Source organism: Phaethon aethereus, assembly GCF_964289735.1.
Source record: "Phaethon aethereus genome assembly, chromosome: 17".
Classification (NCBI taxonomy): Eukaryota; Metazoa; Chordata; class Aves; order Phaethontiformes; family Phaethontidae; genus Phaethon; species Phaethon aethereus.
The window spans coordinates 337,777-614,278 of NC_138593.1; the positions used below are offsets into that span (position 1 = coordinate 337,777).

The window sequence follows — 276,502 nt, forward strand, 5'->3', positions numbered from 1 at the left end:
TTACTATAGCTCATCTGAATTAAAGGGATACTTCGCTGCCATTTGCACAAAGAGCTCAGTGTGTTTGGGCTAGATTTGTGATCTGGTATACTGCAAAAACCTATACCTTTGGGATGTGGTTACCAGTGATTTTAAAAAGACCTGCATCATTACAGACAAGAAGATAATTCACATAGTTCTACAAATTAACTGTTATTGGTCTTTAGATAGATTATTCTTTAAAAAAAAAACCACAACAGTGAGATGTAAAAAAGACAGAGGAATAAATTATGGAAGCTTTCTTTTTCTAACTACTTTGCTTGGTCCTTTGCCTGGGTCCTAAGACCTGCTTTCTAATGAAATCTTAATGTTGATCTCCTTTGAAGTCAAACCTTTGAGCCAACGGCCATGTGTTGATCATTTTATTGCAGAAAGCCATCTGAAGTTACAATTTTTTTTCCCGTGAAAGAGTAAGTTTAGGAGTTGTTATTAAATTCCACTACGGTAAAGTGGCATCCAGTTTTAATTTAGACAAGAAACTACTCTTTCTTTATTCTGTATTATTCACAGCACAGGAGTCTTCAGCATTATCTGCTTGCCTGTTCATTTCAACAGGCATGGGTCTACAGCATGTGGAAGGTTTCAGTTTGGATACCAGTTCTACAAACGTGATGAGAAGGCAAAGGAGGAGCCTATCTGTGCCTGGTAAAAGCAATGCCATTAGTGACCACTGTCACCGCCTGAAATCTGCAGAGGTACGATGTGGAACCCCACTTACCCTCACGCAGCAGTTGCTAAGGCTGCTGCCGCCTTAGGGAGATGGTCTTTCACCTTTGTGGCAATGCAGCGATTTTGGAGATGTATTCTCCGTGAAGATGGGGCTTGGAAGTGTTCGCGGCGAGTCAGCTGAAGAGGCAGGCAGCTTAGTTTTTTTGTGTGGCCTGTGTGGAAGCCGGGATCGCCCTCAGCCCTGCCAGCTCACCGAGCGCCTGGACCTCCGGCAGAGGAGAGGCGCAGGCTGCCGTGGCGGGAGCGGGGCACAGCAGAGCGACCTGCCTCGGGCGGGAGACCACCGCCGATGCGGGGAGGCCGGGCTCTAGCTGCAGGACGTCCGGCGCAGGGCCGCGCCGGATCGGGCCTGGCGCCGTCGGGCGGGGGGCGTCCGGGGTCCGACCGGAGCCCAGCCCCGGGGGCGGGGCGGGGGGCAGTGCGGTTCCCTTAGAGCCGGGCCCGGAACGTGGCGCCGGGGGCCAGAGCGGAGATCGGCCCGGCGGGGGGCGGCGGCGGCCCCCTGAGGAGGAGGAGCGCGATGGAGCAACAGGCGCCGCTGCCCGCCCCGCCGGGGGCCGTAGCGGGGGGCCGGGCTCGGCGGCGGCGGGAGCGGGACGCGGAGCCTCCCCGGGTGAGTTGAAGCCGGACGGGTGGCGTGCTGTAGCGGCGGCGGGAGCGGCCCTTCGGTCCGGCCCGCCGCCAGGCGGCCGAGGAGACGGGAAGGAGTTGAAGAGCGTCGGAGGGAAGTTGCAGGGCGCGGGCGGGCCGCTGTCCTAGCCTGGAGGGGGAGCCCGTGGGGCGCGGGGAGGGCGCAGGCCCCGCGGCCGGCGGGACGGCAGGCTGGGGCCCGGCCGGCGGCGTGGTAAGGTGTAGGGGCAGGACGGCGGCGGGGCAGCTCTCCCGGCGGGCCGCGGGCGGGCTGGGGGAAGCGGCGGAGGTCGGCGGGTGCCCGGCGGGACTCCGGAGCCGCCAGGCCTCTGGTGCAGCCGCGGTCGCCTGGCCGAGCGCTCGCCTCCCTTCGCCCTGCGCTTCTTGACGGGCCGAAAGCGGCGCCGCCCTCCTGGGAGCTTCTGCCTCGGCCGGCGGGCCCGAGCCAGCCGCCCGCCCAGCCCCGCCGCCGGCGGAGCGCAGCGCGGCGGGCGGGAAGCTCGGCCGCCGTCGGTCCTGCCCGAGTGCCGCCGGCGGCGCTTGGCAGTCGCGGTCAGCAGTGGAGTGGCAGAAGGCGTGACCGCGGCTGTGGGGTGAACTGCCGGGACCTGTTGTCGCCTGTGGATAGTTATTTCTATGTACGTGTTTTATCCTGCATTTTGCTGAGTGGGCACCCTTATGCGAGAGAGAGCACGCATATCAACATGAAAACTATGTTCTCTCTGGGCTCCTGGATAAGCAAACCCTAAGCTTATCTTCTTAAAATCTCAACACTTTTTTGGTAAGTGTGTCAGATGTACTTTGTAGCACTGCAGATTTATTACCCTGTCGGAGCTAATGGCACAGACATATTCTCAAGCAGACTATACCTCAGCTGGGCATGCTGGCCATTGACAAAGTTGTTAGTAACTTGTTACTGACAGAATTTGGAACCTGGAGGCTGGATTCAGTCAGCGCATCTTGGATGACATCAAATGTCACAAATGCGGTTCTGTTTGTTCACCGGAATACAGGTTGGTGATTAAGGATGAGATGTATTATTCCTGTCAGCAGCCCATGCACCTATAGTTTGATGGTGCAGCCATAGGGATGTCCCTGATTGTCCCCAGTAAACAGACAGTTGAAATGGCTGGGCTACGATGCCTTCTTGTTCGTCCTCCTCTTCTTTCCTTGGAGCTGTTTGTGTTTATTTTTGGATGTCTCTCATTTTTCTTGAAGGTTTGCACAATGTTAGTGTCATCCCTCTTGTGCTTTCTTCTGGTGTTGAACAAGAGCTCTTCAGGTGCTAATGAAATCCTTTATAGGTTCTTTGAAAAGAGTTTTTTGATAAATGGATGAGTGGGTGTGCCTTGAGTATTGAAAGATTTTTGTCAGCAGTAGGGTTGAAAATCTTCACTTTTTGTGGGTAGGGTGGGATTGTCTGATCTAAATACACAGTCGTGTGGGTTTTTGAAGTCCTAGGTCATACTAGTGTATGAGACTACTGATTATTATTATTGGCAATAACATCAGTAATGATTATTATTACTGATGCTTGGTACTATCCAAATCTTAATTTTCAAGAGGTGAAATGTATTGCTGCAACAGCATCGGTCTGTGTATATGTTTCTGCTGGATATTGATCAAGTCTTGTTTTCTGGCTGCTTCAATGTATCACATTATCCCTCTCTTGACTGAACTTGAAGACCTCCTCCTTGTCCGTTGTGTATCCTTTCCTCCTTGCCTGGATACCAGTTACTTCCATTCCTACTGGGCAGGTCACTTGAGATGGGAATGCTGTAATGAGAGACTGCAGGTGAAGTAGCTACCTGCCCGCCTATCAGTGAATGCTGTTGTTGCCATTGTGCTGACAGACCGGTGCTCCCAGATGGCACAGATCCCTTCAGAGAAGACAACAGTTGTACTACAACAATTGAATGGTTTGTTGCAGTTAGCAAAAGCCAGGGAGCCTGTATACCTGCTGCCCTGACAAGTTTGCCTTAAGTGACTTTCCTGTTCAGACCTGGCTTTTGCTGTATTACTGATTCGCGAGTCCATCCTTATTGTGTCTGTCTGCCTGTAGCTAATTGATGGTTCAGAGGAAAAGCTCGAATTCCTCACTGATAATTTATAACTTAATTATTATTCACAATAACTACATTCAAGATTTTGTGCTCCCTTTAGCTTATACTATTTTACTTTTTTATCTTCTTATTTATTATACTATTTCATGTTTGCTGTTAAATTATGATGAAAGCACTGCTCTTTATTTCAGTGGGTTTTTTTTTTAAACTTAAATGTTCTTTACAGTACTTGAGAATTCAGTTAGAACTTAACATTCAATGTGTATGTGTAATTTCAATTTCATGTTCAATAGCCTTCTGTGAATTTCTTTCATGTTTTTAATTACTTTTTTGAATCCATTATTACTACTGTCATTTGTAACACCTGTGAAAATTCTGAATTTTAACTGTACTGCATGTGTAAGGTTACTTCAGTTGGTTTTCTTTTATCTTCTGCCTGTTTGATGCCGATCTGTTTCTTTGAAATAGCGCATAGTTGTTCCCTTTACCTTCCCTGTGCTCTTCTTGATTTTTATGGACCTTTGACTTAATCCCTTCAATTCTTTTCTAACTTTCATAGTCCATCTTAGTCTCTCTTTGGATATGGAGATTGATCCATATCTGGTTATCGGTTACCCATCTCTTACCTTTTCTACTTACATATGTTTATGTGCTTGTGTGGTAACAGTGGGAACAAAATTGAACATGGTATTTAAAAAGCGCTTCCTATTGTAAATTTTTAGAATGGCATAATTGTTTCCTGTTTCTCCTTTCCCAAAGATTCTTATTCTTTTACTTGTCTGTTTGGCTCTTCATGAGCACGGAGACAGTGCTTCCAAGAGAATTTCTCCAAGGACACTAAAATGTCTTTTGTGAGGGCTAGGGGTATGTTTGGGGCCAGTTACTGTGATAACAACTAGTTAGATAGTTAGATAACAACAATTTTCTTTCCCCCCCCCCAGTCACTTTGCATTTACTGACTTTGAGTGTCATCTGCTATTTATTTCTCAGAAAATACTGAATATTCTTTTGTGCTTTGGGCAGTTAGTTTTACATTTGACTGTCACTTTGCTTCATTAGGGTACAGTTTCAGTAGCGCACCTGCATACTGCACGAAGCAGTTTGGGTTAGATCTCTGAGAAGCCCAGAAAGTTGTGTGCCACAGTCAGAAAATGAGAAAGGCCAGTGTGTTGCCAATGTCTTGAATTCATTAGGCAAATTTGCCCATAAATTTGCTAGTGACAGCCATGTTCATGTTAATGCCCTTGCCAATATAACTTTGTATACATTTCCTAGTCTGATGGATGATACGACTGTAATCAAGAAACACTAGCAGACACCTGAGAAAGAGGCTGCAGAATACCATCTTAGATGGAGACGATTTCTCTAAACTCTATTTGGTGGCTAATCCTTTAGAATAAGGTAAAACCTGTCCTTTACCTTGAATGTGCGTGACCAGTTGTGTGTTGGGGAAGATCCCTCTTAATAAGCCCTACATGTAACTGACTGAAGCTTTGAAACATTAACCTGCTTCCATTTTTCTCAGAAGTTCACGAAAGAATGATTTAATTATATATAATAAATAGTATATATAATGGAAAAATAATCCTGTGTTGAGAGACTGCTAACCTTATAAAAAGGACCGTAGTTTTTATTATTTTTTTAGTAAAGTGTGGTCCAGAACGATCAAGGACCTCATGGACCCAGGTGCTCAAATGAGGAGTTATCTAGTCTCAGTTACATTCCAGTTTGATTTGGGATGCAGTAAAACCAACAGGTATAATAATCAGAAAACCAGGAGAGGGGGCGCACGGTAACATAGGCTGACTTAATGCATGACTGAAGAGCTTTTATAAAAAATTATATATAGAAAGATTGTCATGGTCTCTTTTGGCTATCTCCTTATTCATCAGTAGTTGGTGTAGTATCATTACTCGAGATACTTTTTAAGGAAGGACTGAGCTTTTAGGTCAGCAGTTTGGGGAAAGTGGGAATAAGGAATGTGTAATAACTTGATGCATATTGCTCATAGCTTTTCTAATTATTGTAAGTAATGGCACTTGGCACTGGACATATGAAAAGACTGCATTACATACATGATCCAAATAGTATTTTGCAGTGTGTTTGCAGTGAAATCACATTAGTTTCTCAATAGTGTTAAAAAATAACTACAACTTTGTTCTTTCTGGGTTTTGGAGTATTTGCTTGAAAATAGAATTTTGTTTCTTAATGGAAGTATTTTGCAAAAGTGTGAGTGTATACTTTGGTCTGGATAACATTTAGTTTTTAAAATTATGTATGAACCAAAAAGTACTGTTTAAATTTAATCTATGGATTGCATAGTTTCTGTTACAATTTTTAGCAAAATGTAGCATACCTCAGGTTAGAGTATAACTGGAGTTACAAATGCAGATCTCTCCAATTTCAGTATTGGAAGCTCACAGTTGCTTCTCAATTTTAGAAAAGGTATCTTTTTCTTTAGAAAATTTTGTATAAGCTCCAGTTAAAAAAAAACCAAAAACAAACAAACACCAAACCAAAGCCAAACAGTTTCCTTCCTCTAGATAAGTTCATATTTAAAATATTTTTGTCTGTAATTACAGTGAAAAATCAAAGTAGTAAAAATATTTGCAGAACAATATGCTCCAGAAGCTTAGACATATATTCCGTTAGGACATTGACTAAAATGTAGTTGTTTTTTTAAGAAATAGTGCGTAAGTTACAGTTTTATGTTCAAGGTATTTATTCCTTTTGTTTTATTTATGCTTTTAGATAAGTTACAGCTTTTTGTGATATAAAAATAGCCTTCCATGAATATCTAAAAATCCCTTCTAGATTTTTTTATTTAAAAATTTGGAAGCTTGGCTTCTATTTTACCTATCATTTTGTGAAAATCTAACTTGGTGGGGTTTTTTTCCTATAATGTAGATTTACCAGACAGAATTAAAACCCTATCTGTCAGAAGAATATTCACTGACATTTATAGGACTACATTAGAGTAAAGTAGATGTCAGGTTTTGTTTTGATTGAGGCATCAAAATTGCATAGGCATATTTTAGCTGGCAGCTCACAGAGTGAGTGTGTGTTTCTAGTGACCATTCTGTAACTGACCACTGAGCAGTGTTTTTCTCGTTTCCCTACAGGTTTAAGGAGGGGAATAGTCTGAGTCATTGTCCAGTTTACTGATGTCCCACTTGTGGGGTATATATATTACGTGGCCAAGATTTAAGGGAGTGTTTTCTTATATCTGTGAAGATGCACTCCCAGTAATACTTCATACCAATTTGTAAAGACAAAGTCCAGCTTAAAAAAAATCTAGCAGCCTGGCTAGCTGTTGTGCACATCCTATGGTGATTTAACCTTTCAGTTTCAGTGGCCTTTCATTTCTTTTCTCACTATTTCTGTGAAAGTTCTGTTCCGATTGGGTGAAGGTTGCCTGTGGCTTGGCAAGGTTTCACATCTATTCAGACATGTAGTATAGCAGCTAGCACTTAAGCTAGTCTAGGAGCATGGAAGTTATGGGGAGAAACTTCATATTCTTATCTGTTCTTGGACTCTTGTCAAAGACAGTTTCTGTGACAGAAAAACAACAATGCCCCAGCATATGGAGTGAAAAAAAACCATAAAGCCATTTTACAGATTAAAATACAACATGTTGTATAGATGTTTTCATAGAAAGGGAAGCTCAGTTACAGATCTAAGCTGATTTTGGAAACCCATATTTAGAATAAAAAACTGTCACTTTATTTCAGAATCTATTTGGAATGCCAATTTTTCTGCTTGCCTCTTTTGTTTTATTTTTTATTCCTTCTGATGCTTCATTGAGTATCTCAAGCTATTTACATAATTTAAAATAGAAAAATGCTACATAAAACACTAAAAGTATTTTTTTAAATTATGAAGGATTTTTTTTTAAAAGGTGTCTTAATTGTGGACTTGTCATGCAAGACATCATCTATATAAGGCATATTTATCTGAATTGTATAGCATTACATTAGATGGATTACCTACAAACTAACAAGCTCTGAGGTATAGGATTCGTTGTTCTTTGATCAAGCATTCTCTTCATGCTGTGGTACCACATTGTTTCCCCTCGTCCTTTTGTCTTGGAGCAGAATTTGGATTTGCTGTTATCTCTTCTCACTCATCTTATTGGAACTCAACAGGAATCTACTCCCTACTGTTTTCTGGATAGCAATGTGCTGTTCAGACAGTCAGATCTTTCAGCATGTATGGGCACTTACTTATTTTATTTGCTAAACGTTCTGTCTCTATAGAGGACTAACTTTAGCAAGCTTGATCTTGGAAGATAAACATTCTTGTAATGTAGGTTTTTCTGTGTGTTCAACTTACTGTTTGCTTTGGGGGTTGGGAGTTTGTTCTAGAAAACGAAAAAAACAAAGAAAATTGTGTGTGTTTTTAACACTCACCTTGAATGGTCGGTAAGGTTGAATCCTGAGGACCTTCTGCAAGAGGAGGAGGCTTTTTGACCACTGAAGGGAATTTATTGCTGAGTCTAACCTGAAGCAGATATTGTGGGAGCTTCTGTCTAACGTGATCTCTGTAGTAGGAGCTGGTTTGTGGTGCCCTGTGCTGGTTTGAAGTGATGCTGAGAAGCTTGTGCCATCATCTTCTTTATTAGAAATACATGAGCTCCTACCTTAAGCTGGATCTGCTAGATCCTCTTTTGGACTTCTTTAGAACCTTTTTTGTTCTACTGCACTAAGGAACTTCTGCTGCTTCTTTAGCATTGATTTAGTATATGCGAGTACCTTATATAACAAAGTGTTAGGCAGCCTAAGTATGTGCATTGCCATCACCTTCCACTATATTAATAGGAGAAGAGCAGTTGTAACCGGAATGCGGGGATGGCTTTTTAATGACTACTTTTTGTGTGTTGGTACCATCATAATAATCTTTTTTTATTTGTGGTTTGAGTACCACAGTGACTCAGTTTTGTTCTGTGGTTCGTTCTTTTACCTAATGATGTTTTACTGTCTTACATAGTTCTCATGATAGCAGGAATTAAATAATAACATATTCCAGAAATTACCATCATGGTTTCATTTTTTTTTACGAGATTACTTAGCTTCACAGGATATTAGAGGCAGAAACCACTTTACTTGGACTGAGAGGATGTCTTCTTATGTGTTCTCCTCGTTATTAGACTCACAGTATGATTCTGGGAATATCATTAACTGCTTTGTGTTTTCATTTGTTCATGCACAATAAACAGACAGAAGAGACAGCTATTGTTAGACTTGTGCATTCTTTAGTCTCGCTAGTGCTCCTTGAGATTGTGCCTGATGAGACGTGCCCTCACAGAGGCCTCGTGCCTTAGTGCTCAGTTACTCTTGGTGAGCTTGTGAAGGCTGCTTCTAGGCAAGTAGCTTCTGTGGTCATAAGAGCATCCGTCCCTGTGGTCGGGTGGAGGTGATGTGAAAGATGCCACCCACTGCCAACGGTGTTGAGCCAGAGGTGGGTATTTCGGTTTGACACTGGTTGTGCTTTCACTGCCAGGCTGAGTCTCCAGCTGGAGGCAGTTATACCTGTAGCTGTTAAGGAATCTATTTCTTGAAGTATTTATCTTCTAAATAATGTAAGTTAATGACTAGTTCTGGTACTCCTGCATCTGGAAGCTGCAGTCATTTGCTCTGAATATGATAGAATGTCATGGTTTAACCCCAGCTGGCAACTAAGCACCATACAGTTGCTCGCTCACTCCTCCCCGCCCCCGTGGGATGGGGACGAGAATAAAAAAAAAAAAAGGTAAAACTTGTAGGTTGAGATAAAGACAGTTTAATAGGACAGCAAGGGAAGAAAAAATAATGATAAAAGTAAAAGAATATACAAAACAAGTGATGCACAGTACAGTTGCTCACCACCCGCTGGCTGATGCCCAGCCAGTTCCTGAGCTGCAGCACCCCTGGCCAACTGCTCCCAGTTTATATATTGATCATGATGTCATATCATAGAGTCTTTGGGTTGAAAGGGACCTTTTAAGGTCATCTGGTCCAACCCCTCTACAAATGAGCAGGGACATCTTCAACTAGATCAGGTTGCTCAGAGCCCCGTCCAGCCTGACCTGGGATGTTCCCAGGGATGGGGCATCTACCGCCTCTCTGGGCAACCTGGGACAGGGTTTCACCACGCTCATTGTGAAAAATTTCTTCCTTACATCTAGTCTAAATCTACCCTCTTTTAGTTTAATGCCATTACCCCTTGTCCTATCACAACAGGCCCTGCTAAAAAGTCTGTCCCCATCTTCCTTATAAGCGCCCTTTAAGTCACAGAATCACTAGGTTGGAAAGGACCTTCAAGATCATCAAGTCCAACCATTAATCCAGCACCACCATGTCCCCTAAACCATGTCCTGAAGCGCCACATCCACACGTTTTTTGAACACTTCCAGAGATGGCGACTCCACCACCTCCCTGGGCAGCCTGTTCCAATGCCTGACCACCCTCTCAGTAAAGAAATTTTTCCTAATATCCAATCTAAACCTCCCCTGGCGCAACTTGAGGCCATTTCCTCTTGTCCTATCACTACTTATTTGGGAGAAGAGACCAACACCCTCGTCGCCACAACCCCCTTTCAGGTAGTTGTAGAGAGCGATAAGGTCTCCTCTCAGCCTCCTCTTCTCCAGACTAAACAACCCCAGTTCCCTCAGCCGCTCCTCATAAGACTTGTGCTCCAGACCCCTCACCAGCTTCGTTGCCCTTCTCTGGACACGCTCCAGCACCTCAACATCCTTCTTGTAGTGACGGGCCCAACACTGAACACAGGATTCAAGGTGCGGCCTCACCAGGGCCGAGTACAGGGGCACAATCACTTCCCTACTCCTGCTGGCCACACTATTCCTGATACAGGCCAGGACGCTGTTGGCCTTCTTGGCCACCTGGGCACACTGCCGGCTCATGTTCAGCCGGCTGTCAACCAGCACCCCCAGGTCCCTTTCCGCCGGGCAGCTCTCCAGCCACTCCTCCCCAAGCCTGTAGCATTGCATGGGGTTGTTGTGACCCAAGTGCAGGACCCTGCACCTGGCCTTATTAAACCTCGTACAGTTGACCTCTGCCCATCGATCCAGCCTGTCCAGATCCCTCTGCAGGGCCCTCCTACCCTCCAGCAGATCAACACTCCCACTCAGCTTGGTGTCATCTGCACACTTACTGAGGGAGCACTCGATTCCCTCATCCAGATCATCAATAAAGATATTGAATAAGACCGGCCCCAGAACCGAGCCCCGGGGAACACCACTCGTGACCGGCCGCCAGCCGGATTTAACGCCGTTCACCACAACTCTCTGGGCTCGGCCATCTAGCCAGTTCCTCACCCAGCGAAGAGTAAACCCGTCTAAGCCACGAGCCGCCAGTTTCTCCAGGAGAATGCTGTGGGAGACGCTGTCAAAGGCTTTACTAAAGTCCAGGTAGACAACGTCCACAGCCTTTCCCTCATCCACTAGGCGGGTCACCTGGTCATAGAAGGAGATCAGGTTGGTCAAGCAGGACCTGCCTTTCATGAACCCATGCTGGCTGGGCCTGATCCTTTGGTTGTCCTGCAGATGCCCTGTGAGCACTCTCAAGATGAACCGCTCCATGATCTTCCCTGGTATGGAGGTCAGGCTGACAGGCCTGTAGTTCCCAGGATCCTCCTTCCAGCCTTTCTTGTAGACGGGCGTCACATTGGCAAGCCTCCGGTCATCTGGGACCTCCCCTGTTAACCAGGACTGCTGATAAACGATGGAGAGTGGCTTGGCAAGCTCCTCCGCCAGCTCTCTCAGTACTCTCGGGTGGATCTCATCAGGCCCCATAGACTTGTGGGTGTCCAGGTGGCTTAGCATGTCCTTGACTGCTTCATCCTGGATTATGAGGAGTATATTGTGCTCTCCATCCCCGTCTTCCAGGTCAGGGGGCTGAATACCCTGTGGATACCTGGACTGGCTATTAAAGACTGAGGCGAAGAAGGCATTAAGTACCTCAGCCTTGTTCTCGTCCTTGGAGACAATGTTCCCCGCCGTATCCAGTAGGGGATGGAGATTCTCCTTGCCTCTCTTTTTGTTGTTAATATATTTGTAAAAACATTTTTTATTATCCTTTACGACTGTGGCCAGACTGAGCTCTAGCTGGGCTTTTGCCTTTCTAATTTTGTCCCTGCTTGACCTAACGAGATCCTTGTACTCTTCGTGAGTTGCCTGGCCCTTCTTCCAGAGGTGATAAACTCTCCTCTTTTCCCTGAGTCCCAGCAAAATCTCCCTGTTCAGCCAGGCCGGTCGCCTTCCCCGCCAGCTCTTCTTACGGCACATGGGGACCGCATGCTCCTGCCTTCCCCCTCATCCTTACCCACAAGCACTCTACTTGGTCTTCACAATCTTCGATTTTTATGCAATCAAAACACTCCCTAACATACAGAGCCACCCCACCGCCTCTCCTTCCCTGCCTATCCCTTCGGAAGAGCTTATAGCCATCCATTGCAGCACTCCAGTCATGAGAAGCATCCCACCATGTTTCTGTGATGGCAACTACGTCATAGCTGTCACGCTGCACAATGGCTTCCAGCTCCTCCTGTTTGGTGCCCATGCTGCGTGCATTGCTGTAGATGCACCTGAGCCGGGCTATCGATTTCAACTCTGGCACGTTGAACCTACCCCTAGGTTCAACTCTAGTGAGCTAGTCCTGGCAGGCTGCAATAGGGTCTCCCTGGAGCCTTCTCTTCTCCAGGCTGAACAATGCCAACTCTCTCAGCCTTTCCTTGTAAGAGAGGTGCTCCATTCCTCTGCTCATTTTTGTGGCCTCCTCTGGCCCTGCTCCGGCCCTGCTCCAACAGGTCCATGTCTTTCCTGTGCTGAGGACTCCAGAGCTGGGCACAGCACTGCAGGTGGGGTCTCACCAGAGCAGAGCAGAGGGGCAGCATCACCTCCCTTGACCTGCTGGCCACACCGCTTTGCGTGCAGCCCAGGATACGGTTGATCTTCTGGGCTGCAACTGCACATTGCCGGCTCCTGTCCAGCTTTTCATGCACCTGTACCCCCAAGTCCTTCTTGGCAGGACTGCTCTTAATCCCTTCATCTGCCAGCCTGTACTGATATTGGTGGTTGCCCCGACCAGGTGCAGGACCCTGCCCTTGGCCTTGTTAAACCTCATGAGGTTCACATGGGCCCACTTCTCAAGCTTGTCCAGGTCCCGCTGGTATGGTATGGAATATCCCTTTGGCCAGTTTGGGTCAGCTATCCTGGCTGTGCCCCCTCCCAACTTCTCGCTGTCAGGTGGTGAGGAGCTGAAAAGTCCTTGACTAGTGTAAGCGCTACTTAGCAACAATGAAAACATCAGTGTTATCAACATTATTCTCATACTAAATACAAAACATAGCACTGTACCAGCTACTAGGAAGAAAACTAATTCCATCCCAGCTGAAACCAGGACATAAAATAACAGAAACTACACAACTTTTGGTATTTTTCATTGTCCCTGATATAAGCCAATCACCAGGAAATACGAGAGAGAAAGAGAGGCCACCTTTAAAAATACATCTAAGAAACTGGAGTAGTTTATTTGATATGTTGTACCCTTAAACTTGGTGTTGTTTAACAAAAGAACTGCTTTGTTGTATGAACAGCATGAGCAGTGTTTAAACTAGAGATCACCTCGGCTGGGTCTGTTGTGTACTGTTACTGTTAGGTTGAGCTCAACCGTTCGGGCTCTCGGTAGAGAGCGCCATATTTTCTAATCTCGTTACGATTGTCACTAACTGATCAGATTAATTTATTCCAGTCTGTGCCCTGCTTCTTTAACTCTTAATATTGATGGGAATTGGTTGCATTTAACACATCATAATGAATTAAGTCACTTAGTGGTCAATGCAGCCAGTTTTTAAGGGAAGTTATAGTTGAAGTTCATTATTTAAATTAAGGTATCTTTATAGTTTTTAAGAATTTGAAACATGTTGTGCTCTGCCAAGATGATATCACCTATCTGTCTTAATACCAGTTCTTATGTAGTCCAGATATTATCAGTGGAGCCCTTTCACCTTTAGAGTTGACAAAATTTTTTATGATGACTACGAAAAAAACTTTTTTTCATGACTACGGTACTTACAAATGAATGCAATATGGTATGGCCACATATGAGGAAGCACTGACAGGGTATGTCTCATGACCAGACAGGAGAACAAAACAAATACTGGTTTTGATCCTGTAATTGTGGTGCAAAGAAAATACCATGTAGTTTAGAAACCAGGGATAGAATCTTGCTTCAGTTCTGCTTGTGGAAGATGTCAAAAGAGAAGATATCGGTACCTTTTTCTTAGTGTGCTCTTCTGTTCTTCTGATAGACTGACTTGGTCCTTGCGATCAGTTAAGTGCATCATACAGATATTATCTGTATTAGCTGTGCCAGAAGTTTGAATTGTGCCGCCTGATCTACCTGTACTTAAATAAGTTGAATTGGCACTGCAGAGATTTATTTTGCTTATGAAAATCTCAGGTTTTGTTGGAATTGTAGCAGGAAGCTATTGAAGCTAAGAACATAGCAGGATTCCAAAATGTTCCTATAAATGTATTGAGATTAAAGCAACATCTGTTGCTATTATAGCTGACAGCTTTGAAAAGGGTAGTATTTTAAATTGTTTGGGGGCGAGTGTGTGTTTGTAAGGTTGTTTGCTTGTTTGTTAACACAATTTCTAAGGATCATGGGTCAGGATGATTTCTGACATCATAAACAGAGTGTCACTGGAGTCCTTGCACTGGGTCTGTTGCCAGCCTCTAATACTTTTCTTAATTTATGATTGTTCATTTCCTCAGATCCTTCTGAAAAATGATGTTTGAGAGTTCTTTAGACTTAGCCCTGCATTTCTGTGAGTATTGCATGAAAGTTCATCTGCTTTCAGAAACTTTTTGTGTGTTTGAACAACAAGCTGAAACTACAGAGGAAAAAATGTAGTTGAAAATGAATGGAAATGTGAGAAAAATAGTATTTCCTTTGTCTTCTTTTATTTTCCTACAGCAAATCCACTCTATATATGAATCATGGTATCTCTGGGTAGTTACCTGTGCTGTCCCTGGCACTTGGGTACTCACCAACCCTATTTTCCTACCGTACCTCCAGCAGTCCATGGCCTTCTCGTGACTAAAGAGCTTTCTCAGGGCTTCCTGATCTTTGTGCTTGAACATGTACTCATGTAGTAGCTTCTGAATCTTCATATTCTGTTCTTGCAACTTCTCAGGTCATGGCAAACTGACTACATGATGAAGTTTATGGTCAAATACACACAAATGTGTGAGTTATTGTGGTGCTTGGCATAAAGCAGTGTGTTCAGCCGTAAAATTTGGGCTGTTCCTCAAAGCAGAGTGATTTTCCTGCCAGTACTTGAGAATATATGAAGTTGCTGTTTGTAAATTTGATTGACGTAGCAAAGTAGGATGGCAGTGCCTTTAAAGATGTACTGCATATGGAATGAATTTTCAAGGATGCAGAAATTTGCTTTTTATACTGCCATTCATAGTAATGGTAATAGTAATCATAAGTCAAGCTACATATTAGCAGGAGTATTATATAAAGGGCAACTACACAGATGAAAGGAACAAAGATTTTGGTTTGGTCTACTGTAGACAGGACAAGAAACAGTACATTTACTGAGACAAAAGTGATTTAGGGTGCATATTAGGAAAAATTTTAATTATGAAAATCATGAAGTAGTGTAATGAGATTACTGAAGGAGACTCCATGTTTTACTCAGGCACAGAAGTTTAGAAAGAGTTTGGACAAACACCTGTCAGAAAAAAACTGGTATAATTATAAGGAAAAGAAGAGATCAGTAGTTTCTAATTTGATGCCGTTCTATTGTTGTTTCACTTAAGAGAAAAAAAAGAGAAGTCTATAGTCCATTTTTATGCTTGAGACAGGATGTCATTTAGTTTGCTTCCTTTTCCTCCTTAAAATATGCCTCAGCTTGCTCTGGTAATATATTTAAGCCCTGCAGTTCTTGTGTTGTGGTAACAATATGTGCTATTCTTAACCTTTTTCAGTCTGCAGGACTAAAATGGATGACACCAATCTCAACTGTAGTAGTCTAAACCTTTAATGAATATTTCCAAGTACTTTGTGTGTTACCATATATATATGTTGCCTGTTACCAGATACGGTTACTGCAGAATTCACAACTGTCTTGTAATCAGAGTTGTACAAAGATATTCTTGCCGAATTTCTGAGGGTTCTTGGGAGACAGTGGGGCATACATGACAAAAGCAGTTACTGACTGCAGATGACTGGCTGAGGAAAATAAGGAATGTAGAAAGTTAAATGAGGAGAAAAGCTGTACCAGAATCAATGGAATTATGACTTCTACAGCTCACTTTAAATAATAATCTTTATAATTAGAAGGCTTAAACTGTTTGTTTGTTTGTTTGTTTCTTGTTATTTTGTATTGCCTGAGATAGTCAATCCGGGAAGGTGGCTCTGCCAATGATGACTGTTCTGTTGCTAAAAAAAATCATGTGCCCTACTAATTTTTGTGAGTATACCCAGTTCCAAAGACTCATCCTTCCCATTTATGAACAATTTACAGCCTGCAAGTAGCTGGATATAGAGGTTTATGAGCAGACGTACCAGTGCAAGTTCTTTGGTTTGAAGAGAATTATACATTCTTCCATTGTCTGCGCATGCATGTGCTTCTGTGTGATCTGTGTATAAAACTTTGGATATACTGGTATCATCTTCACATTCACACCTGCTGCCTATTCAGATAGACTTCCTTACCACGTGACTGTGCTTTGTAGAATGAAAAAAAAAGAAAGAAAACTTGTAGATACGTGAAGTGCAGCGTACTAAAGTAGACTACAGCTAGTCTTACGCCTGAAGAAGGCAATATGTCTTCTAGAAGACATCCTTCATAGGGAATGGTATGTTTTATAAGGTGCTCTCCTGTTACTTCTGTACCACCCAAAAAGTCAATTGATAAACAATTTACTTTTTAAAGAATCTGATTCTGAATTCATAATTTGTTCTGTGGTAATGCTGGTGGCTTTAATTTCTGCTGTACAGTTTCTAATATTTTGGGGGTGCTTCTCTCCTTTTTTGAGTAGCATTTCTTAACACTAGCATATAATTTCTCCCTCTTCTCCCTCCCCAGCTTGCTTTCCTTGGATCAAAATCTTTTGGGAGAAGAAGTCCTGACAGTCCCATGTTGAGCAAAGCTGAATTTGTTGAGAAAGTTCGCCAGAGCAACCAGGCTTGCCATGATGGTGATTTTCATACAGCAATCGTGTTGTACAATGAGGCTTTGGGAGTTGATCCTCAGAACTGCATTCTCTACAGTAATCGTTCAGCAGCCTACATGAAAATCCAACAGTATGACAAGGCCCTGGATGATGCAATCAAAGCACGACTTCTAAATCCCAAATGGCCAAAGGTAAGAAATTATATTTGTCTCCTGCGGAAGGAGTAACTCCTTTGGGATTATTATTCACGTATGTAATACCTAATGTAAACAAGTGCATATATTTCTGTACTAAAGTCTGGTTTTGCTAAAAGCTCCAGATAATAACATCATTTGTGTTTAAATGTTGTTTGACTTGAATTTCCTGTTGGGTATGAAACTGTTTTCTGTGTAAACATACTTTTCCCCAGTGCGGGTATGATACTATTTTACTATTTTAAACCAGCATGGTTTCTGGGTTGTGAAGACTAGACATCTTTTTTAATGTTAAACTTAGTCAGCACTCGGTAGCATCGAGGAACATTTTGTTGTAAAACTTCTTGAGAGGTAGCGTGGAGATTCTTACTAGTAACAGAGCAACAAGGCCTTTCAAAATAGTGTTCGAAGAGTATTTATGTGTAGTATATTTTGGATACACAGTTGAACAAATGTGTATCTGAGCATTCTTAGTATGCTAAGATCCGACTAGGCAAGGAAACATTTTGTAAAGAGTAAATGGTGTTGGTTGCCTGTTCCTTGTGGGGTTGCTTCCCAGTAGCTGCAATTGATTGCTTCAGTAACCGACTCACTTGGCTAGCCCAGGACCAGCCCTTTACAAGCTAATCCGTTTTAATAGCATCTGTTCCAAACTCCATTTCTCATGTCAATCCCTCACAGTCTTACTAGCCACTTCAGCTAAAGATGCAATTTAAGAGCAGATTCATCACCCAGGTTCCTCTCCTCAGAAATTATGGCAGGTAGCAAGCATAATGCTTTTCATCAGCTGGACTCCAAACTATTGAAGTTAAGTTTATCTATATTTCAAAGCAGATCACTGTAAATCTTGTATTCCGTTTTTCAGTTTTTTATTAGCTTCTAGAAAAGCCTTATCATGTTTCTTTAAGACTTTGTTAATTACTTTACCCATACTCTAAGCAAAAATCCAGACTTTGCTTGTTATCAGCTCCATGTGTTGAGACTGTGTGTGTACTTTTAAATCAACGTTGCTTACTGTCCCTTTTCTCATTGGTCATTGCCTTTATCTTGTCTGGATATTTAGTAGTCTGTTAACTAAAACCATGAGTAGTAGTCTAGTGGCCAGCTGCTTAGCAGTTACATTTCCAAACTCCCCATCATTTCAGTTGTGCTGCAGTAAGTAGATGCACTGTTTTTTCATGCCTGCAGAGTATATTTCCATACAGAAAGAGGAAGCTGTTGTATAAAAAAATATATGTGAAATAGTGTTCTTTCCACTCAGAACACAGGAGGTTTTTCCTAGATACATGTATATAGTTTGAGGATTCAGTGCAGTGAAAGCTTCTGCTGTTTCTGCAGCTCCTGAGACATCATCTTGCTACCTGGGATATGTGTCTGGTCATTCCACCTTAGAAGGAATGACATGATTGCAACATGTGCGTTATGTTTGAAGGTAAAAGGCTGATGGTATCTTTTCATCAGTACAATCTGTGTGCACAATGTCACTCTTGTCTCAGCCTTCAATCATGTGCAAGCTGTGACAGTTTGTCTACTGGACTGCTAGGCGTGTTTTCCTCTGGTAATTCTCTCACCAGGGTAGAAAACATCCTGCATATATTTTAATTTTATGCATATTTCTGAAGGAAAATAGTTTGACTTTTTATCTCCCTCACCACCCTCCCAGTCGTGTCGTCTGTCCGTCCGTCTGTACGTGTCCCCCCCCGGTCAAAATTTGATATCTTAACTCTGGAATTTCTGGAGTCAAGAAATTGTAATTTTACACAAACTTTTAAGTTTCTCTCTTTAGTGCGACCAGAAAGATGCTTTATGACAATGTTCTTGAAATTGTTTTCTAAAGCTCTGCCCACTCATAATCACAAAAGGAAGACAATGGGCCAGGGGAGATCCATCCTTTTTGTTGATCCTAGTTTTTGGAGTTGCCATCTTGAATTGCAGCACTTTAATTTATGTTTCATTTTCACATTTTATTTTCACACTTAACTTTTGTAGTTTCTTTTTCACTTTTATACTGCTGTTTAATCTTGTTTAAAGAGCTTTAATGTGTTCTCCCTGTTATTTTTTACTAAGCTTGTCTGCAGTTTACTGTTTGTATTGGTCCACATTGGAAAGAAACTCCTGCTTTGTCAGGGAGATGGTTTATAAGCTTGTAAGTTTTTGTTTGCTTTTTCTTTTTTTTTTTTTTTGGTTGTCATTAGCTTCTGTCTTGTATTCCTGAATATCATAAAAGATTTTGCATAGATTTGCATGAAGGACTGTGTTCAATAAAAGAAAATTGCATTAATGTCATTAAACTCTAGATTTCCAGGTCAGTTGTCTGAATGCAGGGAGTTACAGAGTGTAAAAGCAAGGGTGCTTTTGCTTAGTTTTGTATCCTGTTTCTAAGAAGTCTGGTAGTGATTTACTGAAAAGTTATGAAAAGACTTCATAAAAGAATACTTTCAAAATGCCAGTCACAGACAGAAGTATAACAAAACCTTTGAAATGAATCATTAGAATGGATTCTAACGGATCAAAATAGAAAATAAGGATCAAATTAAGAATCAAAATAAGGGTCAAAAATTCTAAGGATCAAAATAGAAAATAAGACAGACTAGAAGATTTACTAGCTAAAAGGCTAGCTGTGTTAAATGAGGGCATTATTATCAGTATGTTAAATACCGAAATAGTAGACTACGTGTTGATGCAATACTAAGGTGGAATAGTTTAAAAAAAAACCAAACAAACCCACACACATTTTTACTAATGAAAAAATGAGACTTTTTAGGTAGACTGTATTATTGTTGAGTTGAAAACATGAAATAACTCTGATTTTAGTTCTGCTTTTAAATATCCACCTGACCTTGAGCAAACTTTATTTCTTTGTTTATTCTTTTTGTAAAAAAAGGTGATGAGTCACTTTTACAGAACATTTTGAGACTTATTGGTGGAAAAAGTAGTGGAAGACCTAAATGATGTTGTTATGATGACATAGCATCTGTTTTATTAGATCAATGTGTAAAGGATGTCCTTCTCTGTGATACAAAATGTTACTATCAGTTAGAAATAGAAGAGTCAAAGTAGCTTTTGCAGGCTTTCTGTCATGTATAAAGCTCATCCTCAGTCCCTGTATCTTTGCTTTTATCTCTTCACAGAGATCTTTAGTTTGTCAGATTTTCAGTGCTTCACACACTCTCCTATCTACTCCCAAACCACCAGAATCCCATTTGGAACCCTGTCTTTTGGTTTTTAATTTTAATGACTTCATGGCTTTTTGTTATTCTAGATTTGCTCCTACAATATATACTTTTTAAAATAAGTGAGTACAAATTAAAAAAAGAGGTTTTGTTTTTCTTCAGCTATATGTTTTACATCAGTGGGCATTATGCTTTTATTAAAAAAATAATTCCAATTGACATGAGAAAAAAGCCAAAATTGACCTCCTTTAGAACATTCCTATTTATATGTTCTTGAATGGCACCCTAATAAGATAACATGTAGATGAATCAGAGCTGCTGTCTTGTGGAAGTGTTGTATGCCTACAATTGATATTCAAGAAAAACATGCTTCTTCCCCCAACTCCAGCACCACCACCAACCACTGCCCCACTACCGCCCCACCGCCACCCCACCCCCGCCAAAACCTGAATTTTGGACATTTTCTAAAAAATTCCAAATGTTAAAGCATGTCTTTCTGGCACCTATTTGACCTGAAGTGAAAAACATTATTTAGAATAACTGCTGTTATTATAAACTTGTGCTGTAAAATAGTATGGACTTGGTTCATGATCTGTGCTGGTCCTGAGGCAGTTTATTAGATGACTTGTGTATTGATTCCACCACTTGTCCTTCTGTTCCAGCCCAAAGTTGGCTGATTGTATCTGTTTAGCCTTTTCCACGGCCATCGGCAAATAAATGCCCCACAGGTCCGCTGCCAGCTGCTTGGAACTTGGTCTGTCCCTCACGACAGAGCTGTGAAATGGATTTGCCTCTCACTGCCTGACCGTTGGAATGTGAGCGTTCCCACACTGCAGCACCAGTGAGTTGCCTTCCATCTTGGAGCCCCCAGTTCATGACTTTGAAGCCAAGCTCTTAGCAGAGCTGCAGAATAAATCATATGAATACAAGTATTTAGAATTATTGGGTTTAAGGCTAATGAGTTTTGCAAGGGTTATATAATCACGTACATGATAGAAGCAGCTAGTCTAACTTCCAGAGACTGTAATGAGATTTAACGTGAATCATCAGATCATCCTGCATCATTTTACTGTAGAGGCTGTGTCTCAGTCATGTCTTCTGTGGCAGTAAGTATGGTTCAAGTCTGATCTGCAGTGGGATCTGATCTTTTATGGTCATGGTTCTTTTAAGCTTTTGCATGTAGAAACAGATTTTTGATTTCACTTGGGATGAAGGTCCAGTAATGGCATAAACATGAAATGAATTTCCCTTCAAGGCCTTTCATTAGCTGGATTGAAGATCAATACAGTGTTTAATGAGAAATGATTTGTGGAGTTTGACTGCACTGTCTGCCTTCATTTACAGTTATGATAGAAATCTCATAAAAATGGCTTGGCAGCGAGTGCATCTTGGCTTTTACAAAGGAGCCATCATGCTACTATAGTAATTGAAATAATGAAAACCCACAGCGGAATGAATTTTTTTTTTTATCCTCTGTGTGGTGTTTCCATCTGGAATTGTGATTTTCACACTCCTCTACATAGTACTTTCCTTTTGCTTTGAATTGTCGTTTCCACAGAAATCATCTGCAATGACTTAGGTTTTAGCAGAAAATGAAAAATTTTGCCAAGTTCTGTTTGTCATTAATTTCACTGCTCCACAATGAGGGTGACTGTTGGCTTAAGACATCTGTATCTACAAATTGAGGCCTGTAGCTGCCACTACATCTTCATTCTGTCTCAAGAATTTATGGTAGTTTGGTGAGGACTGGTTGCTGAATCTGACTGTGCAAGTCTCATCCCAGGAGGAGTTCTCCATTAAATGTTCCTTTTCAAGCCTTCAGCCCTCTCTGTCTTGTTTCCTCTGTTGTGGATTTATTAATTTCCCTTCACGTGCCCTTTCTTGTTATTGCTGAGTGTCCATTTTTTCCCAGTTTTCCTGATTCTCCAAATAATTTATTTAATAAATCAGCTTTATTCTCTTAGATACCTAAATACTGTTTTCTTTCTTTTGTATATCTGTGATGAACAAGGAAATACTGGGAGCCAAAGTTAGCGAAAATACCTGTCTTAAGATAGAATTGGAATTGAATCTTTTTTTCCTAGGATTTTTCGGTATGTTTTTTATCCTGAATGTCATTAGAAAGTTTACCTTTTATTCCTGAAAATGCCATGATACTTTTCAGCAGGATGTTTTGTAAGAGGACAACATCATTGTACAGCTATGCTGATGAGAACCACTTCAGTGTTAAAAAGCTAGGTGAACAGGCTTAAAATTCCTATTGGTGACAGAACAGAGTTTACTGCTAGAATAAGTTCTGTCTCCATGTTTGCAATTATTTAACAATGTAACTAAATTGACAGTTTCAATTAAAAAATGTTGGTTAGGATGAATGGAACTGAAATACTGAAGTCTGTTGGTGATACTTTCCTGTTTAAAAGTAATTCATGTTAATTCTGTTTCCGTTAAATATCAGCAAGGGAAAAGAAAGAGATCAGTATCTAGAAAGCTCATTTGAACGTTCAGTTAAAAGTGCAAGCCTGTTAAGTTTGAAAACCACCTCTAATTAGCTAAGCTCTGCTAATTTTTGCAGCTGTTAACAGAGTGAAATTCTTTCTGCTTTCAACATACCAGCTATAGCAACTGTCCTAATGTCAGTAAGGTAAGTCAGTGCATAAGGTAAATACTGATAACTTGTAATTAGTTTACCACTATGAGATGGCTATTTATCTGCTTGTAGAGGATGATGAATTCTGCATCTCTCTAGACTGAACTGTATTTTACAATTTTTTTTTGGCATTTCCATGGAACAGTGACAGAAAACAGCAGTGCAGCAGAGGGATTTTGGTGCTTGCAGTAGCTGGAGCTCTTGGGTTACTCTTCTTCCTTTATGGAAAAAGCGTAGAGGAGGCTATGTTTCTTTTTTATTTAGTTGAAGGACACAAATATAAATGACTTTTCTGAGTGAACTGGAAAACAACTTTCGGTCAGATGAGGCAGAGGTGACATGCCACTGTTCTGCCTACTGGGTGTTTTTTTGTCCGTCTTCCCATTTTACTGACAAATAAATCGGGTGGTTATATCCCCCGTGCCCCCTGCGATTACTTTGTGATGGAAAATCCTGGAATGGAGACAGCTTCAGTTTGTGTGGTACATTTCCCTCATTTTCAACACTTACATTTTCTAGAACATGTATTAGTATTTTTGTTACACAATTCTAATTTTAGCTAGAACAAGGAAAGGTATACTTTGGGGACTAATTAACTAGTCTGATATGTTTTGAACACAGAAATTTCGGGTTGGATTGGATATCTGATATCGGAAAATATGCAGTGGTGTTTATAAATTTATTACAGGTCTAGATGGTTGTTCTAGTCAAGCTCTGTTTGCAGAGCTATCACTACATAGTACATGGATTTTTTTTTTTTTTGTGTGTGCAACTTGTTAGTGTGAGACAACAGGAGGAGGGCACTGTCTAAAGTTGAGCACTTACGTTGCATATTTCAATATCAAAGCTTCTTTACAGATTTTTAATAACTTTGATTTTTATTGATAGAACATAACTTGGAAAATTGGAACTTAAGCGTGCAAAATCTAAGCAATTTTATTAATTAGCCAGAAGAGGGAGCTTAACAGGTATAGCTGGTACTTTGTTTGAAAGGCCTGAGTTTTAAATACAGAACCCAGTTTCCTTTTCTTTAGGAAGTTGAAAAATCGATGTGAATCCAAGTTTTCTGAGATTTAAGCTGCTAAATGTAAATGTCTTTGTCTCTTTTCCTCTTTTATCTTGGGTATGCAATTTGTTAATTCGAACTTTTTTTTTTTATTCTCAGCATTTACATGCTGATGGGGAATATCACAATCTTACATGCGTTTGAAATAAATGTATCTTCACTCTCTAACCAGGCCAGTGCATTAAGCTGATCCTTTCTTCAGAGGATGGCAAACAAAAACAAAACAAAAAATATTGTGAAATAAAGCTGTGAAATGAGAGAGTGTAGAAAGTGACAAAGTGGCTGTTCTTGCTTTCATGCTTTCAAACATAATTGTCTATCACTTTGAATTTTCATACAGCTTATATTAATTTTCATACAATTTATATTTCCAGTTAGGGTTTTGAGTTAATTTAAATTCGATCCCCCATCCTCCTCTCTCCAGCTCAGTTCTCTCAAGATACTTTTTTCCATCTTTATTTTTTACTTCTTTTGAATACTGCAGAATCTGAGCAATCTTCCTTTAAAGTAACACAACTTTCTTTCCCTCCTTTCTGCACTGGGGCACATTAGTGTACTGTATCCTCCCCAAATGAGCTCCTCTTAGATGTGTGTGCTCCCACTGCAGTTATCCTCTGGTGAATTTAATTTAAAAAAAAAAAAAAAAGCTAGATTATGAAAATCTGTGGCTGAAAGTCATCCTCTTAACATGGTGTCATGGTTTAGCCCCAGCTGGCAACTAAGCCCCACTGTTGCGTTAAGAGGCAAAGCAATTTGGCAGAAACTAAACCCCCTTGCTTTCCAGTCGATCCTCAGATATCAGAGGGACTGGGGGCGGCTGAGCTTAGGTTCTGAGTGATGCCCAAAGTCAGCGTTAGTAGTCCAGTCACGCCCAACACCTTCGTTGGACTATCACAGGTCCGGATGCACTACTAACATCACACTACCTGCTCGGCCGGACACCTCCTGAACTAACACGGCCGCACTCAGAGGTACGGTCGCGTTCAGGGACACACACGCACGGCTGAGTCAATCAATAGTGTGATTTATTGAAGCAACAGATACACAGGTTCTTTGGATTGCCGGTGATAAATTCACTGTCTGCAAGCAAGTGCAAATATCAAAAATATGAGTGACACTACTTGGCTATAAACGCGTTAAAAGATATAAAGTGACTCTATAGAGATTTCTAAGTTTCCCGGGGAGGCACTTGATATGACCAAGTGTTCGAATCTTACCCAACGGCGTCCCGATGGGGGGGAAGAGAGGCTCAGCCCGTCGACTGATCCCAGAAGTTAGAATAGTACACGACGATGGTATCTTCCCTAACATCCAGCTCGTAAAACATTATTTTATAGTATTTTACTTTGCAGGTGGAGCTTGAGTGACTCTAGTCATACATACCTTTATCAGGATTGGTTCAGAATTCTCTCGCTTCGCGTTTAAAGGTACAGACTAGGAAAAATTCAGTGTGCACGCTCATTGAGGAGGGGTCGCACCTTGGGAGGGTGGTAACTTTTGAGAGGGGTGTGCATTTTAGTATTATAATGATATTATCATTAGCAAAGTTCACTCCAAGTACAGCACTTCATCAAAGTTGACAGGTCCTTGGCCCAGGACATTGCAAGCGCAGCTTATCAATGTAGATACTGTGCATCCCTAAACTCCCCTGTTCACAGAGCGTGGCCGCAAGGTCTCCATCCGCTCCATCTCTCCCAGAGTCAGCACACCAGGTGCCCTTGATGTTGCCAACATCCAAGGCCATCCAGGGAGTCTCCATGGCACAGACCCGTTGTACATGAGTGCTACGTTCCACCTGGTTTCAAGGCTGTTCTTAGAAGGTAAATTTCCAAAGTACCCCTCAGCGATTACTCCACACCCACGCAGCCACTCGCGCACTCCCCCACAGTGGGATGGGGGAGAGAATTGGAAAAGTGAGGAAACTCATGGTTTGAGATAAAGACAGCTTAATAGGTAAAGCAAGAGCTGTGCATGCAAGCAGGGCAAAACAAGGACTCCATTCACCACTCCCCATGGGCAGGCAGGGGTTCAGCCATCTCCAGGCAAGCAGGGCTGCATCACACGTAATGGTTCCTTGGGAAGACAGACACCATCACTCCGAACGACCCTCTGCCCCTTCCTCCTTCTTCATCCCAACTTTATATATCGAGCATGACGTCATATGGTATGGAATATCTCTTTGGCCAGCCTGGGTCAGCTGTCCTGGCTGCGTCCCCTTCAGCTCCACGGGCACCTCCAGCCTGCTCGCTGGCCGGCCAGCGCGAGAAGCTGGGCTGTCCTTGGGTACTCAGCAACAGCTCAAAGCATCAGCATGTTATCAACATTTTCTCATCCCAGAGCCAAAACATAGACTCACACTGGCTTCTATGAAGAAAATTAACTCTATCCTGGATGAAACCAGAACACACGGCTCCCCTCCCCACTGCAAAATCTGTGTTTAAAGCACTAATTGATGTGGAGTAATAAGCAAGTATATTTATACAAATATATCTGCTTATCTACTGCAACTTTAAACCAAACATATGAACTATGGGAAAGCAACTGAAGTAAGAAATGTTCTGATCTGTTTTAAATCAGAATAACTTACTGTAGGTGTTGTGTGATTGTAGCATTTTTACTACAACAGCACATAAAACTGTTTGTGGTGTTTGTCTGAGAGGGTTGGCTTCTAAGTCCCGCTATTTTAAAAATATTTTATGTATGTATCACTGAGAAATGCAAAGATAACAGAGTATTTCAGGAATTAAATTGCATTTTGGGAATACCCTACAGGCAAATCAGATCAGGCTCACTTTGTTCTTTGATTTCCCACCAAACATTTTTCTTTGTTCTGCTGTTGATCAGGCTCTAGAAAATTTTTGTTCGGTTTCTCATCACAGCTGTGCAGCCTGAGTATCTAAGACATGGTAAATGAAAATGGAGGGATATATATTCTGTGACTCTGACACCTGAACAGTTGCTCCTTAGTTCTTCTGATTTTGAGATACGGGTTTTTTAATCCTTATCTTATAGAAGAACTATACTGTGGCTTAAATGGTTTAAAATTGGGCCTAATTCTGTGCTAAAATGTAGATTTCACTAACAGTTGCAGATGTATACTAATTCAGGCCTCAGTTATAGAGAGCTGGTCTCAGTGCTATCATAGCCAACACAAAAGTACGAAAAGCCTACTGCTAGTTAGAAAACCAAAATACTTTACGTAAAGTATGTTTTTTCACTAATCCCAAATAAAACCATTCCACTGCACATTGTAGGGTTAGCTTTGGAGAGTCTCTTAAGACTTGTGGCATGCTTATAGTTTGCCCTGTGCCTAACCAGACTTCTGATGGATTTTGACTACTTGTTACTAATGGATGCTATAGACAAACAAGCATATTGAAAAGTACAACACAATAATTTTTATATTTTGGGGGTGATTTTATTTAGATTCTGCAAGACACTTATTTGAAACTGTTTATACTTACATGCCAAATTCTTCCAAGTGTAATGCAACTATAAATGGTAGTATTGTGCTTTCTTGAACCTGGGTAGCCTTTCTTCATTTGGGTAGCCCTAGAGTTAGGTAGGGGGACCTCCTTTCAAACATCAAAAAAACATTAATTTCAGAGTCTAACTACAAATCTTTAATTGCCATCAATGTTTTTATCATTTTAAATGGACGGGCTGAAAAAACTGGGCAAATTGTGTAGGAATAACTGTGAGTTTATCCAGAAAAAGAAATGCAGAGTGAAAAAGGGTAGACAGCAATAGGAATCAGAAATGGTGGCTCTCCTGAATATGTCGAGGTTCTACTTTCTCAGAAGACCAGCTAAAACCTAAGGAATGACTGAAAGTATATTCATATACACTGGCTTTGCTCATTAATTCTGGTGGTGATAGATCTTTTTTATTACAGAAAGAAGCCCTGCTCTGTGGTGGCAGTTTTCCAGAGCCTCTGGGGCAGTATTTTCCCTTGTTCTCATGCTGCTGTTCTTGCTGTCTTGTTCCTGAAACCTCTGACACGTGTGCGTGCACGGTTGAAACTCTCTCTCTCTCTTTACTCTTTTGTTTTCCCTCAAAAGTCTCAACCTCCTCTGTGTCATGCAGTCACTTACTGGCTGACAGACTGTTACAAAATTAGCTAACGTTCTGCAGGTATCTCCTGTTTGGCTTTTGTGCAACTGGCATAGGAACATTCACCTGCCGTTTTTCATATTTGTTGTCAAAGTAAACTGAAGGCGGTGGGAAGCCTGGCTAAATGTGGCATGCAGATCTTGGCCTTTGATGACCTTTTCTGGTAGTGAAGTTGCCGGAAACATAGCAGCCTTGAAGGCGCCTCTCAAGGTATATGAAGCATGGCTTGAGTGATCCAGCATGCCTCTTTGAAAGTATCACTCTGTTTAGATCACTGCCATTTTGGGTGTTCTATAAATGCTGAAGAAACATGGGGCATGTGCAAAGGTAACACTTAAAATACTTTTTTCCCAAAATATTTCAAAGAAAAGCTTGAATAACAATTTTTTTTCTGATACTCAAAGTGGCAATATTCTGTATGGTAAAAAGACTTGTTACCACAGAAGATTTGTGTTCTGGCCTTCAATGGACATAAAGTCTTGGAAATCCTCTTCTTCAACTCAGTTATGCTCCAAATGTCTGGGTCTGCACCTGCCAAAATGCTCCAGATCCAACAGTGGCTTAGGTATATTAGTTATATTTTATTGACTGGGCTTGACTGTGTCAATCCAAGTATACAAAGCACTTCAAAGTGTACACACTTAGCTTGTGTCCTGTCTTCATTGTTTTTGCTCTGCTAGACCTAGCTACATGAAATAGTGTTTATGACGTTTGTGGTCTCTGTTTAAATGAAAGATGCAGTCCTGTGCAGTATGTTCTGCTGTACTTCTCGGATATTTTTACTCTACTCTTTATATATATATATGTATCTATTATAAATGGATGTATTAAATACTACAGTTTTTGTTTGGTAGAGCAATATTTTGATGTTTATGTCTTTATATTTAAAAAAAAAAAAAGGAAAAGGAATTTCACATTAAAACCCCCCAAATCTTCCTTTCCCTAGCTGCTGTTTCTAATAACCCCTGTGGGAGGCTGGCTCCAATCTTCACATTCTCTGAGATTTTATGAAGCATTTTCGGAGTTCAGAGTTTCTTTGGGGGATGGGGAATGACAATGTCTTAGAGGGGAAAAAAAAACCCGTTCTAGTATTACAGAATCACAGCATTGCTAAGGCTGGACGGGGCCTCTGGGCATTGACTAGTCCAGCACTCCCTGCTCAAAGCAGGGTCAACTACAGCAGGTTGTCCAGGCCCTTGTAGCAAAACACCTAAACTTTACAGGATAGCTCGTTCTTATAATGCAATAGTAATGAGGAATCTGAACAAATTGAAAGGTGACATTTAAAATGGATGCAAAGAAATATTATTGTAAAATAATCTATTCTTGGACTGTGGGAGTTGATTATCACGGTGTATTATTGAAACCATTAGTGTAGCCATACTTTGAAAGGACTGGAAACTTGCAGATGATAGTATCAGAATTACAAAAACATTCAGGATGGAGTAGATGGATGAGAAATAAGCTTTAATTTCTGGGGACATGAGTCACTCATTAGTGCAAATCTTTTGGAGGAGGAGGGAGAGGCTAAGTTGTATCTTCAGATTTCTCTTTTCTGTGTCATCCTCGGAGGTATATGTTGCAGGCAGCTATTGCTGGGGCCCAGCCCAAGGGGAGCGCTGGCCTTACCGGGACTTGAGTCCCTAATGGTGTCTTTTAGTCTGTGCTGCCTGTTCGGGGTGCAGCAGCCTTGCGCCCCGTAGTGCCCGCTCTGGCCCCCCAGCCCTGCAGCTCTAGTCATGGGCCCCTGCACTGCACCCGTTTGCGCAATTGGGAGTTTCGCTCTGTGTTTTGAGACCAACTGATGTATACTTAAGGATAATCGCTCGGGAATTTGCGGCAAGTTTAAGTACTGTGACTGCTGCTGTAGCAATCAGTACAGGGATTTCATGATCCTCTGCTTTGGCAGCGCTTGACTTCCACAGCCTGAGTCCCACTGAAATTGTCAGGGATTTCTACTTTCTTTTTTTTGTTTGCAACGTTAAGCCAAACTTACCAAACCAACCAAGCAAACTTTTTTGTCTAGTATGCACTTTGCAAACCTCCAGATGTACAGTCTGGAAGATATCCATACTTTACAGAATTATATACTTTACAGAATTATTCTTTTGGTAACTTTAAAACAAAAACATAAACAACAACAAACCTGTGGCATGCACAGTGTTTAATAGTAAATGCTATCGTAGCATTGTCTAAGTATTGTGGAATTTTCTGACTGCAGAAGTGTTTTCCACCTTTGACAAGCTGGGGAAGGAGCTATTCAAAAACCTTTCTGTAATAGGAAGGTAGCAGCCTTGGAGGCATATGTGGGGATTTGATTAAGATAACCTGTGTCCAGGTGTCAGCACAGGAGGTAATACAGCACAGTGGTGAGAGTGTATTTTCCTTTAGTTTTCAAAGGCCCTAACAGGAAAAAAAACTGGCTTTATTTAAAATAAATGTCTGATCATTTGCATCATTCCAGTTCTCAGGCTACTGGAAAAAATTACGGACATGTGGCTGAATACGAATAAATTCACATGTGTGATTATACCTAATCGGGGATAACAGAAGGAGGTTTTAATGATAACATTGCATGTAATACTGGGGAAAGATTAAGCTCCTAACTTCTGCTACCACTTGATTTGCCTCTGTGACTTCAGGTTCTTCAGAAGCACAGAAATGTTTTAAGTTTCCAGTACTTTATGCAGGGCAAAGAAGTAATTTAAGATACTTATTCTGTCTTTACCATGTTAATGTGTGAACTTTTTAGTACTGAAAAACTTGAGTAATTAATAATTGAAATTATTATGATAATTTATTTTCTTGGAGAATAAGTGTTTTGTCTTGACTGAGGAGGTTTGGGCATAATTTTTGAAATTTCAATAAAGATCTTGTTTGTCTGATTTCTGGGGAGGAAATCATTTTGACTAATTCATAAAAATAACTATAAACCTTGTTTTGGTTACAAGATGCCACAGATTGCCACTTATAATTTTATGTAACAGCTGTTGCCTCTCTGCGTTGTTTTTGACATGCATAGGTTTATCTCTGCTGCTTCCCGTTGGCACAGGCCAGCACAGCATATTTGGGTTTGTGCAGTAGGATTTTGCCCCAGCTTTGCAGGCTCCCTCCTCTCCATGGGACTGCAGAGACCGGAGATGCCTGATACGATTTATTGATGTGTTTTTTCTTTATAGCTCTCACCAGGAGGTATGAAGGCTTGTTCTTGGACTCTCTGGTCATGTTTCTGTAGAATAGTTAGTAGTAACAACATTGGGCAGACAGCTTGCCAGAAGTCAAAAGTCTACTTCCCATGCTGTTCCTTTTCTTGCTGTAGACCTTCAGCTAGCTCTGCTAGTGTCAGTGGATACATGGTGTTTGTTTTTTTCCCCAAGTATTAGGCTTGGTTTCTGTTGCTATACTGCCTTTCACCATTTTCCTTTGAGCTTAAATTGCAGCATGAGCTACCACCAAATGTGTGATGTTCACTGTAGCTTGCATGAAGGCACCTTTTTGTAGCCTTTCTTACAGGGGAAGCTCAAAGTCTTTAAGCAATGTCATGTGTTTAATAAGAAGTAATTCTGACTAAATCAGATTGTTAGACTTATTTTACTTGAGGAATGCTAGCTACTTCATAAGAACCTTTGAGAAGTAGTATTATGCAAAGTGATTCATAGGTAAATATTGAAGAGCTGTGTCCAACCATGTGTGGTTAGTTGTGAAATGTGTACGATGTAGAAACTCGTATTTGTATTTCATGGCAGTTCTTAGGTATGTGATGTCAGAGCTATTTCCATCCATCGCTATAGTTATTATCTTGCAATGTGTCTTTTGCTTTTTTAAGGGTGGTTTTTTTAATATCCTTCTTCAAACGTGCAGTATTCTCTGAATTTATTTTTCTCCTGTTCCAGCTAATGCTAATATGACTTCATCAATTATGACTTTGTCACCCTGAAATCTTTATTGATTTCAGTTTTCCAAATCAGCAATTTGAACTGCTTGGAATTAAGACGTAAAGAATTCAGACCTGATACAAAACCTAAATGGAGGCAGATTATAAAATGTTACCTGATAGAAATGATAACCTAAATCCAGCAAGAACATGGATATTGTTTACCATTTTGGGTCATCAGTACAGTTATACAAGGATAATTTGTGGACTTATACAGAAGCATTAAGCTGTACTTTCACTGCTCTTTTGATCGGAATCTTCTTTTCAGCCTGCTGTCTCTCCTTGAATCAGAAAGAAAATCCCAGTGATGGAACACTTTCTGCTGTTTGGTATCAAGAGACATTCTCATGTTAGTTGCTAGTAAAATCCTGCCAAGTTTTAAAAACTCTCTTGAAATGTCTGTGCAGCTGAACAGATGAAAGACTCTACTGGTACAGAGGACATGTTATTTCCTGGTTATTAACTAGTCACTGTTTGTGAGAGATGAGTAGGCTGATTTGGTCCACTGGGTCCTGGTACAGAAATGGAGATCAAGAGAACGTCTTCAGTAATGATTCTGTTCTGACGTATGAAAGACACTGAGCTTTTAACTTTGTGTTTGCGGGGTTTATTTTCTTTTAAAAATATTCTGTTTAGTCTAAAGAAGAGAAGCCACCAAGTAGGTAGCTGTTGTAACTGAAGAACTGGTTTTGGACCTTGGTTTCTGAATACTTAGTGACAAAGGTGGTATGGGTCTGAAAAGGAGCCCATCAAACAATTTAATCCAGTTACATTTAGACAGTTGCCATACACTCCCTTTCATACGTTGATCAAGCTCTATTTTTAAAACAAGGTGAGTTTTTAAATTACTCTTCTTTGAATCAAGTTGTTTTAGTATTTTAGTACTTTAAGGAAGTAGGTTGTCAGACAACTACAAATGGTATACAGACATTTATTTTGTAATATTTTAAGCATTGTCTATATAGAAATTAATTAGAAATCCCTCATTATGGAGCTTGTAAAATTGGAATGTCTGTTAAACAGCTGATGTTTAATTTATTTTAAATTTACCTGAGAGACTGCATAGTGAAATGAAGCAGGTGATGCAGATAGTAAGCAGCCTCGTCTGGTTAATATAAGATCTTTTCAGATACAAAAGGAAAGCCAAATGTGATCTGAGCAGACTCTATCACATTCAATTTAAAATACATTCATAGCAAGATAACTCATTTAGCAGTAACTAGGTAATAATCTTGATTGAATGGGAAAACAGGCTCCTTCACAAGCAGAAACAGTTTGACCCAGCCCTTGACAAGAGGCCTAGTGATTAAAAAAACCAAAACAACAACCATACAAAACAAACAAACCAAACCCCCCCCCAATTCTTGGAGCATTGTGCAAAAAACAGGAGTTAATTGAACCTTGACCAAATTAAGAAATTAGTTTCCTTAATTTGAGTAAGTAACCATGCCATTTTGCTTCTTTATGTAGCTTGTAGTGGCTGCATTTGTGTTGTTACTTACACATGGTTAACTTCTATACTGCTTTGAGGTGTTTGGCAAACATTTTGTACTGTCTGAGCTCAAAAATACTGAGACTGCTTCCCAGCCCACCCTCAGATATTGTGAGGAGAAGAATCTCTGGCCTTGACTGATAATCCAGAAGTATGAATGTAAATGTGGACTATGTCTAGTGGAATTCTATTTAAGATCTAAGTAACCTCTTTTAATCTAAGATTTGGTCTTTGCAAAAGATCAGGCAGTATTTGGGTGAGAATAATTAACTGCTTTTTGGCATTGATTTTTGGTCTTAATCTCCTGACAGAAAAGTTGTTCATTAACGGGAGATGAAATTACTTTGTCAGTCTTGAATGCAGTTGGCTAATAGGACATTCACAACCAAAGTCTAACATGGAAGCAAGAACCACAAAGGTGAATGTTTTCAGCACTCTGAGGGGTGCCTTGATTTTATTTTATTTCTTTGTTTTATGTGAGTAGAAGGATTCTGACTGAACAATTTAGTAACATTTTGCTATTCGAAGCTCCAGGTACTGGTGTTTGAGTAGTAGTGTTCCATGAAGAGCACAATAGATTACTCCATGAGAGGGAGCCAAGTTGGCTAACAGATTTGAAGACCAAGGTTCAATGATGGTCTGTAATTATATGCAACTGTTTAAGCTGTAGAGCAGGTAAAAATGTTATTTCTTAAAACAGGGACACTTTTTCATACCAAATTGTTTTTGAGCTGCAACACCTTTTTCTCTAAAAGTTGAATAGTCTGGAGAATTTAGTTGATACAAAAGGAATGCCTGGTGCATATGTAATCTAAAAGTAACCAGAATGAGTTAGTACCACTTTTCATCAGGCACAAATTTCTGTTACGATCCTTGTCTCCTCCACTTCATTTAAAAATGTGGCTTTGTGTATGGAGAAGAAAGCTGAAAGAACAGAAAGAAAGGAGGATTCTGAGCCATGAGGCCTTTGGATATTTGAAACACAGGAGGGTTTTAGATGTTGTCATGTAACTGTAGGGGAATTCAACAAAATAGTTTGCACTGGTATTTGGTTAAGTGACTCCAGCTGTTAGTCATGTGACCAGTCCTTTTAAAAAGAAGAGAGACATTTGCTCATCCTTTTGTACTTCTGACTGCTTGCATATATTTATAAATGTACCCTCATGTGCTGTAGCAATCTGTAACAACCTAAAAGTTTCTCAAGGAATTTTGTAAGTAGAGTGCCCAGCCTCAGTTGCATGTAAAGCTTTTGAGCAAAGTATGTGACTTGACCATGCAACTTTTTTCATGAATAGGCCTCTTATTTTTGATTTGATGAGCAAGGAACTTTCCAGTGCTGTCCTCTGGCTTACAATCTGTCTTTAATTTGCAGAAAGATGCATTCCAGTTTTTCCGGCATAAAACTGTTTAACGAATTTTTTTGGCTTTGCTAGAACTTGCTGTGTTACGTTATCCTGAGATTTGTGCATTTGTTTGAATATTTTAATCTTGCAGAATCACAGCATAGTTGAAGTTGGATGGGTCTTCTGGAGATCATGTAGGGCAGCCCCCACTGCTGAAAGCAGGGTCAGCTAGAGCAGGTTGTCCAGGACATTGTCTAGTCAGGTTTTGAAGATCTCCAAGGATGGAGATTCCACAACCTCTCTGGGCAACGTGTTCTGATGTTTGACCACCCTCACCAAGAAGTGTTTTCCTATTTTTAAGTGGAATTTCTTGTACTGCAATCTGTGCCCATTGCCTCTTTTTCCATCTACTGGATACCACTGAGAAGAGCCTGCCCCAATCCCTTAATCGTCTTTGTGACCTTTTCCTTGACTTGGTCCAGTCTGTCCCTCTCTCTCTTGTTTTGGGGAGCCCAGAACTGGCCACAGCATTCCAGATATGTTTTTAAGTTATATTCTCATTATATATAGATTTACTTGTTAGGGTTTTTTGTTGCTGTTGTTTTCAGTGCCTTCTCCCGATCCCTTCCCTTTTCTTCTCTTTGAGTAATTTTTTTTTTTTTTTCAAGATGGATCATGTACCAAAGCAAGAGTCACTAATCCAGTGGTGGAAGAATGTTCTGTATCTTTGATTACTTACTTATATTAAGACACTTACTTACTTTTTTGTTCTTTCTCTCTTTTTGGTTTGTGTTAGGGTGGATCTTCGAATTAAGAGAGTATGTTGCTTCTTGTGATCAAGGGACTGCATTCGTCTCCACTTTCTGCACCCTCCCTCTTTCTTAGCGCTGCTTTCTGATAATACTCCTGAATATAATGGCAGGTTTGTGTACCCTTCATAGTAGGATGTATATGTAATTTTCCCCTGCATTTCATCTAACACATTCTTACTGTCTGTAAAGTGGGTGGGATAGTTCTGTTCTCATTTTACCAGCTGGGAATAGAGAGAGGGAGAGTATTTGTTCTGCTGTTTAGTGGTAACTTGTGTTAGTGCCAGCCTGTGTTGTTGCATCCATGTAACATGGTCTTGCTAGTGTGGATCTGAAAGCAGCGCAGCTGCATGACTGAAGTGCTGTAACATGAGCTAATATACCTGGCCTTGAGCATTACATCACATTGATGTGGCTATATTGCTCTTGGTTCTGGACGCAAAAGCCCAGCTAGAGCTCAATCTGGCCACAGTTGTAAAGGATAACAGAAAATGCTTCTACAAATATGTTAACAACAAGAAGAGAGGCAAAGGACAATCTCCATCCCTTACTGGACGTGGAGGGGCACATTGTTTCCAAGGATGAGGACAAGGTTGAGGTACTTAAAGACCGAGGCAAAGGCGGCATTAATAGCCAGACCAGGTATCCGCAGGTTATTCAGCCCCTGAGCTGGAAGACTGGGATGGAGAGCACAATAAATTCCTCATAATCCAGCAGGAAACAGTTAAGGACCTGTTAAGCCAGCTGGACACCCACAAGTTTATGGGGCCTGATGGGATCCACCCCAGAGTACTGAGGGAGCTGGTGGAGGAGCTTGCCAAGCCACTCTCCATCATTTATCAGCAGTCCTGGTTAACAAGGGAGGTCCCAGACGACTGGAGGCTTGCCAATGTGACACCCATCTACAAGAAAGGCTGGAAGGAGGATCCCGGGAACTACAGGCCTGTCAGCCTGACCTCCGTACCGGGGAAGATCACGGAGCGGTTCATCTTGAGAGTGCTCAGGGCGCGTATGAAGGACAACCAAGGGATCAGGCCCAGCCAGCATGGATTCATGAAAGGCAGGTCTTGCTTGACCAACCTGATCTCCTTCTATGACCAGGTGACTCACCTAGTGGATGAGGGAGCGGCTGTGGATGTTGTCTACCTGGACTTTAGTAAAGCCTTTGACAGTGTCTCCCACAGCATTCTCTTGGAGAAATTGGTGGCTCGTGGCTTGGACAAGTTTACTCTTCACTGGGTAAAGAACTGCCTGGATGGCCGAGCCCAGAGAGTTGTGGTGAACGGCGTTAAATCCGGCTGGCGGCTGGTCACAAGCGGTGTTCCCCAGGGCTTGGTTCTGAGGCCGGTCTTGTTCAATATCTTTATCGATGATCTAGATGAGGGGATTGAGTGCTCCCTCAGTAAGTGTGCAGATGACACCAAGTTGGGTGGGAGTGTTGATCTGCTGGAGGGTAGGAGGGCCCTGCAGAGGGATCTGGACAGGCTGGATCGATGGGCAGAGGCCAACTGTATGAGGTTTAATAAGGCCAAGTGCCGGGTCCTGCACTTGGGTCACAACAACCCCATGCAACACTACAGGCTTGGGGAGGAGTGGCTGGAGAGCTGCCCGGTGGAAAAGGAGGCAGGGGTGCTGGCTGACAGCCGGCTGAATATGAGCTGGCAGTGTGCCCAGGTGGCCAAGAAAGCCAACAGCATCCTGGCCTGTATCAGCACTAGTGTGGCCAGCAGGAGTAGGGAAGTGATTGTGCCCCTATACTCGGCCCTGGTGAGGCCGCACCTTGAATCCTGTGTTCAGTTTTGGGCCCCTCACTACAAGAAGGATGTTGAGGTGCTGGAGCGTGTCCAGAGAAGGGCAACGAAGCTGGTGAGGGGTCTGGAGCACAAGTCTTATGAGGAGCGGCTGAGGGAACTGGGGTTGTTTAGTCTGGAGAAGAGGAGGCTGAGAGGAGACCTTATCGCTCTCTACAACTACCTGAAAGGGGGTTGTGGCGACAAGGGTGTTGGTCTCTTCTCCCAAATAAGTAGTGATAGGACAAGAGGAAATGGCCTCAAGTTGCTCCAGGGGAGGTTTAGATTGGATATTAGGAAAAATTTCTTTACTGAGAGGGTGGTCAGGCATTGGAACAGGCTGCCCAGGGAGGTGGTCAAGTCACCATCACTGGAAGTGTTCAAAAAACGTGTGGATGTGGCGCTTCGGGACATGGTTTAGGGGGCATGGTGGTGTTGGGTTAACGGCTGGACTTGATGATCTTGAAGGTCCTTTCCAACCTTAGTGATTCTGTGATTCTGTATGATAGCTGGACACACTATAAGCAGTTTTTCAAAGATCAGGCAGGGAGTCTGTGAAATACTAAGTTTAACGCAGGTCCTAATTGCAGGATCATGCCTTTGTCAGGTGTTGTTCTAATTAGATATTTAAATAATGAGCATGATATAGTATTTTGACAGCTTTACAGAGTTAACATTTTTCCTAACACTTAAGTTCACTGGAGATATACTCCGTAACTTTCTCTGCACCAGAAGTGATGGTTACAGTATTGCTAGGGGGAAATCCGTTGTGCAGGTAAGCCGTATAGGTGCTTCTTTCCCTAAATCCTTAAAATTGTAGCACAGCAGCAGTACAACATGGGACCGGGGTGGGGGGAACGACGGATGGATGACACTATAGTTATGTCATCCTAAAAAAACATCAACCTTTTCCCATTGTCCTGGTTTCAGCCAGGATAGAGCTGGTTTTCTTCACAGAAGCTAGTGTGAGACTGTGTTTTGGATTTGGGATGAGGAACTGTTGATAATGTGCTGTTGTTTTGGGTTGTTGCTGAGCAGTCAAGGACAGCCCAATTCTGTGAAGAAACCCAGCTCTATCCTGGCTGAAACCAGGACACCCATGTAATAGTTGTCTTTCTGAGATGAATATATAAGAAAAAGTGTTCCTTTCTAAGAAATCACCTTATTGCCTTAGAAGTTGAAAACCTTACAGAAGTACTTGAGTCTCAGCATGCAACAAATCAACACAAAATTTCCAAGTATTTACTGTAGGGTTTCATTATTCCTTTCAGCATTTTCTGGAACCCATTTTTATATGGAAGAAAACAACTTAAATTTTTTTATGGAATTGAACTGCAATTTTTCTACTTACTATAAATGCTGTAATGTAAATTCCTTTTCTGGAAGGTGATAGTTTTTTACTCCACAGTTTTTTTTCTTACTGGAACTGTGTAGGAGTGGTATAGTGCTTTTTATCCCTCATATCTGAATATCCAATGCACAAATGCAGAAATAATTCTGAATTTCAGAAATGAAGCTTGATCTGCATGGGTGATAGTTAAGAAAAAGTATTTTGTTACATGGTCATTGAGAGTCAAGCACATAGCCACTGGATATAACTTTAAGAAATTTGGATTGTCTTCATCTGCTTACACAGTACTGAATTTTATACCCAGTAGTTTAGGCTAAAACCTTAGCATGTGTTGTTACCTCTTTTTTCTCACCTCCCCAAACCCGGAAGAGTTAGTTTCCAGATGGTTTTTCTGGTTAGCTTTCAGCTCTTCATTGGTTTATTTTCTCAATTTGATGATTCTTAAAAATGAGATATTTATCCTCATTTTTTCTCAGCATACAAGGATTGAGTTTCCTCATCTTGGAGAGTAATTTCTTTCTTAATATAATCATAATGATGACTCACAGTGTGAGGAATTGTGAAGAATTATAATGAACAAAGCACACATGAAGAGGGCGCTCTGTGCTTAGGTATTTCAGAAGTAGTGACTAGGATCTAATTTAAGTTGTACATAGATATCTGCATTTTTTAGATATTTCTAAGAGGTATTTGATTTTTTTTTTTTTTCAAAGTCCATACTGTTCATACTGCCTCCTCTTGTTCTTTGATGTCAAACTGGATATGGCTGGCATGAGAGTGCTAATAAATTAGGCTCCCTGAGATGGTAATGTGTATCATCTGATGCAGAGTAATGGAAGGAGAGTAGCTATGTCTTACAATTGCTTTCTAGAATCATTTGCTTTAAAACTTACGTTATATATCCGCATTTGTTGTTCTTTGCATTTTTGTTGTTTGCGCTGTTTTTCATTAACACAATCTGTAAGCCTCTTATTCCCATTTATTGTTCCTTTTGCTACATTTATGTTACTTGCTGCTTTGATTAATCAAATCACAAATAACTGTGCCTCAGATTTTTTTGGTTTTGTTCTGCAGCAAATAGCCCTATTTTTGTTAGGTGTTTACCATCCTGGATTTACACTGACTCTGCAAATTTGTGATGTAGTCTGGCTGCCCAAGGATTAGAATTTGAGCAGCACAAGGAGAGTGTCTTAGACACTGTGGATTAAAAGGACTGCAGTGAGACTTCCTATTTTTTGAGAGCTACCAATAGGTGGCTGTATGGCAGTAAAGAACAGGAGGGGATTCTACGATGCTGGACCTGGATTCTTCAGTAATAGACAAAAATGCCCTTGGAAACCTGCATTTCTTGTTTGGGTATACAGTCGTATACATCTTGGTATGTCTGGGCATCATTGGATCCTCATCACAGACCAGTCTCGGAAGAAATTAGATGAAATGGAGAGTTTGGGAGAACAAGTAGACAAGATAAAATACTAAAAATGGAGAAAGCAGAAAACTGCCTTGACTAACAAGTCAGTAGGAAACACTTAAATACACCATTTACACAGTATACTGCACTGTGCCAAGTTCAAGAAAACCCAACTGACTAGTGGTGGACCTTGCTGAGAGCTACATAGCAACCGAAGGTATATGCATGGCTTAACAGTTTTGCCACACTGGCCTTTCAGCGCACACCAGGGGTTTATTCGGGTAACGTTATTCCTACCATCTCACTTCTCTGTAGCCAAGTAGGATGTGAAGTGTACATGATAACGTAAAGGTAGGAAATACAGCACAAGAGTAATTGCCCCATGAAGCATAGACATTTTCTGAGTCAAAAACATGATGACAGTTCAAACTAATGAAAACAGGGAAGGAATTTGTAGCAATTCTTATTATTTCTATAAATCCATTGTTCTCTCAAAGTCACTGCTCTGTTTCCAAGAGTGCTACAGTCTCAGCCCCTCATCTGAGCTTTTAGACAAAGCAGGTGACATCCCTTTTGCCACAAGTGTTTTTGTACATGATTTCTCCTTTACTCCAAAGGGCTAATTATAAATCCCCTTGTGTTATATGGAACAACGGAAATAAATTACTAGTAGTTTGGCTATTATCCACTAATAGAGAATTTACCCCTGAATTTAAAAAAAAAAAAAAGTTGAACAGTATTGTTGTTTCTGTCATACAGTGAATAGACACTCTAGTTTTGATTTTATTTTCTGGATTTAAGTTATTTTTGAACTTTTTCCTCCTTCCCTTTACTTTGGAATGTCAAGTTTGCATCCTGAAAGTCAAATTTCTTTAGAAGTTATTAGAAGTCTATCATAAGATCCCAAACATGAAATACAAGATTTGTAAGCTCTTCAGTGCAGTTATTTTTATAATTTCTGATTACTTTTCCCGAAGTTGGTAGTGGTGTGCGAATTCCTGTATTGCTTTTTTTCATTCCAAAGCTGCTGAGGAGCCAGCTCACAGAAACAATGGATCATATGGATATTGATGTATATAAAAAAGTATAATAAAGGCATGCTTTTTGTTATTGTTCCAATATTTGAGAATGTTCTCACCAAACTGTGTATCTGATGGATTTTTTTTAGTCTTGCACTGGGCACTGGTAAGAGTCCTGTTCAGTATGCTTGATAGGCCTGTAACTGAAAACCGTTCCTTTAGTTTTTCTTGTGTTAGAACTAATACAGTGCAGTCATATTAGACAGACCTTTGCTCACTTCCCCTAGTGGAAAAACTATTTTTTATTTGGACAAATGTTAAATTTATCATTTTATGATGTATTTTTAATGGACTTCTTCAAAAATGTATACCAAGCTTTAGTTATACTGGATGATAAGAGAGAACGTACTTTGATGAAACCTTTGTTAGTAGAAGCTCATCTCATATGTAAAGTGGAAGGGAACCTTCCTGAACCACTGTATTAAATACATAATTGGGCATAATTTTTCATCCTTTTTCAGAGTGAAGAAGATTTAATTTTTGCCATGGGTTACATAAGCTGTATTTTGCTCATTGTGGCTATCTGCTTGCAGGCTTTGATCCTTCACAAACAAAACGCAAAAAACAGTGTAAGATCTAGCAGAAAGGAGAATGTAAGTTGTTATGCAAAATATTTAAGGAAGATGATCTTATAAGCCCACATACTCACAAGCACTAAGACACATCTATCCAAGTAGCCTGTCCAGCTTCACTTTTGTGCAACAGGGAGTACAAAGGATTCTGGCTCTCTAGTCCTTACTATGTTTCTTGGGTCCCTCTCATTTAGCAGCAACGAACAAGTCTTTGGACAGGTATTTTTATATGCCTTAGGAGTCAACAGTTTTTATGGTGTGGTCCTTTCCTTCAAACTCTTACTTGCTTCATTTTCCATAAACCTTAGGCACAATTGCTTTTCATTGTCTGGTTTCCATGTTTGTTTGAGATATATGTCTGATTTCCTGGGGGGTTAATAGAAGGAATGGAATATATGATGTACTGCAAATTTGTTGTTATCCTCATGCTGTTAAAGTACAGGATTTTGGTCTGATAAGTCATCTGTGCTGTGGTCTGGTTAGAGTATAGGTCTTGTGGTCGTAACATAATACAACGCATTCCTCAGTGTTACTGCTAGCAGAAGTAACAGAAAATTGTTGTCTTCCTTATTAATCTATGTTATTCTTTTACCCCTTGTTCTACTGCTTCTACCAAAGCTTTTGTGTATGTGCGTTTCTATTCACATAAAATTCCTGCTAATATTAGTATTTTTGTTACAAACCTCTGCAATGACTGGTTATGGCCGTATCTTTAGGTAATGTTGTTATATAGCATGAAATGCCCAGTATGTCTCAGCATACTGAATATTCTTCTTTGACCTTGTTTATGCTGCTGTTTGATGTTTGGCTGAAGTTACGCTGTGTCTTTTTCAGGTTCTAGAGACAGATTCAAAATGAGGGTCATAAAAAAAAAAGTAGAAGACAAACAGGACAATTTCTGCAGCACACACGGAGCATGTCTGTTTTAAAAGCAGTTCATGATTATTCTGACTGCAAGACAGTAGGCCTTTGTATAATCATAGCAAGACTAGGCAGATGTAGCAGAGAGGTATGTTTAAAATCCTGCTGAGAACATGGGAAGCATGACTGTCAATACTATCATCAGTTCAATCTAAACTCCTCTTTATAGGATTTGTTTTGTCATCTTCAATTTTTATTCTCTTTAAAAAGAACAAATAATAACATGAACAACTTTTACAATACAGTATAGGGTGGTCAGTGAAGAGTGGAAAAAGCCTTTTTCTGTCTCTTCGAATGCTCTGTTACCTTCAGCTAATTAACTCTTCTTCCATAAGAACTGCCAGGCAGAATAAGACTGAAGGTCCATATAATGGAACTTAAACACCGGTGGGTGTGAGATGTTTAAGGAAATGGGATGCGCAGGGTGAACACTTTCTAGCAAGCATTTCTACTTGGTAGCTGTCAAAGAGATTCAGGGGCTTTCTGACCTAGAGGTTGCATCTGAGCTGTTGTATTTCCATTATCACTGATGGACTTCTCAAGAACGTAATCACTTCTGAGCCCATTTGTCCTATAGAACCATAACACTTAGTGGACTTTATTTTCCTAATAAAACATGGGTTTATTTCTGTTATCATGGTAACTTTCAGATTGTGTTTTGCTGGACAGCTCCCCCATGAATTGGGCAGAGTATTAATAGGTCCTGCCTGTGTCACTCAGTTGGACTTCTGGAATAATTCAGGACAGGAATTCTGGACAGATTATCTCATTTTTACTTTCTTGTTACTGTTTCTCAGATCATAATTCAGTCTTCATTGGCCCAAAATAAAAGATAATGCTCCTTCTTTGCTTTTCTTCTACCAGATGGGTAGGAACTGGAAAACAATCAATCTAATATTAGATTCCGTTGTAACCTTTAGCCTTCATCAGTTTTACACAGAAATACATGTAAGCTTCTCGATTATCTTTTGTTTTACACTGCTTGGGTATCGTGTTTTTTGCCTCTGATAGTTCTCCTGCAGCAAGCAATAGTGGTATCGGAGGTTTCTAGTCACTAATAGCAATTCATTTTAATGATAGTTTCCCTGAATCCTCTCCCATGCTCAAGCTTCAAGGCCTCTTACTCATTTAAATTTTTACTAGGAACATGGACTAGTAGTTTCACTCTGAAGAATTCAGATGTGCTACACAGTCATGTTTATTTTATGTCGATACATTTCGTTAAGTTACCATTGTTACCACTGTGTTCAAGGAAATTACTTTTTATCATGAGCATGCTGGATATGAAATGCATGCAACTGCATTTCAGGGAGTAAATTTTTCATTATTATAGCCCACAGGTACTAAATAAAAAATGTCAGCTTCTTGGATTTCGTCGCACTATAAAAGTGTGTCTAGAAATAATGGATTCTGTGACTGTTTGGGAAAGGACAACTACAGCACTGAACCCTCCTAGGTTTAAAAGCAGAAAATATGTACACTTAACTGTAGAGGGAAATGTTCGGTATTGCAATGTACGATCTTTAAGGCGTTGGAAAGCTGTAACAGAATAGGGAATGCAGCAGAAAAGGAATGTAAGAGGAGTGTGTATAGTAAACATAGCTTTTTAAAGAGCTTAAATTAATGTTTGAGAGAACAAAAAAGAAATCAGTTGCCTGCATGATTTCATGCCCTCCCACATTTGTTCTGCTTTGTCTGACACTTGGGCTACATTGAAGAATGATACTGATTCTGAAGTCTGTATAAAGAGGAGTAATAAGCATCGGAGCGATTAGTTAACGATCCAAAACAGCAACTCAGTTCTGGCTCAGAAACATTCATTATGCTTATGCTTTCACACAATTTCTTCTCCTAAATACTAGCGCTTTTTTTTCTTTTTCCTCCTGTTTCCCCACACAAAATTGTGCTTAAACTAGACACACAAAAAAAAAAAAAAACCAAACCTGAAAAGTAATTTTTGTTGTTTGTAAGAGTGCTCAGTACTGCTAAGTACAGTGAAAAATAATTTCTGCAGCTAAAAATATTTTAATATATTTGTAAATACGTTGCACGTTTTGCTGGTTTTGGTGCTTAATAAAATAGGGAAATTTAAAATTTGTATTAAAATAATCATCTGTATTTCACTAATTAAAAATTTACTGTAGCTCCTGTGAATTCATGTTTTATAAAATCACACTGTAGAACAGAAAGAAGCAACGTGAATGTAGCAGATCTACAAATCTTCATTCTGTTAATCTGACAAATGAAGTTTTTTTCAGTAAGGTAAGTGTGGTGAGCTAGTCAGTCTTTCAAATGCTGAGGCCTCTGAAGGGGCTTTTATGTTCATTTAGCATAATTTTTTGCATTTTATCACAGATAAAGAAGGTGGGTTTTATGTTTTACTTTAGATGCCTCTGAGAATGTCTACATATTGCTACAGTCTATATATCCAAATAGTACAACATACAGAAGGTAGGTTTGTTACCTAATTATTGCCCTTACTTTGGTGAATACCCCAGTCAGTCCCTCAATGTCTGAATGAAACCCTAGCCTCTTCAGCTGAATTGAGAAAAAATTATAACTGGGAACCAGTATACTTGTTAGATCAGCATTGTTCAAATTTTCACACTTCAGATATTGTGTGGCTTTCAGGTTCAGTCTAAGACTGTATTTGAGAAACTTGCTCTGAACATGAGGTACTGGCAGTTGTATGGGAACTTAATCTATTGTCTTTTAATGAGGTGGCAATAATAAAGATGGAAAAACATATACCCTTTGTGATCAAGAGGTACAAGGACGTTATTGCTGGTAATACACAGGAACCAGGCACAAGAAAATTTTTTTTAGTCTTGGAATATTTCCTGACTGCTAAATATCTAAAAACATTTGAACAATATCTAACAGGTTTTTATTTTACTTGAAAACAAATACAGGGTATGAATGTTTCTCTAGTAATGTAGAGAAAGCTAAATTTGTAGTCGAGAATTCGAGCAGATGTCCAAAACAACTAGCTTTTAAAAATTAAAGCATCCCCAATCACTTGCACCAACAAAAGTTGTTTTTTATTCCCCCCTCACAAAAATTAACCATCTGTTCACTAGATGTGTTACAAGTGGAAGAGTCAAAATGGATCTGGTGTGGCTTGCAGCTTTTTGGCAGATGCTGAGAGATGTAAGTAGGGTTTAGTAGTACTTTTCAGTAATAATAAGTGGTATAGACAGGCCTATATCAGAAATAACATAACCATGTGAGAACTATTTACATTCCAACAATGCCTATACTGCACGCATAGCAAGTTTAATAGCCAGCAAGGAGGTTTCTACCACATGTTGCAGGCATGTTAAATACTGAAGCTCAATTCTCTGTGAACTTCAAGTCTATATTCCACACTTATTGTAATGTAGAATCACAGAATCGTAGAATGGCTTGGGTTGGAAGGGACCTTTAAAGACCATCAAGTCCAAACATATACTACCAAAAGCAAATGTGTAGTGTAGATGCTTTGCATTTCTATGCGGTGTACAATTTTTGGAATAATCTAGTCTGCCTAAGATATGGAGGAGATTTTATTACTGAAAAATTTTAATTTCAGTGCCTGAATAGGAAGTAGGCTGAGACCTATGCATTCAGTATGCAATTTGCTGGCTGTAATGATTGAGGAGCATATGGACAGTGCATTCTGGTGCCTAATGTTTCGTGGCTAAACCCTTGTTAGGGGCATCTTAAAACTACAGAAAGTGACAGCTTTCAAGACACTGCCAATAAACTTTAGGCAGCTGTAGGTTAACCTGCTGTCTGCTTTCCAAATATGCCTCGGATATCTTTTATAGTCAAATATCTCTTCAAGATGTTCTGAAAAGTAAAAATCGGGGAAATATATTTTCAGCTATAGATTTTTGTTATTGTTGTAACTGTGAGTGAACTGAGTGCACCAACTGATGCGTTTCAAAGGATTAATTGAGATCAGTTTTAATTAGTTTGACTGGACATGATTATAAACTTAGCTGGGAAATAAAAACTGGAATCTCCACAGCATTTTTACTAACTAAATAGTAGTTGATGCTGAATAACCAGTAGTACTCAGAACATTGATGCTATTTAGAAAGATAACTATGCTAAATAAAACTGACCTTGATTTTGAAATGAGCAAGGATATTTACTAATAGAGAAGATGATGAATTAAGATTATCTTCTATTGAGCTGGTACCTACACTGTCCACAGCTGTCACGGGGATAGTCAAACATATGGTGGAGGAGAATACGTCTTCAGGTATGTGGAAAAAGGGGAGTGGAGGCAGCTATTAAATGATGGCATTTGCAACAGTAAGTCTAGGAGTGCAAGGTTGACCCTTAGCATCTCTTCCGTGTTTCAGTGTCTCTTAAATCTGGTATTTCTAAGCTCTTTTTACTTTTTCTGCAACTGGGATTCTCTTTGTAGAATGTGTTTTGTTTCCACACCAGAAGTAAAATAGAAAATATATGATACTGCAGTGATTATATATGACAATTAATTAATCTGAGATTTTTCTGATTTGAAGAGGTAGTGTAAACAAAACACCTATATTTCAATGTGGAAAGCACCACATAGTTATAAATAAATAGCATATCTTAATCTTTATGAATATAAAGGAAATTACTCAGGTTAAACACTGGAAAAAATACTAAAATAATCATCCGTTATGTGGCATAATACTGGGTGAAAAGGAACTTTGCAAGGTGAATCGGTATGAACAGAATAAATTATAAGTTGATCAGTGGATAGTGGATCCATTTAAAATAGTTCTTACAAGTGCATGTAAATCTTTTTCCCCTGAACATTTTGTCATTTCCAAACAATCCAAAGCAACCATCTACTCTTTCATAATGTTACTGCGGATATCCATCAGTACATGGCATGATTTGGTGCCTAGGGATATCCTATGCAGAGTGCAGCAGTTGCTAAAAGAGCTTCTGCATGGTACGTTTTCCAATCAAAAAAAGATTTAGGAAGAAGCAGAAATGATTGCTTCTTCCAATTTTTAATTTCTTAAACACCAACCATGCAAAGTGTTTAAGAAGAGGCTGAACAGATTTCTGTTAAATACAGTTCAGGCCTTGGTGATGATATTTTTGCATAACATGATTAGATAGATGGCCTCTTGAAGTCAATTTCAGAAGTATTTTTCTATTATTTTTACTTTTTCTAGCTGTTCTGTATTCTAAATGACAATCTTTTTATGTTTCTTAAAATTATATACTTTTATCTTCTCTCGGGTTTGTTTTAATTGCACAAAACTTGATTGACTACTGTAGACAGTAGGCTCTCCACTCTCTTATTAATTTTTTAAAATTGTTTTTAATAGCAATTTATAATTTTATTAAAAATATTCTCTATTCTGACCTTGTCTCTGGTAGTGCTTTTAGTTTCACCTAGCTTGTCATAATTTACGAATTAACAAAAATACCCTCCATTTTATCAGGTAAGCTATTTGAGTACATATTGATTAATTACTGATCAAGTGTAAACCTCTTCACTTCTCACTGGTACTTCTTTCTGGTTTGATTGTGACCCGTTTCTGGATAACTATCTGCCTGCAGTTTACCAAGCTTCTTTGCATTGTGCTGTTTGACCATGTTTCTCTTACATTTGACGCATCTACAGTATTGCCATAAGCCCCACTACAGTGAAAACTACCTACTGTAGTTTTCTTATCCAGAATGCAGTTACCATGTTAAAGGAAGAAATTCATTTAGATTGAGATTTGTTCTGGATAAAAAAAACAAACACTTGTTGGCTATTGGTTAAGCTTGTCATGGTGTTTTTCATATCCTTGCAGATGATTTGTAAGATTTCTTGTTCCAGTGTTTTTCCAGGAATTAATCTTAATCCCACCATCTTTCAGGAATACTTAAAGCTATCTGCAGATCGCTCTTAGGCTGCTTGTCTGTTCTCTCTACATTGCTAACTTGGATTTCATCAGGCCCAACTAATCTGGAAACACTGGACTTAACTAATTGCTCTTAAACCTATTTTTTGCTCATTTTAGCCAGGGCTGTTGGCATTAACTGTGTCTCCGTAGTTGGCCTTTTAAAGGGTAATCTGAAGCAACTGTCAGTAGCTACAATAAATTAGTACAATTGACTGCTTCCAAATGCAGCAGTTGAAGCTTGGAAGCCCTGTGGTCAGGGTAGGAGGGACAAAAAAATAGCTTTTTCCTGTAGAAGCGGGATGACTTGAAATCATGCAAATGCCCTCATTTTTCTGTTCTGGAACATTAGACTGATATCTGGAAACACTTTGGTGGCAAGCAAAGGAGATTTCAACAGAATCACTATATCTAGAAGGCAAGTAGTAACTGGGGAAAAATGGATTTATGGGCTGCCGTTGCCTTGAGCCAGCATGCCTGTTAATTTGTGATAGATTTAGCTTCTAGCTTTTGTCATATTTCTGTGGATAACCTTTGAGTGACCCTTGACTGATGAGTGAGTTGGCTCTGTTGCACATGAAACTATTTTGCATGAGAGGAAAACTGAATTTTTCATTTTGAAACTTCATTCTGTTGAAATTTTTCTCCACCTTTTGAACTGCTTTACAGATGACAATTAAGCCTGAGTGGAATCAGACCTGGAAACTGTGTTTTTCACCTCTGTTAGAGAAATTATTGCAGGGAAATCTTAAAACCTTGCTTATCTCTCATCATTATTTTGTTACCAATTACACTATCTGTGTATGTATTTCCTTCTGACTGACTTTTTGAGGATTGACAAAAGGAGATTAAGCAGAGAACCAGTTTTGGTAAGTTCCGTAATTTCTATGGTAGTGGGAGGCGGTATGTGTATACAGAGACAGACAAACGTAGATCACTCATGATCTGAAACTGGTTTCAGTTCTTAAATGCTACAAAGCATTAATGTGAGAGCTAGTAAAACAGCTAGAGGTGGTCCATATTGCCTCTATTGCCATCCCAGCAACTCAGTGTCCCACAAGGAGTGGTAAGTCCCTGCGAGTTTCTTCCACTTTCCTGAGAGGAAAATACAAAGATCAGAGTGGCATCCCATGCCTGAGCACTGAAAATTGCACAATGGTCTGCGTGTACAGCAGTCGAGAGCTTGTCATTCAAGCAAGTGGTTTCCAGCTGCTTCTTGTCCTTCGGTCTCAGTTTCGTCTTAGCTTTGCTCTGGTGCTGTTACTAGAACACTGACTGCTCTTTTAAAAAAAAATTCTGACTCGTGAAACTTTCCTCAATTACCTAGAGCTGCTATCTTCATTTCATGACAGTCTAGACTATGATGACTATTGACTTCTCTCTGTCAATCTGAGCTCTAGCAGATTTGAAAGACCAAACTCCTTTCCTTTGTCTAGTGATGGGATTTATCCTCCTCCTTGTTTGACTGAGGTCAAGGCTTGTGCACCTCAAGAAAAAGGCAGCATCCAGATGACATATGCTAGTGTATGTATGCACTCTTACATGAAGTTTTCAGTTAGCTTTATGAAATGGCATGATAAACAAAACTGTGCTTTTCCTTTTTGTTTTGCAATGACACCAGAAGAGCTTCCAAAAAATGCATGTTTGTGTGTCTTTGTGTCTATGAATACATACACATAGATACAGTATCCTCAATGTGTGCAAAAATTATATGAAGTAAAACAGAGGAAATATAAGTGATAAATAACTATTAATTTATTTTATTTAGCTATGAAGGCTTTAGAAGTCCTTCAAGGGATCTTGATCTCATGGATAATGAGCACAAAGTACAAACTTCCCAAATTATATGTTGCACACGGTTTATGTATAGTGGAATATGTACACTTTAGACAGTAACCAATATGCTAGCTTGTACTGCAGGTCCTTAGGATATATTATTGTTCAGGGAACTCTTCAAACACAATGGAAATGCTGATGTAGGAAAACAGGTATTTTCCAGTGTAAGGTGTTGCTAACATCCTCCTCCTCCTAGCCAAGTAATTACCAGCTGCCTCTCTGCTTTTGGCTGTAGTAGACTGTTTTCTAAGCTTGAAGCTATGTTTCAGTGTGTCCTGAGTCTTTTACTCAATCAGTCCTCATATTATGTTGTAGCTTAAAAATAAAGAACGAATAAATGACAGTTAGTTTGCTTTATATTCTGTACTGTACTCACTGATGGTGTCAGATTAAAAAGCAGAAATGAATGTTTGTTTGAATTGAGTGTCTGTTGCTCATCTTTCCCAACTATGCCAAACAAAAAAAAAGAACAAACAAAAAAAACCCCACAAACCCAAAACTCAGCCAGAGGTCTATAATGTCCTGGGGTAGAATTTGGAGGGGCAAGGGGTTTGGTGCAGAGTATGAAATAAGAGGAAGGAATTGTCACTTTAAATAAAGCAGCAAATTTGAAGATTGCTTAAGTTTCTCAACTCTTTTGGCTGGTGCCATTATTCTTGTGAGCTAGATGATAAGAAGAAAAGTGGGACGTAGCCAGCTTTAAATTTCTGTTACCCTAAATTGGATTCTTCTTTGGAACTTGTGCAGATTCATAGCGGTGACTCCATCTGACACCTTGCTAAAAGGGAAAATTAAAAAAAAAAGATACATAAGAAGGAAACTTGAGAGAGACTGACTCTAAAAATCAGCAGCAGTTAGGGTGCACTGATTATAAATATGCATTTATTGAGCGAGAGACTGAATCTTGTAGCCTTCTGATTAAGACCTTCACCAGAGAAGTTCGAGATGCATTTTTCAAATTACTTCTCCTCATTTCTTTTCCCAGTTTTCTAGGTGAATTCTGTAAATATCAGGTTATCAGATCTCTTGGTTCCTTTTTGTCTCTTTTCATTTTCCTGGATGTGAAAAAATTCCTTTATTAATTTTGCATTGAAGCAGCAATTCCCATGAAAAATGGAATTTCAGAAGGCAGTGTTTTCAGTGAAAAAATGCTTTCGACTGGCTCTACTACCCATCTATTTCAAGGGTTAAAAGAAATCAATCCTGAACAGTGCACAGGACTATACTCAAGATGTGACTATTAAAAAGGTACTCTCTAATAGTGACGGAATTCAGCATTCTCGTAGCTAGAATAAACAAAAAATTGTTCACTGTAATGGTGAACTTAGAAGTAAACAACATCAAAATGAGAAGGCTTGTGGACAGACAATTTAATGAATGACTGGGTGGTAAAATTTTAGGGTATTGAACGCTGGTAAGTGCACAGTAATACTTGTGGGGAAAAAAACCCAACCCTGACTGTACAAACATTATGACAGGCTTTTAAGTTGGCTGTCACCATACGTCTCTCAGGTGGGAGATATGCTTGCAGTCCATATGGATGGTTCTCTGAAAATCTAGCTGACGACTGACCAGCAGTTACCCATTTCCCTGCCCTCCTAACTTCCCTGTCCCCTGATGGCATCTCAGGAATAACTGGAAAAAAGAGAGGACAAAACTATGATATTTCTGTCTTCTTGAGTGCTCCGAATGCTGCATCTGTCCATTTCAAAAAAGAGATATTAGAGCTAGAGGTAATACAGTGGAAAGTATATCAAGGGTGTAGAAAGGCTTTCATGTAGGGAGATGCTAAATAGACTTGGGCAGTTCAGATCGGAAAAGAAGGTAACTGGGATAATCTGAAAAAGGTCTATAAACTCATCAATATGTTGAGAATAAAATTAGAAAATGATTACTTAGAGTTTTTCATAATACAAGAATAGGGCACCTAATGAAATGATTAAGCATTAATCATTAATAACAGTGTTTTTTCCACACACAACTTAATTGCATGGTCTCAAAAATACAAGGTTGCCAGGAGCTGGATGAGTGTATTGCAAAGGGTTGCTTTATACTTGCCTTGATTCATAGGCATCTTCAAGTCACCGCTACAATAGATAAGCTACTGAGATGGATAGACTTTTGGTCTAACTCTGCAGCAGTTCTTGAGTTCAGGGCTTTCCACATCACAGATGAGTATATAAGTAATGGGCCTTTGGTTTTGGCACTTATCTACTTATCTGATTTTCTTTAAAAGGTTTTGAAAGATTTAGTTATGACTGAACACAAACATTTTTCAGAGAGTAGAATTATTTTTCCTGATTTGCCCTATAAGGTAAAACCTATTTTCTTAAGTGTACTAGAGAGTTTCCTTGCTGCTGAGAAAATGATAAGTAATCAATATCACACAAGATCTCATCTCCAGAGAACTATGAGTCTGTACTGCATCACCTACTATTGCCATTGGAAAGAAAAACAAATACTTTTTTTTTTTTTTTGGAAATACAGATTTTCCAGTTTTCAGGTTGTTAAATAGTTAAAAACCCACTGTGAATAAAATGAAAAAGGAATGTTCTGTTCAGAGAAGTTATTGCCTTGTGCAAAGAGAAAATGTTTACAGGCAGGATAAAACATAAGCAATTTAGGAATTATTTGAAAACTGTTTTCAAATAGATGGGATGGAGAATGGGTGTGGGTAGGAGAGAACACAGCACAACAGATGAAGCATTAAATAAGGTTTTTGCAAGGGGAAAACCTTTTGGGTTGGAAATTAGCCCTTTTTCCCCATGGGGATTCTAAGGCTCTGTTTTGGTGGTCTGTACAGTAGAGACTGAGTCTTGGCAAGCTGAAGAGTGCATGATGTCATTGGATACATAACATATGCATGGAGAGCTAGTAAATGCTGTTCATAGTGCACTGCACTGCCAGATGTGTGTGCTGGAATGCACTTTGAGAAATGGAAAAACCATCTTTGTAAAGATACTAAGAAATCATGCAAGAATATCTTGTACTGAGCCGGGTCTCAGCCACAGTATCTGCTGAGTACAAATACGCTTTGTGGGGTTTCTCACTCCTAAACCCCAGGTTTCTGCTCTCAGGAGCAGTCCGTATAGAAGGCCTTATTCAGCATTTTTCTGTTGTTCAGAGATGGGCTCTGAGAAGCTTCTATTTTATCCAGACAACGTATCTAGAGCTTCTTAGCATGAATTCTTTGCAGCAGATGAGAATCAAAGGAGTCCATTCACTCCATTTTCCACTTTTCATTTACTTGCTATTATAAATGGTCACACCATCATTACAGTAGGGGCTTCCGGTGCCAGCCACCGTTCTCTTTACTGATGCACAGCTCGCTCTACAGATTAACGTGTTTCCAGGGATTATTTGAATCTCTTACTCAACAGTGCTTCACTGCAATAAAACCAAAGGTGGGTTTATGTTTTTCTGTACTTCAGGGTGAAAATACAATTTTGTTCTAAATTTTGAGGTCAACTAAGAATATTTGTATTTGGTACAGTATATGTTACCTGGTCATTGGTATACAGAGAGTTAAATTTAGCTTTGCTTCTCCTTCCTTTTGCATAGGCTCTGAGAGACTAAAGGGAGGAGGGGAGCTGCTGGAAGGCAGGAACAGGAGAATGCCTACAGAAAGTCATGAATTCCTTAGCCAAATGGGACAGCATTTCAAAAAAAGCTTGAGCGATTTTTTTTCTGTTGTGTATATTTGTGCTATTTTTTATGTTTACTGATGTTTTTTCCTGATAAAAGGATTATTGCTAACTAATGGTATTGTAATCTTGCTGGTCTCTATACAAGACTGTAAACAAGTGTCCTATAATAGTTACAGAGATAAATTGCCACTCTGGAATCTTTGGGAACTGTGCCGTTTTTGAAAGGTCTGTTTAAGATGTCCTCTGATCGTTGCCTAAGAGGAACATGAAATCTGTGACTTGCTGCGAGATGCATGTTTTATACTTGTTGAGTAGAAATCTTTCTTCTGCTGAGTTTTGAGACTCTTGGGATTGTTTGAGACAAAAGGGATCCGCTTCCTCCTGTTTGGGTTGCCTAAGCATTTCTGCCATGCAAATGGTAACTAGCAGCAGACAGACAGACTGTGTCAGTGGTATGCGTTGATGCTTCTCGAGCTTGATAATTAAGGAGGCAAATTACATTCTGTGCCATTTTAATAAGGAAGAGCACAGTCCTGTAAATATCACTCTGCTTGGATAGACACAAGAAATGCTCCCAGACTTCAGACTGCAAGGCATAAACTTCTAACAGGTGGCATCAGAAAGGAGTTTTCTTCCTCATACACAAGGTACCTGATTTGCTATATTATTCATTCTGTAGAAGGAAAAGCTACAAGAGGTATGTTTCCAGCCTGATCAGACTGATTTTGTCTGTTATATCACAAGGATCAAGACCAAGCAAACTAAATGACTGATTTAATAGGCCAGGCTATCAGATTTAGAGAACAACTTGGCTAATCTGCTATGTGGTTCCTGCAGCAGCTCAGTTCAGCAACAAGAATTCTTTTTTTTTTTTTTTTTTTTGATTGAGGCTGGAATGATTTGGAATAAACCATTGTAAAACTGTTTTAGCTTAGGACTTTAAAGTTATGCTTGTTAGGTCTAAGCCTTTGTGCAGGTTAATGAGTGCAATAGGGGAGGAGTAGCAAAGCTGCCTTACAACTGGAATAAAATGTTACCATGATCATCCTACCTATGATAGAATCCATATAGTAAAGGACTAAAATGGTTTGTTTTGCAGCCGTGCTGCATTAATGCACAGGATTGGTTAACTTTTGGTTTTAATTCTTACCTCTCTTTCGTTCCCATTTGCTTTGCAGTTGGTTCTGCCATTGAATACCAACGTTTAATGGTTTGTATTAGCAGAATTCTCGATGCTAAACTGCTGGTGAACTGATTTACACGTGGCCAGAAAAGATTTTTTTTTTTCAGAATTGACTAAGAAGGACATTGTATTATTTCCTTTTTTATTCCTTTTTCATTTGCTCATACTGACTGTGTTCAGCGATTGTTTGAACTGGATAAAGCCTTGATTTCTGTTCATACTAATGCTGAAGTCATATGAGCCTGGAACTGCCAGTCATTAAAACAGTTACTTCAGTCTAACTGTATGACTGTGAATTCTAACTGTGAATTAAAGAAAAGAAACAGTATAAGGAATTTTACCATTAACATGCTTGCTCAAAGCTGACTCTGGGAAGGAAATACAGCCATGTTTTCCCCACTGATAATGCTGTCTTCAAAAGGAAAAAAAATTCTTTGCCTTGAGTTAGTCATAGTTTTATGAAGTCCAGGAGCATAAACCAGATCTTTTTTTAATGGCCAGACTTATCTTAAAGGTCAGTCTGTAAACTTAGCAAATATAACAGATTATTGATCCCTTTAAGTCTGATGACTGAGCTTTGCTTGTTGTGGCATGGTTTGCAAAGACCACTTCCAATTACTGATCTGCATTACAATGTGCTTTATATTATCATGGAACAAGCTCAGTGCGATTTGTTTTGGCATAAAGGTTAAAAAAAAAGAAGTTTCAGGCTGGTTGGATGTTGGAGGGGATTGGTAATGTATTATGTAGACTTAGAGTCACAGGTCACTGCTTTGAAACAGTGTCGGTTTGTGAAAAATTGCTAGTTGCTTGGTGGAATGGAGGTACTGGTCTGTTACAGATGGCATTTGCATGAGGGAAACAGCATGTTTAATCGGCATTAAGCAGTTCTGGCTGATAGTCCCAGCTGGCTCACAGTCAAAGAAGAGGTCATAGATGCAATGGCTTGCAGAGCCTGGGTGTTGAATTCTGCTATGGACATAAGTAGTCCTTATTCTGAGGATTTTAGAAGTGTCAGCAATAATGTTAGGGGATGCATGTAACATTACTCACTCTTTTCTGTCTGCTCTGTGCATGTGCAAAGAGCTTCTGTTTCAGGGTATCCACTGATAATCTCACTTCTTTAAATTGCAAAATCTGTGCTGGAGAAAAAGGAAGGTAAAATGAGTGCAGGTGACTCTTCAAGACTGAGTTTGTGCTTTTGGGTCTGCTGTGGGATCACCCCTTGTAATAGATCACTCATTGTAATAGGTACTTACTAAAAGAAGAGGCTAATTGCCAAAATATATAATGGAGTAAACTTCTGTTTACATAATCTTTTAATTGGATGGTTTAATTTTTTTCTTCTCTAAAAAGTATTTAAAATTAGTCTTTTATCATCAGTAACCACTTATGTAGATACAGATTGAATATTTTTCTATTTTTGGTTCTTGCAAATAGCTCACCCCCTCACCTTTCCTGTCAGGCTTGGATGGAAATTGCTGCATGGTTGGCTCCTTCTGTTTCTCCATGTAGAAAAATTTTAGTGTCTCTCCTAAGCCTTATGTTCTTTCAGTGTTGGATGCTTGAACACACAAAGTTAAATGAAGCAGCTATGTTCTCTATTTTTAGGCTGGAGCCAACAGCTGTCCTAGTTATTCTTAAATACTCTCACAACTTTATGCTGAAAAAATGTCATTGCAAGTCAGGTTCTGAGTAAGTGGTTTGTGATGTAGAAGTGTGCTGGCCTCTCCACTGTAGAACAAAGCTGACTGAGACTTGCCTTGGCCACTAGCAGGTTCTAAAGTTCTTATTTTGGTCTCTCCTAAGCTTACTGTCCAAAGTAGTGAAGCTAACTAAAACTGCATCAGAAACTCTTCATCATGGTCGTGGAGTGTTCTAGGCTACATCTGTGTCTACTCATCTGATTGAGATACCCCCTTTTTGAAAGAATAGGATCTATGGGAGTCGAGGGTGTGCTGTGCCCCATAGGATCAGGCATGCCTGCTCACTGTGGACAGATTGTGAAAAGGTCTGGGCTGACAGTAGTGTCAGTAATGAGGACAACATAAGTTAAACCTCCATCTGGATATGCTTTTCCAGCAGCAAGTTGGACTAGATGATTGTTGGTAGGTCCTTTCCAGCTGGAACTATTCTATTCTAAGAATCTTAGATGTAACTCCTCAGAGAGTCCAAATTGTCCCTGCTCCAGTGATTTCAGGGATGCTGTATAGTTTTACAGCACCTCAGAGTTGTTTCCCACTTTGAAAGTGGTTCTCTCCGACACAACAAGAAGTTATTCTTCATGTTAACTGTAGCCAAAAGAAAGAACGGCTCTTTGAACATCTTTCTGAAGAAGATTTATCTGCTGGGTTTCTGTTTGGGTTTTTTTGAGAGCTGGTTGGCTCTGGGTAAAGAACTGGCTGCATGGCCAAGCTCAGAGAGTCGTGGTGAATGGAGTTAAATCCAGCAAGCGGTGTTCCCCAGGGCTTGGTTTTGGGGATGGTCTTGTTCAATATCTTTATCGATGATCTGGATGAGGGGATCGAGTGCTTCCTCAGTAAGTTTGCAGATGACACCAAGTTGGGTGGGAGTGTTGATCTGCTGGAAGGTAGGAGGGCTCTGCAGAGGGATCTGGACAGACTGGATCAGTGGGCCGAGGTCACCTGTATGAGGTTCAACAAGGCCAAGTGCTGGGTCCTGCACTTGAGTCACAACAACCCCACACAACACTACAGGCTTGGGGAGGAGTGGCTGGAGAGCAGCCCGGCGGAAAAGGATGCAGGGGTGCTGGTTGACAGCCAGCTGAATATGAGCTGGCAGTGTGCCCAGGTGGCCAAGAAGGCCAACAGCGTCCTGGCCTGTATCAGGAATATTGTGGCCAGCAGGAGTAGGGAAGTGATCGTGCCCCTGTACTTGGCACTGGTGAGGCCGCACCTCGAATCCTGTGTTCACTTTTGGGCCCCTCACTACAAGAAGGACATTGAGGTGCTGGAGCGTGTCCAGAGAAGGGCAATGAAGCTGGTGAGGGGTCCGGAGCACAAGTCTTATGAGGAGTGGCTGAGGGAACTGGGGGTGTTCAGTCTGGAGAAGAGGAGGCTGAGGGGAGCCCTCATCGCTCTCTACAACTACCTGAAACGGGGTTGTGGCGAGGTGGGTGTTGGTCTCTTCTCCCAAGTAACTAGCAATAGAATAAGTGGCCACACTTGCAGCAGTGGAGGTTTAGATCAGATATTGGGAAGAATTTCTTCACTGAGAGAGTGGTCAAGCATTGGAACAGGCTTCCCAGGGAGGTGGTGGAGTCACCATCTCTGGAGGTATTAAAAAAACACATAGATGTGGCACTTCAGGATATGGTTTAGTGGGCATGGTGGTGTTGGGTTGGTGGTTGGACTTGATGATCTTAAAGGTCTTTTCTAACCTTAATGATTCTGTGTGATTCTGTGTATCGATAGACACGTCATTGCACACAAGTTTGGTTTATTCTTTTCTTCCATTCTCGTAATGCTGTAACAGTGAAAAGGGCTGCTGTATAGCTTCAGCATACCGTGGTTTGGGGAAAAGGTGATACTGCATATGGATTAATTGTGTCACATCTCTTATTCATACAGTCCCAACTGAATATGTGAACATACACACGGAATTCCTGTTCTACATTTTACAAGAAAGTTCAGCAGTAGAACTGTCTATCATTGTAACCCAGTAAGAGAGGACTCCTTAGAGAGTTCTAAGTGCTGTTTCTGACTGTTACGGGGTCTTTTGTTGAGTATCTCGAGGTTCAGGAGTAGGATAGCTGGTGTAACATATCTACATTTCCACTATGTGGAAGAGAAATTTTGAATAGACAAAACAGATCTTTTACAATACAATAGTTTTATTGTGAAGCCCTTTCTTGTTGTCTGTGTTCTCAGTATAGTAGCTAGTCACTATTATTTGAGTGCTAAGAGCATGCTTTTATCTACCTGGTTCAATTGTGTTATGAACACCTTATAAAGCTTGCTCCTAGAGAAGAAACGTTAGGTTGTGTGTATCAGAGAAATACAAAACAGACTAAACTGGATTTCAGAAACTGTGTGTGTTCTTTGAGTGGTCTTGCTGACATCTTACAAAAGGCACCAGCACAAAGCACAGATTATTGATCTTGCTTGTGAGTTTATTGGAAATATCAGTGCTTAAAGTGATCCAGAAAATGTGGTTTATCCAGATAATAGAATGCAGACCCAGTCTGTAAATGCATTCACAATGTTTCCTGGACAAGAAGTGATGGATCAGCTGCCATTCTTTTGAATAACTTGTTTTCTCTGTGTGTTCATTATTGGTGCTGACAGTGGTATATGGCTCTTCTGCCACCTCCAGCAGTGCTTGAAGGAGACACATTCTTGTTATTTTTAAGGTGCACTTTTATTGCTGGGTGCTGCTGTTTGTTAATTTTATGTACGGTTAGAAGTAGCAGGTGTGACCTACTGAGGTTTTCCAGGAAAACTTTCTTGCAGATTTTTTTGAAGTGCTGTTAACACTTTCTGGTTTTGGTAATACATAAATACCTGAAGGGAGGGTGCAAAGAGGACGAGCCAGGCTTTTTTCAGTAGTACCCAGGGCCAGGACCAGAGGCAATGGGTGCAAACTGAAAAGCAGGAGATCCTCTCTGAACATCAGGAAAGACTTCTTCACTTGTGAAGTGTGACTGAGCACTGGCACAGGTTGCCCAGGGAGGTGGTGGAGTCTCCCTCCCTGGAGACACTCAAAAGCTGCCTGGACATGGCCCTGGCAGCCAGCTTGGGGTGGCCCCGCTTGAGCAGGCGGTTGGATGAGGTGACCTCCAGAGGTCCCATCCCACCTCAACCATCCTGGGATTCTGTGGTTTCTTGCCTGCAGACAAGCTGCAACTTCCAAGGTTCCCACAAAATCATTCAAGCGTTAAAGGAAAGTATGCTTTTCTGTTTTAGTCATGTCTGTTTTCATTCTTGAATTGGTATTTTTCAGTAAATGGTAATGGTTTAAGCTGCTGGTGGTTAAAAGGCAAGTGCTGCAGAATGGCTGGAGTTGCTTGGCAACGAGCAGGAGCAGGGAGGGAGGCGAGGAAGAGAGTGGCTTCTGAATATATGAATAACAGCATCCCCTCTAAAATCACTGGCATGTGAAACAGGAGAGTTGTCTCAAAGACCTACAGCATTTGGGAAAGTTTCTCAGGGATGTGAGGGGATATTGTGAATATTGGAACATGGAATTAAATTGTGTTTGCCTTTGAATTCTGCTACTTACAGTCAAAAATCTTTATTTCTAAATTCCCCATCTCCAACTGACAGTACTGCCTCTATATTCCCCGGTCTAATCCTTGTTCGTGGCTCCACAGCATTGCTGCTAGTTCTTTGGCATCCATCAGCACTGCGGCTTAATTGGGCCGATGAGGTGTTGCAGAGTGCCATGAAGCACGGGTGCAAGGACGGATACTTACACGTGTACGAGCGCACACAGACATGCTCGCAAATACAGACTTGTGCACGCACGTCCTCTTTTCTCTCCCTCTCCGACATGTTGGTCCTTTTCTTGGCTGTGCTCTTTCTCTCCTGCTCTTCACTCCTCCTCCTGTCTCCCTGCCCTGCAGCCCCTTTGGTTCTGGCAGGAGAAGCAAGAGAACTACCTTGCGAGTTGAACCTGCCTCCTTTGGGGATTTTATTGAGTTGTTTAAACTTGTACAGTAGGAAAGATCCCATGGAACTGAACTACGTAGGGACAGGACACTTCTGCCTTTTCCAGTGAGGGGAAGCCCCTGCTGCCTGTGTCTGCTTTGGAATAGCAATGCAGATGTGACCAGAAGTCTCAGCTGTGTGTGAGGTCAGGCTGTATTTGTCAAGTATTTGATCGAATTAGCAGTGTCACTAAAGAACAACTAATTTCCTTGACAGCTGGTTCTTACTACCGGTCGCCTCCTCTCAGGGGTGTTTATTTCTTCTTTTCTGTGCTAAAATCCACCTGCCAGTCCTTTTAGCTTAACCAGCTAGAGGCAGACCTATGTAACTTGTGGATATCAGGGAAAAAGATGAAAACGTAAGTCAGCAAGAGGTTTACAAGCATCTCAGTTTTAAGGGCAGAAAGGAAAAAGCTCTTAAAGCTGGGTAGCTCTTTTCACCTGCAGTTTGATCAGATTACCCAGGTATCTATAGCATTAGAAAATCTGCACTCAGAAAATGTGGGAAGAAGAACCCAAACTGATTACAAGTCTCAGAGCATCCTAGTAAATAATGACATGAGGTGAGAAGGTCCAAAGGGTCATGGAAAACGAGTTTTGGTTTTTCTACAATGAATAGTGACAGACATTTCCATTGGTTTATATTCTCAGGATAAAGGTGGGTGATGAAAAAGATGGAGTGAGATGATCCTTGCTGGTATCAATGTACAGTCTGAGCTGTCTGGATTTTCTACGTGCTTAGGAAGAATCTGAATGCTACAACTTTGGTCATGAAACTTCCTCTTTTGATATTAACTACTTGGCTGGAATTAAAGCAATGACTTAGTGTCACTCCACTTCTGTTATGGGCATGCATAGGGCCATCCTGTACTGTTCATAATCAATTTCCAGTATGCCCAGATAATAATACTTTTCCTTCCCTTAATGTCTCTTCTTGGCTGTCTGTGTAGTATTGTGGATTCTTTGGAAAAAATACTATTCTTAAAGATTTGGAAGGTGTGTGTTGCACAGTTAGTTCTACCACTAATAAACAACAAATAACATGCCCTGAAAAATAAGGCACAGTTTCAGTGCTCTGAGGTAGCAGGAGGTTTCCCCACTCAACCTTCAAGCTACATTCTTTTAGAATCTGCAGAAATACTCTTGCAAAGAGATTGCTGAACCTGTCCCTCAGGGGATGCCCATGCCTCTGTGTGCAACAGGTAGCTCAACTGTGGTATGTGCAAATCCTCCCATTGTCACCAGCCTTGTAGAAGGGCAGATCAGTTGCCTGACTGTCCTGGTGTGATATATGTGTTCGATAGTTACAGGTGATTTATTTGGCTCTTTGAATGCCTTACTTGAGACAGCAGACGGTGACAGAAGTCAGAAAGGGAAAACTGGGAGAAGACCCTTCTCCAGGAGAGGACAGAGAGCAAAAAGTAAATCTTTTAGTAAAACTTTGCTTCCCAAGTATTGCTTTGACCAACATCTTGACTGAATTATGCTTGTCTCCATAGCAGCAGTAATTATGCTTCCTATGGAAGAAGGGAGGGGGAAGTCATAATTCAAAGCAGGTCCCAAACATGATGTTTTCTGCTTACAATCATGTAATGAAAGAGCTGAAGCTTCTTAAGCCAATAACAGTCACAATCAACAGTTCGAAAGCAAACACCTTTGGTAAAATGCAGTTAAAATTTAGCATATATTTCCTATCCAGTGAATTACAGAAATACACATTTTACCATAAGACTATCACGTAATATTCACAGTTGTGCCTATTTCAGAGGCACAACATTACCTCTAAATAATGCTTCTCTTGATGAATATAGTCACTAGCCAGAAAATTTCTATTTGTGACTGAAACTTTCATCCTTAGGCTTCGTGTTCTGGAAGTTCCCCATCTGTCTTGCAGGGTGCTGTATATAATTGGCTTTTCCCTTGCAAATAAAGAAGGATTTGCCCCCCCATATTGATTTCTGAATATTTTAGAATATGGAAGTGCGTGCCCACGAAAAATGAGAGTGCCACCTCCACGTGAGTTTAGTTACTTCTTCCCTGTGTTTTGTTGCTGTTTGTCCTTGCTGCAGATGAGTTTGAATGGTTGTTCTGTTAATACTAGACTCACCCTTGTGTGGACAGAATTCTTTCTAGTTCCTCATGTGGAGACCTGGAAAGTATTTGTGTGTTCTACATGCATATTCCCTGTTGAAGTGTGACATTGAGTGTACGGGGTTTGGTGGGGGATGGAGTTGATTTTCTTCATAGCAGACCTTACGGTGCTTTATTTTAGATTTGTGACCAAAACAGTGTTGATAACACACAATGTTTTAGCTATTGCTGAACTGTGCCTACACAGCATCAAGGGGTTTTCTGTTTCTCACTCTCCTTACACCTTTTCTATATTATATGTATAAATGTGCATGCATAAATACAGTCACAATTGAGGTGCCAACAGAGACATCCTTGCTATGCTGTGAAAGGAAAGATACTGAAATGGAGCAGTATACTGTTGTCTCCTTTCCCCCCCCCTCTTTTCTTCTATGAGGAATGGAGTAGGACTCTCATTTGGAATACCAAAGGGTGGCATAGAGAACGATTAAGTGTTTCACTGTTTATTTCCCAAAGGTTGTAAAATGTGTAGAGTTTTATAAGTCATAAGACTTGTTCCATTAATTAAAAGAGAACTGCCTAATTTTAGGGCAACAGCCCCAAATAAGGTAGAGAATACAGACATGCATTTGCATGCCCTCCAAAGACGAACGGGTTGGTGGGTTTATTTCCCATACACATTCCTGGCTTACCCGTCTCTGTGCTATAAGCAAATCTTTGGTGGGAATACTTGCAGCCTCCTATGTTTCTGCTTGTCAGTGATCTGTGTTACAGAACCACAAAATCATAGAATGGGTTGGGTTGGAAGGGACCATTGAAGGTCATTTAGTCTACCCCTCTGATATTACGCAAATACCACTCCAAGCTAGATTTGCTTTCTGAAAAAAATACTCACAAATGAGTGCCTGAAAGCCAGGTGATAAATCACAAGGGGTGAAACGTGCAATGCAGTGTCCTGTGTTCCCTGTGACCAGCATGGAAGAGATATCTGTGCAAAAAGTCCATTCTCTAAGTCCTAGCTCAGATATTGTTACTTGAGAAGGGACTCTGTATCACAACAAGATTAGCCCTAATCTTGTATTAAGCTATTTGATCATTTCATGGTACCACTGAGTAATTAGTAACAGGCACCTACAGCCCTCAGATAATTTGGCCTGTGTGACCACCTCCCTCCCTTACCCCTCCAGCTTCATGAATCCAGTTGCCAGTAATAAATGCTGTAGGCTTTTTGCTTACCTTCAGTTCATTTCAGTTCTGTATCTCTTTGAGCTAAATTGTGCTACAACTCTCTAATTAGTTTTAAGCAACCAGTTTTTCTCAGCTGCTTCTCCTGTCAGAAGTGGTATTTTCCAGATAAATACATCCTCATTTTTCAAAGCCCTCTCCTTGTTTTTTCAGCCTGGATTATATGCCTGTGAAAAGAGCTTTTTCTGCCTGACTAAACAAAGTATTTTCTGAAGTGATTTTCAGTCTTTTGAAGAGAGTCAGCTGCTGAGATGTGGACTCCAGGTAACCTAATAATGAAAATAATCCATGCTACTGCTATGCAGCATAGAACAATCAATCTCTATTATCAAGATAACAGGGCAAAATGCTATAGTCTATTAGCAAAATGCAACAGGAACAAAAGATAGATGGACCAGAAGACCAGCATAATCTGTAAAAACTTTGTAGGACCTTGAATTGCTTTCTTAGCCTACTGTATTCTTGCCCTTTACTGTGCACTCTCTCTGATGCCTGTATGAAGTGACCCCAGCACCTTTAGCTGAACTTCATAATTCTCTCTTCCAATATAAGAAAGGAATGGTAGATTGTGTGCCCCAAGCACCTTTAGTGTGGAGATTGGAAATAAGTTTTGGTTGTAAGTTGCATGAGAAGTTGCCACAAATTAACGTCTAGAGATGAGTTAGCATTTGCTGATTTCTGGTAATCTAGGGACGTGAGATTCTTTTTAGAACTCCAGTACACCAATAATATCCTTTTTTCAGACGGAGAATTTTCTGAAATACTTTCACCCTTTCGTAGTCCACGCTTGCTTAGCAGCTGCAGTAGCTCAGGTCAAGTGTGCTGTATCTGATCTTTAAACAATTGCAAGGTGCCGTATCTGCGTTCAGTGTGCTAGTTTGAGGCAGACAAAGTGATAGACATGGAATCATTGTAATGAAATGAAAGCTCCTTTAATAAGTTCAGAAATAAAAGGATTTGATTTTATTATGCTTCATGAATTTGCCAAGGGACTTGGCTATTAGGAGCTTGATCTACATCCCTCTTGCTGTGTTGGTGTATTAACTGTTAAAATGCTGCATCTTTTAGACTACCAGTGCAATGAGTTCCCGGGAAAGTGTACATCGTAAGGTCAAGTTCTTACTCTAAATCTTTATGTACTTGTTGAATACTGTCCAATTTAGCTGCTTGTTAAAAGGTAGAATGACACAATAAACTGAATTCTTATATACTTTGGATGGTCTAACTTGCAGTCTGCTCACCAAGCCATCTCCAGCAGGATTTTTTTCTACTTGCAGTATATGTGATTGCTTCTAGGTGATGCGCTTTGGTTGAGTAGAGGGAATCTCAAGGTATAACAGAGGTATTAGAATATAAAAGTTCTTAAAAATGAAGGGTTATTCAAGAAGGGAGATAGTACTTCAAATAATTCTAGGTTCTTGCCAAGGATTAATTTGAAAAAGACTCTTTAATTTTTTTCTCATTGAGTTGTAAGATTGAGATTTAATACCAGACATGTCTTTATGCCACACAGCTTTCTTCTATGTTAGTCAACATCTCTAGGAGAAAAGAAACTGGTGTTTGGCACAATATATTGGACTGTCAGATCCATAGTCTGAATTTTAAAAATACCAGTAAATCAGGGAAAGGGGCGGGGGGGGGGAAGGTATTGGTGTAGCCAGTCATTTTTGCTGGATGGTTTTGGGACCTGGGGGTGCTGGCTGACAACTGACTGAATATGAGCTGGCAGTGTGCCCAGGTGGCCAAGAAGGCCAACAGCGTCCTGGCCTGTATCAGGAATAGTGTGGCCAGCAGGAGTAGGGAAGTGATCGTGCCCCTGTACTCGGCACTGGTGAGGCCGCACTTCAAGTCCTGTGTTCAGTGTTGGGCCCCTCACTACAAGAAGGACATTGAGGTGCTGGAGCGTGTCCAGAGAAGGGCAATGAAGCTGGTGAGGGGTCTGGAGCACAAGTCTTATGAGGAGCAGCTGAGGGAACTGGGGGTGTTCAGTCTGGAGAAGAGGAGGCTGAGGGGAGACCTTATCGCTCTCTACAGCTACCTGAAAGGGGGTTGTGGCGAGGTGGGTGTTGGCCTCTTCTCCCAAGTAACTAGCGATAGGACAAGAGGAAATGGCCTCAAGTTGTGCCAGGGGAGGTTTAGATTGGATATTAGGAAAAATTTCTTCACCGAGAGGGTGGCCAGGCATTGGAACAGGCTTCCCAGGGAGGTGATGGAGTCGCCATCTCTGGAAGTGTTCAAAAAACGTGTGGCTGTGGCGCTTCGGGACATGGTTTAGGGGGCATGGTGGCGCTGGATTAATGGTTGGACTTGATGATCTTGAAGGTCTTTTCCAACCTAGTGATTCTGTGCCAACCAGCCAAAATGCTGACCATTATTCACTCATAAATATTGGAAGGAATAAAATATGTTTATTCCTTATTGATATATGTTTGGAATAGAAAACTCTGTTCCCTGGGAGTTCCTGTCACAGTGTCCAGATGTCTGGACCATTCACTCGGAATGAATTCATAATGCTGTTTCTTACGGAGAAGAGATGTCAGTAACCTCTGACAGGCTCTATGAATGGGGCATAATCCTGTACGGGAAGTGATGGCACACGGCGCTCTAGACACAAGCAATAGTTTGAGCCAGGGATACTGGGAAGGGGAGTTGATTGTTACTTTTCCTCTATTTTACCTTCAATGAACTGAGAGGCATTTAACTTCGATGGACCAATATTCTCTTCTATTTTGTGTTCGTATTATTACGCAACTTGTGCACTGATTCAGACTGAACTTTACAAAGCACTAGCACTTGAACTTTCCTGGCTTTGCTTGAGAAAATGAATTGGTTCGCTTTGAAATGGACATGAGGATTCTGTTCCCATGATGGAGGAGATGGAAGCTGCCAGCATAAGAGGATGGTTTCAGCATTTTCTGGCAATTGAATCACTACATACTAAGTGGCTTCCAACCTGGAAAGACAAATTGGGACCTTAAAAACAAAACCAAAAATCATACTGCATTTTCTTCAATCTTAAAGAAGTCAGATAACTCTCTGGCTTTGAATGAGTGAAGAATGTTTGCCATTTCCTTCAGATACCAGGCATTTATACTGCCTTTTTTCTGGCTATTTTCTGTGGCCTTGAAAATAGTGCCAACATTTTCAACAGCAGGGAAAAAAAAAAAAAAGTAGTTTAAATATAGCAGAGATGCCAATCACTGGAGTAAGAATTAAGATCAGGAGTGAGCCAGCTCATTCCCTTTTGTAACAGGTGTATATGCACAGGTCCTGCTTTGCTTCTTGTTAATTATCTTTACTCAGGAAGAACTTCAAAAACCTCCTGTTGATTATGTCAAAACAACACATTTTGCAATCTGTCCGTGAATTAAATTAAGCTTCTTTCTGACAGCATCATGGTAAATGTCATTGTCTGATTGGGAGCGTTTATTTTCTTTACTTGAGTACCAACTCTGCCATTTACAGAACTTGTCAGAATTGCCAACGCTAGTTTCTAAATTTATGGAAATCAATGAGTTTCAGGGCACACTGGCTCTACTGTGTTCACTTTTGGGCCCCTCACTACAAGAAGGACGTTGAGGTGCTGGAGCGTGTCCAGAGAAGGGCAATGAAGCTGGTGAGGGGTCTGGAGCACAAGTCTTATGAGGAGCGGCTGAGGGAACTGGGGGTGTTCAGTCTGGAGAAGAGGAGGCTGAGGGGCTGAGCCCTCATCGCTCTCTACAACTACCTGAAACGGGGTTGTGGTGAGGTGGGTGTTGGTCTCTTCTCCCAAGTAACTAGTGATAGGACAAGACGAAATGGCCTCAAGTTGCGCCGGGGGAGGTTTAGATTGGATATTAGGAAAAATTTCTTCACTGAGAGAGTGGTCAGGCATTGGAACAGGCTGCCCAGGGAGGTGGTGGAGTCGCCATCTCTGGAAGTGTTCAAAAAACATGTCGATGTGGCGCTTCAGGACATGGTTTAGGGGACATGGTGGCGCTGGATTAATGGTTGGACTTGATGATCTTGAAGGTCCGTTCCAACCTAGTGATTCTGTGATTCTGTGATACTGTTAGCGTAATAGAAGGGCATAGCTCCACGATACACTAGGTCTGATGAGTAAAACCAGATGGAGTTCCTTTTCTGCACTGCCACACCTGTTCTTTTCTGTCCCTACTGCTTTTCAAACCTTTATTTTTCACTTGCATCTTCTTGGTGATTTAATTTGTAGCATGCTGCCACAAGTACTGTCAGTAATCCAGATGAAGGTGTGTGAACAGAAACACAGAATGGAGAGCAGGTGCTTGAGGGTAGTGCAGGGCAAGATGTGAACTACTGAAGGTGGCTTTGTGATGCGGCTGATGTGTTCTGGAACTGTTGCCTGGGCTTTGTCTTTGTTCCAGAAGGGATGCAACCTCTGACCACAGAGGTTCTGAGTTGAAACACCCTGTATAAGTTAGCTCTTGCCTCCATGTGATCTGAGGCATGCCATCCTTCAGGACTGAGGAACTGCAACGAAAAGAAGTTGACTGTAGTATTTCAGAGACCTAGCAGTGTATATCTGTTGATCTATGTTTGACACTACATTTCCATTAAAGTTATTGTTTGCCTCCGAGATGCTGCACTGTTGGTCATTCATCATGGCAATGCAAACTATGACTGCACCATTTCAATAATATAAAACCCAGTTGTGTTCATGTGTTAAGGATTTTTAACTCTCCTGAGACTCTCTGTTCATTTTTTAGAGAATTATCTTAGAACAGTACCAAGAGCTCAGGCTAAAGCTTTGCAGTTTTAGCATAACCTGCTTCTTGGAGATGGCCAGACTGCTTAAGCCCCCCAGCTTTAGCTTCTATCTGCAGCATTGTTATCAGTGAGGAAAATACAGCAGAACAAATACTCCAACCACAATATGAAGCTGAAACCACACAGATATTCCAGTAATAAACTTCTGGTTAAATTTCTTGAACAAGCAAACGAGAGATAAGATGCTACATCTCCCTGGGGTTCTATCTTGTGCCTTCTTTCCTTCACAAGGAGCACTGTGTGCATTTACTGCCTTTCACTTGTGACCTCCATGCTGCCATCTCAGGTCAACTGGAAGCACCGATTGCCTGAGAATCTGGAGAGGGGTCAGCCTATTAAATCAGAGACAAGTCACGCTTGACCCAGTGAAGCAAATGAATGGGACAGTGACATGGACCTTCTTTTCTGTGATCCTCTTCCCAGGAAAAAACAGGTCCCTTTTTTTGGAGGTCTTGGCCACTTTCTTGGAAGAATACTAAGAGAATAAAACATTAGGTTGCAGATTTCAAGAAGTGGGATTTTTTTGGTGACCCACTTTAATAGTAATTTCTACAAGAAGTTTATTCTGCTTTATTTGTTGAGGAAAGGACGGACAGGGCAGGTTTCTCTTTGACTAGAGAAAAAAAATACATTTCAGTAAAATAAATAATGCTGTTACCAGGGAGAAAAACCAGAGCTCCTTAGAATCAAATCAGATCTTGCATCCTACAGCAGGATGGTGGCAAGAATGCACTTTATGGACCATATTTTGAATCTTGCATCTTTTTTATCCAGATAAAACAAAGCTGAGCCTTGAGAGATTGCCTGTAGTGTTTTCAATCTAACAAGTTTTACAGGTCCTGTACAACAGCAGTATACTGTAACTAGCATATGGCAGTTGAAGAACTTACAGTTTCTCAATTTGATGGATATAAAAAATGTACTAAGAATTTTGCTTCAGGGCCCAGTGAATTCTGCACAGGTGCTGGCATTGGTATGTCTCTTTTGCTTTTCTTCTACTATAACAATCCAAACGCTTCAGCCACAGGGAGGGAAAGCATGTGAGACTATCCAGGATGAGTGGAAGAAACAGATGCACTGAATGGGAAATTACATGAGAAAATCCAGTTTCTTGCTAGTTTGTTTATCCCTTTCCTCTGGATATGAGCTGAAAGAACAGAAGGGCTGTTCTCCCCAAATATCCTTGGCTGTCTGCTCTATAGATCTTGTTTTATACTATGTTGCAAGCACCACAACACAGGGTGACCTTGGTCTTGGCATTGCTTTGTTCTGCTTTAATACATGGTGGGACTTCAGCTTTTCTGTTGATGATCTCAGCCTTTTGAGTATTGCCTCAGAATATTTCCAAGAACCAAAATGCTATTTCCTCTGCTGAATGCTGAGCTTTTGCATTTTGGAGCTTCAAGAGTAAACCATGTTCTGGACTGCTTTAAAAACCACTGTCTTGGATTCTACTCTGGGGAAGAAAATACACCTGGGAGGGAGAACAGTGTTATTTTGCTTCTTTTACCTGTCTGGGACTGGGATGCAAAAGGGCTTGTGGAAGAAGCCAAATCTCTTGAGCTAAGTTTTGTTTGCAATTTTTATCATGTCAGAAAAATTAGAAGAGTAGAAGTCCACTGGCTTTGCTGACTAATCCAGTGCCCTGCATTTTAACTCCTCTTTAGAATACGAAGGTGTAGGTGAGCCCACGCTACCAAGCCTCAGGCTGCAAGTGCATGACACCCTGCCTTCTCGGTCTGTTTGAAGCTGGCCGTGATAGAGCAAGGTGGCACCAACCCCTCCTTCCCGCGCGCCTGTTCTAAATTCTTCCCGTTTGCGCCTCTGCAGCCCCGCCGCTCCCGCCCGGCCCCGCGGCATCCCGTCGGAGCCGTGGAGGCGAGGCGCAGCGACACGCAGGCCGCGGGACCCGGCCGGACGGGCCGCGGTGGTGCCCGCGAGTGCGGCGGCGGAGAGCGGCCTCCGCTCCCGGCTGGCGGCGGCGCGGCCGCGAGAGGGGGGCGGCACCGGCGCCTTGGTGCGCCGCGGCCGCCTGCTGGCCCGGAGGCCCGCGCGCGTCTCGGCCTGCGGCGGCATCGGCGCCCGGGCTCGGGCGGCTGCGGGGCGGGGCGCGCGGGCGGGGCGGGGGGCGGGGCGGGGGCAGGACCCGGGGGCTCCCGGCCGGCGTGGGGGGCGGGCGGCGCGGCGGGCTCTGCCGGCGCCCGCGCCCCTCTCTGCCTCCGTGCGCGGCGGAGCGGCGGGCGGGGCCGGGTCTGGGTCTCGGTCTCGCCGCACACTCGGCGCAGGGCGGCCGCGCACGATGTGCCCGGGAGCTGCGGCTCCCTGCGGGCCGCGGGCGTGAGGCGGTGTTGGCGGGGCGCGGCGGAGCGCAGCGGCGGAGCTGGCTGCCGGCGGCTGAGGAGAGCCCCGGTCCTATGGCCCGCGCGGCGGGGCCGGCTCCTCTCCCGCCGTCGTGGCGGGGCGCGGCGCGGGCCTCGCGGCGAGGCTGGGCAGCATGAGCGCGGGCTGCGGCCCCGCTGCGCTCGCCGCCAGCACCCAAGCGCGACCTTGATGCTCCGCGTCTCAGCTCTACAAATATGATGAAATGGCAGCCCCGGAAGAAGGTGGGTGACGAGGCGGGGCAGGGCAGCGGCCGGCTGCCCCGGCAGCCGCGGGCGGAGCGGCGGGGCAGGGCAGCGGCCGGCTGCCCCGGCAGCCACGGGCGGAGCGGCGGGGCAGGGCAGCGGCCGGCTGCCCCGGCAGCCGCGGGCGGAGCGGCGGGGCCGCCCCCGGACAGGTCCTGGTTCCCGTCCTGGGGCAGGCCGGCCCGCACTCCCCCGTCCGCCCTCCCCGCGTCGAGTGCCGCCCCGGCCGTCGCAGGAGGTGTCGCGAACTTTTCTTTTCCCTCCGACGGTCGTCGCGACCGGCCCCGCCCGGGACGCCATGGGGAAGCGGCCGCCGTTCGCGCGGCGCGGCGCCCGGGCTGGGCCGGCTCCGCCGAGGGGCCCGAGCCGGCCGCGGGGCCGCCGCCCCCTCCGCTCGGCCCTGGCGGCCCTCGCGGGGCCCGGGCTGTGGCGGGCAGTCAGTCTGGTCTTCGGGCCGTTTCCTAATATGGCTGCTCGGCTGGAGCAGCGTTTGCAGAGCTCGGTCGGCGGCGGTGTCAGCGGTGCGTGGCGGGCCTGGGGAGACCGCCCTTTGTCGGACGCTGCCTTGATTGCGGCCGGCGGCATCCTCGACCTGTCTGTGCGGCGAGGCGCGATGGCCCTGCCATGACTCTGGTGGTTCGGCGCCTGGCAGGATGTTCTTCTTCCAACACGCTTGGCAGTGCTTTTTATTGACATTCTTTCAGGGGAGAATCTAGCAAACTGAATCTGCTGTGCCGCCCCTCCTCAGCAGTGACCCCTTGCTCCTGGCAGCTGTGGACTATTATACTTTTTATTTTCTTTTTTTTTTTCTTCTTTTGGAAAAACCTGCATGAACCAGCAGGACTCCTTCTTTCTTTGTAGCATGATGTGTGATACTGTGTTTTACATCAGGGGAGAAATAGAAATCATATGTGAAATGCATGAGAGCGTCTCTTACTTTGAGTGCTAGACATTGAAAGAAATGGTGCTTCAGGACAGCCTGATTGGAGTGTGCATTGCCACTGTATCTCTGGGTAATCCGTCAGGCTTTGTGTCACTGATACCTCATCTCTTTTCAGCTGTTATGAAGCTGTTCCTTCAATTTTTTTCAAGCAGGCAGTTGCTTCTAGTGAGAGGAGTTCTTATTTCAAATCATTGTGTCTTCAGCAGGATAAACAGATGACGGGCAAGCTTGATGGGAGCATCTGTGCATTTTTCAAGCCCCTTGGTGCCTGCTTTCAAAGTGGTTTTAAGATGTCTACAAGCTATAGATTTTTAAATGTCTGTTTTTACTATTTTCAACTGAACGTGTAGTCACTCCTGTGGTTATGGCTGTGGAAACCCCTCCAGGCCATGGTTACAGCAGTATCGACTGAACCACTGAAATATTATTTTTGGCTGCTGGCTGGACTCCTCAGCTCTGGAAGATTCCGTTTTGAGTGTCAGGATTCACTCTACAGTATTGGCTCACCCGATTATGCCTGAATCAAGTGTCAGATGGTTATTTTTTTTTCTCTGCATTATCATCTGTGACCAAATTGAGTTGATTTTGGGCAACTAAATTTAATTGTTGAGGGTACAGAAGATTGCTGAACTCGTCTGAACTGTCAAGCGTCTTACTAGTTGGAGAAAAAAATAATTCCTACTCCTGCTATGATGTGATGGAAACTATGTTCATGTTGGAATAGGTTCTGTTTTCAGCTGTAGTACCAGTAAAATCTCAGCAGAGGTTATTTTGTCAGTGTTGCCAGCATACTCATGTGAGTGTAGCCAGGATTTCTGCTGGCCGGGCCTGAGTGCCTTTGTAGTGTTGCAGTCATGTGCTTTACAGAACAGTTTCAAGAAGATGACTCGTGCAAACTGCTCAAGAAGGCACTGCCGCTCCATTTCTTAACAGAACCCAAAATGAGAAAGACAGTATAGTAGGTAGCATTCCTGTAGCTCTTGGTTGTTTATAGCTGTTGGTCTTTTCTGAAAGTGACTTCTGAGAAGTAACTTGCCTGCCTCTTCCCTTTTAAAATATCCAACTGTGAGAGCTGTCGATACAAGAGCTGAACATGTGTAATGCTGTACTGAATTAGGAGTCTTGTTTGATTTATTATATTCGTACTCATGTTCTTTTGTTTTACCCTTTTTTAAAATTATTATTAAATGGTTAAGATGTTTTGTTCATTGAAGGATTTTTGGTTTTACAACTGTTAAACTGTGCAGTATAGGATCGCATGCAGTTTTAGTCCTGTATGTAAACCCGGAGTAAGTACCTTTGGTGATGCTAAGATACAACTATCGCTCCTAGTGCATAAGGCATTATCTTGCCTTCAGCTAATGAAGAAGAGAGTTTACGTGTGACTGGGATATTTTTTTCCTGGCATAAACCACATATATTTTTCCAAGATTAGAAAATTACTATTGTTTACTAAATTTTTCCATAAGCAGCAGAACTAATAAAGACTCTTCCTGTGGACTTCTGCAGCTTGCCTCCAACTCCATTTCTCTTCAGGTTTCCCATGCATCTCCATCTAGCAGGTGGCTGGTGCAGAGCACGGTTTGTGTCAGTGGCCTGGGCAGCCACTGCCACTGGAATATGTTTCTCTGGCAAGCAGTCAGTGGGCCCAAAAGCTGTCAGAGCTGGGGTGGGGGACAGGTGGACTGCCAGTGTATTGTATAAGCCTATTTCTTTGGGAAGCCAGGCTAAAATTCAAGCGTAAGATGTCCCATGCGTTAGGGTGAGCACAACTGCACTGATAAACTTTCAAGAGACTATTAGTTAAATTTTATATGATCTGGATACAGATATAGCTGATGCATTATATTGACTATATTCTTTGAAAAGCATAAAATTAGCCATGTTAATATGTTGAGTGGCTTATGCTGCAGGAATGACATCTTTCTTTCCAGTCCGTCCCTTATCACAAGCTCTTTTTGAAGCTTCCTTCATCTTCAGGGTATGGTTTGCTGGAAGGATGAATGTGCCATGCATACTGTCCTAGGGATGCTCACTCATTCGTCTCCCTGGTGAATGAAATGGTCTGCGCTGTAGTGCTTTTTGCTGGATCTCATCACCCCAGGCTTGCCTTGGGTCGCTCCAACCCATCGTCAACTAGGATTTGCTGCAGCCCCTCAGCTGAGGGAAGAAGCTGAGGCTTGGATGGTGGTGTGTCCTTGTTTGCTAACGCAGATTCTTTTATCTGTGAATAATAATAAAAACCCCATTATACCTGTGATTGCATAATGGGATACTGGATTTCAGGTGAGAGACCAGTCCTTTCAAAACTATTAAAGCCAGCAAGTTGAAAAAAGTGGTGCTTCAGGTTTTTTGAATGTACCTTGTTATGCAGGAGCACTGTGGTAAATTTTACATGCTTAAGAAGCCTGATAACAGAAACTGTTTCAGATTCTAAAAAAAATTGTATGTAAGAGTCATTTGCTACTCAATTATGATGATTAAATGCTGGACAAATCCTGACCTGACTGTGTCAGGTGCAGGTTTTATGAAGGATTCGATAAATCATTAATAACAACACAGTGATGAACTGCAATATCCTCAAGTTGTGCTAGGGAAGGTTTAGATTTGATATTAGGAAAAATTTCTTTACTGAAAGAGTGGTCAAACATTGGAACAGGCTGCTCAGGGAAGTGATGGAGTCACCAGCACTGGAGGCATTCAGAAAACCCATAGACATGGCACTTCAGGACATGGTTTAGTGGGCATGGGTGGGCATGGTGGTGTTGGGTTGACAGTTGGACTTGGTGATCTTAGAGGTCTTTTCCAACCTTAATGATTCTATGATTCTATCCCTTTGTTACTGGCATGCAGAAGTTGTATATATTTACGAAGAGCATTTCAGTAAGAGGATTCATTCATGTATACTAACTCCTCTATAAACAAATAGCTTTTTCAGTTTTCCTGCAGTGCAGAAATAAAAAATACTCTTAGTAAATTCTTGCAAATCTCATTATATTTCTGCCATAATTTATTCTCTTTGAGATCTGTATTGTTTTTTTGAAGTCTGGATCTATAGTATTATGATACATCAAAGTCCTCTGCTAGGATTTCAAATACATGCTCAAGACTAACAGTGCATTTCATCTTGATCTTTGCAATTTTTAAAAAGCCTACCAGTAGGATCCAAAAGCTCATGTTTGTTTTTTTGTGTTTTTTTTTGTTTTTTTTTTTTTTTTAAATTTGCATTTCCTTTTAGGCCATAACTGTGCACCACAATTCATGGCTCCATCTATCCATGCTGCTTCTTAATTTTAATACACGTCCACTTCTGCACGGATGGAGAGGAACTGTTTACTCCCTGTGCAATTTAGGGTTGAAGTGGAGTCTGAATAGAAGGTGTTTGGGTTCATGAGGCAGTCTTTATTAATTTCATTAGAAACAATAGAATATCTTTTTGTGACCTTGGCCTTGTCAGTAATGGTGCTTGTGTGGTCTATTATGTAGAAGCACCGTTGGGAAAATACAGTGAATGCAGTCTGTATTGTATCGCTTGTAAAATGTCACAGGTTGTAGAGTTCTTTTCCACAGGGGGACTCAATGGGCTGATTCCCAGGAGTGTTGCCTGTGTAAAAGTAACCTTTTCCTTCTGCGTGCAGGGTGAAATGAGTTGTGCTACAGAACAGAAAATGACTGAGAAATACTTGCCAGGGAATGATAATTTCTTCAAAGGAGCATGATCTTAGTTGACCCTTAGGTTCCTTTCTCTCCAGATTAGTAGGTTACGGGCAATAGTGGGACTGGCTGCATCAAGATTTACCTATGTAGCAAGGGGTCTGATTTTCCAAGGTGGAAAGTCAAACCTGTTGTGCAGAATTCTGCTCATACTAGGTGAAAATAAGCAAATTGTTGGTTGGGTCTTTTTATCTTTTTTTCCTTCATTATCTTTTTTATCATTTCCTTTCATTATCTTTTTTTCCTTCTCCTCCCCCCGCCTTCCCCATTTCTGCTTCTTCTCCCCAGTTTTATAACTGGCAGTTATCAGAGAGCACTTAAACTTAAAAGCATTCACAGTAAGCCTTCCAATCTCATATTTCTTAAGAGGCTTTTAAAATCTAAATCTACCCTCTTATATGCTTAAACAAACAAAAATGGATAGTATTCCTGACCTGTTAAATATTGTAGAACTTTTCCATTTAAGGCCATACACTACTTCGCTTTGGAATGATGTTATGCCTGAAGTCGTAGCAATCTGAGCTGATGTAGAGTGATAGAGCTGTGTCTTACTTTCCTCTAACAGCAACCTGGAATGAAGAAGCTTCTTCCAAAGCTATCAGGTCTCAGGAGATGTTGGCTCTGTGGCTGAAGTAGCTGCCAGTTGCAGGGCTTTGCTTTTTGAACTTCTCAGGGTAAACATTATCTCCAGATGTTTACAAGCTTTCCTTGCAGGAGGCCTGTTTGCTAAAGATTAGTGAAGGTTGTGACTTTGTGGTGGGTTTTTTTGTTTGGTTGGTTGTTTTTTTGTTTGTCTGTAGTTTTGAAGGAGAAAGCCTTGAGAAGAAAAGTCTAAGAGGAGATCCTGCTGCTATGTGAGCAGAAAGAGGCACCTAATGAGAGGGTATAGAGGAAATTGAGAGACTGTCCTCAGAGGTGCACGAGGCAGATGAGAAGCAATGGATACTGAGTATGTAATTCTGAATATAGGAAATTCTGACTATATACAAGGAGAAAATGTTTTGCCATGAAGGCTGTCAAATATGGGAACAAGGTTATATCTAACTTCAACACACTACTAGCAAAGCTATGGCTGCTTAAGCTGCATTTTTGTTAATTTATACCATTTAGTAGCCTGTGTTGCCTGAATATACCCTTTGTTCAGCAGTGATTAAAATTGCTGTGGGTCCTGGATGCTTCAGTGGAGAATGGGTGAGAGAGAGAGAGAGAGCTTGCCAGTACTGTATTCTGTTTGTCAAGTGTTTTGTGCAGTTGTAAATGAGACTTCTGAAAGAACACAGAATTTCAAAACAAAAAATTAATATTCAACAATTGATTTTGTTGTTTTGTTCTCGATACATGTAAGTGGTGTTCTTTTGTGGTTTGATATGTGGATGAGCCATGAAAGGTATTGGTAATCTCCATTTTGCACAAGAGGGGAGACTATGAGGGTACCTCCCTGAGAGGAAAGCTGGCTAGGCGTTAACATGGTGCAGTGTGTCTGCTGATTTGTGTATTTTCAGACCCAGTAGAAAAACCTGTGAAGTCCTGATCAGTCTTGCCCTGTACCCCACACATTGTGATGGGATGTAATGTGTAATTTGTAACTACAGTGCATTATCCAAAGTTTTTAATATATGACAGAGTTTCTACATCTTCTCTTGACAACTTTCAGTCTTATAGATATAATAAGATATGTGACATCTGCTTGGTTTTGCAAACTCTCTTTCCATACTGTGAACACAGTAAAGACCCAGCAATTTTTGAGGGGACAGCCCTCAAAAACATTATCATTTTGTCCTTTGCTATCAGATTGCTGTTGCCTTTTGTCATCTCTAGTAGCTGTGTTTCAGTGTCTTATGCTGTATGGATTACTGACTTCCCCCAGTCTGTGAATATTTAGGGTCTTTCAACATGGTAGAGATTGGTCCTTTGATAATACTATTTAACTGTTGAGTAGAGCATGAGCTCTAATAAGCTTCTCTTGAAAATGGATGTTCTAAAAAGCTCAGAAGATGCTATGCTATGAGCAAGCTCAATCCATCGCTGATTTTTCGTATACTGCAGAAGTTTAGTGAATACTGCATTACCTCTTGTCATGGGCTTAAAACACGGTCCATTTTGCTGTACTGCTGGAACCCCAGTCTGTGCCCTAGCAGCATAGGATTAGGAGTAAAGTATAAATGAGGATATTATATGACAAGAGATATGCAGAGGCAGCAGCAGTCCAGCAGACTCTGTTCCCACAGTTGGTGACAAGATATGTGGGATTGTACATGTTTGCTTATGAAAAAATAGTAAATAACTGAAATTACATTTTCCTGACATAGATTTTGCTTGTGCACAAGAACAACAAATGCAAAGCGTAGTTTCTTGTAGCCTCTGGTATTTTGTTTGAGTTTATACAGTTTCTACAAATACTGCAACAGCTGTTGCCATACTTGTCCTTATTGCCTGAAAAGAATGCACATGAAAATTCTGTCTTTGAGCCTTTGATTTATTCAGCAGAAAACAACTGCATTGTCCAATGCAGTCTTATAAATCATCTTCCTTTGACTTAATCTGTGGATGTGGTTTATTCTTCCTCTTCTCTGCACACACTTTTAAAAGTCTGTATCTTTTAGGCTTTCACAGTAACCTAATGATAAGGTATTCAGATAGGGATTGGTGATTCTTGTTGTTGTTATCAAAGATAGATGCATATTCTAGCAGAGCAGAGCTGTGAGTTAATGTCATGACAACATACAATTCACTAAGAAACAATTCCTTCTATGTTTCCTAAATAGATAGGAATACTCTCTGCAGTAACTGCTATACTGGAGAATTTCAGAGTAGAAGATAATTGCTTCTAATTATGGAAATTCCTGCAAGGGAAATTGTCTTCATATGTTCCTGTTAAGAAATGGAGGTGCAGCGTTTGAGTCCTTTTAGGAAATTAATGCAATCTTCTTTCATTACTGTGAATGGGCTTTGTAACCTTCTGGTATATCTAAAATCACTCTTTTAATCCTGCTCTTCCGTTTGAATTTCTGCTAAAACTTAGTTTGGTTTAGATGAAAAATCAGTAATGTGCACAAAACTTCTCTTAAACCAGGTCTGTTATTTCAAGAGCTGACAAGAGGCTAAAAATGAGTATACAGCAGCACAAGAAGAAAGTTAAATGTGGGTGAAGGTGAAAGAAGGTGATACTCAACAAAGTTAAGACCTTATTCCTTGTAGCAAACGTGCAAGATGTGCACATTGTGCATGTGTGTTCTGGTAGTAGTGGATACTAAGTCAAAGCAAAACTTCAAGTGTGGTTTGTGTGGTGTGTGAGCAAGAAGCCTTCTTAGCACAGGGCAAACTGGAGAAGATCATAACGAAGTAAACAAATGGGGCAAGGAAATTGGTATGACTAGATAGTCTTTGCTAGGTTAGTGCAACACGTTCTTCCTTTACTTGGAGAGGATGTGAACCTGCTCTGCCTGCATGCAATATCAGAAGTCATTCAGATGTAATCAGCATGGTGCCATGCACAAATACATGCAACCTGCTTCTCAGCAAGGCTGATGTCGTTGCTTGGGACTGTGTTACAGAGCTTCCATTTATTTAAAGGCCGATGTTTCTGTCCTCTTTTGCAGAGAGCCAAACTTGTGTCAGATTGGCTGTGTAGACACTGCTCTGGGTGGTTTATTATCTTGCTGTACTTGTAGCTGTTTATCAGATTTCTGTATTTGAATGGAACACTGGAAAAGAATTTAATGATTTAGAGTCTGACAAGTTTGAATGTCACTTCTCAATGTTACATGGAAAAAATGGAGTCCTCAGCTGCCAGATGGAATTAGTGCTTTTTAGCATATTTGTAATAGTCTTCTCTGTGCTACGTTATTTAAGCAGAAGTTTATCCCCTGCTCTGGTTAATGGACCTTTGTAGTAGGGATTCCTGGGTCAGTTTGTAAAAACAGCAGCACCTTGTATTGCTAAGTATATTTAACTGGAAATGTGGAATTATTTGTTTGACAGGAACAGCTAAGTATACAAATCTGATAAAATACAGGCAAAGTGAAATTGTACAGTTTATTGATATAAGGTGGATGGACTGGTTCAGCCATAGAGTATTTGCGAAGGAGAGCATATGTGTGGAGGAGTGGGAAAGGATTCCTTTGGCGAGTGAACAAGATGGTCCAAAACTAGGCTAGAGAAATGCCTAGTGCGGGATAACAGCAGAAGCCCAGGATAGTGGGAATTTTTTGCTGGGGTACTGCCTTAAAAAGGTTTGGGACGATGAATAGGGAAATGTTCTCTGATTGCTTTCTCCTGTGATGAGAAAACCAGGACTTCATAAATAATGAAATACCTGACTGTATCATCAGTTTAATTGGAATAATCTCTGAGACCATTACTCTTCGGTTAGCCACAGTTCCAAATGGCAGCAGCTTTTGTCCTGGAATATTTATTAAAGCTTATGGATTGTGCCATTAGCGTAGCTCAGATTGATTTCCCTCAAGGCAAGGCTGCATGGCTTGAGCTGATCTAGGCAAACTCCACCATTGCCGTGTCCCCCCAGGCTGCACAGCACCTCTCACCCCGGGGCTGGCACTTGTGCCTGCGCAGCTGCACAGCGAGCTGATCCAGCGGCTGGGAGTGGACCCACGGAGATAGCGTTTGGTTTCAGGGGCCTCAGGTCCCTTGGCAGCTCACAACGCTCCGAGGGGGAAGAGAGCAGTGCTGCCCCGGCGCAGCCTGCAGGAGAAGCAGCTGCTGGCTCTGCTGGTGCTGTGCCATGCTGCGCGGAGGCCCAAGCCTTGGTGTGTTACTGATGTGAGGGGTTGGGGGGGGGCGGTTCGGGGTTCGGCAATGAGTGGTAAGTCGTGTTTTCAAAAAAGGGGGTTTTTTCCATTATATGGAAATGCGACTCTTCCTATCAAAGGTGCTTATTGTTTCTTTTATTTTTATTATTTACTAGCTTGCTACATTTAATGGTGTAAATGAGGATTGTGAGATGAACCTAAGTGTGACGTCTTACTGCAAACTGTGTTTACATGCCTTTCCTGGGAGCATGAACAATTCAATAACTTCAGCTATTTTACTAACCCAGATCTAGGCTTGTTTAGTTTCTTTCCTGATGTACACTACGTTGGAACAAAGTTACACAGCTGAGATGGGAATGTTTATGGGATAGCCTCGTCTGAAACTCTGGAATTGGAATTAAGTTTTGTGCCTTTAGTTGCAAATAATATCTGTCCATTTACTGGAAAATAGTTTGTAAAAGCACTTCTTGCAGTTAGTGTACAAATCAGTTGAATCTTTCTGGACACAAACTGTTGTTTGGCCTGCCATTGGCACGATACAGCAGTTGGATATTATGCTAGTGAGTCTAGCTGAACTGGAGCTGATGACTAAAGAAGGTGGCTGGCTCCCACTGTGGTCTGGGGAGGCTGGGTACCTCAGGTTGCAGTGTTGTGTCCAAGTGGGCTGTTTACTTCTCCCCTGTAAGCCGAAGATGTTAATGCAGAGACACCCAGCCACAAATCAGTTTGGTTTTTTTCTCAGTACTAGCCAGTGCAGACTTAGGCTGGCTCTCAGCAGGCAGCAGCCGAGTCTTTGCTGTGCTGCTCTAGGGGAGGCTCAAGTGCAGAGATACTCAGCGTGGCTGAATGCCAGTCTGCCTTAGGTCTTGCTTGGGTAGAGGTCCGTATCTGCTTCTGCCTCTGGGCACACGTCTTGCTTGGAGGAGGTAGGCTCTCCAGCCTGGGTTCTGTGGTGTAAAAGTGGCTCAGCAGCCCTGGCGGGTAACCTAGCTGCATGGGGCTTGTTGGTTTGAGGTGCTTCCCTTGGTCAGCTCTGCTGGTACAGGACCTGAATAAAACCGTGCAGTTCTGTGAGCTGTTGTCTCCTGAAATTAATTCAGATGTATTTGTAAAGAAGCATGCCAAAATATATTCTGAACTATACTGCCATCAGAGTGATAAAAGAACTGTCTGATCTCATGGTAAACTATGCTGTTTTTCTTTCAGAATTTTTTGTGTTTTTCTTCTTACCTTGTCATTATTTTTTTTTTCTCTGTTATGATTATCTTGTAACCTGCCAGGTTATAGATATCAGCTCATCTACCTTGAAACCCAAATCTGGAATGGAAAGAAAGGTAATTCCACTGATATTCTGCCAAGTAGCCACATTTCCCTTACAAACCTGCTGTTTTGTAACTTCTTTGGCAAAAGCCACTAAGGCAGACTGTCCATACACCTCCCATATGGATGACTGCAAGGGGCTAGCACTTCTGCCTTCTCTTAAAGTGGAATCACACCTCAGCAGCCATGAATTAACCTCCATAAAACATTCTACTATTTTTACTCTTAAGTGGCAGGAAGGAGGGACTTAGAAGACTGATACATTAAATATCCAGCTGTGTTATTCATGTTAATTAGGACTTTACAGAGACTGTTATGGCTTGGCACCATCCCATTTTCCATAGAAATGTTATTCTGTTATGGTTGGAGAGCCCTTTCATGAATTTCTGGGTTCTGAATTTTAGCTCTTGCTCAGATGCAGACCCTTACCTGGCATATCTGGGCAGAGAAACCTCATTGCCAGTCTGCTACAACATGGAATGCCTACCACGGAGTCTTCTCTTCCCAGACTTGCTAGTTTCTTGGCATGACCCTGGTACCTTCCTTTCAGTGGGAGTTCTGTTTCCTAATTACACCTGTGAAGTACCAAAGGGCTGGAAAGCCATGAGTTTTGGCATCATGGGGACTTTCCTAGCCACAAGTTCTGTTACCATAAAAAAATGGAGTTACAGGACTTTGAAAAGTAACAGACTTTGGAACACAGATTCTATCGTTATGACCTTACTGCACTGGTAACCTTTGGTTGGTTGGAGTCCTGTGGATAGCAAGCCAGACCTCTCATAACTCGATCAGTTCTGTGTTTAGAAAAGCAGTTTTCTTTTAAAACTCTGCCTCTGTTCTTGCTATTGTCTTCTACATAGGAATTTTTGCAAAATAAATTTTGCCACTGTAACAGCCAGCTGTTACTGAATTAGATTAGCCTCTTTTTCTGCTAATGGTCCTCTTTGACCTGTCACAGGCTTCTGGGCCTGCATAAGGTGTCAGGCTCTTGCTACAGAATGGATGCTATAGACAACAGTTGCCATCATAGTTGACAATTCATAGAGTAAAATGAGATTCATAATTAGGCTCAGACCGCAGCACCCCCAGGGACACAGGAGAGCAAATAGCTTTTTGCGGACGTAAGGAGGGTAAAGGATGACTGGTAGGCTTCCAGACATGTTAACAAGAAGGTTTAGTGGCATCTTCCCCACCTTGAGAGTCCTGATAATGACAGCATGCTCTGTGGCCAGAGCAGAGGCTAGCAACAAAACTCAGAACACCGTTCCGATGGGGCTGATAGAGCTTCTTGTATCAGCCAGTAGAAGAGGAGGGAGAATCTTTTCTACCAGAATTCTGATTTTATGAGATTCTCTTTAAAGTTTAACTTATTTCTTCAACAGAATCACTTACAGGTATTATAGGAAGTTCCTTGCTGTCTCCAAAAAGAGATATGTCCCAGTTTGCTGTAGATGACCATAACAAATTACATTGTCAGAGAAATTCCTTACTCTCCGACAGAGGCTTTAAGATTGTTTTGTCCCAATTTGCTTGAGTACTAAAAAAATCTGACTGGATTTTTGAACAGTTTTATTTGCTTGTAGATTTATATCCACTGGAAATTGAGGGTAGCTCGAACAATCTGGACATATACTGCATCTTGGGATTGTCTGTAATTGCTGATGGGATGATCAAACTGCTTGTAGCAGAGATAGCTGCATATACAGTAGACTGTATGCATATATAAGGTAGGCTCTTTGGTTGATTACCGAACTTTCTGCATTTTCAAGTGGTTATTTTGTTCTTAATGCCTCTCCTCCTGCCCTCCCCTAATCATCTCAGCATTGCACCATTGATATGTCTCAGCTGGACCTGAGTACATGTATGCAGAAAGAAGTAGATTGAGGCTAACAAGCAGAAAAAGGGGGAAATGAATTAGATGACCTCGTTAGGTCTCTTCCAACCTGAGTTGTTCTACAGTTTTATGAAGTAGAAAGGCACACATATGGGGAAGGTGACTTAGAAATTTCCAGAGGAGGTATGTGGTTGGGACCTGCAGGCAGGTTGCAGGGTCTACACCTGCACTATATAGACCTAGTTCTGAAAGCTGTGCTGGGCAGGGTGCACCATCTGTAGTACCTGCTTTATACTTTGATTGTAATAGATTGCCTAAGGCAGATTTGTGCTATGTTCTTTTGCTGTGTTGCCCAACTTTGTCGAGTTGGCCTTGTATGTTCTGTGGACCCTACCTGGCAGCCTAATCTCACAGAAGCTTGGTAGATGGGGTCACACAATCTCTAGCCCACCAGAGAAAGGGGTGAGCAAAGCAGAGCCTTGACCTTAGAGACAGTACAGCCTTTTCCTTTCTACTTTTCATCCGTTTTAACAGATACACTTATATCTAATGCGAGTTCACTTCCTGCCACTGAAGGAAGTCTTACTGGGATGCAGTTCTTGAACATGACACTGTTTTGCTTCTATATTCTGTTCTTCCTTGTGTCCTGCATGTTTTTTCTCCTTAAGCCTGTCTACTACTGCTTTGTGTGTATGTTCAGTGCCAGGAGTAACAGGGCCCTGTTTTTTGTTGGGCCTTATGCAGTATTGCACTATTAATAAACTAACGCGGCACAAAGCAGCTGAAGGGTGTGCAGCGGGAGTTGTATTGGAAAAGACAGTCATTCTCCGTCAGCTGAATCTCCATCGTGAGGGTGAGGCTCGTCAGCTGAGAGGTTTTGTTGCTGTTGCATTTGAACAAAGAACCGTTTCTTTCATGTGTAAGGATGCAGTGCCTCTGTCCTCGGAGCTATTATTTTGCACAGCAGTCCATGCAAATTACCTCTGACAGTTGGACCACTAGGTTCTTGTTAGCATAGCTGCTCTTCTTGAAGTCTAGGGATAAACTTTGATGTAGAAAGAGCTGAGAAATTATTTTGAAGCTATGTTTAACTTCCGTCTGGGATTTTCTGAGATCAGATCAAGGAAACTGAAATAAAAGAAAGGTAGAGAACATCTTCCTTCCATGCAGTAAAGTAGCGCTCTCAGTAAGTACTCCTATCCAGCTCCTGTTTTCTTCAGTATGCCCTCAGTTATTAGCAACACAATAAAGAATAGATTTCTTAGGTTGTATGAAAAGCAGCCTGAGCTATAGGGTATTTTGCAGTGAAGAAATGTGCTTGAAAATGAGCCAAAAGCTGTCATTTCCCTTTTCATCCATTAAAAAGTGCATTAACACTGTCAATCAGCAGGCTTCAGAGGTTAGGCAAATACAGTCAGCATCTGCCAATAAAATCAAAGATTTAACACATCTCGGTATGAAAGTTACATTAGAGAGAGAAATTTGCCATATGGACATAAGCCCCAGCTGTGCTTCAGTTCTGATGACTCAGAATGAGTACCTGATCCTTCAAAATCTGCAGTGTTCCCAGTGTTAAAACAGTGTGACCTGCTCTGCAGTGTTGCAGAGGAAGTCCAGCACTCCTTTATGTCGTGCATTTTTCTGTCATGGTAAAGGTTGGTAAGGCCAGCTATTGGAATTAACAAAACCTTTCAGTGTTAGGTGGCAGTGTGTCACACATCTTAATCCAGCTGGTTGTATGATTATGAGTTTTTTGAGTACAGGTGTTACTTTCAAATGTTTTTCTCACATGTTTATTCTGTACTTTGTGTAGGTGGAAGAAATTAAAAGCATTTTGCGCCGTCTGTGCGTTGCTTTCCTTGCTAACTGGCATTATCTCCTGAGCAATTTGAGCCCAGCAATCCAATCTGAAAGTCATCTGAGTTAGCAGAGAAATTCCCATCATCTTCAACAGCCGTTACATCTGAGTCTGCCCTACCATTTTTATGCCAGGACTGCTGAAGACATTGGTGTTGAATAGTATATGTTCTTTTTCTGACACTGTAGCTTAAGCTTAGGGCCTTGTAATACCTTGCCTTTACTGTCTTTTAAGAAAGGAGCAGGAGTTTTTGTGTGTATGTTTGGTTTTTTGTTTGTTTTTTGAATAGAATCCTGTAGAAGTCTGCAGAGTCTACAGAAATGTCTGTGTGTCGTCCCCTCCATTGCTTGTTAAAAAGCTAGTGTCTTGTGAGACTTTTAAGACAATGGAGATTTTGTACAATTTAGTGATTTAAAAGAGCTCACTTGATGTTCCAATTACAGGATAATACATGAACTTGGGGAAGATAACATTCTGGCAAGTATAATTTAGAGATCTAAGGCAAGAAGGGATAGACTGACTGTTTATAATGTAAATTAATTTCAAGGTTAGTTACTGTTTTGATTGTTATGTACTGTTTGGTATCTGTTTCAATGCTGCAGAAATAGACAAGATTTCAAGTGTTTTTTAACAGTTCAACAGCGCTTGCTTTTCTCTCTCTACCAGTTGACTTGATATTGAATCAAGAATGTTGAAGCTCTTGCACCCTTATTTTTATACGGAAGTCTCTTCTGAACCCAGTGGTCTCCATGTTGTACATCTACTCAAATTTCCTGTGAGCTAATCAAGAGCAACAGGGGTAATCAGAATTCTTCAGTGGTTCTGAATTGTCACAGTGACTTCAGGGTTGTGCTGGGGGTTCAGAATGGCACGTATTACCACATAGGCCAGGAAGCTCTAGAGACCTGTGCCTTTTTTTGAGTCTTTTCCCATTTTGGCTTTGAAGATGGATTGTTTCATTTGTCCTGCTCGGGGCATAAGACATTCAGATCTTATGAAATAAAATTGTAAACATGCACTTCAATTTATAAGCAATTCAGCTGTTTTAAATGTAAATGGTGTAGGATTATATACTTGATTTGTTATAACTTCCTAATTCTGCCTGCCTCAGCACTTTCTTGGCAGTTAATTGCATCATGGCTTAGAGAAGCATACCATAAGTTACTGGAGACAGCTTTGCTGAAGTCTGACACAATTTCTTCCTTGGTTACATAGCAAATGGGCACTCTGGGATAATTAGTAAGGAGGTGCTCCAGTGGCCCAGTTCCTTTCCTGTGCAGCCTTTTTCCAGTGAGTCTTCTCTCTCCAAACTTTGGAGATCTGTTGTTTTGGAGTGTCAATGTGTGCAGTGGTTAGAATGAATAGACCTGTATTTCAGTGGGTAAAGAAATGTAGGGAAAGAATATTTTGCAGAGAGAGAGATATGTGAGAGAGATGTAAAGTTCCCCAAAGCCACAGTTGTTCCTGGACTTTTGTTTCATCCCACAGGGGCAGCCTTTGAAGCTTATACCTTGTGCTCTGATGTGCTCAGTAGCATCTAAGTTCACTGCCCATATTTGACTGTACTTAACTGCACAAATACCAAATAGTAAGGCTGGTGGTAAAGCCATTCACATGCTAAGTGATTGACAGAGATTCAAGGCGTCATATCAGATACTTTCATAGTTGTCAAGTCAACTAACTGGATGTCTGGCTTTTTTGTTTAGTTTTTGATCTATGTCATGAAAAATACAGCATTCATGCTGTGGTTGATAGGTGAGCTATGTGCTGAGGATAGTTAGTGTGGTTCTGTTGGTTTGGCATAGGGCTGTGTGCTGGATGGAATATGGTGCTATTTCGGATTTGTGATCAGAACAGTGTTGATAACACCAATGTTTTGGCTGTTGCTGAACAGTGCTTGTGCAGCATCAAGGACTTCTCTGTTTGTCACTTCTCTCCTGGGGTGGACTGAGGGATGGGAGGGGACACAACTGGCCCAAATTGACTGAAGGGATATTCACAGAATCACAGAACCATAAAGATTGGAAAGGACCTTCAAGATCATCAAGTCCAACAGTTAACCCAACACCACCGTGCCCCCTAAACCATGTCCCGAAGCGTCACATCCACATGTTTTTTGAATACCTCCAGTGATGGTGACTCCACCACTTCCCTGGGCAGCCTGTTCCAATGCCTGACCACTCTCTCAGTGAAGAAATTCTTCCCAATATCCGATCTAAACCTCCCCTGGCGCAACATGAGGCCATTTCCTCTCATCCTATCGCTGGTTACTTGGGAGAAGAAACCAACACCCACCTCGCCACAACCCCTTTCAGGTAGTTGTAGAGAGCGATAAGGTCTCCTCTCAGCCTCCTCTTCTCCAGACTGAACACCTCAGTTCCCTCAGCCGCTCCTCATCAGGCTTGTGCTCCAGACCCCTCACCAGCTTCATTGCCCTTCTCTGGACACGCTCCAGCACCTCAACATCCTTCTTGTAGTGAGGGGCGCAAAACTGAATGCAGGATTCAAGGTGTGGCCTCACCAGTGCTGAGTACAGGGGCACGATCACTTCCCTACTCCTGCTGGCCACACTATTTCTGATACAGGCCAGGACACTGTTGGCCTTCTTGGCCACCTGGGCACACTGCTGGCTCATATTCAGCCGGCTGCCAACCAGCACCCCCAGGTCCTTTTCTGCCAGGCAGCTCTCCAGCCACTCTTCCCCAAGCCTGTAGCGTTGCATGGGCTTGTTGTGGCCCTCCTACCCTCCAGCAGATCAACACTCCCACCCAACTTGGTGTCATCTGCAAACTTACTGAGGGAGCACTCAATCCTCTCATCTAGATCATCGATAAAGATACTGAACAAGACCGGCCCCAGAACGGAGCCCTGAGGAACACCGCTTGTGACCGGCTGCCAGCCGGATTTAACGCTGTTCACCACAACTCTCTGGGCTTGGCCGTCCAGCCAGTTCTTTACACAGCAAAGAGTACACCTGTCTAAGCCACGAGCCACCAGTTTCTCCAGGAGAATGCTGTGGGAGACGCTGTCAAAGGCTTTACTAAAGTCCAGGTAGACAACATCCACAGCCTTTCCTTCATCCACTAGGCGGGTCACCTGGTCATAGAAGGAGATCAGGTTGGTCAAGCAGGACCTGCCTTTCATGAACCCATGCTGGCTGGGCCTGATCCCTTGGTTGTCCTGCAGATGCCCTGTGAGCACTCTCAAGACGAACCGCTCCATGATCTTCCCCGGTATGGAGGTCAGGCTGACAGGCCTGTAGTTCCCAGGATCCTCCTTCCAGCCTTTCTTGTAGATGGAGGCGTCACATTGGCAAGCCTCTGGTCATCTGGGACCTCCCCTGTTAACCAGGACTGCTGACAAAGCAGGACTGCTTGGCAAGCTCCTCCGCCAGCTCTCTCAGTACTCTCGGGTGGATCCCGTCAGGCCCCATAGACTTGTGGGTGTCCAGGTGGCTTAACAGGTCCTTAACTGTTTCCTGCTGGATTATGAGGAGTTTGTTGTGCTCTTCATCCCCGTCTTCCAGCTCAGGGGCTGAATACCATGCGGATACCTGGACTGACTACTAAAACTGAGGCAAAGGTGGCATTAAGTACCTCAACCTTGTCCTCATCTTTGGAGACAATGTGCCCCTCCGTGTCCAGTAAGGGATGGAGATTCTCCTTCGCCTCTCTTCTTGTTGTTAACATATTTGTAGAAGCTTTTTTTGTTATCCTTTACGACTGTGGCCAGGTTGAGCTCTAGCTGGGCTTTTGCCTTTCTAATTTTGTCTCTGCTTGACCTAACGAGATCCTTGTACTCTTCTTGAGTTGCCTTCCACTTCTTCCAGAGGTGATAAACTCTCCTCTTTTCCCCAAGTCCCAGCAAAAAATTCCATGCCATACGACGTAGTGCTCGGCAATAGAAACTGAGGGGAGGGATTTTTTGGGAAGGTAGCCGTTGCTCAGAGACTGGCTGGAATTGGCCTATTTGTGGGAGGTGGTGAGCTAGTGCATCACTTGTTTTTTGTTTTCTTTCTTTCCTTATTAAAGTATTTTTATCTTGACCTATGAGTCTTCTTGCCTTTGCTCTTTTCTCTCCCGTCCCACTCGTGGGGTGAGTGGATGAGCATCTGTGTTGTACTTAGCTGCTGGCCAAGGTCAACCCGCTGCAGGTTTCTTGGGGAACATGGGTAGTATGTAATCTTTGCAGGTTCCTCAGGTGCCCAGTGTAATGCAGCTTGTCATAAGCAGGGTGTTACTCGCTTCTTTCCATTCATGTCTTCTCCTGACATTACATGATCGAAAAAGCAAGAACTGACAGTTTGGATTACAAGATGTGATCCTTGCTGGCGCAGTTACTCGCTTGGAGGGGTCTTGCCTACTAGGATGTTTTGGTTGCATTGTGCATGGTTCTTGACCTATAGCTGGGCAGAACTGACAGGATTATATGGAGTGACCTTGTGAACATAAGCTATTTTGGGCTGAAAGCAGTGGCGTGTTTGTGCTTACAACTCTCATCTTGGTGTTTGGCACTTCTGACTCTACAGAAAAGGCTCCAGATGTGGAAGTTCTACCATATGCTTGGATGCTGAAGAGTTTGCATTGTGAAGTCACTTGCCACCTAACAATTCTTTCCTAAGATAAGGCAGAACTTGTGTCTGAAAGTGTAATTTCAAATAGAAAAATACAGAGTTTTAGCTGTATTTGAACAAGCTCTCTAGAGATACGGCTTGTTCTTCTGCGCTTGATGGCTTGGCATCAAGAGTATGTTTCTAGAAGGAGCATGGGAGGTGAGCAATGTGTCGTGGTGCTTTGGCAGGTGGTTCTGGCCTGCCTTCCATGGGGGTGAGGCTAGATGCCGTAACCAGCCCGTCTGGCTCAGGAGGTGAAATTCACTGGAGCTTTGGTGTCGGCCTTTCAGGGCAATCTGAAAGGCTGACAGTCGTTGCTGTGATCAGCACTCAAGGGAATGAATGTGAACCAGACTGTCATCTGGCCTCCAGCAAACTGTAAGAGCTCTCCCTGGGAAGTTAATGATGCCAGCTGCATCAAGCTGACACGGGTAGAGGAGCCAGCTGGTGTGGGGAAACATGTTACTGAGGACAGCCATGTGCTTCGTTAGTCTGGTGACTAATAAGCAGTTTTTGTAAGAGTAGAATCTTGTATGTGATACACAAGTGAAGAGGGAAAGCAGGGTAAATTCTTTATGGTTCTGCTAAAGAGCAGTCCAGTGCTGCTCCTATTACTAATTTCCCTAGAAATTACTTTAGCCTTTCTCTAGTTTTCTTCAACACACAAGAGAAGTCTTGGGAGAGTAGGAATGCTTTTTGGTTCCCACTGTTACAGGACAAGGATCTTGGCAGCAAAATTACGTATGTTCCGTTTTACGTCAAGGTCTTGAGGCCATTGTGGTTGTAACTGGCTAATTACAATTGTGCTTAAGTTCGATTCCTGGATACAGGTTGAATCATTGTCATTTTATTCTCTGTTTTTCCTGGTTCCAAACCACAAAAACACTGGCAACTGTTGTGTCTTCTGGATGGTGCTGTCTATAAGATGCACGGCAGCCCTGCTGAAAAGCGGGTGCAGAATAACTTGCAGGGGCTGCCTGGTCAGGACTGTCAGCTCTTTAGCTTGCGTCCCTGTTACTTCTTCATATTCTAGTTCTGCTGTTGAGGAAAACCATCTGTGATAAGTCTCAAAGTAAATACTTAAAGCTGAGCCTTTTGGACTCTTTTTTTTTCCCCCACACACCTCAAAATCCAACAGGCATGACAACCTACTTGTGAAAAGTGCAAGGCTATATTACTATTTGATTCCAGTTATCCAATGATATTTTTGCATTATAAACTCATAACTGAGCATTCTCATCAATGCCAGGGTATGGATTATTATGGAATTTCATGTATGGGTTGTGCATTGAGCTGCGTTCTTTGTCAGTGTGACAATGTTCCTGATATTCCTAAATCTGGATTTCGAAAGTACTGGACCCCTGTCATCTTCAGCATTTCTTTTCTCATTTCTGTGGTTCAGCATCCCTCTGAACAGGTCGTCTTTGGGCTCTAACAATCCTGACTGGCTCTATTCATGGCTTTAAAAAGCAGGAAGTGATAAACACCAAACTTTAACAATTAGTGTGGTCTGGAGAGTTGCTCTGTGTAGTTGGTTGTCTGATGTGAAGTAGTGCATTAGAGGGAAATTTTCCTAAGGAAAATTAAACTGAAAGATGCAGGTGGACTGTGTGTCTGTCTCCTTGAGAAGATATGTCTTCTGAGGCATAATTAAAATTTTTTCCAATTATTCTCACAACACAGAGTGAATGGATAAGTGTGGCAGTTGAATGACAAGCATATATGCAGGCTAGAACAGGTAGACTCAGTGAATGCAGTTTTCTAAAACTTTTGTTATGACCTGAATTCACAGTTGTTATGATATAGACATGAAGTTGAATCTGCCAATCCAGATGCTGATTTCTCTTTTTTTCTTGCTTCCTGTTGTTTGTAGCAACCTTTTACTAGCTCAGACTTTCCTCCCAAGTCCCACCCCATGCTGTGGTTGTGGTACATAGCGTCTCTTGCAACGGAAGCTAAAGTGATGGTCTATGGCGTACCCCACTTAGTTTAGAGAGAAGGTATATGGCTTCTGAGGTGGCAAGCCAACTACAGTTCAGTTAGTCTTTGCACAGAGCCTTTGGCTGCATGAGTCAGTCTCCTGTTTGCTTAGAGCATCTAAACCCTTGAGGTTTGAAAGACTGATGACCTGCCAGGTACAACATTTGTTTCTTAAATACATTAATAGATTTTCTAGTTTTAACCTTAATCTTATCCCGTTAATCATCTCAGCATTGACTGATTAATGGTTTTGTTCCAATATGCAGCTAAAAACTAGGATTCACCCCATTGTAGATGTTTGTGTTAGCTATATTAACCTGTACCCTCTTTGTAGATTTGTGTTTCACTGCAGCATGCGTCCCCAGACCTTGCAGGTATCTCCGGAGACATTATTAGCGACATTGTTAGAATCTTTACAGTCCTGCTGGTGTTTGACCTATCCACTTCTGTGCAAAATCTGGGGCTTCCATAGTAAGTCCTAGAAACCCTGGACCCCACCCCAAAACAATCTATGCTATGTACACAGATGTACTAGATCATCCCTTTGGAGCCAGAATATGTCTAGTGCCATTTGTATGAAGTGTCAAAATGTTAATTATCTTAATGTCAAGCTGTATCCCAAGTCTGTCTGGGTCTTTGGTAATCAGCGAAGCTATAAAAGGAGGTGTCCCCACTCATCTCTGTGTTTGCTCCTGCCTGACTCGCCGTCTCCAGTTGAATCATTTGACAAATGCAGGTTCCAGGGGAACCCAAGCATTTCCTTGCCTATGGAAATGAAATCACCTTCCAATGATACTTTCATTGGAAAATAGTGTTCTCATTTGAACAGCATTGAATGCTTTGAGGTGTGCCACCCAGACTTGTTAGGTGGTTTGGATGCAGACAGCATTGAAGCTCTTGACTTGTGCAAAAGATCACTTAAAGCTGCATTAAAATCGCTTGTCCCTGAAATCACCTGAACCTGTTTAAGGGGTTCTTATCCTAGGGTTTTTACACTACAGCTCTGCACTTATTTTTTTGCTGTTGTGCCTCCGTCTGAAGCGAAAGGTTAGAGGTGCTGAGGATCATGACCTGGCTTTGTTATGGACTGAGTTAGAGAAGGGTTTTCATTTCTATTTATCTCAAGTCTCTCATTTAGAAACACGGAAGGGAGAGTGCCAGGCTGCTGCAGCTGGAGTGTTTCTTTAGCCTTCCAGTCTTCCCATGATCAGACCCTTCCTTTCTCAGGCAGCAGTTTCACTGCAGCCTTTGCTGCCATGGAGACGCATCACCAGTGGCCATTAAACTGGTGCTGAGATGGCGGCTCCTGCTGCTGCGATTCCTACCGTTGTGCTTCCATCAGCATTTTTCTGGTTTGAATCCTGCTTTGATGAATTTTGTCTCGTCTGTGCTCATAGCATAGTACCTTGTGCCCTTCCAGGCATATAGCTGTTGGATGTAACTCTTTGTGGCCCAACAGAAACTGACTCTCTTTTACTTTGATACCTTTTAATTGCTGAAATGCAGAATTTTGAGCTGTTTCTGCCATCTGTTTTTTGCATAAGGCTTCTCCTGGCTTTCACATGATGTGTGAGACGGCAGGAATCGGCATTCTACCCAGAGAAGTGGTGGCGTGCACATGGGATCCAGCTGTTAGAGGGTAACCGATCAGGCTGGAGTACATGTAATTCTAGTATGTTTAGGGACCCTGTATAATCCCTGTGCATAAAATGGGAAGTTTTCTGCAAAAGGCAGAGTCCTGTGGATTCTGATAAAGGTACCTTCCTTCGTCAGAAATTTATTCTCTTAACTGTAGTGAAGAATACGCTAATCAGGCAGCACATCTGTGAAAAGAATTTAAAGGGTATTTACTTACTGGTTGGCAAATTAGAGTCAATTTGTTGTAGTTTACTTATGTGCTCACTAGAAAATGCACTAAGGGAAATCAGCTAAAATATTGAGGACTGCAAGAGTATACAAGGAATTAGAGGGAGCGGCAGAGGGGTTGTATAAACAGTTTGACTTGTGTGAAAGCTAGGAGAGGATTGTGATCCTCTCAGCCTCATGAATGGTGAACTATGAACATTGAAAATAGCACCAAGAGGGGCTGTTCTGTTGGAAATTCATGAACTTTTATCAAGTTGTTTTTCTTCTTCAGTGACCATAGAGTCTCAGGACCTAGTTTACTTTCTTTTGGTCAGATTTAGAGTGTGCAGGACCTGTGATTTGGCTGTTACTGGTTACCTAACAACTAGCTGGTTATTGGCTGGGCTGCATGAAGCATGGGTGGTTCAGTGTGTCCTTTCTGATGAAGCAGATGGAGTCTGAAAACTATCACTGTCTAGTTCTGAAATCTTGGTAGCAGTGCCATATATTATTTTATCTGCAATGCCTTTGGGTGCCCAATCTACAGTGTCCAGTACTGCCTCTGCAGGCACTGGTTCTGAGGAATTTCTAAAGGCTGCTAGTAAGCTATATTTAGTATGACTGTGATGAGACAACTGAACTAATTTGCAAGTCTGGTATTTGGGGACACTGAAATGCTTGTGCACCAACTGAACACACTTCCGTGTAGACGTGAGATATATTGAGAGGATTAGAATGGTTTAGTGCTGAATTATCTGGTGGTGATGCAAATAGAGAGAACTCAGATTTTGCTGTAGTTCAAATGGATATGGGACCAGTGCTGATGGTTTTCTTCTAATCAGTGAGAGATTAATGTAGAATAGTTGCAAGAATCCTTAATTCAAAGCAGAAACATTGAGCAAAGTTAAGAGTTTTTCAATTGATGGCTTAGAGTGGTCTTGTGTTTTGTACTGGCATGTAGCGAACAGGATTTGGTGCTCTTGTGCAATATGAAAACTTAACTTGTTCAGTGGTCAGATACCTGTAATGATGCACAGCGTGTTTGGAATAGTATGTCACAGTCAGTACTTAAAGAAAGGCATGAATCGTGGTCTGAAAATGCTGGCTTCCTTGCAGACTGTAGTTTCAGAATAAGCAGGTACATGCTGCTAGCACTCTTGTAGGGTATTAATTTCTCAGGGATGTTTTCTGTGCCAGAAGGGCCAGCACAGATGTTTGAGGAGCTGTACTGTTGATGAAGTCGATGAACCAGAGACAGATTTTGTGCATGTGCTTGTGTGTATTTGTGTTTGTGTGACCTGGATCAAGGCAGGAAAGCAGGAATACCTTGCTGTTGAACTCATTACATTAAAGTGTGCCTTGTGTTACCTGGAAACATGCTCTAATGCCTCTCAATTCGTTAGTCATTTGTACATTTGAATTTGGCTGTGGGAAATTGTTCCTAACTCTGCTGTGGGTATCGACCTCAGCTGGGCAACCTGGCACTGAAATGAGGCAAGCTTCATGCCTTTCTGCCCTTCAAGTGGGCTCAAATGTCTGACTACACTATGTGGTGTCCCTAATGTACCTACTGGTTTCTACATAAGGGTTTTCCTTACCATGAGATTCCCTGCATCAGGATTAACTTCTGATTAGTAGTCTTAGGTCTCTTGGGTACTGGAGCTAGTATATCCACTTCTTCGAAGTGATCAGTGCTTATATCCTGCTGCTTGTTCTGCTCCCGAAGCATGTTGTGCTGAAGAGAGACAAAAGGAGCTATGGCTTCATATCTGGTTCTGCTGTTTAATTCATTTTGTTCCTTTTCCTCGGCATCCCAAATTTGGCTGTGCAGTGTGTTTGATGTTATTCTTCCATCTCCTTTGCAACCTGCCTACTAAAGCCAAAGGGTGACTGTAACAAAACGCAAGATTGGCTGGGGAGGCTTGGAAGCTTGTGTCCCTGCTGTTATCTGCACCAGGTTGAGAGAAAAAGCAGGAGTGGGAGCTTTTGTAGCATTGCTGCAGTGTGATGATTATAGTCAAAGTGTGTGAAAGTAGCATATGGAACACAAATTTGTTCTTAAATTGTACAAGGAAGTTGTCTGTAGATCCCCTCTGTTTGTCTCATAGGTGGTAGAGGAAGAAACTCATAACAAAAGGAGGAAAACGGCAAAAAATGTGAAGACCTTCTTATAACACGAAGATGTGCTGATTGCAGTCATCCAGTGAACTACTAACTGAAGCAACATTTTAACAGTATTTAAAGTTTTTTTGAAAAAAGATAGCTTTTAAAAACACAAAAGTCAGAAATAGGCATCAGAAAATAAATTTTAAAAACTAGGTTGCTGTGGTTTTGGGGAGAGATTTATTTAACATTTTCTTCCAACCTGAGGGCAGTTTCAAAACTGTAGCAGGTAAAGTTAGAGCTTGTTACTTAACTGTCTTTTAGATTTTATTGAACTCACTTTACCAAGTTGTGTGTATAGCATGTCTAGTTTCTTTTCTTCATGGGTATGTTATACTTGTTACTTGTGCTTTGTGTTTGTGTTCTGTCTAGATTAATACACAAGAGGTGTTTTTAGAAAGGAAACAGTAGGCTTCCTTCTTTCTCAGCTATACTAGCTAGTATATGCTAATACATATTTTTTATCAGCTACTGTATTGTAAATTTTGGGGTTTTTTTTAAGTGTGACTTTAAGTCAATTAACAACAAATCTGTAAATTTGGAAACTCTTCAAAACCAGACTTGAATTATGGCACTCATAGTTTGTGCTTAGCCTCTGAAGACCCTCATGCTGACTGGGGTCTTTGGAAATATTAGTAGTATCTTCTCCGTCGGTGGGCTACCAGGCACTTTGTTGGTATGAGCAGGGTTCATATCACTTGCCATGAAATGCAGCTGCTGCAAGGTAGCATGTCGTAATTGTTAAACAACTCTCAGGTGCTGTGGGCAAAATGCCAGTGCTTACTCTGTATGCTGTTTACCTGGTGTATTTATCATGAAGCTGCTACATGAACTCCCATTTGGTGAGACCCTGGGCCTGTCACCCTGGCTTCTTCAAAGCATCCAGCCGACAACTGTGCTTGTCTCCTAAATGTGGCTTTAACTTACACAAAGTCCTGGCAGCTGTATAAAGTTCATAGTTTTTTCATTGTGTTTTCTTTCAGCTTCTGGCATCTCTAGGGTTCATGAGACAATTCTATCTTTGTTTTAGTGTCACGGTTAATGCTTGGCGGCTGGTGACAGTAGTATGCACAGAGCTTGTGAAGTCTCTCTGAATTAGTTTGCTCGCATCTGTGTGAAGAACCGAAGCCAAAAGCCTCTCCTTTCAGAGGATTAGAATCACATCATTACTGGAGGGAGTTCAGAGAAGAGTGAAAAAAGTGATTAGGGGCCTGGAGGGACTGATGTATGAAGAAAGATCAAAGGGGCTAAATTTGTATTGTTTGGATAACTGACAGTGAACAGGGAACATGAAAGTCTGTGATTGTTGAATGTGTATAAACAGGGAAGGGTTGGGGAGACACTATTCAGGATGGGATGATGGGGGGTATGGGATTACATTAGCAAGGGGGAAACAGCTGTTAAATAGGGAAATTTCCCAACAATAAGACAAGTTAGGATTTTTAGTCGTCTCTTGCTATAAATCAACTTACTTAAGCTACTGCTTTTTAATTTACTCATGAACACACATAAAATGTTCCAGACAGAGATAGAAGTATAAAGCTAAGGTTGGTGCAGAGATGACTCTGTGGTTGTATGTATCTTTGGCCTTGGTGGCCACATCTGCAAGGTCTAGCATCTGATTTAGGTGGAACTTTCTGAACTGAGCAGCAGGTAGGGCATTATGAGAATCAGGCTTTTCCTGGCTTTTTCATCAGGATTATCATAATGAAGCTCATGGAGGTCCCCTGTCTGTACTGTTTGTCCTTCTGCAGTTACTTCGGATTTAAAAAGATAAGTATTGCACAGGATCAGTAGTCATGTCGCTTTGATTCAGAAGTTTGGACTACAGCCTGGATATTAAAGTGGGACCTAGGACTTTACCTTCAGAATCAGCAATTGCAGGAATTAGTGGTATTTTAGATGATGTTTCCAGGACCCTGCTTTAAAAGTATATCTTCTGCCATGCATCCCATGCGCTTGCATCTCATGGCAGTTACATTCATACGTCTCCTGCTGAATCACTTTGTTAATAACCTTTAAATTAGTCTGGGCTTCTGTATGAGATGATTGGTTGTATTTTCTACTGATGTTAATAATATCTTAATAAATGCAAAACACACAATTCCAGTTATAAGTTCCAACTGAATCTTTGCCCTCAAGCTAAAATCTATTTTAACTGAAGTGATAACTCTATGTTTGGGGGGGGGGGAGGGGCTGGCTTAAAAATTTTCTTTCCCATCTGGTTATAGCACCAAAGTCTGGGAGCAAGGTTGTGTGCCATCACTAACTCTGCATTTTCTATCCCATTGTTAATTCAAAAGAAAATCTTTTACATTACTTCATCATATCTGTGACAGTATAAACTGTCATAGCACTCTAACTTTTCCTGTCTAGCTGGGAATAATAAATCTCCAGTTTGAGGAGATTAAAACTGCTCTGGACAAGTATGTTTCATGTGACTGGTAAAACAGGATTAAACCTATGAGAAGTTCAGTGAAACAGCTGATTATTACCAGCTGCAGTTACAGGTGCGTGAGCCCATGTATACACATGTTCATACCAGTGTGATGTATCAGTGCCTTCTCGAGTACTAAGGCTAACTTCTGTTTGCAGAAGTAGGCACATCACTGGGAGGGGAGTGAGCAAGCAGCTGGTTACCTGAGCTGCTCACCAGGGTTAAACCACACCTGCAAGACAGGGCAGATAGAGCCAGAAAACTTGGCTTACAAATGACTCCACTTCGCTACTTGAAGCTCTCAAATCCCATCGTTGCTTTAGAAGTGTGCCTGTTGCCTGCCTGTGTGGAGAGAGCCCCGGGCTTGTTGCTGACATGCCTGTGGTATCGCTCCTCTGTGAACTTGTCCAGTCCTTGTCCTCGTGTTCTATAATCCTCTGACTTTTGGACAGCAAGAATAGCGCAGGTTGCTTCCACCTCTGGGCCATTACTTCTACTCACCCAGCCAGTGCCTAAATCTTCCCAGCAGTCATCCTCACCTGCGCTGTCTGCATACCCTATGGCCTCTGTAGGCTGAGCGGCAGCTGGGGCTGGGTCTGCTCCACCAGTCCCCTCGGCAGCTTGCGCTCAGCTCGTATGCCGTCCAGCACTAGCCAGGAGGAGCTCGGGAATGATCAGCAAGTCATGCATGTGTCTGATGTGAAGGAAGCACATAGCAAGCTGTGTAAGCAGTGCTTGTGTGTGTAAAAGGGGGGATCAATATGTATGTGTAGGATAGGGACACGTGTATTTAAAGGCAGTGGGGATAGTATATCCTCTTGCTATTGTGTATTTCAGAGCAGAGGCTTATTGATTCAGATGCCTGAAATAGTGAGGCTTTGAAGCAGTATTTCCTTTGGGAACAGTCATGTGAAAGGGCAGAGAGGAGATGATTAAAGCTTAAACCTTCAGATGCTGCTGAATTACTTTTTAATTTTTTTAAATGAGACTGTATTACTGAAGGAGCAAACATTCAGAGCTACCCAAATCTCTATTTAAAAACTGCATCCTTATCTAAGATAAATTAGTGATAAGAGATTGCAGGGTTAAAATGCTGTGTATGGCATGAAAGTGCCAGCTGTTGGGAGACTACTGTGTTTGCTGTGTATGGACCGGATGTTCTTGTCAAGGATGCGGTGGCTGTTGGCTGCTTTTCCACTGGATTACTGTACCAAATCTCCCAGTTGTTTATGAAATGCACTGTCATAAAACTACATGTCAACATCATTGTTTGATATGCCACTTTTCCAAGCTTTCCATCTCAGAATCACAGAATCACTAGGTTGGAAAGGACCTTCAAGATCATCAAGTCCAACCATTAATCCAGCACCACCATGTCCCCTAAACCATGTCCTGAAGCGCCACATCCACACGTTTTTTGAACACTTCCAGAGACGGCGACTCCACCACTTCCCTGGGTGACTCCACCACTTCCCTGGGCAGCCTGTCCTTCCCAAAGGAAGATCTGTTGTGTGAGAAGTCTGCCTAGTAACTGAATTAGTATTTACTGATATTAATGTAGGGTGGCAGTTGATGTTCGGCTAGCAAGAAGGTAGGTAAGCAGGTTTTTCCACACAGTAATTTTTTTCAGGTTCTCTATTAAAAGTTGGTTTTGGTGAGTAGTTGGGGGTTTTTTTTGGTTTTTTTATGGAGAGACTTGTAACACAATCTCAGAATGCAAATACCAAGATGGTCCTCAAAATAATTTTGTCCTAGTCAGGTTTAAGAGGCTCCAGGTTCAAAGTAGTTTTCCTGAAGAGATTGTCAGAGTATTTCCTGATCTACTAATGAATGTTTGACTTACTTTCTGATTGCAGACTTTCTTCTGTGAAAACTGTCGTATGTCCCACTTTTCAGAGATTGGCTGTGTGTTTGCAATTTTGCCACAATAGCATAAACATGTGCAGAATCTGTATATTCAGCCCGTCTGAGGAATGACTCTAGCACATTTCTTATCAAATGATAATTATAAATTTTGTGCTACATATAGAATTAGAACATCTGATAGTGAATGTCCTGTAAGATATTTATATCAACTCTCTGTATTATTTTCAGTCTCTGGGGATCTAGAATAATAGACTCATTAAGGCTGAAAAAGACCTCTGAGGTCAAGTCCAACTGTCAACCCAACACCACCATGCCCGCTAAACCATGTCCCGAAGTGCCACGTCTACATGTTTTCTGAACACCTCCAGTGATGGTGACTCCACCACTTCCCTGGGTGACTCCACCACTTCCCTGGGCAGCCTGTTCCTATGTTCTGATCCATGTTCATTCCTCACAGATCCTGTGTCTTCCCTGCATTCTTACAGATAGAGATTGATCAGGAAAAGCTTACAGAATTGTGCATTCCTGAATACATTGGTTGAGAAGTATCTTGTGGCAATGAATCATTTCTAATGCTGCTGTGCTGCTGCAGACCTCGTTGCACAATGTCATTAATAGCCAAAGAACTCCTTTAAAACCAAGCAAAGATTTTTGCAACTGGAAGTGGTTCTGATCTTTATTACTCTGTTACTTACGTTATACTGCCTAACAAACTGTTGTTTCTGCTTTCTGCAAGGTGAAAGAAATTGCAATAAAGAAGAGTAGGTTATTATCCATGCCAGTATCTTGAAGGTGAGCATTGTAATATTGATGGCGATATATGAGCACAGAGGAGTTTACTGCAATGACCTTCTGCTCTCTGGGTCCCTGGATTGCAGTTCCAGCTGGGGATTCAAATTTGATGAGTGTGTGGCAGATCTCACTTCCAGCGACACACACAGGCTCTTCATCTTCTTGACAAGAGGGAAGACGTTTAAGCTCTTTCTCTTATATGCGTAAGTGCTGAACTTCCAGTACGTGTCTTTGCCTTGTACAGAAGGATAGAAAATGGAGGGACAAAAGGGACGCTGCAGGCAGCCTGCGGTGCTACAGCGTGCAGGGTGTGAAGTGCTGTTTGCTATGCTCTCTGGTGGCATCGGTGCGCTGGTGCGTCCTGCAGGCAGGCACAGGCGCGTCCTGCCTGCAGTCTCTGCTGGAAATAAGCCTAGCAGAAATATGGACTGTTACTAGATCGGTCTTGGTGCTATGCAATTGTGGTGGTGGTTTAGTGTTACAGACCAGAAAGAACAAGCACTTGCTACCTGCAGCGTGCAGTATAAACACACCCCTGAGTACACAGCTCCTGGGTGAGTGGTCATGGAAAGATAGAGTCTGGACTTCGGGGGGAGGGGGGGGGAATGCTACTGTTTCTCTCCATCTGTTTTTTGTGTTCATCTGTGTGATGTACCTAATGCACACTGGGGCCTGGGATTTCCCCTGTGGGGGAGGAGGCAGAAAGCAAAACTTTGTATTATGCTGAAGGCACATCCTATTTTGTTACTAGTTCAACTGTGATTACATGGGCCATGCTGGATAAGATACAGAGCATGATGTGCCTAAAATCAGGTGCTAAAGAGTAAAAGGACAGCAGGATCGATTGAAGGGAGTTGAAAACAAACTGAGGAGTGTGTAAAACCTGAAGGCTGCTGGGTCAAACAGCCCTTAATATAACAGGAAATGCCAGAGTTTATTTATAGTGGTTCCTTGGGATGTTTTGGGTAGGTTTTTTGGGGTTGGTTTGGCTGCTGCTGTTGTTTTGATTTCTATTACAGCTGGCTGGGGGAAGTGGATGTGTTGATATTACTAGGGAAAGAGACAATATATATACAGAAGGCCTGAATTTTGGTTGCCTGCACACTTTCATTTTTGCCATTTTTTACATTTTGAATTTGGTTTTAAAAAGATAATATTTTAATATGGTTTCAATTTAATTTGTTGTTTGAGAAAATGCATGTGCTCAGCATCTGGGCTGAGACATACCAACTGGTTCACAGGTCCATCAGCTTCTGCATAGTCTAGATTCCAACAGGAGCAAAAGCAAGTATAAAAACGTATTTTTAAAAAGATCTTGATGCTTAGTCACCCCATCTCTTGCATGTTTAATTTAGCTTTTCCTTCATCTGGTTTCTGAGTACGGAACAGGAGCCAGAATAGTACCTTTGAATTGGATGATATGATTGTCTTTTTTGCTCGTGAGGCTGTTAAACTGGAAGGAGCAGAGCATGGCTGAAATTTATAACCTGTGACTTTCTTCACTGAAAACTGTAATTTTCAAAGCAAATCTCTGCAAGGGGACTGAGTTACTGTGATTTCTTGTGCAGTATAAATAACATTCCTTTCAGTTTACATCAAACAGAGCTGCCATTGCTTACTGATCTAATGGAAGCTATGGTAATTGCTTTTGTAGGTTCCATTTATAGATCAGACTTCTATGACTAAAATTAATTACTTACAGCTGAATCCAGTCGGAAGAATAAGTTCAAAATAACCTCTGTCATGCTGCAGTGGAAGCAGCGTGTTCACAGAAAAAGGCATTTCCTGGTTGTTTAAGTTTTCAATTAAGAGAAGAGTTTTTAGCTTTCCCCTATTTATTGTCTGGTTGAATGAAGAATGTACCTCTTCAGAACTCTTCTACCTAATGGCACCAGCCATGAGAAGGACTCCTGTCTCCCGCTTAACAGCACTTAGAGCATTTCCTTACACGTGGGTCTCGCATTATTTGCAAAGAATGGTAGGTATTCTCTGCAGATCTGCTCAGCTGCAATACAGAGAAGTGACTTGGCCAAGATCACATTGAGCCAGTAGTCTGTGAGATCCAACTCTACCATCTAGTAAGTAAATCACATAGTATTCCCTGTGCTTAACACTTGCTTGGTTGTCTGAGTCCCCGACTGTGAAATCTAGTTCCCTAATGTGACAGAGATGTCTCCAGTTACTGAAGTAGGGTCTTTCTATGCTTCTATTTAAAGCAGCTTTCATCTCAGAGAAACTCTTTCTCTCAATCTTCCTTGAGTTCCTGGGCATCATTGGTATACCCTTAATCTCCATCAGCTGTGGTAGCATACAGCTACTACATAGGAGAAACGTGCAGCATTAAAACTTCAAAAAGGGTTAAAAATGCAAGAGAGAAATAATGTAGTGGATGTTCTCATTTCCAGGTTTACTGAGTCACAAATAGGTGGAGAGTGGGGAAGTGCTTTGAGGGCAGTCATTGCATGCTTGCTGTGTTTCTCCCATGGTATGCACTGCTGGCTGCGGCCAGAAGCACATACAGGTCTGGATGGACCTTTTGTCAGACCCAGTGTGCCTGCTGCAGTCTCGCATAGTGATTTCCTTGTTGACACTTGGCACACTGGATAGAAGTACACTTGAGGATGTGTGATGAGAGAGAATAGATGCCTTGAAAGATTGTCATACAAAGAGTGAAAAGCCTGGAATTATTTACTGAAGATGCTCTTGTTTTTTACTTCATTATGCAAGAATGAAATGAAAGACTGCTTAACTGATCTGTAGAAAAAGCTGTTGCAGGACAGTACAGGGACATAGTGACCCTGGCGCAGTTGTGGCAATTACACCTTTCCTTATGTCTCTGTTTCTATACCAGTGTATGCACACAAATGCAAAGCCGAGTTTTCTGATATTAAAATGATGTTAGCATGATTGATGTGCGGCTGGATGTCTTTTTTCTGTTAGATATGCATGAGCACGCACATGCACACTTAAGTGAATTTGATTTTTTTTTTAATTCCTTGTCTTTTGCCTTTGTCTGACACATAATTTAGATGATGAAATCTTTCCAGACTCTTGATTCTCACATTACATTTCTTTTAAAAACTTTTCATCTCCCTTTTTAGCACCCAGACATTGTTTGAATCGTCTCGTTTGAGTTACTCAAACTCTTGAGTTACTGAAGATCACTGGGGCACAGTCCCAGTTTATCAGTGATGGCATCTAGGAACCTTTGACCTGAGTGCTGACTGCTCCAGGCTGTGGTTCAGAGTGTATGTGGACATTCCCCATGTACAGCAAGAGTTTTGGCTTCCCTTCACAAACTGTGGGTCATCAAAATTCTGATCACTCTCCAGCTGTAGGTATTTGGCTACTTGATGCTTTCCTCAACATTACTGTAGCTATCTTGATGATCATAAATAAATAAATTGTTGAGTGTTGTTGGTCAGATCCTGCATGCAGCTTCCATGGCTCACAAGGTAACTGGGAGCCAGAGCTTAAAGCAGTGATGAGCACAGAACTTGGTGTGTGACTCACCTTATTGAAGTGAAGCTGCCAAGAATTAGCTCTATATATGAATCGGAATTCTTTGCAGTGTGACTGTGTTCTGCAGTGCGGCCATGTTCAATTGTTTTGTGTTTAGCAGCGGATAGCAGAGCTGGGCTGAACGCGAGGTCTGTGAAAGCATTCTGAGTGTGTCAAGTTTTGAGAAAGAAAAGGAGCTTCTGCTAAAAGATGATGTAGAATCAGTGACTTTATCAATTAGCATAGCAGACCAAGAGGTCTCATATGGAAGAATTTATTGTATCTTACAAATGAATGGACATAACTAATACCTCACAAAATTTACTGCAAATCTCTAGATTTTTTCATTTAAATGATAAAAAGATTTTTAAGAGAAACAATAAAAAGCCTTTATTATCATCAAAACGAAAAGAATGTGTGCACCAGCATAGGTGGAAAGGGGAATTTGTTGGTGAGTGCTTGCCTTTCCTGTAGGGAAAGCTACAAGCACACAGCTCTGCTTCTAATATGCTGCTCTTTCCTCCCAGAGAGATGCTTAGGGGAATAGCTCAGCTCAGAATTCTTCTTCTGTCATTTAAAGGATGAACTAGGAGGTAATTACTTATGCCACCAGGTCAGTCAATATTAATGGGCACTGTTTCAAGACTGTTATATGTGGATAAGTCCTTGGCAGTTGAGAAATGACTTAAATCCTGCAAGCTTTGTTATGTGTGTTAGGGTCTTGTGTATTCATATTATCTAAAGCAGATTTCCAGGACAGATGGAACTGTGCTCTTTGATCCTGTCATGGGTGGTTGGATGTGGTAATTGTGGGATTTTCATTGGAAATACAGAGATTTGTACCTGTTGCCATGAAGTTACTGGTTAAACAGACCAGCTGTGGATTGCTGTGTGTGTGCCTGCCCGTCAGTGAATGCTAAAAACATGAAAAAATTAAAACTAAATAAATAAAATCAGCTGTTAAAATCTGGCTGCACATGAATACCTGGCAAGTTCCAGATGCTGGCTAGACAAAGGCTGTGCAGTGCTCTTCACATTAGAATTAATATTTCAGTTGGGTCTTTGTCCTCATTCACACTTTTTTCTTGATGTAGTGTATTACCTGCTTTTTCACATACCATTAGGTACCGAGTTCTGCTGTGCTGAACTGCTGAATGAGTAGTATTTAATAGCATAAAGCTGTGACTGGGGACTTCTAGATACTACAGACAGTACCAGGTTTTCTGCCCTTCTTCATTTTGGATGCTGGGAAGAACATGTGTAATTAAACAAGTGGGCCTCTTTGCCAGACCTACAAACACTGTACCTGAGGCAGTTGCAGCAGACTGGGAAACTGACGTGGAATTCTAATAAAACTGCACGCATGAGTTTGTTCTCACAATTTTTTGTCCATCAGGCCGCAACACTCTACACAGCATTTCTGTTCGGCAGCGCTCGGCATGTGAATGCAGTGGGTCAGCAAAAGGTTTGTTCCATGGCCTCGTGGAGCAGTTCTGCAGAGACAGCTTGTGTCAGTGTGCAGCTGAAGGATGGGCTTAGATACAGGACAGCAGACATGGCTTTGTGAAGCCAGGAACCCACAGGGAGTATCCCGAATTAAAAAGAGCAGATTCATAGTTCAATTGTCAGTCATGTTTATTTTTCCCCAAATATACAGAATCACACAATCACTAGGTTGGAAAGGACCTTCGAGATCATCAAGTCCAACCATTAATCCAGTGCCACCATGTCCACTAAACCATGTCCTGAAGTGCTACATCCACACGTTTTTTAAACACTTCCAGAGATGGCGACTCCGTCACCAACCTGGGCAGCCTGTTCCAATGCCTGACCACCCTCTCGGTGAAGAAATTTTTCCTAATATCCAATCTGAACCTCCCCTGGCACAACTTGAGGCCATTTCCTCTCGTCCTATCGCTAGTTACTTGGGAGAAGAGGCCAACACCCTCGTCGCCACAACCCCCTTTCAGGTAGCTGTAGAGAGCGATAAGGTCTCCCCTCAGCCGCCTCTTCTCCAGACTGAACACCCCCAGTTCCCTCAGCCGCTCCTCATAAGACTTGTGCTCCAGACCCCTCACCAGCTCCGTTGCCCTTCTTTGGACACGCTCCAGCACCTCAACGTCCTTCTTGTAGTGACGGGCCCAACACTGAACACAGGATTCAAGGTGCGGCCTCACCAGGGCCGAGTACAGGGGCACAATCACTTCCCTACTCCTGCTGGCCACACTATTTCTGATACAGGCCAGGACACTGTTGGCTTTCTTGGCCACCTGGGCACACTGCTGGCTCATGTTCAGCCGGCTGTCAACCAGCACCCCCAGGTCCCTTTCCGCTGGGCAGCTCTCCAGCCACTCCTCCCCAAGCCTGTAGCGTTGCATGGGGTTGTTGTGGCCAAAGTGCAGGACCCTGCACTTGGCCTTATTAAACCTCATACAGGTGACCTCTGCCCATCGATCCAGCCTGTCCAGATCCCTCTGCAGAGCCCTCCTACCCTCCAGCAGATCAACACTCCCACCCAACTTGGTGTCATCTGCACACTTACTGAGGGAGCACTCAATTCCCTCATCCAGATCATCTGTAAAGATATTGAATAAGACCGGCCCCAGAACCGAGCCCTGGGGAACACTGCTTGTGACCAGCCGCCAGCCGGATCTAACGCCATTCACCACAACTCTCTGGGCTTGGCCATCCAGCCAGTTCCTCACCCAGCGAAGAGTAAACCTGTCTAAGCCACGAGCCGCCAGTTTCTCCGGGAGAATGCTGTGGGAGACGCTGTCAAAGGCTTTACTGAAGTCCAGGTAGACAACATCCACAGCCTCTCCCTCATCCACTAGGCGGGTCACCTGGTCATAGAAGGAGATCAGGTTGGTCAAGCAGGACCTGCCTTTCATGAACCCGTGATGGCTGGGCCTGATCCCTTGGTTGTCCTGCAGATGCCCTGTGAGGACTCTCAAGACCCACCGCTCCATAATCTTCCCCGGTATGGAGGTCAGGCTGACAGGCCTGTAGTTCCCAGGATTCTCCTTCTGGCCTTTCTTGTAGATGGAGGCGTCACATTGGCAAGCCTCCAGTCTTCTGGAACCTCCCTTGTTAACCAGGACTGCTGATAAATGATGGAGAGTGGCTGGGCAAGCTCCTCCGCCAGCTCTCTCAGTACTCTCACGTGGATCCCATCAGGCCCCATAGACTTGTGGGTGTCCAGGTGGCTTAGCATGTCCTTGACTGCTTCCTCCTGGATTATGAGGAGTACATTGTGCTCTCCATCCCCGTCTTCCAGCTCAGGGGGCTGAATATCCTGCGGATACCTGGACTGGCTATTAAAGACTGAGGCGAAGAAGGCATTAAGTACCTCAGCCTTGTCCTCGTCCTTGGAGACAATGTTCCCCGCCATATCCAGTAGGGGATGGAGATTCTCCTTGCCTCTCTTTTTGTTGTTAATATATTTGTAAAAACATTTTTTATTATCGTTTGCGACTGTGGCCAGACTGAGCTCTAGCTGGGCTTTTGCCTTTCTAATTTTGTCTCTGCTTGACCTAACGAGATCCTTGTACTCTTCGCGAGTTGCCTGGCCCTTCTTCCAGAGGTGATAAACTCTCCTCTTTTCCCTGAGTCCCAGCAAAATCTCCCTGTTCAGCCAGGCCGGTTGCCTTCCCCGCCAGCTCTTCGTACGGCACATGGGGACTGCCTGCTCCTGTGCCTTTAAGATTTCCTTCTTGAAGATTGTCCAGCCTTCCTGGACCCCTTTGTCCTTCAGGACTGTCTCCCAAGGGCCTCTCTCAACCAGTGACCTGAACAGGCCAAAGTCTGCCCTCCGGAAGTCCATGATAGCAGTTTTGCTGACCCCTCTCCTTACTTCACCCACAACTGAGAATTCTATCATGTCGTGGTCGCTAAGCCCAAGACGGCCTCGGACCACCACATCTCTCACCAGTCCTTCTCTGTTTGTAAACTATTTTGTAATACTTACCTTCTTAAATAAAACAACACCATTAAGTGAGGTTCCTGGTGTGAGTGTCCCTGTTAGCTGTATGAGGGACAGTGCTTTAGAGCAGAAGGATGGGGCTGACTCCTTTGGCCTGACTTACTTCCCGTGACTGATGCAACTGGTAGGGTACCATAAACTAGGGTGAGCTTCCGGGTTTGAATTAGATAAGCATGGGTCTGTGTGACGGGGTGGTAAATGCCAGCCTGGAGCCAGCCTTGCATAGGTTGGCTTCCTGCTTTTCTTGCTGCTGAGGAGCAGCACCAGGATGGGGTGGTGTTGGGCAGCAGTAAAGCAGGTTCAGAGCCTGTGGGGCCTCATGCACACAGCTTGACTGCTGGGTCTACATGTTTTTATCGGAGCTTAGTATTTGGAAGGGTGAATGGGTTGAATTTTCATCACCTCTGGACCCTGCTCATTAATATGTTCAGACCCGTTCAAGTATCTTGAAGTGTGTTGGACTATCATTAGCTAGCAGCTGCTGACCCAGTATTGACACAGGGATAAATTATTCAGTGTGTCTTATTTGGGAATTCAAAGGCTTAATGATGAAACCTACAAAACTACGTTATGTCTCTGACAATCTGAGGTTTCAGTATTGTATCTTCAATTATTCACGAAGCCTGCTTGTTCACTTCCTGGCACCCTGATGGAGTTGCAGGCTGGTGGCAAGCAGCAGACACTGCTTTTCTGCTCTTTGTTCTTGGGGCTTTTTCTTTGTACCTCATGGAGGAAATTTTCCTGTTGCTTACTGTCTTAAACCTCTTGCCCAAGGTTATCAAGTGTTAATAGTTCACATAAAGTGAAGAGCCCATAGCCATCTCTGTTGTCTGGAGATTTCCTCAGGAAACTGTAATTATTATTAACTTTCTCCTTTCCTAGAGATACATTTTAGTTTTCACCATGGCTGCATTTATCCTGCAAGAATGCCACAGTGAAACAGCAACATACTGTTTTTCAGAAAATTTCCCGTGGAAATGCCAATATAGAGGCCAGTGGAAGAGGAAGTTGCAAGAAGTAGTTAACGAAGGGTTTATCCTCAGGAGCGCTGCTGACAAGGTCTCTGCAGGTGATGTGTGCCTTGCACTTGAGGGCCTGCTTGGTGTCTGCCTGTCCTGAGGGACTCCCGGTTGAAGCAAGAGCTGGTTGTGCAGTGGCCATTACCATGAAGTGTTTAATTGCTGAATGGATCCATGGTGCTGAAAACCTCATGCTGTTGTTTTTTTAGGGGCAGTTGCTGTGTCTGTTTGTTGGGAGAGAATTAACACTTAAGATCATTGTGCTGTTCAGCAGCTTCAGTGAACTGGGACTCACCATCCTCTGGGTCAGCTTTGGCTCTGGGGAAGACTGCACTTGGCTTTCTCCTTCAGCATTCCTGAGTCCGTGCCTCTGGAGGTCCATGACCTCTCTTTGCTAGGCATGTCCTGCTGTATTCATACGTAGGGAAGCTTTTCTACCACCCGGCACTTGTCTGCATTGGAGTCCAAATGTCATGAATTCCTGTTAGTTGGAAGTAACTGCAAGACATAAATGTTCCTCTTTGGTTTTGGTGTATTTGTAGCTGTATTTGCATGATTTGCAGTTTCTGTACAGTCCTAGCGTTACAGGCAACTACGATGAGACAGTCCCTTCACCCTCTGCACCTTTTGGACTTCTCTCGCTTGACCTAAGTTTTGTGTCTTCCTCTGTTTGCCATGAGGCCCCTTGTTCTAGGAAGAGCCCATTAGTTAATAGAAAGAACCAAGAATGCGCTTTGTTCCTTCTCTCTTAAGAAACTTCCAGCCATGCACCCTGTACTTGAGGCTGTCCCTTGCATTGTTGTGTGTTTCAGGCATTAGCTGATGATGTTTGCAGACTGGGAGTGACATGGTGCCAGTTGCAGAAGAGAAGAGAAAAGATGTGCATAGGGCACACCACGTACCCTTGAGCTGTGGAGGCAACTTACTGTCTTCAAAGGCCAGAGCAGTTGAGACTACTGTTAAAGTTAAAATCCTTAGTCTTCATTGGGTAGAAGGTTTTTTTAAAGAATGTCATACAAGTCACTGGGGGATCTGCTTTCTGAAGAGACCCCGGGCTGTGATTTCAGGTCTTAAATGAGAGTATGATAACGCCAGAATTTGGGTGTGCGCGCTTAGGGACAGTGACCTGATCTGAATGGATTCATCCACTAATAATTTTCTCAGGAGTCCAGTCTTAGGCTCTGCAAGCAGGAAAGCCCCAGTGTGAGAGCCACTGGTTCTCACCCGTTCTGCTTGACGCCGCGGGATCAGCTGTTGTGAAGAGCTCATTCCAGCTCTTTTTCCTCTGAGTGTGTCCCAACAGAGCAGTGCTAAGATATGTGCTGTGTTCTGGTGTGTGGAAGTTTTAGTGCATGATTTTTAGAAAAGAGAATCGACATTAATATTGTGAACTCACAATCTGACAAAGGGGAAGCTTTTCCTGTGGATGTATGTAGAAATGTCTTCATTTCTCCTGGGGTTCCTTGGGATGGAAAGTCTGAATAAGGGCTGGAGTCTCCATACCAAGGCATGCCAAATGTCTCAGTGTTTAGAATATTTTCGTCCAAGCCAGGACTTTACAGAAGTAATGGAGTTCACAGCATTATGTGAGAAAGACCAGAACTTGTCTACACAGACATAGTTTTTGATTTCTTCATCATTGCTTGGATAATTTCAGCCAAATGAAGAACGGAGAGAATGTGTGGGGAAGGAACAGAGCCTGCCCTTTACTGGCTTGCCCTGGGAAAAGAGCTTGGGCATGGCTGTTACTAGAGAGCACACAGCCTCTTAAATTCAGGTATGTTCCATAATAAAATGTTCTCTCCCGCCCACCCCAGTTACTTGAATTAAGTACTGTTGTAGCTTGAAGGTGCAAGGTGTTGGAATAAGGATTTCCAGGTGATGCTGCCTAGGGCAGTTTTTCTGTCCATGGAGGAGCAGCAGGGAGTGCCTCTGCACTGAAAAGCTGTTTGTGTCCTCCACAGAAGAAACCTTGCTTCTACAGTGTTGTTACTTTTCGCTGATGCTTTCAGGTTTACAATAGACACATATTCAAGAAATGGGGTTAATAAGGAATTTGGGAAGCAAGGCACTTCTGTGGGACTGAAGGAAATCTAGGGAGTTCAATAGCTATTTGGAAATGGAGCCAGTACTCTTGCTTTTCTCCGTGCCTGTAGAAATAGATGCTGCTAACGGGTGTTTGTAATTTCTGGTGTTAATTTCTGTGTGATGAATAAAGGAAGGCAGATCTTGTTTTCTGGTAGTCCAGTGCAGGCAAGGTGATGTTTTGTCTTCCTAGAGCAAAGACCTGTGCTAACAAGGGAGACGGTCCCATCTCAGGGTTACGAAGCTGAGCACTGGTATGGGCACTCCTACTGCCCTGTTTCGTCCCTTCTCCAAAGGCACAAGTGGATCAGTCTGGCAGGTTATTCATTTTATGGCTGTTGTGAGCAGCAATGTGAAATAGCTGGGGATCATAGTGAAAACTAACTTCATGCTAGTTCCCACTGCCTCAGGTCAGTGCTGATGTATGGGAGAAGGATAGACCACAGTCCTTTAGTCATTCTGCCCTTGGTATGGCTCCTCTGTATGAAGAATTTTAGTGCATTAGAGCATGAAAATTGCTATCTTTTGGACTTACCTGTTGCAGCCCCACTGAAGAATGACACCTACTCTGGAGTCACTCCAAATACTGTTCTAACAACAAAACAGAGAATCACAGAATCACTAAGGTTGGAAAAGACCTTCGAGATCATCAAGTCCAACCATTAATCCAGCGCCACCATGTTCCCTAAACCATGTCTTGAAGCACCACATCCACACGTTTTTTAAACACTTCCAGAGATGGCGACTCCGTCACCAACCTGGGCAGCCTGTTCCAATGCCTGACCACCCTCTCGGTGAAGAATTTTTTCCTAATATCCAATCTGAACCTCCCCTGGCACAACTTGAGGCCATTTCCTCTCGTCCTATCGCTAGTTACTTGGGAGAAGAGGCCAACACCCTCGTCGCCACAACCCCCTTTCAGGTAGCTGTAGAGAGCGATAAGGTCTCCCCTCAGCCGCCTCTTCTCCAGACTGAACACCCCCAGTTCCCTCAGCCGCTCCTCATAAGACTTGTGCTCCAGACCCCTCACCAGCTCCGTTGCCCTTCTTTGGACACGCTCCAGCACCTCAACGTCCTTCTTGTAGTGACGGGCCCAACACTGAACACAGGATTCAAGGTGCGGCCTCACCAGGGCCGAGTACAGGGGCACAATCACTTCCCTACTCCTGCTGGCCACACTATTTCTGATACAGGCCAGGACACTGTTGGCTTTCTTGGCCACCTGGGCACACTGCTGGCTCATGTTCAGCCGGCTGTCAACCAGCACCCCCAGGTCCCTTTCCGCTGGGCAGCTCTCCAGCCACTCCTCCCCAAGCCTGTAGCGTTGCATGGGGTTGTTGTGGCCGAAGTGCAGGACCCGGCACTTGGCCTTATTAAACCTCATACAGGTGACCTCTGCCCATCGATCCAGCCTGTCCAGATCCCTCTGCAGAGCCCTCCTACCCTCCAGCAGATCAACACTCCCACCCAACTTGGTGTCATCTGCACACTTACTGAGGGAGCACTCAATTCCCTCATCCAGATCATCTGTAAAGATATTGAATAAGACCGGCCCCAGAACCGAGCCCTGGGGAACACTGCTTGTGACCAGCCGCCAGCCGGATCTAACGCCGTTCACCACAACTCTCTGGGCTCGGCCATCCAGCCAGTTCCTCACCCAACGAAGAATAAACCTGTCTAAGCCACGAGCCGCCAGTTTCTCCGGGAGAATGCTGTGGGAGACGCTGTCAAAGGCTTTACTGAAGTCCAGGTAGACAACATCCACAGCCTCTCCCTCATCCACTAGGCGGGTCACCTGGTCATAGAAGCCACTGAGGCGAAGGGCTACGGAGCGAAGGATCGCGCCGGGGGAGCCTTCCCGACGCGGCCAAACCGCGAAGGCGGCAGCACAGGGAGCGAGAGAGTGCCCCAGCTTCCCCCCCCGACCCCCGGCCAGCGGAGCGGGCTCCTAACGAGCGGCAGCTCTGACTCAGCGTGGGCGGGGCCCAGGGCGGCAGCGGCCAAAACCCCTCGCCTACAAGAGCAGCCCCCGGGAGCGCGAGCGACCCGGAGCGCGGCGAACAGGGCGGGCAAACAGGGCGTGGCACGTCAGGACGGTGTAGCGCGGCAGTTCGCGCAGGCAGGGCGTGCAGGGAAGGCGTGCGGGCGGGGTACAGTACAAGTGGCCATCGTCCTCCCAGAGGAGGCGCAGCCATGGTCGCCATTCGGCTGAAAACCGGGGCCAGAAAGACTGTGGCGACACAGACGGAGCTCCCGCTCAGGCACGCGGCTGTCCAAGTATCCGGCTGCAGAGAGTGCCTGAGCCTGTCGGTTGTACCAGAGACCGACGGGGACACTACCTGCGTGCGGTGCGACCAGGTCAGCGACCTGCTCAGCCTGGTAGCAGAGCTGAAAGAGGAAGTGGAGAGGCTGAGGAGCATTAGGGAGTGTGAGAGGGAGATAGATTGGTGGAGCCACACCCTGGCGGCCCTGAGGCAGGGGCAGCTGGTGGAGGCTCCACAAGCAGCAAGAGATCCCCTGTCCTCTTGCTGCCGGGCAGGAGGAGAGGACCTAAGAGATGAGGGGAAATGGAAGCAGGTCCCTCCTCGGAGAGGTCGGCGAATTCCCTCCCGGCCTCCCTCACCGTCCCAGCTGCCCTTACACAACAGGTATGGGGCTCTGGAACATGAGGGACAGGAACATGAGGACCCTGACGAAGGTCCGTCCGAGGGGGTGCCTAAGGTGAGTCAACGAGCCCCACGCATCAAGACGTCCTTAGTTAAGAAAAAGAGGAGGGTGATTGTTGTAGGTGACTCCCTCCTAAGGGGTACAGAGGGCCCAATATGTCGACCAGACCCAACTCACAGGGAAGTCTGCTGCCTCCCTGGGGCCTGGGTGAGAGACGTCACCAGGAAACTCCCTGGTCTGGTTCGGCCCACTGATTACTACCCGCTGTTGGTCATGCAGGTTGGCAACGATGAGGTTGCGCTAAGAAGCCCAAAGGCAGTCAGAAAGGACTTGAGAGCACTGGGGCGACTGGTCAAAAGAGCGGGAGCACAGGTAGTGTTTTCGTCAATCCCTTCAGTGACGGGGAAGAACGCTGAAAGGAACAGGAAAGCACACCTGATCAACACGTGGCTCAGGGGCTGGTGCCGTCGTCAGAATTTTGGGTTTTTTGACCACGGGGCAGTTTATACGGCACCGGGCCTACTCGCAGCTGATGGAGTGCAACTGACGTCGAGGGGCAAAAGGATTCTTGCTCATGAGCTGGCAGGCCTCATTGAGAGGGCTTTAAAGTAGATTTGGAGGGGGGAGGGGCTAAAACCGGGCTCACTAGAGTTGAACCTAGGGGTAGGTTCAACGTGCCAGAGTTGAAATCGATAGCCCAGCTCAGGTGCATCTACACCAATGCACGCAGCATGGGCACCAAACAGGAGGAGCTGGAAGCCATTGTGCAGCGCGACAGCTATGACATAGTTGCCATCACAGAAACATGGTGGGATGCTCCTCATGACTGGAGTGCTGCAATGGATGGCTATAAGCTCTTCCGAAGGGATAGGCAGGGAAGGAGAGGCGGTGGGGTGGCTCTGTATGTTAGGGAGTGTTTTGATTGCATAGAAATCGAAGATTGTGAAGACCAAGTAGAGTGCTTGTGGGTAAACATGAGGGGGAAGGCCAATGAGGCAGATATCCTGCTGGGAGTCTGTTACAGGCCACCCAACCAGGATGAAGAGTCGGATGAGACATTCTATAAGCGACTGGTGGAGGTCTCGCATTCGCTGGCCCTTGTTCTTGTGGGGGACTTCAACCTACCGGACATCTGCTGGAAGTATAACACGGCAGAGAGGAAACAGTCTAGGAGGTTCCTGGAGTGTGTGGAGGATAACTTCCTGACGCAGCTGGTGAGTGAGCCCACCAGGGGAGATGCCTTACTGGACCTGCTGTTTACAAACAGAGAAGGACTGGTGAGAGATGTGGTGGTCGGAGGCTGTCTTGGGCTTAGCGACCACGACATGATAGAATTCTCGGTTGTGAGGGAAGTAAGGAGAGGGGTCAGCAAAACTGCTATCATGGACTTCCGGAGGGCAGACTTTGGCCTGTTCAGGTCACTGGTTGAGAGAGTCCCTTGGGAGACAGTCCTGAAGGACAAAGGGGTCCCAGAAGGCTGGACAGTCTTCAAGAAGGAAATCTTAAAGGCGCAGGAGCAGGCGGTCCCCATGTGCCGTAAGAAGAGCTGGCGGGGAAGGCGACCGGCCTGGCTGAACAGGGAGATTTTGCTGGGACTCAGGGAAAAGAGGAGAGTTTATCACCTCTGGAAGAAGGGCCAGGCAACTCACGAAGAGTACAAGGATCTCGTTAGGTCAAGCAGGGACAAAATTAGAAAGGCAAAAGCCCAGCTAGAGCTCAGTCTGGCCACAGTCGCAAACGATAATAAAAAATGTTTTTACAAATATATTAACAACAAAAAGAGAGGCAAGGAGAATCTCCATCCCCTACTGGATATGGCGGGGAACATTGTCTCCAAGGACGAGGACAAGGCTGAGGTACTTAATGCCTTCTTCGCCTCAGTCTTTAATAGCCAGTCCAGGTATCCGCAGGATATTCAGCCCCCTGAGCTGGAAGACGGGGATGGAGAGCACAATGTACTCCTCATAATCCAGGAGGAAGCAGTCAAGGACATGCTAAGCCACCTGGACACCCACAAGTCTATGGGGCCTGATGGGATCCACGTGAGAGTACTGAGAGAGCTGGCGGAGGAGCTTGCCAAGCCACTCTCCATCGTTTATCAGCAGTCCTGGTTAACAGGGGAGGTCCCAGAAGACTGGAGGCTTGCCAATGTGACGCCCGTCTACAAGAAAGGCCGGAAGGAGGATCCTGGGAACTACAGGCCTGTCAGCCTGACCTCTGTACCAGGGAAGATTACGGAGCGGTTGGTCTTGAGAGTGCTCACAGGGCACCTGCAGGACAACCAAAGGATCAGGCCCAGCCAGCATGGGTTCATGAAAGGCAGGTCCTGCTTGACCAACCTGATCTCCTTCTATGACCAGGTGACCCGCCTAGTGGATGAGGGAAAGGCTGGGGACGTTGTCTACCTGGACTTTAGTAAAGCCTTTGACAGCGTCTCCCACAGCATTCTCCTGGAGAAACTGGCGGCTCGTGGCTTAGACGGGTTTACTCTTCGCTGGGTGAGGAACTGGCTGAATGGCGGAGCCCAGAGAGTTGTGGTGAACGGCGTTAAATCCGGCTGGCGGCCGGTCACAAGCAGTGTTCCCCGGGGCTCGGTTCTGGGGCCGGTCTTATTCAATATCTTTACAGATGATCTGGATGAGGGAATTGAGTGCTCCCTCAGTAAGTGTGCAGATGACACCAAGTTGAGTGGGAGTGTTGATGTGCTGGAGGGTAGGAGGGCTCTGCAGAGGGATCTGGACAGGCTGGATCGATGGGCAGAGGCCAACTGTATGAGGTTTAATAAGGCCAAGTGCAGGGTCCTGCACTTTGGCCACAACAACCCCATGCAATGCTACAGGCTTGGGGAGGAGTGGCTGGAGAGCAGCCCGGCAGAAAGGGACCTGGGGGTGCTGGTTGACAGCCGGCTGAATATGAGCCAGCAGTGTGCCCAGGTGGCCAAGAAGGCCAACAGCGTCCTGGCCTGTATCAGGAATAGTGTGGCCAGCAGGAGTAGGAAAGTGATTGTGCCCCTGTACTCGGCCCTGGTGAGGCCGCACCTTGAATCCTGTGTTCAGTTTTGGGCCCCTCACTACAAGAAGGATGTTGAGGTGCTGGAGCGTGTCCAGAGAAGGGCAACGAAGCTGGTGAGGGGTCTGGAGCACAAGTCTTATGAGGAGCGGCTGAGGGAACTGGGGTTGTTTAGTCTGGAGAAGAGGAGGCTGAGGGGAGACCTTATCGCTCTCTACAACTACCTGAAAGGGGGTTGTGGCGACGAGGGTGTTGGTCTCTTCTCCCAAGTAACTTGTGATAGGACAAGAGGAAATGGCCTCAAGTTGCGCCAGGGGAGGTTTAGATTGGATATTAGGAAAAATTTCTTCACTGAGAGGGTGGTCAGGCATTGGAACAGGCTGCCCAGGGAGGTGGTGGAGTCGCCATCTCTGGAAGTGTTCAAAAAACGTGTGGATGTGGCGCTTCGGGACATGGTTTAGGGGGCATGGTGGCGCTGGATTAATGGTTGGACTTGATGATCTTGAAGGTCCTTTCCAACCTAGTGATTCTGTGATTCTGTGTGATTCTGTGAGATCAGGTTGGTCAAGCAGGACCTGCCTTTCATGAACCCATGCTGGCTGGGCCTGATCCCTTGGTTGTCCTGCAGGTGCCCTGTGAGCACTCTCAAGACCCACCGCTCCATGATCTTCCCCGGTATGGAGGTCAGGCTGACAGGCCTGTAGTTCCTGGGATCCTCCTTCTGGCCTTTCTTGTAGACGGGCGTCACAGTGGCAAGCCTCCGGTTATCTGGGACCTCCCTTGTTAACCAGGACTGCTGATAAATGATGGAGAGTGGCTTGGCAAGCTCCTCCACCAGCTCTCTCAGTACTCTCGGGTGGATCCCATCAGGCCCCATAGACTTGTGGGTGTCCAGGTGGTTTAGCATGTCCTTGACTGCTTCCTCCTGGATTATGAGGAGTATATTGTGCTCTCCATCCCCGTCTTCCAGCTCAGGGGGCTGAATACCCTGCGGATACCTGGACTGGCTCTTAAAGACTGAGGCAAAGAAGGCATTAAGTACCTCAGCCTTGTCCTCGTCCTTGGAGACAATGTTCCCCATAGAAGTGGTAGGGCAACTAAAATGAAGCAGATGTTTAGCAGGGAAATAGTTTACAATTGGCCAGTTTGATGGTACCCTTGACCCTTTCAGGGCTGTTCAATAAAACTAGCAGTTTCCATAGCAACTACTAAATTCCTTGGTGCTTCAGAGATCTGTGATAAAGGAGGCAAGTCATTATAAGGAAACATGGTGTTTCTCCCCTTTGCTTTACAGGAGTAACGATCTGGCAAAACTTGCTAAATGTGACACCCCTCCTGAAGAAATTTTCCCGTGTCCACCTTGGCAAAAGAGATTTATATATTTAGTACTTTGGCAAATTTGATTTTTCCCCTTTCCTCCATCATCAGCTTTGTCCTTCTTGGCAGGTGGTGCTGACTGAGTGCAGACAGTGGGGTGGGATGGAACGGGAGGCTGTGAGCCAAGAGGCAGGAGCCCCTGTCTGCAAGAGATGTGTGCTGGGCTTCTCTGTCACAGCCCTCCTGATCACAAGGCCCTTCTGTAAGGAATATGGGCCAGTTCCATCCTGCAGGGTACACTGCAGCCACCTGGGTGTGAATGTGTTACAAGTTACCGTTATCCCGCACCTTTACTACTGTGTATTTCATGTTACTTTTGTCTTCTGTTTTGATGGCTCTTGGGGATTGCGCTGTTCTGATTTTTTTTCTTCCTCAGTTGTTTCTGTTCTGAGGCAGAAATGTAGTTCAAGATCAGGTCAGTCTTTAGAATGGACCCATGGAGATGTTTGCTAGGAAAATGGCTTCAGGGCTTGTTTACCACAGAGCCCAGCATAATTCTGGAGGCTCTCAAGGTGTGTTCCAGCACACTTGCACCTCTCTGAATATTTGGTTATATGCAGACCTGTTGTTTCAGTGGAATGTGTCTTATATGTTGGAAGAACCATCTGTGTTAAAATCCTGAAATGCCTGTTTAAAATTCTGTAATGCACTAGTTCTTTTCACATTCAAATTGCTGTTTACATTTGATGCTGATCAAAGTTTATCTGACTTTCAGCAGCTATGGAGGTTTTGAGTCATTTGGATGAAATACATTGGTAAGTTGAGACCTGATTCTCTAACCCTTTCTTCACCCACCACTTTAATACAAACTTAGGACTGTGGTGGCTTTAATGAAAGGTTACATACAAGACTTTAATCTCAGAGGATTTTTGCTGGATCTTTTCACTCTGTGTTGACTGCTACACCTAATATCCATCCACCTCCCTCCTAACAATCCTGAAGCAAATACTTCCAGGTGAAAATGAGGAGCAAATTTGCTGGATGGCCCCAGAAGTCTCCTGTGCTCCTTCAGTGATTGGTTAGAGACTGTAACTTGCAGGAGGTCAGACAGAGTCTGCGTAAGACACTTCGGGGACATCAGTGAACGTGTACTTCATGGAAATGCTGAGCTGTCACCTCTCCTTCGCATCTGATTCAGATTTCCAGATGGGATGCTTCAGGAAGGTGACATTTGATTTCCCAGTATTCATTTAGGCCACAGAGTTGTGGTGTTGAAACCGTGAGCAGCATATGTAATTAGTAATCGTAATTTTCTTATTAGCCAACATCAAACAGATCATCTTTTAGGTGTCTGAGTTAAGTTTGTAAGATGGTTGACAGATAAATGTTTGCTAGGTGATGTGGCCAGACTCAGTCATGCAGTTGAAAGGAAGGAAGGCTGAGCTGCTGCTGTGTTAGTTTGTGCAGGTGGCTCAGTATCCTGAACTAATTTTGAGCCCTATCATTTTGCCAGAGACAAAGGAAAGCTATAAAGTTGTGGATATCCATTATGCTACTTTTCCACAGCCCATCTAGTCAGTCTTCTGTTTTATAACACTTTGGTATAACCGATACCAAGTCACTCAGAAGCGATTGTTTCCAATAGGGCTTGATGGACTCAATAAAATGAAGGATTTTTTTGGAGCCAAGTTTCTAGTTTTGGTCAGAGCCTTTTAAAAGCTGCCCATTGCTGAGTCTAGACTCCTGAGTCCTTTCTGCAGTGCTGCTTATTTGCATTGTGCAGTCTGGCAGTGTCGCTTCCCCTAGCCGAAGTTGCTTGTTTTTTCGTCAAACTGAAATCAAAATACCTGAAATGACTTTGTGGTTGGGCTTGAATCTAGATGGTAGAGCGTGTAAGAAAGAAGGTAAGGGATGCTTGGCTGATCTTCCTTTGACAGGTGTATTCCCAGGGAACTTTGTGTGTGCTGTGTGATGTTTCTAGTACTTGTTTCTCCTAATCTTCACCTGCTGAACAATTTAGATCTGACTGCAGACATTAAAACAAGCAAGGGCAGAATCAGATCTTACTGTCCTTGAGTTAAGGCAAATAGGCATTGTCTTAAGATTGTGCTTATACTCTTAACTTCATCATTAATGATAACTGAAATATAAGGAAAACATACTGTGCTGAGACTTGGCTGTTCTGATGTATTTCCTGCAGAATCTGTGTCTCCGACTCTCTTTCTCTTTCTTCTGGAGAGATCGAACTTTTGTGTGCCATGGAGCTAACCAATTGGACTTGCCACCCAAACTCACTAATAACTGTCGTGTACCTTCATTCAGATATTTCAGAATGACTCAGCAAGAGAAACAAGAATCCTCAGATCGAACATTTGAGATTCAGAGAAAAGCCAAGGATCTGCTAGAAACATTAAAAAAAAAAAAAAAAATCGAGTAACTGTCTTCCCTGCCTGTGGCTTTTAACTGCCATTAATTGAAGTGAAAGACTATCCACAGCATCAGCTTTATGGCCAGCGTAAGATTTCTAGGGAGGGGTTGCGTTAAAGGTGTATGTTTGTTTTCTTTGTCAGAAGTATTTGTTATTAAAAGCAGTCCAGAGGAGCAGATGTCGTTTTTAAAGGGACTTTAGTTACCTCTGCTGTAATGCTGGAAAGGAAATAGAAAGAAATTTCACTGTAACTGGAGCTTCTGTCTCTAAGATTTTCTTTATAGCTAAGAACAAAGTCACCTGTGTTTTTATCATGGCTGAATCTTGCCAGACTAGTTAGTCTTTGCAATGACTTCAGTACTTTCCGTTCGTAATTACCAGGTTTTAGCCATTTGAAATCTGGTCAGATTCAGTACTCAACTTGGTTAAGTATCTCTGTAAATGGGAAAAATCCTCAAATACCTGCTGTTGTGACTAAGCAATCTGTACCCGAGGAGGCCTTCACTTTCCATCCTTTTTGGAATGGCCAGCTATTAGAGCTGTTAGACGTAATCACGGTCTGGTTCAGAGATTACAGTGGAAATCATGAAGCAGGAAAAAGCTGACAGAAAACAAATGTTTTACTGGTTATTGGACTCAAAATTGGAGATGGCACTTTATAGCTCCAAACTGGTGGTTTGCAAGTCACTGTCCCTACCTTCCAGCTGTCTTGATTTTGGTGAATCCCACCCATTTTATCTCACTTTACTTCAGCGAGGATAAGTGCATGCATTTCCAAAACAGGATGCATCCTGCTTGGGAGTGGGGATGCCGAAGGAAGCTGGTGGCAGAGCGATTAGCTGTGTTTTTGGATAAAATGGTCTGTTCGCGGCTTCCATCTAGGCAGCCTAAGCACTGCCTCAGGGGTGACATGGATTGTAATAAATTTCTCTCTTCTGGTAATTTAGGTACCATTGCAAAGGAAGCACTCACCTCCATACTGTGAGACTGAAAGCAGGGTTTGCTGTCAGATGCTTGCCAGTATTTTCCCGTGAGAGTGCCACTCGAGTGTGTTGTCCTGTGGTTTGTGTGCTGCTGGAGCCAAGTGCTCCCTTGGCCGGAGAGCTAGCTGGTAGCTGTGTGCAGCACCTTGGCTGGATGTGCCGATGTGTCGTTAACGTTGCCTGCTGGAGTTGCTGGCCTAGAAAGAACAGCTGATTCTGTAGTGCCGACAACAACTACTATAGTATTATTTATTCTTTTGTCCAGATGTCAGGATTTTGGTCATCTTCAGCAGTCTCGCTGCAGGACGGCAATTACAAATCATTGCACAATGTTAGTTTAATCAGCAGTCGCGCAGCTGGGAAAAGACCTATTGTCTTAATTGTGAATCCAGATCACCTGTGTTGGACTGTCTGTCCAGTCCATGAGTGTTGCATTAGCTAACATGGATCTTTGAAATATACCCTGCTCAATTTGTTGTCAATGCCAAGCCTCATGGCTGTGGGCTGACCAGATGCTTTCATGTCTCGTTTCTGGATTTTGTTGTGGGTTTTAAGTGTGATCCACCTAAACGTGCACAACTTGCCAGCGTGCAAAATGGAGAAATGCTGAAGAGGGGGAGCAGTCATTTGAGCTGCTACTCAGATGAGTAATTCGCAGTGAGACAATGTCTCTGTGCCGGAATACTCGAGCTGAAGAGCAAAAAGAGTTCTTGTGGTGGATGTCCTCCAGTTTAGGACATGATTTTTATTATTCCCTCCTTCCCCTTTGTACTGCTTTTTCATTTGTTTTTGCTTTTTGCTACAAATAGTAGCGTATGTTTGTATATTCTTGGGCTCTGCAAAGGTTCTCAACACCTTCAGCATTGTTAGAATTAGGAGAATTTTGTGCAGATGTACACTGGCAGTTAAATATCAAACACTAATACAATTTAAATCATGGTACAGTGCTGATACTAAACAAAGCACTAGGCAATATGTGTTAAAAACAGTCCTGCCACTGCCTCAAACTTCACTGAGAAAGCAGCCTACAGGCGTCATCTAATCAATTTACTTTTTGTGTAATTCTGTATCTATTAAATCTCCAATAATATCTTACCAAGATTGGTGTTACTCCTGAGCAGGGTGGAAGTTGGCTTATCTTTTCTTCTGCAATTCCTAAAAAAACTTGTTTAGCCAGAAATTGGGCAAAACTTTGTCCTTGTTGACTTGTGGAGGAATTCTAGAAGTTGCTATACTTGTATCTGTGCCTGTCGGCCTTAAACAGAAGAGGCTGGTTGTGCTTTCCCTGTGCTGTATTTGGGCATCAACAGATTGCTTGTTACTTGTCTAGAGCACTTTTATCCACTCATGGCTAGTTCTTGTTATTAAAGAAGGTTTAAGAGTTGTAGTTGATAAAGACAGGAAGATTATCTGTTGCCACCAGCTGTTATGAAAGGTGAGGGATGCCCTCTGAAGAGGGGATCTAAATTGTAGCTGCTGTTTCTAAAGCAAGCCTGGAGTGGGCCAGAATGGAGCAACAACAATAAGCTATGTGAAAAGCTGGGCTGCTTAACTTCTATGCTAAGAAAATTAACTAAGCAAGGTTTTGACTCTCTATTACTGGTGATTACATTTGATTCAGGCGGGCAAATGATCTGTGCAGTGTCCCGCTGGAGATAGTGGAAGCACAATTATTAAGAATAATTAAATGCTCTTTGGTTAAAACAAGGCATGATATTTTACGCTCCCACATCCTGTTTTTCTGCATAGACTCAATGGGGCTTAGAGGAAATTTCCATTTCTGAGTAGTGTAGTTCCTGTAAGAGACAGCTTGGAAACCGGTAGAAGGTAAAGAAGCTATGCTGCAGAGACAGTAAACTTGTCAAATCTCTGCTCATTCTTTATGGCAGGCTAACGGTGGTTAGTGCCAGTAGTGGTTCAGGTGCCAGCCGAGCGTATAGACTGTGAAGGAAAATTGTTATCTAGGGTGCAGCCTTAACTTCGTGAAAGCGGGAGTTCAGTTCATACGTATGGCAAGCAGTATTTATGCATGTGCTGCATGTGTTCTGAATTAAAGCGCATTCTTCCCTCTCACATTCCTGAAACCCCATAGCAGAGATTTGTCCTCTATTTTTCTCTACAGTTTGGCTGTAAAGCAGTTACAAGGGGAGAGGAAAGATTCAACCTGGTGCTTGGCCCCAAGAAGCCGTAGCGGCTGTTCCCACATTTTCCTCCTTGTCGTTTGTCACGTGTCTCATTTGTCAGCCGCTGGCATGGCTCACGTGGGCGGCAACAAGGGAGCTGGCTGGTAGATGCCGAGCAGTTCCATGTGGGACAGACGGACGTCTGTCCAGGAGGCGTTCTGCAGACTCAGGACAGGCCGATTAAATGCGTCATAGATTATTCGTGCTATTTTTGGCATCATCTTCTGATCTGGCAAACCAAGGGAGCATTGTGGAAAAAGCGTGTTCTGTGTGTTTGCCTTTCCTGTCCAGATAGCTGCTTGTCCAGGGTCTGAAGCTGACGTGAATATAAAGGTGTTTTGAATTTCCTCCCTTGTGTACAATGGGAGTCTTTGTCTAAGGCTGAGGCATTTTTTTCAAGTTTTCCATGTTTGTTTGACAGTAATTTTATGCTCCAAGTTCTTCTGATGCCATTCCAGTTTCATTCTTCTGTCTCCATTATCCAGTTACAAATAGACCAGCAATTCATTATGTAAGTGGGTCTGAGTGTGAAGTTTGATGCAGAATTACCAGATGAGCCCTAGCAAGGCGCCGTGGGCCCAGAGAGACGGTGCGCCGTTGCTGTGTACGGTGGTGGAGGGACCACCTGCAGAAAAGGGTGTTGTGCAGAGAGGGGAGGAGGCGCAGATGGAGGGGCAGGAGCCCCTGGCTGTCGGGGGAGGCAGGTGGGGTGCCTGGTCCTCGGCAGATGGAGATCCTGAAGCCAGGATAGTCTTTGTCGCTGCATTCCGTGTGGGCAGCCTGCAGCCAGCAAGGTCTCTGTTGGAGTGCTCAGAGAAGATCAGCCGTGCGTGTGTTGTCTGCTGTGCATAAAACTCCTGAAAGGGTAACCCTACTTCAGAGAGAAAGGTGGGGCTCCTGGCTGTCTCAGCGTGTCGTAGGGCAGCTCTCACAGGGCTCCTGCACGCTGCTTAGTCCCTCAGTTCTAGCAGTTTTAAAATATTTATAAACAGTATACCAACCTGCCCAGTAAAGAGTATAATAAGGGCTACTGTTAGAAAAATGCTTGTACCCTAGTAGTAAATCATATTCCAGAAACATGAGCTCATGCTTCAGACTTACAAGAGACCGTGGTAAGACAGGACTGAACTCCTGCGGCTGCTGCTTCCCTTTAACTCTTGCAAGCGCTGTATATGAGACACGCTAAGGATCTGAATGATTTATTGCCATGGATTCTACAGGGAAAAATGGTATGAGCTCCAAGAGTTGTACCAGAGCCTGCTGCAGATGTCAGTACAGCATGAGTATTTGCCTAGATCCCCGATTAAAGTATAAAATTAAAGTATATTTTGATACTTACCCAGTACGAAAAGCATTGAGTTGTCTTGTCTTGGGCTTCCTTTACTAGGCTTTTTTTTATTTAGCAGGGTCCTGGGAAACATAGAGGTCCCATTCGTATTCATAAATGCTGTTTCTTTGTACTGTATTTTTATCTTTGTTCCATGTTTTGTATTAATTGTAAACCCATTACTGTTGCTCTGCCTAAAACAATTCTTGCATATTGATATTAGAAGGGTTAATAAAAATTTCAGAACCCCTCTTAATACCAGCTATGTATATGGCATTTACATTCTAATCCTGTTTCAGATTGTGCATGAAAATCTTAATATTCAGGGTTTAGACAGTCATCTAGATGGGATCTCAGATGATGAGGATCAAAAACCTAACACACGTTTGCATTTGCGTTGCCTGGACACTGCAGCAGGCAGTCCAGTGGCAGCTCCTAGTAGGACAGATAGAAATTCTCCTTGTGCATTACATGGGCTGTAATAAACACAGATGAAAAAAAAATAGGCTGTATAGAAACTACATTGGTCAATAAATTGAGCAGAACAAATAGGACTCGTGCTTAGAATTGCAGAGAGTGATTATGCCTGCTTAGGCAGACATTGACTCTGCTGCAGCACAGCCATCAGCCGCCTCCATAAAACTGGAGTGTCCCATTAGGAAGATCTTTTGTGTTCTTCTCTTGTTCATACAATTTTTCTAAAATTAAGTTGGGGGTAGAGAAAAGCACTAAAAATTATATTCTTGCCACAAAAATATGGCATGTCCTGAAAAGCATGGGGCAAAAAAGCAAGTCTGAAAAAATAGGGCGGGGGGTGTGGGGATGGGGGTGGGTGTGCAAATTCTGAATGAGGTGGGAAGACCTGTTACCTTTTGGATGGGTCTTGTGCAATGCAACTTTAGATCACTGGCATTCTGTACTTGGACTTGCTATATGAGCAGTCTATGTTACACGGACAGTTTTCTGCATGGCTTTGAAGTCTCAAATGCAAAATATATTTTGCAAGATAATTAATTTTTGTTTCCAGAGTATCAACAGTGCTTTTAATGGTATTATGGATAAAAAGCACTAATTATTCCCTGTCCTCCTTCCCAGGCCATTGCCGCTTGGCTATATGAAATCTGTAAACTGGCCGAAGTGAGGCTAGCTGTCCAGTGGACTAAAAATTGACTGTATGAGACTGCAGTATGATCTTATTTCCCAGGACTAATGGTCCATAGGTGCGCAGAACTACTCGCTAACCACCTCTCTAATTTAGTGTCAGTGACTTGATAAGATTGGCTATTTGATAAAGCTGCCTTTTATCTTTTAACCCTCTTCCCTTCCCAAAAGGCTCCTGCTGGAAGTGCCATATCCCTGCTCTCCCTGTTCTTACTGCAGCGGCTAGCAGTGGAGACGTCAGTACACATGCTGTGCAGAACCCGAGTTGGCTCTGGCTGGAGGGGAGGGTTGGCTACAGGTGCTGTTCACCCATGGCACATTAGTGGATCTGGAGATAAGAACAGCAGAACATGTGCTCAATCATGCTAACACAAGGAGAAAATAGTTCCCAGTGAGGGAGTTGCATCTAGTGACAAATTTCAGTTGAGAGTGGGGCTTTCTTTTTGCACAGTGCCTTGTTCTTGGAAAGTGGGATGCAGAGATTGAAAAAATGAAAAAGATTGTTCCGCCTCTTTGTATTGCGTTGAGGATGCAAGGAGACACAGGTTAGAAAACACCTGCCGTTCGTTTGTCCTGTCTTTAGCAAAACATTCTCTTGTTGCTTTAGTCTTCTTAAAAGGAATCAATAGTTTTTTCTTAGCTGGTATTACTGGAATATTAATGTCACTTTTACTGTAGAGTGAGTACTCTTCTACCTTCACATTAGTGTGATTAAAAATGTAAAGTTCGCTGAAGCGTGGGAAGACTCTGTGTCAGGACTGGAAAGCTGTTCCTTGTCTCATTTCTTCAGCTGCAGCTGCTGGCTCCCTGCCTTTCCTTTTCCTCTCCTCTTCCAAAGGGTGATTCTCACCGTTTCCTCTTTGCAGATTTTTTCCCTTGATACAGTGTCTTCATTGCAATGCTAAACTAACTTGTGAATGCCTCTTGGGGAGGAAATAGGTGATGTGAATGCTTTTTATTTATTTTGTTAAAGGTCTCTGGGGAACACAATGTGTGGAGAACGTTCTGTATATGCTGGAAACTGGAGGAGAAAGGAAGGAAAGGGTTTTGCAGGAGAAAAATTGGCCAAAATCTTCCTTTCAGTTATGATTAATAGGTTTTTCTTTTGGGCTCTGAATGCTGTGTTTTGTATTCAAATTAAGTGGTTTCCAGGGGGGGCTTCCAGGAATAGATGTGGGGAGGGGATAAAAACGCTTTCCAGAAAGGACGTTGGAAATGCCCAGTACTGAATTGCATGCTGTTTGTGAATCTCATCCCTGTCCTCTTTTCTTCTGTCATGCGGAGCCTGTGGTGTCTCCTCTGTGTGCAGAGTTTGGGAGATGAGGACTCTGTTTCCTCAGTGCTTGAGATGTGCGCAGTGCTCTACAGAAGTGTCGGGGTTGGACGGGCAGGTGCTAGAGCAGTGTCCCCGCTGCAGCCGCTGGTGCGTCCCAGCTAGGCAGGGCCCTTCTCTTCCAGTGTAGGTGCTGGAGTTCTTGGGCAGGCAGTGGTGAGCAAAACAGGCCTGTACTCTGCAGACAAAGTGCTCTGAGACTCATGGCTGGGCTCCCCCCGCCGCCGCCTTTCTGTGCTGTTGCACTTGTGTGTTTTCTTCTGCTGGCAACTGATGCTCACTTGGATTTCTGTATGAGAACTGGAAGTAGGGTAGAGACTTCACCTGTGTTTTGTTTAGCTTGCTTTTTCGCTGTTTTCCTCACAAGGGGCCGCTTTCCGTCGTGGGAGACATGAAGGCTAGTTATTGCCATACCTTTAGTTGAAAAGTATGTTACTTGCCATACAGCCTTTGTGTGTATAGGATGGGACACGATAGGGGGGTATAGGGGGTTGCACTATGTGGTCCCTTTTGAACCTTGGAAGCAGAAGCTGTAGTATTCCTATCTTTTGTAGGCTGTGGGAAGCTTGTCTGCATTGCCTGTACCATCTGTCTGCCTCCTGCCTTTTCCTTGAAGCCCTGCATACAAGTGAATTTTAGGTTCCTGGGACTTTCTACAGTGATGAGGAAGCCACGTGTTCCCTGATGTGCCATCTGTCCTGGTAGCATGCATTTTGAGAGAGGAGATGTCAGGCTTCTACCTTCCTGTAGAGCATGAGATGTTGGAGACGCCTACACACAATATGAAGTTTCTTTGCTGGCTGCTGCATATTTGTGCCGTCATCCTTGATAATTGAATCAGGCAGACACATTTGTCCTGGACCATCCTTGTCGGCTGGAAAGGTCCCCATCAGAGACATGCTGTGTCAAACTGCCTCTGTCATCGGGTGGTAAAGAAAGTAATTAAATGGTTATTCCAGGGGAAAAAAGGACTTAAAAGTGTATGCCATGATTTAGGTGACAGCTCGCTCACTGCTGGGAGGACTCATGCTTGATGGTCACTGCACATTGTTAGTTCTATGTGTTTTCCTTGATTTAAAGCTTCATGCTAGTAATCTAATTAACATTGAATTGGATTTCCAGTACAGTAGCTTGTTTGGTTCAATAAGAATATATTTGTACTAAAGGTTAATGAAAAGAATTCTGCTTTCATCAAATTCATCAAAGGTAGTTCTACAATCAAGGCTTACTAATGGAAAAAGAGATTAAATATTCATGTCTATAAATCTCTTATGTCATTTCTGATTTTCCTTAACCTCTGTCTCCCTGGATTGGATTCCAAAAGTGTCTGAAAGCTCCAGTGAAGTACCAGTTTGGATATTAATTGGAGATTTATCCTGTTTAAGTAAAAAGACTTCCACAGACATGTGCTTAATGCATCTTGTGCAGGTTTCTATTATAGGTGAAGTGAAATAGTGATGAGGTCTTATCCGTGAAAGCAATACTAGGAGCCAATCTCAAGGAGCAGCATTATGTTTCTTAAAGCACTTTTTAAGAAATGCAAATATTGTTTTGTCTTCTGTTCTGACAGCTTTATTTGTGGTATTGAAATAGCTTTGAATGAACCAAAAGTGCAGCAAAGTTTGCATCAGAAAGGTATTAGCCGGACATGAAGGTAAAACCTGAATAATGGGCATCAAAAGTGCTTATTCAAGATTCAAGACCTTTTTATAACATAGTGTCCAGGTATATGTGCTACAAGTATACCTGAGTGCTTTGAGTAAATACTGGATTGTGGTTTCTGTGCTCTCTTACCCAGTAGCTCTCAAGGAAGTTCTGGATACCCTTTGAGTCTTGGCTTTGCCGTTTCTTTATGTATGAGCAGAACATGCTTCTGCAGTTATTGCTTTGTGTGTAGGTTGCTGGTATCCCAATTTAGGGAGATTCAGAAGGTCTGTTTGGGAATGCTTTGCAGCTGCATATTTATGTCATTGCTGATGTAGAAGTGGAAATACACGGTGACAAGAGATATAAGTTACTTTGAAAATATTGCACATTCCCATGAATGCTTTCCTTGGAAAGGAAGAAACAAAGAAAAATGTTCTTGTAAAATGCTCAAAACTGAGTGTCTTGCTTCAATCTAAGAGGTGCTTATATACACATGTGTGTATATATGTGTATTATATATACATGTATATATACTGCACCCAACAAGTAGGACAATGCTGGACAGTGTCTGCATTTAGAGGATGCACATGGAGAAAGAAGATTCAGCTCCTGTCTGGATCTTTGCATCGTGTTTCATTGCAACTTGTGCTGTCAGTACATTTTGCTCTCTTCTAGTACTAGATGTTTATACTGGACTCATTGGCAAGGACTGATGAGAAAGGAAGCAAGTTATTTGTATGCTGTGTGAGCCAAGAGAAGAGAAATGGAGTTCTCGAGAATGAGCATTTCATTCTAAGAAGACAAGAATAAGTAATTGACCAAGTCCAAGGGGAAAACTTTGACTTGATAGTAGTTACCATCTCTGGTCTCCAGACAGTTCAGAGGCCTTGCAAAGGTTGAGAAAGTCATCACATAGAGGGGATAAGCAACTGGGTGGCAGTCACAAACCGAACTGTGGTGTTGGATTTTTCTCGTTACAGCCAGCATGACCAAAGAAACCAGGATGTGATTGTGTAGCCCGGCATCCACCAGCATGAGGTCACGGGAAGATTTGTTATTTGTGAATTCTACCAATTAAGTAGTTGGTTTTTCTTCTTCTTCCGTTTGGCTTTTCAGGCATACTTCCGACAGGGTGTGGCCCTTCAGTATCTTGGACGTCATGCAGATGCACTGGCAGCGTTTGCGTCAGGACTGGCTCAAGATCCCAAGAGTCTTCAGCTTCTGGTTGGCATGGTCGAGGCCGCCATGAAATCTCCCATGCGAGGTAAGCACCAGGAGATTTTTCTCAAGGATGGTGATCTGCTGCTGAGGTACTCGGAGACAGTAGTTTCTGAGTGACTCTGCCAGCATCTGAGGGGGAGAGAATCTGGAGGCCTGAAGGGAAAGATTGCAGGATTTTACATCTCTACTGAGTCAGCAGGTGCTGAGAAATGAGCCCAAAGGAGGAGGAGGAACAAAAAATTATTCCTCCAATTCAGTGGGACAGCAAGGTGGTGATACCAAGCTGGAGAGGCACTGGTGATGAATCAGACCGGTGTTGTCCAGCAGTGCCAATGAAGTCCTTGCTCTTTTGTCTTTTGTGTGTGCTGCTGTGCCCCTGGCTTTATTATTACTTGGAACAACTTCCCACAATGCTCTGGTACTTGGCCATTGGGAACAAGGAGTCTTAAATACTCTGGGCCAGCATTTGCTGAGAAGAGCACATCAGCAGCTTTTCCATGTTACTAATGTCTCTCAAAATGCAGTGTTCCAGAAGGCAGAAAGACTGCTCTGCTAATTCACTTATATTCAGGAAGACTGTTGGAATCACATGGACCTTGAAGCTGTTTTAGCTGTACAATGTTTTGCCTCTCTCTCACAGTGTCCCCATTTCCAGGATTTTTCTCTCCAGATGAAGAAGGTAGTCTCCTCTTTGCTCTGTTTCTCTGTAGTTCGGTTTCTCTTGCAAGCTTTGTGTTGCAATGTCCTAATGGTATTTCCCAGGAGGGAACATGGCAAATGCCCAGATGCTGCTGGGCCCCCAGGGCTTAGGGGCCAAGAATCATTGCAATGAAAAAATATCCCCTTTGGTGTTTCCTTTTTTACAGTGTTTTTTCCCCATCCTCTAAAATGAATTCATCTGGAAGCTTCTGTCCTACATAGCAGTTACCTTGTGAAGCTAATTTCATTCGATACCCAAAGGTACTGCGGCTCCTGCTTAGAATGCAGGTGATGTGGTATTTCTGTGTAAGCATTCCCAAATTTGGCTGGATGATCTCGCTGTCGTATTGCGTTGCAGCTGTGTCCTTTACACTGCTGCTCCTTGCTGTGCTTCTCAGTGTTGCTGCTTTCTAGTTGTTACCCTCCCACTGACTGGTTTGGCAGACTTTAGATTAGCCTTGCTTATGAAGTACTAGTTTTACTTTGCAAGTATGCATATACTGTACTATTGTCATGAATATCCAGGATCTTGGTCCCACTGTCCTAGGCACTCTGCAAGCACTTAGGTAGTTGTTAATGTGTTGTTCTGGTCCCCTTTTTAAGAGCTTGCTGCCTAGGAGAGACATAGAAGATCTCTCTGGGTATTGTCTGTGGTGTAAAGCCTGTCCCTTGTAACTTGATTCCACAGGAAAATAGATTGTTTGAAGCTATGGATAGACTGATGTGAGTGATAGCTTCCAGGATACTTGCAGACTCAGAGGAAGAAGAGGAGCAACCAGAAAGGCAAAAAGGCTCTAAGTGTCAGTGGTGTGCTAAAGATTATTAAATGCAGACACTGAGGGTTTCAGGTAGCATGGGTCTGCAGTACCTAGAGCTGAAGGTGAAACTCCCCAATAACTGAATCACTGTTGCTGCATCTTTCACCTGGTTGTGGCTATATTTCTTCCCTTACCATTTGCTGTTGTACAAGAGCGGTAATGAACTCCATGTCTGCCCTTCTGTTACAATGCTGGTTCTCCCTTTCCTACTGGACTTTAGGGTTAACAGGAGCACTTCTCTTGGGTTTTCCTTTTGCTTCCTTTTTCCTTGTCTGTACCCCTCTCTCTCCCTATGTTTGCCTGGATTACCTGGCTAGGATCATGAGTAAGCTCCTTAAGACAGGAACTGAGTTTCTACCTGCTCTTGCAGTGATAAGCATGGTAAGTGGTGGCATGGTACAGCAAGTATTTCTGTCCTCTTTAAGTCTGCATTTAATCCTGGGGTCTAATTGGATGTCGGCAACTGGCATCACGTTCATACTGTTTGTTTTTTCAGGGAAGTGTTAAAATCCTCTTTCACCGTTGTTTATACACTTGGTGATTGTAGAGAAGCAGAAATTATGAAAATGGGGAGCAAGTAGTTTTCTGAGGTTGCTGTGATAGTGTCAATTCAGTTGAGAGCATCTAATCAAGAAATGCCACTTGGTCAGCAAATTCTGGAGTCCTGTTATATTAATATCCTTATTGAAACATGCAGCCAAGATGTTTTATCATCTGAATGATGGAAGCAATTAGACCAATTATAAGTAGTCTGGCAGGTCCAGTGCTGTCATTCTGTAGGAGTATCCTCTCCTGCAGGAGAAAGAGCGGCTTTCTGCAGTTTTTGTCACCCCTCTCGGTGCACATTGTATGCTGTGGTATCTGGACAGGCACAGATATTGCAGACATTCAGCTGGAAGTTTGTGCTGACGGAGCAGAAACTGTAGTGCCCTTATACACTGCTGGTGGATCATTTCCAGTTTCCTACAAAACTCTACAGGTGTTTTCTGTATTCCTTCTGCTATTTGGCCAGTTTTCAGAGCTCAGTGTAAGACTGCTCTGCATGCTTGTGCTGTCTTCCTGAAGTGCTTTCTGCAAGGAAAACGTCAGCTTGCTAGTTGATCTCTCTTGATGTACTGGATGTTAGATGATGTATTTGAGCCCTGAGTTCCTGTAATAAATCTTGGTTTAATTTGGGCAGTCTGGCCCTTAACTCGCATGTCATTTGGTTACCAGAAAATGAAGATGAGTTGTGAAGGTGATTTCTAGATGCAAGTAACTTGGTTTGTTGAGTAACTCTGCCTTCGGTTTTGTATTTCAGAGTCCCTGGAGCCCACCTATCAACAACTGCAGAAGATGAAGCTGGACAAGAGCCCCTTTGTTGTGGTGTCTGTGATTGGCCAGGAACTTCTGACTGCGGGCCACCATGGGGCCTCTGTGGTGGTGCTAGAGGCTGCCCTGAAGATTGGTACTTGCAGCCTAAAGCTGCGGGGATCAGTGTTCTCCGCACTGAGCAGTGCGTACTGGTCCCTTGGAAATACGGAGAAAAGCACTGGATACATGCAGCAGGACTTGGATGTAGCCAAGACTTTAGGTAAAGAGTTCCCATTTCACTCACTTGAGTGCTGGATTGGTACAGATGGAACAAATTAATAGCTGTGTTAATGGTCAGCATCTCTTCAGAATACTCAGGCTTCTGTGGGATTTCACAAGCTGCTAAATCAAACCTGAAATTTCTGAAATGTGCAGACTACAGGCTTGTGCACCCCTTTTATCTAAGTGTGTGAGGGGTCAGATGATCAATGAATGTGCCAAGGTTTTACAGGGTCCTCTAATTTTCTGGTGTTGTGTATGTGGGAACTGGTCTTACTCCCTGTGTAGACTTGGGCTCAAAACTTTAAATGGGCCTTAAATGAAGCAATCTGTTTTTTCAAGGATTAGATGGAAAAAGGTGCTCAGTCAGAGCTTCTGAGGCAGTTGTCAGGGAAGAAACAAATCAGGAGTGAGACAACAGATGAACAAAAGAGTTTAAAAAAATAAACAAATTGGAAAATCCCTCTCGTATCCTGCATAACACTGAGACCTTTCAAGGTTTCAGGGTGCTGTAGGAGGCGAGACAGTATGTCAGACAGAAAGGCATAACCTTGCAGAGGTAGAGAAGATAGTGACTGAGGGCTCTAGCTAGGAAACTTCACTGGAAGTATAGGGACTACTGTCTTGAAGACAAATAGTAGATGTGCTTTGTGTCTGAGCTGAGCTGTGCTGCAGAATTGCTTTTAGGAGAAAGCTGGCATGCTCTTTGCTTGTTTCAAGCCTGGGCCATAGATTTACTTTCACAAACAAATTGCTAATGTCAAGCAAAGAATAAATATGGAAGAAGGGGAAATTGCTAAGTGTTAGGCCAAAGAAGAAATTAAAACCATTCTAAAAATAGGATTGATGGCTATTGTAGAAGTTTCTGAAGGCTAGAAAACAGGAGAGTGTTTTGGCTGTGTATTAAATATAAGGATGAGTTTGTCCTGATGCTGGTTCTCACACTGGAGCATCACTTGTACAGTGTGTTCCAGTTTTTCTGCTGGATGCTTCCATCAACACCTTTGTTAGCTAACCTTTGTTTTGTTTGCATGTCACTCAGGTGACCAGACGGGAGAATGCCGAGCTCATGGAAATCTGGGCTCCGCATTCTTCTCCAAAGGAAATTACCGGGAGGCCCTTACTAACCACAGACATCAGCTGGTGCTCGCCATGAAACTCAAGGACAGAGAGGTAGGAAGCTTATTAAATAGACCAAATTGGGAGTCATCACTACGTGGTTTTCTAGAGAGATATGAACATGTCAAGAAGCCTTGTCTCTCTGCTCTGTTATTCTGAGAATTTGGAAGCTACATGATTTCTCTTCCCAGCCCTTCACTTGCCTTTTGTAAAGGAAATTGTTTGTACCAGTAGATACAGTATGTGATTGCGAGTGCCAGATGCTTGGTTTGTCCTTTTGCCTCCCCCTGCCTGTAGTCTCCATGTGGCTCTGAGCAGGTCATTCTGCCTCTTTCTCTCCTTTCCCATCCATTTTGCCCACAGTGCATAGGCTTTGGGGTCTGAGGGTAGAAATTCCTGCTGAGTCGGTGTCAGTACCACATATCTGCAGTTGAACCCTGCTTGTCATCAGCTCTTGTTTTCCCTGTGATACAGGTGCTACTGATTCGAACAATAATATTAGGGTGCACCCTATATGCACGCTAGCTCTAGCTCCCTGTCCCGGATGTTCACATAAAATACACTTTGTTTAAAAAGCGGTGAAGAAAAAGAATCCATGCAAACCTGAAAATACAGTGTTGTGTAAAGTGTAAGGGTTGCTTGGACTGGATCTGATCTGCCTTGACCATTCAGCTCTTGAGGTGTTCCACTGGGCTCCCTGCCAGGCCAGGGAAGTGTGCTACATGGACTGAAGAGTCTGTCCCAAGAGATTTCTAACAGAAGTTCACTGTAAGGACAGAATCATAATTTTAGTGCAAGTTACAGATACAAAAGCTATTTCTCCCCTCCCCGTGGATTCCCCTCTGCTGTGAATGGGAAAATGGAGGGCTTGTGGGTTGCATGGCAGGTGAAGGGAGTGGCTAGAGACAGCGGGGCAGGTATGAATTTATGTAAACGCAAGTATTTTTGGGGAGATACAAAATCTGAGGAAGATCAGTTTCCCACTGATAAGTCATTGAAAAGATCCATTTGAATTAGCTAAATGCTTTACTAAAGTGTTATTTTATAAATTAAATACCAAGTAAGCTTTGGAGAGATGCATCTTTTAGTAGGTTGTGGAAGGATGGTGACTGGGGGAGGGACGTGCTAGGCATATGATGACTTTACCAGCTGGAAAACCTCCTGATTCACTCCCGTTTTCCTTGTTTTTCGTTCATGCAGAGCAGAAAAGCTGTTAGTCATCATTGTTTTTATAGTTTACTTGATTAGGGGTCCCTGTTCCTGCTAAGAGTCTAATCTGCATAGCTGCTCCTCCTCTGTGGTGTTTCTCTAAGCAGCGGATCCCCCCATTGTGGGAAGGGGGCTGAAGGAAATAGCAGGAAACTCTCTCTGTGCTGGCACGTGGCACGAGCGCAGCAGCCTGTGTGCCCCAGACCCCCAGGCTGGCCCGGGAAAGCAAGTGCTGGTGCATTTCGCTGACTTCAGGCCGCTGATCTAAACAGATCCCAACGGTCGATCTGGGAGGAATCCAGGGAATGAAGGCTAATCGTGATAGTTCTTAGTTTATGACGCATCTGGGCACATAATTAACAGTTATTGACAACAAATGACTACTTGGTTTAGCAAGAAAGCTGAGCTTCTTGGATTTCCTGGAGGATGTAACCACAGGAAATTAATTTGGCGCTTTCTGATGACATCATCTTGACCACAGAGCTTCCTCTGAACAAAGAGCTGTTTTTCTTGGCCTCTTTTGCAGACATTTTTATAATGCAAATGTTATAAAGTTGCAGTAGTGCTGATGCGAATTCCACCAGAAGGGAATTTGGTGTGCGACTGTAATGAGGTAATTGTTTTACCTCCAACTGTACAGAGAATTGGCTTAGAAGGTAAAAAGTGCTCCTTTGTATGGGAGACTGCTGCCCTCAGAGGAAGCACTGCGTTTGAGGCTGCTGAGGCAGATGTTTGTACCAGGAGCTTCTGCTGGACTGTGTCGCCCATAAACCTAGGAGGAAGTTGCAGAGGGTCTGCCTGTAACATTCGGATTTGTCCCCTGCCATGCAAGCCTGGAGAAGGGAAACTCTGTCAGCTGAATATAAGCTGCTCAGATGGACTGAAGATTTTAAAAGTTTTTTTTGTCCCAGGCAGAGAGTCTGTGCAGCTTCTGTTACAAGCACTGTATCATACCGAGCACAGTCCATAAGTCCAGATAGGCCATCCGCTCTTTGCAGTCACAATGTGGGGAAACGGTCAGGCTGTTTTCTGATACTTGTGCCCAGAGAAAGAATACCCTGGGGTATTCAACATACATGTGTTTTTTGTCTATGCAGATGAGTAAGAACGACTGGGTCTTAGCAAGATGCTTTAATGGCACCATGAAGTAGCCACCTCCAGTGTCATTTCAATGCTTTCCATCACAGTTAACTGATGAGTTGGATTTTTTTTTTTTTTGACTGGCTGCAGTGGCTGACGAAGAAATTCAGACGAGCTAATTCTTTGAGATTGTTTCTGAAAGAATTAGCAGACCTAAAAGTATAAGTTGATTCAGAAAACTAGAAATCATGAGGGACTTGGACTTTCTGTGCATCCTTTGGTTCCTGTGGAGCTTTGCAGATTGTCACTGTGGTCGGTAGAATATGATCCTAAAAAAGCATGACAACAGAAAGGACGTGCAGTAGAAGAGGGGAAGGTAGGCAGGACCATCTACAAGGAGAGTTACCTCTTTTCTGATGGAGGTGAGTGCAGTTCAGCTCTGAGATTGTTTAGAGGCAGTTAAAGAGGAAACAGCAGTGCAGCTTGGTATTCTGTTGTTTCTCTGTGAAGATGAAGCAGAGCAGATTTCAGCGTGGGCTGTATTGGCCTGCTGCAGACCCTGGGAATGTACTCAAGTTGAGAATCCTGATTAAGTCTATGCTGCTGCTCTTCTTACAGTGATGTCTCCTGTACTGTCTGAAGTGAAGCAGGTGTGGATATACCTATCCATGCTTCAGCCATGCCACTGGTGGCAGTGTGGGCATCGCTGAACTGTGTCTTTATGGCCCCTAGGTAGATAGCACAAAGTTTGACCACACTCTCCTGAGTGGGATGCTGCGCAAGCTCATTTGAACACAGAGCGACCACAAAGACCGGTGGCTGGTGGGACCGTAGCGCTCTGCACATGTGCACATTAGGGAGCTCGTCTTTGGGCAGCTCCATTAGCACTAGCTCTGACTAAGACCCACTTAATTCATGCACAGAGGTGGAAATAAAACTCCCTTAGGCTGGTGGGGCCCCTAGGTACAGGCTTGTCTTTTCCTTTCTTGTTCAGAGCCAGCTGCAGGCTGTTAACCGCACACGTCGTGAAATAATGGCATGCTGTCTGGTGTGGGGGTTAGTGCTTCTGAACAGGGATCAGAGGATCTGCTTTCTAAGCTAACCTGGCTACAGTGGAGTAAAATGTTGACTTGCTGCTTGATGATGCATGGATAAAGAGGTATAGCCCTGTCCTACGCCAGCAGTAGCCTCATGTTCTTGTGACGTATTCTGTACTTTCTGCTACTAAAATCTCAGTGCACGTTGTCTGTTTGTTAACGTGCTGAGGAAAATATGTACTGGTAGCTTGGGCTGCTGCTCTTTTTCCAGTTTTTACATAGTTCTCGTGAAAGGTCTGGGAGTTTTAAGAGAGGTTCCCTGAACAAGCAGCCAAGGTACTTGTGAAGTGCAGAAGAGTGACAGATTGTGTTAAGAGGGGAAGACTGGGGTTACATTATTTTAGCTCATTGTCTTTTGCCCGTCACAGAAGCTGGCTCTGATGAGCATCAGAAGCTTGCAGTCTGTGAGTTTTTCCTCAGAGAGGACTAAGGCCTGCAGTTATGGTAGTACAGGATTTCTGATAGGGTTATTTTTCTGCCAGCCAACGGAGTTACAATAGAGAGGTCATCTCTGCCAAGTCAAAAAACACTCGAGATTAGATATACGGGACAGGGCTCGCCTGTGGCAGTGTGGCTAAGTACTGGTGACTGAAGGTATCCCTACTCAAATTGGGGAATAAATCAAACTGATGCTCTGTAGAGAGAGATGGTGGGGCAGAAGATCAGATTCAGTAATTGTTAAAAATCCGGATAGAAGATAAACTCTAATGAATTCCTGTGTCTTCGTATAAAAGACTTTGTATGTATGAGTAGGATGGAGCAGGGTTGCAAGGCAAGGTTTCACTTAAAGGATCAAGTTAACCTTTACTATAACTCGCTGAGTTGAACTTGACACTGAACTTGATATCTGTGTCCTGTAATCACCTCCCAGGAAAAATAGGTGGTGAATTTAATCTCCTAGACTGCCTGTTACTGATCAGTGCAAGATACTATTACATCTTAGGAGTAGTACTACAAGGTCATTCATCTTTCAAGAACCTAAGGATGCCAGAGAAGCCATGCCCTTCAAATCATAAGTTGCAAAAGTTACAAGTTCCTTTTACAGATTCCTTGGCCTGGTTCCTTAATGGTAGGCTTCAAAGTGTGACGGCTAAATACTTGCTCTGACCCTGTCTTTGCTGTAAGAAACCAACCAGGTCATTTTGAGGATAGAGTCAGGTGTTGGCTCTCATGCAGAGTTTTGGCTCATCTGCACCACTGCACAAGGCAGAAGAAAGACCAGGGGTTCACTTCACTACCTCAAGGCAAAAGCAGTTTGTCACTTGCCTCTGTTGGGGTAGTGCATGTTAGTTATCTTGCAGTACAAATCCATTAATTTTTAATAACTGACATGCAGACTGTTATGTCTGTACTATGTTTTTGAAGTAATGACTTTTGGTTTTAACACCAGGTAACCTGATCTTCTGAAAGCCATCAGGTAACCCTTGTAGCCTGTCTTGATGCCACATCACGAGCTGTGATTTAGACAAGGGTAACACAACCGATGAGCTATGCTGGGGTCAGAGGAAAGATTGGAGTCAAAAAGTAAATGTGAAAGCTTTCAATGCCTGTCATGCTAGTCTCCTGTGTCCCTATTCCTCTTCATCTCCAGCTGCTCCACAGGTGTGCAGAACTGCCTTGTGTTACGAATTCTGTAAGGCCAGAGTGTCAAGGTAGAGCTAACAGTGGGTGACTCTCAGGATGAGTTGGAGTGGCCCTTTTTTATGACGATTGGGAAGGACCTGTGTACCTTCCAAAGCATTTTGTTTGGAAAAGTACTACTTGAGGGAGTGTTTTGAAGCTGAGGACTGACAAGCAGGAAAGGAAAGCTGTGGAGCCCCTCCTTGGGTTCAGTGTCCAAACCCTCACATAGGCTATGCTTGAATCCAGTCTTGCAGAGGCCACCGATACCACAGGGACCCCGCAATGTAATAGCTCCCCTCTCTCCTGGGCTGCCAGACGCCTTCTATTACAGCCCCCGCATTCAAAAATAGCAGGGCAGTAAGGCAAAATCATAAACTAACCATAATAAAATTAATGCTTGTGTGAAAGTGCATTGCCAGAGCTGAGTTTTTGGGAAGGATGATGTTGCCAGAAAGCCACTGGGTGCTGGCAGCTCCTGTGTGTTGGCTGGCTGGCACGTTTTGAGTTGAACTGGGTCTTCTGTTAAAGATGCAGCATCCTGCTTCGCTAGGTGGGAATTAACAGAAGGCATTAGGTGAGGAAGAGGATTGTTTGCGCCCCTGAACTCTCGCTGGGGCTGGGATGAAGATGCAGCTGCATGACTCGAGTCTGTTTCCTGCTGCCCCTTTTCTCAGGGAACATGACTCTGGGAAGGGCGGTGGGGCCTGGAGGAGAGCAGAGGATGGACTGATGGACTTTGTCAGTGCCAGCTTGCCCCTGTGTTGACTCAGGATGTCCGACAGCTTGCAGCAATCATTCTCAGCCTGGTTTTGAAGGGATTTCCCCCCACCTCCCCTCTAGAAGCAGCTCTTTGTGGAAGGACTAGATGCAGAACTGGCTAGGTCTCAATGCCCACTTGTGACTTACTGTTTGTTTCTATGGCCAGTGGCCGCTGCACTTGGATTATCTCTGCGAGCATATGTGGCTCTGAGAATCATCTGCAGCAGATGGGTATGCTCAATAACAAGACTGATGAACTAGATTTTACTGTCTCAAGATGTTTTTTTAAAAGAATTGCAAGTGTAAGACAGAGTTCACGTTTGCAGCTTTAGCAGATTTTTTTTCAGAAAGGTTGACTATTTGCATGAAAAGGTGATGATGAAGGTGATGGATTGGGTTTGGGTGGCAAGGTTTTGGTAGCTGGGAGGCTGCAGGGGTGGCTTCTGTGAGAAGCTGCTAGAAGCTTCCCCTGAGTCCAACAGAGCCAATGCCAGCCGGCTCCAAGGTGGACCCAGCACTGGGCCAGGCCAAGCCAATCGGTGACAGTGGTGAGCACCTCAGGGGTAACATTTCAGGAGGGAAAAAACAGCATGCAGCAATTGCAGCTGGAGAGAGTGAGAATATGTGAGAGAAACAACTCTGCAGACACCAAGGTCAGAGCAGAAGGAGAGGCAGGAGGGGCTCCAGGCGCCGGAGCAGAGGTTCCCCAGCAGCCCCTGGGGAAGCCCATGGGGAGGCCGGCTGTGCCCCTGCGGCCATGGAGGTCCACGGGGGGAGCAGATCTCCACCCGCACCCGGGGAGGGCCCCACACCGGAACAGGTGGATGCCTGAAGGAGGCTGTGGCCCTGTGGGAAACCCATGCTGGAGCTGGCTCCTGGCAGGGTCTGTGGACTGTGGAGAGAGGAGCCCAGGCTGGAGCAGGTTTGCTGGCAGGACTTGTGACCCCGTGGGGGTCCCATGCTGGAGCAGCCTGTTCCTGAAGCATGGCACCCTGTGGAGGGACCTAGGCTGGAGCAGTCTGTCCCTGAAGGACAGCACTCCGTGGAGGGATCCAGGCTGGAGCAATTTGTGAGGAACTGCAGCCTGTCGGAAGGACTCACATTGGAGAAGTTCATGGAGAACTGTCTCCCGTGGGAGGGACCCCACGCTGGAGCCAGGGAAGAGTGTGAGGGAGTCCGCCTCCTGAGGAAGAAGGAGTGGCAGAGACAACGTGTGATGAACTGACCACAACCCCCATTCCCTGTCCCCCTGTGCCACTCGGGGGGAGGAGGTACAGAATTTGGGAGTGAAGTTGATCCTGGGAAGAAGCAGGGAGGGGGGGTAAGGGTGGGAGAGGGGTGTTGTAGGATTTTGTTTTAGTTGTCATTACCCTTGCTCTGATTTGCAACAAATTAAATTCCCCAAGTTGAGTCTGTTTTGCCCAGGATGGTAACTGGTAAATGATCTCTCCCTGTCCTTATCTCAACCCACGAGCCTTTTGTTATACCTTCTCTCCCTTGTCCATCTGAGAAGGGGAGTGACAGAGTGGCTTTGGTGGGCACCTGGCATCTAGCCAGGGTCAACCCACTACAGATGATAGTTAGAACTGGGTGGTTAAGTGGCATAGAAGAAAGGTATTTATTAAGCAGGCTTCCGTGGGTTTTGTGTGTCACCTTGCTCTTGCATATATATGAAAGCTCTTGTGTGGCAGGGGAAACATCAGAATGCAGAAATTCCCATTATAAAGAGAAACCATGGGCTTGAAGCCCAGGAGACTCAAGTAGCTAGTGAGGTGCTACACTTTCTACTGCAGAGAGCGCATTGCCATGGAGCTGACTGCAATGAGAGGTCTTTGCTGGCAGCAGAGGACTGTCACAATGGAAGGTTGTCAGGGATAACTGGCTGCTGTGCATCTCTGGAGGAGAGTGTTAGTGAAATATGATTGCTGTGACACACATAATCAGTGTCTCGATTCAGTTGGGAATTTGCAGATTCTGCAACTGTGTGAACATACTTTGTGTGCAGCTCAGCCGCTGGTGGTTATTTAAGTTTGCAATTCTAGTAGTTTTTACTAGTCCCTTTTAAAGCATGCCTGAGCCAGCAATGAAACACAGCATAAAGCTCCTACATTTTGTGAACTACAGCTACTTATTGTCAGGCTGTGCAAGTCAAAGATCCAATGTCACTTTCTTATTTCCAGAAGGAGATGCAGAAGGAGAGATAGATCATTCTTTTCTACAGAAATCTGTAAATTCTGTAAAGCCAAGGTTTTCTGCCCCTTCCTGAAGTGAAGGAGAAATGCTTTCCAGGTGTCCTTCCTGCTGTGCTTTGTCTGTACAAACCACATTTTCAGTAAATAGCAAAGCTGTAAGTATTTAGCCTTTTGCCTGAACTCCTTGTGTGCATTATGGTACGGGGCAAAAGAATATTATTTTTTTTCCATGTTCCTTGCCAATCATTTTAGAAATACCTATTCTGCTGAGTTATATAAGGAAAAAGACTGGAACACAGTCTGAATTAGAAGTGGCACAGCTGTCCTTCAGGAGTGACTGTCTTTCTAAAGTGACATTCTTCCTAAAATATGACCTGCGGGGCCCTCCTGTGTGCCCTGAATCTTGCCTGCAGTGCTCTGAACTACCCTGTTCTGGGGTGGTTGTGCAAAGGCCGGGGTGCTGCCAATGCCATAAGCTGGTCCCCCTCAGCACTGCAAGCTGAATGGCTCCAAGCAAATGTGTTGGTGGTATCCGCTCTGGCTCATGCTTGAGCAAGGTGTGTGTCCCCCCGGCTGAACTTCTGTCTGAATGCATGGCACGAGCTTGTCTGAAATGTGGAGTGCCTCCCTGGCTCCCCGCCTGCATCCTTTCCTGGCCCAGAATGATTTCTGTGTTTGGACTGTGCTGGCAGCCCCAGGGCTCCTGCCAGAGATGAAGTTACAACTGTTTGTGCTTCAGTGGCAAGGGTCCCTGTGCTTGCAAGTTGTGCTGCCGATTTGGCTGGAAGCATGAATCTGTGCAACCGTTCCTGTCTGAAGAAACCATCATAGGGCATGTTAGTGTGGAGTGAGCTCATAAGAACATGTGCAGCTGATTAGTTGTGGGCCAGGTTCCCCTTCTGGTTACCTTGTCAGGCATCCAGAGTCCTTCCACAGCTGTGTAGCCTTCCCCCAGGTTCGCACTGCTGCAGCCTGTCACTGAGATGAAGCTGGAGTAGAACTCACACTCAATAGCGATAATAGCTTTTTCTCACCGCAGTGCCAGTTCCCGACCTCGCAGCCAGGATGTAAGCAGCCTGCACGTTCCGGCACATGGCTGCGTTGTGCTGCGTCCTCGCAGAGTCAGTGGTGCTGCTCTGCTGTCGCCCAGCTCTATCATTGCAGTTCTCCCTGGAGAAAGCGAAGTCGCTTCACGGGGAGTTGCTCTTCCAGCTGTAAAAAGCTTCCTCAGTCCTATTGCAGCTGCGTGGCCCCCGAGGGAGAGGAGCCCATGCATTGCATTTCTGGAGCATGCAGGGGTCTGTCTTTCCCCTTCAGGGCAGGCACAGCTGGCATCGTGGTATGTGCCAGGCCCCAGGAGACATCTGTGGCTGCTAAGGGTACGTGTGTTGAGCAGGAGCTGTTCAGACTGTGTGATGAAGTTCTGGAAAAAGTATTTTTCTGACTTGATACTGGTAGCAGCTTCCATGCCTGTACCAAAAACCTGGACTAGCTAGCATATAGCGAACAGAAGTGTACTTATCTCTGTACTGCCATGTATGTTCAGGAAGCAAAGAATGATATTTCTGTGGTACTTAATGTTTTCTCAATTAATTTGTTGTTCTTCTGTGTCCAATGCATTTTTAATATAAATGTTCAGTTACAGGATGAACAGCTCTTAAGTATGGGTTGGGGCTGATTAGACTCCACTAATGAGATACGTGGCACTTCTGTCTCTATAGCTATGTGATGTAGTGAACTGTTGTCAGAAGAGTCTTGTTACATGTGCTACATACTATATTTGTGTGGAAAAGGCCAGGAGAACTGGAAGAGAGCATAATCCACTAAAAAAGGGGCTGTGGGGACAATAAAGCAGCCAGGACTGTCCCTTTGCTTCCACAGAGGGTGGTGAACCTCCCTGTCCCTTACCTGTGTACAAGCTGGAGAGATGGTGTGTAGAAGGTGGTGGAAGGCTGTTCATCCTTACTGATTTAGTCCCTGCAGTGACATCCGAGTTGTCTGGCTTCTGTTGTGTGGCAATACACCATGCTGTACTTTGGCTTGGCTTGGCATGGTTCAGGAAATCCTGGAAGGCTTCATGAGATACCAGGTCATTGAAGCACTGTTAGAGTCCTGTGACCCATCTTTCTTGCACGTCTTGTGGGATGGGCTGGTCTTTTACTAACCCCATTCCACTTCTCAGTCGGAGCCCAAGCGTAATGTGAATGAAACATTGCACACCTGTGTGTGATTTTTCTTTACAATTGTTGATAGTTTTAAGAGAATTTAAGAAAAGTATGCAGTCAGGTAGACTCTTCTGGTTAGCTTGCAAAATCTCATTTATGTTAGCTTCTGATTCCTGTAGCACATCTTTGGGAAAATAGAAAGCACACCCAGACCTTCCATACTGCATAGTGAAACAGGGTCTTTCTGTGTCTCCCTGTTCTTCTTGACTAGTATCTTAACTGCTGCCAAGAAACCATTCTGTGTACCCTTCTGCTCATGTCTCATTAATTACTTGGGTGCATAGCAGTGGGCTAGGTGCTGCTCCTATTCTGTGCAGAACTTAGCTTTGCATGGATTATCATTCATAGCAGTAGTCATTTTCCATTGTATTCAAGTGGTTTTCAGGTGGTGTAAAATATAACTTTGTCTCTTTCTCACTGAAAATCCTGAAGTGATCATCACCTGGTCACTTCCTTCCTTGTTTGTGCTTCATTATCATCAGTCTCAGATGGAGTGCTAAGAATCAAATTCAGTCATAAACTGCAGCTTGAGGGAGCCCACAGCAGTTTCTCTGCCTGTGGCATTTGTCGGGAACTCAGCCATATGAAGAGGTGGATCTGTTCCTTTTTCAGAAAGGAAAAATCTGAAAATCTTGCAACCACAGTTGTCTTGTTATGTTTGCAAACAGCCTGGAAAATGAGGACAGGATATAAATACCTCACAAATGAGGTCTGGAAAGAGTCTTCAGGCTAAAGCAGTTTGTCATGCATGAAAGCATTGACTAAGATGTCAGAAACAGGCTGTGGAGGCAAAAGTAGGAAAGTAGTACTTGCTGCAGTAAGTGACAGAGCTTTGCAGAAAACGAGCAGAGAAGGTATTTGTTTCTCTGCTTTTCTATTTTCTGTCTCTCTTCTGTAGTGAAGCCGCAGCTTCAAAATAATTTATTACATAGTTGTCTGCCAGAAGTGGATTATCTGCTGCCTGTAGCAACATGAACAGGAAAGGCTAAGAGGAGAATATGCCTTATTCCTTAATAGCTTTATCACATCTGACTGGACTTCCAGAAGTAAGGAACCGGCCAAGGAGGGCTTTGCTAATTGGTAATCTATATTAGTGGTTAATGCAGCCACTGCTAACACAAGTGGAGGAATGACCACTGCTACTGTATTAAACAGCAGATAGCTTTCACTTCTTGAGCTTTTTCAAGACAAGAGATTGGAAATAATGTGAGAGTTTTTGTTAAGAAATTAGTGTCTCTGTTACTGATACCACAAGAACATCAAGAGACTACAGCCCGTTGCATAAGCACTGTGCGTATGTGTTGCAGAGATGGTAACTTTGCAGGAGTGTCTTCCTATTCTTGTGTCAAAAAAGCCCCCCAAAACAGTATCTTATCAAAAAGGTGAAGCAGCAAGAAGATAAATGGGTGACTGTGGTGCATCTGTTCATAAACGTATTTTGTGCATGGGATTACCTCTTCACTCTTGTTTCTCAATTATGCTTTCTGTTTTTCTCTGGGGTTCTTTTAGGGGATCTTTTGAGTCCTGGAGGTACTTTAAAGAAATTGAAACAAGCTGGTTTTTGATTCAGCTTCTGCGTGAGAAACAGCTTTCCAAATCGCATGACACTTTATACAGGCTTTACAAACAACAGAATGGTAGATCAGGCTGCTAACCACTCAAGCAAAAGACTCCTCCCAATCTCTGCTCTCCGAAGAGGTGAGAGACCAGTGTCAGTTCCTAGGAACTCAGTGGAAAATTACCCACAGAAACTAGAAACTGGTAAAAAGATCAGGCCCTTGCAGTTCATGGACTGTATACTGCAGAAAGAAAGGGTCACCTTTCCTTTGAAAGTTGTTGTCTAATCTGAGCTCTTGCACAAAGCCTAGCATCACAGACCTTTCTTGGTGATCTCAGGCTGGTTCTAATATGTGTTTATTACTGACGGGGAAGCTGCAAAGAGTCACTCAGCTGCCCAGTATGCAGCTTCGGCCCTCAGTCTCCCAGTACTGTGCTGGCAGAAATGGGAAAGGTCCAGATGCACTGCGGGCTGGATTGGCAAAGTTTCCCGACTGGCAGCTGAAGTGGTGGAGGGGCCCAGCAGGATTTCCAGAGACCAGCCAGGAGGCCGAGCTGAAAGAGGAGAGGGGCTCCACAGAGCATGCCGATGTGTGTGCCCGATCCTTACTATGTTGACACTCACTGTGGCTTAAGTGTTTTTTGTTTTACAAGACATATGCCCTTTACACAAAAAGCAGTGTCTTCATCTTCAGGACTGTGTAGGACCAAAGAGTTCGCTTGATTTACCAGGAGACTGGCACTAATACTTTCCCGGCTTTTTGAGGAGGCGTTTGCAGATCCTGGTCCATGTCTTCTGGAATCATTGCTGATTTTGTATCAGACTTGAGGGTGATCTCATTTGTAAAACTGAAACCTCAATATTGGCCACTTGCTCGGAGGACCTGGCTGAGGAGATCAGGGTAGCACAGGTGTGCTGAATCCCTCCGCAGAGGGCAGCTGAAGAAGGGGTGTGAAGCAGCCAGTACAGAGTTAGGTGAGAGTGGGGCAGATTGTTTTTCCAAATTTCCTAACAGGATAGGATCTTTATTTTTACCCCTGCTGCCCTTGAAGTTGCAGGTTCTGCAGTTGTGATTTCAGCTTAATGAGAACTTTTGAGAGATTTGACTCAGTCTGCAGAATGTCTTCCTGGACACTTTTTGCAGCATTGTTCAATTCACTAAAGTTCAGTCTTTGTCTGGCCCAGATGTTAGGCTTTGTTATTGGGCGTACAAGGTTACAGACGTACACTTTTCAGTTCTTATTGTTCCTGCTTATACTTCAAACAGCTGCCCCCTCAAAGAGGGGCTTCTGATTAACCACTGGGCTTCAAAAATGTGACTTGTGATGTAGGTACACAATGAAACCCTCATTAAAAAGCGTGCTATCCTTTGCCTCGTTGACTTCAGCCTCTCCTTGCAGACAGTAGCCTTGCTTCATTAGGGATCTGGGGCAAACTCCCTCATATCTTCGAGGAAGGCTTTGCTTTCTTCGAGGAAGGCTGAGTACCAGCTGCTAGAAAAACACTTGCCGTATGAGTTCATTTGAGGATTCTAGGTCTTCGAGGGCACTAGTGCTGCATTACCTCTTAGACTGAATTACCTGTGTGGCTGAGAGGATGAGCTCAGTGATGTGAGCAACCCTAGTGCTTGAACATCAAGTAGTTGGATTTGTATAAGAGCATAAATTCTTTGCCTTTTTCTTTCTGTCTTTAGTAGCTATTTTAGAGAAGGTCAGCTTGACTGGATTCATACAGGTTTGTCCGGTTCAGATGTGATAGGATTAAGCAGAACAAAGGGGAATGTGGCACCAGTGCAGGAAATTTGGGAATGCACTAAAAGGCCATATGCTTTGTTTTGTTTGGACTTGAGACTCAAACGGGAAATGTAATACTTCCTGAGGATCTCCTTTAAATGTCCCCACTTGACCTCCACAGCACATGGATTTTAGCTGAAAGAAGTGCAGTCTTCTGGTTTTACTTACCTCTCACAGTATCTGCAAAACCTAGCACTCTACTGAGGCCTGTACCTGATTGCAGTAAAAGAAACAAAGCAGAAGACTTGTGTAGGAGCTGCAGCTCGGGGAGCAGCACTTTTTGGGTTTTCAGAAGGTCCACCTCAGCCAAGGTTTTCCTGTATTGAGTTTCCGGTGAAGTGGTATCCAGCTTTATGGGCAAGAGTAGTGTTAGGATTGGCACAGGGCAGCACGCCACTGTAGGAGGTAGAGATTTCTTTGTGTGCACAAAGAGCTTCTCTGGGTTCTGTGAGATCCAAGTTTGTAACATGCTCGCTTATTCTTCCAGGGCTGACTTTGACCAGGGCATGAGTCACTCCTCAGTGTCACCATGTCAGAGAAGCTTGTGGTTTTAAGTGAGGGCTTCTTTTCTTACATCATCACTAAAAATGTCGTCAGCCGTCCTCCCTAAAGTGATTTCATACAGGAGCCTTTTAGACTATGTCCAGAAAGCTACCAAATTTTTGCTGCTTGGGATAAAGATACGTGAGCCCAGGGTGATGCTTAGACTTGATGCTAGGGTCTACTTTGTAATGTTCCTGGGCTGGTGTATTTTGCGTGCCTTCCTTTTCTTTGTGGAATGAGAATTCAGTGCTGCAGAGCCCACCTCAGAAAAGGAGCACGCTCCTCCTGGGTATCCAACCTTCACACAGTGACTTGTCTTGTGCCAGCTCGCTCAGTGAACATGAGCAGCCTTTTTGGTGTGAGTGACCAGCAGTTTTAAGAAACAGGTATCGGTGTGGATTAGTTGCTGCTTCTGCTTTCCAGCAAAACCCTGCAAACTTGGTCAAAACTATTTGCAGTTCTGTTAAGGGAGTAACTCAGGTTTGGTTTTACAAGTTTTCTAGGCAGAACTGGACACTTAGCTCCTAACTGATAATGGAGGAGATTGAGTAAATTGATTTTCCACTGGAGCAGCATTATTTTGACATCCAAATGAGCAGTTGAAACTCAGTGTTCCCTCTGACACCTTTGGTTTCAGGAAGATGACTGACTATGAATAGCCTGACAGTTGACCCATGGTGATGTTCAGGTTTGCCTGAATTCACAGAATTTATGTGATTCTTTTGCCATGAAACAGGAAGAATGATCTGTCCTCTAGAATATTGTCATTTCGTCTAACAAATAAGGAAAGAGAGGGCTGAGAGTGGATTTTAAGCACAACCCATGGCAGCCTGTCATGAGCAGCAAGTCCTTGGCACCTGCAGAGCTATGGATTTAATCCATTAATCAAGAGGAAACTGAAGCTATCTCTTCCTGCTGTATATTTTGAGGTTTTCTATTGTGTCATTAATTCCTGGTTATTCCCTTTTAGTTAGCAGTAGTTAAAGTTCCTTCCACACACTCAGATACTAGTGCTTCTGTTCCATGGCTTTTGCTTCTTTGGGGTTTGCTTTTTGGTAGTTTCTATGTAAAAGACTGAGACCTTCTACAAATAAATTGGATTTGACAGGGATATTGATTCCAGTGTATTTTTTTTTCCCTCAGGAAATAATTACCTAAAAGCAAATCCGTTCCTTCTTTCTGCTTATGGATAATGTACAGGAGAATATTGCTTGCTGCTTCTTTTCTTATTTTCAGAAGTATGCCACACAAAAGAAAAAGCTAAATGTGGTACTGGCACATCAGCCTCACCTTTGAGAGAGCAGGGAAGGGCAGCTTTGAATGTTGAGGGAGCACCTACTGTATTTGGGTGTGAAACTTGCATTAATGTATAAATTGGTAGCTCTCCAAGCCTAGTTGTGGAATACAGGTGGTTTCTGAGAAAATGATAAAGGGGCTTAATAGAAGAGGAGCTAAAGTGCTATTTGCAGCCACTGGATCATTTTGGTAGGTCCTGAAAATACTAACCCCCTGTTACGCTACTGTCCTGCCTGTGTGCACAGCAGTTACATAGTCCATACCTATAAAACAGAGCTTACATACAGAAAGAGCTTAAATGCTTACACAGTGTTGCATTACTGTAAGCTAACCTCTGTACTTCCTACGCAGAAAAGTTACACTGATGTAAGATATGGTGAGATTTTACTCTTTATGGTGAAGCCAGCAGAACTCATCCTGTTAATGCTTTCAGTTTTATGTATTTCTTTGTGTGTGTGTGTGTTCAGAAAAAAATCTGTTGAAGCTGCCTCCCCCTCACCACCCTCAAAATACACTCAATGAACCAGGAAACCTTTGCTTGCATTCAAGAGCAAGAGCATGCTTATGAGGACGTATGCTGGTTCTTGAAAAGAGCGTACTGCTGACTGTCCTGAGTACAGATGTTATGAATATGCATGGCTGATCTTTTGGAGGCAGCTCCACTGCATCATGTAAGATCAGGCACTGCTACTACCCCATGCCCAGAGGGAGAATGGAAGTGGAGAGAAACAGCATGCAAGAGCATGCTGCAGTCAGGCTTTTGAATTTCACAGATGCTTAGTCCATGCCAGTTATTTCCCCACCTTGGCTGTAAAAGCTCGATCTCTGATCAATCCTAATTGGTGTTTGTGTTTGGGGATTAAGGCTACGTTATAGTGAGATACCAGGCAGAGCACTTTCACCCTGCCCATTTTAGAATTATTATACAGTGTTCTCCTTTAAGGAGGCTGTGCAATCAGTTAAAGAATTGTTTAAATGTAACATAATTGGGAAATGACCATTCTCTGGCAAGGGTGAAATATCTAAGAAACAAATCTCTCCAAGTCACCGGGTCTCTATTAGCAGTCATTTTGTGACGCACATCTGCTTAACATCAGACTCTTTACCTTACTCAGCTGAAAAACCTAAGCTGGCTGTTGCTCCCAAGAAAAAGAGAGCAATTAGAAATCTTTTTCAGAACTCCCTTCTGTGCCTCATCTCAGTGGCAGAAGAATCTGCTTTCTATTAAAGTGATAAATTGTATAATTGGAGGTGTAAGCAGCCCCCACTCTAAAATTTGTCAGATATTTAAAGCATTGATTTTCTTTGTTTGCTGATGCAAAACCCCACTGGTATGAAGCTGTAGTCTCCCGTCACCCTGCTACCAGGCAGGAGTTCACGCTAGCACAGCTGGAGTCTGCTCCACATGTGTCAACCTTGTACTCGCACGGCAACGTTTTGACTCTTCTGCCAGTGCATGTGGGAATATCCCTATCCTGTTGGCCCGGTGTGTGAGCCACTTAGAGTTCCCAGTGGATACTGTTATGTGGAGGATTTTAAGTATACAGTGATAAATTTATCTTCTGGAATCCTATTACTAACCCCTTGAAGTGAGTCATTGGTGTCCCCCAGCAGATCTAATCACCAAAGTGTTCCTAAAGGCTGCTTTAATGTCAAGCTCCATAGTCTTTCCACTGATTGCCCCCACGAGCACATAGAGAGTACTCATAGTTATCTTGCAGGAGAAGAGATGCTGCGTACAGCCTGCCCCGGGGAAGCCAGAAGTGCCATAGGCTCTGCTCATGCAGACTCCAAGATGATTTAGAAGTGCTTCTCTCAGAGCACTTGGGTCAGTTAGCAGTGGAAGCTGCTGCAGAATAAAACAGGGGAGCATTGGTGTGAAGGCCATGTCAGAGGGTAGGGGCGGCCTTCCTGCCTTTGTCTAGCTGTCTGTGTGAGCAACAGCTGAGCCTTTAGAAACAGCCCCATCTTTCTAATCAAGTCGGGCTATTTCTTGTCAGCCCTTTACCTTCTTTTTGCATTTCTTTTTTTGGTCTCATCCTACTTATTTTTCTTTTCTGCTTCTCTTGTCCTCCTCCCACATCCTGGTTTGGACGATCCCACCCTGGGCACTCAGATGTGTAAGCCAAGTCTTTTTGCATGCCCTGAGAACGGTTGCCAGGCTTGTGCCCTTCATTCTAGATCTTTACTGTGAGTCTGGAAATGCTGTTGGTCAAAGGGATTAGGAGCCCTGAGAATAAACATTTCCAGCCACACAAATTTCACTTCCTATGATTCAATTCCCAGTCTAGCAGACCTAAAGATTTCTTCCCATGTACAGTATGAGCAGTCTCTGCATCTGTCAAGTTTCTCTTGTGCACAGAAAGTCTGAGATCTGCTGCTTTCCATTTATGCTTTTTTCCCCTAGCCATAACCCATTAACATCATCCGAGTCTCTGTCTAGATGGCTCTTTGCCATAGCTCATCTTACTCAGCATTTTGCATGCATAAATGTCCACTTTTTTTTAGCAGCCCCAGGAGTCACCAGTTTTTACTGGCTCCTTGTTTTCTAGAAAGACATTTCCATTCTCTTCACAATTATATAGAAGTGCTGCTGGTGGCCTGCCTTTCAGAATTAATTGAGGCTGCTGAATCAGTTCTGCTGATTGCACTGTGCTGGTTTTTAACTTTGGCCAAAATGGCCTACTGGTTTGTGCTGTGCAGCAGTGAGTGTGTTGCTCACCAGCAAGATGAAGGGAGCTCCAGTGCACATTGAAGCCTGTAATGAGCCCCACACAGTGTTTTGGTCTGGGCTTGTGCAAAATGTCTGCATGTATCTATTTTTTTTTCCTTTTTTTTCCCCAGTGAGATTGCAAATGACTCAAAACTATGTATAGATTAATCTTCGTGAAGATCTGTGTAAAAATGGATTAAAATTCAGAGCAAAAATTTTCATGTTGGCTTTGTGGTAGCCTTAAAAGAGGCCCCTTGAGACCCTGTTTTAGATAAGAGCCTTTCCTCCCCAGTGTCAGACAAAATGTTACTTTACTGGGCTGCTCGAGAGCTCGTCCGGGGTCAAACCGCCCTGATGCCGCAGCGAGTCTGACCAGGATGGAGCAGCGCCTCCTCCCTGCTCTGACCGCTGCCGCACACGTGGAGGCAGCTGCTCACGCCTGCGCAGCCTGGCTGGTTGCAGCAGCACCAAGGAGAGGCTGGGACCTCTGCCAGTGCCTGCCCTCCAGGAGTGAGGGGCTACGGCCCTCTTGGCCAGCTGCCGCACTCAGCAGGTCCGGCTCCCTTCCCGAGGCGTTGCGGTCATGTTGGGCGCCTGTCTTCTGGCAGCCGGCTGGATGCCAGGTCTAGCTGGTGATGTGGAGTTTTCCAGCGGGAGTAGTTGTGGAAGGTAGGAGTGAGGTGAAGGAAGCAGTGGTCTGCAGGGTGTCCTGCAGAGGTAATTTTTGGAGTGAATATGGCTTTGGTCCCTGATGTTCTGAGCCAAGTACCTGTGCTTCTGCAGAAGCTGTAAATGGTTTATTTCTGGAGGGTTTAGGTGGTTTTCACACCACCTGTGGTGCTTGCTATTGGAGAAACACCTCCCAAGCCCAATAAACCATTTGACCATGTGGCAACATATTCAGTAGCTTTGTCCCCAGCTCTGTCACTGTGTCACTGAAGAGTTGATGATAGCTGCTACCCTCTCTCGTCTGTGGTAATTACAGCAGCAAAAGCAACTTACTTCATTATAGCATGTATTGCCAGCATGGAATCCAGTGCTGTTATCACTATCTGTGGGACTGAGGCCAAGACTTTCCCATCCCACTGTCATGTGGAGTGGTACCGCAGCCTTGCAAGGATGCTGCAGGGCTTCCTATGGCAGCTGCTGCTTTGCCGCTGGTGTTCTTGCATTGTCCCTTGCATTGAATGAAGTTCATCTGCAACACTAAGTGAAAAAAAATTAAGATATTTTGAATTCTGGCTGTTCTTCCCTTATAATTAAGCTGCCTGAAAGGATGCCTCAGGGAGAACAAATGCAGCTTGGCTATTTATGGAGCTGGTCAAGGAAGAGCTTCCTTATTCTCTCTTATGACCTATAAATTGTGTTTAATAGCTAATCTGTCACCTCAGGTTCTTGTATCAGAAAAGATGGTTTCCCTATTAATTTGAATCAGCACAGCATATTTACAGTTCCTCCGTGTGGAAATATTACTCTGTTAATACTGCTGAGAAAAAAAATATATCACGTGTGCTCTCTGTCTCTTGCTGTAGCCCATAGATCTTCCTGCCTTAGCATTACTCTTCCAGTCGTGATACAATTTTAGTAAAAATAATCTTTAGGAAGGTTTCTCCTGCCGCTGTTTATGAAAGTCGTGAAAGGCTCCTTTCCTCAGGGACACAATTTCAGCAGAAAAATGTGGTTCCAGTAGAGAGGTGCTGAACAGCTCTCCTCCTGTAGAAGAGATTTTCTGATCTGCTTTCTTTTTATATCTGATCTTTAGATAACGTGGACAGGAAGAGGTTAATCATTTGCCTTGAGGAAGGGAGTTAAAATCCTGCATCTGTGGGGCATAGCCAGTCTGCAGGTGGGAGCCAAATAAGAATATACCAGTTTATCAAGGCAAGGCGAGTGTCCGGAGGGGAAGCTCTGTAACTCGTGTAGTTCCTGGGGGCAGATGTATGACTTCACAGGGAAGAGGTGGCAGGACTTACTGGTCTGATGCTGGGTGGGTTGGAGAGGTTCATCATGGCCGCTCTGGGCACTGATGGGGAGCCAGCACCATCCCTTAGCTACTCCAGCTGCTTAATTTAAGTAAGTGTTTTCCTTCCAACCCTGATGTCAGTATGTGTTTCTGTGCACTTGTAGTGTGGAAGGGGCAGCTGCTTAGAATAGTTAAAAGAGGTGGGCTTGAATCTGCAAAGTCTTAGGTGAGTTTAACCCTAGAAGTCCACCTGCTGTCTGAACCTTTCTGCGAAGTTGTGGTCTGAGTGATATCTCATGTGTGCAGTACAAGAAGCTCACTTTTTACAGCTCATCTTGTTTTCCCTGGGGATTAGTCTGGTGTCTTTATCAGTGGCATTGTACTGAAGCCTTTCTCCAGCTCCATGGTGTTCAAATTGGAGATAGCTGGTTGGCATGACCTGTGAGGTGCTTTCAGTTGCATGCCTTACGCTTACCATGTGGAATCCCGTTTCATGGGAGAGCTCTTGGTGTTGTGCCTAGGGATATTGCACGCAGAAAGGTAAAGTGTGCTTGGTCCTTAAACAAAAAGCACCACGATCAGATGCTTTAGGCCATCCAAGTCATAGCCAAAAGGGAGTAGCAAAATAAAAGTATGCCACACAGGTGGCTCCAGTGGTTGAACTCAGAAAGCAAGAACAGAGGGATAATGCCTTTCTTCCCAACCGTGGGACAGCTGAAGGGGCCACATCTGCTTGCAGCCTGGTGTTGTGGTCGAGCTGCTCTTCCCTCCATGACACCGCTCAGTGCAAAGATCTTGCCTGTTAGGAAATAGGAAATTTGAACGGGTCATTGGAGAGCTCAGAATCCACTCCATGAACAGGAACGCTAGCCTAAGGATGCACTGGGAACTCACAGCCAAGGACAGGAAAAGGGTGAGGCTGTCTCTTCGTTGGTGGCGTGGGGTTATGCCATTTTGAATAGCAAGGACATGTCCTGAGACGCTGTGTCACCATCTTGGGTGGAAGGGTAGACTGGATCTTTCCTGAGCTAGGGTGCTAGGGAGGGGTGAGACGGATCTCTGTGCAGTCACTTACTTTGGCTGCTCCTTCCTGGAGTTTTGGAAAAGATGGCTGTTGTGGAATTGGGTCACAGCAGCAGCTGGGTAGCGAAGGAAATGCACAGGCAGGGACCATGGAGGACTCGAGGTCAGGGTTTTGGAGTGAACAGCCATGCTGAGGCAGCAGATGTGCGTTAGGCAGAAGGAACACACTCCTGCTGTTGGCTCCTTGCCCTGCTGTCTGGCTGTGCATGCTCTGGCTCTGCCAGGTGGAAGGCAGGCCTGCATTCTGGTAGATGCAGTGGGCAAAAGAATCTGATTCTTGTAATTTGCCTTGTTAAATACAGCTATTTCTCAGAACTCAGTTTTTCAAATAGCTGTGTTTGTTTAAGATGTCCCCAGGAGACAGAGGCTCCAGCTGCTACAATACTGTTGTCTTTGCTGCAGTCCCAAGGCTGTTTGGGGCTCAGTAACAAATGATTTGTGCTAGAAGGACCATGATGCTGCACAGTAAGAACAGTGCTCTTCGGAGCATGATGTGATTGGCCAAGCAGAAGTACGTGAAGATGTTGGTTACTGCATGCTGGCCTGCTGGTATTGCAAGATAAGCAGCAGAGGCATCTCCCTTGTCCCAGAAGAGTGCTGGCTGCAAGTGTATAAGTTTTCCAGCAGCAGGTATTCAACGGCTCTTTAAGCCTGGAAAGAGAGACTGCAGAGTCCTCATGGTGGCCCAGCCTGCAGCATGGTTAATGTCAAGTTACGCATTCCGCTGCTGGTCTCTTGACAGTGCTTTGGCATCAGCCTGCAGGGTCTCAGGAGTCTGTTGCTTTGAGGTGAGCTTACTGGGTGGAGGGTGGAACAGAGCAAACATTTGTTTGCAGTGTTCTTTGCAGGTGAGTATCTACTTGGTGTAGATATTAAAGTAATCATGAGAGGTGACCTGAGGTGTGGCTGCCTGCAGGGGAAGCGCTGCTCTGTGAGACAGCTCAGGCTGGTCCTGGAGTGCAGTTTTCTGCAGTGATCACTTTCTGTTTCCTCGGTGGTCTCTGCATGTTTGCAGTGCCATCCTTCCCCTCTACCAGGTACACAGTCAGTCTCAGAGAAAGAGGTAGCCCTGTTCTCCCGAGTCAATCCCATTCCTGCTGCCTCTGTCTGAGCTGCCCTGAGGGGTGTAGAACAACTGCAGAGAGCAGGTTTTCTAGCTGATCGTCACATTCTTTCTCCAGAATGGCTTTTTGTGACTTTGATTTCTAGGACTGAGGTCATCTGACTTGTTTCCATGAATACCTGTACTTACTTTTTCTCTCTTATCCCTGCAGGCAGCGTCCTCAGCACTGAGCAGTCTGGGCCATGTGTACACAGCCATTGGGGACTACCCAAACGCCCTGGCTAGCCATAAGCAGTGTGTCCTCCTTGCAAAGCAGTCCAAAGATGAGCTCTCTGAGGCACGGGAGCTGGGCAACATGGGAGCAGTGTACATTGCAATGGGGGATTTTGAAAATGCAGTGCAGTGCCATGAACAACATCTTAAGATCGCCAAGGAGCTGGGGAACAAGCGGGAGGAAGCTCGAGCCTACAGCAACCTAGGCAGTGCTTACCACTACCGGAGAAACTTCGACAAAGCTATGTCCTACCACAACTATGTGTTGGAGTTGGCCCAGGACCTGGCTGAGAAGGCCATTGAGATGCGAGCTTACGCTGGCTTGGGCCATGCAGCTAGATGTATGCAGGACCTGGAGAGGGCTAAGCAGTACCATGAAGAACAGTTGCATATTGCTGAGAGCCTGCAGGACCGAGCTGCTGAAGGCAGAGCCTCCTCCAATCTAGGTAAGGCCCTGACATGGAGCAGAATTTGTCAGGGAATGCTGTGACTATCAGAGCTGCTGCCAGCATGCAGGAGGCTTGCTGTGTGCTATCTTCTTAGTTACCCTAGTTTCACCAGACTGTCTTCATAAATTAAACAGGCACTTGGCAGATTGTGTGCCGATGTAATGTATCCCATGTTCAATTATTAACCTGCTCAGAAAGGCACCAGAAAGCACAAGCTCATGGCAGAAGGGAAATGAAAAGGTAAAGTGCATTTGAAGAGCTATACAGGTGTCAGAAATAAACTTAAGTCTGGCACTAAGGCAAGAAGTGATGTAGTTTATTGCCTGGCCATTTCTTTGGGAGCTTATTAGCTGGGTATGTCAATATATTGCTGCCTTCTAAGTTGGGATACACATGGGTCAAATCCTAACTAAGTTTGTTTTCAGAATGTAAACATTAAAATAATGGAGTGTAGGAGTCTCATGTTCTTCTAAGGAGAGATGGCATCCTGCTGGCAGTCTGGGAAGGACTGAATTACATCAAAGTGAAGTCCGTTCCTGCTTATTCTTCACAGTGACAGATGTGGAAGAGACCAAAGATGCGTTTCCATCTCTGCTGTGGGATGCAGCGTTTGCGCTGCTGATGTTCCAGCTGTCGTTAAGGATATGTTCTCAGCTGGCTGGGAGTGTCAGAACAGGGCTGTTGCTGATATAACAAAATATGTGTTTGCTGGCAGCCCCTGACTCTCGGCTCTTGCAGGCCGCCCCACGCTGTAAATTAGCTTCTGTTTCTGCTTGGCAGTTGGCACTCGGTTCATTTGTAGATGCTAATTGTACTCTGATGTTATCAACAGCAGGTAATTGAAAAGGGCTTGATGAATTACTTAATTTCTCTTAATAGCTGAGTCTTCAGGAGCTGAATGAAGAAGATAAGGTGAACTGGAGAAAACAAAACAGTCCTAGCTTTCTAATTAGTGTTGCAAATCTCCTCCTTTACACAAATTAGGGCAAATCTGTGAGGCAAAATAGGTTTGTGAGGCAAAAGCGCTTGTGGCATGCTTAGCATTAGAGAGCAGTGAGCATTGATAACATTTCTGTTAGTGTGACAGCACCCAACAGGCAAGAGGTCTGGGGGGATGAAGCCTTGCATCTGGCTTCCTCTAATATTTATGTAAGGGCTTCTGCAGAGAACAGCAGCAGATGCATCTAGCAAAGCAAAAAATACATCCCCCATTTCTGCTGCCAGGGTGGGGCTGGTCTTGAGGAAATGCAGACACGTGAGGGATCCACTGGTCTGTGACAAGGATAGAGGAGCCCACATGGAGGAACAGGACCTTGGATTGTCCAGGCAGGGAGCAGGGCGAGGTGTAAACCTTTGTGGGGGAGATGGAGACATTGTCCTTCGCTATGCTTGGGGAACACGCTGGCTTCCCAGCTCACGGTCAGGACTGAGGGAAAGTTCCTCTTGCTGTGAAGCTTAACTTAATGTGTTTTGTTTCCAGTGGAAGCTGACCAGAGGGTGTGCAGGCTGTTCTGATCACGTAGTTACTGGGAGACGACATGGCTGAGTTCAGCCATGAGCACCTATAAAATGTGGGTGGACATGTTCTGAGCAGCACTGATAAACCTCCAGAGATCAGAACCACTTTCATTCACCTCCTCTCTGAAGCACTTGCTACTTGCACCAATTCTTTCTGAGCAAATCTGGGAAACAGTCTGGGGAAATGGAAGCTGTCACTTTTGTTTTTTCTTCCCTACATCAGTGTGGTGATGAGCTATCTTGGGTTTTCTGTATTGTCTCCTCCTGTTTTGAGAGCCCTTTACCATTGGGCAGACCATAGCTCTTTTGCTAGAAGAAAGAGCTTAATTCAAGTTCTGTAGTATTTTTTCTGATTGCCTGCATGTTCAATGTACTCTGTCTCTGTGCTAGTCAGCATCATAAAAAAATCCAATAAACTGGTACAGAAATGTTGAGAAGAGATGGGCTTAGCAATTTGCTGCAAGTGCTGATACTCGCTATAGTTGTTTTGCCTCATCCCAGAATGAAATAAGCACTGCTGCAAAAGGAAGCAACTTGCTCTTGTTCCTCAACCTTCACGGTAGTCACTTGTGTTTTAAATTCTCTCACTGTTTTGCTGGCTCAAAATCATTCAAGTTGGGACTAGAAAGTTCATCTTAATATCATCATTAATCTTACAGCAGCTTTGGAGTTGATGATGCTTTCAGCATGTAATTCCAAAAAATTTTGGGGAAAAAAAAATAGGAAAGAGTTTTGGTGCAGCAGAGAATGCTTTTCTTGTTTTGGATTTAAGCCTAAATATAACTTAAGTTGGTATGCTGACTCAGCCATTCTATACTTTGTATTAGAATAGTTTTTCTAGCTTCTGAGTGCAGGATCTCACATTTCAGCTGCTATTTGGCTATATTTTTATGTCTTCTCTGTCAGAGTTAAGTTATACTGGAGAAAGAGAACATGCAATTCTTGTTGAGAAAGCCTATTACTGTTGTTTAAAATGCATCCAGTACCAATTAAAAAGTCAAGTCTTAATTGTCTCTTTCATCTAATCCACATGCAAAACAAAACCTCATCAAAATAACCATGCTAACAGGCAAAAAAATGTATCTAAATATGTGTTTCCAAGCCAGAATGTTAGATTTGGCCTCTTTGCTGAAGCAACAGAAATTTTCTGTTTGCATTTCACTGATTTAGATGGAGAGCTCACTTAAGTGTACTATCTAACGCTGAGCAAGACAGACATGGAATATAACATAGCCCAGCTGCTGTAGCGCTGTGCAGGGAGATATAATGTGTTCTGTGACTCGGTAAGCAGAAGGTAACGGACTGAGGGCAAGTCACAAGTTATCAAGCCCTTCACAACAAGGAGATGTGGAGTTTAACCAGAAGCCTCAGATTGTCAACCTTTGCAAGCAGATGATGTTTCCCAATGCCAAGACTCCATGTAGAGAGCTGGCTTTTCAGCCTCTGCAGCTCTTAAGGGTTCCCATTGCAATGGAGAAAGGACACTTCAGATTATTTATAAAACACAGTTTAAAGTCTCTCCCTTGGTGCTCGGCAGCTCTTTGCAGTTACAAGAGAATTTCTGTGCCTATCTCCATGTGCTTGGAGTGTTGTCCAAAGGTTCCAGATATTTTCTCTTGAAGTGTTTTTGCAATTAGAGTAAAAAAATGGTCGTTACCTTTGGCCATCTCTTCCCTGATTGCTGAAGGGCTAGCTGACTCACCCAAGACCCCCTTTCCTTCATCTCTCACTGCTCGCAGGCCCACTCATCCAGCCCAGCTGCATTGCAGCAGAGCATGCATGAGACAGTGGATGCTGTTAGGCTCTCCTGTCCGCACCACAAATGTGTCTGGGACATGGTTCTCACATGGGTGAACTTCAGAACCACCTTTGTTCCATTTCAACATTCAGCATGTTCGTGTTTCATTCTGAAAGAGCAAGTTCAGTCAAGACTGATGTTACCTCAGTCTAAGCTGGAGGCCTTGGTGCAGCTGTGATCCCATCACGACGCAGAGGTTTGTTCTGCACTGGCTGATGCTAGTGGGAGACTGGAGGTCCCTTTGACTTCTGCTGCAACTGCCTGCCGGGGTCCAGCACAGCAGCTGCAAGGACTGTTCCAAAGTTAGTCTGACACTTTCTCTCTCACCTTACTGATTCATTGCCTGAATCAGAAAAATGGGTGATTTGCATAGGCAGAATATCACTTCTATGATTATTTTGCTGATGTCTTATACAGGTTTCTGCCCAGTTCTAACTGTATTCATCATTAAGGAAAGAAAACTTGTGAATTAATGTAATTTGTGCCATTTTTGGTGCTTTACACTATATAAGGCAGTAAAGGGTATCTCTGGCTGTCTCCCCTCATGTCTGCTGAGTGCTTGTTCTTTCTTCTGCTTGGGTCTGTTCTGCTCTATCCTTCATGTGCTATTCCAGAATATAGTGTAGCTGCCTGACCGGAAGACTATCTTTTACTTTGAAGTCAATAATTATAGCTGTAAAAATGAGTCAGAATGGTGATATTCTGAAGTGACAGTGTGTTTCTGGATCCTTTTTCCTCAAATGCCACAACAAATCGGTGACAGCTCAAGCAAACTAATGTGATAGCAAGTTCTGCTGGTGAGGGCGGCACAGCTTTGTTCTCTGTTATGCTACTTGGTTTTTTCCTGGGTGTCTCCTGGTAAAAATTTGCTCACTGTTTTTCTCCTTTCTTGGCAGTAAAGAGGCTGACTAAAACATTTAGAACTGTGAAGGCTTCATATCCCATCCATCTACGAACCTCATTTTTGTCTGTTGAGGAATGCACAAAGAGAGAATATGTTTGGTAGGTGATGATTTTGGAGTCTGAGTCTAGAACCTTTCCTTCCTGGGCCGTCCTTTGCAATTACCTCGGGCAAATGATGGAAACATACCAGGAGGTGCTGTGTGGGGTCCCTTACCACGTTGGTCTTTTCCCAAGAGCAATCTTAATTTTTCAGATGAAATTCTGGGAATTTGATTGAGCAGGGCTTGTGACAGAGAGCAGCCTTTTCGGTGGACATAGTATCCAGGGTGAAACTCCATCCGTAGCCTCTCCAGAGAGTGGCAACACTGTCTCTTTCAGTAACCTGTTGCCCTAATCTCTAGTATGAATTTTACTTCTCTGTTTGCCTTTTGCCTTTCAAAGCCATGCTCTGTGTCTGACTTGCCATCTTCCTCTCCTACTTTCCTTCTCGTTCATGTGGGACAGGAGGGGTTGATGTCCTGGGGCAGGAATTCCTATTATCTCCAGCCTCAGATACTCCATCTCTTAACTATCCTCAACTATAGTATGAAGTGGTAGTGGGAGAGTCTGGATTGGGTCAGCATCCCCGACACTCTTCCTCCGTTGTGAGTTCCTCCATGTTGAGAGAGAGAGGTAATGACAGCAAGCATAGGACTTCTCACTAGCATCCTCATCTTTCATTCACCACTCCTGTGTACACAGCGACTGAGTTGTCAATGGCATTTTAATGGTGACCACTGAGCACTGACTTTTCTTGTTCCTCACAGTGGAGTTTCTTCAGGATGTTTAAGCTTTGAGGCTGAGCTGTGGCATCCTATCTGCTCACTAGGGCCTTCTTAAATGACATTGGATACCAAAGACTTTTCCTTCTCTGTCAAGTCAGCTGAGTATTTGACAAAATAATCTGCAGGGCTACCAGAGATGTTGATCCAAGGAAGATAAGAGGGCTGAGATAGAAAAATAAGGAGAGGAACTTTGTGACAGAAGCAGGGTTCACATCTTAAAGCTGATGATCCGTGGGTGGCCAGAGGAACCTCAGCCTGATCAAGCGTCTTGTGCTCTGTGCACAGCAGTGATTGGCCTGAGGACTGTAATGGCTAATAGATACACTAGTACAAGACCAATTTAGAAGGATTTTTTGGGCATGAGAGAAATTGTAAGCTAAAATACGGATTTCACACCAATGCCCTGACATTATCTCTTAATAGATTTTTTTAATGTACTAGGTGCTAAAAGCAGGAACTTGCATTCCACGCTGCTCCAACACCTCTCGCAGGCAGGCAACTTTGCAGATGTTTTTCTCAGCCTCAATTTTCCCATCTCAGTGCCACATGGACAACAGAAACACCAAATCACAGACCAGACCTGCCTGGGTGTCATCTTGGTTTCCAAGATATCAACTTGGAAATTGAGATAGATTTGGGGAGATGGTTATTAAATAAAGTAATTATTGCATGTTCCAGATGAGCAAGATCCCTTGCAGACCAAAATGAGTCTCTCTCCTTCCTTAGGGGCATCTGGTCTGTTTCTTGCAGTTGTTTTGTTGCCAAAGATTGCAGCTAAGGAGCTTGTATTGTGCAGGACATGGGAAAGAATGTGGAACAGCTGATGCTTGACATGGCTCACATATAAAACATACATGAACCTAGTAGCAAGATGTAGAGTCAGCATCCCCTCAGAGCAAGCCCTCTGTCTACAGTCCAGGGCCAAGGTTGTCTCTGGCTTTGACAAAAATTTTGTTTAAGTGTATAGCTGAGGATAGGAAAACACAGTTGCCGTTTAATGGGAGAGAGACAGAGCAGGATGCTTGGAAATTAGGGGCAGGGATGGCAGCTTGTACAGAAAGGATGATGGGAACCCACTGAGTAGCAACAACAAAGCAGGGGCAGCAAGGCTCAGTAGGTATTAGCAGCCAGCCTGTGGTGCCCGTGTGTCTCTGGCAGACTGTGTCCCTGTAGTTTCTCTGTAAGATCTGGGTGGGTGGGTGTTTCCAGCCGTGCGGTGGGAAAAGTCTGCATGCTGTTCTGAGTTCCTCCAGGTGTCTGACCTTCCAGCCGGTCCTCCTCCTGCTTGTCCTGTTACTCTGTATTTCAGCCTCTTGGCATCTGCAAGCATCAGCAAGTTGTGGCTGGTAGCTCCTGGCAGTATCCTGGTGGCATTTTTCCTACTCTGTTCCTTGAGAAGTAAGACTGCGTTTTATTTCTCGGCATGACATACTTGGGATTAATGAAGCATTAAGGAAATTATCTATGAATGTGCTTTTCTAGAGAGGCTCGCTAATGAGTTCGTTCGTGTCCTGCAACAGCCACTTCTGCCTGGGATATTGTTGGTGATGTCATGACTTGATGGTGTAAGCATTTTTGGAGGCTCTTCAGGGAAGTGCTGGTTCTGCCTCCTTCCAGCTCAGATACCTCTTGCTGTTTCCAGGGGAGAGATTTAGCTAATTCCATCTTTTTTAGTTTCTAAAGCAGTGGGACACTTTCACAGTGACTGTTTTTGCAGTTTCTAAGTTAGCGTAGCTTTATGTCCGATCCAGTTCCACCCCTTGTAATTACTTCATGTTTTTTCTGCAGAAATCTGTGGTCTTTCCTGTGAGCACTCTGTGGTGTGCAGCAGTGTGGCTATCCACCTAGACCCAGCACTGGCCCTGTCTCCAGATAGGAGATGGAGGGCCAAAACATTCACATGGCGTGACTTAGCTTAGTTCATCCCATCCTTGCTGCCACCACCTTCCCTTGTCATACCGGAGGGAAACATCAGCATGCATCAGCCAGATATGCAATAGCTAATGCTGATCAGTTAGAGCTGCAGGCTCGTTGGAGCTGAGAAAGGATTTGGCCAGGAGCTGGACTAAGACACCAGGGAGCCAGTCCCTCCTGCCATGAGCTCTAGTTTTGATCACGATTGCAGTGCAGGGGGAGACAGCAGCCAAGCGTTTGTTAGTTTGATCCTGTTTTGTTCTGCCCATATTTTCTAAATTGCCTTCTGAAGCCTCATGTTCGTAGAAAAGCGAGCAGAATTTTTTAATGACTTGCTCTGATAGAAATACAGGTAATTCAGCCGCAATGCTTCATGCTGACCTAATGGAACTTGGGTTTTCAATCCTACAGGAGTTCAAAAAATGAGTCTGCGAGGTCCAAATGCCTCAGGAAAGCAAATTTCAGCCCTCATGTTCCAGGCTCACTTGGAAAGCCTTTGTTTTCAAATTTCTTTTCAAAAGTACAAACGAAGAGGGGGCTGATGCACAGGGCCTGATCACAGCATGCTGCGCTTGCCAGTGACGGGGGAAGGCAGCTGCCTCCTGACCTTCCACATGACCTCCACCTCAACACGTTGGTTATGATATGGAGATGGAAATTGGAAGCTGTTTTCTTTTAGGGACAGGGAAAGACCTGAAGTTGTCTTCAGGTATCAAGTAACTGTGACGAATCTGCAGGATCTGTGTTTGCAGGGCCTCCTTCCATGGCTCCTTAATCTCCAGGCCTGTTCACATGTGTGTGCAAAGGAGCCACATGTAGTGTTAGCACAGAGTTTAACTGAAGCATAAGGTGTAAAATTAGCAGATTTAGAGCTCCTGTTGCCATGTCTTATAACAAGTACAAAATGATTTGACTGAAATTGAAAAGCAAATACAAATTGCTTTCTTGCTCAGTGTGTTGAATATGAGCTCTGGAGTCACCAGGTATCACTGATGGGGGAAAGAAAAAAAGTAGCATAATTACAAAAGAAAATGGGCATTTTATAAGGCCAAACTGTCCAGCTGTTGTGGTGATGTGTGCTTCATATGTAATATAAAACCTTCTCCAGGATTTGCCTGTTAGGAGTAAAGAAGCAGTCCACTTGAGAAGGGCCTGTGCCAGGGATGCAGCAGGGTGCTGTGAGGAAGGGATGGGGTTGCCTTGTGTAGGGAGCTTGGGGGAAGGGGCCAGGCCATGAGCTGACGAGGGCCAGGCTGCTGGAAAGTTCTGGCATAGCAAGGTGTTGCAGAAGGGTTAGCGTGGAGGAATGTTTTTGTTGAGCCCATTTCTGTTATTTTTCAGGAATCATTCACCAGATGAAAGGCGACTATGACACTGCGCTGCGGCTCCATAAGACACATCTGTCCATAGCTCAGGAGCTAAGTGATTATGCAGCCCAGGGACGGGCCTATGGCAACATGGGCAATGCTTATAACGCTCTCGGCATGTATGACCAGGCTGTCAAGTACCATCGGCAGGAGCTGCAGATTTCCATGGAAGTAAATGACCGTGCCTCTCAGGCATCTACACACGGAAACTTAGCGGTTGCCTATCAAGCACTGGGTGCCCATGACCGAGCTCTGCAGCACTACCAAAATCATCTGAACATTGCACGTGAGCTGCGAGACATCCAGAGTGAAGCAAGGGCCCTCAGCAATTTGGGCAACTTCCACTGTTCACGAGGGGAATACATGCAGGCAGCCCCTTACTACGAGCAGTACCTGCGCTTGTCCCCTGAGCTGCAGGACATGGAAGGGGAAGGGAAAGTTTGCCATAACCTTGGCTATGCCCATTACTGCCTTGGGAACTACGAGGAAGCTGTTAAGTACTATGAGCAGGATCTTGCCTTAGCAAAGGATCTTCATGACAAGCTGAGCCAAGCCAAAGCCTATTGCAACCTGGGCCTGGCCTTCAAAGCCTTGATGGACTTCAGCAAAGCAGAGGAGTGTCAAAAGTACCTGTTGTCTCTGGCCCAGTCTCTGAACAATTCCCAGGCCAAATTCCGAGCTCTGGGGAACTTGGGGGATATTTTTGTCTGTAAAAAAGACGTAAATGGTGCAATAAAATTTTATGAGCAGCAGTTGAGCTTAGCCCATCATGTTAAAGACAGGAGACTGGAAGCCAGTGCCTATGCAGCCTTGGGCTCTGCATACAGAATGATACAGAAGTGTGACAAGGCTTTAGGTTACCACACGCAAGAGCTGGAGGTGTACCAGGAGCTGGGAGATATGCCAGGTGAATGCAGAGCACATGGTCACCTTGCTGCAGTGTATATGTCACTTGGGAAGTACACAATGGCCTTCAAGTGTTACGAAGAACAGCTGGAGCTTGGGCAGAAGTTGAAGGACCCCAGCATAGAAGCCCAAGTCTATGGTAACATGGGCATTACCAAGATGAACATGAATGTCATGGAGGAAGCTATTGGCTACTTTGAACAGCAGCTGGCCATGCTGCAGCAGCTCAGTGGAAATGAATCTGTGTTAGATCGGGGCCGAGCATATGGGAACCTTGGTGATTGTTATGAGGCTCTGGGAGATTTTGAGGAAGCTATAAAGTATTATGAACAGTACTTGTCCGTGGCTCAAAGCTTGAACCGTATGCAAGATCAGGCAAAGGCCTACCGGGGCTTGGGCAATGGGCACAGGTAAGGAGCGCTACATATATATTCTAATGACAGACAATGAAGTACAAGTACAAAGGGATGCATTGTGTTACTGATGGGGTGTGTTTGTGTGGCCATTGTATGCATGCATGGAGATCTGGCATAGGAGCAAGTAGCAGAGTCCTGGCGCTGAGGACTCTGCTACCAGCTCAAATAATGAAGCTGATGCTGCTCTGTCCTGGGAGGAGGAGAAGTTCATAGGGTGGCAGAAGAAGGAGCTTGATTCAAAGGTGCCGGGGATGTTTCTGTGGGGGAGTGTTTGTCTCTGCCTGAAAGGCTTGAGCTGACCTCTAGAGGAAATGACAAAATACCTTCTTTAAAGAAAATACTGACAAAATAAATGCTATCGTTTTCTTCCCTTATAGGGCTATGGGAAGTTTGCAGCAGGCTCTTGTGTGCTTTGAGAAGAGGCTCGTGGTGGCACATGAGCTGGGGGAGGCATTTAACAAAGCCCAGGCCTATGGGGAGCTGGGGAGCCTGCACAGCCAGCTGGGGAACTACGAACAAGCCATTTCGTGCCTGGAACGCCAGCTGAACATTGCTCGAGAGATGAAGGACCGAGCTCTGGAGAGCGATGCTGCCTGTGGCCTTGGTGGGGTCTACCAGCAGATGGGAGAGTATGACACAGCCCTGCAGTATCACCAGCTAGACCTGCAGATCGCGGAGGAGACCAACAACCCCACTTGCCAAGGCCGGGCCTATGGGAACCTGGGCCTGACCTACGAATCCTTGGGCACCTATGAGAGGGCAGTAGTTTATCAGGAGCAGCACCTCAGCATTGCAGCACAAATGAACGACCTTGTAGCCAAAACTGTGTCTTACAGCAGTCTGGGGAGGACTCATCACGCCTTGCAGAACTACTCTCAGGCTGTAATGTACCTGCAGGAAGGTAAGAGGCTGAATTATGCAACACAACATGTAGTGGTAGGTGCGGGGGGATAGGAGGGAGGCCTGACAACATGGAGAGAAGTGAGGTACTGTGAGTGTAGCACTAGAAGGATGTGTTTGACAGCAGCCTTTGATGCAAAAGCTCTTGCAGACATCCGTAGCTACTGGTGAGCATCCGTGTGAGTAGCTGTCGAAGTGGCCTGTTATGGTCAACATGCCACATGAGTCAGAGCCTTCCTGGTGTCATGTAGACAAAGCATTGCAAAGCATGATCTGTGCCTTCCTGTGGGCGTCTCAGCTAGCTCTTGAGCTTGAATCCAGACTGCACCGGGCAGAGTCTTTTTATAAAGCTCGTTTGTGACTGAGCCTAGAAGGTGTAAACCTTCTCTATAAATAGCATTGCAAACCAGGAACTGGCTCTGGGAAAACTACATCAGGTTGTGTTGGATCTCTCTGATCCCGAGAGCAGGTTTCAAACTGATGGGTGCCTTGCTGGTAGCTACCTGGCCTCTCCTGTGTTCAGTTGGGAGTGAGACCAGATGGGTGAGTGTCCTCTATGCTGTGAGTGAAAACAAGTTGTGTTTGATAGGGAGGTGAGGGAGGTTCAGTCTTCAGTGTCTGGAAGCCATCTGCTGCTGCTGCTGAGCTCAGGGGCCAGCACTGGCTTATGAGTTGTGCTGCTGCAAGGGATTCCAGCATGCAAGCAGCATCTGTTCAAGGTGATGGCTCTCTGATGGAGGAGATGAGCAGTGTAGTTGGAGTGTATGAAGCTGGAAGCTGAAGGATTAATTACATCAGTTAGTCTGGTTTTCCTGAAACTGACCTTGGCAAGATTCCAGTATGCTGAGGGAATTCAATTAAGTAGGAAGGGGAGAATTTAAATACAGCTCCTTCTCCTGGTGTGGTGCAGAATTCCTGAAAAGTCTGCAAATGCTAGGTGCTGCTGAGCTGCATGGTTGTGGCCAGGGCCCCCACTCTCCAGTCTGTGGGAAACCTAAGGCGCCCAAGAGGAGGAGTCCCTGTTGTCCAGGGCCCATGGAGGCGAGAGGTTTGGAGCGTGGTGGAAGCAGCAATAAGTGAAACGAGCTCGAGGTCGTTCACGCCAGGACCCTGCCCCCTGTGCTCTGGCTCAGTATGTAAACCGTGTGGGGCCTGCCAGAAGGCTGGGGAGAGCTGCTGGGAAACGAGGCAGTAATGTGGCAGGGAGTGTCTTTTCTGGCAGTGTTTGGCAGTTCGGTGTGATTTTGTTTGTCTGTGTGGCTTTTAAGGTTTAAAAGTCAAACTTCCTGATAGGGGCTTACTGAGTATGTCTCAGGGAACTGCACCTTGACCTCACTTAGGGAGGTCTTAATCTATGGAAATACCTGTCTTGCTGAGGCACCTCTTACACTGGTGCCAATCTGAGTGTCAGCAGCAGCTGCCCAGTGCTGGCGCTGCCCTGCTCAGCATCCCGCCGCTCAGCATCCCACTGCTTGGCAGCTCCATGGCTGTCTGCGTGCCACAGGAGCTCTGGAGGCCCGGGGCCCACCCGAGCTGACAGCCCTCCAGGCTGCTGAGGTAGAAGTGCTCTACCTGGCTGCCAAAGCCCATTCTCCCCTTTGGCCCTCTCTCACTCTGGCTCCTTTTCAGGACTGAGGCTGGCAGAGCAGCTGGGACGCAGAGAAGATGAAGCCAAAATCCGCCATGGGCTCGGCCTCTCCCTCTGGGCGAGTGGGAACCTGGAAGAGTCTCAGCACCAGGTATACCATTGTCTGCTTGGTGCTGGCAGGCTTGTGTCCTCTGAGCCCTTTGGGTCATTCCCGTCCTCAGGGGAGGAAACGTCAGGGGAGGTGCATCCTGGGGAGGGTGTGTAACTCATTGAGCCAACTCAGGCCCATGTGCCTTCCTGCTCCATCCAAAGTCACCTCCCCTCTCCCAGGGATGCTGCCATCCTGAGGGGCTGTCTGAGGCAGACCTCCCCTGCCTGAGGGTATGTTGGCCCTGGATCCTCGTGCTCTCCCAGCCGGTGCTTTGTGCTGTGTCTGTAAGGAAGTCACTGTGGCTGTTTTCCCTCTCAGCTGTACCGGGCCTCGGCACTGTTTGAAAACATCCGACATGAGGTGCAGCTGAGCACAGATTACAAGCTGTCACTCTTCGACCTGCAGACATCCTCCTATCAGGCCCTGCAGCGAGTACTTGTCAGTCTCGGTAAGAGATGCCATCATATGCTGAGTCTGAACTCCAAGCTCATGCCAAGAGTTCAGCTGAAGCTGTGGGGAGGCAGTTCATGACACATCCTTCACTCCTCATCTGTCTGACACACCGCAGTATTTCTTTGCCAAGACAGAAATAAGAGTGTCCCTGCTTTGGATTTCAGGCACCTTTGGATCTTCTTTCTTGCTTCCTCCATTCATTTGCCACTCTGTGGCTCATTTTCCCATACATTGTGTTATTGCCTGCAGCCAAGATGATCTGTGGGACTGTATTCCAGCAGAGACTACTCTTTCCAGAAATAAGTGCTGTGACCCTGCTTCCCCAGGTTTTAGTTTGGGTTGAGATAGCAGCTGTCCCTGTTCCTGCACACTGTGCTGCAGACCACATTGGTGTCAGGTCTGAGAGATGGTTTTGTCTTTTCAGGTCACCATGATGAAGCTTTGGCAGTAGCAGAGAGAGGACGAACGAGGGCATTTGCTGACCTGCTCGTGGAACGTCAGACTGGGCAGCAGGACTCTGATCCCTATTCTCCAGTGACCATTGACCAGGTCCTGGAGACAGTGAATGGCCAGAGGGGACTTGTTCTTTACTACTCACTGGCTGCAGGTTATCTGTACAGCTGGCTGCTGGCTCCTGGGGCAGGTGAGGTCCTTTTTGGAGATGAGAGCCTGTGAACAAGCCTTACAAAGGGAGAGTTGTACCATTTGTAGCTAGGAATGAATCTGGGACCAGAGTGAACATACAAGGGAATCCTTTCCATCTGGTACCTTAAAGCTGAATAGACTGAAAACTATGACATAGCCACAGAAATAATGGCATAGAAATGCTTATTCAGGGATTTGATGTTCACCTGGAGATGGAAATGTTTCACATGTTTAATATTTCCATTTTTCAACCTACAATCTGTATATATTTCCCACAAGGCAGAGCAGACCAGTAATGAGATTGCAAGTATGTTGGCTCTGTGAGAATCTTCTATGCATAAGAATCCCTACTTTAATTATATTTCTGTGCTTTATCCTTTCAAAAGCTTTTGACATTTATTCACTGAAGTGGATTGCAGAAAACAGAAGTGCGTCCCTGCTTCCTGATATGCCATTGAACTGCCTGATCCTCTGAATTCTCCTCATATGAATGTGGAAACACTTATCAGAGAGGAGCAAGGAGGATTAATTAGAAGAGGATTGCTTTTTGCAGACAGCTGGTTTTCATTATCTAATAAAGTGATGACTGTAAATTTTCATGAGTTCTTTCTGGATATAATTTAATAATTGCAGCCCTTCACCATCACAAAGCTGAAGAGATAAAAAGCACTATTTAGACTGCACCAAAAATGCTTCAGGAAGGGAAGCAAACATTCATACGTGCCTGACTTCAGATGGAATGACATTGATTGGAAGATAACGTTTGTTTGGGCACGTTTTGCAATGTTGCACATATAAGTGTAAGGTAGTGTTGTCCTGCTATGCATCCAGTCACAAATTGGCTCTTCAGGCCTGTAGTCTGCACAATAAAATGCCAGTAATTCTACAGTATTAATATTAAGCTAGGCTTACTAAAATTACATGTATCAGAAGTGTAGGGTTTGCCACTAGGCTTCATGACCAGTCTTCTCCTTGCCCAAACTGCGTCTTGTAGAAAAGCAGTTGCATTCTTCAGATACATGGGTTTGTGACTGCCTCCTTGAAGGCACTGTCAGATGTTGGGAAGGAGAGGGACTGTGGTACTTCAAGGGTTCCACCTGAGCAGCTTTGCTGGGGAGCTCTTCAGTGGTGACTCCAGCCCAGCCACGGTGACCTCTTGTTTCATTAGGGCTGACAGAAAAAGTAGCTTCAGTGGCAGCCCATGATCCTCATTATCCCACTGAGATGGTACCCGTGGAGCGTCTTCACTGATTCTGTATTTGCTGCTGTTGCTGCAGAAGGAATTGCTTTATTCTTTATTCCTCCACTCTTCTTAACTGGTTAATTTATGTTGTCAAGGCAAACAGAGCGTTCAGAGCAGCCTTTTATTGTTGATCACAAGCTGTAGAATTAATTATATCTGGAAGGATATGGCAGTCTGAATGGAGGAAGGTTTTATCTGCAGTAATAGTCGAATTCTTAACAAAGCAGTGAGTGTGCTTTATCGAGTTTACCCATTGTGAAATGCTATCTTTTAATAGTTTACTATGCATTAAGCCATCTTTTTCTTTCTTTGTATATAATGTATTTTCATGCATATAAGTGAAATGAAAAATCTTTGTTTGATGTGAGGAGGTTCTGCTGTAGTAATAACACTCTTGTTCAGCATTTGAGCCTTGTGTGTTCAATTTATGTGATCAGAGGCTATTAATAGGTATTTTTCATGTGCATCTATTGAAATGCGAATTACCCTGGTAGGTACTTGTATGAAAGATCTGTTTTATAATTTATATGAGTACTGCAATAGCAAATGCATCCTGAGCATCTCATAAAAGCACTACTCTGCCTTTGTACTTTTGAGCTATCATCTGCAAAGTACAAAACCAGATTTTAAAAGCAAGGCTGTAATACATAACACTGGAAAAGCCCTGTGGAGACATGACACGGAATGCTTTGCCCCGGTTGTGCTGGAAATGCCAAATGCTAGGGGCTGTACCACTTCCCTAGACAGTTGCTGGCAGCATTATTCCTGCCCCTCAGAAATAACCTCATGATTCTGGTGCCTTGCAGGAATTCTGAAATTTCATGAGTATTACCTGGGTGACAGCCTGGCAGAAAATGCTGGGGACTTCCATGAAGCCAACAGTGTGACTCTGCAAACGATAACAAACTCTGCGCTGGAACAGTACATTTCAAGTGTGCGGGAGGTTCTGGGTGTGGATTCCTACTATACCCGGTAAGTTGCGTGGGATCTAACATCCTGGTTCCTGCTCTCCCACCTGAAAGCAATTAACAGTCTGGGATGAGCCAATCGACTGAGAAGTCTGAGAGCTGAAAGTCAGAGTAGGGGCAAATTTTCATTGCAGCAACAAAAAAATTGCTTTATTTTTGTATCCATGGCTATTTTTCTGCGAAGTACCTCTATATGCACATGCAAATAAGGTTTGAACCCATAGGCTGGGTAATGAATCTATATATTGGATGAGGAGGCAGGTGCCATGTCTGACTGTATATGGGCAGATTCCATCCTACTTGGAGTTTCCAGTGTAATTAATTCCCTTTCAAAGGTTTACTTATGAAAAACTGCAAATATCATAGGAATTCCACCCTCCCTCCCTCCAAGTATGTTCCCTTGAGGCTATAGCTGTGTAAATAATTTACAGTGAATTAATCAGTCTGATGCATTTCAGTGAAGAGGGAGGAACCTTACTCCAGTCCATTACTCAGATAGGTCCTGTAACTATGTTTCCTCATTTTTTTATCCTATGGATTTGTCACAAGTCAGGCTTGTTTGCTTATTTATACTCAATTGCATTGTCTCTCATGGTATTCGGTTTGATGTATTGATTGGATGAGTACAAACATAGTTTCTAAGCTGGTATTTACAAGTAGTGTTTCTCTGAATACTTCCATCTGAAAAGCAGAGTTGGGGATGTCCCTGTCCTCCTATGTTCTTTGTGAATGCATTGTACAGGGTAAAGGATGTGACAACAGCTTAGCTTGCTGTTGTAAGTGTACCTTACTACGTCATCATAAGTTGCTTTATTTTGGGTGGCTTAGTAACACACCGGCAATTTGCAGGTCTAGTTTACTACTAGTGCAAAGGAGGCGTAAACGTATGTGTTGGCTGATTTGTTAACCAGCTCCCCAAACTGGTGTGAGTGGAGGCACTGGCTCCTTTAGGTTATACCATGTCTTAGTCTTATTTTTAAATTGTTTTGCGTTTTTCTGCAGCACCAAGATTTGAGCATGAAACAGTCTTGAGTCCCTGAGGCTGTGGACGAATGTCCTTTTCCTTGCCCAGTTTTGATGGTGGAAGCGCTAGCAGTGCCGCCCCAGCACCCACAAGCTGTCAGTAGCCTGTGTTAGAGGCTACCACCCTGCAGATCGCTCTCTCTGCGTGGCCCGCAGTCTGCAGGGCAGAGCACACCCGAACCTGGTGTTCCAGGTAATGATGTTGGCCAAGAAAGAGGAAATGATGGCATTGGTCCTCAAATCAATTTGTGCTCGGGGTTCTGTGGGCAATTGGGAAGCTGTTCAGCTCTCCTAATTAATCCTTGCTCACCTTTTGTAATAGCTACCATAGGCAGCAAATGTGGTTGTGTAGCTGACACTGCAGTGGCATGAGTTAGAGCATTGTTGTGCAGAAAGCAGCGGTAAAACCAAGCTGTGCTTTGTAGTCCGCTCACCAGCCAGGTCCTCGGCTTCCTCCCCTTGATGCTCACACCTTAACCTGGCAGGATGGGAATTTTACATTGGATCGAAATAAGAACATAACCCCAGGCCTGAAGTTTCCCATTAGGTGTTTCAACTATGCAGAATGGTACCAGATTTCCTAGTTGCTTTCTCCAGGGCTTGCTCCAGCCTCTCACAGACAAATTAATTCTCCTCTTGGGGTAGGAAGAACATGACACGTGGTTGTGTTATGTCCCCAGTACCAGTAACGAAATTGGTTGCAGTCAGCTTGCTGGGTCTGAAGCTCTGAGAGGGCTGTGGACACTTGTGCTCAGCACAGATAATGAGTCCCTCCATGCTTTTTCCTTCACGGGAGCATTGGATGCTGGAAGGGAGTTGGAAGCCATCAGAGATGTTCTCAACTTGGGCCTGGTAGATTGCTTTTGTAATTTTCACTGATCTCAAAGTAAATTAAAGAATGTGTGTGTCTGCTGGGATGCTGAACGTGTCCTGAAAGGTTTGCACGGCAGGATGGGCTCAGGTTGTGGTGGCAGATTCTCCTGGTTTTACCTTTCTTTAGGGAATGGAAGAGAAAGCTCTGCCTAAGTTCCCCCCCCCTCCTCCCCCCCGCCCTGTACCAGAAAAAATGCTGGATTTGTGAAGGTTTGGGAAAAGGTGTCTCTGTCTAATAAATTGGTGGTACACAGTGCCAGGCTTATCTTTGCTTCTCAGTGCTCTGGCACTGCTAGTCTGGGGAATGCAATGTCTGGGGTCCCCAGCCCGGCCTCCTGCTCCTGGAGCCTGATTCTGGGCTCGGGCCAGCTTGCAGAATTGTTTCGAAGAGCCACTGCCAAGTGCAGCTGGCTCGTGAGTCAGGAATCGGCACTGCGCACTTTGTGTGCGACCTCTGAGGCCTGGCCAGGCCTTGCTGCTGTGTCCAGCTTCTCCGAGAGAGACAGCAGCTCTCCCGCCTTAGGCCACTGCTAGAGATGTGGGCTGGGACGATCGCAGCGCTGAAATGGCGTTGCCTCTCTGGCTTACCCTCTGTCAGGAGGACTGCTTGAGCTCTCTGGTGTGGGGCTGTCCACTCTGCTCCTGGGCAGGAAGTGTTTCCCTTCTGTGGGAACCCACTTCTCTGGCAGGACTGTGAAGGCTTTGGGGCCTCTCTGGTTTGGGTGTGGGGCTAGGACTGGCGCTGCTGTGGCGTGGAGCAGCGAACGGCTCTGCGTGTGTGTGTGTGTGTGTGTGTGTACACCTTTTCTGTGGCTCCTTGGGGAAGAATCTGAAATGTGTTGTAAGGGGAGTGCTGGGTATCTGCAGGCTGCGCTTGGGGAACATGGCTGGCATTTCCGGGCTGGGCTGTGCAAGGGCTTAAATAGCAGAAAGTTTGAACAGAAATAATGTGTTCCCATTCCAGTGTACAAAATGGTAAAACGCAGCCGTTATTCCTGCTTGTCCAGGAATATCTGCGAGAAAAGAATTGTGACACTTGTTAAAACCGTCAAGGAAAAAATCTGCAGAATGACACTGGCTGGGCCTAGCCAAGAAAGTTAATGACTTAAATAAAAAAAAAGACCAAAAAAAAAAAAAAATCAAGATTCTATATATCGGTGCGCTGCTTGGAAGATTCTTGGCAGCTGGCTAAACATTTATGTGCAATCTATGAAGGGAGTTCACTTCCCAATAATTGCTGATATTTGCATAATGCCTTCAGGCCTGGGCGCTATTACTGGCATTATATCCAACTTAGAGAAGTTTGTCACCTACGCTACCAGAAAAGAGCTTGTCCAGAACAATGCCGGCTTGAGAGGAGATCTCAGGATTTTTTGCTGGTTTGGGGCAGTAGGATTTTTTGGTTTTTGTTTTAACAGGATGGTGGTTGTATCAGTCTCCTAAAAGAACACAAGATGCTTTTTTCCCCATCTTTTAGTGGAAATTTGCCCCAAAAGCTGCCAGTCACCTGGTATATAAATTACTTGTGGGTTTCTGCAGTCCCTTGAGATTGTTTCAGACACCCCTGTTATCATTAAAATTACTTAATCTTGTAAGAGCTAAACAAGTTGTACAGTCCCAGAGTCTTCATGCAGCAACAAACTGAAGACAGATCAAAATCTTTGAGACACTGCTTCAGAGCGCTAAAACCTCGCGGTCCATAACTCATGGCATTTTCTTAAGAGGTGCGGACAGCAGAATAAAGGCAGGTTTGTGGTCACATTTGACCTGGCCAGGTTACAAAGAAGAAGAAAAGTAAACTTCTCCCCAGACCAGAAAAACCTAACCTCTCCCAGAAAAGAGAGGAAAGTTAATAAGAAAGAGGCAAAAGAGATGTCTGAGTTGAGATGGACAACATGTATCTAGTAGAAAACTCCTTGGCTTCACTGCCCTAGTCTCCAAGGAGGAAAGCAATGTCAGAGTGATCCATGTGGTTTTGCAGCTGGGAGATAGATAAAGGCATGGGGTCTGAGGTTTAATTTCTCTCCTGACAGTTTTTGTTCCCTTGGGGTAGCTGCACACTGATTTTTCTTTTCCTTTCTTGTTCTTCTACTGCTATCTATAAACATTTTTGTAACCACATGACCAGTTATCCATAAGTGATGATACAAGATACAGAACCATTTGAGAAAACCTACTCTATTCTGAAAACTTCTGGTGAATGTGGTGTTTGATCTTGTTTATCTGAGCATGACGTTGGAGTCTGGAAGTTCATTTGGAGGGTCACTGAGCATTTAAGTATTGCCATTGGGGAAGGACAAGCTTTGGTCATTCAGCAAGACAAGGGATTTAGGTGTGAAGTAAGTGTTACTGAAATACTGGCAGATTTTGAGCAGGAACAGGTGAGTTGCTGCTGTTGGTAGCCAAAATGGTGGATCTGGCACAGCAAGCGTATGGTCACCAATTGGGTTGAACTCACTTTAGGACTCATTCTTTGTCATGAACCCAATCTGAGCTTGCCTTTTTGTGAAATTACCCACCAGTCTCACAAGGGCATTGGCAGGATTGTGTCCGCTGAGTGCTGTAAACCGCACGTGCTGCTGAGATGTGTATGTGCTTAACTCATAACGTTGAGACAGTTGGAAACCAGAAGTACTGACAGCCAACTCATCTGCAGTGATCCCCGCATCTGTGTGTATTGGATTTACAGTTGTGTCTCATTTGGGTGCATTTTGGGTTTGTACTTCCTGAAAAGGTGCACAACCTTTTATGATGGTAAAGGTGGCTTTCTAAAGGGAAACGAGTATTTTTTACAGCTGATGGATGATTCATTTCACTGTGAGCAGAAAGAAACTGCTTGTTAGTCTAGGGTTTTTATTAAGTACTCTGAGAAAGAGCCAAGAGTCTCACAGCCAGCTGAGTACTCAAAACATAAGGGAACAGACATACACAGAGGAATAGCTTCCTTCATATTGAAACCCCAAGAAGCTACAAGCACATAAGCACTGCTATCCAAATGATCATAATCATGAAATTATTGCTAACATATAAATTGTACATTTAAGAAATGGCCTATCTTTGGTGGTGGTGGTATCTTCAGTCACACCTCGTGAATTATGTGTTTCAAGTTGTGCTTGAAAATGAGTTGTGTGATTCCCACTAAAGGAAATGTCAAAAGTTACTCCCTCCAGCCTCCATGTTCCCTGGGTTTTGCAAATGTGTTACGGACGTTGATGCTTCATTCAGTTCTGTCTTGTATGTGCACGTGGACCATGAACTCTCTGTTGTTTTGGGGAGAATAGAGTCAACTCCCTCCAAGGTGTGAATACTGGACAGGAAGGACAAGAGGGTGAAAAAAACCCATACTGAATCTGTTCCATCTACCCTTCTCTTAAAGCATCAGGGTTGCATTATTCAGAAGGTTACATGTATCTCCACATGTTGATGGTTGAATCTTACCCTGTAGATACACATATACACAACTGAAATCTGCAGTCTTGTGTAACAGGCTTGCAGATACTGTTTTCAGTTCCATTAACCGTTTGTCACCACAGATTCTCCTCCTGGCAAAGGGAGTCTCAGTCTTTAGTTTCTGGGATGAGTTTTTAATTTACTGTGGTGTCAGCTTCCTCCTCTCTTCGTGGTGTTGGTAGTGCTATGTTTTTGGTTAAGGATTCTGAGTTTAATGCTTGTCTCTCAGATCATTGGGCTGGTGTGGTATGATCACAGGCAGAAGCTCTCTTCCCACTTCAAAATTGTATGCAGGGAATTAAATAAACGAGTCTTGTCTATTCCATGTGGGTAAATGTCATGTTCTGCTTTGAAACTGTTTCCCCACATGGATCAAGTGCTTCCCTACAGCATTGCTGACTGCCACCATGCTCCAGCACACCAGACCCCCAGGAGAAGCTGTCACCTGCAGTCCCTGGAACCTGTTCTCTGCCTACCAGCAAAGAACAGAGGTATTTATGTATAGCACACATCTGAAAACTTCTGTTTGACTCTGACTTTGCAGTTCATAGCTTGTTTAAGTGCACTGTAGTTGTGTGCTTTTGTGTTCAAATTTAAGTGCCATTGCCTTCCATAATGCTGTAAGCATGTTTATAGGTACTGTTGCATCTCCAGCGTGGCACATCTTCCCATTTTCTGCTCCTGGAGGGGAGGGGATGCTGTCATGGGATGTGTCATCAGGCTTCTGCTGTGGTGGTGTTCAGTTCCACACTGCAACCTTTGCTTTCTGCTAGAAGTGGTTCCTTTCAGCTGGTCTAATTAAGCTGACAAGTACCACATACTTGCAAAAAAAAAAAAAAAAAAGTGAGGGACCTTAAAGTCTGCTTGAACTTGTGTTGGGACAGACTCCTTTCTCTTTAGGGAGAGCATGTGGCCTGCTCTCTTGGGTTCATGAACTCAAAGATTTTTGCCACTTTAAGGAGCTCCAAATACTCATTGTGAGTGTTATTCAAAACTGTGCTAGGACTCAAAACTGAGCACGCCTGCAGCTGGAGGAAAAACATGCAGGAGGCAGCTGTTGACAACCTTTTCTTTTCCTTCCCCCCCCCGCTTCCTTGGCTGTTGTTCAGCTAGGCTCATTTCAGTGTTCATGGAGTGATTGGCTTTTGTCAGGACTTACTCTTTCAGGTTATCAAATTATATTGACCTGGAAGTATGCTTATAAGTTATCCTGTGGCTCATACAGCAATATGGGGACAGCTCTAGCAGCCTGTGTAAGTACATGTTGTGCGTTAATTTAATTAATGTGCTCTATTGGAAATTGTGCCCGTGAGGAAAGGCTCCAAGTTGTCAGGAACCCAAAAGGCAACAGAAATGAGATACAAGGTAGCTTCAGCAGGTAGCATAGCAGGTTTAGCTTAAGTGTACAAATTCCAAGGTTTGTGATGTACCATATAATATGCAAATTATTTATTAGATTAAAGGAAAGGATCGTTAAAAATGCACATAGAATAGTTGTGTTTGCTTTCTGCTTTTAGAAAGAAGAGAAAATGATAACAGTGTGACAGAAAATCTACACTGAGATATGGTAATATAGATATTAATATCAGGAGGTGGAAGATTTAGAAATTTTGGGCTCTATTTCTTTCTGTATTGCTGCTGTCCTAGTGGCATTGGTAAAGTAATTTTGTTTTTCTCTCTGTGCTTTCCCTACTTGTATAACCGGAGCAGCAACACAGCTCCCTTTTTTTATTTTGCACTTTGCCAGTGAAGGAAGCATACAAAAGCTTGGAGTTACTATTGTGGAAATCCAAAAAGGATGCACTGACACATGTTCTTAGGCAAATCAAGGGCTAAGTTCACGTTTCCTGCAGACCTCAGTTTTTCTGTGTTGTGCTCCAGCTTCAAAAGTCCATAACTGCAGTGCATGGGAATTTGGGTCCTGTATTTCCATCAGTGTGCACCAAACTTTAAACCTTGAAGAGTGCCCAGGAGAAGAGGAGGGGATCAGATTGTTACTATCTTGTATGCCTAACAGGAGGAGGTGATGCAATCCAGGGAAGATTTGACTTCAGCATTTGGTTGAGGTTGTGTCTGAGAAACTTCTTCTCTCAAACTGTCTGAACATTTGTCACAAAGCTGTTGCTCTGTCTTGCATCAGTGACTCCTTCACCCTGCTGTTGCCCCTGCAGAGCCTGTGCTAGTAGCGAGACTGAGAGTGAAGCTGGGGATATCATGGATCAACAGTTTGAGGAGATGAATAACAAGCTGAACTCAATGACTGATCCAACTGGCTTCCTGAGGATGGTCAGCAGGAACAACCTCTTGAACAGGTGAGAATATGGCACTGCACTGTGGGGATCAGCAAGCAGAATGAGATGTCTTGGTTACAGACTTCTCTCTAAATTGCAAGTTCAGGGTGCAGCCAATGCCATTGCTCGTGGTCTCCCTGTTGCCCCAAGTTGTGGGGGCACAGAGCAGCAACTGATACTGTCCTTTACTGTTGCAGTAACCATACGTTCTTCACAGCATGGATGTATGGGGAACTTTCCAGCAGGTCAACCCTAACCTGTACTGCTGCATGGGGTTGTACCTCCCCAGGTGCAGAACTCTACACTTGTCCTTGTTAAATTTCATGAGGTTCCCCTCTGCCCAACTCTCCAGTCTGTCCAGATCCCATTGAATGACAGCACAGCCTTCTGGTGTATCAGCCACTCCTCCCAGTTTTGTATCTCAGCAAACTTGCTGAGGGTTTTTGACTATCTGAACAATTGCAAGGAAACTCTGTTTTGTCCCTGGTGTCTCTGACGTGTGGAGCTTGGAGCTCTCTGCTATACACTTATTATGGAAGCTTCTGTTGAGCTTAACTGTTGTACTAACTAGCTGGGAATATGCTGCATTTCCAGAGTTACAGGACTGTGTGCTAGCTGCACAGTCTCAACTCATTTTCTGCCTGCTACAACTTGCTCAGGTCTCAGTCTTTTGCATTACTGTGATAATTAGGGCAAGCATTCAAAATGAAAATTGAAGACAGAATTTTTCCAGTGTTACCAGTCCTCCAGTGGAGAGGGACTGCATGATGCAACCCAGGGTTTCTGGCTAGATCTGTGCTCCAGCATGGACTGTGAGCACAGGATACCCTAGGCCTTTCTCAGCTGGAAAATGAAATGCGATCAGCCTGCAGTGTTGTGAGCCATCGCTGGAGCTTGTGAGCTGTAACAGCATCCCCATGAAACTGGGAGCTGCCTGTTGGCACCAATAGCTGGCCTGTTTTCCTTTCCAGAATCCACATGTGTATCTGTTCAAGCTGTTGCATTGGTGATGAACTATGAGTACTTGCTAGTTTTGGATCAAACAGCCAGGTCCCCAGAATTGCTGAGATGTTTTGCTAGTTCATCAGGCTTAGAAGGACAGGAGAATGCCCCTCTGATTACGGGGGAAAAATATGATCTGATTCTGCTCCAGGGAATGCTAATCCTCAGGAACACCGCAGAGGCCAACCATGCAGCATGTCTTTCTGCTCCATAGGAGCCAAGTGCATTACCTTGAACCCACATCCAGGAGCTTACCTTGGGTGCCTTGTCAGGTAATTAGCTTGCAACTTTTAGGAAAAGCTCAGGGTTGGGGCAACTTGAGCACTTAATTTAAAGCACCCTCAACAAGAGCATCAGAAGGAGCACCAGAACCAGCCATGTCTTTGATGTTCTCACCCATGAGCACTGAGATGAAGAGAATGAGAAGGCACTGCTGTATGGCCTGCCTGCCTCCCACCTTTTGCCTGCAGATGGGGGCATACCAGGGGACTCTAGTGGCAGAGCTAACGCTGCCACACGTTTTGCACCTGGCTTGCTGAGCCCTGAATTCAGGGTGGATGCTGTGGTCCTGCCCAAGCCTCTGAATACTTCCTGTAGTTAACATCTGCTCCAGTCCCATAGGTCATCAAACTAGAGGCTACAGAGTCTAGAACTGTAGAAAGCGTTGGCTGGCCTCTTGCTGTACTGTGTGGTTCTTTATAATTAACTGTGTAGAGAGTGGAGTGGCTCTGAACGGCATGCAGCACACGAAGCTTGGGACAATAAGGAGACATCCTTCCCAGAGCCCTGAAGCTTCAGGAAGGAACCAGATGAAAATCTGCATGGAAGAGAGCATATTAGGAAATAGAATGGGAGCAGGCAGCATTTCTGTGCACTGGCCTAGAGCTCTAATAAGGAACTGTGAGCTCTTAGACTTTGGTTAAGCAACAGAATTGAATGGTTAGCTAGAACACAAGCCGTGATACTGTAGCTTCAGACTCCAGTTCACCTCCTCTGTGCAATGGCTTTTCTGCCACCTAGTACTGGAGTGAGTTCATATAGCTGTAGGTCAATGCTGAGTGGATTGTTGCTGCTGTAGTGCTTCAGAGCATGGTAAAATTGTGGCTCACAAGCAGCGATTGAAGGTATGACGTCTGTTTGCTTTGGCTTCTGCACTGCAGGGACAAAGAAAGTAGGGCCTGCTTGGAGCTGAGAATAAGAGCTTGTCTTTCCTACTGCCAAGGCAGGCCCTGCATTCCTCATGTGGGGCCTGAATGCATGTGCAAATCTTGTGCTTGAATGTTGGAGATCCTCAAGGGAGTTTGCATGGCTTGGGGCCAGTGCAAGTTCCCTCACGCACAGGAATTGCACATGCTGTTAAGGTCCCATGTTAGAAAATGAGGCCCTGGAGATGCTGGGACTGTTTGGAGCCATCCAGTCTCCATGTCTGGCGACAAGCGGGTGACTGAAAGGGAGCCTTTGGTTTGGGACTGGTGTTCTCTGGCTCCTGTCATCAGGTAACCTGGCTTTTAAGCAGATAATAGTGTAAATTTTTGGCAGCTCTGCTTAGAAAAGCAAAAATGTGGGGGTTTGGCAGGTAACTTAAGGAACTTCTGAGAAGACATGGACTTTGAGGGAGAGAGAAGCACTGAAGGGACACTGCAGTGATCTCAGTACTGGGCAATCGCTGTCTGAGCTGGGGATGCCACTGATACACACCCCAAGATACTCCTAGTTGCTCATGTCTTATGCAGCTTCTGTTTTCTCTGCTCCTTAGGGCTCTTAGACTTGTGTTAGGTTTCCAGATTAAAATCTGATTTCCTCCCTGCTAGTCATCTTCTGCTTGAGCAAGGGTCTTGATCACTGCCTGTACCTGAATATAGCTCTCCCACCATCATGGGGATACAGTTTGTCCTCCTTCCTGTACCTGCAGAAAACATGAAAATCAGCCTTGACACTGCTCAAAAAAAATATACTTCCCTGAGGGCAATTTTTGCAATGTAGCATGGTGATAATTTGTAAAAGGCAAATTGGGAGGTAAGGAGCAATATAACTTGAGATGCAAATTCACTTCTGCCAAAGCCATTGCTGTCTCTCAGCTCCCCTTACGATTGCAGAGAGCAATCTGTTCTTTTCCCGCAGAATCAGCATGCACAAGGTCCATGGCCAGTCCTACAAGCATAGTTGAAGATTTCCAGAGCAAGCTCAGTGCCCCAGTAAGAGTAAAGTCTCTATGAATCCAGCTAGCATAGTCTAGCAGAAGGTTACAATTCACATGGAGCCTCAGAAGCTATTGCCAAGATGTTTCATCTCTTTTTACTCAGGGTTTCATCCTAGTGACCATCATGTGATGTCTTTCTGAGTATATCTCCCCTCTCCTCTTGCTGGGGCACCCAGCCGTTGTGTTGATTTTGGCCCTGTTGGCTGTGCTTATGTTGTCACACAGCAAGGACCAGCTGGTCCCTAATGTATTGAGAGCCAGGTGCAGCTGCAGAGCCTGTGGGGCAGGGGCCACACCAGCAGGACCTCATCCCACAGTATGCAGTGAAGTTAGCAGGGCAGACCTGTGGATGGCAGACAGAGTCAGCCAAGAGTTCAGATCATCAGGCAAATGCCTGGTGATGAGGCAGGTCTGAGGTCAAGCCAGATGTGCAAGTGTCCGAGTCAGGATCAGGTCTGGTGGCGGTAACTGGGGTCAGACACAGCCCACTGATGGCTGTGCAGGTCCATTGGGAAGGGGCAGTCTGAGGGGATGTTAGTCTGCAGGTCAGGCTCTGGATCAGCAGGGTTCACGGGCAGGCACAGGAAGGTCTGTGGTGGAGCTGGAGACAAGCATACCTGCAGTGTAGCTTAAGCAGAGACTGAAGGCCCAGGCCCCAGCTTAAATGGAGCTCCTGGGCCCATGGGCAGGGCATGTTGGTTGAAGCCCCAGTTCAGGCTCCTCAGGGTCACTAAAGCCTGTTAATGCCCTCAGGGGCTGGACAGCTTGCCCTGCAGCTGAGCCCCTCCAGAGCAGAGGGATAGGGGTGTACCAGGGGTGCTGGCTGGCCCAGGATGAAGCAAGGTCTTTGGAAAGCAGATAGGAAAGCAGTGGCTGGAGAGTCTCTTATCTGTCTGGTTCTCTACCATACGGGGTGCAGCGCTGTAGCTGCCCAAGTACAGACCACACAAGCAGAGAGTGCTGGGTGGTCTGTGGGTTTTGTGCAACCACTGGTGGGTTCTGGAGATAATTGCCGATCCACAGGGATCTCATTTGAAATAATCCATAGGGAGCTCATATCTGAATGTTTTCTGGAGCTTCCCACAGCTTGGTATTGTGAGTGTGTCAATGCCCTGAATGTGGATTTGGGGCTTCAACTCTAGGAAGAACCTTTTTGAGAAGGGCTTGCAGAAAGACAGGCCTGATGGATATCCATTGTCCTGAGGCTCTCAGACTACTGCAGCAGTAAGTCTGACTCCCATTTCTCCCAAATGGCTGGTGCTTGATCATGAGTAGTATTTGACTTGTCCAGAGTCCTAACGAGTGCCAAGGCAAGAGCAGCTCTGTGCTGATTCTGGTATGAACTTAGCCTTCCTGCCTGGGCCCAGACACGTTCATCTTCAGCAAGCAGAGCCAGGCCCTGTGAGGCTGGTGGTAGGCCAAATCAATCTGAGCTCAAGGCTTGCATGACGCGGGCTTTCTCCCCCTTTCTATGAGGCTCTCATGGGATCAATGCTTTGTTCCTGCATTTCCAAGACAAAGGGCGGAAGCAGAGGTAAAGCTGATGTATGCAGGCGGTCCTGAGTCCGAGTTTGTGCTGTTTCCTCTGCTTGCTGCAGGTTAGGGTTATAAATAAGCAGCACTCCAGAGTCTGGATATAGGCTTCCAAATGAGATTTTACTGTTCCAGAAATCAGGGGACCCCTCTACATTGCAAGAGCAAGGTAGAAATGATCAGTGCAGCATCCCAGAAGCCAGCACTGGCGCTCTGTAGAAGGGCATTTGGCCAAAAGATTGAGAAGTCTCCCTCTTGTCACATTGAAACTGCCTGGACTCAGATGCCTGACAAGCCACCTGGAGAGCCATTTGTTTGCACTGGATTGGGAGGAAAGGGAGTGGGCTGGCTAGGGCTCCAGGTCTGCTCTGCCTACTACAAAAGATCTCTGTCCATCCTCCCTCTATGGATTTCCTCACTCTTTGTGTACACAAACACAACAGGCAAGAGATGTGAAAGATTTGTGATAGTCCCTTGGCTTTGTTCTAATAAAAAGCAATCCGAGTGATGAAAGAATAAATCTAGAGCTGCTTGGCTGTGAAACGAAAATCAAGGAGGCTCTGCTGATTAATCAAGCCCCTATTCCCTGCAATAAGTTAGTGTGTTAAAATTGCTTAATACAGCAGGTGAGGCTGGCGAGTGCCACCTGCTGGCAAATCGCGGCTTCTTGGGAAGGTCAGGGCTGCTGTGCTTGGACTAAAGCTCTAGGTGCTCACTGGTTCCTGGATAAGCGGTGGGGTATCCCAGCCCTTCTAGACTGGTATCAGGCACGATATACTAGAGGGATGTGCTTTGAGCACAGGGTTCAGGGCACTAGAAATGCGTGAGAATGGGAAAGCACAGTTTTTATTTCCTGATCTAATTTTAAAATCTGTGCTACACAGGGTATGGAAACAACTGAGCACTTCAAAGCATGCCTGGCTCAGTCAGCTGCTGCAGTGAAGCTATGCAGAGGGGTCCAAAGGGGAGCAGGCAGTGCTGAGTCCATGCTGATCCTGCACTGAACTTGATAGTGCCCAAGTCACCTAGTGAAGTTTTCAGCAGCTCTGAGTAGCAGCATCATACTCGCACGTTCACCAGAATCTCTGCATTGGAGAGCATGGGCAGCTGGACACCAGGCTTCCGTTTGCATTCTTAAATTACTTCTGTTGACTCATAAGATGTAAATTCCTTGTTAGTGGGGAGCATGGGTGGTAGCATCGTTTTTTCTTTAGAGAATAGGTTTTAGACATGATGTGAGCTGGGTCTGGAGACTAGTTGCAGCAACCGAGGAGAGAAAGATAGCGGAGAAAGAGAGAGGAAAAAGAAATGTTCTGAATCTGTCTTGGTATTTGTCAGGAAGGGTCAAGGGTATATTTCAGGCCTGTGGTTTGTCAGAGGTAGGAGTGCACTTGAGTGGAATGTTTTTGCTCTCCTTGTCTTTTCCTGCATGTTGGCTTAATCTGGCAGTACGCAGAGATACTGTGCCTATATGTGTGTGTGTATATTTGCTATAGGTAAATATGCAATCAACATATTAATATATCTCATTGATTTACATCTCAGTTGAATGCTGAGTTTTCTTTAGATTTCCTGGATGTGCAAATACTTTCTACTTTTATTTCTGTTCTGTGTTGATAGCCAAAAATTGATCCAGGCAAGAGGTAAAAATCAGAAACAGACAAGGCATTTCTTCAGAGTAAACAGTCTCAAAAAAAGGACATTGCAGACTAGTGTCCTGATAAAGCAAGAGCTTGGTCATGAATCAGAAAACTGTAGCTGTGCTCCTGTTGTGTAAATTGGCAAAGGCACATAGCATTGGAAGGTGTCTGAGAGGCAAAACAGTGCTGTGCTTCTTAGAGACCAAGAATTGAGGGAGGCTTTCTCTGCGCAGCAGCATCGGAGTATGATCTGGACTGGGATTTCATGGAACCTTCCATCGAATGCCATCTAGCACCTTGAGGACAATGGGGCGGTGTGTTGCCTCATGGGTGGCCTTTTATGCTTGAGATTGTTGTGTTCATTACTGGACAGCCCCAGCAGTGACGCTGGTTACACTTCAGACCTTGCACTGCCATTACTGCTCAATGTGTTATTTCCCTCCCCACCTTTTCTTGAAGGCCCACCTGTTAAAACTTTCTGGAAAGTTATCCTTTTCACATAAAACGGTTGTTCATGGCACAAAGCCAAGGATAACCTTTCTGGGGAGCACAGCTGCTGGATTAGTGAGACCAGAATGGGGCAACATCATTTCTTCAACAGGGCAATAACTTTTTGTAGACAAGCCATCTCAGTCTCCTCAGAGTGACTGTGTTTGGTGGCTGGTGATGCCAGGAGAGCATGTCAGAGCTCTGTCTGTGGGGATATCAGAAATGGGCTCCAGGTCAGCTCACGCATCTGGCTTCACAGAGCCATTTGGCAGAGTGGCAGCAAGTGCAGGCATAATCTTCATGTCTTGTTGATTGCCTGTTGTCATATTTTCTCTTGGTACCATACTAGATTAGTTGGTGCAAAATCCAAGTGCAAATGTTCCTGTGATTGTAGTCAACTGTTAATGAGTCTCATGTTTGCCTGCACACAACCACTATACATACATACGCAGTAAAAACTCTGAACAGCACTTCAGGCACTTGAGCTTATAGAGAAACTCCATAGCAATGTAATATGCTGCTTGCAACTGGTTTACCCTGCCATTAATGTCATTTTTCATTGTGGTGTGAAGCTGAATGGGAGAATAAAGCCCTGCCATGAAGCAAAGCATCTTACAGAACAGAGTCCTCTGGATGGACAGAGACTGGCTCATCGTCAGTGTTATGAAGTCAGGGCAACCTGTAGTGGACCTCAGATTTCTGCAACTAACCTCTCACTTGCCTTTTGCCCACAGGAGCTGTCAGAGCATGACCAGTCTGTTCAGCAGTACCATGTCTCCTGTTAAGGATGGAACATCATCTCTTCCAAGGAGGCAGACTTCCTTCACCAAACCCCCACTCCGTGCGCTCTACGACTTATTGATAGGACCTATGGAAGGAGTAAGCCTTTGCCATGGACAAATGTAGAGCTTCACTTATGAAAATCCCCTGTCAGTGTGGGAAAGTAAGAATAGGCAGCTTGGGGATTGTATCTGAAGCATGGTGGTTTTCACTTGGTCTTCCCAGATGGTGAGACTGGGTGTGTTGGGACGTGGAGGGATGTTGCTGTTGATACTGCTTCCAGTCAGCTGTTGAAGTACAGTGCTTTTGATGAACCTAAGTAGGAAGTGTATCCTTAATTCACCAATACTAATAGGAAAACTCAACAGCTCTGTCTAGGGACAAATAGTTCAGGGGATAGAAAAAGCAGTACTGTGAGCCCGGCAGCACCACTGGCCAAACCTGCACCTTCCGCTGCCACGCAGTGCCGCACTGGCAGCCAGCTGCAGCCAGACAAGCTGGGCCTTGCTCTCTCTCCATCCCAGGGGCTGGTGCTTTTGCAAAGAGGTAGACATACTCCTAGCAAGTGCCAGCAGCGGGGGGTGGGAGCTGCTGCTGGGGCTGGTCAGGTGCTCAGCAGCCTGCTTGGTTCACAGCCAGTGTCCTAGCTCTTGGCCCGTTCGGGGCCCTGCTCAGCACATGGCGGTGCTGCACCGGGGCACACCTGCCAGTGTGGAGGTGGAGCACACAGGCTCTGGCATCGTCCCATGCTGGTGGATCACAGGGTAAACACAGAAGCAAAGGGAAGCTGCATAGCGTGGTGTCCTGTGGCAACCCTGGCCAGCCCGTGTGGGAGGCCAGGAGCAGCAGCGCAGCCCCTGGTTCCAGTCTCATGGAGCAATGGCAGGATAAATTAAAAAGTCCTGTGTCTCTGTTGCATGGTATCTCTAGCTAGAAGAGGTAAAGTCACTCAGTCAAGAATTAGTCTTTTCTCAGTATCCAGCTGAACAAACAGATTGAAATGTCATGGTTCTGTCATGTGAGAGGGAAAACCAGCTCTACCTTGGGTTACTTTAAAGACTGTTTGGATGCTTTAATCTTGTCTGCAGAAGTCACCTCTCTTGCGGAGGCATAACCTCTGTGAGCCTGAGCCTTTGTTAGCTCTCAGCCTGCCATCCCGCGGTCAAGCCATGAATCTTGGAGAGTGGGGCCTTCCGCTCTAGAGGCAGCATGTCTATCCTCTTTGCAGTGCAAGGATGTCAGCTCTGCTTATGAGTTTTCTCTATCATCTACTACAACATTCTTGAGAAAGCTTCACCTGGGAGTTTAACGCCTGCTTACAGCTAGTGTAAAGAGTTAAGACAGGCCAGGAGGAAATTCTCATGGGCAACCCTAGGAGCCTGCTTCTCCTTCCCAGTGAGTATGCACTGTGGTTGGGCACTGCTTGGCAGGTTTGGGTGTCTGAGGCCTAAAGCTGGCTCCAGTAAGGTACTGTAGGGCTTGGCAGGGCTTTCAGAGAGCACACAATTAGCAGATACAGGGTCCTTATTAGCCACTTTCTAAGAAGATGCAGTTCAGGTCTTGTCTGTTGTTTGGCACTCCCATTATAACAGAAATTTCCAATTATAGTGACACTAGCTGAAAGTGAGGGACCCATCCAAGCCAGCACCTGTCAGCTGTAACCCTGCACAGCCATGCTCCCTGTGAGTAATGGACCAGAGACTTCTCCACCTTCGTGACAAGTCACCAGTGTAGCTGGTGTCATTGCTGTGAAGTAGAGCACACATTCCTGTGCTTGACAGTTCATGCTTTTCTCCTTTTTCTCACTGAAGAGATTCTTTTTTGTTAGAACTCACCCTAAAATTAATTCTTGGAGATATATGAAATGCAAATGATTCTTATAGTTTTACTTCATTTCTGTAATGCATATACAGTGATTGTGAGGAAAAAAATACTAAACTCTAGGGGATTTATGTATAAATGAAAAATTCTGCTAGGCACATGTCACTGTGGCTCAGATGCTCTGATTGTATGGCTGATAGCTAAAGGTCCTGGAGCAGTAAGTAAAATGGCACACGCATTCAAACAAAACAAACAAACAAAAAAAAACCCCAAAACATTTCTGGAAAGCAACAACTGCCCTGATGGGAAGCTGCTGCTTGTCAACTCTCTGCAGAAGGAGGCACAGCTGAATGGAGGCTGGTAAATTTAGCTGCAGAGCACACATGCTGGCTCACCCCAGGCAGTGAGTGCCAGGGAGGCTTCCCTCAGGACTGCTGGGGCTGTAAACAGCATGTCAGGATGGAGCGGAGGTGGTTCGCAGGAAGGCTCCTGAGTCAGCTGTGTGTCAGCAACTGGCCTTCATGTCCATCTGCAGTCTGTGAGGCAGAGTGAGCTGCAGACCTGTAAGGAGGACAGGAGAAAGCCTTTAAAAGCACCTTGCTGTCTGTCTTAAACTTGCTACTGTTTGACAGTGTCCCTCATAGCTGACCTGTTTCTTGGTATTTTGCAACGCTACAGGCTTGGGGAAGAGTGGCTGGAGAGCTGCCCGGCGGAAAAGGACGTGGGGGTGCTGGTTGACAGCCGGCTGAACATGAGCCGGCAGTGTGCCCAGGTGGTCAAGAAGGCCAACAGCATCCTGGCCTGTATCAGGAATAGTGTGGCCAGCAGCAGTAGGGAAGTGATCGTGCCCCTGTACTCGGCCCTGGTGAGGCCGCACCTTGAATCCTGTGTTCGGTGTTGGGCCCCTCACAACAAGAAGGATGTTGAGGTGCTGGAGCGTGTCCAGAGAAGGGCAATGGAGCTGGTGAGGGGTCTGGAGCACAAGTCTTATGAGGAGCAGCTGAGGGAACTGAGGTTGTTCAGTCTGGAGAAGAGGAGGCTGAGGGGAAACCTCATCGCTCTCTACAACTACCTGAAAGGGGGTTGTGGCGAGGTGGGTGTTGGTCTCTTTTCCCAAGTAACTAGCAATAGGATGAGAGGAAGTGGCCACATTTGCGCCAGGGGAGGTTTAGATTGGATATTAGGAAAAATTTCTTTACTGAGAGAGTGGTCAAGCATTGGAACAGGCTGCCCAGGGAGGTGGTGGAGTCACCATCACTGGAAGTGTTCAAAAAACGTGTCGACGTGGCACTTCGAGACATGGTTTAGGGGGCATGATGGTGTTGGGTTGATGATTGGACTTGATGATCTTAGAGGTCTTTTCCAACCTTAATGATTCTATGATTCTATGATTCTGACTTGCTCCAGACTCCCTTCTGAGGAGGCTGCCGGACTGATTTTTCTATGTCTTTAATAATGTTAATTCATCTTTACTGTTGCCTGAGAACTAAAGCGTGAGACTGACTGCAAATTCCTGTTATTCTTTGATTGCTAGTGAGATGGGGTCAATGTATCTCAAATTAATTGTCAGCTGTCAGTGCATCACAGTGCAGTCTGGAAGTCTGCTCCAGACAGACCCTGAGCAAGGTGGAGAGGAAGAATTGTGTGTTAGGACCAGACTGCATTTGTCTGAGCTCTATATATAAAACTTCACACAAGCAGTAATACTCATCCTCAGAATGCACAATATCCCTTTCTTTTCTGTTGCACTGTCTGATTAAACGACATGTTCTCACTTTAGGATTTTCTGACACTACTTCTGCACCCCTCTTGTTTCAAAAATCTGTGTTTCCATTAGACATTTCATAGTAGTAGTCACTGTTGTTAGTGAAAGCAGGAAGATTCTTTGCTCCCCTGTTAAATGGGGACACAATTGAAATAAGTGTGCTCTAAAGCATGGTTGTTAAAAGGAGTAATGTTTGATAAATAACAGAAAAAAGGTAGAACATGGATGTTACTACTTCCAATAAGGATATATCTAGCTAACACCTTAGAGGTTTTGGCAATTATTGTAATTTATGAAATGTAAGCCATGTGTTTGAAAAACGTAATTCCTTTACTGCTGTTCTGTTGAAGCCCCAGAATTTGCATCAGGAAGAGGTAATGTTTGGAGGCATTGGAAGCTAGTTCAGAAATCCACTTGGAATGGAGTCAGGCAGTTTTGTCTTCATTTGCTGAGCAGTCTGAGTCACTTTTTTCCTCCTGTCAAAACAGATGTTTGCTACATCTGATGGCAATTAAAATGGCTTAAAATGAAAATTCTCAAAAGAATTGAGAATCCAGAGACAAGGATCTAGTCCTGCATACTAGATCCTTGTCTCTGTCCTGCAGTGAATGCTGCAAAGTTAGCTTGCCTTTGGGAACATCAAGCAGTCTGGGCAGAAATAGAACAACCCTAGTTGAACTGATTATCTCCAAAACTATGTCAAATTGAGGACTTGATCTCATGCAAGCTTGGGCTAAAAGTTTCATTTTGGTCTATTTGCTAGGCCAAGCTATGGCTGCTACTCTAGCTTAAAGGTGTAGAATTACTTAGAAATTTACTGTCATTCTGCATGACAGTCTTTTAGACTTTTTTTTGTGTGTGCTACAAGTGTTTAAGCTGGAGCAAATTTTAGTGCTTTGAAGTTACTCTTTCCTGGGGTGATAACTAATTATTTTTACAATACACTAGATAAGTAAGAGTGAAATTCCCACAGTTACATGGGACCAGGAGCAGTCGCCACTTTTTGTGCCCAGGTTTGTGTTCCCTATTTATTGATCTCTCTGTCTCACTTTTCCATCCATAAGTTACTTTCTCTTCAGACCTATTTGTGACGCTGGGTTGATTACAATGTCAAGTGTCTTGAAGTGCAGGTCATAGACACAGTCTGTTTGTAGATTGTTTGCTCTTATATAGGAAATTGCTATTTTGAAATTCAGTATCAGAAAGAATATTCTCTTTTAAAGCATAAGGTGATAATATTGACAAGACATAGCTCATTGGGGCTAACAAAGATTTTACGCTGGAGTGGAAGGAGTCACTGTACTGTGGTGAGGCTGGGCCCCAGCACACCTGCTGAGGCTGGGTGTGATGGCAGGTCCATACAGCATGTCAGTGCACTCAAGGCTCATTCATCTCAGTGGGATTATTTGTGCACACGTGAGCAGCAGTCCAGCTGTATAGATCTGTCCTATGCCAATGTGTGTTCACCTGTCACTGCATCTGTGTTCACATGGAGCGTAATTCTAATGTGGATATTTTCAAACCTGTTGTGGGGTTGGACTAGAGCCTGATGCTTGGAAACTGCAAGCTGAGGCACTGGTGGAGTGAAAGGGCTGAACTGATTCTCTCTCTTTTCCTTTCAGGGTTTGATGCATTCCAGTGGGCCTGTTGGCCGCCACCGCCAGCTGATACTGGTTCTGGAGGGAGAACTGTACCTCATTCCTTTTGCTCTCCTGAAGGGCAGTTCCTCCAATGAGTACCTCTATGAACGCTTCAGCCTCATTGCAGTGCCATCCATCCAGTCATTGAATCCCAGCTCCAAGGTCTGACGTTGCCTTATAAAACCTCTCTCTCATAGAACCTCTCCTATGGGGTGCAGGTTCCTATACATGCTAGAAAAGCAGCAGCTCTGTCCTGCTACACCAGACACAAGAATAGAAACCACAAATGTACCACCCTCCTGAGGCACTCCCAGTTCTGATGAGCACGCTGAGAACCACAGCAGTGAAGTAGATTCTGTTTCAGAATCTACATCACTTCAGAATCACAGAAGTGATGTAGTTCCTGCAGCACAAAATCACAGCCCCAGGCATGCCAGGAAGGACAAGGGCAATGGATCATTTGGATATCCTCATCTAAAGAATAGCATGTCCTGGGGTGTGCAACTACACGGCAGACTGCAGAAATGTAGGTGTTTGTGATCTATACTGAGCTTCCTTGGCAAGCTGACTGTCCTATCACATTTCTGGTATGTTTACCTACCTGGTAGCTTTCTGTGTGGAGAAGGCCACTAATGTCTCATGACACTGAAGCTGTAAGGCAAAGTGAATACTACAGGCAAATCCTGCAGAAGTATCTTCATGCTGATGTTTGGCATCAGCATTTCTAAGGCCCAGGTCTCCAGGGAGAATGCCTTAAGTCACATCTGCTCTTGCTGAGCAGTGTTCTGATGCATGTCTTAGCTTGCACTGGGTTAAACACAGTCAGTGGAACAGCAAAAGGGTCTGAACCGTGTCAGCATTACTGCGGTGGGAATTAGGCTTTTCTGTTGAGTATCAGACCCCTGTAATCAGTTGCATGCAGAGCACTGTGCCACTGGCAGTGGTGATACTGATCTTTGAAATACAGGTGCAAGAAACCAGTGAGTGATTACAAGTAGTCTTCCCATAAGGTGGGAAGCTGGTATCATCTTTATGCTTCTAGCTCTGCTACAGCCCTCAAAGGAACCCAGGCTAAGTCTGTTGCTTTCTATTCTTATCTATCTGTACACCCAAGATGTGGGGATAGAAATCCTGACTGGACTCAAGTGGAGGTGTTCGTTGGAATAGTTAAATGGAATAAACTAAAGAAACACAAAGATTCTTTGTAATTATGATGACCAGACTTCAATGAGACAGGATATTTTATTACCAGCACTATAACAAACAGATCTCTGAACCCTATTTTCTCTTCCTTTTTCTCTCTGTAGTCCCATGCGAGGAAGAATACTCCTGCTTACTCCAGTTCTACCTCAATGGCAGCTGTCATAGGAAATCCCAAGCTCCCTTCAGCAGTTATGGACAGGTGGCTATGGGGACCTATGCCCTCTGCAGAAGAGGAAGCATATATGGTATCTGAGTTACTTGGCTGCCAGCCCTTAGTTGGCAGTGCAGCAACAAAAGAGAGGGTCATGAGTGCCCTCACACAGGCAGAATGTGTCCATTTTGCAACCCATGTCTCCTGGAAACTGGCTGCTTTGGTCCTGACACCCAACACTGACAGCAATCCAGCCAGCAGCAAGAGTTCTTTTGGGAACCCCTACACAATTCCAGAATCCCTTCGGATGCAGGATGATGCCAGTGATGTGGAGAGTATCTCAGACTGTCCTCCTCTTCAGGAGTTTCTCCTTACAGCAGCTGATGTCCTGGATCTGCGGCTTCCTGTCAAATTAGTGGTTCTTGGCTCTTACCAAGAATCCAACAGCAAAGTCACTGCTGATGGAGTCATTGGCTTGACAAGAGCATTCCTGGCTGCTGGGGCTCAGTGTGTCTTAGTGTCACTCTGGCCTGTTCCTGTAGCTGCTTCCAAAATGTTTGTGCATGCCTTCTATTCCTCCCTCTTAAATGGGATGAAAGCCAGTGCAGCCCTTGGAGAAGCGATGAAAACTGTACAGAGCAGCAAGCAGTTCTCCCATCCATCCAACTGGGCAGGTAGGAGGAATTTGCTTTTTGACAAAAAAAACGGGGTTTCTGGGAAGCGCTCTTATGCCAGATTGTTTGAGTTAAGCAAGGAGCAGTGCTAGCGGGTAGTTGGGAGTAGCATGTGGCCTATACTCTCTCAGAATTCAGTCCCTGTGTTGCAGACCTTGATTCAGCCGAGTGGGGCTGAATGTCAGTGTCGTGGAAAACGTCGGTATTTCACTGTGTGTAGTAAGTGGGTTATGAATCTGATATAATTTAAAGCAATTGTGAGGTGAAGTGTGTTTCATCACAATGGTTTCATGACTGGAAAGAAATAATGTGCAGTACAATAACTCATTCCCCATGTTTGAAATCTATAGGGTCATGTTTCCTGTGTACTTGGGATGGAGTTAGCTGCAGCAAATTTACAGAACCTTCTTCCTGAGAATTTAGTGAAACTCTTAACAAGGAGGCAAGAGTAGTACTTCTGGAAGTTGCAGCAGCAACCAGTAGCTATGATTTCTGTGACATAAACCTTGCAGGTCTTACTCCTTTGGTCCTTGAAGGAGAAAGGTTTCCCTTGCTTCCACTGGAAGTTTCTCAGCAGTGTAAGCTGCGTGGTGGAGTGCTGGTACGTGCTCCCTCTCAATTAGATGAGTTGACATTCAGAAGGACAAAGTCTTGGAGTTCAACAGTGTTGTTACAGGCATATGTACAAATAACGTGCAGTTTTTTTCCTGGCACAAGTCCTGGTTTTTGAAAGCTGCAGGCATTCCCCAAATGGATTTTTTTTGCACAGGCAGCAGTACCATGTTTTTTAGACCAGGAAGCTGTTGTGAGTATAGCTCTCATGTAAACTGTATGTAGCTGGAGGAGTGGGAAACTCACTAGAGCTTGTTAAAATGAGCACTTGGAGTTAGTCTGACAGAGTGATTTCAGGCACGTTGAGTTCAGCATTAGGGTGTGATTCAGACAATACCAGATGGGAGCTGAGTTTAGGTTAGAGTCTGCAGTTCTATTTGTATTTTATTTTCCTTCCGAGATTTTTCTGTCTCAAAAAGAAATAGCATTTTAAAAAAAAGTGACCACTTCCTAGACAAAACAGAATGAGTGTGGACATGGCTGCTTGGCATCACCATCAAGTAGAGGCTTCTAGCTACTCAGACTGTCATAGTGCTGCCCCTCCCGTGGTGTGTAAGCAAGTTCGTTACACACAATCCCTGACTTTCACCTTTGACTCTTGATGGTGGTCTTGGATAGAGCACCAGAGCAAGGACGGGCAGCTGCACACCTCACTGCAATGGATGAGAAGGCAAGCGGAGCTCCTTGTGCTGACATTTGGAGAATCTAGCATTTAGATGGTGCATAAGCCAAGGCAGGTTTCTGACTGAGAGAGGAAAAGCTCTCAATTTTTTGAGTTCTGTTTCTGGAAGCATTGTTTAGCATCCATCGATTATTGTTGCTGTACAAGAGGTATGGAGCCTGCTAGGACAAGTTTAGCTGCAATACAGTGTTTTTCCACTTGCTTGAACAGGAAAACACTATTGATTTAATAGAGGAGGACAGTAAGAAGCATCTAAAAGCTTTCTGGAAGTTCAGTCTATGGGACCGGGCAAGGAGTGGGCAGCTGCTCTGGGAAAATACTGCTCTGCAAGGCGCAGTAAACCATCATCCCATTAGCCCAAGAGGGCAGAGGATATCTGCTTCTCTCTTGAACGTTTTCTATAACAAAAGATCGATTGTCTCTTATTCTGAATCCTGCAGGCTTCATGCTTATTGGGAGTGATATGAAGCTGAACAGCCCTTCCTCGCTAGTAGGACAGGCCCTGACTGAGATTCTGCAGCACCCTGAAAGGGCACGAGATGCTCTGCGTGTCCTGCTACACCTGGTAAGAGAAAGGAAATGCTACAACACCCAGCAGGCACAGGGAAGGGCATTGCAGCCCATGCAGTTGTGAGGTAGTGTTACCTGTGGGTATGCACCGGTAAATGATAAATGGGAAGAGAAACACCCTGATGTGTAGCCACTCCCACTTGAATATACACCTTCAACCCTTCTCCTTTACCATAAAGTAGTTTTTTGTGAAAACTCTGGGTCAATGTGAAAAGACTGGGACACCTGGTGAAGCAAAGTCTTACATTGTATTTTGAACAAATGTCACCAGTTGTGACATTGTATTGAGACAAAATCCTCCCCAGATCCATCTGGTTTGCATTAGCTGTTGAATTGGGTTGCTGCTTCAAAAATGAGATTATCAATGGGGTTAATTGTTTCTACAAGAAAATAGCTACGAACATTGCAGCCATGGGGATGCAGAGCACAGTGACTGCGGTCTCTTTGCGTACTTGGAAGATAAGAGGCACTTTTGTCCCCATATGTGCCAGTAGCCTGTTGTGGGGAGCAGCAAGACTGAAGCCAAACTGCTAGATGGCTAGAATGACTTCTAATACTTTTCTTTCCAGTGTGACTTCGGTGGTCACACAGGAATGTGGCGTATGCATAGGATGATGGAAACCTAAGTATTGCCAGTCATTCCAGTTGCTGGGTTCCGTCTTTACCATGTAGCTGCAGACTCTTGCCTGGTAATAAGCCGTGTACATGAGAGACTGGAACCTGAACGTGAGTTATCTTTGGGGGAGAAATGCCAGGCTTATAGGAAACTATCATAATCAAACTGGTACTTAGTTTCCTGTGGCAAAGTGGAATATTTTCAGCATCCCAGAGAATATTGACACTCATCACAGTGATTTTTACAGCTCTGAGTGCTGTTACTGGAGCCTCTGCTTTCAAGGGCGCTAATATCCTTCTGTGTAAGACGGACCAGGTTTAACATTGGGTTTTCTTTTTTCCCAGCCTGCTGTTCCTGCCTTTTCACTGTGTAAAAAGAGGCAATTAGTAAAAATCTCTTATAAAATAAGCTAATGCTGTATTTTCCCCAAAGGTGGAGAAATCATTGCAGCGAATCCAGAATGGGCAGCACAACTCCATGTATACCTCCCAACAAAGCGTGGAGAATAAAGTTGGTGGCATTCCAGGCTGGCAGGCACTACTCACTGCAGTAGGATTTCGGTTGGACCCTCCAGCCAGTGGCCTCCCAGCAGCAGTGTTCTTCCCAACCTCTGACCCTGGTGACCGGCTACAGCAGTGCAGCACCACCATACAGTCCCTCCTAGGTAAGAGCAGGCCAGCTATGGGCTCTGTCGCAGCAGACATCAACCTTTCCCTGCCTTTCCTTGATGCAAGCCTGTAAAACGGTGATGTTTTACAATGATGAAATAAAAGTATTTAACAGGGTAGAAGTTCTAGAAGTAAATGTTTACTGAAATTTTTGTCATAGATGGGAATCATTTACTACTGGGTTCAGAATCTGAGAAGCATGATGTGACTCTTCCTTTCTCCCAGCTCTCAGTCAGAAAATGTATAATCAGATGCAATGTGTGAAAACCTTTTGCTTTCTGGAAATTGCTGCTGCTTCCAGAACTGTTCAGTGATGTGGGGGGAGAGGTTTTAAGAATTAGCTGAATTTATGTTCTGTTCAGGCTGTTGCATTTCTAGCAGTTAAGAAACAGATACTGAAAATCCCTGTTTCTGCTGGTGTTTTTCAGGTTTGCCTAACCCTGCACTTCAGGCACTTTGTAAACTTATCACAGCTTCAGAAACAGGAGAACAGCTTATCAACAGGGTGAGTTGGGAGGTTTTCTTCCAGTACCAGTTTCCAAATGGTTCTTCCCAGGTCAGTAAATTCAGAAATGCACAGAATGGTTTATGACCTGGTTTATCAACCCAGAGCTTGCTTGGAGACATCAGGGTTGAAATTCTAAACTTGCCTGTTTGTGTCAATGAAATTGTGTGTCCAGAAGAGAAAAATGCAGGTGTGTTACTGGGCTGCATGGCCTTGGGTCTCCTTGTTCAGTGACAGAAGTGAAAACGTGATACCTACTGCAGTAAGGGGGAAGCAAAATACAGGAAATGAGTGGCAGAACCACTAGTTGCTATTTGGCCATCCTGTCTAGGGCCCATGTTGGCTGGTCTTTGTCCGCTGCAATTACCAAAGTACCAAGGTATAGCTGACTTTGGACAATGCAGGGTCTGTCAGAAAACTTACTGAGCCTATGCTTCTCCTGGTGTGCAGGCTCATAGCTCTGCTGAAGGGATTCATGGTCTTTAAGAGAAAGGCAGTGCCACCTGTAGCTATGGGACTCCTCCCTGCTCCCCCCAATCTCCTTCACATTCCTCCCTCTCCCATCTTTCTAGCATGGCTAGCCTAACCTAACCCTTCTCTGTGCCACCAGCCTGGCTGGCTTTCCATTACATGTTTCTTACTGTCCTTATTGCTCCTCTGATGAGGTTTATCTTGATCATTTGCCTGCTTTAGTAAATGACCACACTGCACGTAGTGAATGGGCGTATAGCTCACTTTTTCCCCTTCCCCTATGCAGAAGTGTTCTAAGGAAGTACCATGGTGGGTAGCAGGGATTATCTCTGTGTAGCTTCAGAGGGCTCCCCTTCATTCTGTCATGTTGAGTCTCTGCACAAAATGCAAAATAAGAGCCCCAGCTTTGCTGTTGCCCACTAAGAAGTCTGCTTTGTCAATCCATTAGACTGAGTCTGCTTCAAGGAAGGGGTTTCTTGTTAACGATCTACAGTAGCGCATGAGATACTGCTAATGGCTGCTTCTTTATGGCATTTTGCTTTCTTGCCTTGGCTCTTTTGTCAGTGCCTGAGACTTCTGTGGTTGAATAGCAGGGTTATTTTTTCCTTATTGCCACCAGAGGGAGGCAGTAGAAGGGATGTGGCGAGTAGAAGACAACATTCCAATGGATCGGAATATGTCCATGGGATTACTTCACAATTGTTGTCTTGCCTCAGATAATTAAATCACCCAAAGAAGAATAGTCAGATGGCTGTACACAACTAACAAAAGATTCACTCATCATTTCCTCAGCTGCCCCATGCAACAAATATTGGCAGGGGTATAGCATTGTTTTTGCAAATGTTCTTCTATAGCCCAATCCCCAGGCAGAATTTCCTTTGCACAAGAGTCTATCCAGTTACAAGTTGGGTTTTTCAAGTTAGCTCTCCCTTCCTCTGTGGTTACTTCCTTTTTTTCTCCCCTCCTTCCTCTCAGCAGTTAAGTTGGTGAGTAGCTAAGGCTCTGCCTGTCCCAAAGGAGAGAAGACTGTTCAAAACTGGAGCATAATGACTGATAGTTTAGTCAGTGGGTGTTGATCACTGTCTTTCCCGTATGGGTGATAGGCTTCATAAGGGAGCAGGTGCTCTTGGCAGTAGTGAAGCAGCAAGGCAGGAAGCCTGATCTTTTGCTCTGGATAGAAAATGCTTATTTTTAGTGCAAAACAGAAGGCAGGAACCGCAAAAGAGAGAACTTCAGTACTACTACACAAGCAAGGAAAAGTTAGGGATTGCTGACTCCATTAAGTGCCAATAAAATCCCAGAGAAAACAAGAGAAGGGCTTGTTTTATGTTCAGCCTTCCGCCAGAATGTGGGTTGGCCTGAGTATCTGCCTGCTGTCTGAGTTGATTGTAATGAGCTGGGCACTCCCAGATTCCAGCTGCCTGTTCCCACGCTGCTGGACTCCTGATTCACAGCTCAAGCCATTTCCATTGCTCCTTTCTTTCTCTGGTTAGACCATCCTGCAGTCAGTATGCTGGTTTGCATGTGGATGTGTCACTCTACGGTTCCCTATCACAGGCACTTTGTAGCACAGAATAACCTATGTTCTTTCTTTCTTTTCTCCTCTTTTCCTTTCTTGTTATCTGCTGCCCAAAGGCTGTTAAAAATATGGTGGGAATGGTGAGTATTACTTGTATTGGGGAATGACACTGCTGTGCAGGATAAAATGCCTTGGTCACTGCAGACCCATTTCCCTGTGCTGCAGAGTAGTGACTTCAAGCCGCTTTCAGGTCTGGAATTTGCTCCACAGTGCTACTGTGGAAAAAAGACTGTGTAAGTGTTGTAAGAGATGGGTGGTCCTGAGGCTAGCTGGTCCCTGATTAATGACTTTCCATCCTTCCTGTCCTGGCGGAGTTTTTGAATTACATGGGATCTTGGCACCTTAATTTGTGTCAAATTTTCATAAACACATTTTTTTTCTACTTCGCTACTCCTGTCCCTTGGGCACAGTTGAGAAACTTCTTTCCTGGAGGCCATGGAGGTATTAGGAAAGTCTTCCATGGTTTCATACGATTTTTTCTGCTCAGTTAAATGCTGAGAATGAGTTTCTTGGGATTTGCATAAGGAGTATGGCTCAGTCATGGAATGGGCTTTAGTACATTTCTGTGAGCAGCCCCAAAGTATCTCTTTCCTTTTCTTTCACTTCACAGATTTTCCTGCTGTGCTGCCCTCTTGCTCAGTTTCCACTGGCTGCACCCCCCAACCCTCACCCCTGTTCTGTCCCTACCTTTGCTGCTGTTCAAGTTTGTCTGTTGTTGCTGTCCCTGGACTATCCCTCTGCCCAGACATTTTCACCTCACTGTTCTGTTCAGGAGCAGCAGCTGAATATATGGGTGTACAGGAAAAGGGATGTTTACAGTGCATTTTCTTAGCTGTGACTGTCAGAAAAGCAGTGATGTGGTTTGTAAGGAATGGCTAATATTTGTATTGTTATCTTCAGCTGCATCAAGTCCTGGTTCAACTTCAGGCAGGCGAGAAGGAGCAAGATTTCTCCTCTGCACCAATCCAGGTTTCCATCAGTGTCCAACTCTGGAGGCTACCTGGCTGTCATGAGTTTCTAGCAGCTCTAGGTAGGCAAACACTTCTTTCCATTGTCTTCCTAAAACTGCTCAAGTAGTGATGAGACTTACAGCTTTAGATTTGTTTGTCTGGGTGCTGTGTGGTCTCTGCATGTGTGGATGTGATCCCTGGCTGCTCAGTATGTCTCTGCCAGTTCACATACACAGAGCTCTTTTGCTTACTGGTTGGCCAGTGGTTAAGGTGCATTTTTTTTCTCATGCACCAAAACATCTCATGAGTCAGCAGAATGTGGGTTTCAGGGTTGACAGCAGCTTGGTGCTGTCAGGTCGGTTTAACCCCAGTTTTTATTTCAGGATCCTGTTCCTCTCTTGTTCATAACTGTATGAGGTTTAATAAGGCCAAGTGCCGGGTCCTGCACTTTGGTCACAATGACCCCATGCGATGCTACAGGCTTGGGAAGCAGTGGCTGGAGAGCTGCCTGGCAGAAAAGGACCTGGGGGTGCTGGTTGACAGCCGGCTGAACCTAAGTTGGCAGTGTGCCCAGGTGGCCAAGAAGGCCACGAGTATCCTGGCCTGTATCAGCACTAGTGTGGCCAGCAGGAGTAGGCAAGTGATCGTGCCCCTGTACTCACCACTGGTGAGGCCACACCTTGAATACTGTGTTCACTTTTGGGTCCCTCACTACAAGAAGGACACTGAGTCGCTGGAGCATGTCCAAAGAAGGGCAACAAAGCTGGTGAGGGATCTGGAGAAGAGCAGCTGAGGGAACTGGGGTTATTTAGTCTGGAGAAGAGAAGGCTGAGGGGAGACCTCATCATTCTCTGCAGCTACCTGAAGGGAGGGCGTGGTGAGATGGGGGTTGGTCTCTTCTCCCAAGTAACTAGCCATAGGACGAGAGGAAATGACCTCAAGTTGTGCCAGGGGAGGTTTAGACTAGATATTAGGAAAAATTTCTTTACTGAGAGGGTGGTCAGACATTGGAATAGGCTGCCCAGGGAAGTGGTGGAGTCGCGATCACTGGAGGCATTCAAAAAACATGTAGACGTGGCACTTCGAGACATGGTTTAGTGGGCATGGTGGTGCTGGGTTGACAGTTGGATTTGATGATCTTAGAGGTCTTTTCCAACCTTAATGATTCTATGATTCTGTGATAATACATACTTTTGTGTTTGCTTCTGGCCTTCTACCTGAAGTGAATCTATTGTTCCTTTGGCAGGGAAATCTGTGCACTGGGCAGTGATAAGACCTACTAGGGTGATAGTATGTACCAGGGTCTACATCCTGCAGAAAAGACAGATGAGAACTAAATATCAACCTAGATTTTATTCTAGCTTGGACCTTGCTTACAGTTAGTGAAAGGCATTGCAGGGAAGAGGCAATGCTGCAAAAACAAACATCCAAGAAGACTGCTTGAGGAGCTCGTAAAAGCCAGGCATCGTTCTGCACACAATCATGCCTCCTGCAGCCCAGCCTTCATTTGCTAAATTCCAAGGTCTGTGCTCTTCTTCAGACTCATTTCTGTGAGAAAACTTTGGATGAATGATGAATGGTAGGGGCATGTAGGACACTGTCACCTGACGTGTTTAGTATATCATTCCCTCACAATTCCAAATAATTTGCAGCTAAAACAGTACTGAGTAGTGCATTCTGTCTGTAAGTTTGGGCAGGAGTGATTTGTTTATGTGTATGTGTTCACTCCATAAAGCTCCCAACACCTGCTGGAGAAGGCGTGCTAAATAGTAATAAAAACAAACCAACAAAGTCTGCATTGTAGGTGAAGAGTCATTGTTTCAGGACACTGCAGGATCTCATATCTTTTTATTGTATTTGTGTTCAAAATGAGATCAATTGTTTAAGACATTGGATCTTTCTATGAGGTGTGATTTTCTGCTCCATATTCTGCTACAGGTTTTGACCTTTGTGAAGTTGGCCAAGAGGAAGTGATTCTGAAAACTGGGAAACAAGCTAATAGGAGGACCATGCACTTTGCTCTACAGTCCTTGCTGGCACTTTTCGGTAAAGCTACTTACAGTAGTTTTTGCTCCTGTATCATCTGATGATTTGATCAGAATGGCTTCTGTTGAAATCTCACACTCCTACCTTTTGCAGAGATCATACATACATCATCACACACATGTCATACAGACCATACATCATACAACAGAAAAATGGTGCAGAAAATGTTACTTTTATATGGGAAACAAACACTAAGATTTGGCTGAGGCCAAAGCCGGGAATAGAGTCCAACAACTGGAGGATGTATGATTCACCCTTGTTTTTGAGATACAAAATGATAATGAATTGAGAAGTTTCATCTGAGATACCTGGACTGAGCTTCCTGCCTGGTCATTTCCTGGGCTGTGCGCATTTTTTTTTCTCACCTAACTAGTAGTTGGGTTTTTTAAAGTAGGATAGAGTCTGAGTGCATGTTTTGTAGCATTTCCTCTTAATTCTGATAAGAACATTACCTGGTTTTCTTTGATATTACTGTGTATCTAGGGGCATGTTTGTACTGTTGTTTTTTTCTTTTTCAGATTCTACAGAGCTGCCTAAGCGCCTTAGTCTGGACAGTTCCTCATCACTAGAGTCATTGGCTTCTGCTCAGTCTATTTCCAACCCTGCACCCCAGTATCAAAACCCTCCATTCTCTCCTACTTGTCCAGACAGCATTGCATCAGATGCCATTTCTGTGTATAGCCTGAGCTCCATTGCTTCTTCTATGAGTTTTGTTTCCAAGCCAGAGAGCATGCCAGATGGTGTGGGACACAGAGGACGCCAGGACTATGAAAGGCCCAAGAACGCCTATCCACATAGGTCTGCAGTACAGAGCCAGTTGTCACCACAAACCAGCACTGTAGCCAGCAAAGATGAGGAAGAGTATGAAGGTTTTTCTATAATCAGCAACGAGCCTTTGGCGAGTTACCAAGAAAACATAAAACCAAAATTTTCCCCTGATCACAAACAGCCTAAAACTGGTCAGACTGGAGGCATTAAAGAGTCTGTCAGCCCCAAAGGGAGCATAAGTACCCCAAATTCTCCTGTTAAAATGACTCTTATTCCCAGTCCAAATTCACCTTTCCAAAAAGTTGGGAAACTTGCAAGTTCTGATACTGGGGAATCTGACCAGTCTAGCACTGAGACTGACAGCACTGTCAAATCCCAGGAGGACAGTAATCCAAAGCTTGATCCGCAAGAGTTGGCCCAGAAAATTCTGGAGGAAACTCAGAGTCACCTCATTGCTGTTGAACGCCTTCAGAGAAGCAGCAGCCAAATAAGCAAGGGCAACAATTCAGATGATGGGGCTTCCACCCCAGCAGGTGTGTCTGCGTTCAGATCTTCAGAGACCAGTGCGTTCAGTCGGCCAGTCAGCTCTAGTCAGAAGAATCAGTCTTCACCTCTTATAATTAAACCAAAGCCTCCAACAAGGAGTTCATCCCTTCAGAAAGTGAGTTCCGGCTATAATAGCCCTACAACATCAGAGATGTCAAACAGAGAAGGCACAGGCCAATACAGTGGGCAGCCATCTCCAAATTGTGATTCACATGGGTCCTTAACTGAGCAGCCTCAATTTAAACTCAAGTACCCCAGCTCTCCCTACAGTGCTCATATTTCTAAATCACCCAGAAATATCTCTCCAAGCTCAGGGCATCAGTCTCCTGGTGGCAGCACTCCGTCTCCTGCTCTTTCTTATTCCTCAGCTGGTTCTGCTCGTTCAAGTCCAGCTGATGCCCCAGACATAGACAAATTAAAAATGGCTGCCATTGATGAAAAAGTGCAAGCAATTCACAACTTAAAGATGTTCTGGCAAAGCACTCCCCATCACTCCACTGGCCCAATGAAGATTCTCCGAGGAGCTCCTGGAACGATGACATCTAAGAAAGATGTCCTCAGTTTGCTCAATTTATCTCCACGGCACAGCAAAGAAGAAAGTGCAGATAAGCTGGAACTAAAGGACCTGTCTATTGAGCAACACCTTGCTTCTCCACAAAAGAACCCTCCAAATGGACACAGGCGCCCTGAAACTACAAATGCAGTGACATCAACTCATTCTCCACCTTCTAGTAGCACTCCAGGAACGGCACGTCCCTTGAGGCTGCCATCTGGAAACGGTTATAAATTTTTGTCACCGGGAAGATTTTTTCCTTCCTCCAAATGTTGAAAGGTCATGAGTACCAGCTGATAACTTACAATCTTGTAAAAGTATTTGCTTCTGCCCACTTGCCTTTATCAATACAGAACCATTATCTAAGACACCGTGGTGATACCCACAGTTGGCAATGCACAGAAATGTGACAGATTGGCCTTCTCTGTCACTGTGTAGGAACATGGGCCTTACACAGATGGGCTTTAATTTCCCTTATCAGGACTTTGGCCAGACTCACTTGGTAACAGGTTCTATGTAGGGTTCAGTCTTGGCAGGAACAGGTCCAGTGAATCTAGTTGTCTGTTCATAAAACACTAGCTTTTTAGCCACCTACTTGTATTTCTTAACCTAACAGGAGGTTTTACAACTGGCTTTTTATACAGAAATTATGCATATCAGGGATTGGAGAGGGAAGCGAGAGGAGGCAGAACTTTCCTGTATACCACAAAGAAAGTGTGCACAAGCTTCTGCCTGGAGAAGTACAAGCCATTTATGTGATTGCTTTCAAAGGCTGACAGAGAGGACAAGATGACATACCTCTAGATATCTCTGCCACATTAGCCAAACACAAGAAATTGCTGGCAATAAAACTATAGCAGCATGATACTGGCGGTTCTCTTGCATCATTTAGAGGCTGGTGAAGCAAAGACAAGAGGACAGAGGTGCCCCGTTCTTAAACCTGTGTCTCAGGTATCTCTTTTCTGGAGGAAAACTTTTCAGGTGATATTTTGCTGGTGGGTCTGCTCAGAAAGAATGCTTGGGGCATAGCGAGCAAGGCGAGCCTCAGCATGAGGTGGTAACCATGTGTCAGAGAGACAAGTTCTGGTTTTATCAAATGCTCTGATCTTTCTGGCACACAGCGTTATAATGGTGAAATTTTCATCTTGGCAAGTATTTGGGCAGCACAGATGTCTTCTGTCTGCTAAGTGTGCACAGAAAAGTGTTACAGACACTGAAGCTCAGAACATTATTTTACAGTTCCACAGTAGGCAGGAATGTGACATCAGTGTATGTAACTTAGAAATCACCTGACCAAATAAATCCCTCGCTGATCCTGTTAAATCATTCCACATAGCTCATGGCAGGCAGGTCTGCAAACCTTTCCCCTGCTGTGGAATTGAGTTTCTGTTGGAGCAAGTGTACCAGTCTAAGCAGACATCAGTGCAATCAGAGCACATCCATGAGGCAACAAGCAGAGTGGCTGTGTGCCCTCTGATCCGTGGAGAAAAGAGAACCAAGAGCACCCCAGGGGTGATGTGCAAAGTAAGTGTGATGTGCGAAGTTAGTTTTCCTAGGCTAGATGGTGTTTAGGTGTTATGGATCATATTGGAGATTATTTCTTTAAGCGGCTATTGAATACAGTGATGTAATCAGAATCAAAATGATAATTTACATGCACTGAAAACTGTGGGCATGTGGTAGCATTGGCTCGGCCACACTGCACACTTAGATCCAAGCAAAGTATTTCACAGGCCATGTGCTATGAAGTCGGAGCACTGGATCACCAAGGCTTTTGGTTTCTATTCTGCACTCCCAAAATCCGCTGAGTGACTGAAGGCTGATCACTTCACCTCTCCGTGCCTCGTCTTCCCTTTCTATCTAAATGGGGATAGCAATACTTACCTACCTCACAGAGGTGTTGTGAGGCTTAATTAATTAGGCCCAGTTTTAGCTGGATCTTAAGTCAACTTCCAGTCTTGCAGCTACCTGAATGGTGAGTGCAGTCAGCTCTGTAAACGTGTTAGGGGCACATTGCTGATGCAGATAATTGTTGCACTTATCATGTCTGGATGCTCTTCTTGAAAATATGGATCTGATCATTTGTGATTTTCTTAAGAGATCTTGAAGGAAAAGCATGATAGCAGGACAGAGGATTGAATTCTGATACATGAATATAAAATTACTTAGGCTCAGCTTGTTCATGGTGCATATATCAAATGCTTGCTTTGAGTATATACTAGAATCCACTGGTTTTGGGAGAATGTTTTCCTTTTTGCCATCGCAAGAAATTAACACAAGCACTAAAGGCAAAGAATATAAGGCTGTATTGTTACAGTCAGCTAATAAGGGATGGATGATCACAAAAGTTTCAGTGCAGAAAGGCAAAAAGAGTAGTTATTATGCAGTGTAGCAAAACAGTTGAGTAAATCTGTTCAACTCATATGATGCAAGTTATTTGTCTGTACATTACATCTTTCTGTGATGGTTTGGTGCTAGATATCATCTTCTCGTCATTTGGCAGGAAAAATTAGAATAGTGGGCCAAAATGAGTCAGTGTAGCATCTACCCATCATGTAGATGGTGATACTGCTGATCATGGAACTTGCTGTGGTCACAAGACTGCTGAGAGACTTCATGTGACCTAATCTGTTTCTAACCAGCATAACCGTTTTAAAACGACGTCCCAGGAACATCCAGGATGGAAGTGGGCAGCTTTTTGTTTATAGCAACAGCAAATATTCCCTGTAGTGCTGCGTAAGAAAATAAGCCTCTTTACTTGTAGTTTACTTCCATAACTAAAGGATCTTTTAACCTGTAGAAATTATATATTGCCATTTTGGTACAGCCCATTTTCATGCTGCCGGTAGGTTCCGTACTGGCCTAAAGTTTTCAGAAAGAGCTAAATTGGGGTGGGTGGTTCTTCTGTTGTTGGGGTTTGGGCGGGGCGGGAGGGGGGGAGCATTAGGAACAGGGAAAGGTTCAGATGTAGAGGAAGTTCAGTGTTTGGTAAATTGGTGTTGTATAAATACGGAAGGTGAGTGTCACTAGAACAAGTCCTTTGAGAACTGTGTTTCCATTGACTTGACACAGGGCACTTCCATTGGCTTAATGAGAGCCATGAAGATGCATGCTTGCTCATGGCTGGGAGACACTTCACACACCTTGTGCCTCACTCCTCCACCCCCTGAATGAGAAAAACCCGTTTGTGAGGAAAAAAAGAGTTTTATCAGGTTTGCCCAATATGTGGAGAAATTCAGGAAATTAAAATAACGTGTTCTCTGTTTGATATTAGAATTCCTTCTGTGGAGTTTAAATGCATTTGTCGTTGTTGTATTTGTGCATGGTACAAGTGACAACACTGCTTAATACAGTGAGCAATAAGAATTAGGTATTATCCACTTCCACATTAAACCTGCCACATGCAACCATTCCCCAAGGCCATAGAATGTATTTTAGTTTGGTTTTGCCCAGTATGTTTTACTGTGTGAGATTACAGATTTTTTTTTTTTTTAATTGACTGTCTTTAGCTCCAACTAAATGGGAACAGTAAACAATCTCTCTGATCAAAATCCATTTTAATTTGATTCTGTTGATTAGCCTGAACTCTGGCCTGGTACTGATTTTCCTTCTTTTTAATCATACCTTACTTAAACAAGGAAAAAGCAATGAAAGGGTGCTATGCCCACATACATCACTCTAGGCCATATTTCCTTTCATTAGGTCAAACTCGTTCTGTGAACATCTCTTTCACGTTCCAGGACAGATACAGGTGCACCAAAATATCTGTGAATCTGTAATGAAACACTGGTAGTTTCAGGCTAGGTGGTAATAAAGGGTTTGAGCAGGTTTGGGTTCATTGCATTGCCGTGCTGTCCAGAAAGGCTGCAAATGTGTGTGGAAAACTTGCCCCCCTCAGTTGCAGAACTCCTTCAAAAGAGCATTGAAGATGGTAACTCAGAGAGGACTGTCAGCAAAGACTCTTCCAAGCAGCAGCCCTTTAGCACTTGCTCTCCTTGTATGCAGTGTTAGCCATGTTTGGCCTATATGGACTTTCTTTGTAAATTAAAACTCTGTTTCCAGACAGCATTAAACTTTTTATATTATGAAATTTACCATGTAAAAAGATTTTCATATTTTTATTGAAATTGCTGAGGCATTTGGCCTTCTTGCTTTGTGATTTCAGTGTCTATTAAAGCATGAGTTCTCTCAGTACTTCAGTCTCTTGGTCTAGGATGATGTTGGGAAAGAATTTGTTAGCACACTGCTCTCTGTCCTGACACCCAGCTGGTTGCTAGTCTGTTCCTCTAGCCTGCTCCTGAGAAGCAAAGAAGTCATGCATAGATCTGCATTCTGTGATGAAGTATGACTACCATAGAGCAGCTGTCCTCAGCTTCCCCTGTGGAAGTGAGGGTCATTGAGAACTTCCTCCTCTCTTTCTGGCAGAATGTAGTGTACCTGTTACAAATGATGATTGGAAATTGCTTTTCCTTTCCCTAGCAGGTGGTGGGACCATCAGTATTTGCTCACTGTCTGTTTTGTAGTCGGCAGCAAAAGGACACATAAGGTTGGAACGAGCTTCAGGGATCGCCCAGTCCCATCCCTCCACTGTGGAAGAACCAAGTGCTGAAGGTATGATATATTTTTGCCATGTCGATGCTAGTTGGAACTCGCTGACTTAAATCTTCCTTCTGCCCCTATGTGAAAGGTGCCCTTGTGCTTAGGGGAAGTGTTGGTGACCAGATGAAACTAAACAGAATTTGACTTTTTTTTATTATCTCAGAAGTTTCCATTGACTCCTGTCTCCCAGTTTTGTAAGTGCAGCTTCTGTCCATGTTGACAAAACACGCAAACGATATCCTCAGTCATGACACAGCAGGCTTTTGCTGGCCTACAGTCTCTACCCTCCGAATCTTTGATGTGCCGAGAATGAGGTGATCTGAACCACACAGAACACTGCAGTCTTCCTGGTGTTAACTCTTCTTTAAGGGACCTTTCCTGGCTTTAAGTCTAAAGTAGCTGATTCTCTGTATTTGAAGGCATGGATGGTGCAGTGCCTCAACATAGGTTTTACAGGTGGCGGCCTCAGCTTAGTCATGCTGTTACAGTTACCTACAACCTGGTGATACATCCAGCATAAATCAGTACGCAGCTGGTGAGGATGCCTTAGTTTCTCCTGTCGTGGTTACTAAGATACTGCCACTGTGTCACAGAGATGCAAGAAAGTCCTGTTCCTTTCAGAGACATGCTTCTAGAGCAGCAAGTGTGGGAAGAAGTCAGTTCAGCACTGCAAAAACAAGAGGGGAGTTGTCGTAGAGCCTCACCTTGAGCATTTTTGTATTGAATATTTAATATGCAAATATATATCAGGTACAGGCTGGAACATTTTGTGTCAATACGCACATTCGTGCTGTGGATTGATGTACACAGTCAGTAATGTATACCTGCATATGCCCTTTCCTCATCCTTGTGCCAGATGGAGGGAGCACGCTGTGCAGCCAGCCAGCCTCTCAGCTGGAGGCAGCCTTTGCTTCTCACCGAGAACAGTCGTGGACTTCCTTGCAAACACTCTAGTTCTAGTCCTGTCGTACTACTTTCCCCAAAATGGCCTCACTTTCTCAGTTTTTTAATGTACTCTCCAAAGAGAACTTAACGTTTTTATCCCTGTCAGAAAGGGTACCTTCTTCTATGACATGATGACATCATTTGCCTGTGGTTTTATTGGTAAATGACTGTGGCTGGTATTTCGGTGGACTCCAAGAAAGCCATTCCACAGGGAACTGCAGCAATTTCTGCTTGTACAAACCAGAAGTGTACAGGGGATTGCATTCTCCTTAGCAAGTCTCTGCCACATCCTCCTCTGAGAAGCCTTTGGAGAGGGGCATTTGTTTTCCAGTGGCTGGCAGCAGTATTCATCACAAATATCTTTTCTTCTCTTACATAGTCCTCAGAGTTCCAGTGCTTTGTGGCTGAGAGCTGGTGGCAGAGCACATGTGTTCCCACATGTGGCCGGAACATGCAGGTATACCTAAAAGATACTCCCAGATACAGGGGGAAAAAGGACAACCCTTAGGGTTAGGCATGTGGGCACCCACTCAGCACAGGAACTGGCAGATCAGATGGGAGAACCCCGGTTACTTGGAACTGTCAGAGCTGGGGTATCCTATCCTCACCTACACTCTTCTTGAATGTCCACAATGCGGTCTGTGCGCTGAAGTGCACAACTTTTATCTTTTGGCATGAAAAAGAATGCTTAATATTAAAAAACGTTGTCATTTTAAGTTTATTATGTGGCAATGTTTGGCACAGTTACAAATTTCTCTTCTGTCACAGAAGGAGGAATAGGAGCCTGGGAACTCGAAAGGAGTGGTTTTGTTTCAGAGAACTGGTGACAGCTACTGCTTTGGCAGCACAGTGCAGATTCTGCCTTCTCACCCCGCCGGCTGGGTGCAGCCAGTTGTCCTGCTGCATCGGTGGGAAGGTGTCAGAGCAAGAGCAAAGCCTGCACTACAGCACCGTGCTGCAGACCAGAGAAGGGTCAAAGGAACTTCAGGTGTGGGCATGTTTCCAAGGTCCCTTAGAAGTGACACACAGACCTAGAGCAGTCTCCTAACTGCTCTACCCAGACATGAAGTTAGGGGTAGCATGGACCTGCCCAGGGACACAGCTCCTGGTGTGACGGACCGCGGCCCAGTGTGCCTCCAGCAGGACCCCTCGCAGAGTTCCTGAAATAGTGCTCTCGTGTTTCAGTGCCACCATCCCACTTCACGTGCACACAAACCTGTGTTCAGGCTCAACCTCTGACAAAAGCCGGGAGCCACTGATGTGCAACTACACTGACAATGTTAGTTCCCTACGCAGGGCAAGCCTAGGCTGGAGGACTCCCGTGAAGAACAGCTTGCTGGGGAAGCATCCCCTCCACAGGCAGAGGCAGTGGACACTGTATGGGCTGGTCTGAAGTGGTTTGTCTGTATGCGGGGCCTGGAATCAGCAGGATGCAGCTACTCAGATGATACTATCGTGTGTGGTATAATCTAGATATAAACAAAGAGAATAAGGGTTTTGGGGAGAGCACACGTTACAGCTGGCTGAGTAAACAAAAGACAAATGTTGTCCATATGGGGAAAGAGCAGCAGCAGGGGCCTGCACTCAGCCAGGATTTTGAAAAAAACAAATAAAGGAAAATACTGAATACTTGAGAACTTCGGGAAGCAGACACTTAAAGCCCCACCACTGTGCCCTGGCACAATCCTTTGTAATTTTGTTGCCTCACAGACTAAGCCAGTGCAGGCGTAAGTCTGAGCGGCAGTTTCCATAGCATCTATCTTTCACGTTGCAAGAGACTTGAATGAAAATATGTTTTCATAGGGGGAGCCTATTGAGGATTTTCTTTAAAGCCATTTATCTATGGGAGGGTCTTTTGGCAACATTTAATTTTCCTATCTGTGAATTTCTGCTCTCCTTCACTTTAGTGGAGTTGGTGTGTAAATCATCATTAGTTCTAGCTACTGGCAAATGGAATTTGGGGAAGATGGCTTCTCAAGGAAAAGGGGAGGCAAGGGTGAGCCTGGAAGTAGGGTCAGTAGTCGCTTCTGGGGAAAAGGATGCAATTCAGAAACACGGAAACGCGGGCATTGTGCTGAGACTGATGCGCAAAACAGGAGACCGCAATTCAACAAGGTGCAAATGCCTTAGCCAGTTTTGGACATCAATAATTACCCCAGAAAAGGATTAAAATGCAGTAGCTACCCATAAATCAAAATTGTGCAGTTAAGCTTCCTATGGGTTGAGCGCTGACACAAATGTCCACTTTAAAATGACACCTTTCTCTTGTCAGCAATAGGGTAGCAGTTTGCTCAAAATTGTAGATTCATGGAATCATTTAGGTTGGAAAAGACCCTTAAGACCATCACGTCTAACCGTTAACCTAGCACTGCCAAGTCCACCACTAAAGCACATCCCTAAGCACCACATCTACATGTCTCTTAAATACCTCCAGGGATGGTCACTCAGCCACTTCCCTGGGCAGCCTGTTCCAAGGCTTGACAACCCTTTCAGTGAGAACTTTTTCCTGATAGCTAATCTAAACCTCCCCTGGCGCAATTTGAGGCCATTTCCTCTTGTCCTATCACTTGTTACTTGGGAGAAGAGACCAACCCCCACCTCGCCACAACCCCCTTTCAGGTAGCTGTAGAGAGCGATGAGGTCTCTCCTCAGCCTCCTCTTCTCCAGACTAAACAACCCCAGTTCCCTCAGCCGCTCCTCATAAGACTTGTGCTCCAGACCCCTCACCAGCTTCGTTGCCCGTCTCTGGACACGCTCCAGCACCTCAACGTCCTTCTTGTTGTGAGGGGCCCAACACTGAACACAGGATTCGAGGTGCGGCCTCACCAGTGCCGAGTACAGGGGCACGATCCCTGCCCTGCTCCTGCTGGCCACACTAGTGCTGATACAGGCCAGGATGCTGTTGGCCTTCTTGGCCACCTGGGCACACTGCCGGCTCATATTCAGCCGGCTGTCAGCCAGCACCCCTGCATCCTTTTCCGCCGGGCAGCTCTCCAGCCACTCCTCCCCAAGCCTGTAGTGTTGTGTGGGGTTGTTGTGACCCAAGTGCAGGACCCGGCACTTGGCCTTTTTGAACCTCATACAGGTGACCTCGGCCCACTGATCCAGCCTGTCCAGAACTCTGTGCAGAGCTTCTGCAAGTATAAATGCTGTGAACTGTTCCACAGCCAGACATAATTCCATTTTTTGAGGAGGAATCATTTCCCTGGCACAGTGCCACACTCCAAAGTTTCACCCTCCCCTTTGTCAGATCTTGAAATTTTGTGGGTTTTTTTTCTTTCCAGTTTACCTAGTCTTACATTTGTGTGAGCATTTCAAACAGCTGTAAAGGAAAAGTGACTAGTCTGCATAGCTATGAAGAAAAACCTGAAAAAAATGAGAGCTAATGCTCAGAAACAAGAAAGAAAAGAAATATATTTAGAATGCGTTATTTCAAATAAATCCTGTAGTTTTACCTGAATTATGATTTTTGAGCACCCCAAAATGTAAACATTGTTACCCAGTTGTCTTCAGGCATCATTCTGCCACAGGATAAACTTTAATCACTATGGAAACAATGCTAAAGCCGAATACCACCTACAGAAGCAACTTGGGGAAACTTGACCCATGTTGTCCCTTCTACACCCTGAGCCAGGTATATCCCAGTCGTTTAGCTGCAGCTTTGAGAGTAAGCAGGGCTGGCTCCTATTCCAGGGGTAAGGTCTCACTGCAAAGACATAGTCCTGGGTTCTCTTAAATTCTGCTGTGCTCCAGCTCTGAACAGCCAAGTTATAACCAGTTTTTATCATTTGCTCCTCACTGCAGGTCTGTCTCTAAGCTTAACCATTCATGTATATTTATAAAAGCTTCCTGCTGGTTTATCTTCATCACTTACTGGCACTTGTGTTGTCCTGTCTCCTTCATTTTCCTGTTTTCACTCTGGAATTCAATCGTGCATGTCTCCATAGTACCGGAGAGACTCCTACATAAAGATTTGTTGCTACTAGATAAATCCCTATTTGAACTCCTGGAAGCTCTGCCTATTTCCCTTTTGGATTAAACGTTCAGAGTAAAGGTTTAGTTAGCTTGCTCCTTCCCCCTCCTCCTCCCCTCCCTCCCCCCCCAGTTTTTCTCTTGCCCCCACTCTGCTCTTTGATCGTTGTATTAATAGAAATGTATTGAAGAGAAAGGGAGCTGGGAGGTTTGATGCTCTTTCACCCTATAGTGAAAGTGTGTCCCACCCCTACCAGGTGCCTTTGTAAAACTTACCTCCTGCCACACACTGTCATAAATTGAGCAGTGTGAAATGCCCGGTGTAGAGGGACTTGGCATCAGCACCCCCCTGAGATATGAACACCATTTCTCTCTTCAAGGACTGTTGTTTCAGGGTCTTTACAGGCTTGAGGAGCTTCACTGGGTATCCTACTCTTGGGGCTGATTTCAGCCTTCTTTCAATGCCTCTGAGGCCTAAAACTTGTAGGCTTTTTAAATTTTTTGTTTTTAATGAAAGCTGATGGTCTAAGGTCACCAACAAGTCTGTGGGACCAGAGTATACAGGTGGGTCTAAGCCCAGTAATGGCTGAGTCTTGTTCTTCGTTGTATGTATGTCAGTTCTATGATTAATTTCTGGTGTTCTTGTTACTTGTGAATGTCATAAAGGATAAAATAAATTCTCTCACAAGAGGGCACCATTGGACACAGTAATGGTGGCTCCTTGTGTTACACCCTTTAATGAAACAGTGAAAGTGTCTTTTCCTTTGTGGAGGCACTAGCAGTTCTATTACTGATCTATTGTATTTTCATTTGTGTGGCAAAACATGGGCAGTCCAGAGATAATGTAATAGCAATCTGCAAAAAAAAGATTTTGCCTGAAACACATTGTATAAGGAAAGTTTAGCGTGCCGCCCTCCTCCTCCTCCTCCTCCAAAAAAAAAAAAAAAAGCTGGTAGCATTATTGGCAGAGAAGGTGCCAGGCAACAAAAGAACAATAGTGCTGGCAGTGTAAATCTAGACAGTGGCGTCATCACGTCAGCAATGACGTTAAAAATGGAGGAGATGCACATCGTACTGTGTGTGAACAGGGATGTGCAGCATGAGCGGTGGACAGTGGGTATGGTACACCTGTCTGTCACCTCGTCTCCCTGTTTTCCAGTGTTTCCCCTGGAAAAAAAAGAAAATAAACACTTAAAAGTTCTCGTTTCCCATACGCCCTTCTTTGCTAGGAGTAATTTCACTTGAAGAGCAGTTTCCTTCAGCATTTTTCCGCAAGTTGGCTCTGCTCGGACTAAACAGCAAACACGATGACGTTTTATTGTAAGGAGTTTGGAAAACAAGCATTTTTAGCACACCGAGCCATTTTTAAGTGTTCGCTGGGGCTGTGTACTGGTGTGAAATGCCAAGTTCATTAAGCATGACCAAAACAGTATCTTAGTTACTACCTTCGGGTTTTTTCTGGGGACGCGGGAGGTTTGAGAGCGTTCCCAGCGGTGTGGCATCCCGTTAAGCCGCTCCAGCCCGTACAGTCGCGGCCCGGCAGCGCGCAGGCGGCACAGCCCCGCTCCTCGGCTTCCCCGGGGCGGGCACTCGCGGGGTCGCCCGGCAGGCACGGCGGATGCCGCGGCCCTGCTCCTCCGAGCGAGGGCCCCTCCCGCCGGCCGCGCCGCCGCGGACAGCGACCGGGCTGCGCGGGGGGCACCGGCAGCAGCCCCTGCCCGCTCGGCCGGGGGCGTTGCCCCCCCCCCTCGCTTCGCCGAGAGACCCGCCCGGCCCCGCCGCGCCGCAAGACCTCCGGAACTGCCGAACGATGGCGCCGCGGCGCCAGCACGCGAGGCGGGGGCGGCACCGGGACGGAGCCGGGCTGGAGGCGCGTCCTGATTGGCTGCCTACGGGTGAGGTGGGGCGCTCGCGGGAGCTGCGCGCCCTCGGATTGGTGGTGGCCGGCGCAGGCGCGCCGCGCAGCGTGTCAGGGTACTGTCGGGTCAGGAGCGGGCGCGGGCACGCACGGCGCGGCGGGATTGAACGCGCCGGGCCGTGGGGGTGGGGCTTTCGCCGGAAGCGCGCAGTGCAGCATGGGCAGGCGGTGCCGGTCGCGCGTGCGCAGTGCGGTCCTGCGAGAGGAAGATGGTGCTGATCAAGGAATTGTGAGTCGGGGCTGAATTGCGGCCGAGGGGGTGGGGGCCGAACCGGCAGCAGTGGGCGCCTCCCGCGCCCCTTCTTCCCTGCCGTTCCGGGTGCCGCCGGGTGGGGCAGGGCCTGCTATGGCCCGCGCCCCGCTGGGCCTCCCTCGGCTCCGCTGCGCAGGGCGCCGGCAGCGCCGGGCCCTCCGCCTCGGCCGACCCGCGGGGCCTCGGCCGCTCCTTTCTCGCGGGCGGGCCCCGGTGCGGCGCCTCAAGGGACAGCGGCGTCCGGCGGCCGAGCGGGGGCGACGGGCGCGCCCCGGAACGCCGCACCCATCCGGGCCGGGATGCAGCCGACCCTGGGTGCGGGTCTGCTTTGTCCTTTCCTGCTGTTTCCGTGCGCCGGTACACTGCTTCACGCCGCGTGCCTTCAGCCTTAAGTAGCTGCTTGACACCAAGTGAATATACCATCGACTTCACACATACTTGAGCGCCTACTTTCAGTCCGGGAGATCCTGACTGGTAATCTCTGCCCCAGAGCAAGTGAGTTGTGTCCCCGCACAATGAGTTTCTCAGATTTATTCCCCTGGGGCTAGTGTTTTACGAAGGCGGCAATATGACCTATCAGCAAAGCTGACAGATATTGTAGGGATTGCTGTATCTCAGGAGCTTTTGAATGGAGACCCCGTTCGGCTTAGAAAGGAACTCAAGTGGGAGTGGTGACGGTCCTGGAGTGGTGTCAGTGTCCTTCATTGCTCTGCAGTTATCTTTTCTGGTGGTGCCGGGGACTTCATATTCTTGGGTAGATCTTTCCCTTAAGGTCTTCTGCCAGCAAACCACCAGCTGGTTTGTTCCATCCGCCCACCCCTTTGGCTTTGAATTACTTCAAAGTCTAATAATAGGTACCCTCTGCTGTGGTAGTAAAGGCAATGTGTATGTTCAAAATAAAAGCAGCAAATGTGTGTATGAGTTTCCAAGCAGGCTTCCAAGGATACTTCAGACATTTGCCTGAACTTCAGAGAGTAGATGCAAATGGACAGGACAGGTGCCAGTGCTGTATCTGGCAGCGCAGCGTGCCGAACCAAGTGTCCTGCTGTTCTTGCCTTTTAGTGAGAGCTTGCACCAGTCCTCGTAGGAGAAGCTGTCTATCTGTCTTGCATTTCCTGCAAGATAATGGTGGGCTATATTTATAAGTTCTCATCAGATTTCTTTGCTACTCAGCTCTTTTGAATTATTGCATTGTTTATCTGTCATCATTCTTAAATTAAAAAAAAAACCTTGTTCCTTACAATTTTTTAATTTGTCACCTTTCCTTGTACCTGTATGTTTGCTGTGTTTTCCTGATGATACTCCTATTTTATATATTGTCCTGTTAAAGACTAAAGCCGAAGTTGCCCAAAACTTTCCTCTACAGCCTTGCAAGCCACAAGTGCATCCTCTAGGTATTGAGTCAGCATCTGCTAACGCCAAGACAGCTGTCTTCTGTCACTACTGGTCTTGCTAGGAAGCTTTAAAAAATGTTTAAGGACCTTCTTTTTATCAGGTAAAATGAGGTATAATAGGGCTCCTTATTTTATTTTGCCTGCCATTCGGCAGTTCTGTGTTTGGATGCAAGCTCTGCTTTCAGCCTGACACTTCCGACATTTGAGGCTGATTATGTTTTTCTCAGTTTCTCTCTAAAGGTTTCACAGTTTAAATAAAACTATTTCAGTGAGGTACATAGTAGACTAAAATTGAAAAATCTTTATCCAGGGATAAAGAAGTTGTTGCATGGAAATTGCAAGACTGAATTTGATCCGGAAGGGTGATTGTTCCTGTCTCCTCAAGGTTGCTGCATTTTCTGACATGCAGGGGGGTGTAGGGCACCCAGGCTGCTGAAGTCGTTCTCATAGTAGTACCTAAACAAAAACATATCACGCTCACTGTTCATGAAGTACAGATGCAGCACGGGGTAGCAAGAGTTGAATCAGTTAACTATAACTTTCTTCCTCTCTAGAACAGTAAACAGGCTTAACTTACATTCACGCTTTCAGGAGGATTGTGTTGCATTGAATCTGAATGGCCATAAGGTTGTCAGTAAAGGAGGTAACATCACTTAAAAACCCTAGAAACAATGCAGTTGTTCCATGATGTTGTTTTGCAACAATAATGATGTGCATCATCTTTGTCCATTTTATTATGTAAGGTGAAACTGAAAAATACTGTCTGTGCAGTGTACTGTTGCTGTGAAAAATCGACTTCTGCAGCCCCTGATGTTGCTGTTAACTGTACAGTGTATTGTATTAGAATGAAACTGTTGGCCTAAAACGCGCTTGCTAAATGCTACCTAAATGGGATATGAGCTGTGGTTGCTTTTTAAATGATTCATAACTGCTGTAATTGCCAAAATTCATTTGTAGGCTCTGAGGGCCTGCACGTTAGTCCTCCTTTTAAATTATATAGATGGGACTGCTTACTGTGTAACACATGAAAAAAGCTCACACCTCAAAATTTAAACAAATACAACATTGTGGCAGAGCTGGAAGTAGATCCTAGATTTCCTGGCTCTTCTCTGCAGCTTCTAACGTTCTTAACCCCCTTTTTTTTTTTTTCTTTTGTAACATATCTGTCATTCAATTTTACTTGGGTTTGTTGCATTATATCCATTAAAGACTTACTGTCACAGATTAAAAAAAAACTTGAATTAACTCATTTTGACACTTCTTTCTTGAATGTCTGTGTTATAGTTTATATCTGTTATCTGCAGGTGAAGCCTAATTATTAATTTTGTTGAATTTGCTCTTTTCCTCTTTCAGCCGAGTGGTTTTACCTTGTTCAGTGCAAGAGGTATGTCCTCATCCTACCTGCTTTTGTTTTCGCGTCATGAGTAGGAATATGTTAGTGTCTTATTTAAACCTGACTAGCCTGGATCCAAATGTTTCCTGTGCTGTGTGCCCACCAGTCTGCCACAGGTAAGTTACCACATGCATAAGCCACCAGTCAAGCAGAGTTAGCCTCTTTCAGAGCAATGGATTTCAAACGAGGCAAATGCCTGCAGGCAAAGAACCTTTAGTTGTTTCTGAGCCACTCCACGGCTTACAAGCAAGAAAAGAAAGTTGTGCAATTCTGCACAGCAGCAGAATTTTCCTGCTGATGGAGGCATTGAGTGACTCCAGGCCTTTTCCTGAAGGCAAAGGTAGGTATCACCTTCCAAGATTTGAAGCCAGCAATTTAAATGGCACTGAGATGCATTTAAATGAAAGTCACAATAGGATGTCTAAACATACCTGTGAGGGAAAATGCTACGCTTCCTTTCTTCTACAGTTTACATTTTATGGGTCCTGTGAGGGGAGTATCTAGTTGGTTAGAAGTATGAATTTGAGAGGCTTAGGGCTGGAAATTAGTAATTTGAAAATCTTGTAAACTAAAAATTATGTTTCTTGCCTTGCTTTTAGGATGAGAAAAATGAAGAATAACATATTTTGTATGCTATACCAAAGTGTTGCATTATGTGAAACAAGCTGAGTATAGACCTGGTACTTGTGAACTACAGATAAATTTTGCCAGCAGATTGTCATAGTTTACTAATTTTTTTATATGGTGTATTTTACTTTCCTGATAATTTTGCTTGTATTGCCAAATTTTCACTGAAAACAGCTAATTTATTTTATGCATTAAAAGTTTTGGCCACCTTTAATACTGAAATTTTGCTTCTCTTAACTTTTCAGTATCAAGTTGGGCAACTTTATTCTGTGGCAGAAGCTAGCAAAAATGAAACAGGAGGTGGTGAAGGAATTCAAGTCTTAAAAAATGAGCCTTATGAAAAGGATGGTGAGAAGGGACAATATACTCACAAAATCTATCATTTAAAGAGGTGAGAAAAACATTGATGCATATTATGGTCACTTGGTTTTGAGCAAGAAGTGTTTAAAAGTAAGGGTGGCCTTCCATTGTTTACTATTCTGGGGTACTTGTGTTTTTCTGCCACTCTTTAATTTGCTCAATTGTGCATGAATGCTCTGGTGAGTGGGAAAACATGAAATACAGTGGATTTTAAGTATATGGGATAGAGTACTGGAGAACCATGCAAAATGTCCAATCTGTGAATAGCCAAATGCATCTCTAAGTAGGAATAATTTGAATTCTTAGTATATGACTGAAATGATGGGTTGGTATCACAGATGCTTTGTAGGATAGCCCAAAGATAGAGAAGTATAGAGAAAGGAGAATGATTATTGCATTATAAAGGAAGAATGTTGTTATTTGATCTGGTATTTAAGAAGGAGTTCTTATTACCTGAATGCTCTTTAAAAACACTCTATAAGGCACTACACAAGTTCTTGTGGTGTGGTATGGTAGTGTTTTTCTGAGAGAGAATGAGTAAGGTAAAGAATATTTTCAGAAGTTACATGCATTGTGGAGTGGGTAAAACCTGAGTTTTCCTTATAACTGACACAAATGGGGTCTGAACCTCTAGGGATTAATAGTCGATCTTACAGTACCATAAAGGTAGCCATAGTGCTAGAATTTTCAATATGAACAGGTTTAGTATTCCAGATGTTTATAATTGGAGAGAAAAGATCTAAAAAGTTGAAGAACTGAATATGTTTGTAGTTGGCTACCCATGGGGGAGGCACAAAGATGAGGTGGGAATAAATGCTGTACAGTAGTACTGTTCAAAAGCATCTGAATGTTTAGTGTCTCGGCAATGTGAAAGTAAACGTGAAGACAAACTTTCTTCAGGGCTGTGTTATGTAGGATTGTTGCATGCAAGGTATGGATCGTAACTCCTTTTGTTTGGCTTTGGACATTGGGCTTCCAGATGTGCACAAACTAGAGAGAAACCAGAGGGCAGAAAGTAGTGTGGGCAGCATGACTCGTGTGGAAGCACTGAAAGAATTGTGCTTGCTTATTTTGGAAGAAGAGAAGTCACAGATCAATGGGACATAAGGCTTCTGCAATATGAAAAAGTTGGGTTTTTTCCTTGAATCTAAAAGAAAAAAGGACAGGAACTTATTCACCATCCTTGGAGAAAAATTGAGTATGGAACGCTTACATAGATTGAACTCTCTCTGTCCTTTACACGCGTGTGTACATGTAGTTTGTTTAAACTCACCTACTGAAGGGTACTAGCCTCAGGTATTCTCCTAGGTAATACCAAATTTCTCTTATATCAGATTTTATTACTTTTTTCCCAAGCATCCAATTTTTGGCAACTGTCCATTGGACTAGAGAGAGCAATTGTTATCAGAGATGGTAATTCTACTACTTATGGTGAGCTGCAGTTTTCCATTTCAGGCATGGTTGAAATAGTTGAATGGCCTTCCATCCAGGCTGCAGGCTAGCCAAGTTACAGGCTTGCTTACTGATGAACCTGCAGTTCTGCTAGAGAGCTTGAAGGCGAGATCTCTCGGGCAGCGCTCTCCCTCAACAGTTGTCCTTGCTGTTCTTGAAGAGAAAAGAAAGCATAGCTTTCATTGTGATCATCGTGCTTCCAAAATTATTTCCAGCTCACTCTCAATTATCTTATTATTACTTCCCCCATTTTTTTTCTTAATTATTTTGTGATCAGTAACATCATTGGAGTTCCTGCATATTTAATTGTGCATAACTTGTACGTTATAACCTTTAAAGTGCTTAGATAGAATGTGCCTTTCTTACTGGAGTGGAAGAGATCGATGAGGAATTTCAGCTGGCAAAAATTTTAAAAATGTTGTCAACACTTGTTTTTCACAGTAAAGTTCCTGGTTTTGTAAGGATGATTGCTCCAGAAGGCTCCCTGGTGTTCCATGAGAAGGCTTGGAATGCATATCCATACTGTAGAACAAGTAGGTCTCCCGTTGTCTGTTTTGCTGTCAGTGTTCAGTCGAGGGATGGCCTTAAGTGGTTTAGGGGAAAAGAGGGTGCCATCAAGTGGAAAATGCATTTCAAATTTTGATGTTGCATTTGTGAGATCTCTTCTGAAAAGGAGAGCTGCTTCTGAAGAGCAGCTTCAATGGACCAATTTACTGGTTCCTACAGAGTCTTAGTATCCAGTGTCCCTAAGGTAAGACTGAAGAGGTGATTCTCTTAAGGTCTAGAACAGATCCTGTTTGAAAAGAATTTAACTCTTCATAGTCTGTTAGAATAAGGTGACTGCTTTATTGTAATAATTATAATTGTGTAAGTTTCAAGAGTAGGCTCTATTTCTTTTGTGTTTCTGTCTAAGAATTTGAAGTATCTTATAACAAACTTCTAAGGTTAAGGCTAGCAAGTCAATGTCTGCTGAACTCTGCTGACTTCATGCACACAAATGCTGTTAGACTAATTTTGAATGTTTCTTGTACTGTGAAGCAATCATTATATGTGAGACTTTTCAGAAATGATTGTATCTAATAACACTTTATGTTTCCTTTTCATTTTCATTGCATGTGTTTCCAATGACCAGTTGTCACAGTGAGTATTTGAATTACTATCAGTCCTATGTTGGGTTTTTTTAAATATATTTTATCTGTTATTACTGCTACAATTGACTCTGACTCCAGCAAGCTAGCTCCAACCTTTTATATAAGCCTTGCCATGGTTCCTGGTATGAAGCTCCTTGTTACTTTATTTATCTGCACATGGCTATAATTAGAAAGAACTGTAATTTGTCAGAGAAATGCTTTCATTTTTTACATCTCTTTATGCCTTTACTTACTATTACAGGTGCATAATGTCTGTCCTGGTAAGACCTAATGTTTAAAAAAAAGAAAAAATAAAAAAAAAGCCAAATCAGAGGTTTCTACACTCTTGAATGCAGGAAAAGCAATGAAATAAAATCAGTCCCTAACTGTCTGAAATCCCATTTCTGTAAAGTGAAATCCTGGCCCCATTAAAATGGGTTAACTGAGAATCTAAATGGGTCATCATAGCTGGGGGCTTGGAGTTTTTTGGGTTTTATTTGAGATGCATGGGAGAGAGATCATTAAGATTTTATTTCCCCATGTATATTTTTTGGTGACCTGTTTAAGGCAGCTTCTAAGTTTAATGTTCATTTGCTTTATCTGCTCACTTCCAACCTTTATTTAGATTGTCACTAAGTGGATGCAGCATAAGGAGTAACTAATGAGTCTGTGAACTGTTTAGCTTGACTCATCACGATACATGTGCACACTGGTGTGTGCTTTCTTAATTCTGCAATTACAAGTGTTCTGTGCTCGTCTTTAGACATACAATTTAGTGGTAGCTGGACCTTTAGGATCATAATTGTGCGATACAGGAACATCTAATGTTAATTGGCTATTACCCCTGCATCTCAGGATAGTCTCATTTATTAAAAATATCATGTAAATGTATTTTAGTTGTTTTGTCTTAATGGCAGTATTAATAATTTGAAAATTACTTCAACATAGAGGTAAAGAATTTCAGGGTTGAGGAAGAAGGGTGGTAAATGACAGTGTTATTTCTATTTGTATGCACAAAGTTACAGAGTTGGATTTCTCAAACATGACTGGTTTTAATTTAGTACTTACTGCTGTAGCTGATACTTAAGATTTAGATACTAGTTATCTCATTGTACCTGTTTCTGTGTGTAGGTAAGGGGGCTGTTTCTTTTATCATTTAAATAGAATGTGTTGCTAGTCAAGGCTTAGTAGTGACTCATATGTAAATACCATTTACCTAAACTTTAGGCAGCGTGCTGTAATCAGACTCACGCTTTTGGATTTTAATTCTTACAGAACGAATACATGAAAGATGACTTCTTCATAAAAATTGAAACCTGGCATAAACCAGATTTGGGGACATCAGACAACGTGAGTTACGATTTGGATACCAAGCATTAGCAATATTTTTAACACATAGTCATCCAGATAAAGTATTCTGTACCTCATAACGGTGGATAATTACTGCATAAAGTCAAAGTCCTACTGGTGATTAATGTAAAACAAGAAAAGTATTATTCAAATCCTTCTAAGGTGGTCAAGCTGACTCGCATAACAAAATGCAAGAACAAGAAGAAGTTTTTATTTTTTATGTTGAGGTCAATGCAGATGCTTGATTCTTACCCAAATATTTAAATAGGTTTTCAGTAAGTTCTTTTTAATTTGATGTTCTTTTACTTTAGACATGCTAGTGCTGCTTAGGCTGACAAGTTTGTTTGAAAACAGGTTTTGCAAGGCTATTGGATTTTATCTGTGTACAATTCTATGGAGTTATGTATTGAAGCTGCTTCTGTAAATTTTCCAGGCTGGTGATACTGTTGTTTTCCTCCCTAGACAGTTGATTCAGTTCACAGGTCTCTTCAGGACATTTTTTTAATCAATAGTGGCAAACTATTGATAGTTTTGTCACAAAATAGTGACAAAATCCACGAAGGAATAGCTGTCGGTATATTTTCAGTGCTTGGGTGAACTGTAGCACTGGATGTACTACAGAGTCACTGTTTTGTAGCACTGGATATGCTGCAGAGAAGGAGGAGAGTATTTCTTGGACAGCTCTGCTTGCTCTAATTGTAAGTTTAGGTATCCCTGATAGACTACAGGTGTGAAGCTGATTACATCTTCATACCACACACATTTCATCTGGTTCATATTAAAGGCAGCCCTGTGATTTTGGGAACCTACTAAATTTAGTCAGGTTATTGAAACCTGCCATATTTGCACTTTGGAATTTGTGCGGCTTCTTTCAAGATCAAAACACTCACGCAGATTACTAAATGGGTTTGTTTCTAATTAGAACTTGATTTTATTAGCTCTGACAAATGTGACAGAAGAATACAACTTAATCTTAAATCCAGGTTTCCTGAATGCGCAATAACTGAAGGCTTTGTGGTGGTTTAAAATTGGTTAGTGAGTGAATTAAACTGTAACTGTGGAGATTATTCCCTTTTAGAAAGGCAGAGGAAGGAAGGATAGGTTTTGAGAACAGTGTCTTTATGAAGTCCAGAAAAAATCCATGGCGCACATACGTCCTGCGTAAGGTGCACCGCTGTATAAGCATGGAAAACATTCCTTCTTCTCTTTTTGCAGGTGCACAATTTAGATCCAAACACATGGAAAAGTGTTGAAGTTGTCCATATTGACATTGCAGATAGAACTCAAGTAGAACCAGGAGTAAGTAAATGCTCTGCTATTGTGATATGGATGTAGCATGCAGCTAATCCTATTGATGCTTTGTGTTGATTGTGAATAAACTAAAATGGTATGCATTTTACCCAACAGATAAATTAAAATTGTCTTGAATAGAATCATTCATTCCAAAATCCCACACTTACTAAATGCATTTACAACTTCAGTCTACTGAATTTGACTTCTAGTTGCACAACTAAGACATGAAGGGCAACAGTTTTAGCACAAGGTAGTTTTTACTTTTAATTGTAGATAAAGTAATTAATTTGGTCAAGCAAGCATTTTATATGCTCGTCTTGGTGTGTGAGACCAAGCGCAAGAATCTATCCCAGCTGCATGACAGAGCACAGTGTCTTCACCAAGCTACTCCCGTGCTTCTGCTGCTATTTCTTGGTTACAAATTCTTTAAATTAAATTCTGTCCCTCCACACATCCTTTGCTCTAGGCTTATGGCAGTCTCAAGAGGATTGGTCAGGTTTTGCCATTTAAATCTGTGGGGGTTTTATTTTTAACTTTGTTCGTCAGAATAGTTCTCAAGACATGAACTGCTCATCTCTTCTGAAAGCTGTGCGATCACTTTTTCTGTTTCATCTTTAGTGATTGCTTGTGCAAACATAAGTGTCCTTGATACACCCAGAAGTCTATCCATAGGAGTCTGTGGTCTTTTGCCTGAGAACTTGAAGCTTAATATCTTAGTATAAGAAGCAAATATTTAGAAGGACAGATTTTGTTAGTAAGAGCACATGGTTACTCGGTGAATTTGTACACAGAGCATAGCTATAGATTTGGAAGGAGTATCTTCACCAGGATTGTGTGGAATCTGTGTTAGCTTGCTTACATATGTGTTGGAAAAGTAAGCAGCTAGATGAAGTGAGTATGGCAAAGTTTAGTGCTGGGCGTGCACGCTTTCAACTTGCCTTTCCAATAGCGCTTTGCACAGAAAAGATAGTGGTACCCTGAATCTGATCATATCAAATTCTACTGAGATAAATACATGAAGAGATTTCTAGTTAAGCTTTATCTGCTGTAGCAGGACACTTAATATTTGTAATAGTTCCCATTCTTTTCCTCTCTGTTGTCAATTTTTTGTTAACCAGCTCATAGTTAGTTGTTTTGGAAGGGACTTTCAAAGACTATCTAGTCCAACCCCCCTGCCATGGACAGGGACATCTTTCACTAGATCGGGTTGCTCAAAGCCTTATCCAGCCTGACCTGAACGCTTCCAGAGAGGGGGCATCCACACCTTCTTTGAGCAACCTGTTCCAGTGTCTCGCCACCCTCATTGTAAAAAATTTCTTCCTTATATCTAGTCTAAATCTACCCTCTCTCAGTTTAAAAAAATGTTGCCTCTTGTCCCGTCACTACAGGCCTTGGTAAAAAGTCTTTCTCCATCTTTCTTATGAGCCCCCTTTCTGTATTGAAAGGCTGCAGTGAGGTCTCTCCAGAACCTTCATGTCTCCAGGCTGAACAACCCCAACTCTCTCAGCCTTTCTTCACAGCAGAGGTGTCCCAGCCCTCAGAGAATTTTCATGGCCCTCCTCTGGACCCTCTCTAACAGATCGATGTTTGTCTTGTGCTGGGGACCCCAGAGCTGGACACGGTGTTCCACCTGGGGTCTCACAAGAGCAGAGCTCAGGGGCATCATCAGCTCCCTTGACCTGCTGGCCACACTTCTTTTGATGCAGCCCAGGATATGGTTGGCCTTGTGGGCTGCGAGTGCACATTGCCGGCTCATGTCCAATTTTTCATCGTGTATATGATTGATCTGAGTAAGAAGGTAGGTTATGTTGATTTTAGATGCTGGTTTATGCAACTTCAGAGGGCAGCTTCACCGTACTTACTCGTGTGCCTGTCTTTCTTCCTCGTTATTACTGCTTTTGCTTTCTACACATCTTTATCTACTGGGCTTGTTGTCTGGTTTGTTTAATTGTAACAGCTGGACTATTCCATGTATGGTCATTTATTTTTGGATAGTAGGAAAATGGTATGTACTGATATCGACACTTACCAATTTGTGTTTATACAGTAAATTTGGTTGTCTCAGTTTTGTGCAAGGAGACGCTCTTTATACTATTTAATTGTTATTTTCTGAAAATAAGTACTTGAATATCCTGCATTATGCGGAGAAGGAAAGTAGAGGAAAGGAGGGGGAAGGTTTCTCCTTCAAAAATTTCCATTTGCATTACCAACGTAGGTTTATAACCTGCACTGTTGCTTAACTGATGTTTAACAGATGACCTGTGGATTTACATGTGTGAAAATACATTGTTTGGAGACCCTCCCTGTAAACCAAATTAAATGTGTCTTGCCTATTTTAATGCAGCGAGGAATCGTTTTGCTGCCCCTTGTTCTTTCAGACATTCAATATGACCTTAGAGCTGAACTGGCAGGTAAATGTATGTTCTGCATTCCCTATTCCGTGCCTGGAATTGTGGCAGAAAACTACAGCGCTGTCATCTGTCAGAGTGCTTGCTTGATCACAGTATGTGTAAACAAAAGGTTGTGCTTATTACTGTGTGTTGAACTTAAGTATTTATTCTGTTTGAAGTCCTCTTATTGAACAGCACTGCTTATGCTGTATGCCCTCTTGCACTACCAGATTACATGGCCTGCCTTTGATACTGCCCGTTTCCGTTGTACTGAAGACGGACAGGTAGTGGTATGCCAAAAGAAGTTATGCTTTTGGCTCAGGACAAAGATCCATCTAACCTAGAATCCTGTTAGTGGCCAGTAGCAGATACTTGTGGAAGGATAAGAAACTGGGGTAAGTATAGAATACTGGAAGCTGGGAGATGCATACCTCTGAAAAATCAAGCTGTATTTAAAGGACTTCCAGAGCTAGTGCTTGTATCTGGCCTATTACGTTTATTAGCCACTTAGATGCCCATGAGCATTTTTGAACCTGTTTATACTTTTAGGTAATATACTACGTTTATAAACGGTAGCATACCTTTGAGGAATTTTTGGGGGAAGTTCAGCCACATCACAGTAACAAAATTGTCCTGACCTACATGCTTACTTTATGACTTCAGAGGAGGTTGCTGGTTTTGGAAAGTGTATGTCCCCTATGAAAGCATTAGCTGTTTTCCATGTGTTCTATTTGTCCAGAGGTTCTGTTCTGACAGTTTTGTCATCTTTTGTTCAGTGATACTAGAGCAGTCACTAGTTTACTCTGTCGGGTAGTTTCTGAAATCATGTTGTTACATGGCTTTTTATATGGGAAATAAATTCCCTTTCCCATATGTTGTTATATGGGAAAAGGAATAGTCAGTGTTGCTGAAGGAAGGTTTTGTTTGTACTTTTATTTTCTCAGTCATAGGTTTGCCTGGAAAAGCAACCCAAAGGTACTATCTTGGATAACATTGTGACTGAAAGACTGGAACTACATTTATAAGATCCAGCAATTTTGATAAAAATTTTTTCATATATTCAGGATTTATCCTTGTGTTCAGTGAATGAACCTTGTCCAAGCCATTGTAGTGTGGCAGTTACTTTAGTTTCAGAACTACAATCAGAGTAAATATAAAAATAGTAAATTTCTTTAAGATACTAATGGCATGCATATGCTACCTTATGCTCATTTAAGTATGTATATAAATAATTTGGCTGACGTCTGTGGCTTTCTTTAGACACAAATTTAACCCTGCCCTCTCTTAATCATCTCCAGCATACAGTCTATGTAGCTTTATATGATTTGTATATAAACATCACTTCCCAGGAGAGTAAAACTTTTTAAAGTCTAAGCAGAAGTGAACACTCAATTAACATCAGAAAATGCTGCATTTTTGTAAACAATTTCTAAGAAAGTAGAATGTAGTGCAAACAAAGAAATTGAAATCAGGTTTATAGCTATTTTTGTACAATGAAGAAATTAAATGTCTCGTTCTAGGTCGTAGTGGGTCTTAATTGTATTACTTGAAACAAAGCTCTAAAAATACAATTTTATACTCATCAGTCAAATTACTTAATGCATGCATTAAGTACTAGAGATACAGGATTTCTATGTGCTGTGCAGTAAGTACTATCCTTTGTTCTACAGTTTGAAGAAATATAATGGAATAGGAAATGCTCTTCTTTTGTAGTCTGTAAAAGTGCGTTAAATATTCTTGTGAGTGAAAGGAGCTCTTTTTCTGATAGGTAGATGTCCTCCATTTCAGGCTTAATTTATCATCTGACAGGGATCTAAAAAGTCCATATTATTAGTCCAGAAGCTTAGTATCATCATGTGTTTTATCGGTAACAGTCTCAGAACATCTTATCTAGATCACGAAGTTGACTCTGTGTATTAGCAAAAGGATCAGAATATATGTCTTAATTTCTTTTTAAAAAATCAAGAACATTTCTTTTTGAAGAAGCATGAGAAAACCCTATTGACTTAAACCAGGTTTTTGTTGGACTTCAGTTCTGCGGGTCTGTTTCATTTTGATGTCCAGGTGAGGCAGGTATGTGGATGTATGGACCGCTGCTGGTGCTCAGCTGGTGGATGATAACTAGACAGCTTTGGATCATGTGGTCATATCTTTATTCAGTAGTTGTTTCTCAAGTCTTGTGAAGCTCCGCTGTCAAACTGCCGTAGGTGTTTACAGTCTAGCCTGCAAAATTGCTGTGTGTTGAATAATGCTACAACGGGTATGGAGTGGTTAGTCTTTTTAGTTCGCTGCTGCTGAGGTGCAGTACTTGAGAGATCCAGGGGATTGTGGATCCTTTAATGTCCTTGACTTGTTTAGAAATTGTTAGTGATCAGAGTTCAGTCATCAAAAATGACAGTGTCTGGTGCTCAGAGCGCCTCCTGCAAGTGACCTATGGCTGTGTCCCTGGTCACCAGGGCTCTTTGAGGTGCCAGTATCCAGAGATATGCAGGAAAACAGACTGACTGCTACAGACCTGACTTTTCACCTCAAAGTGTTTTCTGCTTTGCCTTGGACTTTTGTATTATCCAAAAAGGCTTGTCTGAATTACTGAGTTTGAATAGATGAACTGTTCAACCTCCATCAGTACTTCTTTAGAATAAAGATGCAAAGGATTAAGTGTTTGCCCAGGTGATTGTTAGATGGCCCCATTACTTTTTCCCAATCTTCAACCTGCCTACAGAAACAGCCTTTCTTCATATTGGGATGTTACTTACTGGTTTGGAAAATAGCGTAACTTGTACATGCTTTGAATTTTGCTTAATTCCTTCAGTAGTGCCAGTGGTTTGCTGTTTCAAGTATGCATCTTAAACCGCACATCCCATGGATCAACCTATGTATGTATAAATAGGACTTATTTCTAGCTTACTAATGTTTTCCTCACCTCTTTGTGTTTCCTATCCCCTGACTAAGGCTTTTTTCATACTGTCCTGAGTGATTATAAATCTTTATATCTTTCAGACTGTCTCATAAAACAGTCTCTTTCATGGAGGCCTTTAACTTCTAGTGCACAGCACACCACCACAGTATACATCTGTGCTAATTTAACAAGGCTGATTTTATTTTTCATGTGAACCTTGGCATTCTTTCAGAGGTGATTTCAGGGGATAACTGATATCTGTCCTGTAGCTACAGGACTCTCTAAGGAGATAGAAATGACTGTAAGACATTTGTTATTAAAAGCTATTTAGCTAAACCTACCAAAAATACGCGAATGCTTTTCTTGCGTATTAGTTAAGTATACAGTAGTACACTGGAGATTGTATCAGTTATGAGACTTGGGAATCATACACTGAGTTGGGAATATGACATACTTTGATCAACCTGTTTTTGATCTTCTGTTGTGCTGTGAACGAGTATTCACAGAGCTGTGGATCATATTGGAGAAAAGTGCTAGTATGCGTTTCCTTCTGCAGTCAACTTTATGTGTGTTTTCTGCTCAATAACACTGATAGTATGTATATTCTCCTGTTTAAACTAACGCAATATTGGGTTGAAAAGCCAGAAATTGTGTCCACCTGCCTAGTCTTACGCCAATCTGTGTTCAGGAAGCTTTTTTCATTAATTTGTAGGTAAGACATCAGACTTGTATCATTTTTATGTTGGGTTCTAAAAGTTTTCTTGAAATCATTCTGTTCTGTATACATGCTTTCAGATTTTATACTACTTGATAGAGTGAACTATGAGCTACCAGCAATATTGTTATTTCTTTTAGCAGGTCTTAAAAATGAGGATAAGAATTGTAAAGAAGCACACGGATTCTGGGCTTATTACTTTATTGTATGTGGTTTACAGTCTCTCTAAATAATTCTTTATAATAGTTTGTTGCATGCATGCATATTATATTGAGATTTTGAGCAGAAACCGCCTATGAAACAATATTTGTGTATTTATTTGAAATGGTTTTTAGCTCCTCTACATTGTTATGCTGCTGCATAATGGTGTTTTGCCTGTCTAGCTTTCGAGAGGGCTTCGTGGTTTTTTAGCTGTAATATTTGTTCCAACAGCTGCCTGTTTTTCTTCCTAAGAAGGACTTGTTGCTGTCAGGAGTTAAGCTCTTGCTGCACAGATATTTTCCTTAAACTCTGAAAAAAACTGTTGTTTATTTGTATGTTGGCTCTAGTCCAGTCTTTTTCCTTGCATGCTGGCAGGGTTTGTGTATTGAGAAGGGTTCCTACAATGCTCTCTTGTCCATCTAGACTTTAATCTAGGCGGGGGGGTGTCTGTCTGTCTTTAATGGGATTTGGGTTAACTGAATCCTGAAAGGTCTTGGTTCAAAGCTTCTGTATGTGGTCTCTAGCATAGAAAACTTTACCATGACTCATCTATTTTCTTTGAATTTTTTGTTTTCACTTCTACATTTTACTGGTGGATAACTCCTTCACACCCCACGCCCCCCCCCCGCCGTGTTTCCAGCTGTGGGTCCTAAATGCAAGAGCACAGTTGCTTTTTACCTATAGCCCTGTGCAGTGAGATGGCAGTAGGATGGCAGAGAATGTTGTATTGTGTGGACTTGGGTGTTCCTATGGTATCCACTCAAATAATTCCACAAGATAAAACAGGCAGATCAAAGTTGTATATATAGGTGAGTTTAAATGCCAAAATGCCAAAACAGAGATTGCAGATGTAAGCAAAGTTCTTACACAATTACCAGAAAACTTGCTAAGGTATTTGAAAATTTGCATCCTACAGTGCATTTCTTGTGTGGTAAGCTTGTGTGGTACATACCATGGCATACAGGTATGAAGTACTTATAGAATCATAGAATAGTTTGGGCTGCAAGGGACCTTTTAAGGTCATCTAGTCCAACCTTCCTACAAATGAGCAGGGACATCATCAACTCGAGCAGATTGCTCAGAGCCCCGTCCAGCCTGGCCTGGGATCTTCCCAGGGATGGGGCATCCACCACCTCTCAGGGCCACCTGGGCCAGAGGTTCACCATCCTCATGGTGAAAAAGTTCTTCTTTATATCTAGTCTAAAGCTCCCCTCTTTTAATTTAAAACCCTTACCCCTTGTCCTATCACAACAGGCCCTGCTAAAAAGCCTGCCCCCATCTTTATCAGCCCCTCTCAGCCCTGGCAGCTGCAGTAAGGTCTCCCGGATCCTCCTCTGCTCCAGGCTGAGCCCCCCCAGCTCTCCCAGCCTGTCCTCCCAGCAGAGCTATTCCAGCCCTCAGAGCATTGCTGGGGCCTCCTCTGGCCCCGCTCCAGCAGGTCCGTGTCTCTCCTGTGCCGAGGGCTCCAGAGCTGGTGAGATATGAGATACCACGTGTTTTGTTAGTGAATGCAACTTTTAATATTAAAGTTTTAGAGGATTTTGGATGAACAGTCTGTTACTTAGGAATAGTGATGTTTGATGGTATTTTTTACTTTCTTTTTTTAAATTTTTTTGTTATTTTCTTAGAAAGGATGTTGCAATGCAAATGTAGAAATCACCAAGTATATTTCACTTTAATCATAGGGCAAGACCATTTATACTTCTGCATTATATAGAATGTGGAAGCTCTCTTTCTGGTGGAGAAAAGCCTTGCTTTCTAAAGTTTGTTTAGTTTTTTCTCAAGCAAGGATGCCAACTTCTTAAGTTTTGGATTTTTTTATTAATATTTTATGTAGATTTCGCATTGTAGTGCTTACAAAGGAAAGTAGATCAGTTAAACTGCTATATTTATAAGCATGCTTGGAACCGTTTTATTGCAGATTTTTGACAGTGCCTTATGGCAGCTTGTAGTGAGTGGAGGTGTTTCATCTTTGGTATGCATTTAGCCCTGGCTATCTTGCTGGTACTGTGAGGCATGTATTAGTCCCGTTAAAGCTTCTCAGAGTATGTTGATTCTTTCTTTGTTCCAGTTACTGGATACTACAGGACTGTAAAGAGTGATGGCAAGTACTTTGACGACAAATTTAGAGTGAAGGGTTTTTGATCTTTGGAATGGGTTTTGTCCCGGGTCTTATAAGCTAGTACAAAGGTACAGTCTAGTTAGAAGTCACGTTGGCTAGTCAAAATATGTGCACTTTATAATCCTATGCAGAGTGATTAATCCAGTCTCCTGTGGAGTTTTTTTTTTTACTGGCATTGACATTTTCAGATCGGACCAGAACAGTGTATTTTTTCCAGTAGTGATCAATGTTGGATGTTAAGGAAGGTGAAAACGCACTCTGCTGTTTACTCCCCGTGCTTCCCAAGTGGAACAGGTGTAGGAAGGGCTAGTTAGGCAGCAATTACATTCAATCTTGTCTAATTGGAACCAGGAGGCATGACAAATAATATAAATGTAACAATTACAATATATAAATAATAAATCTATTTATATTGTTTCATGCGAAATAGTAAGTACATTATAATAAAGTGTAAGTAATATAAGTATAAATAATATTACAAACAAATTCACCATCTCTGTAATACTGTAGCATTATTATTACCTTTCCACTTAGAAAACAAAACATCTCTTCCCTATCTTTTTATGCCTTTTGGTTCCTCCACATGTTATTGCAGCCCAGAGTGTTTCATGGGTCGTCCAGTGCTGATGAGCTGTGCTCTCTGGTTTAATCTTTCCCTTTGACAGTTATGTAGAGAAATCTCTGCAGAGTGTGCCGTTGTAAAGGAACAGTCCAAATTACATCGTGCTCTTCAGGAGGATGCACTACTGTAGCTTTCGTAAGGAGTCAGTACTGCAGCTTATCTGTCCTTCTAGTGATCAGTTTCGAAAAAAACTTACAGCCTAGAAACATGTCGTGTTGCAGCACAAACACATGAACTCAGCCAGGCACTGCTTACCATTAAGGGAATTTGTTTTTCTTCAGAGAAGACTTTCAAAAAATCACTCCATTTTAAAAGATGCTTGTGTCTTTTTTTCTTTCTTGATCATTATTGACCACTGATGGAGTTGGCAGTATTCTATCTGTATTTGTGCTGAAAGTCATTTAAAATTTTTGTTTTGGATTGCTGACAATTTTATCTGGTTATGGCTTTCAGCCTCTACTAGCTCCAACCCCTACCTACATATAGTCTCTCTCTGTTTTTACAGATTTCTGTGTTTTATCCTTCTCAGTCACATCTTTTCCAGGCTGAAGATTCGTGGTCTACTTTGTTATCTGAATGGAATTTGCTGCATAATTATTCATTCTTGCTGTCTTCTGTACCTCTTCCACCTCCAATGTATTCTAGAGAAAAGGGTACCAAAAGTTAATGCAATATTCAAAATACAGATGTACCACAGAATTTTGATGTCATAAGATATTTTGTGTTCTGTTCTCTCCTGGATTCCTAATATGCCAGTATATTACCTCCGTTGGGCTCATTCTGTTACTGTCCTTCCGTTGCTTTTAAGTTGGGTCTGTTGTGCTCTGTAGTGATCCATGGAAGCACGACGGCAGTCTCTTTATGATTATTGCAGTTTCTTCTTTTTCCCTCTAAAGTAAACGTGGAGATACTCTTCATGAGAACATTCTGAATATGTTGTCATATAGTGCTGTGGGACTGCTTACAGCTGGAACAGCAGGCTATGCAGCATCCTCTGGGTATCGCTAGTGCAAATGAAGTACATGGTATGGATATCCATATGCCCTATACCACTACAGTATGAGCGTGTGAACTCTACCTTGCTAGGATATTCAATAGACCTAAGAAATTCAGGGTTTTCTCTAATGCAGTACCTGGTTTTATTTACAACTGGCACTAAAATATGGAAGCTCTTGTATTTTGTGGTTCTGTTTATCACATCACTACCCCAAAATGGCAGCAATACTCGTGCCGGGATTTAGTTATCTAGAACAAAACGTTTACTGGGAAATCGTTTATCCATTCATATAATTTGACGTTTTTCTTAGTGTCTTTCACCCAGTGTTTGAGTGAAATTGTTAAAAGGCAGTCATAATCAGTAATTTAAAATATAAAATAAATTTCTATAAAAATACCCTGCTGTAGGATTCACATATTTTTCTTAAAGGATATTTAGTTGTAAAGAAAACGCCTTTTTTTTTTTTTTTCCACCCAAGGATTGTTTAAAAAAAACCCCCAACCAACCAACCATCACATTCAGCCTCCAGGATATGCAGGACCTGAAGATTCAAGTAGGCTACAGCTGTTTTCACCCACAGTATTTGGAAATGACTACTGAGATGAGAAGTCTACAGCGGGAGGCAAGCACCGTAAATTGTGCACCCTGTGCTTGCCTCCCCCATTGGTTTCCTGGAGGAGACAGACTGCGAGCAAAGCCAGCAGGCCGTCTTGCTCAGTGCCGTCTTGCTCACGTGCAGCAGGAATTGAGCGTTAGGGCTGTATGCTGAAGCTGTCATACATGAAGGAATATATTTGCTCTTTTTGATGTCTGTAAAAAGGACACGTGCTTTATTCCAGTAAAATCATGAGTAAGTGGGGTTTTTACTAAAATTCAGATGACAAATACTGCTGTTAGTCTTTCTGCAATAATAATTGGAGTGGACTTAACATTTCAGTGTTGCTGAATTTAAATGTTAATGTACAGTGCTTATGCTGATTCCTTAAATGGTCCCTGTGAAGTAGATAGTATTTTATCTTAGCACCTGTGGGAGTACCCTGCTAAAGTTGGTTGGCTATTATTTGGGTTCTTTAAATAAACATACTGTTTCGGTTTAGAGGGAGCGATAGAGGAAAATACTATTTTGTGGAAGTTCATAAAACATATTGATTAGCAATGTGATTGAATGTCTTTGACTCACTTAGAAGTCTCTAGGAAATATTTCCTCAATTCTGAAAGTATATATTTGAATGCTTAATATGGAAGTTTATCTGAATACCTATTAATGCTTTCTAGATACATTAATTACAGAATGGCTGGGGAAAAAATCTATTAAAAGGTTTCTTCAGCCTATATTAATACGTAGTGTAGACAGGTACATTATAAGAACTGGGAACAATGTGAAAAAATTGGGGAGAAGAAAGTATCAGAAAATAACAGCTGATTTTCTGTAAGTGAAATCAGACTTCTTTGAGAGGACCTCATGTCAAAATGGTTATGAGAGCGTTAATAATTAATTTGTGTAGCCTTGCTCTGTGGATTTGGAATTTCAGTCTAGAAGTAGCCTTCGTTCCTCCGTGCTGATGGAAGAATCTAGAATTAAAAACTGGAGTGTTACATGTGATTTTCAATACTTCTGACAGCTGAAACAATGAATTCATATAATAGCTTCTCAATTTTGTATGCACTAGTACTATCTGTTGCATTCAAGCTACATGAGTTAACCATGAAAAATAGGGAAATGGAACTGTTTTGGGAGAGCTGAGGAAAGTTGATTGGAATTCTTTCATGTGGATTATTTTTCCCAGGTTTGTTTGGATTTTCCTAGTGAATAAATACGGAGAATAAATATGAAATCCCTTCAGAACAACCGGAGAAGGAAATACTTTTGCACAGTTCATAATTCATTAGTCACTAATTACCACACGGTGCAACTGAGGCTAAGAATAAAAGTGGAGAGGAATACCCAGTTACATGATCCTCTATAACGGAAGAGGTTATATCTTTTCCACAAAAAAAACCCAAAAAACACGGAATAGGGAAGACTAAACTCTTCACTGCTTGAATTGACAGCTCTGTCTTGGGTTATTTGCATCCTTCCATAAAGCATCTGTTACTGGCTGCTAAGGCAGAATATTAGATTAGAGTGGTCTCCTGTATAACTCCATCTGACAACTCCTGCTCTGTAATGTTACAGTGTTTGGGCTTATTTTACATGTTCATGCCTTTGTCTGCAAGAACTTTGTAACTCGGTCCTCTAGGGAAACCGGTTCTCCAAAACACACTGCTTCTGCAGCAGAGATGCAGTTAGGTGATTTCTGTATGCCTCAGAAGAAACATCAACATTTCAGTTTGAATATTCAGAGTGCCTTTTTTTAAATTTATGTCTATCTTGCTGCTGATGGTATTTAATTTTTAATATAGGGGGATGCATCAGGAAGGGGAAGGTTTAGTTTTAATTCATCTTAGAAGCAGTTGTGAGAACACTCTGATGCAGGAGTCAGGGGGAATACCAATAGCTGTTTTTCTAGTGGTATTTTTTTCTCTCTGTGTTCTGCAAATTTTGTCCTTATTGTTTTTAAAAAAAGACCTTAAACTCTTCTAAACTTTCTTGGGCTTTTGTGTAGCACTTACCAAGCATTTGTTCTGCTTTAACCTAAACTTTTACAGTTCTCCTTGGTTGCATGGGTGTAATGATAGTCTTAGGTGGACATTTTTCATACATTGTGAAAACCTTACGTGTTCTCAGTTACTAAGGTTAGAGTTTTTAATCCTTTCCTAATTTCCAAAGTAGCATCTTTATCAAATAATCATTTTCATACCCCTCATCAGTAAAATTAAGTAAATCCATATGTTGGAAGGATTTGTCATTTGCAACTCTTGATACTAGCTTTTTTCCCCACTGTATACAACTCGGTAGGCAGTGATGTCTGTTGTAAAGCAGTGACACTCGGACTGCTGCCATGTGCCCTCTCTGTGCTTGGCCTGGTGATGTCTCACAGATTGAGATTATACTTTCACTTATGCCTTCCCTTTTTGTTCTGCGTTCTCAGGAGTGGACATAATGTTGCGGCTTGGAAGATATTAGCACACTGGTTTCTGTATTATTGCTTTCTCTTCCCCTCAAAAGTTTACAGGATAGGATAGTATGTCGCACAGTGTGCAGCACAAGAAAATTCTGACCTAGGAGCAGCCCTGGCATGCTATCGTAATATAAAAAGATAATGAGCAGCACTGGTGATGATATGTAGTGAATGAGCGGGTGTGATGGAATATTCAGCACAGACTTAAGTAAGACTAACTCCACCCATTCTGCTCCAGACCACTCAGGAAAATCAATCTGGTAGTCTTGAACAGAAGCTTAATACAGTGGGATATTGAATCTGGCTGGGTTTTTTTCTGACTCTCAGGGTTTTTTTATATTATAGGACTACAAAGCTGATGAAGACCCTGCATTATTCCAGTCGGTTAAGACGAAGAGAGGACCATTGGGGCCAAATTGGAAGGTACTAAGAACTGATGTTACAACCTTAGGAAGTCTTTATCAGCAGAAAAAAAAGTTCACGGTTCCTTAGAGACTAGCATTAGCAATGTTATTCTTAAAACAGAGGGCAGAAATTAACTACTACTTTTCTTTTTTGTATTCAGTTAAAATTTCAAATGTGTTAGTAAGCAAAAGCACTGTGTGCTACTTTTTTAATAACACTACTAAAAACAAAGCTATGCAAACGAAATTGGATTAATGTTATCCTTACTCACGATTGACAACTGAATATACATTACAGTGAATTCCATGTAAGTCATCAGCCTGCTGTGGTAGCCACTGGAGGTAACTTAAAATGCAAAAAATTAGTTGGAAACTTCCTTACGTTTAAATGGTTATAACTCTGTTTCTTAGAGCAGGGTAAAAGATAGTACATGTGCACGTTTTATTTAGAATTACCAAAAAAACTTGCAGAAGATAGTGGCAACTAAATCTCAGCCTGTCTTCACCTTGCCATATCGAATATCTAGGTATTTTTCACTTGTGTGGTATGTATACAAAATGCACATGAAAACCTCCAGTATTTCATCATAAATATTTTCCCTCAGTGAAATAATACACGCTGCTTGCATTTGTGCATGTGTGTGTGCATGCATGCACAGATGCATCTACTATGTTCTTGAAATTTTCAGTCTGGAGTATGTAATTTGAGTTGGTTTGGGAAATAAGTTTTCCACATTCTTTTGTCATTTACCATTTTTCTAATAAACACAATCGTGTAACCACGGGAAGGTGATTTGATCAAAACTTTATTTCAAGGTAAAGCCATCTGGCCTTTTACCAGGGCTGCAGTTACCCAAGCCTGTATACTGGAAATTTTGTTTGAAGTTCATTATGCAGGCTGCTTGCTTAACATCATCTCCTCCTCCTTCCTCAAGTTTGACCAAAATTTAGTGTTTCAGATTTCCATGATGTCCTTACTGGGTAAGTCTATTTTAATGTGAGACATTACATTCCATGAAAGCTCTTCAATATTAGTATTACCTTTCTGCATGAACACATTATGGAGTTACTCTTATGTGGCTCTCAGTATAACTGCAGCGTGAAAGCTTAGCGATTAGTCACGTCCAGTATGAATTTGCTTTGCTTACATATTCATCTACAAGAAAGTTGTGCTTGAGAACTGATTCCTTAGTAGGCAGCATAAGTACTGGTGCAGAATATGTCAGTGTCAGATTATGTATGTCCCCCCTATATACACACCTTTGGAATGCCTGTATACTTTTCTTAACAATTGCGCCTAAACGGTTGCGGCATGCATAAAGATGATCCTATCTTGAAATAACTTTTCACAGAGTCTTTTGCCTGAGGTCCTCTTCCATTTCCTCCAGAACCTTGCTCTACACAAATTCAGAAACAAATTTCCTGTGGACCAGCATATACCGCATGGAACCCAACAATACCTGAACAGCAACGCAAAACTTGTCAACACATCCGTGCCCCAGTCACAAAACACATCCTTCCACAGCCGTCAAAATTTGCGTATATATGCCCATCCCAGAAGGAAATATACTTTGTCTGCTACACCAGATATCCTCATAGAACCTGAGAAGCTAGCTGTTGTATACTAAAATGGATATACAGGCAATTTGTTAGGAGTAGGCCCCTAGTTACCAATTAGAATATAGTTTTTCACTTTTGTCATTACCGTGAATGAACGGTCTCATTAACAATAGCATCATTTTACTTCTTATGTTTAGTCTGCACTGTGATGAATTATGCTTAAGTAAATGCTGAGGTTTTTTTAAATGTATTGCTAATGATGCCCCGGTTTCTTAAATTTTCTGGTAAAAGCATTCAGTTTTTCATTACCTAAAAAAGTTATAAATACAGCATGAATGTTTCTGTCCAAATACAGTGTGAAGGATGTGCTCCGAGAGGTGTGAATTTTCTTCTCGTTCACTAGCTTAGATGCCACCGTTAGTTTTTTTGCAAAGCAGTAAGATGAGCATCAGGTATTAGAGTAGGATGCATGGGACCAGCAAGCTCTCGGTCTCTAATTTCCTATCCCAAAATGTGGTTGTGCAAGCAGAAAGTAGGCAGAAGATACACCAACTTTCTGCTATCAGAAGCTTGACCTGGGTCTTAAATGTCAAATAACTGACCTCTGTCTGACAGAGCAGAGTCCCCATTTCCCACTGCATTGTACCACACTTGTTCTCAGCTGGTCTGAGATCATAAATTGAAGCAGCCTGAATTTGAGGACTTAAAGTGTCTCTTGTCCCACTGTGGACTGAGGCTGTAGTTCCAGGGGCATGTTCGTGTAGTGCTGACCATTCACTCCTCTACTTTCATATGTGCTGGTACAGTGGTTTTAATGCTGCATGGCAATTAACCTGAGGAAAAAAGTAGGGAACCAGGTTTTTGTGAAAGGATGGGAAACAATATGGCAACACAGGAGCTATAACAGGACCACTGAAAGTTTCAGTAGAGCGGAAGGAGCGTGGGCTGCTGAAGCTGACACTACTTCACTGCCATTAAGCTGCATTACCAGAAGAAAAGCTTGCGAATCTACCTCTTGGGTGCTCCGCATACTTCAGTTTGTCTTAAAGAGAGCTGAGGGTACAGTTGATGTATGTGTGGTGCTGCCATAGCTGTTCCTAGTGTTGTCTTTTCAACATGATGAAAAGTCATCCTGTGACAGTCCAGTTGTACAGACATAAAAATAATGTGAAATTCCACGTGAACACCAGAAAACACTTTTTTACTGTGAGGTGCTCAAACACTGGAACAGGTTGCCCAGAGAGGTTGTGGAGTCTCCATCCATGGAAATATTCAAAACCTGACTAGACATGGTCCTGGCAACCTGCTGTAGGTTGAGCAGGGCTCCTGCGTGTGGTCATCAGAGAAGGTCCCTTCCAACCTCAGCAATCCTGTGATTTTACAATCTACACATATCTACACAGTCTTAATTCTTCCCTTTGTGTGTCCCAAGAAAATAGTCCTGCTTCAAGAAAGTTTGTGAGCTTATAAGTAGGTGGAGATTGGTAGAGTTTCTAAGTGAATTATCAATATTTTCTTCCTTGGGTTTTATATTTTTACATAGGTTTCTGCCATCGGCTGCTGTCAAAATACTGAGACAGGTAGACCTTTAGTCTGACTTGCAGGTTTGTCCTGGGCCCGAGCGTTAGCTAGAATCTCATGGAAAAACGAGTATATTGCATGTTTCAAGATGGTGATGAGGGGACTCGTGTATCCAGACTCCCAATATTATAATACTCTTTCTACCTGGGCTAAGTATTCTTGCTAGCAGGGTAAAATTGTCACAGGGATTATTTTTGGAAACCGTGCTGAAAACGTGTGTCCTGCCTTAAGATGTTTGTTCTCCTTCCTCCTCAGGAGGGAAGCAGGAGGCTGATGCAGAAATGGCCTGTCCAGGCCTCTGTGACCTAAAGAAAGTGGGGAGTTACTGGTTTGTTTTTTCAAAATAGCTGTAAAATGAGGAGGAGAACTTTGAATGCCTGGAACTGGCAGCACTGAATTTGTGTGTTCCATTTAGTTACTAATACAGGGATATAGACTTGTGCTCTTTGGGAACACCAAACAGTAGCACGTTTTTTTTTTTCTCATGAATAGAACATCAGTCTTCTGATGATAATTGGTTTTCATTTAACTAGTCTCTGGCGATAAGTATTTGTAATAGAAATTCTGTTTAAGTAAATATGCATTATTCACCAAGATTTCTAGATGTGTTAGATATACCTCGCAGTAAATCTTTTTACTGTGTGCATGACCAACAGGAGTTGTCCATTTCATTGTTGAAAGGAATCTAGTTTTAAAATACTGTAAAGTATTTCTACTTAGAAATTTGTTGTGGATATAAAGAATAAAAATCTGTGGGCTTCTTCTAGTAATTGCTTGTTATTCGAGGCAAACCACAGATGTACGTTTTTTTAATATATATATATTTTTAAGTGAGTATCTGCTTCCTTTTTTGTGTTTGTTTTGTTTCAGGTTTTTTGTGGGGGTGTTTTTTTGTCCTTCCTTATTTTTTCTTCCTCTTTTACAAGGCTTGGAGTAACAGAACATGCTTTGTTAAACTAAAAATATGATATGGTCTCATATTATGTAAATTTGACTCCATGAATTGTAGGAAAGTGATGTGCATGATGCTAACAGGTACTTCAAAATTGTTTGATGTAGGGACTATAACAGAATCCTAGGAATTATAGGAAATGGTGGTGGATGTCTCCTGAATTTACCTCACTTCATTCTTCTTGGGATCCTTCTTTTGCACAAAGTCCTTGAGCTAGAGCTGCTTCCAAGCAGTCTTTGAAGTGGAGCTTTAGTTTGTCTTAAGGCCACCTACTGCTATTGATGATAAAGAAGTATTTTTCTCATAGTAGCAGTCAGAAGGTCTGTAATTCATTATGTGAAAATGAATATGTAAATTATGCCCCAGAGCTAGAAATTACCTCTACGCCTGGGTAAAGACGTATCCTTCTGGCATTGTCTGCAGGAGAGGGATGCGAGGGGGAGAGGAAGAGGGGAGACCATGCCAGTGTCTGCATGGGCAGAGCAGAACTGCAGCAAGCTTAAGTTTTACGCTTTTCTGAGAAGCAAACTTGCGGGGTGGTTATGCACTTTCTGTTAACTGAATCTTTTCTAGTATGTATGTTTTCCACCCTTGTACTGAGCAGCTTGATACAACTCAGAGTGTTGCACAATAGACCAAAAAGTAAAAAAACAATTTGGTGCTAGCTATTATAATCAAGCTTCATTGTCCTTTCAAAATGTCAGAAAGTGTATTACAGTGGAAGTAATGAAAATTACATCCATGTTAAGACTAAGATTTACAGTATATGTTTGCAGCATGGATGGAATTGTCTTACAGATTTAACCTGATTGTTTGTTAATCCCTATTACCCTATGTTCAGAGTACAGTGCTAAGTATTTACTAATATTTAGAGTTCTAAGTATTATGGTAAGTTTAATAATACTCAGAATTATAATTTATAATTGTTATAATTTAAATAAATTAATTTACTGTAAATCAATTGAATTTATAATTCTACTCTAATACTTACAATTTTAATTTCTAATAATTAAATTAATTTAACTGAAGTAATCTTTAAAAAATTAAAAATTGTCTCCCATTATCCATAAACAGAAAGAGCTAGCAACTGATGAAGAGTGTCCTAAAATGTGTGCTTACAAGCTGGTGACTATCAAATTTAAATGGTGGGGATTGCAGAACAAAGTTGAAAACTTTATACAAAAGGTAAGTGCTTCTCCATTGTTGGGATGTTGGTAGGGAGGTGGAATTGGAGGGCAGGTAGGTAGGCAGGATGGTTCTGTGTTGACTTGAGGGGTTTTTGAGGAGCAAGAGTGATGAAGTTTCCTGTTGCTTATGGTCAAGCAACTTCTGTTCATTTCTTCAGCAAGTACAGCCATTTCTGTGTTGGATCTACTAGCGGTGGTGTTTTGCTGGTGGTACTAGAATAACTTTCTAAGTTAAAAAAACAAAAGTATAAGTGTGGAGGCTGTGTCATGTAGGTTTAACACTCGATTTTGTAAGCAACAACACTTGCCAGGAAGAGAGTTCTTTGATTCTTTTTTTTTCTCGTAAGTTGAAAGTTGCATAAAACATGTGCTGGTGTTTCTCTAGTATTTTATGTTCTAGTTTTCTTATGAAACTGCTCTTGTGTTTCTGCTAATTCTAAAGTTGTTTGGTTTTTTTTTAATTGAACACTTGCAAAACCAGGTATGACGCAGGTAGAATCCAGTGCACTAGGATTTATTTGGTGGTTGTGGTGTTTTGTCAAATTATACTTGCGTCTTATTCCATTACTACTGTATTATCAGGATATGAATTGTAAAATATTTTTTTAAAGTATGACTGAATATTTAGAATGTAAACTTACGTGTAGGCAAAGTGTTTAATCTAGACCATCATGCTAGTTCTTTCCAATCCAGACAAAATGTGCTGTAACAGTAAGTTAACCAAAACACGATATTCCAACAATTGTGCATGGTGTTTCCTCACAGACAACCAACACTAGACCTTTTACATTGTGGTAACTAGGGCCCTTAGCTCTGAGTGGACCACACAGCTAACTGCATGAAATGTTCATGAATTTCAATGTGATAGCAAAAGAGAAAAGCTTCAAACAATCGTAATTGAAAATGAGATGCAGGGAGTAGCTTGTGATGGCCACAGTACAAAGTAAGGGTAAGGAGACATGGGAGACTGTCTTTAGTGTGGTGGTGGTTTTGGGAAACAGTTGCCCATCACACATTTCAAACTGAACACTGTTAGGGAATAAACTGAGCAGAAGAGCCAAGGCTGGTTCTGTGGTCTGATGTATTTGAAGATATGAGGGGTTTTTTTTAGCCTTGCTTCACCTGAAGCTGATTCTTTAGCAGAAGTTCTCTCTCTCTGCTAGTTGTTGAGAACCATATGTTAGATTGATTAGCATTGTTTTTGAAGACAGTCAGCATCTTGAGCGATGCAAAATCTGAGAGCAGATGAACAAGACGTAATTCAATACATGCAGAAGTCCAAGTTTTAGTAGTAAAATAGATTTCTGTGTTGTATATACACGACTACTTTTATCAGAGCAGTCAGAAGCAATACTGGTAATTCTGCAAATTGAATGGTTTGTATGATGCATCTTTCATCATCCAAGTCACCATTATAAAAATTGAGATTCCAGGGCACTAAAGATGAACTGAACTGTCAAGTAGCAGTTCTTCAACATAATACAGTGGGGTTTTGGGGACGGCAGGTGTTTTGAAATGTAAAACCTACGCATTTAAGTAGAAGAGGTACAGTGAAAATATTCTGACTGTGATTGATTGTCATAGTTTAGCCCCAGACAGCAATTAAGCACCATGGAGGCGCTCACTCACTCCCCCGTGCCCCAGTGGGACAGGGGATAAAATGGGAAAAACTCCTGGGTTGAGATAAAAAGAGTTTAATAGGACAGCCGAAACCAGGACATCGATTCAGAACGCAGATATGCATACTTTAATGAAAGGGCTGTGGAATCCTTAGCTTGAATATTTGTACTCTCAAGGTTTTTGTACCTTTGAAACTGCATGTCAGATATTACTGGGATGCTAATTTGGTACAAATTGCAAGTGTGCCATCTTTGGAGTCAGAAACACTTCCCTTTGTGCTTCATTCTGGCTTTAGGAATCGGCCATTCTTGGGTTTTTTAACAATGAGCACAGAACATGCAACAGTTCTGTGGTAGATTTTTTTGTACAGTTTTTTTGTACAGTTCATGCTAAATATTCTAGCTGTTGTGATGCTACGTTTATTCTGTCTAGTGCTATCTTGGAGCTAGAACAGATTTTAAAAGGATTCTTCAGCATTTTGAAGTAACTTGAATTGCTGAACTTTCTTGAGACTTTTTTGATAGTGAAATTTGTTCTTTTTTTTTTTTCCCCCATGTTAAAACATGTGAGAAATGAGATGATTTTAAATTGGATTCAGGAATGTGAGGGGACTGAACCTGTAGCAGTGTGAAATAGCATCCTCCTAAAAATTACAACTTTTCAAATTGAACAGCTGAGATCACTTCACCAGTCTTTGGCAAAATGTAGGCCTATTATCTAATGCTTGTTTATCTTCTTAAAGCAAGAAAAAAGGATATTTACCAACTTTCATCGCCAACTGTTCTGTTGGATTGACAAGTGGATTGATCTGACTATGGAAGACATTAGGAGAATGGAGGATGAAACCCAAAAGGAGCTGGAAGCGGTAAGCTTTTTTTAAGTTGATGTTTGTGTGCTATCTAGATTTATCTGCTTGGTAATTGACGCAAGTTATGTTGTGTCCATCCCTTTTTGTGTGTTTGGGCAATTGCTGATGAGCATTACAGCCCCTCTAGTGATTCTCCTGTGCAGACCCATGCAATTCAAGCTTCTGCATACTGTGTTGTGTCAAGCTGGAAGTGGCTGTAAGGTAAATATTTCTGATGTCACTAAATCCAGAATGTCTGCTCTGACCACCTCTTTGTTTATGGTACCATACCCGTTGCACAAATCCCATTCAGTGCCTTTTTACCATTTGTCAGTTAGAATTCAGAGCTCTCATCTTTCTTTTCCATCCTGAGTCTTGCTTTGTTTCGTTTCTAATCATCATTAGATCTGATTACTTTTTCCTCTTCAAACATGTAGGCTGGCCTGAATCAGTACTAGTGTGGCCAGCAGGAGCAGGGCAGGGATCGTGCCCCTGTACTCGGCACTGGTGAGGGCGCACCTCGAATACTGTGTTCAGTGTTGGGCCCCTCACTACAAGAAGGACGTTGAGGTGCTGGAGCATGTCCAGAGACGGGCAACGAAGCTGGTGAGGGGTCTGGAGCACAAGTCTTAGGAGGAGCGGCTGAGGGAACTGGGGGTGTTCAGTCTGGAGAAGAGGAGGCTGAGGGGAAACCTTATCGCTCTCTACAACTACCTGAAAGGGGGTTGTGGCGACGAGGGTGTTGGTCTCTTCTCCCAGGTAACTAGTGATGGGACAAGAGGACGTGGCCTCAAGTTGCGCCGGGGAGGTTTAGATTGGATATTAGGAAAAATTTCTTTACTGAATGAGTGGCCAAGCATTGGAACAGGCTGCCCAGGGAGGTGGTGGAGTCACCATCTCTGGAAGTGTTCAAAAAACGTGTGGATGTGGCGCTTCAGGACATGGTTTAGGGGACATGGTGGTGTTGGGTTGATGGTTGGACTTGATGATCTTAAAGGTCTTTTCCAACCTTAATGATTCTGTGGTTCTGTGATGTCTTCAAGCAAGCTTGAGTATGTCACATGACAGCTGTTCCACTCATCCTGATTAGCACACCAAAACTGAGAATTTTAAATTGTAAGAAGGAAGTCAGTAAGATTAAGGGGCTTGAGATAGTGTCCATTTCCATGCTTTAGTGGCTGAGAGGACCAAATACCTATAGCCTGATCTGTCTTTGGACTGATGTCTAGAAGGAAACTCATCCATAGGGCACCTTCTCTGCTCTTTCCTTTAAGAGGTAGAGGGACATCACAGGCTAGGCAGGAAGCCTTCTTCTGTAGTGTCTTTCCAGAGCATGACCTTTGGCGTGAACCTTTCTCATTATAAATCCTGCTGTTTTTTTAAGTTCTTTGCAGTCTTTGGATTTGCAATTGTATTTCCTTCCTGGTTTGCCAGTTGCTTTATGCCCCAAACCCTTTCCTTCCGTTGTCTTGGTTCTTTCAAGACACAGTATGTCTTAGCTATAATGTGCTTTTTTGCATGGTTTAAGTCATTTAGGCTGCCAGACATCTTTAAACAGATTGCCAGGTGCTTTAGACCTACTGTTGAGAGAGGTTCTGAAGTGCATTTTGTGGTTTGTGCCCAGCACATCTTTTCTTTTAGTATCAAAACTAGCTGTAGCGTCTCCATCCCCGCTTGTTATGCTCTCCATGTTTGGACTTTATGGTGTGGAGCCATCTTGCATTGTGTAGAGATGTTTTCTGGATTTGGAAGAAGTGTTTCTTCACTGTTCTGCATGTTAATAGGTACATGTTCTGAGCTGGTAAAACCAAATTTTCTTTTCAAATAAGCTGAAGGCTTTGTCAGTTCCCAGGATATGCTTTGGAAAAGAATGATGTTCACTCGCTCTTTCAAACCTTGTGCTCTCTCATTGGCATTTGGATATTTTTGATTATAGCAGGTGTTCTCTCAAATCACATGGATTTCTTCTTGAGTTCTACTTTATGCCAGAACCTATTCCTAGAGCCACCTATTTCTAGGTGTCTGTGAAGGAGGAAGAGTAACCACTTTCCTCTCTACAACTGATTTTTGTCAGAAGCGTTTTCTTTTGCACACCCATAGCTCTTTATTTGGAATGAAACGGACTTCGTCCAATTTATCTGAGAAAGGATAGTGGCAGTGTGGGGAGTGCATACAAGGTATGTACTGGAGAGAGTAAGCAGCAGTTGACACATCTGTGTGCATGAGAAAATTTCCCTCTTGTGTCTCTGTGGACTGTGGATGTTTGTCTTGTAGAGAAAGTTCTGTTTCACATTTCTCACTGGTAAGTAACTACTTTTAAATACTTTTTGCAAAATATTTGCTGCTTTTTAGTTCTTACCTAAGCAAAACCCAGATCACGTGTTTCTGGGTGTAACATTTATCCTTGTTCTTAAATATTAAACATTTATTTGCTATTTTATTGTTTTGCAAAACAATGCAAATAGTTTATTTCAAATAGCTTGTTGTGTAAGACTTTAGCATTAGGAACTTAAGTGTATTACTTGTTCAAAAAGTCAGTTTTTCACAAGAGAAATGTATTGATTAGTTACACTAACACAGCTTTTCCACGTGTATTGTGAAATGTGAGAGGAGCGGGGACCTACTGTTAAAATATTTGGTTTTTTCTCAACTGTTATAATAGGGGTATCTACAAACACCTATAAATGATGCAATTTCAAGGTTTTTGTGATGAAATACATTATTGGAGAATAACCTAAAGGCAAAAATGTCACTGCCAAATAAAATATGAATGCCAATTTTATCCCAAATAATTTGGTTTTATGTTTCATAGTCAACTGCTTCATCCATCGTGCTAAACAGTAACTTTCATTAAATCCCAAGTATACCACAAAACTTTTGTTTCATGGCAGGGACCACTGGGAAGTGGGCATGTACTGATAAGGTGCTTAATATGACAAGAATGTCTTCATGCTTCCATCCCTGCAGAGAAGTAGTCAGCTTTTTTGAGTGTGGTGCACTGTGCAGTTCTATGATGCTTAAAAACAAACAACTGCAGAAAGCAAGCCTAATAATACTGGCAGCATTACATTTTCTTACATGCATGGCTTTCTGTTGCTATTCCCTTTCTCATTAACACCCTTTCTTCCTGGTCTGAGCTAATCTTCGGATTCTGTGCACATTTCGGTTCTTTTGTTGGTCCTGTTCTCCATCTTAAGTCAATTTTTATAGTCAGGATCTCTGCTTTTGTTACTTTTTTTGTTACTCTCTGAATCTTCATCAGTGTTCTTCCAGAGTTTCTTTATCCCAGCCCATCTTTTTCTCACTATTTTTCTTTCTCTTTCACTTACTGGTTTATGTATCTATCTCCTGGAGTTGAGGAGCACCTGTACTTCATTAAATACACATCAGCTAATCGGTCCATAGTAGAAAAGCATCTGACCCTGCCAAAGCACTGTGACCAGCCTACCTCATGTCTTTGTGAGGGTAGAGATGCCACATTGGGTATTTCTAGCAGCGTGGCTCCATGCTGAAGCATCACGGGCTGTTAAAAATCTAAGAAGCATCATTTACAGCTGCTGTACGGTTCCCAGGCTTCCCCACCAAAAAGAAACTGTATACCCCCGTCTCCAAAAACCCTCAGCTGCAGCTGAGGCTGGTTCTGGTCCTGGCGAGGGAGAAGCAATCCTAGTCATGTAGAGCGTTACTTCTCTCTTACTAACCAACAGTGCGATAGGTTCTTTATGTGGTAGCTCACAGTTTTATTTTACGTTTAGATGCGTAAGAAGGGTTCCGTTCGAGGCACTTTGGCTGCTGACGTCTAGAGGAGTTCTCTGTAGGTTCTGAGGCAAATCAAGCTGTGTAAGTCAACTGCTGGATGGAAAAGGAGAAAAGTGATTAATGTTCTGATGGATGGGAATGGCTGGCAGAATAAGTGGACATACACCCAGATAACACTTCTGGGCCTTACCTCCCTCCTGTTTGATGACCTTGTGATCAACATTTGGAGATGACCCTTGGTGTCCAGGGTGCATAAGAGACCTCCTCCACAGTCGGGCACTGTAATAGGCTGGGCAGGTGCTCAGGTAGGGTGGCAGAATGCCTGAGGCATTGGCCACGTAACCTGGTTCTTCGTGCTTACCTAGCACAGAAACCCAAAGTGTGTGACCTGTTGTCATCACTGTGCTGGCACTGCGTGCTGAAGCCTGCAATTAGTCTTCTGGCACAAATCAGAAAAGTAAAAAGTATAATTTTGCTACGCGCTATGTAGCAAAGTGATATGTGGACTTAGTCCACATAATTTAGGGAAACTGTGGGCTGTCACCTTCAAAGCTTCTAAAGTTCTTGAAATCCAGTTCCATGCAGGTATTCGTAAATACTAAATTGTGTTAAAACTGTTACTGTGGGAAACAGGTTGTCCAAGAGTTGCAAGCTTTTGAGTATTTGCGTCCAGTACTTTAACATTGGTGTTTCCCACTGTGACGGTTTTAATAATGCAGATGGGATGCCCAGCCAAAGCAGTTTTAAAATCCTGCTGATTAGCATGAGGCTCCTCAGAGACTGGCTCCACCAGTGAGGACAGCACCCAAATTAAGATTCCCTGACAAGTCTTGCACTGCTTTGGTACGACTTGCTCAGTCCCAGTGATGTTTTGGCTGCCCTGCCCTATTTTTCTTGGAGATTAATAAAACTGCCTATTTGGAACTTACTGTTTGAGGAAACTATTAATGCTTAATTGTATATTTTCTTTCTCCACAGTTACGTAATCAAGGCCAAGTCAGAGGAACAAGTGCTGCCAATGATGAATGATGATGGATTTAACCGTCACATGAGGTGTTGATATACAAATGTGTGTGTGGATGCATGATTATTTGTATATAATTATATATACGCACATGCATACTGAAGGGGGTTGTTACAGTGTCTCCAGGGTACTATACCTGTCCTCAGCAAAGATTCAAAGGAAACTGCTTTCAATATGTATACCTGAAGCAAATAAAAATCAACTGAGTAGTGTCATTTAAAGGATGAATTAACTGCAGAATTATGCTAACTGGTATGTTTCATGAATGTCAATACTGGACCAATTTATTCCCTACTTGTTTTTTTCCTGTCTTGAGTCACTCTGCTATAACTTGCCCATATCTCATTGTAAAGAAACAGATTCCAATAAGTTAATTTCAGTTTTGTGTCTTCCCTACGTGATTATTTTTGGAGTAGGAACAATGAATGTATTTATAGCTATTTATTTCTGGATTGTCATTATCCTATAGTCAAATCAGAAAAAAATTTCTATTAGTGGAAATTGGAAGACTTTTACTGTTGAATAAGTTTAGCCCAGACTTTACCCATTCACTGATTTAAAAGAAAAAAATCATGTTTTATTGGACTTTTGTACATTGAAATGCTAATGTTTTTTCTTCATTAAAATTGGCAAGATTAAGGAAAAATGGCTTATGATTTATAAAATAATTGCAACTTGAAATTTTCCAGAAGCTGACTTTTTAGACAAAGATACTGACAATACGTGTAGAATATTTCAAGTATATCTTAGGCTGTGCAGTGAAAGTGAAGGGGGGTGATAGCCCTTTCCCGAAGTAATACTTCCTGTTAATGCAATTGCTGTTTTCCAGAGTTTCACTTTGGAAGCTATGGTCTTGATTTCACACACATTACGCAATGGAATATAATTGTGATTTTAGCTCTTTTCATGTTGAAAATACACTTTGAGAGATGTATACTTTCAGATATGATGAAAGTTTAAATTGTAGCATCTGACATATTTCTCTGATATTTGTTAGGAGTAGACACATAAAAGAAAAGATGGTATAATAATGACCTGTAGATAACTCTCAAATAGGGAAAATGTCTTCAGCATTTTTTAAGGAAATAGAGCGTATCATAGATATATATTATCAAAATGCTTGCTAGATCAGAAACAAATTATTTTAAAAACACTAGTTAGATAAAGTTCTTTTAATGCCTGGTTTCCTCCCCAGAAACCTCAGTGGGGCAAGCCTTGCTTAAGCTTCCATCTTCATAATCTCACATGCATCCCGAGTATTTTGGAATCATTTTGGACCTACCTTGCTTACAAAAGGAGTGATCTGATTTCTGTTACGGGCAGTGACAAAATTTTCCTAAGCTTCCAGGGTGGGCCAGGTCTGATGTGTGACTTGCCCTGCCGGTGCTCCTGTCTGCTGCGCCTGCCAGGCACCGATGCCTCTGCCAGGGTGTGGGCATTTGTACCTCTCTCCTGTGTAATTTCACCCTCCTAAGATCACTGCTGCAAAATTTTTTTTTTTTTTTTTCTTTCTGGATTAGCAGTTAAACAGTTATTTGTCCTCGGTACCATCAGGAGGTTGGTTTTGTAAATATACAGAGACGCACGCACACACATACACACACACATATGATTTTAAAAGTGTTTGCAGCCAGGAGAGCTGCTGCACACCTGGGAACCCAAGGGCTCAGTTCTCTCTTGAGTGCTGGAATACGAGTCCCGCTGTCATTGATGGGAGTCATAATGCAAACTGAGGGAAAGGGACCCTACAGCTTCTATGTTTTTGGACTAGTTTGAGAGAATCTTGTAGTGAATGTAAAATGTTTAGTTTACTTTGGCAGTCTCTGGTGTGACCTACAGTAAAACAGTCAATGAAATTTAATTAAATAAATTTGATCATAAAATCCTCTGTCTCTTGTCTTAGGTATTAGTATTTGCAGTTTGCTAATGAGCTGGCATTTAGTTTTATTGAACCGTACGAGAAGGTTGGAAGTCCTCTAAGGATGCGCTCCAGCGGTTGTGAGCTCAAACCTGTGTTTGAATGTTAGTAGCGATCAGGGGGTGGGAAGGGCTTGGTGGGAGTTTTGTTTTGGTTTAGGATTTCAAGCTGAGCAGGACATGCTTAGCTGGAACTTGCCACTACCTAGAGCAGGGAGGTGCTCTGCTTTTGTTGTGTGTTATGACTGCCTACCTCAAGGTGCCAGGCTGACAGTTCTGCAGACGCTGCTGTTCGATGCTCTTGGTCTGCAGTGGCTCTCTGGTCTGTGGCTGTCTTCGTGTGTTAGAGCTGCTGCTAATTCTGCATCTTGCCCATGCAAGGAAAGGATCACCCCGCTGTGCAGAGAGGGCAGGGTGGTGTGAGGAGGAGGCTGCAGTGCTGCCAAGTTGGCATTAGAAAATGGCGCTGTTGGAAGTCACCTTGCCCAGTGCAGAGGCCGACTTCCAAAAGCATGGCTCCTTCAGACTGAAGTAGTGAACAGCTGCTCTTGCAGAACACCTGAGGAAGGGGCACGTAAATTTGTGGGTCTCTCAGCAAGGATGCCTGAGAAACCTTTTAAGCTGAGATAAGGTCCTATGAGTATAGAATATGTATGTGTGGGGGAACAGTTGGGCAATTACAGGCCCGTTTAGTCTGGTGTCAGTGGTATGCAAAGCTTCAGAACAGACTTCTGGAGAAATAATTAAAAATGGAGTAAGTAACGTAAAATGAAGAGAGGCAGCTGCACCAGATGACTGTGTTACGTGCCGGAGCCCTTGGCGGCGGTCCTCAGAAGAATGAAGAGTTGTACTGGACGGGGAGAGGTGAAGCCACCCGCAGCAGCAGTGGTGGGGTCCGTACGCAAGAAGGGGGCTGCGGGTGGTGGGTGCCCCCCGAGCAGTGTGCCGCGGTGGCATCCCGCCCCAGCTGGTCCCATCCTCTGTCCTCACGGCTCTCACCCAGCACTGCGAGGGGGGGTTGCGGCTGCCTGTGCTTCGCAGACAGCAGCTCCCCAGGCCTCTGCGGGGAGGGCAGCGAAGACAGCAGAGGTAGCTGCTGGAGCCGAGGGGCTTGTGGAGGAGCTCGCCTTTCTGCCGGACACCGCTGGCCTTTCCTGGCTGTGTCAGCGGTCAGGTGCATCTCTGGGAGGTTAGCTGGCCTCGAGATGAGGAGCAGGAGCTCAGTAATGCCGACGAAAACCATTGTCCCATGGGATGAGAAATTCTAGAAATGGACTGTGGGCTGCTGAAGCTGCTGGATTTCAGAAACCGTTTGTGATTTTTAAAAGTTTTTTTTTTTAAATATATAGTCATTGTTAGGTAGCACGGGGTCCTCTTGCTCCCCAGTCAAGCCCCAGTAAGTGCTGCAAGAGTGGAGCAAGAAGAGACTTTATGCTTGGTAAGTACCGGACAAAAGCTTGCCTCTTGGTGCCCCATTGGAAGCTGGGTCTGGGCTCCCTCCCTGGCTTCAGCTTTCTTCTAATGGAGCATTCCAGTAACAATCTAGTGTTTATTTTGAGTATTGAAGAATAATCTAATTGCTGGAATGAGGAAGAAGTGATCAGAATTGTGGCATGAAAAATATTCTGTTCAGTCACGTAGCTGATAAATTACAGAAAGGCTTGAGAGTAACGGCTGCTTATTGCAAGGCATTTTGCAGTTTTTACAACAGTGTAACTTTTTCTCTTGGGTCCCAGTTTTCAGTATTTCCTGACAAAAGATGGCATTAAACCGGCATCTGCGTTGCTGCTTGGAATTGTCTGCAACAAGGCTTTACTCCTGCATTTTTTTCCCCTCTTCTCAGCACTTGTCACATACGAGCTATCGCTGACGAGGTAGCTGGCACTGGGTTTACTGCCTGTCCCTGCTGACCGGACATGCTCAGGGTTCACCCCATGACCACAGAGGCTGCTGCATGGCTTGAGAACGGCCAAGGGACCCAGAGCCCGGCAGGGCAGCTGGAGCAGGAAGGAGCTGCTGTCGCCCCTGAGCCCTGGGACACACGGTGGATGTGTCTTACGGGATGCTGGAAGTGATTTCCAGTGATGCGCTAGTCCAGAGAGGTACCAGGGAGGCACCGCATGCCCCTACAGCAGCGGCTGTGAGGGGCGGAGGGTCTGGCGCTGAGGCTCGGTCCGTGCGGGAAGCAGACTGGCACCTCAGCGGATGGAGGCTGGCTCGGGCGAAGAGCAGCGGCTGCAGCAAGAAAACAGTTTAGACTACTTGTTTTTCTGCTTTCAGAAGCGAGTATGTCAGCAGGAAGGATGCTTATTTTACCTGGGCAAAAGTCAGAGGCTGCATATTAAATAGGAAGCAGGATGCACGGGCCTCCGTCCCTGTTCTGGCGTTCGGAACCTGCAGCAGGCACTAGCCAAAGCTCCTTGAGGGGGGTGAGAGGGAGCTCGTGGAGACCGGGCACCTGGGCGAGTCACGGCCGCCCCTCGGCATCTGGGGCGCGGAACTTGCCAAGGGGGTCTTGGTGCGCGTCTGGGCGCTGCTGAGGGCGGCGGAGGGTCTGGCTCCTGCTGCGGTGGCGGGAGGACGGCGGCTGCGTGCGGGGCTGCCCTGCTCTCGGAGAGCAGGTTTGGCACCGAGCCCCGGCCCGGCCTGGGAGGGCCCTGCCTGGTCTGGGCTTGGTGACAGCCCCGCCGCTGCCTTCAGGGCGCCGTCTTTTTGGGCAGGTGGGTGGGGACGGGCAGCGTTGTGCACATTGGGGTTTTTTCTTGCTGGAAGGCTCAGAGCAAGGAAATGCCACTTCCTTGGGATGTTTCTAAATATGTAATGCAAAGCCACACGATATAAACTGAGTGGTGCCACTCTCCGATCTGTATTTGGCTCTGCACGCAGTCCTCTTCAGGGGCAAGCAGGAGGAGTCTCCCACAAATGTGTTTTCAGGCTGGTCTCTAGTTTTGGACTGATGCTACTGTGTGAAATCAGTTCCCTATGGGGCTGTTCGGCACGGCTGAGCCCTCATAGCTGTCTTAACTGCCCTCCTGCGTGGGCATGGCTCTGACTCTCTGTGGGCAGATTTCTGCCTGCTAAGGTTGTGTAATCGCCTGCTATGAATTGAAACGTGTATGGCTCCTTTTGGTAAAGGCAAGATTGAATTTATTTTTTTTACTACACAGCTTGTTTAGCTTCCAGATGGTAAACCAACATGAAGTAATGGAAGTGCAACATACTTTTGTTATAATGGATATGTAAACGTGATATTTATTCACTGCAATAGACTGCTGTGAACCATATTCCAGCAGTAACCTTTTAAATCCATCACTTGGCTGCACATCAGTGTGGTCTAAAAGGGACTTGTAAGGAATTCGGTTTTTTTCTGGAGAATTTTTTTAATCATTGAAAAGAAAGGGGAATGTTTTCTGTCTTTTGTTTTAATGTGTGGACTGGGAAATGTCAGAAAAAAATCCACTAAGATTTGTGTTTTGGGATTTTGGGTGTGTTGGGTTTTTTCCACACTAACGCCTTTCTAAGCGCTCTCTAAGAGCAGTCTGAAAACTCTGATAAGACAACTTACTATGAATTTCCCAAAACTCAGCTGGTTCAGCCATATTTAGGAGCTGTGTCATGTACTTGGGAGCGCTCCTGCTCCCCTATGTCGCACACCGCTGGCAGGATGAGCTGGGTCCTTGGCCGTTCCCACCGTTCTGGGATTCCTGACTCTGGCGTCAGCTGTTTCGCCATGTCTGTCACTGCCAAATCCATATTTCTAGAGGTGAGCACCTGTGTGTGAAGCATAGTCGTTCTTCCTCTTCACTCCATGGAACAACCCTTCCACCGTTTCTGCGAATAAATGGGGCAGGCTTCACAGCCTGCTCCCCTTTTGTCCAAAGGTGCTGAGGGCACCAAGCTGGTCTCTCTACAGGACCGAGTCTGCTCCGGTCTCTGTGAAGACCTGTGGGACTTAGTGCCAGGTTACTTGGAAACGGTGTCATTTCTCTCCCTGGTTTTAGCTCCTTTCAAAAAAAAGAAAAAGGGGGGGGGGTGCAGAAATGCAGGTGACAACCTCGTTCTTGTTGGCAGCTGCTGTGTCTCCTGCTGTGAAATGACACGACACTGTCTCTTCCTTTGGCCACTGCATTCCTTCCGCAGGATCCGAGGTCAGGCAGCGTTTACATGGGGGAACCACTGGCCTCCAGCTCTCACGCAGATGGTGGTGGATGCTTTTGGTCTGATGCTGATACTTCATGTCCGCAACAACTACTAAAGCAATGGTAAAGCAAGAGAACCCAGTTAATGCTCTCGTCAAATTCTTAACCAAAGTAAACACTGAGCCGCCCTGAACGTTACTTTAGCGAGGGCAGTCCTCAGTGTAAATAAGTGCTTTGGCAGAAATGGCTGATGCAATTTTGAACGTGCCCTTGCAAAACTGCTAGCCCCACGCTACCTCTGCATACAGCTCCGGGCCTTGACCCTGGCCTGGCACTGTGGCAAAAAAGAGACACAGGAGGGGCAGGGATGAGGGTGTGAAACACAAAGCTGACGAATTCTAAGCAAGAAAGAAAACGCCTAGCATTGAATTAAACTTCAGGAGAATACAGCTCCAAACAAGCTGCTGCCTTCTGGTTGCCCCTGCCCGGCACGTCCCGGGGGTGCCGGAGGCGGCTGCGCTTTCCCTGTACCCCCACCTCGTGCCTCGTAAGTCTCGCGGCGCCCGCCCCGCATGCACCCCGCTTTTTCCCCACCCACCCAGGTCCGCCTGCCTGGACGCTCCAGTCCTCGCGCGCAGGGCACTGCAGGCATGCGAGCTGAGCTGCCCGCGTTTGCCTGAGGAATCGTGGTGCGGCGCAGACAGCGTACGTGCACCGAGGAGACCGCACCCGCCGGCTCCCCGCCTCTGAAACCGGCTGCTGGGGAGTAGGCGTGAGCCGGGCCCCGGGCACCAGCACCGGGACTGGAGCCTTCCTGGGGCCTTCGTGGCTGAACCCGGCCAGCGCACTGAGGCGTATGGGGAGACTGGCCGGTTTGTCCATGGCAAAGCGGGTTTCTGCTGTCTAGAGGCTCCAGAGGGGAGAGGGACCGTGAGCCCTCGGGAGCTGCGCAGGGAGCAGGCGACGACTGCTGGGCTGGTGTGTCGCTGAGTCTCCCTTTAAAAGTTACTTTACAAAGCTTTTTCCCAGGCACCGTGAATGCGTGTTTCAGAGGAGAACTGGGATATTTTCCTGTAGGAGACAAGGCTCCTGCCTGGTCGCCTCTGGAGGGTGCAGCCCCCTGACTTCTGTTTTGATGTGGCAAAACCCCTGACAGCCCAGGGCAGGTACTAGAGCGCTTTTCTCTCTTTGTCTAGTCACCTGTTTGTGTTAGAGGATCTTTTCTCAGTCTCCTGAACCAGGAACGTCTTTGAGCAACTGTAAATGCTTTTAAAACTGTCCCTTAACTTTGTGTTAATTTTGGCTACAAGGAAAAAATGGCAACACACTAAAAGAACTAAATATAACTCACCACGGTGTCTATTTACAGCAGTTCGTTTCTCTTAGGACACTGGACCACGCGAAAGTGTGTAAACACATCTGAGAGATACACAACAGCCAAAGGCGATGGGAGGAGGTTTCTGCGCATGGGCATGCGCCAGCACGGGACCATGAGCACAGGGAACGCTGGAATTCCCGAGGGACCTGGTCTGGCTGTTGCTGTTTACTGCCATGGTAGGAATCTCTCCAATGATTTAACGAGGATTATTTAATCACCTGCCACAATGCAGTTGTCCTGGCTGGACTCTCACAGGCCATGTGAAAGGCTCAGTATGAGGGGAAAAAACAGCTGTAAAGGATTTTGTGTTGCATTCCCATAGCACTTCTGAAAACGGAAATGAATTCAGTTGTTGTTGTGCTTACACTACCTCTCCACAGGGCAAAATCCTGCTCCAGAACAGTTTTGCAAGACTGAAAGACCAAATCCTGCCCCTGTCTCCCCAAATGGGACCGGAACAGCTTCTCCAGAGGCATGGTTCCCTTAAATGTTGGTGAACTGTGCTAAAACCATTTGCGTCCCATGTTGGTAGCTTCAGCAAACGATCTTGCTGGTAGGAAGTAACGAGCTGTGAGCTTTGATGCCATGGCCACGTGGGTCTGGGCAGCGCAGGCTGGCCCAGCCAGGTGGGTGCTCAGTCCAGCCCGGCCGGTGCCGCAGGGGTCGGCACTTGCGATCAGCGGCTTGGGGACTGAGGTTTTCAGAAACTCGTCTGTATTCAGTAAAGAACAGGGGCGATCATCAGAGAAGGTGACGGACTGTGCGGAGGTGGAAGTTCCTGCCAGCAGTGCGGCCAGCCGCGTTCCCGGCTCAGGGCTGCTCCTGCAGCTGTGGATAATACTGGTCTAAAACGTTATCTTGCTACGTGCAGCATCTGTTTTCTATGCTGTTGGTGGATATGTAGTTTTAACACCTCAGCGGACTGCTATTATCTGCCAACATCCACCAGCAAAAGTGGAGGATTAATATTGCTCCTGTCACTCGAAACCTTCATGTTTGCAGCACCTGAACCTGTGACCGGCAGAAGACACACGCCTCAGGTTGGTCACAGCGTGTCGAATGGGCCGATAAACCTGTGTTGGGCCTCCTGGTGATGTACAAGAGTTTTCATCTCTGCATCCTTCGAACTCCAGAGTTACTGAACGGCATTGCCTTAAGGCCGTATTCCTACTGAGTATTTAACTGTATCTGACAGATGGATTTTAACATCGTGACCTCTCCTCAAAGAGCTGGACTAAGTGCGTGCTTCACTTTAAATATTTAAATAGTATGGTTAAGCTTGTCAGGAAGAATAAAATAGCTTTGTAACTTGCAAGAGGCTTGCAGGCTGTTTGCCACAGTGCTTAGCTCCAGGGACGCAGGGTGTGACGCTGCACACCAGCTCCCCGCGCTCCCCGGAGGCGAGAAGGCGTTAAAGGAGGAGCAGGTTTTGCTCAGGGCTAATCAAGGCAGGCTACTGGGTGCTGACTACAGCATGAGGTCTGCAGGTGCACCCCGATGGGGAGCAGGCTCGAGGGCTGAGCTGACGCTGGGACCCCCTGCTCCTGCCCGGCAGCGCGGGGGGGTCCCTGGCGGTTTGTGCCCTTGGGGGGCTGCAGCCCCGGAGGTGCTGGGCTGTTCTGGACGGGTTCCTGCAGAACAAGCTGCTACAGAGGATCTATGGCAATAACGCCTTGTTTGTGTCAGGATGCATGCGGAGAGCTCCATCGCCTGCCGCGTGAACCGGCATCGTGGGCTGAAGGCACGCACGAGGCGAGTTGCAATCACTGGTGCCCGGAGGGTGCAGGCGCAGTCCAAACCAGTCCTCAGTGACACCGAGCACCGTGCATTAAATTTTGATGCTGGCATCCCCACTTGACCGTTGTGATTTTAGAAGAAAGGCTGGTGTTTGTGTAGGTGTGCTTGGGGAGAGGTTTCGGCACCAGGGGGGTGTGTGGAGACTGTGGCTGCCAGCCAGGCTCCATCCCGCCACAGAGAACAGCAGGAACGGCTCGTTAGCTGGTGCCAAATTCCTCTGGTCTCAGTTCCTTTTGTTTGCCATCACTGTTTAACATTAACCGATTTCAGCGTCTTCCTTCTGTTCCAGCCTGCTGAATGACTGAGCGCTGCTGAGACGCCGCGCAGCCCCTTCCCCTGCCGCGTCGCCGCTGCTGCGCGGGGACCTGTATTTCTCACGGACATCGCTGCTTCCCCCAGACCTCAGCTTGCTCCGGGCGGCCTGTCCCTTCTTTTTGCTTCCCTTCTGCCCAGACCAGAAAAACACCGTTTTGCTCTTCCTGGCCACCACAGGCGGAGAGGGCCCTGCAGAGCCCCTGGGCTGTGGGGGACGCCGGGGTGCGCGGCGCAGGCCCCGCAGGTTTGCAGCAAGTTGGCGACACTGCACGTGGCCGGAGCCTGCGTCCCCCAGGCCCTGCGGGGCCGCTGCGGCTCTGCCCTGCCTGGAGGCTGAGGCAGGCGCGCGTCCGCTGCGTGCTGGGGCCGGCCCTGTGGATCCTCACCTCCCGCACCTCCGGCTCCCAGCTGCTCTCGTCGTGTTTCTGGCTGAGAGGAGGAACTTGCGGTTGATCTGCGGTTAGAGCAGTTGACATTTCTATGCGTCGCTAAATCATAGTGGCTTGGTCGGAAGTGATTGAACGTTACAAATTAAATGCCCGGGTCAGTCGCGCCGGTGAACGACGTGTCTGTGTGCGGGGCTGGTGTGCACCCCTGCAAAGGCATGGGAGGGTTTGGACCTGGGCGATACGTGGAAAAGCCTGGTGATGTTAAAACTGTTTTGTTCAATTGCTTATTGGTGGACAGTATCCTAATGGCCTTTATCTGCTCTCGCCTGTCAAACCCGTGGTGTATGAGCATTCGTGCTTTTCACTGACAGACGGAGGGTGTAGCTGTTTTGCAGGCCGGGGTGTCCAGAGCCCCCCACGCGGGCACAGGGGAGGTGGCGAGGAAGCGTCGGCAGCTGCGCCGAGCAAGGGCTCCGCGGGCGGCTGGAAAACCACGAGTGCCTCCTTCCTACAGGGGCCGGCCGGAGGAGAAAAAGGCTCGGACGGAGGCTGCCAGGGTGGCCCGGTGGCAGTTCTGCAGCAGCTACCAGCTGCCCGTGGGCCCAGCTGCGAGGGAGTGAAGCCTGTTGCTTTCTGGGCTTAGCTGTGCCACCCCTCTGCATTTTTGTTAGGGCAGAGCTCCTTAAGAAACAGGCTACAGAGGCGTGTATTTGATTAACTTTGCAATGTGAATGAGATTTTGGAAGGTGTTTCCTTTTTGAAAAGTGCCAAGGCTTCTCTCTTCTGCGCGTGCGATGCCCCGTTCCCGTCGCCCTCCCGGAGCAGGAGGCCACCGAGGTCCCCTCGCTTCTTGATTTTGTCACCACACCGCTAACGGCGTTGCTACAGCCGCAGAGCCCTGCCAGTCTGCCGTTTCCTTTGCTGTCTGCTAAAACTCGCTGCAGTGAAAAAAGATCACTCCAGGGAGCTTTTATAGCACGTATTCATCTTGTGAATACATACTTTCTTTTTTAAAATTTAATTTCTCAAACTTTATACAAGTAAATAGTCTTTAATTTGAAGCTCTTGGTAGCAGAATCAATATTTACAATTTTTTTTTCAATTTATGCTATTCTTTTTATGTAAAAATATTATTTCTGTTGTTCCATTTGAAGTAGGAACAAACGTGATAAATTCCATTAGTTTCCAGCAACTGAAAGAAGTAAGATTTAAAAGTAAGCATTAGATAATTTCCTAATATGACTGCTGAAACGGTCATATATGACAGATACTTCTGAGTGTCTCAGGATTCAGTAGATCTCATAGAAATAAACAAGCATTATCTATTTTTTCCAAATTTCCATTAAAATTCTTTTCTGAAGGAGTAAACTTGCCTTTTTTTTTTTTTTTGAGGAAGCTGGTAAAATTGGGTGAAATGTATTTGCTGATACAGAACTATGAAAATAAGGAAGGGGGTGTATAAACACACACACACATACACACACACCACTCAGTGAAGTTACTCGTCATTTTTCTGACTTGCCTTCATGTGTTTTTAGCTAAGTTACATTTATGAATACAGCATCTGTCATTAGTTTTTTGTTGCAACTTTCCGTCTCTGCGTGTGTGTGTATCAGAAGTCAGAGCATGCAGAAGTCAGGCTGTTCCAATTTTGAGGCTGCATCATAAACTTTTAGCACAATGGAAAGAGATATAAATAGCATTCAGTCAATTAGGGTGTCGTCTTATCTCGAAAGCATTTACATCGTAACCAGGAAATACTAGCTCACTGCACGTAATACATTTCTAATTGCTAGAAAACCCTTTCAGATGTAGGTTTTAGGAACAAGTATCTCGTGGGGACAGACTCCAGCATTTCCAAAGAGTCAGGGCTGACAAAATGAAATATGGGCTGCCATTCTGCAACTTCTGCTAGATGAGGAAAAATAACTGAGCGTTTGTTACATAGCCTTCAAATTCAAATAAAGCCTTATCTATAGCGCCTTTTGCTTTATTATGCGGTGTTTGTGTTGGGCAATTAGCTAAAGCAGACATTTATTTTCACTTTCAATTAATTGGTAGATAATGGTGTCTCACAAAGTTAACATTAGCTTTAGCAAATGAAGATGCATCGCGGAAGTTCAAGCCACCCGGTTGCTTTCCACAGTACCCCTTCGCCAGCCCCGATGTCCTGCGGCCGGCTCGGCTCGACGAGAGTCAAGCGAATAAAGGATCATCCCATGTTCGGCTGCGCAGAGCAAGCAGCTCTCAGACACGTTCGGATGTTTCAGCGGTTTTGAAGTGCCCGTGGCCACACAGACAAACAACCCCGTCTCAACCGAGTCATTATTTTCTCAGTTGAAAGAGGAGCCGATATTTTGGCAGCTTCTGGAGTGCTTAAGGACACACCGAACGCTTCAGGCATCGGCCTCGGGGTCCAGTCCTGCCTGGAGCAGGACCAGCATCGAAGCGGGAGCAGGTCACGCAGCGCCGTGTCCCCCCATGGACGGAGGACATCTCCATGAGGCCGGGGATCCTGCAGCCTTCCGGGTGAGGGCTCTGCATTTGTGCCCTGTGCCTGCCTGCACGGCCGGGATGAGCCTGGCTCTGCCTTTACAGCCTCCCAGCAGGGACCATGATGTCTACTGCGATGCACCACTTCGTTATGAATGACTCGCATGGTGAGTGGAGGAACCTATCGATTTGGTGGTTGGGACCCAATGATCTATGGAGAGGCTACGGACAATTTATGGCCCAATTTATATCTTTGGGTCTTCTGATGTAGAAACCTGTCATTTTCTATATGTTCACATTTTGTAGCAATAATATTTTTCCCAAGTGTCTTTTTTTCTTAGGAACTCTATACTAGAATTACTTGAAAGACTTTTTCCAATTTTGCATTTTGATTTTAACAATTTTTTTCTATAAGCAACAATAAAATGTAGTGGTAGTGATCACTACCCTTTTGTTGATAACTGCAAAAATTTCAGTGACTGCTATCAGTGCTTTTATATTAATCTGAAAAAGAAATGTTATTGTAGGTTGGGTTTTTTTAAAGATTCTTCAAAAATCTGGGTTATTCTGAGATCCTGCACAAAGGACTTGGTCCCAACCAACATGGTGGCTGGAGAAAATGAATGGCTTTCTGCAAAGACAGCTCAGGCTTCGTCCCGCGGGGGGAGTGAAGGCTCTCGGAGTGCTCCCGTCTCTTCTGCCTCTGCCCGTCTTCCACCCCCTGCCCTGGGGAGCCGCCTGCCACTCTACTCCCTGGCCCCAGGCAGGGCTTATGGATCGCTACCGTAAAACTGAGGGCGTTCAGATGCCATGTAGTTTCACTGTGATTTTTTATTCAGTGCATGCAATTCAATAGAGTCTTCAGTAAGTTGAAAGAACAGTATGTCAAAACCAGCTTTTGGAGGCATATTTTCAAGGGCTTCCACCTGAGGCATTGCCTGCATGAGGACAAGCTGGACCCTAAATTTAACTTAAGTGAAAATCTGATAGTTCAAGTATACGCAGGATCCTATATCACTTAGGCTGCCTCTGTTTGAATAGTGGGTTACGGGTCTGATGTTCCTCCCCTTTTCTCCATAGAGATGTGCCTGAAGGGGCTATTTTAATGTATACAATTCCGCCCCCCGCCCCAGCAATAGAGACAAGAATGACTTGCTGGTGTAAGGGTATGTATTTTACATTTTGCTTTGCAATGCACTCTGCTGACAGAATCTGGAAGTAGTTCTGCTGTTACTTGTTCTTCTACTTGTTTTGATATTTGTACTTACTCTGCTTTGTTGCTCTTCTCCCCCATTTTCCCTAAATACACTGTATTTTTTCAAAACGCGTATCTCAGCATGCGTCTGCACAGCCCTAGATATACTAGTGTTGCCCTTTAGGTCAGATATCTGCCTTCCATGCTTCAGAGCAGCCATGGATTTCTCATTGCTATAAGCACAGTAAACTCAAATTTAATTTAAAAACTTTATTTCCTCAGGTTGGAGACATGTTTCTTTCTAGAACCCTATTTACCTTGTTTCTTCAGTGTTTCTCTCTAAAAATTATATGGCTTTCTGTTTTAGAATTGCAAATCCAAGACTTGAATGGGAAATTTAAGGTATTTGTTGAATTTGAACTTTGCAGTGTTTCTCCAATCCCAGTTAAAATCTTGATATAGGAATTTAATGAATTTCCTAATTTTAAAAGCTTGTTTTTAGCACCCTCCAGAACAGTACCTAATGCTGTTGCTTCTGAGACTCTCTGACTCCCTTGTTTCTTACGGCCACAGAGATGCAGTCCAAAGTAAATTAAGGGAACATGATTATAAGGACTTCTGAAAGATCCAGTAGTCACCAGCTAAACTGCATCATAAAAAGAACCGAGCTACGCCAACAAGTGAAGTCCCTGAAAAAGCCTGGAAGCAAAATGGCTATAATTAAAACCTGAAAGCAACGACTTCATAAAGAAGTAAACGAAGAGGCGGGCTCTTTGTAAACGATGATCTAAAAAGTGTTCTGGGTTGTGAGACCTCATTTCAAATGTATTCATTAAATAATATTTGAATCATTTAACAGTTTGAACTCTACTGCACTGCTAATATCTTCAGGGGATTATTTTTTTTCAGTAACAAAGAAGTCTTTGTTCCTGCTCTGTGCTTGGGCTGTGCCTTGGATATTAGTTGGAAACCCGATAGCCTGACATCGCTAGAAGTCTGCGAGTACAATGCGAGTCGTCTGCAACCGGGATTAAATCAGGCCTTTTGTACTGAGATGCTGAGGGGCCATGTGATCTGGGAGAAAAGATGGTTATGGATGGCAGGAGGTTTTTAACCCTTTGTGCCTGTGGTGGGGAGACGGGGGTTTTGCTGCTGCGAGTGTTTGTGGGAGAGGCGGCAGCCAGCGCTACGCGGGGGTAGCCGGGGCGTAGCAGTCTACCGACTGCTCGTGCGCCTGAGAAATTCCTGTCGAAAAAGCAAATAATGCCTTACGTGGAGTGAATGAAATCTGGCGCCATGTGAAGGCCCTGGTGGAGCTGGGATCCCTGGCTGGGGGCATACGGGCACCTCCCCGCAGCACCGGACCCGCTCTGCCCCGCTCCCAGCCCTGCCCAGCCTGCTGGGGCTGGCTGCCGGCGGGGTCAGCGCCGCCGCCGCGCCGCGCTGCCGCGCCAAGCGCTCGCTGCCTTTGGGATGGCTCTTCACCAGTTCGTGTGGGCAGAGGCGCTTTTTTTAAACTGGACGAATCAGGACTATGAGCCAAGGTTCACCAGCGGCTCAAAAACATGAGTTGTCCTGCAAAATCTAGTGAAGTAACGTGATAAATAATAAATACAGGAGTATCTTTACTGGTGGCTTTGAACTTTGGGCACCACGTTCTCAAGTGTTCCTCTCGCCCGCAGGACGCACAGCTTCCTCTTCAGCCGAGACCAGGAGGCTGGGACCCTTTACACGGGAGCACCAGGAACAGGAGTGACACCAAAGACCCCGAGTGTCGGCAGCGGGAGCGTACTAGCAGCGTTCAGCGGGCATTAGACGACAGTGAGAAGTGGGGGACGCTCGGACACACGGCCCCATGAGAGGTTCTCCAGGAGAGGCCAATCGGGTCCACACTGGGTGAGTTCCTGCAAAACTGTGGCATCTAAAACCGCACCCAAGAGCCGCCGCTGCTCCCTCAGCGCCGTCCAGCTCTACCTGGGCAGAAGGACACTGTCCTGCAGGTGACGGAAGGGGAGGACTTGCAAAGGCAGCGTGTAACATGGCACGGCATTTCAGGATGTCAGAAGGAGGCACTAAGGTGAACGCTAAGCTAACGCTGAGGGAAAATTAAGCCATCAGGACTTTACAAAATAGCCTCTGGTTCTCTCCTTTCACAATTGTTCAATTTAGAAGATGATGAAAAATGAATTAACTTCAGTGGTTTGCTGGCATCACCCACAGTGAGCTAAACTTTCCAGATGCTCCAAGATCATTCCTGCCCCACCAAGCTTACATAAATTCCCACCTGGTTCAAGTTTAAGAAAACAGCAGAACAAAGTCAATCATACAAACTCCATCATAAAATACCAGGGAGAGTTAAATACCGATTATCCATATAGAGAGGTACTATTTTTTTAGTTATGTTTCACTGCGTTATTTTAGGAAATATAAAACTTTTACTGTTCCTGCAGCCAAACTGATTATTTTGTGCTGTATATATGATCTATTTTTTTTTCCTCCCCCTCTCCCCCAGTCAAACGTATAACCCTACGGTGTGTGTTTTAGAGATGGGAATTTGAAGGGGAAAAAAAACCCCAAGAGCTATACTGTAGTACAATTATCATAGATGGAAAAATTTGCTTTAGCATTTCCTAGTGTTTTTACTAACTCTACAGTCTCGATGTTGTATTATTTTAGCACTATCCTGTTTTTTAGTGATCTTAATTAGAAAAATGTAAATGTGTTCGACATATGCAGCTAGGTGCCCCATATGCTGTAAAGCTTTTCACCTAACTGACATAAATGGGACCCAATATGCTTAATTGATGCAAAAATGCTGTTTGCAGGAATGGAAAAACATACCAATATTGTGAAAATATCGTGATCCAGACTGAGGTACCTGAAAAACCAAACAGGAAAAATATACAGCTTAAGCTTGCAGAGACGTAAAGAAACTAAACCAGCCACCCAACCTTGCAGAAGAAACAAACAGGAAAACCCTTGTGACGGGCTCAGTTCCGAAATCGCTGCCAGTCTCTGCGGGAAACGACTGGAACAGTTTTAGTCCCTTAACTCTTGTTATTCAGTTATGCATTTTTTTAAAATGGGAAGCAGTCAAGTGTCTAAAGGAATTTGGTTCAAACTTTCCAGAAATCAACATTGTTGGCAAAACAAAGCATGAAATATTTACATTGGTAAGGTGAACTTTTCAGAAATTGAATGCAAATCAGGTTTTACAGGTGAAATTGTCTTTAATCTCAATTTCAAAATAGTCACCTCCAGACATTCAAGTAGGGAAGGACAAGAAGTGACAGAGGAGGTCGGATCCCCGGACATCTTTACATGCCACTTTTCAGCACGATCCGCAGTGCTGCCCGGCTCGGGGGGGCCAGCAGCGTGATCGTCCCCAGAGCAAAACCCCGGAGCCCGCTAGACCCCCGAGTGATGCAGCCCTTTGCCCACAGCTGGTCGGGCCACGGTGGGCACAGCCCGCGCCGGCCGGCACCCAGGGATCTGCGGCCTTGCCAGAAAAGAGCGCTTCTGTACCCAAAACTCCTTACCGTTCTCGGGAGCTAAAGCAGGTGCACACCAATAAAGGTCACCGCTGGAGGAACTCCTTCCCTCACGATCCTGCTCCGCATTCGCTGCGCTGTCAAACTCATCTAATCATCTTCCGTATTTGCCTTCAGAGTCAGTCCAGTCACCGTGTTCGCTATAATTTTGAGAGGGAGGAGAGGCAATAGTTTCCCTAACTGTTCCAGGCAGAAATGTTGAAAACCTTCCCGATGATGTCAGCCACCAGACTTAGAGACCTGTCCTTCAAAATATTCAAATTCCTTTCATTGAATATCACTGCTAGGAGCAGAAATCACTGCCAAGAAACACCTATCAGCTTTTTTGCAAAGTAACTGTTGGGAGCCCATGCTCTAAAGACAGGACTCATCACTTTGGCTGGTACATGACGTGTAACGGCAACCAAATGCTTTTTTGTATTGTTCCAGATGGCTGCACTACCAAATACTGTAGAGGTTATTTAGTAGCTAAAATTTATATACCTGAAGCCTGACATATTAAAGAAATGGCATCTTTATAGGGCTGGGTGTATAAACACCACAGGAAAGTAAGATGTGGTTTTGCTCGATGGAAGGGTTTAAAAGGCTTCCTGCTAATGGCTAGCTGGGCTAAAGTTTTTCTAGCATATGGGCTTGTTTTGTACAGTTTATGTGGTGGTTTCTTCGTTAGATTCTCAGTGGTAATGAGCCCACACAGTTGATTGCTGCAGGGAGAAAAAAAATCATTCTGAATAGGTTTGCTGAATAATTATGAACTGAGCTGAACTCTTACATTTGCTTACTAATTGTATGGTTGGTGATGTTTTATGTATGATGCATTCATTTTGTTTAAAAGGAATTTTTTTTTGCTGAGCAGCAACTTTTCTCAGTGCAAGTTAAACTGGCAGAGTGGAAAGAGCTGAATTCAAGTCTGATGAATTAATGTTGTTGGAATTATTTTTTTAAAAAAACATCAGCCCCACCATTTGGTTTTCAGAGCTTGCAATATGAAACCCCAAATTGTGCTATTGTCTTGAGAGTTGAAATAAATGAATCCCCTCAACTTTGGATTTGGCAGGAGCAATTACTATTGTTAATTTAGAAAATAATCCCCTGCAGCTACAACTATTTAAATAATGCCTTGTCCTGCTTTCCCCAAGATGACCAAAGCCCAAAGACTGAAAGTAAAAATGTGTTTTGTAAAATATACTTTTCACTACTCGGTACAATTTGAGAGAGGCTTCCTTCTACTTGGCTGGGCGACGTGACCTTTTGCAACCGAAGCGCTCCTGACCGTGCTCGTCACAGGCCGGTGGCACCCTCCTGCTAGCGCAGCCCAGCACCGCACCGCAAAGCCGGGAGGTGCGCCGCAGGTTGGCAGCCTGGGGCGCGTTTAGCTCAGGACAAGTTCCAAGTTAGAAACCAGGGTTGAGCCGCCTTCCAACGTTTAACAAATAGTGAATGTTTATACCACGATTTGGTGGAACACTGCAGCTAGTATAGGACCTTGCCATTTCAATCAACTCACTGTTTTTACTGTCAAAATATTTAGGCTGATATTATTTCCAATTTGCCATTGGCCAGTTATATACTGCTCCCGAGCTGCAGCGGGATCTGTGCAGTGCTGCTGGTGAATTGCCACGCTGAAACTTTCAGTCTTAAAATTTGCTCCTGGAAGACAATGATGCTTAGGCCAGCGGTGGAGGAGCAGAAAGAAAAGTCTTCTGGTGAAGTAGTCTGGGGAAGGAGCAAGTGACTAGGTGCTGCTTGCAGAGTACAGTGGCAAGCCTCGGCGCTGGCCCTGGCAGGGACACTGGTGGCTCCTGCTGGTGGGCACAGACCTGAAAGCAGGAGAGAGGAGGACTAAGGCTTGCCCAGAAGCGTTTGAGATGGTCAGCTCATGGACCAAGGGAGTCTCCATCCCTCTAATTGTATTCTCCCTCACAGCATCATTCTGCTCTTCCAGGGAGACAGTGCTTGCTCTGCTTGAGGAACAAACGGATTCTGAATCTTCCAGGAAATGCAAGGTGAATCTTCTAAATCAGTAAAAATCTGTCTTTTCTGAAGCACTTGGTCTCTTCTGTGGAAGCCAACATTACAGGAGGTATCTGTGAAAGGCATGACTCCCTGCTTTAGAGTAGAGTTGCAATTTCAGAGAGGAAAGTCCTTTCACAGAATCACAGAATCACAGAATCACTAGGTTGGAAAGGACCTTCAAGATCATCAAGTCCAACCATTAATCCAGCGCCACCATGTTCCCTAAACCATGTCCTGAAGCGCCACATCCACACGTTTTTTGAACACTTCCAGAGATGGTGACTCCACCACCTCCCTGGGCAGCCTGTGCCAATGCCTGACCACCCTCTCGGTGAAGAAATTTTTCCTAATATCCAATCTAAACCTCCCCTGGCGCAACTTGAGGCCATTTCCTCTTGTCCTATCACTGGTTACTTGGGAGAAGAGGCCAACACCCTCGTCGCCACAACCCCCTTTCAGGTAGTTGTAGAGAGCGATGAGGTCTCTCCTCAGCCTCCTCTTCTCCAGACTGAACACCCCCAGTTCCCTCAGCCGCTCCTCCTAAGTCTTGTGCTCCAGACCCCTCACCAGCTCCGTTGCCCTTCTTTGGACACGCTCCAGCACCTCAACGTCCTTCTTGTCGTGAGGGGCCCAAAACTGAACACAGGATTCAAGGTGCGCCCTCACCAGTGCCGAGTACTGGGGCACGATCACTTCCCTACTCCTGCTGGCCACACTAGTGCTGATACAGGCCACATCAGCAAAAGTAATTCCTCACAGCAGAAACCCAGCCACCTTAAAGGACCAAGTAACTTTCTTCCACACCACTTTTGATACAACTTTCATTGCATCCGCAGTGCAGAGAGAACAGCCCATTTCCCCAGAAAAGGACCTGCACATAAATATAACAATAAAACTGTGATTAAAAGGGTCAACTACAAATAAAACCCACCATGATTACAAAAGTAAGTAATTCTCTCCAATAATACTCCCAACATTGTCCAACTGGCACATGGTATCTTACATGGAAAGTATCTTTTTATGCCACCCTAGAGTGGCCACATGAACGGAAAATGGATTCTCGCTGAGATGAAAGTGGTGTTACTTCTCCGAGGTGGATGCTTCACTCGCTAATCTGTCCCAGCGAGGCTGATCATGTTCCTTGTCCATGGTAAAGACTTACCAGCTAGAGAGCCTCAGCCCTATTGTGCGATGGGCATTAAAGAGCCAATATTGTTTTGTTTTACAATGCTCTTACTTGTTCTGTTGCGCTCACTGTTTTGATTGACACTCTTAAAATTAATCCAGCTTTTTTCCTTTTTTTTTTTTTAATAATCCAGTTTTTAAATTGTATGCCATTTTGTCCAGAAAAATACTGGATTATAAGTGAATGCTAGTTTGCACAACGACTTATTACCATTTCAAGGCAATAACAAGTGAAAGTGAAGAGCTGAGTGCATGCCACATCTGTACAGAGGGACGAGCTGGGGCAGCACCGGCCTCCCTGTGCAGCACCATCATGCCCCTGGCAGACTTGCCCTTGGCAGCAGCAACGCGGCACTCAGCTGATCTGCTGCTTTTACTGGTTGGAAAACATCTCCTTGGGAGCAAAAACCAAAGCACATTAACGCCACTCCCATGAGGTATACACTGCAAAAGATTCCCTTACGTGACAGAGAAATCACTCCCACACTAGTACTAATACACGAGTATCCTCAATGAAAGTGTCCTGCTCTTCCTGCGTTCAGGAGACTGTGTTACATCTACCATGATCTTTGCATTCAGCGCATGCCCGCCTTGCTCTCCGTGGAGCCTGTGTGCCGGGTCCGGCTCGGGGCACAAATATGCCATGCTTTCTGTCATGCGAGCAGTCCCTTGGCTGCAGAGGGAGGCAGAAGACACCGCGGGTATGGACCCAGCACATTTCCCAGAGCATAGTGGAGCAAGAGGTCTTGTGTGCTTCAAGAACCTGTTTCTCCACTGAGACATGGTCCAGCTAACATGAAAGTCAACAGACAAGCAGTCCTGGGGGATCTGGGGCAGGCTGCGGGTGGGTGAACCATCAGGATGTCCCCGCCCAGTGAGCCTGCGGTGCCCCTGGGGTGACCGTGGCCGAGCCCTGATGCCCCAGCTGGGACCCCTCAAGGTCCGCGGAGCCCACGCCCGCGGGTGGCGTTAATATTGTGAATCACCGTCCTGCCCTGCTGCGAGCAGCCCCTGGGCCCGGAGCCGTTCTGTGCCCACGGAGGCAGCGGGAAGGGGGCCCCGAGGGCGCTGCCCCGAGGGCCGGCGCCGAGGTCGGCGGTTCGGCGCGGCAGGGCTGACCCCGCTGCTCGGGTTCCCCCAGAGCCGTCCCCAGCGAAAGTCGGGCCGGGCGGTACCCCGGGGCGGTGGGCGGCAGGACGGGCCGGGCAGGGTCACCGCGGAGGGCAGCCGCGGCGCCGGGCGGGCGGCGCCGGTGCCCCGAGACGGCACCGGGCGGCCGGTCCCAGCCGCTCCGTTGAGCCCGCCAGGCCCCGGGACCCGGCCCCGTCCTTCCGCGGGCGGGGTCTGCGCGCGGCCCTCGGCCCGCCCCACCGGGCACCGCTGCCCGCCGTCGGGGCGGCCCGGGGGCGCGGGCCGGCCGCCTGCCTGCCCGCGCAGGGGTGCGGTCCGGCAGAGCCGGGCCGAGCCGAGCCGGGCCGCGCTGAGCCAGGCCGGGCCGGGCCGTGACGCGCCGCGGGGGTGGGCGCCAGGGGGCGCTGTGCCTGTTCGGAAGAGCCGTCTCCGACGGCGCGCACGCAGGCGCAGAGGGAGCGCGGCGGCGGGGAGCCCCGGAGCCCCGGTGCCCAGGAGCCCCGGAACCCGGGGCCGTCCCTGCCCCACAACCTCGGCGGGCTGCGGGGCCGCGGCGCGGTCGGGCGGGCAGCCCTCGGTCCGAGCCGCTGCCGCTCTGCGGGGATACGGGCGCAGGGGCCGCCGTTCCCGTAGCGAACGAGACTTTCCCTTTATCCCTTTGTGCCGCTGCCGGGCCGCGCGTACTTCATTTTCTGCCCTGGTGCCAGCCCCGCAGCCCGGGCCCTGCGCGCCCCTTGTCACTTCGCTAAGTAATAATTTCCATGTCCAATTCCATTTCTTCTCTAGTTCTGAAATCTCCGAGCCATCAGCAAGGAGGATAGTTCACATGAAAACTAATTACACAAAATCAATATTTAATCACAGCGCAGCATCCTGATCCTGCAGAAAAAAATCCCTTTAAAACTCTCCTGCCATATACAAATACTTCTCGGCCGCTTATTTATAGATCTCATTTTTTTGGTGCGAGTAATTTTCATTTTTATTTTTTTAAACTATCGACATGTGCGAGCCGTGGCCACCTGAAGTGCCTTATCCTGCCGG

The 276,502-nt window shown here is 44.0% G+C and overlaps 2 protein-coding genes across 3 annotated transcripts; both read left to right on the forward strand.

Annotated features, from left to right (window-relative positions):
• Nucleotides 1-1,288: 1,288 nt before the first annotated feature.
• TTC28 (tetratricopeptide repeat domain 28) lies at nt 1,289-207,603 on the forward strand (the record flags this gene model as incomplete). 2 transcript variants are annotated; one of them, XM_082007850.1, is made up of 23 exons in its annotated part: nt 1,289-1,381; nt 16,563-16,841; nt 131,401-131,548; nt 134,323-134,595; nt 135,637-135,767; nt 158,122-158,629; nt 166,931-168,272; nt 168,656-169,179; nt 170,808-170,917; nt 171,236-171,365; nt 171,795-172,013; nt 174,065-174,230; nt 181,744-181,884; nt 189,462-189,606; nt 194,716-194,895; nt 196,041-196,761; nt 198,496-198,620; nt 199,674-199,905; nt 200,338-200,414; nt 202,521-202,544; nt 203,365-203,494; nt 205,353-205,460; nt 205,979-207,603. In XM_082007850.1, the coding sequence occupies 23 exons, from the start codon at nt 1,289-1,291 to the stop codon at nt 207,601-207,603; spliced, it is 7,431 nt and encodes a 2,476-aa protein (XP_081863976.1). The 2 variants fall into 2 exon arrangements, with proteins under 2 accessions (XP_081863976.1, XP_081863977.1); XM_082007851.1 differs by lacking the exon at nt 202,521-202,544.
• Nucleotides 207,604-218,970: 11,367 nt separating this feature from the next.
• Nucleotides 218,971-252,975, forward strand: PITPNB (phosphatidylinositol transfer protein beta; the record flags this gene model as incomplete). The annotated part of the gene is made up of 11 exons (XM_082007595.1): nt 218,971-218,990; nt 221,762-221,792; nt 222,674-222,819; nt 224,682-224,773; nt 225,373-225,380; nt 226,646-226,720; nt 227,936-228,019; nt 241,367-241,444; nt 246,593-246,703; nt 249,068-249,190; nt 252,928-252,975. 11 exons carry the CDS (start codon nt 218,971-218,973, stop codon nt 252,973-252,975), a joined length of 816 nt encoding a protein of 271 aa, XP_081863721.1.
• Nucleotides 252,976-276,502: the final 23,527 nt, after the last annotated feature.